General features: G+C 37.8%; 3 protein-coding genes across 4 annotated transcripts; all 3 read right to left on the minus strand.

The window, feature by feature from the left end:
* Positions 1-51,260: 51,260 nt before the first annotated feature.
* On the minus strand, positions 51,261-53,658 carry LOC131034031 (L-type lectin-domain containing receptor kinase SIT2). The gene has a single exon (XM_057965375.2). The coding sequence runs from the start codon at positions 53,456-53,458 to the stop codon at positions 51,503-51,505; it is 1,956 nt and encodes a 651-aa protein (XP_057821358.2). The 5' UTR covers positions 53,459-53,658; the 3' UTR covers positions 51,261-51,502.
* Positions 53,659-114,592: 60,934 nt separating this feature from the next.
* LOC131034015 (thylakoid lumenal 29 kDa protein, chloroplastic) lies at positions 114,593-242,218 on the minus strand. 2 transcript variants are annotated; one of them, XM_057965354.2, is made up of 11 exons: positions 241,960-242,218; positions 237,084-237,182; positions 209,308-209,392; positions 209,119-209,153; positions 208,870-208,935; positions 208,639-208,679; positions 208,353-208,483; positions 163,342-163,448; positions 135,508-135,645; positions 114,903-115,037; positions 114,593-114,760 (listed from the first exon to the last, which is right to left on the minus strand). In XM_057965354.2, exons 1-11 carry the CDS (start codon positions 242,080-242,082, stop codon positions 114,650-114,652), a joined length of 1,071 nt encoding a protein of 356 aa, XP_057821337.1. In that variant the 5' UTR covers positions 242,083-242,218; the 3' UTR covers positions 114,593-114,649. The 2 variants fall into 2 exon arrangements, with proteins under 2 accessions (XP_057821337.1, XP_057821336.1); XM_057965353.2 differs by having other exon boundaries at positions 237,084-237,188; positions 241,960-242,213.
* On the minus strand, positions 146,322-147,520 carry LOC131034016 (uncharacterized). Its single transcript, XM_057965355.1, has 2 exons — positions 146,826-147,520; positions 146,322-146,699 (listed from the first exon to the last, which is right to left on the minus strand). Exons 1-2 carry the CDS (start codon positions 147,447-147,449, stop codon positions 146,358-146,360), a joined length of 966 nt encoding a protein of 321 aa, XP_057821338.1. The 5' UTR covers positions 147,450-147,520; the 3' UTR covers positions 146,322-146,357.
* Positions 242,219-278,652: the final 36,434 nt, after the last annotated feature.

Genomic DNA, 278,652 nt, shown 5'->3' on the forward strand with positions numbered 1-278,652 from the left:
TATAGGGTTTCAACAATGATGGTATATCGAGCGATTTGGTGAATGAAGGTTTTGTGTTGGTTATTCGATCAGTTAGGAGGAAGTGTGTGATCACGGAGATAGGTATAGAACTCACCGTACCATGGGGATTCAGAACCGACAAGGCGACATATCTTCTCGGATTCGGGGATATCATAAGCGGGAATCCAAAGCCGTTCTACCGAAAAGTCATAGCTGTTGAATTCTGTGGAAGATCTAAGAGAGATATAATTGTAGCCATGGCGTTAGCAACTTGCTTTTGATCTCTGGGTATCTTCTCAAAGGTGATAGTCGTAAATGATGCTTTTAAACTATCCACCATTTGCTTGTACGACATGAGTTTATCATCCTTTGATATTCAATTATGACTTGTCGAATGACCAGTTGGGAGGCACCATATATCTGTAGCTCTTTCAGTTTCCATTGTATGGCTAGTCCGAGTCCCGCGATCAAGGCCTCATATTCTGCTATGTTGTTGTACATAGAAAAGTTAGCATGTAAGACTTCGGGATGCTGTCACCTTGAGGTGTGATAAACATAATGCCTGCCCTCAAGCCATGTCTTGTATAGGAACAATCAAAGTATAGTTTCCATGGTTGTTCTGCTGTGATCATGAATATCTCTTCATCTGGAAAATTGGAAAGAAGAGGATGATCACCTATGAGGGGTGCATCGGCTAGCTGATCTGCAATAACTTGGCCCTCGATAGCCTTATGATCCACATGCTCGATGTCAAATTCACTCAAAATCATCACCCATTTGGCCAAGTGGTCTGTCAATGCTACTTTGCTGAGTAAGTACTTTAGTGGATCGATCTTTGGAATGAGTTGTACTTTATGTGTTAACAGGTAGTGCCTTAGTTTAGTAGTTGCCAAGATTACTGCTAGGCAAGCTCGCTCAATAGGTGTGTAATTGAGTTCATAGCCGACCAGTGTGTAAGAGATGTATTAAACAACACACTCTTTCCCTTTTGCATTCTGTTGTGCCAATAGTACTCCTAATGCCATATTTGTTGCTGAAAGATAGAGCAATAGAGGTCTACTTGGATCTGGTGGGATCAACAATGGTGTATTCATGAGATAGTCCTTAAGCATCTAGAATGCTTGCTGGCATCTGGCATCCCATTGAAAGCGGATGTTTTTGTGTAGCAGATGTGTAAAGGGATGACACTTATCTGCTATTTGTGCAATGAATCTTTAGATGGATTAAAGTTGCCCTTGTAATGTCCTTAGCTGACTGATGTTCCTTGGAGGTGGTATGTCCATGATTGCTTTGACCTTTGTAGGATCGACCTCAATGCCTTTGCTTGAGACAATGTATCCTAGAAGCTTCCCTAAGGTTACTCCAAAGATACATTTCTTTTGGTTGAGTCGAACATGATATTGTTCTAGTCTGTCAAAGATTTTATCTAATATTGCAAGATGACCTTCTCTTGTTAATGATTTTGCCAATAAGTCATCGACATAATCCTCCATTATGGTATGCATCATATCATGAAAGATGGTGGTCATTGCTCTTTGATAGGTCACCCCTGCATTCTTTAAACCAAAAGGCATTACATTCCAACAATATGTTCCCCATGGACATGTGAAGGTCGTCTTATGTTGATCCTCTGGCGCGATCTTTATCTGGTTGTACCTTGAAAAGCTATCCATGAGAGAAAGCATGGCATGTCATGCTGTTAGGTCCACGATCATGTCAATGTTTGGTAGGGGGAAGTCATCTTTAGGACATGCCTTGTTTAGATCTCTGAAGTTAGTACAGATACAGATGCCCCCATTTGGTTTGCCGACAGGTACAATGTTGGAGATCCAATCTGCATAATTAATTGGTCTAATAAAACCAACATCCAGGAGTTTCTTAAGTTCTGCTTTGACTAATACCGCAATTTGCGGGTGCATCTTGCAAAGCTTCTGTTTGACAGGCTTAGCTCCTTCTGCTATGGTGAGGTGATGCATGACTAAATTGGGATCAAGACCAGGCATGTCTGCATATGAACATGCAAAGTTGATTTGACACTTTTGGAAGAATTCTACAAACTTGCAATGTTCCTCTGGAGTTAAAAGAGATGCCAAATGTATGCGGTGAGGAGTCTCAGGGGTCCCCACGTTGAATTCTTTTGTTTCCTCAATAAAGATCGTTGACCATTCCTAATTTTTACTAGAGGGGAGGATGTCAAACCTTTCATCCTTAGCCGCCTCAGAGAGGTTTTCACCATTGGATACACTCTTTCTTTTTTACTTTTTTGGGATCAAACAGTGCCATAGTGTGGTTTTCACTAGAAGATCCATGTTTTATTGTAATATTTTTGCAGCTGAAAGGTTTGGCATCCGCCCCAAAGTATGCTGCACTATTAAGTTCGATGGTGAATCCAACTTTGTGATCCCTGCTTGGTATGTTATCCCGTAGTTCCAAAAATTCAATGATCGCCTCTTCGTTTTGGAATTGGTCCAGGCATGTGGGATTAGGTTGGTTCCATTCGATGAGTTCAAGATGGATAATGGGCATTACCTCATCAATCAGGTTAAGTTCATAAGATGTGTTAGTGAGGGTCAAGACGTTTTGGTGAAGGTCGTTGATGGTACTCTTCCTGTCAGAATCAGACGTAGGATGTGATGTAGGGTCTGTGGAAGGTGTTTCCAGTTCAGGAACCCAAGAGGTTTTAATCTATGCTTCTCCGTAAACATGGATTTCTTTGTGAGGTGGAGGTGGCGATGCATCTTCGTTAATCTGAAGTATTGAGCTATACGGAATCAAATTCCCACTCATGTGAGTCTGTTTCTAAGTCGCTTTCCAGCATCCGATTACTATACCAAACTGAGATATCCTTTGAGTTAAATACTGCAGGTGTGATCGGTTGATGTACCTTTGGAGATTGAATGGTTGGTGCTACAAGAAGGATTATTGGGATCACTGAATCCGATACTGGGAGTATCGACGTTGTTGAATTTACTGCTTCTGATGGAATTATCAATGTTGTCGATACTGTTGCGGGTTCTGATACTGATAATGGTGTTGTTGATGCGGTTGCTACTGTTGATGGGGTTGTTGGTTTGATTGGTGGGATGATTGGTGCTGTGGATAGTATTGCTGGGATTCTCAGCCTCATTGGGGCAGTTGGTACGATGCTTGGTGCTGCTGATATAATCAAGGGTGACCTCTTTAGAGTATTAAGTTGATATAGAGGTTTGCTAGGTTTTCCTTTGAATCTGAGCTTAGGAAGAGTCTCCTTTTGAAATTCTAATCCAGTGTTATCTTTAGGCTTTAATTCCAGCTGTAACGGTTTGTCTCGTCCTTGCTTGTGAGGTCCCAAAGCACTCTGACCTTCATAGCCCATTATTTGCATAATGGTAAGGCCTTTGCCATATTGATCTGTGGGAAGCTTAGCTTGTGGGATTTCTGTGGTGATAGGGTCTTTCAAGATCCATTTTGCTAAGTCCTCATCTCTGGTCTCCTCTTCTTGACTCTTTCCAAGGATAAAAGGTGCCAAAGTGCATGTTGGTTTGACCAGTGGTGCTTGGAGTAACCTTTGAGGTTTACCATGAGTTCTAGAGGAAGTGGGTAGTTGCCCAACACAAAAGAGTTGGCTTAGATTGTATTCCCCAGGACCTTCCTCTGCCATTTTCATTTTTATCTTCTCTTGCTTTGGCATAGTGGTGTTTGAACTGGAAAGAGAGTATGGAATTACATATGATGTGGATGGGATCGCTTCTCTATTGTTGGGAACAGTGATCTCTGGCTGATGGTTGATATTGTTACAATAGGAAAATGGGATTGCATCACCAAGGATTGTAATTTCTACACTGTTATGAGGAAATATGATACACTGGTGATAAGTGGATGGAACAACTTGCATGGCGTGCATCCAAGGTCTTCCTAACAACAAATTATATGGTAGAGGAAGGTCCAAAAATTGACATATGATGTGCTTCACCACTGGGCCCACTCGGATTGGTAACACAACTGCTCCTTTGGAAGAATGCTCTGCATAATCATAGGCTTTTATTGTTATCTTTTTGTGGGGATCCACTGATTCAACTGCATATCACAATGCTGTGACCAATTGTAATGTACAGATATTTAGGCCTGCTCCATTGTCGATCAAGACTCGCTTGATCCTGTGTTGGTTGATGAATCCTTCAATATGGAGTGAGGCGTTATGAGGTTGTTGGAAGGATGTATTGTCACTTTTAGAGAAAGTGAGACATGGTGATGACCTCAGATTACCCACCATAGCTTGAAATTGATTTGTATTTAGATTGGCAGGGACTGATGCCTCTTGGAGAGATTGATCCAAGATTGTTTTATGAGATGGGGATAGGCACAAAAACTCTAAGATGGATATAAGTGCAGGTGTGTTATCTAACTGTTCCACAAGGTTATACTGCTTTGGGATGGATGTTGTGCCTTGTGGAGCTGCTTTAATGGTGATCTTGCTACAACACGTAACAACATTGCAGGTAGGGCTTGGATCTTTGATGGTAATGGTTGCAATTTGTTCATCGAAATCATATAGGTGATTCACAGTGTAATTATAGGCGGATTGCGTATAATAATTAGTATTTGTGTTTCGTCCTGAAGTGGAAGGACCCCTTTGATCTTGTGATGGAAACAAATTCTTGAGCATGAGATGATCAATATTTGAGGTTTTTGGGTCGTGTCCTTCAATTTCAATCTCTCCTCGGTCAATAAGATCCTGAACAATATCTTTCAATCTATGACAATTACTTGTTTTATGCCCTTTCCCTTGATAGAATTCACAATGTTCATTATCCCTCCCCCATGGAGGTTTGACCCGAGGTTCATAATTAGATGTCTTTGGTAAGCTCACTAGATTTGAGGAAACCAATTGATGTAACACTACTTCAATAGGTTCCCCTAAGGGAGTGTATGTATGTTTTGGTTTATAATTTTGTTGTCGTTGTCTCGGTTCATCTTGTGGTACATTGAGTCCTTGATTTGGTAGGGGAGAAACCATGGTGTTCTTAGGAGGGGGGTTTTGCCCAGCAAATCAGACCATAACTTGTGCACTCTTGACAGTCCTTGCATCTACAACTCCATCATTGACTATGTTTTTGTTTTTACTCCAGAAGTTGGGTTTATCACTGTTAAAGCGTGGGCGAGGGCCATCTTTTGGTTCATTGTATATCTTGATAAGCCCCGTTTTGATGAGGGTCCGTTCACATTTTAATCCCTAGGTGATCATGTCATTAAAGGACTTTGTGCCTTTCATGTCTAGATGGAATTCCGTTTCTTCGTTCAAGTTGGAAATAAATATTTCCACTAACTCTCGTTCTGGTAGCTGAAGAGAACGTTTGCTAGACATTTGTCGCCATCGTTGCAGGAAAGCTGAAAATAGCTCCCTTGGTTTTTGTTTGGTATTACATAGATCTGCCATGGTAACATCGAGTTTTATGTTGTGTGAATAATGTACGATGAACTTTTGGATAAGTTCCTCGAATGTCCTAATGCCGCCTGTTAGTGAGGAAAACCAATGCGTGGTTGTCCCTCCCAAACTCTGAGGAAAGAGGCACATTAGATATGTGTCTTAATATGCCACTTCTAGGAAAGTTGAGTGAAATTCCTTGACATGATCTCGAGGGTCTCCTTTTCCCTGATACTTTTCAAACTTAGGTGTTTCAAACCCTCGTGGAAAAGGTGGCATATGTAGATTCCTATCAAAGGGATAGGGACAAATATCATTAAGTAAAAACTGGGTAGTTTTCACACCACTGTGGAGTTGTTGGGCTAGATTCTCGACTTGTTGCCTCAACATGTCAAAGTCTTTAGGAGGAGATGGAGCTGGGGTATTTCCTTGATGAAGGTCATATCTAAAGCTATCTCAACCTCTTCCACCCTCATTACGACTATAGTGTTCCGATGCTTGCCATAATTGTGCAGTTTCAAAATCAGAGGGTAGTTTGGCTCCCTCTTGAGCAAGTCTCAAAAGTGAGCATCAACGTTGTTCTTGAGGATTTCATTGAAAAGTCGATTGAAGAGGGGGTTGTGTTGTGCCCTCTCTATTTCTTCAGGAGTGGGAGTACTAGGATTTTCATCATTTGTGTTTCCTCCAAGGTCTTCTTGGAATTCAATGAGATTGTCCTCCTCTTCCTCCTCAATTTCGAGTTCTCTAGTCCTTGATCTAGTTTGAGCCTTTTTGTTTGAAAGTTGTTGTTGAAGTTTGGTGAAGATGATTATGAGTTGGTGATGGAATGAGAGATAAATGTTTGGTGAAGTGTTTTGCATATGGATCTCTAACACTAAAGGTTTGATGTTACCAAAGTCCTTCTAAGAATTGTTTGTTGTGTTTGTTGACAATGTTTGAGATGATAAGGTATAGCAAAGTCTAAGATGTGTTATAGACCAAGCTACCTAGTAATGAGAGGATACACTCATAGACTAGGTTTAACCTGTGTAGAAAATGCCTCTTAGGATGTGTTTATCCTAGATGTAGAGACACTCTAAAAAGTGATGTGTTGTTTTGATTCAAGCAATATCTAAAAAGAACTTAGGACAAGACCTCTTTATGTTTCGAGAGTTGAAATGGATTGATGATGTATGAATGTGAGAATGGATGGAATGTTAATTTCAATGCAAACTATGTGTTACATATGGGACAAATTATTCCTCTTCTTTCTCGGGGGTTGGTGTTTCTTCTTGAGCTATGTTATATGTTATGTAGATGTCTGGAAAGAAGGCAGGATTAATTTTGCCTCCCTTGTTTTTATGATAACTGAAAGCTCTATATTGAGTAAAAGCTCTGCTGTTCAAAGACTCTTGATCAAACTCATTGGATTTTCCTTGAAGATATAGACACATATGACGCAAGAAGGTTCTATGTGAGACAAAAATTTGTCTATTGAGGTATAAAAATTTCCTTTTGATGAAAGCCTTTGAGCTCAATGGTCTTTTCTTCAAATTGATATGTTGATGAAGATTCCTCTTTCTCAAAATTTGAAGGATGGTTATATAGTTTGATATCTTGTTTGCACTTTTTTTTGATTTTTGCCAAGTGTGGGTATAAATCAACCCAATCTTTGAACCTTTTGATCCCTTTTCAAATGTTTTTGTGTATGTTTTTCCAAAAACCTGAAGTCAGCTCAAATTATCACTGGTCTGACACAAAATGAAGACACTTCAAACATTCTTTATCCCTAAGTTCAAATGGCCAGTTGCGATAATTTCAGCCCACATCTTGATATTTCTTCAACTTTGGTACTACATAGCTTATGAATCCAGCCGTAGAAGGTAAGGATGTGATATACTAAGTCTTGCACGAGCATAACAGATAGATGATCCCTATGATAGGGGAGTCACCACTTTTATCAAGCTACAAGTAGCTTTTCAAAAAGCCCTGTTTCTACTCAAGGAAATATGTATGGTGAGTATCTTGGGAGCAAAACCATCTATGCTCTTGCACTGAATTTATCACAAAATTTCCTCAATCAATAGAACGGGTGGGTTTCTATAGAAAAAGGTGTCTAGTAATGTTCGATGTTTGTGGACATAAGTTCTTTCTGCACTGACTCACTTAAGAGCCTTGTAACTTGCGGTGGGGCCCATATGTCCTTTCAGCAAATTACACTATAGGAACAACTATACCCAAGGCTACAACTTTCGCTCACACCTGATTTCTATAGCGGCTCGAAGGATTTACCGCGCGAGGTCGTTCCCAAGAGTGATGTGTCTCTTGGCAGGCCTCTCTTAAAAGGATAAAATTTTGATTGTTACTAACACTTTTCTCTTGCACCTACGACCACGAAAGCCAAGGGAGAAGATAGTGTGTGTTAGAAGTAGGACCACTCGAACAACTTTGCACAAGCGTGCCAATCACTAAAAACACTTGTTTTTTTTAACTAATTTTCATTGCAATGTGATCTAACTATTTGGAGATGTTGCTCCAACAGATATGGTGTTCTTTTTAACCAAGATATTAAAATGTTTGACACTTGACAAAATTTTGGAAATCAAACCCGGTCAACAAAAATAAAGTCGTGTAGCCTTTGTAGCAAAAAAGGTAAATGTGAAGTTCTTTTTATAAACCAAAAGAAAAAGTTGAGTTTGTTTTAGTTGCACCAAATAGAAAATGTGAAGTTCATTTTTATCCCTTTGTGAAAAACAAGAAAGATGAAGTTCTTTGTTATGCACCTGTTGCCCCCATATTTGGCCTACATAAAATTTGAACTTCAAATTGATCTGAATGTCGAGTAAAGGTCCAATGAGTGTTTACGAGTAGGTAATAAGCGCGTTATCCAAGGTCCTTGCTAGTCAAAATGTGAAAAATGAAAGAATTTTGAAAATTATCACAAATTGAGGGAAATTGTTTGGCAGTCAGGATCTAAAAGTCATTTTATATCGTGTGGCCAATTTTCACCTGAACCCAGTTCATACTTTGTCATATTTTAAACTTTCCATTTTTGGTGTCTGTTGCTCCCAAATGATTAAAATATCTCATTTAAGGCTTCGTCATGAGGCGTAAATAATTGTGTGGATTTATTTCCCTACCGTTGACGTGTGTTTCAAATTTTAGGACCTAACTCCCTACCGTTTGAAAGTTACACCATTTTTCTCCAACCAAAGTAATAAATTTAAAATATTTAAATTATTTTTCAAATAATAATTTAATATTTTAATATTTCTGGTCATTTGCGATAAAAAAAGTTGTCCAAATGCATCGGTTGCACTCTTCCTTGTTTCCTCTCTGTGATCAATGGTTTCTAAGGTCTAAAGGATAGTTCAGGGAGCAAAAGGTTAGAAATGCTCACTTTTTGAGCATTCCTAACCTCATTTCTTAACCTTTTTGCCAAAAAGGTTAGAAATGCTCACTTTTTGAGCATTTCTAACCCGTATTTCTAACCTTTGCCAAGAAGGTTAGAAATGCTCACTTTTTGAGCATTTTTAACCCATATTTCTAACATATCCCCAAAAGGTTAAGAATGCTCAAAATTTGAGCATTTCTAACCCCATTTTTTAACCTTTTGGGCCCCACTTTGTCAAGAAGGTTAGAAATGCTCAATTTTTGAGCATTCTTAACCTCTTATTGATTTTATCAAAGAAAGGGAAAATATTAAAGAAAAACAATAAATAAAAGAAGGATTCAAAGAACAGGTTATGGACATTCATCAAAGAATACAATGAATAGATGAGGTTATTCAGATGTTGTGGTTGCCACTGCTCTGGAAGACATGATTGCAAATTGTGAGGCATGGCAAAGATTAGAACTACTCGGGTAGACATAAATGCAAACTGTGGAAGCACAGACAATGCACGTGAACTGTTTTGACATAACATACATGGTAAGTATTTGAAAGCATAAACAAAGCTCATGGCTTTTACATAATGCCTCGAATAGAATGTGGTCTCAGTTGATGCCATGACTGCTTATTCACAACATATGAATTGTTTGATGAAATGCCTCAAATGGATATCATCTCATGGGAAGCATTTACTTCAGGTTAGGTACGTGAAATGTTTTACAAAATGCCTCAGAAATGTCATCCCACTGAATGCCAAATGTACAAGCATCGGCAAGACAAGTGAACCGTTTGGCAAAATTCCTCAAAGAAATGTGGTCTCATGAAATGCGATGATGGCTGATATCCACAAAATGTAGACCGTGGGCATATGGAGAGCACAGACAGCGCACATGAACAATTTGACAAAATTCCTCGAAGAAACGTGGTCTCATCTATGCATGGAAACTGTTCATAGGCGTTAACTCCAGCAGGTGAACTGTTTAACAGAACTCTTCAAGGATATGTTGTTGATCGTGGAGCAATTTCCTAGAGATTTTGGGATGCTTCTGCTAAACTGATTATACACCAATTCTATTTGTATTAATTTGGATATCTTATAGCCTATAATATCTGGAATTGTACCTGATATTGGGTTTTAGTATTCAAAATCGTTAGTTATTGACAAACGATGCTGGTCCACGAATTGTCTGATGATGAATTTTGGCCGTAAGAGATAGTTATTGAAGATGAAATCTGAGTGCTCGACTGCAAGTGAGGACTGCACAAATACAACCCAATAAATTAATGATGGCCTTAATGGTTAATTCACAGAGTTCACCATTTATTGCCTATGGGAAAGTCCCTTGCTGCAAATGCAATAGATTTGAAATAATTTCATCACAAACACGATACTCACCTGGGCATCAATGTAGAAGGAAGAATTCATGAAGGCCTACAAGTTATTGAGGGATAGAAAACATTCGGGAAGAAGAGGAACATTTGGCTGGAGACGAATTGTTGCCAGAATAGAGTCGTCGAACCCAGATGATTATGACGTGGGGAGATTGCTAGGAAGCTATGGGTACATGAACATAACCAGGTAGCAAAGAATTTTAGCTACTCGTATATGTTAAATTGGCATTTAAAACTTGAACTCATAAAAATACCAACAAGCACCCTAATTGCTTGTACTCCTGAGGTCTAGTGTTATTCTTTTTAACTTGACACCATTGTATTGTTTATTCGGCCAATATTCATAGCTTTGGAGATTGGCAATATCTTGAATTGTACCTTCAAGCTTGTTGTTCCCTATCGTCAATGTCTCCAGTTCAGTAGTACAGTTCATAAGAAAATAAATTGGTCCTCCAAAGTGACATCTCATGGTGTGCAACGACTGCAAGGCAAGTGAAATGTTTGACAAAGTTCCTCAGATCGATGTCATCTCATGACATGCGATGATTGTGAGATTCGCACATTCAAAATTTAGAGTAAATGCAATTGACAGGTAAAAAGCCAAATTATTTCTCTGCCTGTGTCAAAATGGGAGCCTTGAAATAGAGCATGGACGTTGTGTTTGACAGAATGCCTTGAAAGAGGTGTAATCTCATGAAATGCAATGTTTGCGAGATTCGCAACAAAGACTTTAGAAGATATCTAGCTAATGCAGTTGGAATGCATGTCTTTGGAGGACGGATGAGTACTTTATTTCGATGATCAATGCACTAACATATGAGCATGTTGTGATTTTAAATGGTTAGATGGCGAGATGATGACAACTTCACATGAAGTGGATAAAGATGGAGAAGTGCCTCAACAGATCTTACGACTTGGTTCTTCATCGATATTACAAGTTTGAATTTGTATTTTTGTAAAAAGTGACTCATGTCGCTTATTGTAACCCAAGGTTAGAAAGTTGACTTCTCCTGCGCATAAAAGTGTAGGTTACTAACTCATTGAGGTTTACGCAGAAAAGAGATAGTTATTAACCCAGGATTGAAGTTGGTTATAAAGTAGTTATCCTATAAGCCTATAAATAGAAGGCTATTTGTATTGTTGAAAGGGGGGGGGGACTTTTTACAGAAGGGAAAACTCTGCTGGAATTCCAGGAGAAACTTGTAATGATATTTTGATTTGCACTATGTATAGAAAGGATTTTGGACTTGTATATTTCCAAAAGGATAATGAAGAATATGTTTTAGTTCATGTGTTCTAAATGTATTCGTGTATTATTATTGCCGATTTCTCGTATGTCAAATTGGTAGTCTTTTTATGCATATATGATTTATACAATTGATGTGATGATGCACAAGCAACCTTTGGTATCTCAGTTTGAATGTGTTGAAGTACCTTATCTCTGCGTATGTTGAGATTTGTCATTCTTCTTTATGGTCATCTCATGGCTAAGCATATTACGTTACAAACTCCCCTTGTAAATTGTTGCTAATGTTGGGAAATCTCAGTTGATGGTCGTATGTCTATTGTTGGGGTTTCTATCTTTATTCCTCTTTAGTTTTATGTTTTCCCCTTTATGTACTTTCAAGTTAAAAGTACACAAAATCCTAAATACCCCTATCATACGAGGGAGCTGCCCCTCTCAAACGCAGAGGAAGATCGTGTTTCACAGAATGATCTCTCCAACTATTGGAACGTTTGTCACTGCTCATTGGGCAAACAGGGTCAGTTTCAGGTAAACGATCGCAGTGACAAATCTGTTTACCAACAGCACCAAATGAAAACTTGAGTTTGTTTTAGTTGCACCAAATAGAAAATGTGAAGTTATTTTTATCCCTTTGTGAAAAACAAGAAAGATGAGTTTTAAACCAAAGAAATTAAAATGTTTTAAACTAACTCCTTCGAAAACCTGCACAAAAAAAATAAAATTAGAAAATCTGCAAGTAAAACATTCAAAAAAAGTTAGTGCACATGGTGGGCTCACAAGCCTAAAAAAATGTCCTTGAAGTTACAAAAGTGTTGGATTCATGTCGGGTTCACCAAATGATGTCATGGAAAAGGGGACAAGGAAACAAAGTTCAATGTTAATAAGTTAGTTTCAACCATAAAACCAAAAAAAAGAACTAAAAACCATTCCAAACATATCAAAAGAGATTTCAAAAAGCATGAAAGAAGTTTAACAAATCAAAAGAAAGGAGAAGAGCCTCCCTAAGATGCTTCCATGATGCGTTTTGATGCTTCTCCCTTGTTTCTCCCCTCTCCAAGTCCCAAATGAGTGTAACTCTCAACTTTTAGCACTAGCCATGGATGCCATATGGAGATTCAAGATGGTTGGATGTGATAAACAAATGCTATGCAAGTGTAGATAGTGATGCTATGAAAAAGCTCTATGCTAATACCAATATAGCAACAATACTCTAATGCTTCCTTTTTTGCTTGAGAGAAGGGTTCTATTTAAAGAAGAAATGGGGAAATGAAGGGTTAAGATTGAGAAATATTAACAAGGGTTAGGATTGAAAGATATTCAATCCATGTGAGACTTTCAACCCAATCCCATGTTAACAAGTGTCACCATGAGGAGACTTGAGAGGAAAGATAAGGAGCATTAAATGCTTAAGGGGACATGATGGTTACCCTAGGGGGTTGGGTTAGGGTTAGGTTAATGGATACTTCTTCTATCCAAGGGATAAATGAATGTGCAAGGGTTAAATGGTTACCTTAGTCAAAGAAATAAATGCTTTGAAGAGACCCATGAGTCAAAAGGATGGTTAAGTTAGAGGAAAGTCTCTAGCCAAAGGTAAAAGGTGAGTTAACCATAAATGGTTAAGTAAGAGCCTTTAATGGTTTGGAAGACTTTAGAGGTTAACCATTTGAAGACATAAAGCCTTTAATGGTTATTGAATACTTTGGAGGTTTTTGAGAAGTGACTTCCTTTTATTTAGGAATGTGACAATGATTAGGATATGATTGGGCTAATTAGAAGAGTTAGAAGAATCTAGAAGGGATTTAGGCATGCAAGTGGATTTTGTAGGAGAATGCAAGTGGGAGGGATTTTAGGATTTTCAATTAAAATAAAATTATTTATTTGAATTTTTAATTTGCATTTGGATAGATATTTAAATAAATATTAATTTATTTAAATGTGAATGTAAATTTTGGATTTTATTTAAACAAATCTTAATTTATTTACATGAGTAAAAGGAAGATAAAGCATTAAATGCTTGAAGACTTTAAGGGAAACCTTTAAAGGCTTAAGAAGACTCTAGAAAGAAGCATTTAAGTTTGAAGAATTTAAGGGAAACCATTAAAGGTTTAAGAAGACTCTAGAAGGAAGCCATTGAGTTTGAAGACTTTAAGGAAAACCATTAAAGGCTTGAGAAGACTCTAGAAGGAAGCCATTAAGTTTGAAGACTTTAAGGGAGCCATTAAAGGTTTCAAGTGGGTGAGGATAAATAGAATTTTAAATAAATAATTTATTTGTTTAAAATAGTTGTGCAACTTGCATTTGTAGGAAAATGCAAGTGAGTGGAGGATAAAGGCGATTTAAATAAATGTTAATTTATTTAAATGTGAGAGATGGGATTTTGGGGGATTTAAATAAATATTAATTTTATTTAAATGTGAGAGAAGATTTAATTAAACAAATATGATTTATTAATTTAATTAATGGTTTGAATTTGGTTAAGTGAATTAAATCAAATAAATTGAATAATTTATTTAATTAATAGGAAAAGAGGGTTAAGGTAAATTAATCTAATTAATTATTAATTGATGGTTAAATAATCAAATAAATACTAAATATTCATTTAATTAAGTGGACAGATTTATGTGTCTACACAACATATAATCAATTCCATCATATGGCCAACAATCTCCCCCTTTGGCATTGATGGCAACACTAGATGTAAAAAACATCCAAGTGCCAAGAAAATGCCAAACAAGTCTCCCCCAATGGAAGACCACCAACAATCTCCCATAAAATGATATAGCAATGAAGCTCTGAACCAAATCTGAAATAAAAGACCAAATACCGCCAAAATCTCCCTAAGGAGTGCAATGAGTCTGAAAAATAAACAACAATGGTTTTTTATCACATATATTCCTCCCCCTTTGACAACAATGCCAAAGAATCAAACATAATAAAAAACTCTAAATCTCAAAGCTGACTACTTCCCCTGAGTAGTAGCATTGTTTCATCAATCCAGAGCAAAATATAGCTCTGATAATGCATATTAGACTGATGCACATCTGCATCATTTAAGTCTCTACCGGAGGGGTAGAAACCCCCAATCTGTCTCTTAAATACTCAAATGATTCTCGAGACAAAGGTTTAGTGAAGATGTTTGCTATCTGCTCATTAGTGTTCACATAAACTAATCTAACTTCTTTTTCTTCCACCTTTTCCTTCAAAAAATTATACTTGATTGATATGTGCTTAGTCTTGGAGTGAAATACTAAATTCTTTGATATGTCAATAGCTACAGAGTTATAACAATGGATAACAACTGGATCATTACAACTCACTTGTATATCCTTCAACATCTGCATCATCCATAGAACTTGAGTACAATTGGTTGCGGCTGCAACATATTCAGCTTCAACTGTAGACAAATAAATGCATAACTGCTTCTTGTTGATCCATGAAACCAACTTCTTCCCAAGGAAGAATGCTCCACTAGATGTGCTCTTCTGGTCATCAACATCACCTGCCCAATTTGCATCTGTATATGCACATAAAGTAAAGTCATCATCTTTAGGGTACCATAAACCATATTCAGTTGTTCCTTGCAAATACCAGAATATCCTTTTTATTGCACTTTCATGATTTTCTCTTGGATTACTTTGAAATATTGATACAATACTGACTACATTCATTATATCCGGTCTAGTCTGAGTTAAATATAGCAAACCACTAATCATGGATTTATATCTTGTAGAATTTACTAAAGGGGATACATCCTTAATTGATAATTTTTCACTTGTAACCATAGGAGTACTAATCGGTTTAAAATTTCCATACCAAGTTTATTCAACAATTCCCTTAGATACTTAGTTTGATAGATAAAGATTCCTTTGTCAGACCGAGTAATCTGCAAACCTAGAAAAAATCTTATTTCTCTAGTCATAGACATTTCAAATTCACTTTGCATATTATCATAAAATTTCATGCACAATTTTTCTTCACCTCCAAAAATGATATCATCAACAAATACTTCAATAATAAGAATATCATCATTAGTGATCTTATAATATAGGTTAGTGTCAGCATTAGCTTTTATAAAATCAAGCTTCAAAAGATACTTATCCAACCTTGCATACCAAGCTCTAGGAGCCTGTTTTAATCCATATAGGGCTTTCCTTAATCTGCAAACCATATTTTTGTCATCTGTCAGTAAAAATCCATCAGGTTGCTCAATAAAGACTTCCTCTTCAAGTTTTCCATTCAGAAATGCTCACTTAACATCCATCTGATAGACCTTGTAGTTCTTATAGGCTGCATACGCAAGAAATAGTCTAACAAGTTCAATTCTAGATACCGGTGTAAACGTTTCACCATAATCAATTCCTTCCTTCTGAGAATATACTTTGCAGACCAATCTAGCCTTGTTTCTTACAACTTGTCCATCCTCATTCAGTTTGTTTCTAAAACCCCATTTAGTTCCAATAACATTCTTATTTTTAGGTCGGGGAACCAAAGTCCAAGTATTGTTCTTTTCTATATGATCTAATTCATCTTCCATAACTTTCCTCCAACATTCATCTTTACAAGCTTCAATTACTGATGCCGGTTCAATCTGAGAAATGAAATATACCTCTTGATTTTCCAATCTTCTCCTTGTCACAACTCCCATGTTTTTGTCTCCAATGATTTGATTTTCAAAATGATTTAGCCTTACATACCTTGGTGTTTTCTGATTTTCAGGTTCTCTGTGCTGCTCTTTAGTTACAATTGAGTTTTCTGATGATGTCGGGATAATTGGTTCAGTATTCTGTTCCGATACAGGCACTACCAAATTAGTTATGATCATTTCCACTGTTGGTTCACTGTCATAAGATTTAGCTTGGTCTTTGTACTGCTCATCCACTTTCACATTAGCACTCTCCACAATTCTCTGCAATCTTTTTTTATAACATCTATGTGCTTTGATTTTAGTTGAATAACCAATAAATATTCCTTCATCACATCTAGGGTCAAACTTTCCAATGGAATCATCTCTTTTGATATAACACTTACTTCCAAAGATTCTGAAATATTTAAGAGTAGGGGAATGACCAAACCATAATTCATAAGGTGTCTTACCGGTATCTCCTTTGATATGAACTCTGTTGAATGTATAAACTACTGTACTTACTGCTTCTCTCCAGTAGATATGAGGCAAATTAGCTTCCATCATCATGCTTCTGGCTGCATCCAAAATGGTTATGTTCTTTCTTTCCACAATGCCATTCTGCTGAGGTGTCCGAGGTGCAGATAACTGTCTCCTAATACCATTTTTCTCACAATAGCTGTTGAATTCACCAGATGTGAATTCACCACCTTGATCTGATCTCAGACACTTGATTTTCATTCCTGTCTCTGTCTTAACCATAGCTTTAAAGATCTTGAATTTTTCAAAGGCTTCAGATTTATCCCTTAGAAAAGCAACCCACATCATTTTAGAATAGTCATAAATGATTAACATGAAATGTCTATCTCCTTGAAAGCTTCTTGTATTAGCAGGACCACATAAATCAAGAACATCATTAGATTTATCTGGTATGCTCTTAAAAGAAGTTTTGATTTTCTTACCCATTTGATATTCCTTACATACCGGATTATGAGGCTTCACAATCTTAGGTAAATCTCTAATTGCCTTAGTTGAATTGATCTTTACAATGCAATAAATATTTACATGACACAACCTCTTATCCCATAACCACCTTTCATCAATATGTGCAATCAAACATGTCTTTTCACCGGAGTTCAAATGAAAGATGTTACCTTTTGTTTGTGTACCGATTGCAATCTCCAGTCCTTATTTGCTAATGATTTTGCACTTTCCATCCTTGAATTGTAATTGAAATCCTTTGTATACCAACTATCCTACACTCAAAAGATTATGTTTCAGACCTTCAACATAATAGACATTATCAGAGTTATGCTTACCATCCAATGAAATGGTTCCTCTTCCTTTGATCATGCATGCCTTGTTATTACCAAATCTGATTTGACCACCATCAGATTCTTGCAGGGTTAGAAAATTTCCTTTGTCACATGTCATATGATGAGAACATCCACTGTCTATTACCCATTCATCTGTGTCTTCAACTTTTGCTGCAAGGGCCTTTTCCTCATTTTTGATAATTGGTTCTGGATCATATTCCTTCATCTTCAAGCTTTCATATCTTACCTAGTAACATTCAAGTTTTGCAATTTTAACAATAGGATCACCTTCATTCAGAGTCTCCAACTTGTCCCATATAGCTTATAGCAATGATTTGTTGGATAGTCCCACGATTTTCTGATCTGATAAGGTGCTTAAGAGGGCTTCTCTAGTTCTACAGTCATTCTCAATGTTCTTATCCAAGTCCGCTGGTGCAGGATTGCCAGATGCCGGATCATGAGGAGTGTAACCATTTTGAGTTATTTCCCAAATTTCCTTTCCAATGCATCTTAAATGAGTCTCCATTCGAATTTTCCTTACTCCATAGTTTGTTCCATCAAGCCTAGGGCTGTCCTTCCAGAAAACATGAGTTGAACTATTAGTTGCCATAGGATCTTCCTCAAACGGTTAAGCTTTTGCAAAAAGAGGACCAAACTTTGATACCAATTGTTAGGATAATCAGAGAACAATTGAGAGGGGGGGGGGGGGGGTGAATTAGTTGCTAACAAATTATGTGAATTAAAGCACTTAAAACCTTATACAGATATAACTTGATTAAGCATTAAAGCATAAATGAAAACCAGAGAATCAATACCATGCAACAATAACACATAACACCATAATTTGTACGTGGAAAACCTCAATGAGGAAAAACCATGGTGGGAAACCCTACTCACAGTTAGATGATACTTCTATAGCAAGTATATGATTACAATAGGGGCATGCACATGTAGGAAGGTACACTGCCTAGAGCGCACTGCTCATCACAATGGAGCTCACTAACTATAGAGATGTCAACCACCTCAAGATATTTGGACAACAATCCAGAGAGAAGAACGACTGGTGATAACATCAAACATGCCAGATTATAGTTTCGGTTAAGCTCAATACCAGAGGTCTAAAACCTCTTACATAAACCCAACTTGATCACCTATGATCGACCAAATCCTCTGCACAAATGATTATTACATTATTCGCTCCTTACCATTCCCATTTGATCTACAATGAGATCTTACATATATTTATACCAACCCAGGACCTAACCAATTAGGTCAGCCACCCAAATGATAATACAATAGATCCATTACATAATCTTGAAATAAAATCATAACACATGTCATCCTAGGGCCAAACAAATATCATCCAATCAATAAAACATCCAAGAAGTGCATCAGAGGATCCACCAACACGTTTCATGCAAACCGGTCCACAACCTAGATAGCACCAGACCTAAATTAGGTCCACACATGCCAAAGTAATGACACCAATCAGTCGAGGCATGAACACAATCACCATCAACATCCCAAATCCCTTCTAGAAGCTGCACCAACACCACTTATGCATTACATCAAAGATCTTCAATAAAGCTCTGCCAATGAAACCCTTACCAGACCAATAACGCAAGCTTACTAGAAAATAAGATATCATCCGATCATCAAGTCAATACCAACTAACTGAAACATAATTCAGAAGCAGATGAACCATCCATACAAACTTATTCCATCAACCAAATCATACCAGTTACAATCAACTGATTATCCTCCCAATCCAATCCTTCTACCGCAGGCCGATAAACAACCATAAAAAGAAGTGTTGACATAAATGACAATACATCAATGCAACACATAATCAATTCCATTATATGGCCAACACCATGTACGTTGTGCCCATGACTCTAAAAGGGCAATGGAATTCAAAGCCCCATAAACTTGTAGATCAAAGCATGGTTTGTCAAATACGTAATATCCTCTCTCACAGAATCAGGTTGAATAACCAAAACTGATCGGATCTCGCTTCTCACAAGACATCTGCATACTTGAATTGCTCATTCTGAGTTGGAGTCATGCCCTCCCCAGAAGAATTCCCATCGAAAATGGGATTTTCATGCATGCAAGGTGAACCAACACCTCTGGTTAAAACATCTTTGAAATGAAGTCCCGCCTCTCTAGAATGTTCTCCATGCAAAACCATGCACGACAGATAAGAGAGACAACACAATCAGAAAACCCCCGATCACCCACAAGACACAGAAAAAACACCTACAAAGCATACCCCAACACAAACGAATCCGACAAGCACCTCATACTCTGCCCACAAAACAACATAAAGCTGGCCAAGACCCAACCAACCATCACACACCGAAAATGCAACAAGCAAAGGGAACTGACACCCACACACAACACCCTCGGTACACCACGCCCCTGCTAGAAAATGCCACCAAAGGGCACAGGAAAAGGGAACGCTGCACACCCGCACACCTGCAGCACTGAAACCACCCACTGCAACCACACGCCCCCACAACAACCCGTAGATCCTCAGGTGACTAGGGTTTCCTCCAGCCCGCGTCGCCTCTCAGCCCGTGTATCCATCTCGCCCCCTGCGACCTGATCTGTTTATTCCCAACAATTTAACAACATTTTTTATTTTTCAATTATTTATGAAATTCAACCAACATAATTATATTATAGTCGTTAATTTTCTCAAAGAACAAGGTTAGATTGCTAGACTCAAGGATTCTCCAAATAGAGTGATTAGTCCTCAATTTCCCAAAGAGATGGGCTCCACCCTATTTTGATTTCTTTTCAACATCTAGTTTTAGGTTTCCTTAATTTTTAGACTTAATGAATAAATAAAACACATATGACTAATTTAAGTTGAGAAACTTCCAAACATTGGAAGGATTGAGAAGGCAATTGTATACATACCCATTTATGATTATCCATACATCCTTAAAACCCATCATTGTGAAACATTAGTGACACTATGTCAACTTGTTTATGATTGTTTCAATATTTTTATAACTCATTATGATGAAACATTGGTGATGCTAAAGTCTTGGTTAGCTAGTAAACTAGTTTGAATAAGATGCCCTCCAATCCAATTTTTAGTCCCTAGTGATAACTCTTCATTTAGCCATTAGATTAGCAACACAATTGGTTTCTCTAAGTATATGTTCAACCTTCCCTTGATTTAAAGAACAAATAATATTAAGAGAGTGTTGGATCAAATTACCAATTGTTAAATCAAACTCAAGTTTTTTACTCAAACAATATATAAAATTGACAGAATCACTTTTTGTAGTCACATAAGTCTGTCCACTTAATTAAATGAATATTTAGTATTTATTTGATTATTTAACCATCAATCAATAATTAATTAAATTAATATTTAATTAATTTATCTTAACCCTCTTTTCCTATTAATTAAATAAATTATTCAATTTATTTGATTTAATTCACTTAACCAAATTCAGACCATTAATTAAATAAATAAATCATATTTGTTTAATTAAATCTTCTCTTACATTTAAATAAATTAATATTTATTTAAAACCCCCAAAATCGTATCTCTCACATTTAAATAAATTAACATTTATTTAAACCACCTTTATCCTCCACCCACTTGCATTTTCCTACAAATGCAAGTTGCACAACTATTTTAAATAAATTATTTATTTAAAATCCTATTTATCCTCACCCACTTGAAACCTTTAATGGTTTCCCTTAAAGTCTTCAAACTTAATGGCTTCCCTTAAAGTCTTCTTAAGACTTTAATGGTTTCCCTTAAAGTCTTCAAACTTAATGGCTTCCTTCTAGAGTCTTCTTAAGCCTTTAAAGGTTTCCCTTAAAGTCTTCAAGCATTTAATGCTTTATCTTCCTTTTTTTTATTTAAATAAATTAATATTTATTTGAAATGCAAATTACACTATTTAATTGAAATAAATGATTTAATTTCAATTGAAAATCCCAAAATTCCTCCCACTTGCATAGAATTTGTTTATCATATTCAAACATCTTGAATCTCCATATGGCATCCATGGCTAGTGCTAAAAGCTGAGAGCTACACTTATGTGGAACGTGGAGAGGAGAGGAACAAGGGAGGATCAACTATGAGCATCTTGATTAGCATTTGGAGGAGTATAGTTTATCTATTCTATGTTTGTATGCTTTCTATTTCATGCTTAATATCTCTCTTGATATGCCTGTTTAGGATAATCTTTTGTTGCTAACACTAACGTTTGTTCTTGTGCTCTTGTGTGTGTTGCCATCAAACAAATTTTCTAATCCTTTTTGCAGAGCATCATTTGGTGAACCTGACGTGAATCGAACACACAACCTTCTTTCTTTCTTTTTTTTAAATTAGCTTTCTTTCTTTTCTTTTCTTTTTTAAGCTTTTTTTTTTTTTTTTTTCTAAATAAACCTTTTTAGTTAGTTGCTTAGAATGTTTTTTTTTAAGAATAGACTTTTAAATTAGTTGTTTAAATTTTATTTTTTTTAATTAGTCTTTTAGAATATATATATATATTTAAGTTTCTTAAAATAGTTTTTATTTAAAATTAGATTTTCTTTTTTAAGTAGCCTTTAAATTAAGATTTTTCTAAATTAGTCTTTCATTTAGTTCTAATTTAGATTTTAAAATAGTTTTTAATTTAGTTTTCGATTAGATTTAAATTAGTTTTATTAATTTAGATCTAATTTGTTTGTTAGTGTGATTTGTGTTAATATGATTAATTTAATTTTGGGTTTACATCTTGCGCAGGACATAAGGAGCGTCTTTCTAACATATTGTTGCAGGTGTTTAAAGTGTCAAATTTGCAAATTTTTCCTTAACATGTTCTAATTGGAAAAATTGATCAATCCTAGGATAGTCATTCACATTGTCTTCATTTTGCTATCTTGGTCTAAAAATGAACATACACATTGCTATCTTGGATTAAAACGAACTATCATTTTTGCAATCTTGGCTAAAACAAACATTCCCATCTTGCAATATGGGCTAAAAATGAACAATCAACTTGTTATTTTCTTTGTTTTTTGAGTTTAAAAAGAACAATCACATTGCTATCTTGGATTAAAACGAACTATCATTTTTGTAATCTTGGCTAAAACAAACATTCACATCTTGCAATATGGGCTAAAAAGAACAATCAACTTGTTTTGTTTTGCATAGCGATTTACTTCAAGCAAACGTGCTTTTTATTAAGTTGACCAGGATTTCATTTTTCCTAGTTTACTCTACATATTTCCTTTGAAGTTAAAAAGAACATCATGGTTGTTGGAGCAACATCTCCAAATAGATAAAACATCATTGCAATGACAAGTTAAAAAAACAAGTGTATTTTGTGTTTGGCACACTTGTGCAAAAGAGTTTGTCGAGTGGTCCTACTTCTAACACACACTATCCTCTCCCTTGGCTTTTGTGGTCCTAGGTGCAAGAGAAAAGTGTTAGTAACACTCAAGTTTTATCTTTTTAAGAGAGGCCTACCAAGAGATTGATCACTCTTGGGAACGACCCTGTGCAGTAAATCCTTCGAGTCGCTATAGAAATCAGGTGAGAGTGAAAGTTGTAGCCTTGGGTATAGCTGTTCCTATAGTGTAACTTGCCGAAAGGACAAATGAACCCCACCACAAGTTACAAGGCTCTTAAGTGAGTCACTGCAGAATGAACTTATGTCCAAAGACATTGAAAATTACTAAACACCTTTAAGTAGTAGCCCACCTGTTCTATTGATTGAGGATATTTGTGATAAATTCAGTGCAAGAGCATAGATGGTTTTGCTCCCAAGATACTCACCATACATATTTCCTTGAGTAGAAACATAGCTTTTTGAAAAGTCACTTGTGGCTTGATGAAAGTGATGACTCCCCCATCATAGGGATCGTCTATTTGTTATGATCGTGCAAGACTTAGTATATCACATCCTTACCTGCCACAACGAGATTCATAAGGTATGTAGTACCAAAGTCGAAGAAATATCAAGATGTGGGCTGAAATTATCGCAACTGGCCACTTGACCTTAGGGATAAAGAGTGTTTGAAGTGTTTTCGTTTTAGTCAAAACCAAGTGCAAATTGAGCCGACTTCAGGCTTTGGAAAAAACACCTAAAAAAAAAAACAAAACATTTAAATGAAAGTGTCATAAAAAGTCCAAAGATTGGGTTGATCTAGACCCACACCTATTTGTGCCTTTTGAGGCAACATTATTGTGTTTGTGTGCTTGCTTTGTTTTCTTGTCAAAGAAACATCATAAAATCCAAAATTCAAAACAAGTATTCATCCAACAAAAACATTTTTCAAAAACCAAAAGATCAAAAAAAAAGAGCAAAAGAAAAGTATCAAATTATATGACCATTCTTCACATCTTGAGAAAGAAGAATCTTCATCAACACATCAACTTGAAGAGAAGGCCATTAAGCTCAAAGACTTTAATCAAAAGGGGGAAATTCTTCTATCTTAATAGACAAATCTTTGTCTTTCATAGAGCCTTCTTACATCACATGCGTCTTTATCTTCAAGGGAAATCAAACGAATTTGATCAAGAGTCATTAAACCGTAGAGCTTTTATGCAATATCGAGCTCTGAGTTATCACAAAAATAAAGGAGGCAAAATCAATCCTGATTTCTTTCCTGACATTTGTATCACATATAACGTAGCTCGGGAAGAACCACCAACCCCCGAGAGGGAAGAAGAAGAGTTTGTTCCTTATGTAACACGAAGCTTTTATTGAAGTTCGCTTTTCATCCATTATCATATTCAAATATCATCAATCCATTCCAACTCTCAAAACATTAAGAGGTTCTTGTCCTAAGTTATATTTCAATATTGCTTGAATCAAACACAAATACATCACTTTTTAGAGTGTCTCGACATCTAGGATAAACTCATCCTAAAGAGGCATTTCTACGCAGGTTAAAACTAGTCTTTGAGTAAATTCTCTCATTACTAGGTAGTTGAATCTGTAACACATCTCAGATCCCTCTGAACCTTATCACACCAAACTTTGTCAATCAAACACAACAAGCAATTCAAGGAAGAACTTTGGTAACATCTACCTTTAGTGCTAGGGATCCATATGCAAAGCATTTCACGAAACATCAATCTTTCATTCCATCAACAACTCATCATCATTTTCACGTAACTTCAACAAAAACTTATAAACAAAATGGCTCAAACCTGATCTAGAACTAGACAAATGGAAATTGAAGAGGAAGAGGAGGAAAATATTAATGAATTCCAAGAAGCCCTGAGAGGAAATGAAAATGACGAAAATCCAAGTACTCCTACTCCTGCGACAATAGAAAGGGCACAACACAACCCTCTCTTTAACAGACTGTTTGATGAAATACTCAGGAGCAATGCTGATGCTCACTTTTTAAGACTTGCTCAAGAAGGAGCCAAAATACCCTTTGACTTTGATATTGCACAACTAAGGCAAGCATCAGAATGACAAAAGCACAATGAGGAAGAAAGAGGTTGAGATCACATCAGATACAACCTTCATCAAGGTAATCCACCACCTCCTCCTCCTCCTCCAAATGAAATAGACATGTTGCGGCAACAAGTCGAAAATCTCGCCCAACAACTTCATAGTGGTGTGAAAACTAATCAGTTTTCACTTCATGACATTTGTCCCTATCCCTTTGATAGGAATCTTCATATGCCACCTTTTCCATGAGGGTTTGAAACACCCAAGTTTGAAAAATATCGAGGAAAAGGAGATCCTCATGATCATGTTAGAGAATTCCATTCAGCTTGCCTCAAAGTGGCATACGAGGATACGTACCTAATGCGCCTTTTTCCCCAAAGCTTGGGAGGAACAACCACATCACGGTTTTCCCGATTACCAGGTGGCATTAGGACATTCGAAGAGCTAGTCCAAAAGTTGTTGGCACATTACTCACACAATATTGAACGTGATATCACCATGGTTGATCTATGTAACACTAAACAAAAACCGGGTAAGCTATTTTCAGTCTTTCTGCAACGATGACGTCAAATGTCTAGTAGACGTTCTCTTCAGTTACCTGAACAAGAACTACTGGAAATATTTATTTCCAACTTAAATGAAGAAATAGAATTTCACCTAGACATAAAAGACAAAGATTCTTTCAATGACATGATCACCAAAGGTTTAAAATGTGAGCGGGCTCTCATCAAGAAAGGACTTATCAAAATCTACAATGAGCCAAAGGATGGCCCTCATCCTTGCTTCAATAGTGACAAGCCTAACTTCTGGAACAAAAACAAAAATATCGTCAACGACGGTGTTGTGGATGCAAGAACTATCAAAAGTGCACAACCTGTGGTTCGATTTGTAGGACATAATCCCCCACCTAAGAATAACACAGTTGCTCCTCTGAATCAAGGCCGCAACACATATCAAGAGGAACCCAGACAACGTCAACAAAATTTTAAACCAAAACAAACATACACTCCCTTAGAGGAACCCATCGAAATAGTGTTACGTCAGTTGGTTTCTCAAAATCTGGTGACCTTACCCAAAACATCAAATTATGAACCTCAAGTCAAACCTTCATGGTGGAGGGATACTGAACATTGCGATTTCCATCAAGGGAAAGGGCATAAGACAAGCAATTGTCACAGATTAAAAGATCTTATTCAGGATCTTATTGACCGAGGTGAAATCAAAATCGAAGGACATGACCCAAAAACAAAAAACAATGATCATCTTATGTTCAAAAATCCACTTCCATCCCAAGATCAAAGGGGTCCTTCCACTTCAGGGTGAAAGACAGATACCGCCAATTATACGCAAGCCGCATATAATTACACTGTGAATCACCTATATGATGCCAGTGAACAAATTGCAACTATTACCAAAAAAAATCCCAGCTTCACTTGCAATGTTGTTACACGTTGCGGCAAGATTACCATAAAAGTAGCTCCACAAGGCACCACATCTATCTCAAAGTAGTATAATCTTGTGGACCAATTAGATAAAATGCCCGCACTGATATCTATCTTAGAGCTATTGCGCCTATCTCCATCCCATAAAACAATCTTGGATAAAGCTCTCCAAGAGGCGCCAGTCCTTGCAAATTTGAACAAAGATTAGTTCCAAGCCATGGTCAGAAATCTAAGGTCATCACCTTGTCTCACTTTCTCTGAAAGTGACAACTCATCCTTCCAGCAACCTCATAACGCCTCACTACTTATTGAAGGATTTATCAATCAGCATAGGATCAAGCGAGTCTTGATCGACAATGGAGCAGGCTTGAATATTTGTACACTACAATTAGTCACAACTTTGGGATATGCAATTGAATCAGTGGATCCCCACAAGAAGATCACAATCAAAGCTTATGATGATGCAAAGCGTTCATCCAAAGGCGCTGTAGTGCTACCAATTCGAGTGGGCCCTGTGGTGAAACACATCATTTGTCAAGTTTTGGACCTTCCTCTGCCATACAATTTATTGTTAGGAAGACCTTGGATACACGCCATGCAAGCCGTTCCATCCACCTACCATCAGTGTATCAAGTTCCTGCATAATGGTGTAGAAATTACAATCCTGGGCGATGCAAACCCCTTTGCATATTGTCATAATATCAGTCATCAACCAGAGATTACCATTCCCAACAATAGAGAAGCCATCTCATCCACATCATACGTAAGTCCAACTTCTCTTTCCAGTTCAAACACCACTATACCAAAGCACGAGAAGCTCAAGATGAAAATAGTAGAGGACAGCCAACTCTTTTGTGTTGGACAAATGCCCACTTCTCCTAGAACACATGGCAAACCTCAACGGTTACTTCAAATGCCACTGGACAAGCTAACATGTACTTTGATGCCATTCATCCTTGGAAAGAGTTAAGAAGAAGAGAACGGAGATGAGGACTTAACAGAATGGATCTATAAAGATCCCATCACCACCGATATTCCACAAGCTAAGCTTTCCACAGATCAGTATGGCAAAGGCCTTCTCATTATGGAAAGAATGGGTTATGATGGTCAGAGTGCTTTGGGACCTTGCAAGCAAGGATGACATGAACCGCTGGAGCCGGAATTAAAGCCCAAAGATAACACAGGACTAGGCTTTCAAAAGGAGATCTTTCCTAAACTCAGATTCAAAGGGAAACCCAACAAACCACTATATCAACCTATTACAAAGAGGTCACCTTTGATTATAAAAGCAACACCCAAAACCATAGAAATTGCCCCATTAAGGCTAAAAATCCTAGCAAAACCATCTGCAACGCCAGTCATCCCATCAATCGAACCAACAACACTATCAACAACGGCAATAACATCAGTAGTCCCCTTAGCAGCAACAACTATATTAAAATTCCCAGCAGTATTGACAACACTGGTAGTTCCAGCAGAAGCAACAAATTCATCACTACCAATACTTCCTGTATCAGATTCATTGATCCCCATAATTCTTCTTGCAGCACCGATCATTTCATGTACAAAATTACATCAACCGATCACACCTGCAATATTTAACTCAAAAGATATCCCAGTATTGTACAATAATCGGCTCTTGGAAAGTGACTTAGAAACCAACTCACATGAGTGGGAATTTGATTCCATCCAACTTAATACTTCAGATGAGGAAGACACATCACTACCTCCACCCCACAAAGACATCCCTATTTACGGAGAAGCATAGATAAAGACCTCTTGGGTTCCTGAACTGGAAACTTCTTCCACAGACCCTACGTCCCTTCCTACGCCTGATTCTGTCAGGGAGAGTACCATCAATGACCTTGACCACAATGTCTTAACCCTCACTGACACATCTAACGAACTTAACCTAATCGATGAGTTAATGCCCATTATCCATCCTAAACTCATCGAATGGAACCAACCTAACCCCCCATGCCTTGACCACTTCCAAAACGATGAGGTGATCATTGACTTTTTGGAGCTATGGGATAACATACCATGAGCTTTGACGATTTATCTACTAAATGGCAAAGGCTAATTGAAGATGAAAGAAGCAGAGATCGTATATAAATTGTTGAAGCTCTTGATTGTAATAATTACTTCTTTAACAGTATTAGCTGCTATAAATTTTTTTAAATCTTTCGTATCTCAGCAAATCTTTCCCATAAATGCACGAGTGTGCGAAATTGGAAACAACTATGAACCAGTACCAAATTGGCAAGTATCACATTCGAAGTCGTGGGGACAGAGTGGATTGCCGTAAGTGAAAAGATATATATTAAATGAACAAAATTATCGATCGTGATTCGTGACATTTGATACGTGTCTATTGAATCCAATTCCATTCCGGGCACTTTCTGGTGAGCTATGTTCTCTTCAAAAAATTGGGCTGAAATAAAACTTCATCCATTGATATACGATCATCGAACGGTTTAAAATCATTGATATATTTTAGGTATGTGTCACCCTTTACGTGTCAAAGAGACCGCGCTTATTGATACATCGTGCAGAGTACGGACTCAGTGTATTATGTGATGTGATGTACTGATGTGATGTGATGTGCCTTGTCTATTAATGGCAATGAATTTATGAAATCGCCAATGAATTATATATTGTATCATAAATAACAAAATATTCGCCAAAACAAATTAAAAAATTTTCAAGCAATGGATAAAAATCGCCAATACATTTAAATAATTTTCAAGCGGTGGATAAAAATCGCCAATACATTTAAATAATTTTTCCTTCGGAGTAAAAATTTTCGCTCATACAATTATATATTTGTTCCTTTTAACAATAATTATTCGCCTCCCACAATAAATATTTTCCGCATAGAACAAGGTATTATTCGCTAGAAATTTATGGCATTTTCGCACCCTAGAAAAAAAATCGCCAATACAAAATAATTTTTTTGTCATTTAAAAAAAAAATTTCGCCATTGATATGAAAATTTCCCCCTGAAAATAATGTTTGATTCGCAAGGATTTTACACAGTTGCTCGGGGGGGGTTGGGGGGGGGGGGGGTTTCTTAAAGTTATCCTTGCCAAGCGGGGATCACAAAGCTGGATTCACCATTGAACTTAATAGCGCAACATACTTCGGGGCGGATGCCAAACCTTTGAGCTGCAAAAATATAACAATAAAACATGGATCTTCTAGTGAAAACCACACTGTGGCACTGTTTGATCCCATAAAAGTAAAAATAAAGAGTGTATCCAATGGTGAAAACCTCTCTGAGGTGCCTAAGGATGAAAGGCTTGACATCCTCCCCTCTAGTACATAGCAGGAATGATCAATGATTCTCATTGAGGAAACAAAAGAATACAACGTGGGGACTTCTAAAACTCCTCACCACATACATCTGGCATCTCTTTTAACTTCAAAGGAACAACCCAAGTTTGTTGAATTCTTCCAGAAACACCAGATCAACTTTGCATAGTCATATGCAGACATGCCTAGTCTTGATCCAGATTTAGTCATGCATCACCTCACCGTAGCAGAAGGAGCCAAGCCTGTTAAACAGAACTTCGCAAGATGCATCCCCAGATTGCAGTACTAGTCAAAGAAGAACTTAAGAAACTCCTAGACGTTGGTTTCAATAGACCAATTGATTATGCAGATTGGATATCCAATATTGTGCCTATCGGCAAACCAAATGGGGGCATCCGTATCTGTACTGACTTCAGAGATCTGAACAAGGCATGTCCTAAAGATGACTTCCCCCTACCAAACATCGACATAATAGTGGACCTAACAGCAGGACATGCCATGCTTTCACTCATGGATGGCTTTTCAGGGTACAATCAGATAAAGATCGCACTAGAGGATCAACATAAGATGACCTTCACATTTCCATGGGGAACATACTCCTGGAATGTAATGCCTTTTGGTCTAAAGAATGTAGGAGCGACCTATCAAAGAGCAATGACTACCATCTTCCATGACATGATGCATACCATAATGGAAGATTATGTTGATGACTTACTAGCAAAATCACTCACAAGAGAAGGTCATCTAGAAATATTAGAGAAGATCTTTGACAGACTGGAATAATATCATGTGTGAATCAACCCAAAGAAATGTGTCTTTGGAGTAACCTCAGGGAAACTTCTAGGATACATTGTCTCAAGCAAAGGCATTGAGGTCGACCCAACAAAGGTCAAAGCAATCATGGACATGCCACCACCAAAGAACATCAGCCAACTAAGGACACTACAAGGGCGGCTTCAATCTATCCGAAGATTCATTGCGCAACTGGCAGATAAGTGTCACCCCTTTACACACCTGTTACACAAGAACATCCGATTTCAATGGGATACTAGATGCCAACAAGCATTCCAAATGCTTAAAGACTATCTCATGAATACACCATTGCTGGTCCCACCAGATCCAAGTAGGCCTTTACTACTCTATATATCAGAAACAAATACAACATTGGGTGTATTATTGGCACAACACAATGCAGAAGGGAAAGAGTGTGTTGTCTACTACATCTCTCGGACACTGGTTGGCTATGAACTCAATTACACCCCTATTGAGCGAGCTTGCCTAACAGTAATCTTGGCAGCCACTAAACTGAGGCACTATCTGTTAACACATAAAGTACAACTCATTGCAAAGATCGATCCACTCAAGTACTTACTCAGCAAAGTAGCATTGACAGGCCGCTTGGCCAAATGGGTAATGATTCTCAGTGAATTTGAAATCGAGTATGTGGACCGTAAGGCTATCAAAGGACAAGTTATTGCAGATCAGTTGGCCGATGCACCACTCATAGGCGATGATCCCCTCATTTCCAATTTTCCAGATGAGGAGATATTCATGATCACAGAAGCACAACCATGGAAACTATGCTTTGATGGTTCATACACTAGGCATGGCTCGGGGGTAGGCATTCTGTTTATCACACCTCAAGGTGACAACATCCCCAAATCTTACAGACTCACATTTCCATGCACCAACAACATAGCAGAGTATGAGGCCTTGATCACAGGACTCAGGCTAGCCATATAATGGAAGTTACAATAACTACAAGTATATGGCGACTCTTAACTGGTCATTTGACAAGCAACTAATGAGTGTCGGACTAAAGATGACAAACTCATGCCGTACAAACAAATGGTGGACAAATTAAAGGCATCATTCACTACTATCACCTTTGAACAGATACCCAGAGATCAGAATCGAGCTGCTGACGCTATGGCTACCATTGCATCTCTCCTAGATCTTCCACATAATTCAACACGCTACAAATTCTTGGTAGAATAGCTTTGGATTCTCGCTTATGATATCCTCGAATCCGAGATGATATGTCGCCTTATCAGTTCCGAATCCCCATGGTACGGTGAGTTCTACACCTACCTCCGCAATCACACACTTCCTCCTAACCAATCGAACAACCAACGTAAAACTTTCATTCGCCAAACTGCTCGATATACCATTATTGCTGAAACCCTATACCGACGCAGTCTTGATGGTACTCTCCTTCAATGTTTGGAACAAGATGAGATAACAAAGGCCTTGGAAGAGGTACATGAAGGAATTTGCGGAACTCATGCAAGCGGTCCGTCACTAGCCAAGAAACTCATGCGCACTGGATACTATTGGCCATCCATGGAAAAAGACTCCTACTACTTTGTCAGAAAGTGCAAGAAATGCCAAGTTCATGGAGACCTGATACATGCACCAGCACAGGAATTGCAACCAATCACAACACCATGGCCTTTTTGTCAATGGGGTCTTGACCTTGTGGGTAAAATCCATCCATCTTCATCTAACGGCCACAAATTCATTATTACCGCCACCGAATACTTCACAAAGTGGATCGAAGCTGTTCCACTTACCCAAGTCACCGACAAGAAGATCGCCTCATTCATCCTTAATTACATCATCTGTCGGTATGGTGTACCCATGTCCATCATCACAGATAACGGTCTTCCTTTCAAAAATCAGGATGTCCGTGAACTCTGTGAGAAATTTCACATCCAACGCCACTTTTTCACTCCCTATTACCCACAAGGCAATGGTCAGGCCAAAGCATCAAAAGAGAACATATTAAGAATCCTCAAGAAAATAGTCATTGATGCCGGCCGTGATTGGCACGTTCAATTGAATCTAGCACTATGGGCGTATCGAACTAGCATTTGAACCCCTACAGGCGCAACTCCCTACTCATTGGTCTATGATGCATAAGCTATTTTACCTATTGAGGTTGAGATACCATCACTACAGGTTTCCTTGCACAATCTCATTGATGATGAAGCATACAGAGTATCCCGTCTCCAAGACTTAGAGCTACTTGATGAGAAATGACAAGTTGCATATAATCACCTCAAAGCCTATCATCAGCGCATGAGCAGAAGCTATAATCATCGAGTTCGAACTCGTACATTTGAGGTAGGTGATCTTGTTCTTCGAGAGAATCCTCGTAACCAACCAAATCGAGAACATCAGGGAAAGTTTGAATCAAACTGGCTGGGTCCATATGTTATCATTGTTGTATTTGGGTCCGGGGCATATCAGTTGGCTACTTCAGAAGGAGAACCGCTAGCAGATCCAATCAACAACATGCACCTCAAACGATTTTATACCTAAAAAAATGTACAGAGCATCAGGCTCCCATACATAGCAGAAAAACACCAAAAACATTCAGATAAATGACCTGAAGAAAATACAAAAACATCAAAATAGTAAAGAAAAATCATACATCCAAACGGTGAACAACCACTCCGGTGGCACCTTGGGTAAGTACGATGGTAAAAACCTGGCAAAAAGGCGCCACTCGTAAAGGTTATGGCTCCATTATCTTTCAGGCTTGTTGCGATCACATTCATTTCATACACACATCCATCAGTCCAAAACCATGGCTTCTTATTGATCTGCAATCCAAGATAGTACTTCATGCGTCTTGCAGCTCACTTTTTCATAGTTATGTCTAAACTGAGGACAATTCCCTTAACCTATTGATGTAAGTGGATTCTACATTACTTGTGATTCATTGGGTTCTTCATTCAAAACTGTCTCACAAAATACCAAAAACATTAAAAAACAATCACAAAATACCAAAAACATTCAAAATCACAAAAATCCAAAAACATCAGAAAACATCAAACAAAAACATGGCAACACCTTGTACATACTCATCAGAGCTGATACCAAACAAACATTATGAAATACTCAAAATGATGATCACTTATCAAATCGACCAAACAACCAACATCAACACACAAACTGTCTTAACAAGGATGCATCCTTCCTTACCAAAACAAAGACACGATGACATTTTCTTTGACAAGAAAAATTTGTTTAAGCTATCAAAATACTTGATTGATTTGTAGGTTATTCATTCATTATATTCCTACGCTATTCTGGGATATCCGCAAGTGATTAGAGTAGCCGAGATGGTTCCTGCAACATTGTTTGTATGTCTTTTGCAAATTATTCCGATGAAATTTTGGGGCATGTACTAATGGTGTCTATGTGGGAAGTTCACTAAGCTATGTGATCATAGGTAAAATCCAGTCATAGATCACTACGACTTGCTGACTACAACGTATACCTCGACCATATGAGCATGAACCATTATCGAGGATCCATATTCTTTATTCTTTATATATGTTGTTTGCTTACAGGTACAATGCTCCATCTTTGGTTCTTACCGCCTCATCCACGCTCGATAATGATTTATCTCTTACTACGGTATGAACTTGTCTCAGGATATGATCAGCAATATGCTTGATAGTGACAACTCTTCCTTCCAACAACCGCATAACGCCTCACTCCACATTGAAGGATTTATTAACCAGCATAGGATCAAGCGGGTCTTGATCGATAATGGAGCAGGCCTAAATATTTGTACACTGCAGTTGGTCACAGCATTGGGATATGCGGTAGAATCAGTGGATCCTCGTAAGAAGATCACAATCAAAGCCTATGACGATGCAGAGCGTTCATCCAAAGGAGCTGTGGTACTACCAATCTGAGTGGGCCCCGTGGTAAAGCACATCATTTGTTAGGTTCTGGACCTTCCTCTGCCATACAATCTATTATTAGGGAGACCTTGGATACATGCCATGCAAGCCGTTCCATCTACCTACCATCAATGTATCAAGTTCCCACATAACGATGTAGAGATCACAATCCTGGGTGATGCAAACCCCTTTGCATATTGCCATAATATCAACCATCAACCAAAGATTACCGTTCCTAATAATAGAGAAGCCATTTCTTCCAAATATTATATATCAGTCCCGCATCTCTTGCCCATTCAAACACCACTATACCCAAGCAAGAAAAGCTTAAGATGAAGATCGCAGAGGAAGGTCCTGGGGAATACAACTTGAGTCAACTCTTTTGTGTAGGGCAAATGCCCACTTCTCCTAGAACTCATGGTAAACCACAGTAGGTACTCCAGCAACCACTAAACATACCAGCGTGTGCTTTGACGCCTTTCATTCTTGGAAAGAGTCAAGAAGAAGAAACACAAGATGAGGACCTGGCGGAATGGATCTATAAGGATCCCATCACCACTGACATACCGCGAGTTACACTTCCTACGGAACAGTATGGCAAAGGTCTCCTCATTATGCAACGAATGGGGTATGATGGTCAGAGTGCCTTGGGGTATTGCAAACAAGGACGACATGAACTTCTACTACCAGAATTCAAGCCCAGAAGTAATATAGGCCTAGGCTTTGAAAAAGAGATCTTTCCTAAACTCAAGTTCAAAGGAAAACCCAACAAACCATTTTGTCCACCTACTGCAAAGCGGACGCCTTTCATTATCAAAGCGGCATCAAGCACCATCCCAACTGCCCCATCGAGGCTCAGAATCCCAACACAGCCATCACCAATGCCACTCATCCCACCAAACGAACCAGTAATCCCATCAGCAGCAGCAACTGTATCGGAACCTGCAGCAGTATCCATGGCACCAACAATTCCAACAGAAGCCACGGAGTCCATACTACCAATACTTCCCGTATCGGATTCTTTAATCTCCATCAACCGCCCTACAGCATCGATCATTACAAAGGTATGTCAACCAATCACACCTGCAGTATTTAACTCAAAAGACATCCCAGTATGGTATAGTAATCGGATGCTGGAAAGTGATTCAGAGACCAACTCACATGAGTGGGAATTTGATTTAGTACAGCTTAACACTTCAGATGAGGAAGACACATCACCACCTCCACCACGTAAAGACATCCCTGTTTATGGAGAAGCACAGATAAAGACCACTTGGGGTCCTGAACTGGAAACGTCTTCCACAGACCCTACGTCTCATCCTACGTCTGATTCTGACAGGGAAAGTACCATCAACGACCTTCACCATAACATCTTAACCCTCACTGATACCTCTAACGAACTTAACCTGGTCGATGAAGTAATGCCCATTGTCCACCCTGAACTCATCGAATGGAACCAACCAACTCCCCCATGTCTTGACTTCTTCCAAAACGATGAGGCTATCATTGAATTTTTGGAATTAAGGGATAACCTACCAAGCAGGGATCACAAAGCTGGATTCGCCATTGAACTTAATAGCCCAGCATACTTCGGGGCGGATGCCAAACCTTTTAGTTGCAAAAATATAACAATAAAACATGGATCTTCCAGTGAAAACCACACTATGGCACTGTTTGATCCGACAAAAGTAAAAAGAAAGAGCGTATCCAACGGTGAAAACCTCTCTGAGGCACCTAAGGATGAAGGGTTTGACATTCTCCCTGATAGTACACAACAGGAACGATCAACGATTCTCATCGAGGAAACCAAAGAATACAATGTGGGGACTCCTGAAAATCCTCATATCATACATCTGGCATCTCTTCTCACTCCAGAGGAACATCCTAAATTTATAGAGTTCTTCCAGAAGCGTCAGATCAACTTCGCATGGTCATATGCAGACATGCCTGGGCTTGATCTTGATTTAGTCATGCATCACCTCACCGTAGCAAAAGGAGCCAAACCTGTCAAGCAAAAGCTTCGTAAGATGCATCCTTAGATTGCAGTGCTAGTCAAAACAGAACTCAAGAAACTCCTAGATGTTGGTTTCATTAGACCAATTGATTATGTAGAGTGGATCTCCAATATTGTGCCTGTCGGCAAACCAAAAGGGGGCATCCGCATTTGTACTGACTTTAGAGATCTGAATAAGGCATGTCCTAAGGATGACTTCCCCCTTCCAAATATCGACATCATAGTGGATCTGACAGTAGGACATGCCATGCTTTCACTCATGGATGGCTTTTCAGGATACAATCAAATAAAGATCGCACCAGAAGATCAACATAAGACCGCCTTCACCTGTCCATGGGGCACATATTGCTGGAATGTGATGCCTTTTGGTCTCAAGAATGCAAGAGCAACCTATCAAAGGGCAATGACCACCATCTTCCATGACATGATGCATACTATGATGGAAGATTATGTGGATGACTTACTAGAAAAATCACTCACCAGAGAAGGACATCTCCACATCTTAGATAAAATCTTTGATAGACTGGAACAATATCATGTTTGACTCAACCCAAAGAAATGTGTCTTTGGAGTGACCTCCGGGAAACTTCTAGGATACATTGTCTCAAGCAAAGGCATTGAGGTCGATCCAGCAAAAGTTAAGGCAATCATGGACATGCCACCACCAAAGAATATCAGTCAGCTAAGGACATTACAAGGACGGCTTCAATCCATCCGAAGATTCATTGCACAATTGGCTGATAAGTGTCACCCATTCACACACCTGCTACACAAGAACATCCGCTTTCAGTGGGATGCCCGATGCCAGCAAGCATTTCAAACACTTAAAGACTATCTTATGAATCCACCATTGCTGATGCCACCAGATCCAAGTAGACCATTATTACTGTATATCTCGGCAACAAGTATAGCATTAGGTGTACTACTGGCACAACATAATGCAGAAGGAAAAGAGTGTGTTGTATACTACATCTCTCGCACACTGGTTGGCTATGAACTCAATTACACACCTATTGAGCGAGCTTGCTTAGCAGTGATCTTAGCAGCCACAAAATTGAGACACTATCTGTTAACACACAAAGTACAACTCATTGCAAAGATTGATCCACTCAAGTATTTACTCAGCAAAGCAGCATTGACAGGTCGCTTGGCCAAATGGGTGATGATTCTAAGTGAATTTGACATTGAGTACGTGGACCGTAAAGCTATCAAAGGGTAGGTTATTGCAGATCAGTTGGCTAATGCACCTCTCATAGGCGATCATCCTCTCATTTCCAATTTTCCAGATGAAGAGATATTCATGATCACAACAGCAGAACCATGGAAACTATATTTTGATGGTTCATACACTAGGCACAGCTCGGGGGCAGGCATTCTGTTTATCACACCTTAGGGTGATAGCATCCCGAAGTCTTACAGGCTCACATTTCCATGCACAAACAACATAGCAGAGTATGAGGCCTTGATCACAGGACTCAGGTTAGTCGTACAATGGAAATTACAAGAACTGCAAGTATATGGCGATTCCCAACTAGTCATTCGACAAGCAACAGATGAATATCAGACCAAAGATGATAAACTCATGCCATATAAGCAAATGGTGGACAATCTAAAGACATCATTTACTACTATCACTTTTGAGCAAATACCAAGAGATCAGAATCGAGCTGTTGACGCTATGGCTACCATCGCATCTCTCTTAGATCTTCCATAGAATTCAACACGTTACGAGTTCTTGGTAGAATAGCTTTGGATCCCCGCTTATGATATCCCTGAATCCGAGATGATATGCCACCTTGTCGGTTCTGAATCCCCATGGTACGGTGAGTTCTACACCTACCTCCACGATCACACCCTTCCTCCCAACCAATCGAATAACCAACGAAAAACCTTCATTCGCCAAACTGCTCGATATACCATTATCGTCGAAACCCTATACCGACGCGGTCTTGATGGTACTCTCCTTCGATGTCTGGAACAAGATGAGATAACAAAGGCTTTGGAAGAAGTCCATGAAGGAATTTGTGGGACTCACTCAAGTGGTCCATCACTAGCCAAGAAACTCCTGCGCAATGGATACTATTGGCCATCTATGGAAAAGGATTCCTACTACTTTGTCAGAAAATGCAAGAAATGTCAAGTTCATGGCGACCTGATACATGCACCAGCACAGGAACTGCAACCAATCACAACACCATGGCCTTTCTGTCAATGGGGTCTTGACCTTGTGGGTAAAATCCATCCATCTTCATCCAATGGCCATAAATTCATTATTACCGTCACCGAATATTTCACAAAGTGGATCGAAGCTGTTCCACTTACCCAAGTCACCGACAAGTAGATCGCCTCATTCATCCTCAACTACATCATCTGCCAGTATGGTGTGCCCATGTCCATCATCACATATAACGGTCTTCCTTTCAAAAATCAGGATGTCCGCGAACTTTGTGAGAAATTTCACATCCAACATCGCTTTTCCACTCCCTATTACCCACAAGGCAATGGTCAGGCCGAAGCATCAAATAAAAACATATTAAGAATCCTCAAGAAGACAGTCAATGATGCCGGCCGTGATTGGCATGTTCAATTGAATCCAGCACTATGGGCATATCGAACTAGCATTCGAACCCCTACAGGTGCAACTCCTTATTCATTGGTCTATGGTGCAGAAGCTATCTTGCCTATTGAGGTCGAGATACCATCATTACGGGTTTCCTTGCATAATCTGATAGATGATGAAGCATACAGAGTATCCCATCTTCAGGACTTGGAATTACTTGATGAGAAACGACAAGCTGCATACAGCCATCTCAAAGCCTATTAGCAGCGCATGAGCAGAAGCTACAATCACCGAGTTAGACCTCGTACATTTGAGGTAGGTGATCTTGTTCTACGAGAGAATCCTCGCAACCAACCAAACAGAGAACATCAGGGCAAGTTTGAATCAAACTGGCTGGGCCCATATGTTGTCACTACTGTGTTCGGGTCCGGGGCATATCAGTTGGCTACATCAGAAGGAGAACCGCTTGCAGATCCAATCAATAGCATGCACCTCAAACGGTTTTATACCTAAGCTGTACAGAGCATTAGGCTCCCCTGCATATCAGAAAATACCAAAAACATTCAGAAAAATGTCCTAACGAAATACAAAAACATTCAAAAAGTAAAGAAAAATCATGCTTCCAAACGGTGAACAACCACTCCGGTGGCACCTTGGGTAAGTACGGTGGTGAAAACCTGGCAAACAGGCGCCACTCGTAAAGGCTATGGCTTCATTGTCTTTCAGACTTGTTGCAATCACATCTACTTCATACAGACATCCATCCATCCGAAAACCATGGCTTGTTATTCCTCTGCAATTATGATAATACTCCATACATCTTGCATCCCACTTTTTCATAGTCATGTCTAAAACTGGGGGCAATGCCTTTAACCTATTGATGGAAGTGGGTTCTACATTGTCTTATGATTCATTAAGTTCTTCATTCAAACAATCATCCAAATACCAAAAACATTCAAAAATATCTCACAAAATCCAAAAACATCAGAAAACATCAAAAATCACACAAAAACATGGCAACACCTTGTACATACTCATCCATGCAGATACCAAAACAAACATTGACAAAATACTCACACAATGACCATTTACCAATCAAACCACACAATCAACATCAACACTCAACAACTGTCTTCAACAAGGATGCATCCTTCCTTACCAAAACAAAGACAAAAGTGACATTTTCTTTGACAAGAAACTTATGTTAAGCCATCAAATACTTGGTTGATTTGTGAGTACAATCATTCGTTTATCTGTATCGAGATCTTTCAGCATTGTTTTGTTTTGTTTGCGCATTATTTCCGATGAAGTTTTGGGGCATGTACTAATGGTGTCTACGTGGGAAGTTCACTAAGCTATGTGATCATAGGCAAAAATATAGTCATAGATCACTACGGCTTGCTGACTACAGCGTATACCTTGACCATATGGGCATGAACCATTACCAAGGATCTATATTCTTTATTCTTTGTGTATATACTATTTGTTTGTAGGTACAATGCTCTTCCTTTGGTTCCTCCTACCTCATCCAAACTGGATAAAGGTTTTTATCTCTTAGTACGGTATGCACTTGTCTTAGGATATGATCAGCCTAAGATCAAGGAGGACGATCCAAGTAATGCATAAAAGGAGATAATCCTTGTCTGTTCCGCAAGCAATACTCTGGTTGGCTTGACCCTTATATTAAGTCGTTTGTATTAACTTGCTATATAAAATCCATGAAAGGAATACTCAGGTCATCTTGAATCATTATGTCAAGATGCTTGTATTCTCTTCCAACATTTTAAAGCTCAATGATGAAAATAGAGCACTATGGATCGTCATTCCATCTCATCTGTTTATATATTGCATTCCGTTGCACATCACCCATCCGTTCGCTCATTCATATATAGGCTTTATATGCAAAATGTGAAAATTAGGCTGGTCTTGGATACAATAATAATCGAGTACTCTGATACATCATCAATGCATCATGCTAAGTCTTACAAACCTTGCATTCCTCATAATCATATCATCCTCGCATTTAGTTGCACCTTGCATTAAAACATTTAGTTGCATCTTGCATTAAACATTCATGTCATTTTTAAACTATGCATATAGTTCATTTTCTTGACATTTAGTTTTCATTAAAATCATTTGCATCATTGCATCAATCATAAATAATTAGATTCATTCATGGGATCAAAATTGTCTTTTGATTGCTTTTAAATCATTTACTAGACATTCATTTAGTATCAATTATCCATTATCATTTTATTATCCTTTATCATTTATTATTACACACATTCATTTATAGTTAAAAGGTGCATTCATTCATTCATTACTACGTATCCTATTATGCTCATTTTAGGATTCATTCACATTGCATTCATTATCCTATTTTTAATTGCATTAAGGTACAATTATTAAAAACATAAGTTATAATATCCTCACATTATCATTTTTACTTAACATCATATTTAAAACATTTAGAATCATAACACCATTTGTTTCCAAACATTGGTTCATACCATTATATATATCCATTATACATATGCATTCATTTAAAACATTACCATATAAACATTTGTACTTTACATTTTGTTTATCCATCTTACATTCATTTAACAAACATCTAGATGCATATTCATCCATAAACATCATTCATTCGACCATTGCATTAACACCATCACATAAATCATCTCATCATTATATCAAAATAGGAAACACCAAACTCCTGTTCATATATTATCATAAGCATACATCATCATCATGACATTACATACATAAAGCATTGCATCAACAAATCAACAAAAATCATACATAAACCTACATTCATATGTTAGTATCCAACATCATAAATCATCATAAACACATGCATATAGGAAACATCTCATCAATGCATACATATACACATATCCATCTAAAGCAATAAACTCATCATCCTGCATAAGCATCCATACATAATCAAATGCATATCATCAAAATATGGGATCTCCTCATATATATATCATCTCATAAATCAGAGTACAAGGAAGTCTACAAAATCGGCTACCAAGAGCCATCCAAGATACAGTCCCCAAAATAAAGATACAAATACATCCATGCATGAATGCTCTCTCAAATGCCGCTCTGGCCAGATGCTGTCCTCACACCTCCTCCTGCTCCACCACTGGTGCCTGCACCACCTGATCCATCTCTCCGTGGAGGCCTCATCGAACCCCCACTCCCTCCTGCATCTCTTGATCTCTCCCGCCTCAAAGGACCCATCACTCCCCCACTGCTCTGCACCCTCTGCGATCGCTCTGATCTCGCCTGCCGCATCTACGAATAGCTAAGAGCTCGCTGACTCACTGGTACCACCTGCTCATATAACCCCCGCCCGTACTCTATCTCAGCCTGAGCTCGCCGCATCTCCCTCATCACCTCCCCTGAAGGCCCCTGTGCTCCAATCCGAACTCTCTCCTGCAGCTCCGCCAATCTCTCCACTACAATATCTCTCTCCCACAGCACCACCGTCAGCTCTGACTCACGTGCAAATAGCTGTACATCCCTAGCTGCCACCTATGCCTCCAAATCCTCTATCCGCGTCTGCAAGCGCACTATAATATGCTCCTGCAGATCTCCAGTGGCTCCCTCCCTGGTGTCCATAGCTGCCTCCCCTACACCTCCCTCTCCAGAAGTCCCCACCCCTCTGTCCATCGGGATCTCCCTCTCCATCCCCCTCCCACTCAGCTGCACTCCTCTTGGAATCAATGGTCCCTGTGAGATCTGTAGAGGAAGTCCACCTCTCCCTCTCCACTGGCTCCGCATCCCTAATCCTCCTCCACCTCCTCCACCACCTCCACCACCTCCTCCACCTCCACCTCCTCCTCCTCCATCTCCCCTGCCCTCCCCCGTCTTCACCCCCTCTCATCCTCAAATGCTGGGATCGGCTCTGCTGGGTTCGATATCCGTAGGATCGGGTGCGCCGCCCGATATTGCGTGTACTCGTCTGTAACCCCTGCATCAACGACCCTCGGTCGTAGGTCCCATGGCCTCGCCTGCAGTGTCCGAAACTTTGCTAGTGCCTGATCATAAGGTAGCACTGGACCCCATGCGTACCTCTCCCGAATCACCCGTGCATACTCTCCTGATCCGCTAGGCAGTCCCTGCTGCCGTCCAAACTGCCTCATCACTCTCCCTAGCACCTGTCTCTCCACATGATATGCTGTCCTCCCAATGAGGAATCGAGTCATAAAAACATACAGCAGTGCCTCTGCGTCATCATCCCATGGCTCACACTCCAAGTATGGCCGCCATATCACTGCATCCAGATCATCTAGCGCCCGCCGCCACCACTCTAACTTCCCCAGGTGGAGCTGACTCATCATACCACTGTACATAAACATGTACGGCTGATCCACCGCACGGAATCTCAGGCTCACCGGTCAAGTCACTGGTAGGTGCTCCCAAGCCCAAATATGTAGCAGCGTCATGCCCACTGCTAAAGAACCCCTCCCTCGGTACACTACCTCGTGGAGCTCCTGATACATATGCGCCAGCACGCACGACCCCCATGCAAATCGGGTCCCCTCGGTCATCATCATCTCAATAACCTGTCCCCATCCCACCGCCAACCCATGTGACCTCCTGTCTGGACATAGAAGTCCTCCCACAATCCCTAACAAAACTGCTGGAAGTGGCTCATACAGTGCCGCTATATCTTCCCAAGCAATAGAGCCATCATCGATAAAAACATCCTCATCAAATATCCTCTGTACTGCCACAGTCCCCCAGGATCTATCATATGTGACCAGCTCTCCTCGAATCGGAATCCGTAGGATGCGCCACACATCCTCCAACGTCACGGTCATCTCCCCCTGTGCCAAATGAAAGGTGCACGTCTCACTGTGCCACCGCTCTGCCAGTGCTGTGATCAGCCCGTGATTCATCCGAATCACGGGCATCACCTCGTAGAGACCAGTCGCTGCAATACAATCAATCTCTGCCTGTGATAATCGGTCCCGCAACCCCTGTGTCGCAGGATGGCGCTCGCGTAACTGCAACACGCGCAGATCCTCCTACACATGGACATTCATCAATCACTATCAGTTGTTTTGTTTTCAAACTTTCTTAAGTTTAAACCTAGACTATCATCAGATACTTTGATCAAGTATCTTCGGGTCTCAACAGGTAAGCAATCATGGCCACCTAGACTTCAACAGACATTTATCCTAAACAAATGACCTAAGTCTCATCGGGCTGCTATGGTTCAAAACAACTCCCACTTCACTTCGCCATCCATCAATCATTGGCATCAGGAGATTTTCTGCATCCAAACTGGGGCATCTTTTTCTCTTAAGGCAAAAGCACTATTTTACCAACAAAAGTGCTGGTTTTCAACAATAGCGCTACAACTATATCAAAAGCGCTCAAACAGCTATACCATAGCGCTACAACTACCAAAGCGCTAAATCAGCTACCCATTAGCACTACTTAACAACAAAAACGCTCAATTAACTCAGCGATAGCGCTACTTAACCAATAGCGCTAAAACTTACATACAATAGCGCTAATGCATGACCAAAGCGCTCAAACAAAGGGACAATAGCGCCATTGTGGCACAATAGCGCTATTTTATGGAGCAAAAGCGCCAAAACAACAGTTCCAGCGCTCTTGCTCCAACTTGACTTGGACTCAGCTAAAAACCTAGCAAAAATGTACAAAAATTGAGTTTTCGAATTTGCGTACCGCTGGTCCATAGTCATCTGACCGCTGGAATCGTCGGACTCGCTCAAATCTGTGCTCGGTGATCGGAATCGGCATCGTAGCTGCTGCTTGCTCCTCCAAATGTCACTATCAGAGCTCTCGTTTTCAACTGGTCGCGGTCACAAATGATCCTGTTTTCACCCCTTTCACCCCATTTATACCCTTCGTGGTCACCGTAACTTCTCCCCTGCTCATCGCCGTGGTCCCCGTGAACTTCCCGAGCCCCCCATTTCTCCATGTTTCCCTCGTTTTCTTCTATTTTTCACCCGTATGACTAACTTCTTCTCTTCTACCACCCTGCCAATTTTCGTTCTTTTTCGAGAGATCGCCCGATTTTTCGAAATTTCTCGGCCCATCTCTCGAGGGGGCATACCACTCATAAAATTCACATTTTATGGGGCATTTTTTCACACCTATTTTTCTTTCTTTGAAACAACGCGATAAACCGCACCGTCTCAAAGAGGGGCAAATGTAGTCACATAAATCTGTCCAGCTTAATTAAATAAATATTCGCTATTTATTTGATTAAAAATCCACTAGCCATCAAATTAATTAAATTAATATTTAATTAATTCATCCCCAAACATTCTTCTATTAATTAAATAAATTATTCAATTTATTTTAATTAATTCATTAAATCAAATTCACAATCAATTAAATAAATAAAATCTATTTATTTAATTAAATCCCCTTTTTCCTCTTTTAAATAAATTAAATAAAACATTTATTTAAATCATTATCCACACCCCACTTGCATTTTCCTACAAATGCAACTTGCACACATTTATTGGAATAAATGAATTTTTATTTTAATAAAATCCTATTTTCCCTCACCCACCAAATCCACTTGCAAAATCTAATCCCCTTCTAGATTCTTCTAAAACCTTCCTAATTAGCCTAATCCATCTTCTAAACTTTGTCACATCCCTAAGCAAAGGAAAGTCACTTCTCAAAACCTCAAAGTCTTTGATAACCATTAAAGGCTTCAAGTCGACTAAATGGCTCAAAGTCTTTGATAACCTTTAAAGGCTTTCAACCTTCAACCACTTAATCCCCAAAGTCTCCAATAACCATTAATGGTTAATTCAAACCTTCCCACATGGTTAAAACATTTGTTTTGACTCAACCTCTATCCAACCCAAGGGTCTCATCAGGCCATTAATGCTTTGACCATGATTATCTCTTAATCATTTGCACAAAGGTTTATCCTTGGATTAACTCTTAATCCAGTGGGTAAGCTTAATTTAGACTTGACCCTTAGCCTTTAGATAACCATGAGGTCTTCTCAGGCCTTTAATGCCTCCAACTCCTTTTCTCAACCCAACCCTATGTTGACACTTGTCACCATTTCATTGGTGCCAATTGTGCACATGGATCCCCAGCTTTCAAACTCAACCCTTGATTGAATCTTTCAATCTCAACCATCCATTGCTCCATTTTCCCTATAAATAGAGCTCATTCCTTCATAATCCAAATCCTAAAAACTTGTATGCATCTAAGCTATAGACATTTTAGAGAGCATTTTTAGCATAATCATCTAATACCTTGTTATTTTGGTTAAAATACATCATTTTAGCATCAATAGCATAGCATTAGCTTATCATTTTCATATTCGAAGCACAATCTTTCAATCTCAATCCTCCATAAGCATCCATAGTGCAAAAAGCTGCTGAGAGCTACACTATTTTGGAACTTCAAGAGGAGAGGAACAAGGGAGAAAGGAACTAAAACCATGCTAAGAGGCATTTGGAGATGCCTCGTTATCTTTGCTTCTTTAGTTAGATATATTAGCATGTTTTTTAGCATCTCTCTTGGTATGCCTTTTTAGATTAGTTTTTGATTGACTAACACTGACAATCTAACGTTTTCGTGTCTTTTTGTGTTGTTGATCATTCACTAACCTTGTGCCATTTAGGAGGGCATCACATTCATAATAGCTGCATATCATTCATACATAGTAATGACAATAGATATTCTATTTTCCTCTTCTTCCATAGGAATGTGTCATAGGTCCTCCATTTCTTCTATCTAACATCGAACTCCCCCTCACCCTCCCCATTTTGATAATCAACATCACATACCCTACATCATCTCCCATCAACCCAATCAAGCCAATTACTCTGTCTACATAGGCACATCGACTCACACACACCTAGACTATCAACGGATACTTTGATCAAGTATCTTCGGGTCTCAACAGGTAATCGATTATGGCAAACCTAGACTACAACAGGCATTTATCATAATGACCTAGTCTCAACGGGGCTGCTATGATTCACCACAACCATCCATCACACGCACACACTATCAATTGATCAACCAATCAAACACAATCATAACGGACAATTACATCAATTGTCTAAGTCTCAACGAGTATTTTGCTTCCTATACCTTGACGTCATCGAGCAATTACATCAATTGTCTAAGTCACCAACAGGTCACTTTGATTCACTTACTTAGACTTTATCTTGTCCAAGCAAACAACTGACATCAACTGTCATGCTTTGACTCGACCGGGGCAATTAAACCGATTGCACCAGATTGTCCACCCAATTTTGATCAATTGTATAGTATCAATCAAAAGCACAAACACTACATTTTCACCATATCTCCTGCATAACCTACGGGTACTCACTGGCTTGCCATTTCTCCATATTCACTCTATTTTCTTCCATTCTTTCATCGTTATTGCTAATTTCTTCTATTCTACCTCCCCTCCACTTCTCGTTCTTTTTCGAGAGATCGCCCAATTTTTCAAAATTTTTTGGCCCATCTTTCGAGGGGGCATACCACCCACTAAATTAACATTTATGGGGCATATTTCTTCGGACCTATTTTTTTTCTTTGAAACGACACGATAAAATCGCACCGTCTCAAAGAGGGGCAAATATAGTCACATAAATCTGTTCACTTAATTAAATGGATATTTAGTATGTATTTGATTATTTAACCATCAATCAATAATTAATTAAATTAATATTTAATTAATTCATCTTAACCCTCTTCTCCTATTAATTAAATAAATTATTCAATTTATTTGATTTAATTCACTTAACCAAATTCAGACCATTAATTAAATAAATAAATCATATTTGTTTAATTAAATCTTCTCTCACATTTAAATAAATTAATATTTATTTAAAATCCCCAAAATCCCATCTCTCACACCTTTATCTTCCACCCACTTGCATTTGCTACAAATGCAAGTTGCACAACTATTTTAAATAAATTATTTATTTAAAATCCTATTTATCCTCACCCACTTGAAACCTTTAATGGTTTCCCTTAAAGTCTTCAAACGTAATGGCTTCCTTCTAGAGTCTTCTTAAGCCTTTAAAGGTTTCTCTTAAAGTCTTCAAGCATTTAATGCTTTATCTTCCTTTTTCTCATTTAAATAAATTAATATTTATTTGAAATGCAAATTACACTATTTAATTGAAATAAATGATTTTATTTCAATTGAAAATCCCAAAATTCCTCCCACTTGCATTCTCCTACAAAATCCACTTGCATGCCTAAATCTCTTCTAGATTCTTTTAACTCCTAATTAGCCTGATCCATCCTCTAAATATTGTCACATTCCTAAGCAACTTGGAATCACTTCTCAAAGCCCTCAAAGTCTTTGAAAGACATTTAAGACTTTATGTCTTCAAATGGTTAACCTCTAAAGTCTTCCAAACCATTAAAGGCTCTTACATAACCATTTATGGTTAACTCACCTTTTACCTTTGGTTAGAGACTTTCCTCTAACTTAACCATCCTTTTGACTCATGGGTCTCTTCAAAGCATTTATTTCTTTGACTAAGGTAACCATTTAACCCTTGCACATTCATTTATCCCTTGGATAAAAGGAATATCCATTAACCTAACCCTAACCCAACCCCCTAGGGTAACCATCATGTACCCTCAAGCATTTAATGCTCCTTATCTCTCCTCTCAAGCCTCCTCATGTTGACACTTGTCAACATGAGATTGGGTTGAAAGTCTCACATGGATTGAATATCTTTGAATCCTAACCCTTGTTAAGATTTCTCAATCTTAACCCTTCATTTCCCCATTTCTTCTATAAATAAAACCCTTCTCCTCAAGCAAAGAAGGAAGCATTAGAGTATTGTTGTTATACTGGTATTAGCATAGAGTTTTTTCATAGCATCACTATCTACATTGCATAGCGTTTGTTTATCATATTCAAACATCTTTAATCTCCATATGGCATCCATGGCTAGTGCTAAAAGCTGAGAGCTACACTCATGTGGAACTTGGAGAGGAGAGGAACAAGGGAGGAGCAACTATGAGCATCTTAATTAGCATTTGGAGGAGTATAGTTTATCTATTCTATGTTTGTATGCTTTCTATTTCATGCTTAATATCTCTCTTGATATGCTTGTTTAGGATAATCTTTTGTTGCTAACACTAATGTTTGTTTCTTGTGCTCTTGTGTGTGTTGCCATCAAACATATTTTCTAATCCTTTTTGCAGAGCATCACTTTTAGTAATACAATTTGATATATACAATTCCTCGACCAAATTTCAACCTCTTCAAAATCATTCTACCTCTAAAAAGTAATTGATTTACTTACCTTAATTTATTAAAAAATCACCTTTAATGTTACCTTTTGAGTCACTAACAACCCCTACATTGCTTTTTCCTCCCATTCCCTTCCATCATCCCTCTCTCCCACCAGAAGTAAACGTTCCCTGTGAAATATCCAATTTACTTTTCAATATTGAATTTGAAATCAAAGCATATATTAATATTGTACATATACCTATTTCTATTAATCAATTGTATGTAATTTTTTAATTGATAATAAAGATAAACTCTTTAATTACAATTATTACAAAAATTTATTAATATTCTTATTTTTTTAAAAAGAGTCCTCTTATTAATATATGTGAAATTTATTAATGGATTTTTAGTTATTTATTTTTTGGTTTTTTAAAAGATTGTAATTAGAAGGTTGGATGTGCAAAGAGTGAAAGATTATTGAAAAACAATCAAGAGGACAAGACTCCAATACCCCATAATTATAAACAAAACATATTTCGTAAAATTAATCATATCTATTAATGTCGACCTACATACCATACACATTAGGGGAAGAGCACCAGTAGTTGAGCATGTACCAATTGTTGTGAGGGTTGTTGATACCTTTCATTCCAAAAATTATTTCGTTCCAAAAATTGAACAAATAAAACCCATTGTTTGAAACATAAAATATCAATTTTTGGTAGGAAATGTACCAATAGTTGTTAGGAAATGTACTAATATTGTAAAAAGTAACCAATCAGGCGATGCCATATCAGCTGCACAACTATTGGGGCCTCTTTTGCACGCCTATTGGTCTCAATTTTTTTTTGGGCTGCTTTGGACACCTTGGCAAAAAGCATGTTGATGTGGCACCATACTTGATGATGTGGTGCTGAAAGCTTAGTTATAAGCAGGGGACTTGCCAAGTAAGCTACTGTAAAAAATTGGGAGTGATTTGAAATTTCCACGTAAGATTTTGAGAAGCGCGAAATTAGAATGCTCAAATATTGATGCTCTTCCCCTACTATCTTTTTTTTAATTTATGATTAATGATTTTCGGGAGGATGAAAATGATGGGCCAAATTGAAAATACTTGGCAACGTGAACGGCTGTTGAAAACCTTAAATTAAAAAAAAAACATAAAAATCACTGTTAATTTTTAAAGATTGATTTTGAGCCATGTCTAAGGATGCACGTGCTGGACGGCGCCTTGGCCCCATTCTACCTAGCACACGTTAAAGCATGTGGGTCATTAACAACTTCTATACAAAAAGTATGTTTGATTTATTTTAGTTTTGAACTTGTGACTTTTATTTATGGCTGCTTGTTTTTATATAATCCTTGAAAACTTGTAATTTTTATTATTGTTATTATATATATAGTTTTAGATATTTAGATTATAATCTTTTGTTAGAAGATTGATTTTCTAAATTTTTTCATATATATGTTCTTTTAATTTATTTATTCTAAAGAGCGAATTAAATACTCTTTCTTAGAAATTTCTTTTCACAAGGAAATTGGAGTCCTAAAAATAGAGTTTAGTAAAGAGCGAATTAAATACTCTTTCTTAGAAATTTTTTTGACAAGGAAATTGGAGTCCTAAAAATAGAGTTTAGTCAATTGGGGCCAAGTTTGTTGTCCTAATTCTAACGGTGTCTTTGGTACAGGGTGGTCAAAAATCAATTGCTAGACTCTAATTGCTAAGTTAATCTAGAGGTGGTGTAAACACGCAAAGCATTTAAGTGTGAGAGTCCTTTAATTCCAAGTAACTTGGAGTTGTTAATGAAGATATTCCTGAAATGGATTTGGTCAGGAAAGATTATATGGTTTGAAACACTATTAAGAAGAGAGCATTGTTAAGAAATGTTTGCTCTAGATTACAAATAAAGGTGATAGAGCTATTTTTAGAAGAATTATTCAAATCTTCATTCTCTAGTCTTTTCAACTTTTCCCATCTCCAACTTTTAAACAAATGTTTTCAAGCAATTAAGTAGTCTAGAGTTATAGATTCCGTAATCTTGATTTCTCTATTAACTATGTATATGTTCTCATGTGTTCAAGTATAGATCCATCTTGACTAATATTTGATTAATGTAGACTATTTATTTACAATATATTATAAATATATGATAATATTGAAAATATAAACACAAATGTGACCTAAATTTATAGCATTTTCAACACCAAAATCGTCATGCCAAAGGAATGTTTCAGGCTGCAACAAATACATTAATAAATCCTGAATTCTACAGAGGGCAATTTTTTCTGAACCTGCGTAATGCACTCGATGAATCCACTTCATGCCAAGACTAAAATGTTTATCAAACAATGGCGCAGACAAAAGAGAAGAAGATCTGCGATCGAGTATGCAACTATCCTTAAAATAAAAATTTATAAAGAGAACACCTTATCTATAAAATCCATGGCTACAGACCTAACGTCCCTCCAAGGAAGAGAAATAGTAGGTATCTGTACTGCACTTGTATGAGCTCTGTATTGATGAGCTCGGCTTCCCTTTCTCAACCGAAAGTGAAATGAAGGATGCTTCCCCTTCAAGAATTTGCACCACTTGCCTCATGGGAGGCCTGGCTTCTGGTCTAGGATTGCAACAAAGCAGTCCCAATCTAAGCATCCTCTCCATTTCAAGCTCAAGGTATTCACCATTAAGCTTTGGATCTGCTGCATCCATGACCTTGTTGTTGGTGTGCAGCTCTCGCAGCCAATCCAACAAACCAATTTGAGGGGCATCGGGAAAGGGAGTTACAGGACGCCTTCCACATGCAACCTCCAACATCAAAACCCCAAAACTGAACACATCCGATTCAGGAGTGGCCCTTCCCCTGTGTCCCACTTCTGGTGCAATGTATCCTGGTGTTCCCATCACACAAGTACTCAAATAGTTGTCATCATGCCTGTACAAACGAGCAAGTCCAAAATCCCCCAATTTCCCACGAAGCTGCGAATCCAACAAAACATTGCTAGACTTGATGTCCCTGTGCACTACTCTCTGTTCCCATCCCTGGTGAAGATACAGCAGTCCAGCAGCTACATCCCACAGAATTCTGTACCTCTGAGCCCATCGTAGAACCCCACCAGGATTACCAAACATCAATTTCTCCAGGCTTCCATTGGGCATGAAATCATAGACTATGAATAACTGTTTTCCTCGCCTGCAGTAGCCTCTGATCTGCACAAGATTCCGGTGCTGTAAACGCCCTAGACTTGAAATCTCTGCTATGAATTCCTTCACTCCTTCGCTGCTCTCTCGGAGGAGACATTTTACAGCAACTTCGAGGCCGTTGCTACAAAGGACTCCTTTGTAAACCTTGCCGAAGCCTCCACACCCTATGACTTGCTCTTCTCTGAAACCCTTGGTTGCAGTAGCTAAGTCTCTGTAGCTAAATCTATGTGGCCAATACTCCACCTCCCATTCTTCAACAGGGTCTCTACTTTTCTTTCTTTTAAACCACATTACTGCAACTGCTAGTAGTAGGAAAACAACCATACCTGTGGTAAATCCTGCTATTAGTGGCAATTTGGGGGATTTGGATTTGCTCTGTAAGAGGCATGGAAGCATGGATGTGTTCAAGGCAGGTGCCGTTCCATTTGTAGAGAAGCTCCATGTTAGGATGTAATTGCCTTCAATTGTTAATCCTGTTGCTGCTGAGAAACCCACATACATTTCTTCTTCAAGAATGTCAGACAGAGTTAGGTTTTTCATAGATATCAGGGGAATTTCTGGACGAAGGGATCCAGCAGGGGCTACCGTTACATTGAGCTCCTTTGAAACATGGTCGTATTCAATCCAGGCTTGTATGTTATGCCCACTCTTGAGATCGAGGCCTAAAGATTGGTTACCAATCCAGTAACCTGCAGACTGAGATTTTTGAGAGATAAGAGAGTTGAGATCCACACCCACATGATTGCTGTTAATATCATTGAATTCATCGTTCTGGACGATGTCGAACTCAACTGCAAAGAGATGATTGTAAGAGTGTCCCATGCTTGTAAAATTGTCGAAGAGACCGAGGTAGAGGCCATCTAAAGCTGTGTTTTGAGATGGGTGAGGGGCTATGATAAAGGCCAATCCATCTCCGGCCAATGAAATGTCTGATGGGGGAAGTATGCAGAATACGAAGGTAGTGCTGAATGAGAATGTTTCATCTTTGATACGCAGAGGTTGTGAATATACAGCTCTGCCCTTAACGTGTTCTGCTAGATCAGTTAGGCGGATACCCACATCGGGGATCACTGTTGCGTTTCCAGAGAGATGTATGGAAGAGAAATTCGTTTGGGCGATGAAATTCGTTTGAGCTTGGACAGTTGGGCACCAATGGAGGAGGAGGAAGAAGAAAAGAGAAAGGGTCAGAGACGTGCTTCCCCTTACCATTGTGATGGAGGAGAGGATGGTATTGTGGCCAAAGGTAGCTTATGCAGATTTACAGAAAGAAGTGAATGATAAAGATTTCTACAATCTATAGATAGAAAGTTGTTTCTGGGTTAAATTGTGTACAAGATTAGATTTTTGAATTAACGTTTTGGATCTATCATCAAGATAAAGAGAATAGATAGAAAGTTGTTTCTGGATTAAATAGTGTACAAGATTTTTGGATCAACGTTTTGGGTTTTGGATCACACGGTGATCCATCATCAAGATAAAGAGAATAGATAGAAAGTTGTTTCTGAATTAAATTGTGTATAAGATTTTTGGATCAATGTTTTGATTTTTGAATCAACATTTAGATCACACTCCGTGATCCATCGTCAAGATAAAGAGAGCTAAAATAAGTAGTTCGACCTTCAAACAATTTATGATAATTTACTAGAACCAAAGAAAAAAATGATAGGTAGTTTCATTAATTTGTACATTGACATTTTGGATTCAATATTAAAAGAGAAAATATAAGATCTTTAAGATCTTGAATATCAATATAAAACAAATCTTTTGTTGAAAACTAATGTCAACTTTGGTAGGTACTTTGTATTTTAATTGAATTAAAAAAATAAAAAATTGTTGAATTATTTAATATTAAAAATAATTATTCAGAAATTTCTATTTAATGATATCTTTTTATGAATTTTTTTTTTTATTGTGTCACAAAATAGAATTGTTAGACTATTTAATATTAAAATATTCTTGTCAAAATTTCTATTTATAATGTTATAATATTACTTTATCAATTTTTATATCATAAATATATCCTTCTATAAAGAAAAATGAGATGTTAATTTGGAGTTATTATATTTATTAAATATTTATTTTGTTTTATTTTATCTTAAACAATGTTAAGATTGACATTTCTAGCATGTTTTACATAGGTGTATTTAAGATATCTATGTTTAATTAAATTTTCTTTTATTTTGATTTAATTTAAAAAATTGATAATCAATATTTATATTTATATGTAATTTATCATTTATTTATAAAATATATTTAACATATTTAAAATTATATTTAATATCTATAAATTTGAATGAATAATATGTATTTTATTTTTAAAAACTTTACTAAATATTTATTGTATATTTAATTATAATTTATTTTAAAATTTTATTTACTATTTTATTCATAACATTTAAATGAAATTGGTCATGAAGTAATCTTATAGAGTTATTCAAATCTTTCTATTACCTAGTCAAATTCTTAATGTAGTCTTATGAAATAAGCATTTCCATGTTATTCTACATATTTATGATCATTAATATTCTCATAATTAAAAATAATTATACAAGAAAGATTTAGTTAATGTGTCTTTTGACATTTTGCAATGGTAGGGGAAGACATTAGAGAAATGGATGATTCAAATTCATTATCTTAGTTTGAATCATATGAAGATGATTCTGTTGGATTGCATAATACAAATTTCTATCAACCTCTAAGATTTTGAAGCCAAACCTAGTTTTGGAAAAGAAGAAGGGTCAAAAAAATAAACAAGTTAAAAAGGGAGGAACTAGCTTTGTCTAGTGGCCAAGCTTAAATGAACAGTCACTTGCTCACATCTAAGGGAGTTAATACCTCCTTCCAAAATGGTGAAGATGACCAATTAGAATGTTTTGATTAGATTAACTTGGGAGAGGCCCGAAATATCACATAGCCCCTATAGCAAAGAAACCTTGGGACTCACGAGGAGTGAGATCCCAAAACTTGAGTGCCAACTGCTAAGAAAGAACAAAACCCAACAAGCATACAAAACTAGACACCACAAAACCCAAAGACTAGACTAGACTAAACAAACAAAGAGAACAAAAAACCAACAGACACATCCCCATTGATTACACAAACTAATGGCCTACTTGGTTGGGGGCTTCTCAATCTTCCAATCCTGGCTCATTGCCTTCACTTTTTCAGAGAAGGAATGCTTCTTGTTCAAACCTTAGCTAGATGAAATAGCAGTGGACTCTGGGGTCACTTTCACCCTAGACACTGACACCTCTAAACTAGTGGTAGGAGAGGAATCCAAATGACACTTCTTTCTTGCCTGCCTCCTATGAATTTCATCTTGTATGGCCTATAGAGTTGTAGAATTATTCTTGTACATTTCATTGTTCTGAGCTATCAATTCCTCCATTTTCCTTTTAAGGGACACTTGGCTATCTTGCAATGCCTCAATTGCCTTCGTTGTCTCCTTCATATCCTCCTTCTGGTCTATCTTATCACATGGTTCCTTCAATTCCTCCTCCATACCTTCACACCTATCAAGATTTTTAGTTGAATCATTGGTCACGACCCAAACCCTCTAATCTTTGTCATCCATTACCTAGCTTGAAGCTCTAGAATCCACTTCGATGAGGGCCTACAATATGTTAATTTTCTTTTTCACCATATTAAGTTTCCCCAGAAGCCAATAAATTATAGCTTCTTATTTGTTGCAACCATCACAAAGTTCCTTAACATTATTCACAAAGGTAGGGAAGTCTCACTTCCTTGGCGAGTTCACAGGTTGGGGGGGGGGGGGGTGGCAAAGCCAAATGAGGGGCTAGAAGGGAAGCCAACATTGTTAATGGGGTTGTCCAAGGTCCACTCCAACCCAGTAGACCATGAGGGAGCAGAGTCCTCAAAATCATTCTCCTCTACCTTCGACTCTTCAACTATGCATTCAATAATGGGAGGGGTTGGGGGATTCTTGGATTTATTTGTTTTGCTAGAGTTAACCCGAGTAGGGGTCCCTTTGGGCTACGAGTGGAAATGGCATATTTTATTTCTAGGTTATCCAATAGCTCAACATATAGAGTGAGCCCAGAGGGATTACAAGTCATCCCACCCGTGGGAATTAAATTCAGGTGGAAATTGTATAGACATAGGGGAAGGACATTTTTGGTTTTGGCCACAACCACAAACGAGATATAGATGAAAAAAGCCAATAAGGGAAATTCATCTTCATGCCATACCTCAAATGGTTGAGCATGGGGAAAAGTTGAGAATGGAACCATATAAATATCTTGTCCAAAGTGATGAACTTCATGAGGAGTAGTATGACCTCTTTCCAAACCCCAAGCAAGTCATTTATGTTAAAATCACTTTGTAGGTAAGCAACTTTCTCCCCCAGATTCAGGAACCTCTTGAAATCCTCCTTGTAATTACCCTTGGGTTTCTTTGGGAAGGTCATTTCCTCCACCACAAGACCTATAGTAGTCATAATGGTTACCATAGAAACCGTGAATTTCAACTCACTCACTTGGACATTGCCCTTGTCCCAAGATTGGGCAAATTGCTTAGATAGATTAGGGTTGAAACACTTCATTTCTTCAACATAGGTCACCAGATTGCCCTCCACCACCTTTTTCCAAAGAAAATCATTGTTAAAATCTCCACCCATCGTTTCTACAGTAGAGCTGAGAACAGGGCCCAAAAAGGGGTTGCTAACACCAGCTATGGAAAAGACATAAAAAGACAGTTTTGCAAGAAGCATAACTTTTACTATATTTAACAAGGCAAGTACATATCAATAAATGATTAAAGTACAATGTGGCCAAGATAATAAAGGGAAATAAAATTTTAAAATCTTTAGTTCTCATTGGGATTAATGTCTTCAGATTGTGGCATGAATAGCTTTAGGTAATTTATTTTGCGTTGTCCAAATTTTAAGCCCCTCGAAAAAAGGATTTAAGTTTGCCAGCCTGACCGCAAACCTATTGCCTTCCCTAAAGGTGTGTTGGTCTTATGTGGCCAAAGGTTGCAATGAAACCTTGACACTTAGTGATTAGGTCCACCATACACTAGTCGGGTTTCACGTTTCCTTGTAGCATCATGATGATGTTTTCTGAATCACCCCCGGGATGATATTTTGGTAGCCCCTATCCTTGGTAATAGAAATGCCAAAAAAAATTATCATCATTTCTGCCATGTTAGAAGTTTGGATGCCCAGGTTATCCACATAGGCCACCACGACCCTACCATCTGGATCTTTGATGACCCCACCCACACTCGCTCGACCCATCCGGATTTTACCGAGGATTGCCCATCCTTAGAACAAGCCCACACTAGCTCGTCATCCATAGCCATTCTACAAAACCTTAAATTATTTAGAATCCTATGAAGTTCCTCAATGACTATTTTAAGCGGAGGTTCAAACTCCTCAGGGGAGAATTTCCATTGAGGGGGGAAAGAGCTAGGGAACCAGTAATCCATTAAGAGTGTCCCAAATCTATCCACCAGAAAATTCTCAATAGCCAAGCAGATCGATTGAAACTCCAAAGGAGTAGCTAAGGCCCAAGGATCCTTCCAGAACCTAATACTCCTCCTGCCCCCTAGTTGCAAAAGCAATCCATCTGAAGCAGAAGTTTGGATTTAATCAGATTGTTCCAAATATGCAAACCCCTAGGAAGCTCATCACTAGAAAGAAAGAGTTTTCTATTTCCTCTTTTAGGTATTTACTTTGCATCACTTTCGACCAATCCTCCTTCTCCATAGTAAGTCTCCAACCGATTTTAGTAATAAGAGATAAATTGAGCGAACGCGTGTCCTTATGCCAAGACCACCCGACTCCTTACTAGAGAACACCATCCCCCAGTCAACTAAGGAAATACTATTCCTTTGTTCGACTCCCGACCATAAAATTCTCTTTTGGATTTAAAATTCTCCTTTGGATTTTATCCAACTTCTTAGCCCAGGCTATTGGTGTATGGAATAAGGACAAAAGGTACACCATGATACCCTAAAGTGAAGCTCTCAAGAGTTGAAATTTACCTGCATTACTCAGGTTGTCTCCTTTCCAACCCACCAGTTTCCTTTGGATTCTTTCAAACAGCCCTAACTAAACATAATTATCCACTTTACCAAAAGTGAGAGTTAAGCCCAAATACGAAGCTGGAAGACTAGCAATCTGGCAATTCAAAACTCTAGCGATGCGATCCTAGAGGTTATGGGACACATTCATTAAGTAGAGCACACTCTTGTCCAAATTGATTTTCTGCCTAGACACAGTTGCATACTTAAATAAAATAGAGATCTGTTAATTAGCTTTTTCCATTGATGCTGAACCCAACATAAGAGTATCGTCAACAAATTGTTGATGCAATATAATCAGAGTAGCTCTAGAAGGTTGAATCCCTTTCAAAGAATCCTATTGGATACTTACCTTAGTATTCCTTCTCTATATTTTAGCCTAATTCTTCTATTAATTAAATAAATATTTATTTATTTAATTAATTCATTTATCCTCTTCTATCCCTCTTTTCTCATTTAAATAAATATATTTATTTATTTAAATTATCCTTTTTCTTAAATTAAATAAATACTTTTATTTATTTAACTATCCCACTTCCTCTATTAACTAAATAAATATTTATTTAATTCATTAGCCTTTTCTACCCATGACACATGCCATTCATCTCTTAATTCCTACACCACCTACCCTCTCATTATTTTCTTATTTCTTCTACCTACCCTCTAATCTTAGCCGACCATTTATCTTTTACACCTCTTAATCTTATCCCTCCATTTCTTATAGTGTCTTCTATATAAGGAGATACTTCCTTCACTATCAACCCTAATAAACTAATCTCCCAAGCATTCTAGCATTTGAACTTTCATATGCGATCACACCTACTTGCAACCACACTCCCGTTCTTTGTTGAGCTCTTGTGCACACATAAAATCTGAGAGCAAATATATCAAGCAAGATCAATGGAGATAGGAAGAATGGAGATCCAAACCCTATTGGACATGTGATGGTATAATCTTTGTGATTTTGTTGATTTTGCATTGTCTTAGGTAATCTTCATATATTATGGTGGGTCTTTGTTGTTGTTAGGCTAGGGTTTTGTGGTTGAATCTATTCAGTCTTTCAATATTGTTGTTTCCATTTTTATCATAAACATTTTGGCACGCCTAGTGGGACTCTTGTCCCTTTTGCAATTATGTTGCAGATTTTGTGTTTTTGAAGTTGCAGATCTGACATTTCCGACAACATTTCGACATTTCCGCGTCTGTGCATCTTGGAACCACGTTTTTGATTTTCCGTCGCATCTGTGACCTCTTTGATCGAGTCTAAGTTCGACATTATTTTTTTTTTTTGCAGATTTCAGGGTCGCGTCAGTGTTTCCGAATCGCGTTTGGGCATCTTTTAGTCGCATCTGTGTTCGGGAACTGTGTCTATGTTGTTTAAGAGCGTTTGTGAGGGTTTTAGGCGCATCTGTGATCTTTAACCGCGTCTGTGTTAGGTTTAATCGCGTCTGTGTTTTTGATTTCACATTTTTCAGTTTTTATTCTAGTTTGTAAGGCTTCATTTCATCATTTGGATTTTAGATCTGGTTATTTCGAGCTAATATCTTGTAATCTAGCTAACAAATTGGTGCAACTTGTCTTTGAAGCGAATCGCATTGTTGAAGGCCCCTTTCTCACAAAGTATTTTGGATCTAAAATTTACCTAACTTGTGTTCTTGTAGGAGGGGTATTATTGCAAAAGTACTAACAAATCTTTGTTGCAGAATTTTGGCAAGGGTTTTTGATCTTTATTGTGTGCCTTGTTTTCATAGATTATCAAACACTTCAATTGGTGCACTAAAATTGAACCATTGTCTTTTGTGTCTTGAGCAATAGGCTCTTTTTGTTTAATCTCTAGAGGGTCTGTCTCCCCGTGTGGTCATTAGGACTACTAGTGAGGAGAGAACGACCCAAGTGGTAGTGAGGAAAACCCACCTCTTCCAAACCACTATAAATAACTATATCCATGGTGAAAGCCATGGGTATCGTGTGTTGATTAGTTCATACCAACACTGTCTCCCCATAAACCCGTTTGATCAAATTTATTTGATCAGTTGTAGGGCGTAACCCCTACCGGCTGGGAGCCTTTTGTATTTACAGAGTTGAAAGTGCAACATGTATGGCCACATGAGCAGATGCCCTTACTAGCATCTTTTTGTTTTAGAAAGCCAAAATCCTTCTAGTTGTTGGGGCAGGAGGTTGGACCTGTGGAGCGGCACACACACATACGGTTCTTAGTAGACATACAAAGTTCACCACGAGGAGTTTTCATGGGGACTGATGCTTGGTTGCCCCAGAGAAGTGAGTTCCGAGGGTGGAGCCAGTGGGGTCAAGCATCTGCTCTGAATAGCGTAGCCTTAGGGGAAACCCCATGTGGGATCAACAACTATTGTCCTAGCCAGCCATAAGAATTGTGCTTGTCTTCTTTTGAACACTCAAACATTCAAGATCAAACATCAAAACATTGTGTCTTTTGTGTCTTCAAGTGTATGCAAAACATTTTTACATCAAACTACGCACTTTTCTTTGAGTCATTTTGAGTCTAAACACTTGCAAACATTGAGTCCTCATCAACATTGTGTCCTCTTGTCATGAAAAAATTCAGATTTGGTCACAACAACAACTTTACAAAATTGGAAAAATTGCACTCAATTTTTGGAAACGCGTTTGTGCAGTGTTTAAACACGTCTGTGTCATTTAACCGCGTCTATGAAAGATAGAAACACATTTGTGTTATCACAAGCAAGATTGCATTTATAAAATCTCAGAAACACGTCCGTGTTGGGAAACCGCGTCTGTGAAGTATACAGGCACGTCTGTGTTAAGAATTGGAAAACACTTACAGTCTAGCAAACACGAACAATCAGTTGCAGACTTATTGAGCTTCCTAGGTTATCTCTCTGGGTTTTCATCTAGCATTCAGCCTATATCTGGGTCTCACAAAGTTCATCACTGCTTTACACCTTGCATTATATTCACATTTGTCTAAACTTGAGTCAAAAGGTCACTTGCTTGTCCTCATCTTACTTTGTCAACACACTACATACAACAACATTTTGCTAAGTGGTCCCTCATCAAGGTCTATCACCTTTGGGTCTCATTTGGTCTTACTTAGAGTCAAGGTCAACTTACCTCATCAAGAGAAACTATCATCTCTTTGGAAGCCACAACTACTCTACTACATACATATTTGGTCTTACACTTTGGACATTGCAAGTACACCTCATATTCATCTACATTACATCCAACTCTTAGTCTTCCATACTCTTTCCATTTTCATCTAGTCTCACACATCTTGGTCAAGACCTAGTTCATGGTTGAAATCTGTTCCCAAAAATCTAGGAGAGAAGCTAAAGAGGCTCAAGAGTCCGCAAACATGAGTGCCTATGAGTATGACAATGATATCTTCTTCTATTCTTATCATACCACATTACCTAACATGGATACTTATAGAAACACTCAAAATGTTGAGAACATGAATAACACAAACAACAATGATACGCACAATGACAATACAAACAACTTTTCCATACATTCAGCAGAAGTGGAAGACTCCATCATGGATCCCCATTTCAATAGATTGGTTGAGGAAATCATGAGAAGAGATAGACAATATTTCTTACAAGTGATGGCACAAAGTGTAAACAAGATACCTCATGATTTTGACATGTCTCAAATAATGGAAAATCGACCTATGCAAGAAACTCAACTCAACATGGATCAAAGGAGACCTAACAGTGGAGGTACTAGAGGACCACGTTTCATGCCCGAGTATCCATCATCTTTGTTTCAAAAACCCGAGGTCCCAAATACACATGGTCAAGCTTATGATACTCATGAAAGAGCATCTCATGAACAACTCTGTCTACACAGATCATTATGGAAGTCTTATGTAGATAAGTACACACAATTGCATACCAATGCTAAGGACCAACCTCAAAAAAAATTGGATATCTAGAGGCATGCTCAAAATTTGGACACAAGGAAACCCCATGTCAAATTTGGGGGCAACACACTAGAACAAAATCATGACATGCCTATAGAATATGATATGCATGGACAAAGCAGATATTCCATTCCTCATTATGACTCTATACTAGGTGGTTCTTATACACAACATCATTATAGACCTCCTCCATACGAACATGTGTACGATCAATACCATCCATACATGCAATATGCTCCTCCTCCACCCGGTGGCTCAGGCATGGGATATGGTCCAAGAAGTCGGTCTCCACCTAAGAACAATTTGGAACAACAAATTAAGGATTTACAAAAGAAAATGGAGGACATATATCCACCGAAGCCACCTTACACAATGAGAGACATATGTCCCTATCCATTTGACAAAAGCATTCCAATGCCTCCTTTTCCTACACATTTTGTGACACCAAAGTTTGATAAGTACAGAGGCAAAGGAGACCCTAAGGCACATATAAGACAGTTTTTCATAGCTTGCATTGAGGTAGAATCAGAAAAGACATACTTGATTAGACCGTTCCCACAAAGCTTAGGTGATCAAGCTATGGAATGGTTCTCCCAACTTCCACCTGGAATTAAGTCTCGGGGTGACTTAGCAGAGGCTTTTATCCAACATTTCTCATACAACATAGAGACAAATATATTAGTCACCACTCTATGCAACACCAAGAAAAAGGATGGGGAGTCATTTTCATCATTCTTACAAAGATGGAGGAATTTAGCTAGCAGATGCTCTTGTGAAATTCCACAAAAACAAATGGTAGAGATGTTCACACAAAATGTCCACAGAGAAATTGGTTATGATCTAAGGAAATCTTGATTGTCCACTTTCAAGGACATCATCGAAAAAGGCTTAGCAACAGAGAAGATCCTAATTGAACAAGGAGTAATTAAGATATTCAAAGAAAACAAAGAGGACTTTAAAGGAAAAGACAAGCCACAATTTTGGAACAAAAACAAGAACACAGTAAATGATGGTGTTGTTGATGCTAACACGGTGAGACCCAAAATCATTCTTTATGGATCAAGTTCTACAAACAACCAAGTGAATACTCAAAAAACTTCCAAACCACGAAGGAAATATACCCCATTGGGAGAACCACTTGAATCATATTTCAAGAAGCTAGTGGCAAACAAGATAATAACAATTCCTAATAATCCTCCATATGAACCAAAGGTCAAACCAAATTGGTGGAATGATGATGAATACTATGAATATCACAAGAGCAAGGGACATAAAACAGGAAATTGTCATCGGCTGAAGAACATCATACAAGATCTTATTGATAGAGGTGACATTGAGATCGAAGGACATTCATCCAATCAAGAACATGAGATGTTTAAGGAACCATTCCCAAAACATGACAAGGGGAAATCCAAAGCCACAGATGAGCAGACCAACTATACCAGAGCATCTTATAACTATGATTCAACTATTAATCACATTTCAATGGACAATTATGTGTCTACCATTATCATAAAGGACAAAATGCCTGAAAATTCTGCCCAAAGACCCAAAGTTGTCCTAAAAGGCATTGGACCTTCTTCTAAGTCTACCTCTGAATGTAATGTCACAACCCATTGAGGTAAGGTCACTTTGCAAGGTGCTCCAGCTAAAACCACCGCTTCCTCATCAAACAAACCTGAGTACGATCTAGTAGAACAGTTAGGGAGGACGCCCACACTTATCTCCATCCTAGAACTTTTACGCATATCCCCCACACATAAAGCCATTCTTGATAAAAAATTGAGAGAAACTTATGTCCTCATTGATATGAATGTGGACCAGTTTCAAGCCATGGTGGGATACCTTTCTGTTCCACACTCCCTTACATTCATTGAAGCTGGCGATGCATCCGTAAGCCAACCACATAATGCACCTTTACACATTGAAGCCTTCCTACACAAACATCGAATAAAACAAGTCCTGATAGACGAAGGAGCTGGTCTCGATATATGTACTTTGAACACAATAATACAATTGGGATATTTAGATAAATCTGTGAATGCTACAAACAAAATTACCATCAAGGCATATGATGATGAAGAGCGTTCATCCAAAGGCATAGTCACCTTGCCTCTCAGGGTTGGGCCCATTACAAAAGATGTGGTTTGTCAAGTCCTAGACCTGAATCTCACATACAACATATTGCTAGGACCTCCATGGATTCATGACATGAGAGCAGTCCCATCTACATACCATCAATGCATTAAGTTTTCTCACAATGGAGTTGAAGTAACAATTAATGGTGATCCTAATCCATTTATATATTGCAATAACTTGAGGCCAAAAGCCGAGACAATTATTTCAATTAATAGAGAAGCTATCCCATCTTATGCATATATTGACCTCGAATCATTAAAACCTTCAACATCAAAGCAAGGTGAGCTTAAAGGGAAATATCAAGACAAAGGCATGGGTGAATACACTCTAAATCAAACCATGTTCTTACAAAAAGTTAAGAGTTCACCAAAAGAATATGGATGACCACATCCTTCTAAACGGGTATCTATCATTACACTAAAATGGGATCCTACTATATTCCAAAAGTGGGGTGAAATGGAAGAAGAAGACTTATACAAAATACTTTGCAAAGACCCTGAAGATGATACACAAGATCACATCAAAATACCATGTGAAAAATATGGCAAAGGATTCAAGATCCTACAAAAGTTTGGGTATGATGGTAAAAATCCTCTTGGCTTAAGAAAAGAAGGTATCACTCAACCTTTGCAATCAGAATTGACATTTAAAAATTAGCGCTCAAAAGGGCTTGGTTTTATCTCTTCTAGGGTAAACACTCACAAATTAGAAGAAGCATTACAAATCATGATTTCCAATTATCAACAAGAGAACCACTATTCCACTGACTCTAATGAATGGGAATGGGGTTCAGACAAATCCTCCACTGACTATGAACTCACCAAGACATTCAAAGAACCAGGTGAACCCACAAAAGAAGAGGAATTTCATAGTAAATTCAGAGTTGGTCAAGAAACAACCCCCGAGGATCCCACACAGTCTTTGTATTTAAGTTCTAGGTCGAAATCACGATGGATGAGGACACCAGTTCCGGAATGTGCTTTTAGTAATGACAATTTGGACTCGTTCACGATCGAGACAGATGAGAAGAGTGCCAATGATGACCTCGATAACTACCTTGACATACCTGAATATAACTGTATCTGCACCCTAACACCCGTTGACTTCGAAAACATTGAGGGCCCTCACCTTGTTCACCACCAACTTATTGATTGGGACCATGAAGGACCTGTACAATTTGACACATTCCAAAATGATGAAGCCTTTATCGACTATCTAGGCATACAAGATGATCTTCCACTTGGGGACCATAAGGCAAGATACACTATAGAAATCAACAACGTGACATACTTTGGTGAGGGTGTTAGGCCTTCCAGTCGCAAAAATGTAAAAATAAAAACAAATCAAGGGTTTAATGCTGAAAACCACATTGTGGCACTGTCTGACCCCAAAAAAGTAAAAAGAAAGGACATATCTGAGGGTGAAAACCTCTCTAAGGCGCTCGAAGATGGAAGGCTCTACATTCTCCCGACATCATATGAAGAAAAATCATCTATGTTAGTAAAGGAGACTATCAAAACAAACATTGGTATAGAAGAGATTCCACATAACATATTCCTGACACGATCTCTAATAGAGAAAGAAAGATCAAAGTTCATAAGTTTTTTCACAGAGCGACAAATCAATTTTGGATGGTCATACATCGATGTGCCTGGACTGGATCCGGATTTAGTAATGCATCATTTGATAGTTAAACCGGGGGAAAATCCAGTGAAACAAAAATTAAGAAAGATGCACCCACAAGTGGCATTATTAGTCAAGGCAGAGCTTGAAAAATTATTGGACGTCAGATTCATATGCCCAATTGATTATCCTGAATAGATCTCCAACTTGGTACCAGTCAGTAAGCCAGATCACAACATCAGAATATGCACAGATTTCAGTGACATCAACAAAGCTTGTCTTAAGGATGATTTTCCATTGCCAAACATTGACCAGATCGTAGATCTCACAGCAAGTCATGTGATGTTATCTTTGATGGATGGATTCTTTGGCTACAATCAAATAAAAATCACATTCAAGGATCAACACAAAACAACATTTACTTGTCCCTGGGGAACTTTATGCTGGAATGTCATGCCCTTTGGGCTAAAGAATGCAGGTGCTACATACCAACAAGCCATGCCTACTATTTTTCATGATCTCATGCACGTAACTATAGAAGATTATGTTGATGACCTCTTGGGAAAATCAATAGACAAAAATACACATTTGGACATCCTTTCAGTTGTTTTTGATCGGTTGGAAAAATACAAAGTAAGACTAAACCCCAAGAAATGTGTCTTTGGAGTAACCTCTGGGAAGCTCCTGAGATTCATTGTTTCAAAAAGAGAATTGAAGCCGATCAAGCAAAAGTTAAAGCGATCTTAGAAATTCCACCACTAAGAAATATCAGTCAACTTCAATCTTTACAAGGAAGACCCCAGTCCATACGAAGATTCATAGCACAACTTGCAGATAAATGTCATCCTTTTCAACACTTGCTACACAAAAACATCAAATTCAAATGGGATGATAGCTGTCAACAGGCTTTTTAGATACTCAAAGATTATCTTCTGAATCCACCAGTCTTGATGCCACCAGTCCCAGAACAACCTTTGTTACTCTACATATCAGCTACATCAACAACACTGGGGGCACTCTTAGCACAACAAGATGCTGAGGGCAAATAAAAGGCAGTATATTACATCAGTTGTAATTTGGTTGGTTATGAGATAAACTACACACCAATTGAGTGCATGTGCCTCGCTATGGTTTTTGCTTTGCAAAAATTACGACATTACATGCTAACTCATAAAACTAAGCTGGTCGCAAGGATCGATCCATTGAAATATCTTCTCAATAAGGCGACACTTACTGGTCGACTAGCCAAATGGGTGATGCTCTTGAGTGAATTCGACATTGAATATGTGGACAAAACATAAATAAAGGGACAAGCTATCGCAAATCAGTTAGCAGATGCACCCATGATAGATGATGCTCCTCTAATTTCAGAATTTCCAGATAAATCCATCTTGATGGTATCACACACAAAGCCTTGACAACTGTACTTTGACGACTCATACACACAACATGGCGCCGGAGCTGGCATCCTCTTTATCACACCTCAAGGGGATTCCATTCCAAAATCATATTGATTGTCATTTCCTTGCACTAATAACATAGCAGAATACGAGGCATTAACAACTAGACTACAAATTACAGTTCAGTGGAAGATCTAGGAACTTCATGTTTTTGGGGACTCTCAATTGGTAATTCGTCAAGCAACCAATGACTAACAAAAAAAGGATGAAAAATTAACGCCTTACAAGAAAATGGTAGATGACTTCAAGCAACATTTCATGACGTTAACCTTTGAGTAGATACCAAGAGAGCATAATTGAGCCACAGATGCCATGGCTACTATTGCTTCACTAATTGATCTACCACATAATGAAACTCGCTATGATTTCTTGGTGGATAACCTTTTGGTTCCCTTGTATGAGATCACTCCTACTGAGATGATATGTGTTGTTGGTCCTGATTCCCAGTTATACGGTTCCATTTTCACATACCTTCATAACAACACCCTTCCTCCTGATTTATCCAACAATCAACGTCGCACTTTCATTCGCCAATCTTCCTGATACGTCATTTTAGCCAATATCCTATACCGTCGAGGTCTAGATGGAACTCTCCTTAGATGTTTAGAAAGGGAGGAAGCTCAGATTGCGTTACACGAAGTTCATGAAGGAATATGTGGTCCACATTCTAGTGATCCTACCTTAGCCAAGAAACTCATCAGGACTGGATATTACTGGCCCAATATGGAAAAATATTCATATCAGTTTGTCAAGAAATGTAAGCAATGTCAAATTCATGGAGACCTTATTCATGCACCTGCACAAGATCTTCAACCGATTTCAACTCCTTGGCCCTTTTGTCAATGGGGACTCGATCTCATAGGGAAGATTCACCCTCCTTCCAATGGCCACAAATTCATTATCACTGCCATAGAGTATTTCACAAAATGGATCGAAGTAGTGCCTCTTACACAAGTCACTGGAAAATAGATTACTACATTCATCCTTAACTATATCATTTGCCGGTACGGTATTCCTCTTTCCATCATCACCAACAACGGATGTCCCTTCAAAAACCAAGATGTTCTTGAACTTTGTGACCACTTCTATATTACTCATCGTTTCTCCACTCCCTATTACCCCCAAGGTAATGGTCAAGACGAGGCGTCTAATAAAACTATTCTTAAAATCTTCAAAAAGATAGTCAATGACGCTGGCCGAAATCGGCATATCCAACTTAATCTCGCACTTTGGGCTTACCGCACAAGTGTTTGCACACCTACAGGAGCCACACCTTATTCACTTGTCTATGGCACTGAAGCTATCTTGCCTATTGAGTTTGAGTTACCATATTTATGAGTCTCTTTGCAAAACATTATTAGTGATGAAGACTACAGAGTCTCTCGCTTACAAGAACTAGAACTATTGGATGAACGAAGACAAACTGCTTTTAATCATCTCAAGGCTTATCAACAACGAATGAGTCGTAGTTACAATCACAAGGTAAAGCCTCATACATTTGAGGTAGGTGACTTAGTTCTCAGATAAAATCCTAAAAATCAGCTGGACAGAGAGAAGAAGGGCAGGTTCGAACCAAATTGGTTTGGTCCTTACATTATCACAACGGCCTATGGATCCGGTGCATATCAGCTCTCAACCCCAAATGGTGAACCTTTGGAGGATCCTATCAACAACATTCACCTTCATAGGTCTTACACATAGCTCTTTAGAGTATTCTAATTCAAAAATACAAAAAAAAAATAAAATTCAAAAACACAAAAAAATTATTAAAAAAAGTAAAAAATAAAATAAAAATTAAAAACTTGAAAAAAGTAAAAAGAAATAAATTGGTCCAACGGTGAAAACCACTTTGGTGGTGCCCTGGGCAAGTACCATGGTGAAAACCAGGTTACTGGCACCATGTGTAGAGACATTGCTCCTCCCTCCTTCAGGATTCAATCTCATCCTTTCACTTTGCATACACTCACAGCCTATCCATCCATAATAAACTTAACCACTCCCATCATGGCTTGTTATTGATCTACCTAAGATTGGTTAGCCATTCATTTCAATCCTTCCTTTTCACCCCTTTTCATCCATAATAAATTAGCTCCTATCTATGGCTAAGGCAAATCCTAAGTCTAGTGATGGGTTTGGAACTAAGAGCATCACACGTTTCGAGGAGTACAGTTTCTTCCAGTTTGCTTCAGTCTATCCGTGCACAATCCACAAATAAAGAAACACTTGCATCACCAATCTGCAATAAATTTTGTCCTCTCCACAATAAAGTATCAGTTTCATGGATTCAGTCAGTTTCAGATGAGACACAAGCAACAACGGGCTTCAACAAATCAAATCTTTCAACAGACTCAGATAACATTATGGTTCAGTGCTATCTATCCTTTTGTGAAAGTAAACATTGTGACCACAATCAAATAGACTTATACATGTGACAAGAGACACTAAACTTGAGGACTACAGTGGATGTTGGTGTCGAGTCTTGGTTTTCTTTTGATTTTATCTTTTGGTGACATGTCTTTTAGCTTTCCGAGATGTCTCTGACTAGAGATTTTATCTCCAGGATGTCTTTGACTAGAAAGGCAAGGATGGGGTATCGACACCTATTTTTTTCTTTGTTGTCTATGGATGGTCTCTTAGTAATGCTATGACTTGTCCAAGGATATGAGGACACTGTGAGTCTAGTGTGAACTGGGGTATTCCTTGTTTGTGACTGTATGATCTCCATGCAAACAGGTACAATGACTTTTTAGGTCGAACATATACGTCGATTGTCATAACCTATTTTCCATAATAAAGCTCAATGATGATAATAACACAATAAGCTCTTTCACTTCCATATCTTCTATCTTCCACCCCCCTTTCTTGATTGACCTCCATCGTCCTTCTTGAGTCCGTGTGATGAATACTAAGGAGCGGGGGGGGGGGGGGGGGTGAATTAGTATGCCAAAAATCAATGCACTAAAACACTTACACAGTCTAAAGATAAACCGGTAAAGCAGTCTAACAGTCAGACCGGTTACCACACATGCAAACCAAAATGTGAATAAAGCATTCACCCACAAAAGCAATACAACCATAACACAAGATATTTGATGTGGAAACCCAGCTGGGAAAAACCACGGTGAGATGGAACTCACAAGTCACTATCTGCAGAATAGAAACCAGACCGGTTAAGGTCTTACAATGTTCTTCACCAGAACAGATCCTGTTAGGAATCTCAATCTTTGTTAGGAGATAAGTCCGATTAAAGAGTACCTTGTTAGAGGATTTTAGATTCACAGGTGTGAACCACCTTGTTAGAGGATTTTACAAAGGCTTTGAGGCCTACCCGATTAAGGGCTACATACTTGTCAAAGATGTGAGTAATCAACAAGTGTTTGATCTATCTAATAGCACAAATTGCTTGATTAGATCCAGTATTGCTCATAGCTAATGCATTCCAGCATTACTTCATTCTTCTCTCTCTCTCTCTCTCTCTCTCTCTCTCTCTCACAGTTACAACTTGATCTTCTCAGATAAGATCGCTCTTACAACAACTCAACTTCCACCTTAAACCCTAGCACAACATTAACCCTTTCAGCAACAACTTAAAACCCTAGACATGATGTCCTTTTAAAGGATTTTGATTTCATGTCGGTCCAATAGGATTACATTACAATTTCCTAGGTTCAATGAATCTAGACATACTTAGTAACACGACACAAAAAGCACCGTCAATGTGTCGGCATCGTCAAACAATCGGTGGATTGGTAACTCATCACAAAATGCCGGTTGGTAACTCATCACAGAGTATTACCGATTCATACAGAATACCGGTTGCCGATTTGACAAAAATGAAGACTAGTAAGAATGAGTTGTGCCGCTTTGCTCCCTTGTACTACTTGGGATCTATGAACCGCTTGAGGTCAACATGCCGCTTCAGACCGGGAAACACATTCTGCAAAATCACCACTAGTCTAAAGACTAGTATACAACATACCGGTTGGAACAAATACCGGTTGAGCTTGAGCTCATACATATAAAGGGGGTCTCAATACAAGTGTGTGTCCATCAATGACAATCACAACATAAATAAACAAAAATGCCAACACCGTGTATCCCGCTATCACATGACTGAGTATAATGACACACCAAAAAATATTCGCATTTCATCTAGTCTGCACTTGCATTACCATATATTATCATTTCATACATACATATAGATATCACAATTGCATCATATCCTGCACACAACAGATGTTAGCACATTTTACATTCTCATCATGTAAATAGTTATTTGCATTATCATATTCATCTGCATTTCATACATTCACATTTGCATAACATATAAAACATAAAAGAACAAAAAAAAAAATGCATTTCATCATGTACATATTTACATCCATATCATAAGCATCACATAAGAATACATGCATATAACTGCTGCAAGGATGAATCATCTCATATATATATCTCAAAAATCACAAGTGTCATGATACAATGATGTCAAATACATATGGTTACACAATCACTCGAAGGTGTCATCATACAAAATGGTACAAAACTGATACATAGGGAGCCCTCTAAGGCTATAATGAACTCCCTCCCTCGGAGCCGGCTGGCCTCGATGGAGTCTAAGCCCTGGAAGGACCCACCTCAGGATCATCTCTCTTGCCCCCTCTATCTGGTGGTGGTGGAGGACCCATGACCCCACCGCTAGACGCCTATCTCCTGTCTCTGCCTCTAGTGGTCGTTGCAGTCCGCGATGGTCTTTGGAAGCTCCTAGTCCGTTGATCTGGTGGCACCGCTCCATAGTATAGGTCTCGCCAATAGGTTATCTCCTCCCCTACCCGCAGAACATAGGTGTATCCGGCCCCTGTGTCCTCTGCTGCCTGTCTGCCTGCCCTCAGTGCTATCTCAGCTTTTGTATAGCGCTAAATAGCTTGATCCCTCTCCCGTTTAGTGTCCCTCAGCTATCTCCTGAGCCTAGCTGTATCCCTCTCTAGATCTTGGATCTCATCTTCTTGTCCCTGGAAGATCTCCCTTAAGTATAGTAGCTCATCCTCCTCCTCTCTCCCCTCACCCTGCCCTTGTGGCTTCTCCTGTGGCTGCTCCTATCCCTGTCCTTGTACCTGTCTGGGAACTTGTGCTGCTGGCACCTGTAACGACAATCCACCTCTACCCCAAACTACATGCACCTGTCTCTCCTCTCTGCCCTCTCTCCTCTGAGCCACTCTCCTCTCTACCACTGCGCTCTGCCTCCGCCATTGGCCTCTACCTCCACCATCTCCACTATCATCTCCATCACCTCCACCGTCTCCCTCTATCGGCTCCCCTGGATCCATCAGCCATGGAAATGAATTCTCTGCCCAATATGCAGTATACTCTGCATCCATCCTTGCATCTTCCACATCTGCCCATATTTCCCAAGGCATGGGAATCATCTCCTACAGTTAGGTCACTGCCCGATCATAAGACAATAATGGCCCTAAATGCACCTGATCCCTCACTGTCTGTGCATACATCCCGGACCCCCGTAGCATCCATTGTATCCTGCTGAACTACCTGCATACCTTGTTTATCAACTGCCTCTCAATGACATATTGTGTCCTCCCTATCAGATACCTTCTCCTAAACACATATGGCAACTCCACTACATCATCCTCTCACTCCTCACAGTCCCGATACGACCTCCATACCACATTGTCTATCTCATCCATAACCTTGTGCCAATACTCTAGCCTCCCAATCCATGGCTGGGAAGTAATCAAATCATACAGATGCACATAGCTGCGCCCATGTCCCTTGCCTCTAAAGTGTATCGAACGTGTAACCGACAGATGCTCGTATGCCCAAACTTGTAGCAAGGTCACTCCACACCCCAATCCTGCTGATCCATGATACACAAACTGATGCAACTCATGATACAAGTGTGCCAGCAGACATGACCCCCATGCAAACCTGGTGTGCTCAGTCACCAATGTCTCCAGAGTCCTCCCCCATCCCATCGCCAAGCCTCATGTTGCCCTGTCCGGACACAGGAACCCACTGATAACTCCTGCCAATACTGTCGATAGTGCCAATTCAGTCGCTGTCATGGTGTCCCAAGCCACATGTCCTACCCTCATCTCCAATCCTGGATCCTGAAACACTCATCTCAGTGCATCCCTATCTCCCTCTTGATCATAAGGAACTATCTCCCCAATGATCGGTATCCTCAGTATCCTATACACATCCTACAAGGTGAGTGTCATCTCACCCATTGGCAAATGAAATGTGCATTTCTCTGAGTGTCGTCTCTCAACTAATGCAGTCAACAATCCCATGTTTACCCGAAACTCAAGCACATACATAATATATCACAGTCCCATAGCCTCTACTACTGCTCTATCTTCGAATGTCAGCTCTGCTCGTAAACTCTGAGTCGAAGGGAATCTCTCTCGTGACTCCAACATAGGTAGGTACTCCTATAGTCAAGCAAATCAACTGTGTCAATCCTAGTGGTACTCCCTGTTCATCACAAAATGCTGCTTTTTATCCTAGTGCTTATATCGATCATGGCACTCTATCCTAGTAGCATTCCCTGTTCATCACAAAGTGTTGTTTTTATCCTATCTTTTAGGGCACCTACTTGAGTGTATCCTCTTGAGTAACTTATCCAATTGACAATGTATGTTCTATCACATAATTGTCAATTTCAGCCTAATCCAATTGGCAACGTATGTTCTATCACAAAATTGTCAATTTCTTTGGTACTCCCTATTCATCACAAAGTGCCTAGATCTGTCCTATCCTAGGGTCTCTGCTTGAGTGTATCCTCTTGAGTAGTTTCCTGATTGGCAACGTATGTTCTATCACAGAATTGTCAATCCTAGCCCTATCTGCTATCCTAGTCTTCCCTAGAGGACCTGCTTGAGTGTATCCTCTCAGCAACTTATCCAATCGACAACGTATGTTTATCACAAAACTGCCAATTTGACCTTGAAGACATAAACGTGCTTGAAATAAACAAATGCTCTCACATTTGACACATACGCTATTGGAATCGTAGATGCGCCTAACACAAACGTAGACATGCCTAGCCTACCCAGATGCACCTGACATCAACACAGACGCGCCTTGGTGTTTTCCCCCAACTTGACATTTTTTGCAATCTACCTAATGCGCATTTATTGCTCTACCTAGCATGCATTTATGACAACAATTAATGCAACAAGGTACAAGGAGGTTTTGTGGTACTCACCGGCTCTCCTGCATCTGCTAGCCTTTGATATCGGTGAACGTGATCGAATCTATGCACCAATGCCATCGCTACTGACTGTTGACTTCTCTCTGCTCTCTCTGCACTCTAATCTCTTAGATGTGTGGATGACAATGGGGATGTTTTCCCTCGTAGTCTATCTTATAAACTACCTTAGCCCTAATCTCCCGAGTCAGTCTTCTTTATCCCGTGGCTCTGTCACTCTATCCTATCCGGTCAGTCCATTCTAGCCTCCATTCTAGCCTTTCTTTTTTTCTTATTGAGAGATTGTCTATGATCTTTTCAGACATTTTCATCCAATCTCTCGAGGGGGCATATCATTCCCATCTTGGGGCAACTTTGTATCAGTTCATCTTATCTTCTTTGAAACAATGCGACAAGCTGCATTGTCTCAAAGAGGGGCAAAATGTAGACACCTAAAATTGTCCTATCTAATTAAATAAATATTTTTATTTATTTAATTATTTTAGCCTAATTCTTCTAATAATTAAATAAATCTTTATTTATTTAATTAATTCATTTATCCTCTTCTAGCCCTCTTTTCTCATTTAAATAAATACATTTATTTATTTAAATTATCCTTTTTCTTAGATTAAATAAATAATTTTATTTATTTAATTATCCCACTTCCTCTATTAAATAAATAAATCTTTATTTATTTAATTAATTCATTAGCCTTTTCTACCCATGACACATGTCATTCTTCTCTTAATTCCTACACTACCTACCCTCTCATTATTTTCTTATTTCTTCTACCTACTCTCTAATCTTAGCCGACCATTTATCTTTTACACCTCTTAATCTTATCCCTCCATTTCTTATAGTATCTTCTATATAAGGAGATAATTCCTTCATTATCAACCCTAATCAGCTAATTTCCCAAGCATTCTAGCATTCTAACTTTCATATGCGATCAGACCTACTTGCAACCACACTTCCATTCTTTGTTGAGCTCTTGTGCACACATAAAATCTGAGAGCAAATATATCAATCAAGATCAATGGAGATAGGAAGAATGGAGATCCAAACCCTATTGGACATGTGATGGTAGAATCTTTGTGTAAAGCGGAAAAATCGAACCCTAGTCGTTCTCTCCTCCCCAACTCCAAGGAGAGAGAAGGGAGAGTCACTAGGGTTGATGGTTTTCACTTAGGAGAGACTTTACATTGAAAAAAGGGGTTGAAACCCACAAGATCCAATCCCACGCAATGCAAGATTGGATTCTATATGAGTTTCAAGGGTTAAGACATCAAGGATACCCTCTTTTGTAAAGAAATGTAGATAGAAAGATTGAACTAGGAATGCATGTAAAGTAGGAAAGATTCACTTATAAACAGAGATAGGAATATGATATGAAGCTGCGGACCTGGAATTAGCAGTAAAATGTCGAGACGGTGCTGTTCTGCAAATTTGAGCGAAAGTTGACGGGACGATGGCGCCCGACGTGCACACGGTCCTTCGAAAAATCCGCGAAACAAAGCTGGATCTGTTCGTCTCTGCACAAGGATTCCAGATCTTCAATTACAGCCGCGTACCTGCAACCTTGTTGTAAGAATGTTTGTATTCTTACATGCAAACGTGTAATGTATGTAGCATGTAATGTGTTGTATGTGATCTCCTCTTCAATGGTTGAATCCTTGTCTTGAATGCAACACTTAGCCTTGAATGGAGACTTAGAATGATCAATTGCTTGAAGGAATGCTTGAATGCTTGAATGTTCGAATGTTTGAATATTGCTTTCGCGCCTTTTTTCCATCTTCCAAAATGGGAGAGGAAATTTAGTTTATATACTTGCCAATTAGGGTTAAAAGACTAATTTTCCCGACCTTAGGCCGACCAGGAAATGTTATTTTCCAATTTGCAAACTTAAAGACCCGAAGCCCCATAAGAGACCGGGCCCAAAATAGGGCCAGGGACCAGGGTGCTGGGCACCATGGTCCTGGGGGACCAGGGCGTTGGGCGCCCTAGTCCTGAAGGACCAGGGCGCTGGGCGCCATGGTCCCACCTCCAGGGACAGCAGGGTGCAAGGAGGATCAGGCCAGGGTGCTGAAAAATGCAGTTTTTGGTGTCATGAACAAGTTTCGGGGTCTCCATTCAGGTTCCGTGTTGCATTGCCATCGTGAAGGCCCAAATGCAGTTGAAATTGCAAGTGTCACAATTTTAGGACGCTACATTTAGCCCCCACTTTAGCAGGAGTATAAGCGTACGCTCATACTTCCGGTAAAGTACAAGGAAACAACAATGAAAAACTTTCACCACGTCAAGGAGGCAAGATACACCAAGCCCCCAGTGGACTAAGGATCTTACGACTTCGATTGACAAAGTAAAAGGGAAGATCACGAGGGAGAACCATGACTGTCAGTAGTAAGGTTCCCTCACTATGAGTCATGCAAGAAAGATATCAAAATTTTCAAGGCAAAGCTAAATTTGTCAAGAAATTTTCAAGTATCTTGAAAAGATATGAACGGGATGTATGCCCCCCTACGTTAAAGCGATCACACATGCCTCATCGGGGGTGATTGCTTTAAGGTAGTGATACATATAAGAAAATGAGAAAGGAGCACGTTATCACAAGGATTTAGCCCCCAAGTGTGAGATAAGCCCAAGGATAATAGACACAAAACACAAAGCACAAGGTGACTTCACTTTCCTCGGGGTCAGTATGCTGTATGATAATTCATGTATATCATATGTATGTATGCATAATTGTTCTTCATTCCCCAATCAAGGAAGGTCACCTAGAAGAAGGGAACACATGTGTCTTTTGAGTCAACATGAGAGAGACCAAGAGATCTCAATGCTTTGCATCGTCCTCAAGTAGACAACACTAAGGAAAACAAATAGAAGAATGAGAATAACACATAGAAGAAGTAACAAAAGAGAGGAGGAAAGAGTCTGCTATGCTAATGAAACTAGTCTAGCACGTCATCTACCCCCCGATCTTGCTGATCAGTATTTCGGGAAGGTAGGAAACACGCTAGAGGAGGAACATTCAACACAGCAGATGGAGCTATCACAAGATCCAAACAAGGGCTATGTTCATGTTCCGAGCCACGTTGTTCTTGTCTAGGAGCTAGGATAAGTGCTTTAGAAAATGCGTTAGATAAATGGTTATCAACATCAACATATTCATATTCACTATCAGAATGAACAGGAGTAACATTTTCATCATGAATAACATTTTCATATATATCATCATCAAGATTTATAAAAATAGGATCTTTGATTCGCACAGGATCAAGACCATCATGCATCTTATGTTTAGGAGATTTTGGCTCAATCGTCGGTTGAGGAGAAAATGGAATAATACTGGCTGAAGGTGTTTTTGGGGATTGCAAAGTTTGAGAAGCAGCTACCTGAGCTCTAAGATGACGCTTTCGTCGGCGTTCACGTGCAGAACGATTTCGTCTAGTCTTAGTAGGAAGTTGAGGAGAGTGAGGAGGAGGAATGTTCTCATCCTTATCACTTGGGTGTTTAGGTTGTGGTCTCTTAAGTTGAACAATAGCAGAAGAGGAAGCTCTCTTCTCTCCATAAGAGGAAGGAGGAGGAACTGCTCCATATAAGGGAGGAATATTTGGTTTAGGAAGGAGACCAAGCCCATCATGACGAGGAGGTATAGGTCTACTTTTAGGAATTTTATTAGATATAGGCATAGTCACATTCATAGGGATGGGTTGGGAATCTTCTTGAGGAAAGACATTAGTTTTGTCTTTCAAAGGAAGAACTTCCTTCTCAAGAATGATAGGAATATCAAGTTTGGGTGTTCTAGGTTCACTTAGAGAAAGGATCATATCTTTTTTCCACTTTTGATAAGATTTGAAAAGATGATCACTTCGCGGAGGAAGAGATTGGAATTGTTTAGGCCAAAAGTAATCAATAGGAACGCTAGAGGTTCTTTTAGCTGGTTTAAAGAGACTATGATTGACAGTAACAACTTCACCATTATGGGGAAATTTCAAGCACTTGTGGATAGGAGAAGCAATAGCTTTCATGGAAGATAGCCAAGGATAGCCTAGCTTCACATGAAATTGTTCAGACGATGGAATAACAACAAAGTCCACATCAAGGGATTTGTTATGGAGCTCAATAGGTAATGTAATAGAACCAATTGCAGGAGAAGAAAATGCATCAAATAGTTTCACAACCACATTTGTTTCGTCATAGATCACTTGATTCAATTGCAAAGTAAAAATAAATTCTTCAGTAATGATATTAACCATACAAGAAGGATCAATAAGCACTCCACAGCAAGGTGTATTCTTGACTTTTGCAACTATATATAAAGGACCATTAGGTGCCCTGATAGTTTCACTGGAATCAATGGTGATGGAAGGTTCTTTAGGGATTTTCTGTTGCTCCACACAGTTAATCACATTAGGAGTCATAGACACAAGATCATCAGGTGAGACAGAGGAATCAGTAGTATCAATCGCATTAGAGGTATGAGAAGGCAATGGATCAGTAAAAATCTTAAGATTTTGGTTAGGAGGAGCTATAGATGTGTTGCCTTTATCATTCACACCAGAAACAGAGATAGTATTATTATCAATCAAATCTTGAATTTTACCCTTTAAAGCAAAACATTTTTCAGTATCATGCCTAGGATGGCGATGAAATTGACAAAAAGATTTGTTATCAAAATAGGGTGAGTTAATCTTTGCAGGATCTATTTGCCTTATAGGAGGAAGAGTAAGCACATTTTGTTCCAATAACTTATTCATAATACTATGCAATGATTCATTCAAAGGAGTAAACTTTCTTTCTTTCTTGAAAAATTTAGAAATAGGAGGCACACCTGATGCTGCATTCACATTGTTGTTGATGATGTTTTCATTGAATTTAATGGACTCTCTGTTCGGTTTAAACTTCCCAAATGGTTGTTGACTACTATCACCCTTATCACTCGGAGTCATAGGATTTTCTTGTTCCATTTGACTCACAGTTAGTTGATAATTGTGAAGAGTTGCACACAACTGTTGGAAAGAAGTAAACTCAGAAAACATGAGTTTTTCTCTAATATCTTTTTGTAAATTAGAAATAAAGATTCTTTGAATATCATTGTTAGGCACTGGAAAGGAAATTTGAGCATACAAATGCTTATATCTACCAATGAAATCAGTCACTTTTTCTTTAACACCTTGTTTACAATGCATTAAATCAATCAAAGTAACTTTAGGACTTATATTGTTTTGAAATTGTTGAATGAAAGCATTTGCAAGTTGTTCGAAAGAAGTAATAGAACAGGAAGGCAACGAGCAATACCATTGTAGGGCTTTATCTCTTAATGTTCTAGTGAACAGTTTTGCAAGCAACCTTTGGTCATAAGCAAAATCGGTACATATTGTTTGAAAGGTCTTAACATGTGTTAGAGGATCACCCTTACCATTATAAAGGTCCAAATGTGGAATTTCAACATGTTTAGGGGGGATAGCTCGAACAATGTCAAGAGAAAGTGGGCTCGCAACATCAAATGTGGGCACACTAAACTTAGATTGATTCATAGAGGCAATTTGTTGCTGTAAAGAAGAGACAGTTTGTGCAAGATTGTTAATGGTCGCTTCAGTCGAAGAGTTCATATTAGACGTGTTAGATTGTGATGGAGGTGTTATGTTATTGAAAGAAGGTAGAGAGTAAGGTGGTGGGACACTATGATAGTTAGTCATAGGAGATGATTGGAAAGGAGGAACACTACAAGGAGGAATGGAATGATTAAACGAATTGCCCCCTTGCGTCATGTTCATTTGTGGTGATATAATAGGAACACTTATTGAAGGAATGAATGAAGAATTTGGATTGAATGAAGGAAGAGGGTTGATTGAAGAAGAGGGATTTCCCCCATGACTGGTGATCATAGGGGGAATATCTTGTGTTGAAGTAGTCATTATGTTTGATGTAAAAGTAGGTATACTAGCAATAGGAGTCGTCAAAGGAATAGAATGATTGACTTGAGTAGGAGGTTGTGTATAACGTAAGGTTTCGGCACAACTTTTCATCGGCATCACATTCGAATCCACAATGTGTGCAATACCACACAAAATATCAATTCCATTCTTATCACTTTGAACCATACGTTTTAGACCCTCAATTAATGAAAGAGCTTCACTGTCGGGGTATTCTCGAGACATCCATTGTTGAAAATAATCAAATTGGTTATCCAATTTCGAAAGTTGTTCTACAGAAACCTCATGGAGAGCTTCTTCATCATTAAGAGGATTAGAGGAATTACCCATGTCCTCGTTAAAAAGGCCATTCAAATTAGGTTCCATCTCCTCAGTAATTAAACCTTGGAAAGACTTAATTCTAAGGCTTCGTCTAACGGGAATAGTGTAAGTAGGGCTTATTGTTGTAAAACTCATGCACTAAAGAGAGAGAGAAGATTTTGAATTTTAGAGGTAGCAAATTTCAATAAAATCAGCCAATCTCCTAGATTTAAGCTATAAAATGCAATCAGGACAATCTCCCGAAATTTCGGAAAAAATGTCCGAGACCGTGGTGCTCGGAGTGCACACGGTCCTCGCAACTTTTTCTGAAATTTTCAGGGATGAAAGTTATGATGATTTTAAAGCTAATCTGAAAAAATTGAGTGATTTTACGATCTGTAGATAGGCCAAATTAAAGTTGCAATCTCAAAATTGAACCCTACCAAGATTGTTGAAAAATGTAAAATTTGAATTTTGAAAAAGAGAGGGAAACTGAAATTTTGAATTTTATGATTTTAGAGGGAATGCTAAAAGCAATGCAAGTTTTGAAATTTAAAAGTTGACTCGATTTCATGCAAAATTCGAATTTGGAAAGTGGAAATCAAGGTTGTTGCAATTAAACACTTAGTTTCAAAAGTCACAAACTGCAAAAATTTGAATAAAACACTAAAATTTTGAATGAATGCCAACACACTTTTCAGATTTAGGACTGTAAGAAACACAATTTTGATACAAATTTCGATTTCAACAATTTTTGAATGATTAGAAGCCTCAATCCAAGCAATTGCTAGACCAACTTTGACTTTAATTTTGAAGATGTTAAATTTGATAAAATCAGCCAAAATTCTGGATTTTAGCAGACAAATACAGTAAGATCTAGCTCCCAAAATTTCGGAAAAAATGTCGGGGACGATGGCGCTCGGGGTGCACACGGTCCTCGCAACTTTTTTCCAAATTTTCAGGGATGAAAGATATTGTGATTTTATTGCAGAATCCAAAGTTACAGCCGATTTGGAGGTGTTTTGATTAGTGAAATTATCAGTCAAAGGTTGAATCAAGAGGGTTTTAAAAATTAGGGTTTTGACACTTAACCACTTAATTTTCAGAATTAAAGCACAAATATGAATTGACAATTTGCAATAGAAGGGTAGATCTGAAACAAGCATTAACAATTAAACATTTCACAAGCTCAATTACTTAAAAGAAAATTTTAGGGTTTTTTATGCAATCAACCTCTAAAATTTGCAAAAGATCAAACATGGAAATTTAGGAAGGCAAAATTTTCAGATCTAACCATGAATAATCAGAATGAGGATGTTCACGTCAGGTTCACCAAAATGTAAAGCGGAAAAATCGAACCCTAGTCGTTCTCTCCTCCCCAACTCCAAGGAGAGAGAAGGGAGAGTCACTAGGGTTGATGGTTTTCACTTAGGAGAGACTTTACATTGAAAAGAGGGGTTGAAACCCACAAGATCCAATCCCACGCAATGCAAGATTGGATTCTATATGAGTTTCAAGGGTTAAGACATCAAGGATACCCTCTTTTGTAAAGAAATGTAGATAGAAAGATTGAACTAGGAATGCATATAAAGTAGGAAAGATTCACTTATAAACAAAGATAGGAATATGATATGAAGCTGCGGACCTGAAATTAGCAGTAAAATGTCGAGACGGTGCTGTTCTGCAAATTTGAGCGAAAGTTGATGGGACGATGGCGCCCGACGTGCACACGGTCCTCCGAAAAATCCGCGAAACGAAGGTGGATCTGTTTGTCTCTGCACAAGGATTCCAGATCTTCAATTACAGCCGCGTACCTGCAACCTTGTTGTAAGAATGTTTGTATTCTTACATGCGAAGGTGTAATGTATGTAGCATGTAATGTGTTGTATGTGATCTCCTCTTCAGTGGTTGAATCCTTGTCTTCAATGCAACACTTAGCCTTGAATGGAGACTTAGAATGATCAATTGCTTGAAGGAATGCTTGAATGCTTGAATGTTCGAATGTTTGAATATTGCTTTCGCGCCTTTTTTCCATCTTCCAAAATGGGAGAGGAAATGTAGTTTATATACTTGCCAATTAGGGTTAAAAGACTGATTTTCCCGACCTTAGGCCGACCAGGAAATGTTATTTTCCAATTTGCAAACTTAAAGACCCGAAGCCCCATAAGAGACCGGGCCCAAAATAGGGCCAGAGACCAGGGCGCTGGGCGCCATGGTCCTGGGGGACCAGGGCGCTGGGCGCCCTAGTCCTGAAGGACCAGGGCGCTGGGCGCCATGGTCCCACCTCCAGGGACAGCAGGGTGCAAGGAGGATCAGGCCAGGGTGCTGAAAAATGTAGTTTTTGGTGTCATGAACAAGTTTCGGGGTCTCCATTCAGGTTCCGTGTTGCATCGCCATCGTGAAGGCCCAAATGCAGTCGAAATTGCAAGTGTCGCAATTTTAGGATGCTACACTTTGTGATTTTGTTAGTTTTGCATTGTCTTAGGTAATCTTTATATGTTATGGTGGATCTTTGTTGTTGTTAGGCTAGGGTTTTGTGGTTGAATCTATTCAGTCTTTCAATATTGTTGTTTCCATTTTTACCATAAACAATAAGAATGAAAAGATAGGGAGATAAGGGGTCTCCTTGTCTAAGGCCTCTAGAAGACAAAAAAGTAACCTTGAGGGGAGCCATTAACTAAGATAGAGAACATGGGCGAATGGAAGCACACCTCCACCATACACTTGTTTATATGAATTGGGAGGATTGTAACATATTGTGGTAGATTATGCAACATTTGAGTTGCATGTATGGATCATTGTGATTGTTCTTGGTACTTCATGTTTTGATTTACTTATCACACCTTGATATGAGCATTAATTAGTAGACTTGATATGCTTTGAGCTTCATTTTTAGATTTGGTATTACCCATGCAGTGGGAGTTCCTGGACATATATGTTTTTCATTGACAATTTTTTATACATGGAGATTCATTAACAATTCATGGGTTGATATGATGCTGGCATGAGTTTATTGATGTTGATTATACCTAGAGGTATGGATGAATGAATTTATTGGCATGTATTGTGGATATCATTTCTGATCATGTGGGTTTTTTTCCTTCTATATGACAATAGCTTGGAGCCTTTTTATCACACTGGATTTGATGCTTGTGTTCTTGGACTGGTGCATCTTCACCTTGTCTTGTTCCTTTTCTTCCATAGGTGGCATGTTGGAGGTTGGGAGGATTTCTTGCTTGAGATGCTGGTTACTTGGTTTTATTGCAAGTAGCTTGTTGGATCGCAAGAGCATGTTGGAGATTCATGTGGTTTCATGTATGGCTAAGATGATGTATTTTATTTACTGACCCTTATGCAATGCATACAACAAGTGGGATAATGTTGGGAAACATGTGTTGTAAATCTTACATAATATTTGTAATGTATTATTACTTTATTATGTGTGTGTTGCACCTAGGGAAACCTAGATGGACCCACATCACTAAGAGTAACATTCTTGGAGCTACTTTATGTTTTGTATTATAACATTGGGAATTATGTTTAATGTGAGTGTCATGTTGAGATATTATATTGTATTTATTTAATATTAAAAAAAATATTAACAAAGTGAAAAATTAGTACCCAATATTAAATGAGGGGTCAATGGTATTGTTTTCACATGGTTTTACTTTACCACTTGGTTGCATTTGTGTGAGCTTGATTCTATAAAATCAAGCACACATTTAATGGTTAAGGTTGGCTAGTTGTTTTGGGATGTCATTATATTGAATCCTTTAGATGATTGTATATGTGAAGCATGGAATGAGATGTGTGGATTCATGCTTGGACACATGGAGAATGCATTGGAGGGATTCATAATTCAAGAGTATTCATTGTAACTCTGTAAGTACATTGTACTCCTTTAAATTGCTAAATAATACATGGAGTATGGATGCTTTTGGAGGTTGGGTTTTTTCGTCATGAGGGTTTTCCCAAGGTATACCTTGTGGCTTTTTAATTTGATCTTTACATAATGGTGATTTCGTAAGCTTGTATGCATGTTTTTCTCTCATGGGTTATGTAGGAAATAGATTAAATGTAATTGGGTATGAAGCATTATTTCCTAACATAAACACCCTTTGAAAAATAATGAAACAGTAAGCATATGAAGATGACTATAAGTACCCACCAATATTCCCTCCAAATGTTTGAAATATACCTTAAAATAATGGAGGGATCCTAGGATTTTAGTTTTAACTTAGAGAAACACTTTAAAAACCCTAATTGTTTGATTAAATTTTTAAAAGAATATGAAAAGGCTGAAAACCCTAGATCTTGTCAGTAAATGTACATCATAACATTAAAATCCTAGGTGGTTGGGAAACAATATGTACTTGGAAAACAACCAAACCAATCATAAATCTAAAACAACACTTCTAGCCCTAGTGACACAATAATCAAAAGTGGAGAAAACAAGGAATGATATTATGCTCAAATAGAGGTACTTTGCAAACAAATCTAAAATAACAAGTCTAGATCTAGCAACACAATAGTCAATAGAGGAGAAAACAATGAATGCCATTATCCTATAATGAAGGTACTTTGCAAAGTAAAAACCTTATTGTCTAATGATCCATTGAATGTAGAATGAAAAGCACAAGCACCTTTTTATTGGATGATATATATATATATATATATATATATATATATATATATATATATATATATGACCATAAATCTTGATTTATTGGTGTTTGTTAATCACTATTCATTTTTTATATATACATGGAATTAAGGATATAGTTGAGGTGTATAAACTACCATCATACATGCTTGAAGTGCCCTTGTTACAACCAATTGAAATTATTTTCTTAGCTATTTTTGGAGGCTATCAACTTTGTTGGTTAAAGAAAATGATCTAATTATTGTATGCCCTAACATCAAACTATATATTTAAATGCTTTAATTTTTCTATATTATTTTTTAATTACTAACTATATCATGCAAACATTGGAGGGTATTTTTCACCCAATGCATAACATCAATGATTTTTGAGTGCTCTTTTCATACCCCAACCAACAACATGATTTGACCAAAGGAATACTTCTAAACAATGGAATTTGATAATTAACAAAATATCAAGTAAACTTGGGTGTGTTGAAATAGTCAGACCACTAAGAGGGGGGGGGGGGGGGTGATAGGGTCTACCTAGCTTGCTCACACTTCACCTAGTTGGTGTTGCTCAATTCCACCAACCTCTCCACGTCTAACTATGCTCCAAGACCTCCAAGTACTTCTCAATCTCTTATAGGGCTTTCTCTTTTCCAATCCCAAGGTGTTTGCAACTAGTGTTTGACTAGGAACCCTATCATCACAAAGTGTCTTCAATATGCTCAATTGTGCCAACTTGACAACAACTTGTCAATTTCACCCCCATACTGTTGTGAGCCATTGTAGAGGTGTGGAGGTAGAATTTACCATGGAATGAATTCCACTTGGGTCCATTTTTGGTTTGCATTCACTATCTTTCTTACCGATTTCACCATTTTGCCTAGGAATAGGGCTACAAGGAATGAGCCCCTATTAGGCCTCCAAATCCGATTTTCAAGGGCTTTGAGGGAATCAGTCAAAAGACCCTACAAAAAGGTTTAATTTTATTCAAACACTCACCCAACCCTAAGAGATTTTGTTGGTTTTGGTCCTCTAACTCGCCGTACAATTCCCTAACCCAAAAATGGGGGTTTGGTAGGGTTTCTAGGCCTTTAACTGGTAGTGACTGGTCAAGTTTGAGAATTGGGAATCTAGATGACTTGTAAAGGTTTCTCCTTGCTATTACAAATCTGTATGGACCTCATGAATCATACCAAATGGATTGACCAAGGTTTGGTAATCACCCATGCACTATGCACTCAATTTTCACCTTGTCTTCTCTAGCCAGGTTGCTCCTGGACTCGCCTAGAACAAGGTGGTAACCATGTTAATATACACTTCCTAAACTCCTCCCTACATATATACACTTTACAATGGGTTTCCTTCCATGTACCAATAGGCTGTGATGGCAGCATGAAGGGATTTTATGGGGCAACCATTTTACATGAAATTGCTATTTACAAGCCAAACTGGCTCTTCAGAAAGAAAACAATGAAAGTTCAAAATCACACTAACTACAAATCATGAAATGAAATAAATGACACTGGAGTACCCCAAATAACTACAATCCAAAACTGGATCAATGGATTCAATCCATTTGTATTCACATTTTAAGCAAAATAAGCCAAAAACAATGATAACAGTCTGAAAATGAGTAGTTTCAGATTCTCAATCATACAAAATAAAACTTCCAACCTTGGTAACCATGCAAGAGGAGGTTTAAATAGTCTTCCCACGTGTGGAGGCATTCTAAGGTATTTTTCTATCCCTAACTCCACCACTAAGCTCCTTTAGGACAAAAGCTGTCATGACAACTTTTACAACTTTCCACTTTTTGCTTTGCCAACCTAAACTACCTATTACAAGTCATTACACAAGACTTTTTAAGCTTTCCTAAGACCATTATAAACCTCTCTAATTATCACACCAAGTTATTCTACTTTTGACCATCAATAAGGTCATTTCCACTACTCAAACTATCACCTACTCACAAAGTGCAAACCTAGGAAGAAAACCAACTCAACTAGGCCTACACTTGACTCAAAACAAACATCAAACACACACCTTGGACCCTCCTGGAGTCCTTATTAGGAACCTAAATTGGATAAGGTCAGTACAAGCCAAAATTGTGGAAGGACTATAAGCCCAAGTCCTAGGTGCTCCTGCACCATTCTCCCAAACAAAAGAAAACTAAGTCACCTCTTTGGGGATCAGTTTCTGATCAATGCCTAACTTCTTAAACTCTGTCTCAAGCACCCATTTAGCCTCAAAATCATCCATACCTTTCCACTTGATTAGATTCTCCCAATAAATTTGATGTTGTTGGCATTTTGATGATGTTGTGATTGTCATTGATGGACGCACAACCCTGTCTATTTTGCGATGATAAGCTCACACAAAAAGATAAAATCCAATCAGATTTGCAGGCATACATAAGAAACTTCAAGATGCCATATGATTCCTTCACTACATATGGGCAAATAGTTCGTCGTTATCAACTTCAGTCTGCCAGGATAGAATTGGAGATCAGCAACCGCTCAAGAGATTTCCAGGAGCTTCAACTAGTCTTATTACCCAGATTGCAAATTCTTCAGAAGTGTTGTCTCAATCTGGAAGCCTTAACGGTAATTCAAGAGATGAGTACCATTGATGCCATGGAAGAATAGGTATCTTAGATGCAGACTGAAAGTGAGGTTGCTACCTCATTACTTGAGTCATGGTCATTAGCCATGAAAACTTTTATGTAGGATTTTAAATCTATTTTTGATAAGTTTCATTCCTTGTAGTCATAAACATTTACTCACTTTTTAATGATAATGAGAAACAGGGGTTATTCTATATTACTTTGTCATTGTTGGCAAAGGGGGAGTAGTAGTATTTAAAATTTTGGTGAATGTTATGTATACATTGATGTTACATCTTTAAGGGAGTAGTATACATTGTAATTTTTGCAAAAAGGGATAGTGTATATTCTTAGGGGGAGTAATTTTTCTTATGGCATATTTTTGTTGTAAAAACACGTAGATGTCAAAATTTTCCAAAGTATTGCCATCAATGCCAAAGGGGGAGATTGTTGGTATTTTGATGATGTGATTTTCATTGATGGACACACATTTGCTTTGTGTACACTTTCTTGATGTATGAGTTATTCTCAATCGATAATTGTTCCAACGGGTATTATGTATTATAGTCTTTAGACTATCGGTGTTTTGCAGAAGATGTTACCGGTCACAAATTGACTGAAGACCCAAAGCGGTTCGAGGATCTCAAGCGGTATGAAGGAACAAAGCGTTAGTTAACATTTTTCCAGTCTTCATTTTGACAACTGGTAATCGGTAAATTGTATGAACCGATATTACTCTGTGATGAGTTACCAACCGGTATTTTTGTGATGAGTTATCATCCACCAATACTTTGGCGGTATTTTGTGTCATGTTACCAAATGTGTCTAGATGCACTGAACGTAAGAACTTGTAATCTAATCCTATTGGACCGACATGAAATTAGACTCCTTTATAAGGACATCATGTCTAGGGTTTGTATGTATGAGAGATATATGTGTATGTGAGATAAATAAGGTTATGTACGATCTTTGCAAGAGAAGATTAGGTTTGTGTAGAGTGTTGAGATATTGAAGACTAAAGTAATGCTAAAGTGCATTAACAATGAGCTATCAAGGATCTAACCAAGCATACTGTGCTAGTAGCTAGATCACTCACTTGTTGATTACTCACATCTTCGACAAGTCTGAAACCCTTAACCGGGTGGGCCGAGCAAAGCCTCTAACAAGGTGGTTCACAACTGTGAATCTGAAATCCTCTCACAAGGTAGTCTTTAACAGGACTTATCTCCTAACAGAGATCTAGATTCCTAACAGGATCTATTCTGGTGAAGAACATTGTATGACCTTAACTGGTCTGGTTTCTATTATGCAGATAGTTACTTGTGAGTTTTTGCTCACCGTGGTTTTTCCCATTTGGGTTTCCACGTCAAAACATCTTGTGTTATGGTGATTGTGCTCTTGTGGGTGAATGCTTTGTTTTCTATTTGGTTTTCATTTATCTTAACCGGTTTATTAGTAAATCTGTTGTACCGGTTATCTGCTAAATTGTTTAAGAGTTTGTGTTCAACATTTTTTGGTATACTAATTCACCCCCCCTCTTAGTATTCATCAGATGCCTTGTCTTCTTAACAATCCTTGAACTCAATACCTTTTCAGCCTTTGGATTTGGTCTTGCTCGTATTTGAATGTTATTTACATCATCTGATACCTCTGAGTGACTGCAATCTGAACCTTGAATTGTTCCTTTGTAAGAAACTAAGTCTTCTATGTTGAAAACCAGTGACAATCCTATGTCACTAGGTAGGTCCACCTTGTATGCATTTTCTCCATACTTTTCTAGAATGGAACATGGACCTAACCTTCTCATTTGCAACTTATTATGTACTCCTTGCTGTAGCCTTGCTTTGTGTAGATGCACCATGACAAGATCTCTTACTTGGAATTGTAGGTTCTTCTTTCTTTCATCAACTTCTTGATTAATCTTACTTGTGTTCTCCATCAATGCTTGCTTGACTGATTCATGTACTTCTTTCATTGACTGAGAAAAATCTTTAGCATATGCACTTATTGTTGCTGCATTACCTAAGTCCCTTAGCTCCAATATACCCCTTGGGTGAAGACCATAGACCATCTTAAAAGGACTCTTGCCGGTGGTTCTATTTATTGTGACATTGTAAGATATTCAGCTTGTGATAGCACTTGATCCCATGTCTGACCATACTCTTTGATAAGGCACCTCAATAAGTTTCCCAAGCTCCTATTTACCACTTCGGTCTGCCCATCTGTTTGTGGATGGTAAGCTGATCCAAAAGAGAGATTGGTGCCAAGATTTTGCCAAAAAGTCTTCCAAAAATGACTCATGAACTTTGGGTCCCTATTTGAAACAATGCTCATGGGTAAACCATGTATCCTTATCACTTCCTTGAAGAAAAAATGAGCTATATGACATGCATCATGAGTAGTCATGCAAGGTACAAAGTGGGCCATCTTACTAAATCTATCCACAATGACATAAATGTTGTCAAATCCCTGCTTTGTCCTTGGTAAACCTACTACAAAGTCCATATTAATGCACTCCCAAGGTCTATTTGGTATGGGAAGAGGTTGGTATAAACCGACATTTGAAGAAGTGCCCTTGGCCTTTTGACAAACAATACAAGTCTCCACATAATTTTTCACATCTTGATTCATCCTAGGCCAATAGTAATACCTCCAAACCAATTCTTGAGTCTTGTTGACTCCAAAATGACCACTAAGGCTGCCATTGTGCTTCTCTTGTATGATATTTTCTCTCATTGACCCTCTAGGCACACAAAGTTGTCCTCCTCTAAATAATAACCCATCTTGCAAGGTAAAATCTGAATGCTCACTATGAAAATGATTTTGATACTCTTTACACACCTTGTAGGCATTTGAGAAGTCTTCATCATCCGGGTATAGGTCTCTAAAACTATCAACACCTATGCTTCTTAACTGGATTTTTTGGACTGTCAAAATTCTTCTACTCAATGCATCAACAACCCAGTTTAATTGACCTTTTTTGTGCTTGATTATGAATGTGTAGGCTTTCATATACTCCACCCACTTCATGTGTTTGTGACTGAGTTTGTCTTGTGAGTTTAGAAAGCTCAAAGCTTGGTTGTCCGTATAGACTACAAATTCCTTAGGAAGGAGATAGTGTCTCCACTTCTTCAAAGCCTGCACTAAAGCATATAATTCCAAGTCATATGAGGAGTATCTCCTCTTTGCATCACTTATTTTCTCACTATGGAAAGCTATTGGTCTTTCTTCTTGGCTTAGGACAACACCTACTGCAACATTGCTTGCATCACATTCCACTTTGAAGAGCTTCTCAAAACTAGGAAACACTAATACCAGTTCAGTAGCTATCTTCTCTTTCAAGGTTTCAAATCCTCTATTTGCTTGTTCATTCCACTTAAACTTTTCATTCCACCTCTAATGGTGCCCAACATTGGTGCACATATAGCACTGAATTGCCTAATGAACTTCCTGTAATACCGAACTAGTCCATGGAAGCTTCTCACCTTTGTTGCTAACTTAGGAGTAGGCCAAATTACTATGGATTCAACCTTGCTGGGATCCATCTTGAGGTTTCCTTGAGACAACACAAACCCAAGGTAAACCAACTCCTGCTTAAAAAATTCACACTTGTCCAAGTTCATGGTTAGCTTCTCTTCATACAATCTTTGTAGTACATTTTGCAAATGATTAATATGATCTACCCTATCCTTACTGAAAATGAAAACATCATCTAAATATACCACCACAAATTTACCTATGAAGTCTTTCATCACCTCATTCATGAGTCTCATGAAGGTGCTTGGAGCATTGGATGAACCAAATGGCATTACAAGCCATTCATAAAGACCCTTTGTTGTCTTGAATGTTGTTTTACATCCATCACCCTCCTTAATCCTAATTTGCTGCTATCCACTTTTAAGGTCAATCTTGGTAAAGTATCTGGCTTCCCCTAAACAATCCATTAGGTCTTCTATTCTAGGAATTGGAAACCTATATCTAATAGTGATCATATTTATATCCCTAGAGTTAGTGCACAATCTCAAAGTACCACCTTTCTTTGGGGATAAAACGGTAGGTACATCACAAGGGCTAATGCTTTTCCTAATTAGGCCTTGGTCTAAAAGATCTTGGATTTGTTTGGCAATCTCAACATTTTGTTGGGTAGTCATTTTGTAATTTGCCTTGTTAGGTAAGGATGCTCCGGGAATAAAGTCTATTTGATGGCTTATGGCTCTTTTAGGAGGTAAGGTGGTTGGTTGTCCCATCACTCACTATTCCTTTGAACTTCTTCAATAGGTCTTGAACCTCTATTGGCAAATCTGGCTACTCTTTCTTGTCTTCCTCTTTAGGCTTCATTACTAATGCAAACCCTATACTTTCACCTTCCTCAAGTGTCTTCAAGAACTATTTTTCACTCACCAAAAGGACACTAGGACTTGCTGCCCTCTTTTCACCTTTTTCAAGGATAGATTGGATCTTGAATGTGATTCCATCTTTCCTCAATGAGTATGCATTCTTGGCTCCATCACGAATAGCTTGTCTATCAAATTTCCATGGTCTTCCTAGGAGAATACGACATGCATCCATGGGTAGGACATCACATAACACTTTGTCCTTATACCTCCCAATGGTGAAATCCACCCATGCTTGCTCATTGACTAGGACATATTGGCCTTTGTTCAACCAAGTGACTCTATATGGGTTGTTGTGAGGTATCCTTTGCAATTTAATCTTACTCACTACCTCTTCTGACACAATGTTGTCTGTTGACCTTGAATCGATAATCACTTTACAAACTTTGTCCATAATCTTGCATTTGATCCTAAATAATGACCTCCTTTGGCTTGGCTCTTCTCTGACAGGTTCTTTTATCAAAGTTCTTCTTACCATCAAGTTGTCACCTACCTCTGATTCTAAGGAAACCTCTAAAGTCTTGCTGCTTGAAGTCTCTTCTTGAAGGTAGTTCACTCTCCTTTCACTATTCTATGATGATGATCCCTTCTCTGGACACCTATATGCTGGATGACCAAATTGATTGCAATGGTAACACTTCATTGAGGCAAAATATGAGGAACCTCTACCTTGTCCACTAGACCTTCCTCTGAAACCACCGTTTGACCCCCTACCTCTATTGAATCCTCCTTTACCAATGCCACTTTCTTGATGCTCATTGAGTTTATACTCACCTTGTGTTCTTTGCTCTGAGTTTCTTCCTCCAAAGCCTCCCCTATGGCCTCTATTTTATTTTCCTCTACCCCTACCCCTATTACTACTTGAGTCATGTTTTATTTTCAGTTTTTCTTCCACTTTAAGGGCAAGTTGATAGCTTTGATGAACTATCTTTGGGCTCATTAGACTGATTTCCTCTTGGATGTTCCACCGTAGTTCATTTAGGTACCTAGAAACTTTGAGACTTTTTTCTTCCACCGCATGAGATCTAAGGCTAAGTTTGTGAAACTCCTTCGTATATCCACTTACATCAAGGTATTTATGTCTTAGGTTTTGTCTCTTCCTATGAATCTGCACTTCATAGTCATCAGGGAGATAAACTTCTTTGATTTTGACTAACATCCCTTTCCAAGAAGAGATGGGTGTCTTACCCATTTTCTTTCTCTCATCCTACACAAATTTCCACCATGTGAGAGCAACTCCTCTCATCCTAGACTTGGCCACTTTAACTCTTTGGGCTTCAATTATGCCTTCACACTCAAAATGGTCCTCCATGCCCTCTATCCATTCTAGAACCACTTCTGCCTCCATCTTACCAGTAAACAATGGCAATCCTTCTAGTGATTTACCACTTAAGGCTTTCAATGCCTTTAGGAAAGGTTCTTGTTCTAAGACAAGATCGGGTTCAGGTACTTTTTCTATCTCTGACACCTCTCTACCCTTCCCTTCTTCTCCTTCAACCTTTACCAACACTTCATCTACCTTGGTTTCAATCGCACCAAGCTTGCTTTCCAATTCAATCAAATTTTCCTTTAGGAGTCTATTCTCTTCCTCTTGATCATCCACTTTCTTTGCCAACTTTTCATTGGTCACCATGGTGTTGTCTACTAAAGATTCCACTGAGGACATCTACTCACCTAGCCCAAATCTTATAGGCTCTGATACCAATTTGATAGGGTCTACCTAGCTTGCTCACACTTCACCTAGTTGGTGTTGCTCAATTCCAACAACCTCTCCAGGTCTAACTATGCTCCAAGACCTCCAAGTCCTTCTCAATCTCTTCTAGGTCTTTCTCTTTTCCAATCCCAAGGTGTTTACAACTAGTGTTTGACTAGGAACCCTATCATCACAAAGTGTCTTCAATATGCTTGATTGTGCCAACTTGACAACAACTTGTCAATTTCACCCCCATACTGTTGTGAGTCATTGCAGAGGTGTGGAGGTAGCATTTACCAAGGAATTAATTCCATTTGGGTCCATTTGTGGTTTGCATTCACTATCTTTCTTACCAATTTCACCATTTTGCCTAGGAATATGGCTACAAGGAATGAGCCCCTATTAGGCCTCCAAAATCTGGTTTTCAAGGGCTTTGAGGGAATCAGTCCAAAAGACCCCACAACAAGGTTAATTTTTTTTCAAACAGTCACCCAACCCTAAGATATTTTGTTGGTTTTGGTCCTCCAACTCGTTGTACAATGCCTTAACCCAAAAATGGGTGTTTGGTCAGGTTTCTGGGCCTTTAACCAGCAGTGACTGGTCAAGTTTGAGAATTGGGCATCTAGATGACTTGTCAAGGTTTCTCCTTGCTACTGCAACTCTGTATGGACCTCATGAATCATCCCAAATGGATTGGCCAAGGTTTGGTAATCACCCCTGCACTATGCACTTAATTTTCACCCTATCTTCTCTAGTCGGGTTGCTCCTGGACTCGCCTAGAACAGGTGGTAACCATGTTAATATCCACTTCCATAACTCCTCCCTGCATAGATACACTATAAAATGGGTATAATTTCATGTCCCAATAGGCCATGATGGTATCACGAAGGCATTTTATGGGGCAACCATTTTACATGAAATTGCTATTTACAAGCCAAACTGGTTGTTTGGAAACAAAACAATGAAAGTACAAACTCACATTAACTACAAAGAATGAAATGAAACAAATGACACTGGAGTACACTAAAGAAATACAATCCAAAACTAGATCAATTGATTCAATCCATTTGTATTCACATTTTAAGCAAAATAAGCCAAAAACAGTGATAAGAGTCCAAAAATGAGTAGTTTCAGATTGTCAATCATACAAAATCAAACTTCCAACCTTGGTAACCATGAAAGAGGAGGTTTAAATAGTCTTCCCCATGTGTGGAGGAATTATAGGGCATTGTGCTATCCCTAACTCCACCGCTAATCTCCTTTAGGACAAAAGTTGTCATGACAACTTTTACAACTTTCCACTTTTTGCTTTGCCAACCTAAACTACCTATTACAAGTCATTACACAAGAATTTTTAAGAATTCCTAAGACCATTATAAACCTCTCTAATGCTCACACCAAGTTATGCCACTTTTGACCATCAATAAGGTCATTTCCACTACTCAAACTATCACCTACTCACAAAGCACAAACCTAAGAAGAAAACCAACTCAACTAGGCCTGCACTTGACTCAAAAAAAACATCACACACACACCTTGGACCCTCCTCGAGTTCTTATTAGGAACCTGACTTGGCTAAGGTCAGTACAAGCCAAAATTGTGGAAGGACTATAAGCCTAAGTCCTAGGTGCTCCTACACCAGGGGGGTGAATTAGTGTTCGATGAAAACACTTCCTTTTAGATGGATGCAATAAAACAATAATAAAAAATAAATAAAACAGATAATAGCAGTCTTAGTATGCCTCACTGGAAAAAGATCTCACTGATCACATGTACAAGGTTTCACTAACCAAACCCTCACTGGGTATTTTTCAAGGCACCAACCCTTGCACATTATATTCAAGGAAGAATAATCAAGATACAAAGGGTTACTCTATTTCATTACATAACTCATTGCCTTTTGACTGTAACAGTGTAAATCTCTTATAACCTTCTTATGTGTATTCAAGAATTACAAAGGACCAATCACTATAGTTCAACACTCCTGCACATCAAGATTCACTCCAATAAAATCTCTCAATGAGAATCACTGAAGCCCTTACAAACTTCTTATTTTCTATAACAACAAGTTCATAATATCAAATCCGTAGAAATAAACTCATAAATATTTTAAAATATTTTCCTTCTCTACAAAAAGACTCATTCAAAAATTCAATCCACTCTCTAAATAACTTTTAATAAAGTCTTCATCCATCATCAATTAATTGGAACAAATTGGTATACATGGAATTGAATCGACAATTGTTTGTTCAACTTCTGTCTTAGCAGTTAACCATTAAAATTTGAAATTTCAAAAATTATACATCATACCCATATATAATAGTACATTTCAAACATTAGACACAATCATGAGGAGCATTATAACCTCTAAGGGTATTAACTTTTAAAACCACATTGTTTATAATGAACATCAAAGCTTCTGTCGCAAACTATTTTGATCATGTCACAACCTTGATAGAATGTAAAAACCTATATTTCAATCCCTTGTTTACAAACTCCAATTGAATTATCTACATTAGTACCTCAAGGGGACATAACACTAGCGTATGCAATGTATCTTGATAACCATTAACCCTTATGCAAAGAACATATAGCATCAACCTTGTTGTTCCTAAATCATCAATCCAAATTACCTCAAATGTAGAACCTTAGAACTATGATTGTATTAATTGCAATCTAGATCAAGTTGTTATTTCAATAGATGTAAAGACATATCTATCAGAAGCAATTACTACAAAAACCTTTGAACTACTAAACATCAAAGTTCCAATAAACACATTAACCATTTGACATCAATGACAAACATATGCCAATAAAATCTCCCTTTGGCATTGTTGTCAACCCCTTTAGTAATTGCGCTCTTACTCCCCTTGTCTAAAGGCATGATATCAAGACCAAGATCTTCAAGATTGCAAATTTTATCATACTTTAAAATGTCACAACAACTACATAAGTGTATTGTCCCAATGTCTACATATCTACCTTATGATGCACTTGTAACAACAAACTTATACAAACACGTACTTGAATATCAAATTGAAATAACAACTTGCATAACACCTGTTGTCCTCTGCAAAACATTATCATAGACTTAATCTGCAACAAAATCCTGCACTGCAACTTCTGCAACTACCTGTCATTGCTTTAAAAACAAACCGAACCATCAATTTACTACACTTCTTAGCATTTTGTCATACTGTCTTTCACTCAAATACTATAATCATCTCCCTCTTTGACATCAATGACAATGGGGGGGACCATGAGATTTCAAGGAAACAAAAGAGAGACACTCTCCCTGAAACCATACCACTAGAAAAAGAATTAGTGAGTAGAGGATAAGGGCAAAACCCCTAACCTCTTTCTTAAGCTTTCAAAAACCTCCTTTGCTAAAGGTTTAGTAAAGATATCAACTACTTGATCTGAAGTAGCGACATAATCCAAAGCAACTGTATTTGCCAACACTTGTTCCCTCAAGAAGTAATACCGTATGTCAATGTGCTTTGTTCTCGAGTGTGTAACTAGATTTTTAGAGATTTTGATTGCATTGGTGTTATCACACAAAATAGAGACCGATTTAGTGACTTGTACCTTCATATTTGAAAGTGTTTGCACCATTCAAAAGATTTGTGTATAACTTGAAGTAGCATCTATATACTTTGCCTTTGCGGTTGACAGAGATACCGATTCTTGTTTCTTGCTATGCCAACAAAATAGTCTATCACCCAAGAAGAATGTTGCACCACTAATGCTCTTCCTGTCGTTAAGGCTTCCTACTCAATTAGTATCAATATAGTCTGTCAAGGTAAAATAATGATGTCTAGGATACCAAAAACCATAGTCCAAAGTCCCTTTGATATATCTAAAGATTCTCTTAACAACATTTACATGAGACTCTTTAGGAGAGGATTGAAATCTTGCAACTAAACAAGCTGCTTGCATGATATTAGGCCTAGATGATGTGAGATATAGTAAACTCCCTATCATATATCTATAATTAGTTTGATTAGAATCAAGCAAGTCATCTACTTTTCTCAGCTGACAACGAGTTACTATGGGTGTTCCCACTGGTTTACATTCATCCATGTGAAATCTCTTAAGCATTTCTCTTGCATACTTAGTTTGTGAAAGAAATATACCCTTTTCAAGTTGGGAGATCTGCAACCCTATAAAGAAGGACAACTCTCCAAGCATAGACATTTCAAATTTAGATTGCATGAGATTAGATTTTTTTTTGCACATATCATCATCATTGCACCCAAATATAATGTTATCTACATAAACCTCTATAACAAGTACATTCTCACCTTGTATTCTAACATACATATTGTTGTCCACACATCCTCTTGTAAATCCTTGTGCCAAAAGGTGTTTATCCAATCTGGAGTACCAAGCTCTAGGAGCTTGTTTCAAGCCATACAAAGCCTTCTTCAACCTATAAACATGATTAGGATTCTTTACACATATGAAGCCTTCAAGATGCTCCATATAAACCTCTTCATCAAGATATCCATTAAGAAAGGTTGTCTTAATATCCATTTGGTAGATTTTGAAGTTCTTATAAATTGAAAATGCTAAGAATATCCTTATAGCTTCAAGTCTAACCACAGGTGCAAACGTCTCACAAAAATCTATACCCTAAACTTGAAAGTATCCCTTACAAACAAGTCTAGCCTTGTTCCTAACAACTTTACCAACCTCATTTAACTTATTTATAAACAATCATTTTGCCCCAATAACATTTCTACCTTTAGGTCTTGGAACTAATTCCCAAGTCTCATTCTTTTCAATTTGACTTGATTCCTCCTCCATGGCTTTAATACAACATTCATCTTTGTTGGCCTTAATGTAACCTTTTAGGCTCTATTTTTTATAGTAGGCAAAAAGTTGCTTGTTATCCTGGTTTGTAGCCCTTCTTCTTGTTTGAACTCTTGCCTCTTTGTCTCCAATTATTTGTTCTTGAGGATGATTCTTTAGAAGAGCCTTGAAAGGAGTTTTAGATCTTGTCATTTAAGTGACATGAATAGGTATTTCCATCGGTTTGCTTGCTAGCCCTTCTACTTTATAAATTTCCACAAGTTCACTTGTTGTCCCTTCTTCTTTTGAAACTTCTATTTGTGTTTCAGATTCTTATTCAAATTCTTCCTTAATAATTTTCATTTTATTCTCATTTAACTACAACAACTCATCAACCTTTACATTAACACTCTCAACTATTCTTTTTAGCCTTTTATTGAAACACATATATGCCTTACTATGTGTAGAATACCCAAGGAAAATCCCCGCATCACATTTTGACTCAAAGATGCCTAAGTTTACATCATCTCTCTTAATGAAATACTTACTTCCAAAAATATTAAAATACTTAATAGAGGTTGACTTACCATACCATAATTCATAAGGTGTGTGCTTAGATTTGACTCTTAATTAAGCTATGTTTAGGGTGTATATAGTTGTATGAATATTTTCATTCCAATACATGTCAGATAACTTTCCTTCATCTAGCATGGTTCTATCCATCTCTTTCAATATTCTGTTCTTTCTCTCTACCACCCCATTTTGTTGGGGTGTTCTAGTAGCAACATATTGCCTTTTAATTCCATGTTGCTCACAATAATCTTCAAACTCATTTGAGATATAATCACCATTTTTGTCTAATCTTAAACATTTAATTTTTTAGATCTGGTTCTTTTTCAACCATTTTTCTAAACACTTTGAACCTGTCAAATGCTTCTGACTTGTGTCTTAGGAAAGTTACCCAAGCCATCCTTGTATAATCATGTACCAAAAGCATAAAATACCTCTCTCCACCAATAGCCCTTGTCCTATTTGGCTCACACACAAATCAGTATGTATAAGTTGTAATGGTCTAGTGGATGAATGTTCTTTGGATGCAAAACTGTTTCTCATTTTCTTTCCATGTTGACAGTCCTTGTAGGTGTTGTTTGTTGGCTTGTGTATAAGTGGCATATATCTAACATTTTGATTTTTTCTTATCTTGACCAGATTCTCAAAGTTTAGATGTCCAAGTCTTTTGTGCCATAACCAACTCTTTTCTACCTGTCCCATAAGATAGATATATTTATGTTTTTCACTACTTGTAACATCCTTCAAACTATAGACATTACCACTAGTCCTCATACCAGCTGCAACTGTCTTTCCTGAAGTCTTTTTTATCTCACATCCTTGAGCACTGAATAGAACATTATAAGCATTGTCAAATATCTGACTAACACTTAAGAGGTTTTGTTTTAATCACTCTACATAGTACACATCATGAATAGGCATATCACCTTCCAAAAACAAGGTTCCTAAACCTATGATATGTCTAGAAGTATTATCTCCAAATTTGACAACTCCACCATCATAACTATCAAGCTTGAGAAACTTCTCTTTGTCACCTATCATGTGGTTTTAACAACCATTGTCTATCACCCATAAATATTTCTTTTTTGTATGCAATACTGCTTGAACACACATTGACTCTTCAACATGCTTTACTTGCTTTGGTTTCTAGACTAACTTAACTTTATTCATCTTTGTCACATCATTATTACACTTCTCTTCATGTCGATCAACACTCAATCTAAGATATTTGGCTATATGACCATGGTTATGACAATTAAAGCATCTCAAATTATTTATCAAATCAAAGGAATATCTTTCATGACACTTGATTTCCTTCTCATAACTAGTCTACATTCACTAGCCTTATGACTGTATTGATTACAATGAAAACAATAGCCAAAGAAAGGAGTGTTAAACCTTAATGGTAATTTTCTATTTGCAACAGATGACCTTTTGATTGTTTTATTGTTGTCCTTTGCAAGATTATCAATACTTACGTTTCAGATTGTATCTTTGTGATTAGACTTAGAGTGTTTTTGTGCTTGACTCCTACTACAACTTCCTGTCATTATTGAACTTTGTCCAAAATCATATCTTTGAGTTTTCTTTTATCTTCATATTTTGCTAACCTTTTACTCATCATGATAATTTATTCTTTTAATTTTGACATTCATCTATTTTGAATCTTAATTGATCCTTGATTACTTCCTCAACACTTCTTTTTTATTCAAGTTGAATTTTCAAGGCGTCAATCAACTGATCTAACTCCTTAATATTGTTGTTTAGGTTATCATTATCTTTCTTTACTTGATTCTCTTGTGTGTTGATTATCTTCTTCAATATTTTGATCTCCTTAAGTGCACATAGAAGTTCACCTTCAAGATCAACATCCACAAATTCAGATTCACTGTCCATCTGATCTGCACTAGGACTTTCTATAGCCATAAATAGAGCTTGTCCTTCTTCACCATCTAAATCTTCAGAGTTACTATCAAGCACATCAACATACAAACTCTTCTTTTTCTTGGATACAAACTTTCCTCTGGCATTGAATGTCTTCTTCTTACCTTGTTTTTCACTACCCTCTTCATCACCATAGGTTTCATTAAAAGGACACTTGGCTGCAAAATGTCCTATTCTTCCACAGTTGAAACATTTAAGTTTTCCTTTATACTTCCTTGGCCCCTTTTTAAATTTTCTAACAAAGTAAGATTCTAACTCATCTATGTCTTTAGGATCTAAAAAAGTTTCTTCGTGCTTTTTCTCGGCCTTAAGAGTTGCCTCTCTATTGGAAGAATCCTCCTTACATATTGTAGTCACACAAATCTGTCCAGCTTAATTAAATAAATATTCGCTATTTATTTGATTAAAAATCTACTAGCCATCAATTAATTAAATTAATATTTAATTAATTCATCCCCAAACACTCTTCTATTAATTAAATAAATTGTTCAATTTATTTTAATTAATTCATTAAATCAAATTCAAATCAATTAAATAAATAAAATCTATTTATTTAATTAAATCCCCTTTTCCTCTTTTAAATAAATTAAATAAAACATTTATTTAAATCATTATCCCCACCCCACTTGCATTTTCCTACAAATGCAACTTGCACACATTTATTGAAATAAATGAATTTTTATTTTTAATAAAATCCTATTTTCCCTCACCCACCAAATCCACTTGCAAAATCTAATCCCCTTCTAGATTCTTCTAACCCCTTCCTAATTAGCCTAATCCATCCCCTAATTATTGTCACATTCCTAAGCAAAATAGAGTCACTTCTCAAAAACTCAGTCTTTGAAAAGCATTTAATGCTTTGTGTGTTCAACAAATTAACCCCCAAAGTTTTCCAAGACCACTAATGGCTCTTACATGACCATTTATGGCTCTTACATAACCATTTATGGTTATTTCAAACTTGTCCCCCCAAACATTTATTGTCTTGACCATATTCATCCATTTCACATTTGCACAAGAGTTTATCCATTGGATAAAAGCTTTATTCTTTGAATAAAGAGTTTATTCATTCAACCAACCTTGACTCTAAAATCCCAAGGTCATATCAGGCATTTAATGCTTATTCCCTCCCCTCTCAACCTATCTCACATTGACACTTGTCATCCTGGGATTGGGTTGAAAGCCCTCACATGGATTTGAAATCATTCAATCCTGACCCTTGTTGAGATTACTCAATCTCAACCATCCATTGCTCCATTTTCCCTATAAATAGAGCCCATTTCTTCATAATCCAGATCCTGAAAACTTGTATGCATTTAGGCTATAGGCATTTTAAGAGAGCACTTTTGCATAGGCAATCTAATATCTTGTTATTTTGGTTAAAATATATCATTTTAGCATCAATAGCATAGCATTAGCTTTCCATTTCATATTTGAAGCACAATACTACAATCTCAATCCTCCATAAGCATCCATAGTGCAAAAAGCTGCTGAGAGCTACACTATTTTGGAACTTGGAGAGGAGAGGAACAAGGGAGAAAGAAACTAAGAGCATGTTAGGAGGTATTTGGAGATGCCTCATCATGTTTGCTTTGATAGTTAAATATGCTTGCATGTTTTTAGTGTCTCTCTTGGTATGCCTTTTTAGATTAGTTTTTGATTGACTAACACTAACGGTTTCGTGTCTTTTGTGTTATTTATCATTTGCTAACCTTGTGCCATTTAGGAGGGCATCACATATTATCATCTCATAAGCTATGAGAGCTCCATCGAAATCTTCCATTGAAAAATTGTTTATATCTTTTACTTCTTCAATTGCAAATATTTTTGAATCATACTTAGATGGTAGTGATCTTAGAGCCTTTTTTACTACATCTTTATCATTTACCTCTTCTCCTAGACCACGAATAACATTGATAGTTTCATCAACCTTAAGAAGGTAATATGCTATCTTCTCTTCCTCATTCATTTTTAGTTCTTCAAACTGTGCTCTAAGATTTTGAATTTTGGCCTTCTTCACTCTATCATTTTCGTAATAGATATTATTCAATTTGTCCTAGACTTATTTTGAAGATTTGTAGTGCAAATTAATTTTACAAAAGCATCCTTAGACAAACAACACAATATAGCATGTTTTTCATTGGCATAAATTTCATATTCCCTTTTTCCATCAGGATCAGTTGGTATAGTAGTAGGAACAATATAGCCATTAACAACTTGATGGTTGAGAATTTTGTACACTTGGGAAAATCTACAAAATTGTGGTTTCAACCAGAGTGTGTGAGTAAAACTCTCCTAATTAAGGGAAGGCTCCCCCTATCTATATCTAATCTAAAACTAGACGGGATGAGACAACAATCTTTCTTCTTTCTTCAAGAAAGCCAATATCCTTTTCTCTTCATGGAAAAGTGATAGCAAGTTAATTTAAAACATCAATGACAACCTTTTGAAATAAGATGAGAGAAAGGAAATGAAGTTTCCTGAAAGCTCAAAGACTTGTGTCACTTCCTTCAGGACGAGACATTAATATCAAGCTCAAAGACTTGAATATATGAAGTCTTATCTACCCTTTTCTATGCTAATGGTATCAAGAACAAATTATAGCAGCACAAAGCCTGAAATATTTTATTCCCTTCTACACAAAATAGTAAGAACTAGTATGAGCTCAAAGACTCACAACTATTTCTTATCATAAAATCTATTTTTAATCTCTCTCTCAAGAATAAGTGTGAGCACAAAGACTTACAACTCTTTCCAAGAGAATATTTATTCTAATTTATATTAACCTCCAATACTTGCAGCACAAAGACTGCAAATCAAATTCAATTAATCTCTCTAAGAAACACTTGCAAGAAAGATAATATGGAACATAAACTCAAGAATGTAGCACAAAGACTCAACACTTGAGTAATCTTCTTCTATTTCTTTCAATTCTTCAATTTACACATAAAAGCTCAAAGACTTTCTTGCTGCAAACTTGGCAGAGTTTTTGTTTGCTTTCTCAAAAGATAAGGAAGATACAATAGACCCCCTCAAATATTTATAGGAGAGGAGTCTTGAGAAAAAGGTGGGAGGATCCTAACTAACTTGATAAATTCTCTCAACCACCAAGACTTATTCTATAACTAACTATGACTTATTCAAAGTTACAAGTCATATTCTAAATTGACTTGTAAATTGTCTATTTGTAATTGCAAAAGTGCAAGTAATGACTTAACTTGCTACTTACAAAAATGTTTTTACAAGCAAACATGTCAAGAGAGAAATTACAATTTTGAAAATGCAACTAAGTGTTGAAAAACACTTATGTTGTAGCATGTGTAGATATGAATCCTTCAAACTTCTGGATGATCATTTGCAGCTCATCAGGATTCGGTTCATGGGTATTCTTTGCCATGATCATGGTCTTCACAATAACATCATTGCAACGAAGGATTGTGGCATTATTCTTCTCAAATGAAGACTGAATTTGCTGTAACAAGACTTGGTATGTAACCAGAGATTGAATAGATACAGCTGAAAATGGTTCACTCTTCCACTCATGGTGAATCTTTAACTACAGATCTGAGAGAACCCTTTCTTCTGATAATAATTCTCCATTCTGATTCATGATATTACAAGAAGCTTTCTCACAATGAGAAATAATATCCTGAAATACTTCCACTCGCAATCTCATGGCATCATCAATGTCTTCAACAAGTGACTTGAGAACAAGGGCTTTGTTCTCCAAGAGCTCTTGGTATTCTAGATACACAACCCTCCAAGTAATAACCTGATGTTCTAGAAGAACACTTAACTTTTGTTGAGGAATCTTGAGCCAAGTTGTCAAGATATCTTCCACCTTTCCCAAGTTCTGTTTGAAAGTGTCAGAAACCTGGTTCAATTGTTCCTCAATGGTCTTCCATTTGACCATCATTTGAAAAACCTCCTTCAAGACCTATGCACACAGATCATGAAGCTGATCTACCCAAGATTACAATTCTTGTACCTTTTAAGTAGCTCTCTCAACTCCTTGAATTGATTCTTGTGGGCTGGAAGAACTTGAAGGATTGCTCCCTTCACTACCAGATTTAGTGATCTTTTGAACAGCTGCAACAAGTTGCCTATTCTCCTCTTCTAGCTTGTCCTTCTTTGCTAGAATCTCATCATAACGTTGTACTAGTGAAGTTACAGACTATTGTGCATCATGCTTGACTACTTCATGTGTTTGCTTACCCAATTCTACCCTTGTGACCCTGTAATCAACAACTTGCAATTCCATTGGAAATCTCCATATACACAGGTGCTGATGGTATTCTATAAACTTTCTCAATGGTATCCGCATCAAGATAGATTATCGTCTTCCCATCATCATTTCTGACTGTTCTTGTCTCTTTCTCAAAGTGGTGAGCACAAGCAAGAACAAACTTAGGTTCTAGGGAAGCCACCGGAAAAGAAGAAGCATGGTGAATGTGGTTGTCCAACAATCACTGCATATTGCTATCCTTTGGATCCTCCACTGTTTTGATGAAATCTGACATGTCAACATGTCCTATTTCCGTATCCTTGATATGATCCATAGGAGAGGAAACTTGTGAAGGGGATACCTCATTCTGGTACTTATCAAATTTGTATTTCATCTTCTTTGGAATAGAAGATGATGGTAAATCTGACATTGAAGAACAACCTGGTATGCTGCGATGAAGACTTAAAAGTGTCAAAGCAACATCAATGAAAGCTGCAACTATCATCTTTCTTCTTCAAATGAGAAAAATTCTAACTCTTGCACTTCACAAATTTGTGAGAGGAAGATGGGAAATAAATAGGGATGCTTGGAACTTGGCTTTTGACCAATTTCGGATCTTAGGGAAAATTTTACAAGTATACAAGTAGGGAAGAACAAATGTGCAATCGGGCTTTTGAAACCCTAATGCAAGTATACTTGTAAAAAGGAAAATGGAGTAGTGGGTGAAAAATGAGATTTTGACATGTAGGATATGGCGGGAATGGTATACACAGATGATAACAATGAATATGAGTGAAAATGAAAATATTTTGAGAAGATCATCTTGATGAAAATGGGAAGAACTTTCAACTTGTAATCAAGTTTTAAAAACCCAATTTTGAAAGGATGATTATTTTTCCAACTTTGAAACTTGGAATTTCAACAAAAGATAGTTAAGATTTTTCAACCAAAGGGGTAGATCAACTATTTTCATCTCACTTGCAATCGGGTTTTTAAATCCCGAATGCAAGTAAAGTGGGAAAATGGGGAAAGACAATGCAATTCACAAATTGATTTGCAAACTTGGAACAAAGGGGAAAATCTCTCACAAAAACCGATTTTAGGCAAGAGCAAAACAAAACTAAGATATATACAACTTGATCAAAGCAACTCAAACAAACTAAAACAAGAAAATAAAGAAAGAACAAGAGAAGAAGGCATACCTTGATCAACAAAAATGACCTCCCAAGAACAAGAAGCAATCCTTGAAAGAAGAGATTGAATCTCTTAAATAGAAAAAAGAAGAAGATTCAAACCCTAGTCATATGTAGCAAAACGCCTAACAAATGCATGAAGAATCAGTCAAATGAAGCTTCCAATCTCCACACCTAGGTAAGAGAAGCCAAAACAACTTAGGAGAAGGAGGATTTGTGGCTTTTCATGAGGTAAATCATGGCATTTTAAAAAACACGTGTTTGCTTTTTGAATGCCTTTAAATCAACAAAACGACTTCCAAATAGCACAAAAAGAGTTTCAAAATTCATGAGAATAGGTTAGGAATGAAAATGCCTTCCTCCTAAAATTTCTCCACAAAAATCGTTTGAATCCTTCAACAAATTTGACTTCTATAGCTGGTTGGGTTCTTGGGGAAGGGCAACGAGTTTAAAATTTGCAAAGAACATGAAATTGAGTTTTTAAATCCCATTTGCAAGTTTTAATATGTTCACTTTTCATGCATTAAGGCAAAATCGGGTTTGTGAGAGAAAACTACAAGTTTAAAATGCATGTAAAAGGGAAATAAAACTCCCTTTACAAGTTTTAAACAACTCAACAAAAGACTAGTAAAGGGAAAATAAAATTCCTTTAACAAGTCAAAAATAACTTAAAAATAAAATTTGTAATAGAGAAACAAAATCCCTCTTACAACTTAAAGTGACTTTATAAAACTTGTAATGGAGGATAAAACCCCCTACCATAACTTAAAATCACTTAAGTGAAATTTTTAAAATAAATTACAAGTTTTATTTTAACTTTATAATTTAAAGTTCACTTGTAATATGTTCAAAAAGTTCCTACAATGACAAAAAAGACAAAAAGAAACGAGGGGGAAATAAAAAGTAAGTTACAAGTCTAAAAATTACATAAAGTGCACTTGTAATTGACTTAAAATTTCCCTACAACACTAAAACGAGAAGAAATTAAAATTTGCAACTTAAGGAAAATTTTCCACTTGCAGTCAGGGAAAAAAACCCAAAATTGAAAGAAAAACAAAGCAAACGAACTCAAAACGTGATGAAATTCAAAACATGGTTTGAGGATGGATTGAGGATTAGTCCAGTCTAGGGGTAGAGAAAAATTCTACCTCGATAAGCATTCCTTAGAGTAAAATTTTCATTTTTTGACAAAAATTTGAATGTAATAGTCCGTATTTTTGAAAACAAAAATGAGGACAACACAACTAAACTCCATACTTCAACTTCTAGAGACACCAAGTAGGTTTGGATCCTAATCTTTGAAAAAACATAATCATTTCCATCAAAAAGAGGTGCTTTTGCAACTAAAGAACCTTCTTATGCCATACTTGCCAAGACCAACATAAGGATGTTAAACCTCTTACAAGGAACCTTTCTCTAATACCAATTGTTGGAATAGTTGGACCACTGAGAGACCAGGGGGGTTGGGGGGGGGGGGGGGGGGGGGTGGGGTGAATCATTGGTCAATGAAAACACTTCCTTTTAGATGGATGCAATAAAACAATAATAAAAAACAAATACAATAGATAATAGCAGTCTTAGTGATATTAAAACAATAGTATCAAGAATCCATCACAAAGACACACGAATCATATATAGATAAGCCACACAACACAAGTTTTGAGTGGAAAACTCTTAAAGGGTGAATGACCACTATGGAAGATATCTTTATTAGGCCTCACTGACCAAAACCTCACTGGTTACTAGCATGCCTCATTGGCAAAAGATCTCACTGATCACATGTACAAGGTCTCACTGACCAAACCCTCACTAGGTTTTGTTTCAAGGCACCAACCCATGCACATTATATTCAAGGAAGAATAATCAAGATACAAAGGGTTATTCTGTTTCATTACATAACATTAAAGTCACTACCTTTTGATTGTAACAATCTGAATCTCTTATAACCTTCTTATGTGTATTCAAGAATTACAAAGGATCAGTCATTGTAATTCAACACTCCTCCACATCAAGCTCCACTCCAATAAAATCTCTATATGAAAACCACTGAAACCCTTACAAACTTCTTATTTTATTTAACAACTTCATAATATCAAGTCTGCAAAAATAAACTCATAAACATATTAAAACATTTTCCTTCTTTGCAAAAAGACCTATTCAAAAATTCAATTCACTCTCTAACTAACTTTTAATAAAGTATTCATCCTTTTATCATCCATCATCCATCGGTTGGAACAAATTGTTATACATGGAACTGAATCGACAACTATCCATTCAACTTTTGTCTTAGTAGTTAACCATCAGAATTTGAAAATTCAAAACCTATACAACATACCCACGTAAAAGAGTACATTTCAAACATTAGATACAATCATGAGGAGCATTATAATTTCTAAGGGTATTAATATTTAAAAACACACTGTTTATAATGAACATCAAAGCTTCTGTCACAAACTATTATGTTCCTGTCGCAACCTTGACAGAATGTAGAAACTTATATTTCAACCCTTGTTTACAAACTCCAACTGACTTATCTACATTAGTACCTCAAGGGAGCATAACACTAGTGTATGCAATGTATCTTGATAACCATTAACCCTTCTACAAATAACATGTAACATATAACATCAACCTTGTTGTTCGTAAATAATCAACCCAAATTACCTCAAATGTAGAACCTTAAAACTATGATTGAATTAATGTCGATCTAGATCAAGTTGGTATTTCAATAGATGTAAAGGCATATCTACTACAAACAATTACTACAAAAACCTTTGATCTACTAAACAACAAAGTTCTGACAAACACATTCACCATTTGACATCAATGACAAACATATGCCAACAGGTTGTGCTTCAATAAGGTATTTGCCACTTAAAAAGAATTAGTAGCAATTGTATTTTCACCTAGATGATCTAGGAATGATTCTCTTTGGTTTCAACCACCTAAAACTTTGATAAAATAGGTCACGACATGCTCCGATATGTTCTTGCAAACTTAATACTTGTCTAAACTTGTGATAGGCATGTCTTATGGTATTTTTTTCCACTTAAACCTAGTTGTCCACTTGTGTGTGTTTATAATACTCTTTTAGCCACTCAATCCTTGGCATCCTATAAATAGGTGCACTCCTTCAAGGTATTTTCCACTTTCAACATCATTATCTTTATTTTGGAGTGTTTCACCCTTGTTGATTTCAACATTTAATACAAATTGCTTCTATAAATTCATCATTTCTCTTTAGACATGACTACACAAATGGGCAAAAGAAACCTCAAGGAAGACAAACCTTGGTTTGGATGAGACATGAAACCAAGATACAACATGAATAAAAACATGGTACTTAGATTTTGTGTCCTACATTTTAATAGATGGATTTAGAAACACACAAGAGAAAGCCCTTCAAAAGATGAGTTTTGTAGGGGTGTTGGAGTAAATAGGAAATTATCTAATAATTTATTTAATTAGGTCCTTTAATTGGATTATTCTCTTAAGCTAAACTTAGGTGCTTTTGGCTCTTATTTAATTAGGCTAATAATAGCTTAATTTGTCTCATTCATTATGATTGTGACAGTTTGCATTAGCTAATTTAATATTTCTTTAGGGTATAGCCTAGGGTTTCATTCATCCTTTTCATAAGAATTCATTCATTCATTTGTAACAAACCTTTGAGTGCATCAATACAAAATTCTTAGGTTGTTGAACATATTATTCTTGCTTTATCTCCATATTGTGACAAGTGGTGTGTGCACAAAGAATTTTTGGCTTGTGAGTTTGGATCATCAACTTCTACATGGAATTGGAGCGGATATGCTAAGTTCCTGTCCATATTCTTGAGGGATCCAACCTTGAGAGAATTTTTGTGCACATTGGGCTCAAATTGATTTTGTTATCTCGTTTGCAACATCCCAAAACCTATAGATTGATTGTCATTTCATCAAAATACAAGTAGTTGAAGTTTTGGGTATTTTTTGTTGAGGTCACAAAAATTGAGGCAAAATTTGAAGACCAACAAAAAATCCAGGGACTTTGGAGCAAAGAGGACCTCACCATTGCATTTGTAAGATCCAAAAACCTTTAGATCCACTCTCATTTTCTTAAAACCAAAGCAACTCATTTTTTGGGTCATTTTTTCTTTAGGGCACACTTTTTGAGGCAAGATTTAGAAGTCAACAAAAATTATAGGCACTTTTGAGTGAAATGGACCTCACCATCACGTCCACAACAACCAAAAACCTTAAGATCGCCTATTGTTTCATTGAAATTGGACATTTCAAATCTTTGGCAATTTTTTCTAGGCATGCTTCCCCAAAAATTCATATAGATCCATACTGTTGATATTAGTCTAACAATGCACTGACACTGGCATTGACATCATTATCCAGTCATCAATGACATCAACATCCACATCAACAATTACATCATCTACCATATCAATAGCATTTCAGTTGATTTTTTAAGATCCGAGTGATTTTTTTGGCATTGAGAAACTCGATATTGTTGTATGTGTCCATTTTTTAGTTTTTAATTCATTTATCATGGATTTAAACCATATTACTCCCCTTACTCCATTCAACTACTATGGTTGGAAAAAATAGATGGAGCTTAATTTGAAAAAAATAAGGATTATATAGAGTGACCATGGGTACAAAACTTGAGCCTACAAATGTTGTTGAGAAGAGAAAGTGGTTCAATAGGTGTGATGAGGCTTTTGGGACATTATGCATGTTTGTTTCCAAATCTCTTTCATGTTGAGTCTTGCACCACACCCCATTAGATCTAGACTACGTTATAGTCCTTATTTGGGAAGCAAGATTCATTGAAGGGATTACAATTGGAGAATGATCTTATTGGCTTGAATCTTTTATATTTTGATACCATCCAAGACTTCTTGACCAAACTCAAGTCTCTCAAATTACAGTTATAACAGTGTGGTATTCAAAAGGAGGACTCTTAGTTGATTCTCTCTATCCTTGAAAAATCTGGTCCTGATCATTCTGTTTTTATTTCTACCTTTTATGCCACCAAAGATGCATTCAATTCTAGGTACACCATGCCTTCACTTGATGAGTTTTCTTCATAACTCAATCGAGACCAATCAAAGTTGTTTCAGATGGGTCAATTGGAGTCTACCAAATCACAAGCTCTTCTTGCATCCCAGGGCACTATAGATTAGAAGGAATCACATGGCAAAGGCAAGAAACAAAACACAAGGATTCCAAGCCACATGAGCATTCCAAGGACACACAATCACATGATTCTTCAAATTATTCTTCCTCTTTTAAGAGCTCTTCATCTAAGAAGGATAAATTGAAGTGTGCATATTACACTAAGATAAGACATGATGATCAATGTTATCCAAAACAAATTAATGAGCTTCAAAACCTTCTCTTAAAGCATAATATTGAGCCACCTTCATCTAGTTCATCCTCTTCTACCACTTCATGCCCTGCACATTTCAGGTCCGCTTTTGTGGTATATGACAAAGAGAAGATGAAGAGTAATGTTCTCTTTGCATCCACACATCTTCTGTCCACTTAATGGATTCTTGATTTAGGAGCCTCTCATCGTATGCCTTCATCTATGGGTATGCTCTCTTCATACGAGCCTTGCACTTTACCACACATCTAGATGGGTGATAACACTTATATGACTATTATTGGGAAGAGTTATATTAAGGTTGTTGGTGGCACATTTAATGTGTACTATGTGTTCTTTCTTTATCATCCAATCTCCTTTCCATATATTAGATTACTCACATAGCGTAGGGTAAGATAGTAGAGTTCACACTTGATTCAATGCTTATCAAAGACCTACATAGTAGAGAGCTTATTACACTTGGCAATGTTGATCATGCATCGTAGTTATATGATCTAGGGCAAGGTAAGATAGTAGAGTTCACACCCGATTCAATGCTTATCAAAGACCTACATAGTAGAGAGCTTCTTACACTTGGCAATGTTGATCATTCATCAGAGCTATATGATATCTCACTTTGCTCCCACCAAGCATGCAATTCCATTGATTGGTCGTCACTCTCATGCATGTAGAGTGGAACAAGTATTTGAGGAAATATTTGGTCACTTGAGCCTATGTATGCTTCAATCCACCATGGTTCCTAACACTTTTGTTGTGCCTCCACCTCCTACTTCTTCAAAGATCAATTTAATTCACCAGGTTGATTGTTCCCTTCTAGTTTCTATTTTGTAGGATGAGTACTTGCCAAATATTGCAGGATTACTTAATACATCACACACTCTAGACATTTGGTGCATGATTGAGGATATTCATTCCTATCATCTCATCTTTAGTAGTGTCTTCATAGGTTGTTCATCAAGTAACGTCACAATTTTTTGATCTTTCTTCACTTGATTTGGCATTTGTTGATTCAAACATGTAGACAATTGAGAAGTCTTCCTTGGCATACATCATGAGACTATTCCTTCCATCTCCTTTCATGGAGTTGCTTCTACCATTGAAAATATAATTGTTTTTTCTGTAGCGGAGGAACATGGTTTGCCACTCTTGGATCTTCATCAACATTCATCCTCAAGCCTTCATCTTTAGCATTGGGGATTCTCTCTAATGGTGGGGAGGGGGAGTATACACTGTCTCTTCTTTTCTCTCATTGGAGGGGATATTGATTGTACTTTTGTGATCGATTCAATACTTGGGAGGACATTTGGAGTCCTTAATGCTTAGTCACATGTACTCTTTCATTGATTTTTCTCTCTTTTGCCAATCAAATTTTCTCTTTTTCTCTATTTGTGAGATTGCATTGGTTTGTACGTGGATACCTAATTAGGCCTTTGTTGTCAAGACCCATTCATGCTTGCATCTTCTCATTCATATTAGCTCTTTAGCTTATCCCTTAGTTAATCTTAAGGGGGGTGTTAGAGTAAATAGAACATTATCTAATTAATTATTTATTTGGGCTATTTAATTACTTTATTCACTAAAGCTAAACTTAGGTGTTTTTTGTTTTTATTTAATTAGGTTTAAAATAGCTTAATTTATCTCATTTGTTATGATTGTGACACTTGACATTAGCTAATTTAATCTTGTTTTAGGGTTTAGCCTAGGGTTTAATTCATCCATTGATTTGTAATATAATCTTTGAGAGCATCAATACAAAATTCTCAAGTTGTTGAGCATATTATTCTTGTTTGATCTCCATATTGTGAGAGGCAGTGTGCTTAGAGAAGATTCTTGGCTTGTGAGGTTGGATCATCAACTTCTACAATATAATTTTTTTAAATTGGTTACTTTAGACACTCAAACTTATCAAGTCCTTGTATCAAAGTCATTTTAATCTAATAAAGTGTATTTGAGAAACATTAATTTGAAATTAGATCAATAATTTGAGTGAGAAGCCAATAACAAGTTTTAATTTATAATAGTAATAGGAAATTTTTAGATACCTTCGTATAATTCTCTAGCTTTCTTAAAAAAAAAATTCACTTAGTTCTTTCAAAATGAAGCTTCAACAATTACACATCTAGATAAGAAGAAATTTTTCATGGTATAATTATAGTAGCTTACTAGTCACTGCAAACTAACAATTCAAGCTATATTTCACATCTTGACATCCATAGCAACTACACACAACGCATATTGTAGTGCTCAAGATTATAGAAAGTGGAAGATAGAAATAAAGTAATCAAATAAATTGCAATGAAATGGTAGTGTTACAAAGCTCAAATTTACAATTTCAATTTTTTAATATCTATTTTTTCTCGAGGATATGTATATGCCTCATAATAGATGTTCTGACCCAAGCAACTTAACTTTGTGAATGTAGTAATAAGGTCTACCTACAATAACACAACAAAAGAGATAAAATAAGTTGTAATAGACCTACAAAATGATATAAATGATTTACATTATTTAAAAAAAATAGAATTTATAAATAGGGAAAATATCCTTACTCAAAAGTTGTAAACATAAGATTCTTACCTCATAATCAGTTTGAGAAACTGTCTCTCGGCTACGTTGATATTTGTTAACCCAAGGGGCCACTTCCGGGTCCAAGGCTAATTTGGCCTCTGTTGCGACTTGATCGGGACCAAGAAATGCAGACATAACAGCTAACTACAAGGTGAAAAAATATATTTATTCTCAAGAAATTATTTAGACTACACATGATTTTGCACTTTCACTTAGCTTAAATGTTATCTTGAAAATTAGTATGCCCAAACGAACTCTTCAATTGTGTCTTCTTGTTTTAAACTATTGTGATGATAACTTACTCCCTTCTATATAACAATTAATCCTTTCTATATAATAATTAATTACTCAATGACTCCTCTATAAATTTAACATCAACATCAGCCAAAAACAAGTTGATAACAAGTAAAAAAATATTAATTAATTACACATACACATTTAATATATGTTTATTATAAAACCAAAACATATAAAAAACAATGATTTATGTTTTAAAAATTAATTACTTGTATTTGTAGTTGTTAAGGATGACTCAAATCACCACATAAGGGTTTTATGGAGGGAAAATAAAATAGCAAGGAATTAATGCTAAACCATTAGACTATATAGTTTCTTATATTATCCTACTTTGATCTATACAACACTCATTTGAGTCATCAATGATCAAAACCATGATTTCCATCACCTTATATAGTTATAAGACCTATAGTAGTAAACAATTATTCTTGGGATTAAATTGACAAACCAAAAAAGAAAAGTTTTTTTTTTTTTAATGTGATTTAATTGAAAAAAAATTAGATCAGATTACGATTAGAATTTTAAAAAAAAATCATCACAAAGTCAAAAAATCACCATAATCACTATTTTATCCCCCCAAAAATAGTTTTTTGTGACTATAATAATTAAATTGAGGCTCAACAAATTCATTCGAGATTTGAGATTAAAACTTGCACTAGGAGCCCAATCTTGATTTCTCATTATTTATTTCAATTTATGCAATTATAGCTAGAACATCCCTATTGTACACTAGAAGGATCTTCAGACAAAATTGGAAGTATATGAGTCAACATTCCATTTCAAATTTCAAACTCAACCAATCACAACACAATTATTGGTTGCCATCAAGTGGTGGTTTTATAACCAACTCCTTTAATATAATGGTAGTTTTATCTTGTGGAAAAACCATAGTATCAAAACTCGCTGCGAGTCAGGCGAGTTGCCCGAGTTGGCGAGTCGAGTGAAGCTCGGTGGCGAGTTTTTTGCATAACTCGTATGACTCGCGAGTCAGGCGAGTTATGGACAAACTCGCCGAGTCTGAGTTCCAAGACTCACATTGCGGCAGGTCACATTTTGACTTGCAAAAAAAAAAAAAAGTGTTTTTTGACCAAGCAGACAGAGAGGCTGAGGCTGTGGCTATGGCGGAGGAGGATAGAGCATGATCTGGCACAAGCACATTTGATGTTGATCATTGTGGCACCTCACAGGCAAAGACTATGGCTACTCAGTCATCTAGGAGCTACCTTAGACGCCTTTGTAGGAGGCAGACATACTACTTTGAGGCTAAGGCTGAGGATGAGCTAGAGCCTGAGCCATAGATTTGTTTTTGTTTACAGTTACATATATGTTTGGGAACATTTGATGTCATGGATTTTATATACATTTGACAACATTTATAACTCTATATATCTATGTTTTCTATTTCCTTCAGCTACAATTTACATTTCTACGCATGTGATGGATGTATGTGATCAAATTAGCTTCTATTTGGTAATGTTATAGTGTCTTTAAGCTTTATTCAATAATGGGTGCATGAAACAAGTTTTAAATCATTAAAAATCTCTAAATTTCAAGGGTTTTTTTTATTTTGCCGAGTCATAGCTGAGTCACGAGTCGAGTCGGCCTTGTCGAGTCTGAGTCTGGGAACTTTGGGAAAAACCCATAACTTTTTTGCTATTGGTAACTAATTCAAAACTTCATATTGATCATCTTTAATATTTCATAAATCCTTATAAATACATCTCCCTTTTTAAACCCTTAATGAGAAAATAAGTGGGGAGAGCTCTCCCTCTTTGGAAAACCACTTTGCTTGATTCACCTTTTGGTCTTTGAGTCCTACTTTCCAAAAGGCTTGAACTCTATTCCCAGTCTCCCTATAATGCTACATCCTCTAAATGTTTTACTTGATAGTCAACATTCTAGTTCTCGAGTGTAGGTAGCACTTATTCATCTTCTTCCCATCCAACATGTAAATCTCGTTAAGGTAAAAACATTAACAAATCCCTACTAAATGCATCTTCATAAAAGGGGTTTGATCAAGTTTGAAAGCATTTTCACCAATAGCCATCAAGACGATAAATGGCCTACATCTTAGATGTTTGATCATCTTGACTTCTTCGTTGAATCTTTCCTTCCCTAAGGATAACCATACCTTATATGGAGTGTCTTGAGTTTGTGTACCCTCCTATGGTGGTAACATGTTTCCTTGATGCCTACATCTTTTCTTATTATTTTTTCACTTTTAGAAATATTTGTCCAATCCTCTCAATGATTTTGATGCCTTTGACACCTCCAAATCTTGTCCTTCTTTCTAGTTTTGTTGTTCCAATGTTAAATCAAATGGACTTGAGAGTAATCTTAATATGTCTCAAAATGTGATTTATTACAAAATAACCGAGACTCAACAAGTGAAGGAGTAAAGGTAGAATAAGCGATTTGTTGAGGAATGTAATACCCTATTAAAAGAGTTAAATTTTAGAAAAGAGATTCATCCCAAGTCTTCAAACACTTGCTAGCAAACACTCCATGAGTGGTACCAATGTTATGTTGGCCACTTTTGTTTTCATACACTTGTGGGTGCAAAGTTGCACTCTTCTAGAGCTTTGTATATTTTTTTTCTTTTTAGATTGGATCAAAATTTGCCAACAAACCTTGTGTCTCAACCTAAAACAATAGACTTAGGAAGCCCAAAGTGCTCCTATACATTAGCAAATAATATCTCCACAGCTACTTTCCCTATAATAGTATTCTTGCATGTAGTTAGTATGAACATCTTGAATTTATCCACTTTGACAAATAAACAATCAATTACAAGCTTGCACTCCAGTAGACCTCCTACAAAGCTTGCACGTATGATTTCTTGTGATCTTATGGGTAGAGGAAAAGCCAAGTATATTCCTTTTCTTGTCTTAAATTTGCTAGTACAACACAATATGTATCCTCAAAAAAACCTTGCTTATCGTTATTACATTTTGGGCTAAAACACACTACTTTGCAAATGAACCTCATTAAGACCAACCACTTTGGAGGCATGTAACTCCCTTATTAGTAGAAGTCTTTGTGCACTTGGAAATCGGAACTTGTAGAGCAGTGTTGGAAATGTTGTCATTGATGTCAAAGTGTGTTTTGTTCAAAAAGGCAGATTGTTGGAAATATGGTCATTGATGTCAAAGTGAGACTATTGGAAATATTGCCATTGATGATAAAGGTTGTTGATCCCAAAGTTTAGGAGATTGTTTGTTATATTAGCTTCAATTGTTTGGCCGACTCGTGGAATTTTATTATTTTGAAAGGGGTGTAAGTGGAGGCCAACTAATGAAATTTTATTATTTTCAATGAACGGTAATTGGAGGCCGGCTCATGATATTTTATTATTATGATTTGATTTTATAAGGCAAACCTAAGTGTTTTATGTAATTAACTTTGGTGCCCATGGGGGTATAAAATGGTGAAGCATGTTTTCAAGTATGATGTGTGAGAAAATGTTTTATCATTCCAATACATAGTATAGCAGATTTAATGCAGAGCCTATTTAATACAAAGTAGATTTTGTGAAATGTGAAAGACAAATAAATATGTTCATCATCCATTGAAGAAGCAACATTCAGAAGGTGAAATTTTGCAAAAGAGATTGGTGCAGGTCCTAAAAGAAGAGATTTGTGTCTCTTGTTGAGTTGGTGCTCGGTTGTTGGGATTCATGCCTCTAGTAGGTTGGTGCCTGCAAATTTTGTAAGTGGGGATTGGTGTCTCTAGTAGGTTGGTACCTACAAATATTGTAAACTCAATTTATTTTTGTTATGGCTAGTTTGGACAGTGCATCTAAGTAGTCCTCTGTGGGTTTTCATCAAAAAGAGTTTCCACACAAATCTTGTGTTCTTAATTGTGTGGATCTTGTGTGTTTTCTATTATTGTGGTTGTTAAATTTTAAATAAGTAAAAGTGTATCTTATATTGATTCACCCTCATCTCAATATAAGTGTGTGCTCATTAATTGGTATCAAGTGACTTCCTTCAGAAATAGTTTCGCTGCTAGAAGGTAGATCTTAGGAACATACATGGCTAGTCAAGAAGGATTCTCCTCAAAAATAGCTCCATTGTTTGACAAATCAAACTATGCATTCTGGAGTATAAGGATGTGAACTTATCTAATGGCTCTAGAATTTGATATTTGGCAATTATTGTGAATGGCTATCAAGCTCCAACACCCCCACAAACGGAGTTGAAAATAAGGCTAGTGAACACAATGCAAAAGCCAAAAATGTTATCTTGTGTGGTTTGGAGAATCAGAGTTTTTCAAAGTGATGCGTTGAGGACCATCAAAAGAGATCTAGGAGTAACTTCGAAATATCTATAAAGGTGATGACAAGGTAAAGGCTAAGCTCAAAACTCATAGAAGACAATTCAAGAGCCTAAAAATGAAAGATGAAGAAATTGTTGCAAACTGCCTCTTTTGTGTGAATGAAATTGTCAACGCTATCAGAAGGCATGGTGAAAATGTTCAAGAATCAATGATTATGTAGAAAGTGCTAAGGTCTCTTCCTTTAAGATTTGATGCAAGATTTTCTGCCATTAAAGAGATAAAGGATCTAGATTTATTAATAATGGATAAATTGCATGGCATCCTCATTGTGTATGAAATGAGGACTGAAAATGAGAAGCGATCAAAGCATGAAGTAGCCTTCAAATCTTCAAATAGGGTTAAAAATGAAGACCCTAAATCAAGTTGTAAGAAATGCAGAAGAAGCTCATTTTGTGAGAAAGATGAAGAAATAATCTAGCGAATACAATGTTAAGCTATTGTTTAGATGTTTAACTATGGTAAAATAGGACATTTTCTTGCTAAGTGTCTATAGGTAGAAAAGGATAATAGTGATGATGAAGATCATAACAAGAAAAAAAGGAAGGATGCATCATCAATACAAAAAATACCTTCCATAAACACAAGAAAAGTCTCTATTCCAAAAGGGATAGTAGCTCATCGAAGAAGAGTAATGAAAGTTTCTTAGACAATGATAGAGAAGAAACTTTGTTCATGGCAACAAAAACAAGGGTGTTAGGGTTTTAACGTAGACTGGAGCAATAAACAATAATAAATACAATGCAGGATAAGAGAGGCAAAACTAACAAATCACAATAACATGGAGATTTAATGTGGTTCACCCAATATGGGCTACATCCACGAGAGAAATAGTTGTCCACTTCTTTCCTATTATCTAGCAAAGAGAAAGTTACAATATGATATCCAATCGTAATATAATGGTCTCATAAAACAGGGTTGCCTTCTAGGGCAAATAAAAGTGCACAAAATATCCATCGTTAGATGTATGACCCAATGATAAACGGTCAAGATTCACAATAATAATTATAAATAAAATTTTGTTTTAGGGGTGTTGCTCCCCAAAAGCCCCACTGGGGTGCGTTGCCCCTTGGACCCCCAACTGGTCAAGGGACTAGAGCGCACAAGGGGGGTACCCTCCCCCTTGCAACCCCCTACACTGACATATAAACATTAACTGACATAGGGGAAAATGCGGCTGAAAAAGTCACCAAAATTAAGCGTAGCAACATGATCGGTCGCCACATACCAACAATCTCCCACTTAGAGACTGATTAGGCTCCATAACAATCTCTGACTTGGAGATCGATCCTAGACGAATACTGTTGCACCTGTAGCTCCCACTGGATTGATGCACCTAGACTTGGCTTATTTATTGTTTCCACTATTATCAAGCTTGAAGACCAACAAAAAATTGAACAAGAAATCAGTTTCTCTTGAGTGATTGCCTTGGGCAACATATTTGCAGGATTCTTGCTAGTGTGTAGCCTCTCCAACTTCAACTGTCCATCTTCTAAAATTGAGCGTATGAAATTGTACCAGAGCTATATGTGTTTCATCTTAGAGTGAAGGGTTGAGATCTTTACAAGATGAATGACAGTCTGACTATCACTATACAACCCACTATTCTCTCGTTGCTTGCCCAATTCCTCCATAAATATTTGTAACCAAGTCATCTCCTTACTAGCCTCAATAGTTGCAACATACTCTACTTCCGTGGTGGAGAGTGCAACAACCTTTTGCAACCATGAAATCCAACTAACTATTGTTCCAACTACAATAAACACATACCCTGTTGTGCTCCTCTTGCTATCAATATCTCCTTCTAGGTCTAAGTCAACATAACCCTAGAGAGTCGAATTAGAACCTCCAAAACATAATGACTAAGTAGTAGTACCTCTCAAATACCTGACAATCCACTTTACTACATTCCAATTCTCTTTTCTGGGATCGTTCACAAACCTGCTCACAACTCCCAGTGTGTGTGCAATATTTGACCTTGTACACACCATGACATACATCAAGCTACCAACTGTTAAAGAGTATGGAACCTTGGACACGTAGTCCATATCCACCTGTGTTTTGGGACACATCTCTTTAGTCTATCTAACTAGTTTCATATCCTGCATCTGAAATCTTTTCAACACCTTTTCTATGTAATCACTTTGAGACAATGTTAATTTGTGATTCTTCCTATCTCTAGTTATTCTCATAACAAAGATTTGTTTTGTTGCACCCAAATCCTTCATAGCAAACGGTTTCGCTAATTTCTGCTTAAGCTCATTTATATGTTGCATATTATATTTGACAACAAGCATGTCATCAACATATAATAAAAAGATGATATAGCTACCCTTATCCATTCTCTTAAAATAAAAAATAATGATAAGAATAAAATCTTGGTAACCTTTCTCAGCTATAAAACTATCAAATTTCAAATACTATTGTCGAGGTGCTTCCTTTAGGCCATACAAGTTCTTTAACCTACACACCGAGTCCTCCTTACCTTTGACCTCATATCCTTGTGGTTGCTGCATATAAATCTCTTCCTCCAAATCTACATGGATAAAAATTGTTTTTGCATCTAATTGTTCAAGATGCAAGTCTTTTGTAGCCACAAGACTTAGAATAGTTCAAATTGAAGTCATCTTAACAACAAGTGAAAATATTTCATCAAAATCAATACCTTTTTTATATGCAAAACCTTTTACCACAAGTCTAGCCTTATATCGTTTCTTGCCTCCATGTTGTTCGTTTAGCTTGTAAACCCATTTGTTTGGCAATACTCTTTTACCTTCTGGCAATTCAACCAACTCCCAAGTTTGGTTTTGTATCAAAGAGTCCATCTTCTCTTTCATTCATTGCTCCCACTTCTTTCTAGTTTCAACCTACATTGCTTCTACATAACCTTCTAGTTCACCAAAATCAGTCAATAATACATAATATAATGAGGGAGAGTACTGTGTAGGGGATCTACTTATCCTGGTATAGATCTTCTTGCAGGAATTTGATGGTTACTCATATTTTATGGCACTGATGGTAATATATTTTTTGGGATCTCATCATGCATCGTTATTATGTATTTTCATTTGCCTGTTTCTTTCCTTGCAACTAATCGCTATACATGATCTTCTCATTGAACATGACATCTCTACTCCTAATGAATTTGTGATTTTCATAGTTTCATAAACAATAACCAAAATCATTAACTCCATATCTAATAAAAGTACACTTCTTCGATTTTTCCTCAAGCTTTGTTCTATTTTCTATGTCAATATGGACAAATGCTTCAAAACCAAAAGTTTTTAGAAATGGGTAGTTTATCTTTTTACCTATCCATGCCTCCTTTGGAATACCACCATCTCAAGAACTTGAAGGCACTCTGTTTATTAAGTAAATAGCGGCATCCACAACATCTACCCTAAACTGTAATGGCAATCCTACATTCAATCTCATACTTCTTGCATGCTCCATGATTGTTCTATTCATCCTTTCAAACACACCATTTTCTTGTGGTGTTCCTGGAATCATTTTTTGTCGACGAATCCCATGGTATGAACAATAACTATCAAACTCTTTGCTATAGTACTCACCTCCATTATCTGATCTAAGACACTTCAACTTAATTCCTATCTTATTCTCAACCAAAACTTTCCATTTCTTGAAAGTATCAAATACATCAAATTTTTTTGGAATGAAATAAACCCAAGTTTTTCTAGTTGCATCATCAATAAAAGTCACATAATAATAAGAGACACCAAGAGATGATACCTGAGTTGGTCCCCATACATCTGAATGCACAAGTTCTATTTTTTCTCTTATTTTCTTTCCCAACCCTGAGAAATTTGTCTCTCTTTTGTTTTTAATAGACACAATTTTCACAAAAACCTAAATTAACTTGTTTCAAACCTGGCAATAAATTTCTAGAATGGAGAATCTTCATCCCCTTCTCAGTCATGTGCCCAAGCCTATTCTGCCATAAAGTTGCACCTATTCCAGTGGAAGCCAGGGAAATAGAATAATCAGAATTACTAGTACATAAATACAATGTACCTACCTTTTCCCCTTTTGCTACTATCAATGAGCTTTTAGTGACCTTCCACAAATTGTTTGTAAATGTAACTGTGCAACCTTCACTTCTTAGTTGTCCTGATGATATTACATTTCTTCTCAAGTTAGGAACATGTCTCACCTCTTTCAACAACCATTGATTTCCACTTGGTAATTTTATCTATATGCTGCCTTTTCCAACAATTTTGCATGGTTCGTCATCACCCAAATAAACCTATCCAAAATCACCTTGAATATAATCTAGAAAATATTTCTTATGGGGTGTGGGACGAAAAGAAGTCCCTAATTCTAGCTCCCAAGAATCAATAATATTATCTAAAGAAAGAATAGAAGCATCTTGTAACACATCACTTGCTACATTTGCTTCCTAGTCATTTTCTTGTTGTCCATCCCCTTGTTTTCCCTTTCGAGACCAACAATCTTTCTTTAGATGTCCTTTCTTCCCACAATGCCAACTCTCCAGCCTTGCCCTAAAATTAGATCTGCCCTTCCTAGATTTCCCACAATTTGTTGGTCTTTTTCGTCTTTCCCCCTGTCTTCCCCTGTTCTCAACTATCAAAGCAATACTTGATGTCTCACCTATGTTTATCCGTCACATTTCCTCATTAAGGATGACACCAACAACATTATCAAACTTTAAAGTGTTTGAATTGGAAACAAAATTACTTACAACCATGACCAAGCTATTCCAACTTTCCGGTAATAAGCACAAAATCAAGAAAGCCCTAACCTCATCATCAAAAGTTACTTTAACAGAACTTAGCTCACTAGTGACTGTGTTAAACTCATTCAAACGATTAGCAACAAACCCACCTTCTAGCATCTTCATATTAAATAAAAGTTTCATAAGAAATACCTTATTGGAGGCTATGGGTTTCTCATACAATTTGTCTACTCCCGACATAAAACCCATCGTTGTTTCTATTGCTATATTGAAAGCCACCAACAATGTTGGGCACAAACATATGTTCCTAGTACGTTCCTATCAAGAACCTCCCATTGTGAATCTGTCATAGTATCTAGCTTACTTACTATTCCACCCAACGATAAATAAAGATCCTTCTAATATAGATAATTTTCCATTTGCATCTTTCATAGTTGACAGTTTTCTCCGTTAAACTTCTCGACCTTAAGCTTGCCTTCTTCCATTGCTCCCACTCAAATCTAAAAAATCCTGCCAATAGACTATAAAAATACATGGCTCTGAAACCGGTTGTTAGGGTTTTAAGGTAGACTAGAGAAATAAACAATATTAAATATAATGCAAAATAAGAAAGGCAAACATAACAAATCACAATAACACAAAGAATTAATGTGGTTCACCCACGTGGGCTACATCCACCAAAGAAACCAATATGATATCCAATCGTAATACAATACCCCCATAAAATAGGGTTGTCTTCTAGGGCAAACAAAATCAACACTAACTAATATAGGAGAAAAACGCCTAAAAATGTCACCAAAATTAAGCCTAGCAAAATAATCAGTCGCCACATACCAACAAAGGGTTGATGTCATGAAAGGTGAAGACAATTGTGTGAAAGAAAAAATAGATTAAGAAGAGGAGGAAGATGCTAAAATTGAAGGAAAAGTGGATCTTGAAAAAGAACTCATTTGTTCCCTAAGCAAGACCAAGAAGCTTAAAAAGAAGAATCTGAAACAAAAACTACAGCAACAAAAATATGAAGAGGACTATGATTCCAAAATAGAAATATCACAAAGCCTTGAGGAATCAAAAAAATTACCATCAACCTAATAAGTCAATTAGAAGAGGCAAAGAGGATAGAAGAGGTGGTTAAAACTCAGCTGAAGATTAAGGAAGAAGACTATGAGGAGCTAGAGTTTTAAATTGTTTCCTTGAGGAAGGAACTGGAGAAAACTACTCCTTAAATAAACCAAACCTTAAACTTTGAGAAGAGTACTAAAATTCTTGATGACATTATCAATTGCCAAAGGTTGCCATTCATTAAGATTGGTCTTGGCTATGAAGAAGATCAAGGGAATACTAAAGAAGATCAGAACCCAAAGGCTACTAAAGCACCAAAGAGGATAAATGTAGAAAAGTCTAAAAGCCATATGGATGCACTCAAGGGGTCCATCAACAATGAATGTAGCAAGAAAAAATAAAATGATAATATGGTTTTCAAAGATCATTTCCTCCAAGACAACTTCATATGACCATGTTCCAAAATTATTTATTTGGTTATTGTTTTTTCTGTAATCATTTTGTTCATAAAGCAATAGAATGTAGGGAACAAAAACAAGGTTCTTAGATATAAACTAAAATTCATTTGCTCCTTTGTTGGATTACAACATCATATGTTACAAGTGCAACAACTATGGTCATATGGCACATTTTTTGTAAAAGTGGCTTTGTAAAACCTCCTAGATGGAACAAGTAAGTGGATACTCTTGCTAAACATAAGGAAGAACCTAGAAAAGTGTGGAAAAGGAAGCATGAGCAAGAAAAAAATAAGGATAAATTTATTCTTGTGCAAACTACTTTACATGCCCAAAATGAAAGAAATCAATGGTACATTGATAGTGGATGCTCAAGCCACATGACAAGGGACAAGAGCAAGTTTCTCACATTGAAGAAAGTAGATGGTGAAACTGTGAAATTTGGAAATAGTGTTATGGCAAGGATAAGTAGTATAGGTACTCTTAGCCTTGATAATGGTAAGACAAAAACAGAAAATGCCCAACATATTGAAGGTTTGAAGCATAATCTTCTTATTGTTACTCAAGTGTGTGATCAAGGATACAACATCACATTACATGCTCAAGGTTGTGAGATTAGGAACACAATAAGACAAAAACAAAAAATGTCCCACATATTGAAGGTATGAAGCATAATCTTCTTAGTGTTAGTCAAGTGTGTGATCAAGGATACAACCTTACGTTACATGCTCAAGGTTGTGAGATTAGGAAGACAAGTACAAGAAAATTAGTTACCGAGGAAAATAGAACAACAAATAACCTATACATCCTCAATGAGATCAAAGCAGAAAGATGTTATATAGGACAAATAAATGAAAGCTAGATATGGCATAGAAGAATGGGCCATATGAACTTTTGATAATTAGACACTATATACATCAATGTTTGGCAATCTATTATATGTGAAAACATCAAGGCTAAACATTATGCAAGAGAGACTCGTGTGCAAGAAGTCAAAAGAATATTCAAATAACAAAAGAACATTTTGGACTTTGGTTTGTGGAATCTTAGAGGTGAATATTTCACTTTAGCAGCATATTGTAATGTCCCTTTTTATAAATTCCCCTAGTTTACCCTAGATTATAATTCTTAGTTATTAAAGAAGGGTTACAAGAGGGAGTACCTTTAACTCTTAATAGTAAAACCCCGCAACAAGTTAGGAAATAGTCTACCAATTATAGCATATAAGTGATTAATTTACAAACATACTAAGTAAAGAATGAACTGATCATGATAAAATGAAGGCTGGCTAACTATGTATTATAACAAGACTAACTGTGATTCATAAATCAAAGAGATCGTTAACTATGATTAATAAGGTAAAGGAAATCTAGATAAATATAAATGTAAAGAAACATGGATCATAAGTAGAAGTATCCCAAACAAAGTGAGCTAGGAGGGATGACTCAGTAGGTTGTCCTCAACAACCATTCTCCCTTAACCATACTTGATAGGGTGTCCTAATCGTCGTTCTCCCTCAATCAAGTCAAACTTGGTAGGGTCTCCTTAATGTCGTTCTCCCTCAATCAAGTCACCTTCTCCTACTCATATGAATCATCATCACCATCATCATCATAGAGAGGATGGAGATTGCCTCAATAGGGTGTCCTAAGTCTAACCCTCCTAAGCCCAAAGGTAGAGCACCTTCGCCCCCCTTTGGCCTAATGTGGACTCTGCCATACATATGAGGTGGCATGCTTAGAGGTGACCTGTTGACCTATTTTTTATGACTACATCGAACACAGAATAAAGTTACCAACGGTCATCTTACTCTCTCTTGATCAAAGTGCGATTGCATGCTAAGATTGCTGGAAGTTCAAACAATCTACTCCAAGGTTCCTTTATGGTACGAACGTGACTCAGTTGGTTGATGTGATTGCTAGTAAACCAAGGGACCTTACATTTGGATTGTTCTTTCACTTCTTTGCTATGGCTGGAACTCCATCACCGGATATGGCAATTATGTGATGCTTATGCTTCGAACGAACTAAAATGAACCGAAAATAAAGGGGAAAGGGTTTAGAAAGATCTAATCTATACCTAAGGGCAGTGATATCAACAGTTAATGCTTTGGTGGACAAATTCCAAATAAACCAAGCTCTGCGTCGCCAAGATCAACTACAACTCTGCAAGAACCGGTGCAATCTTCTGGGGATGCTAGAGGATTTTCAAATCGAGAAAGTACATTTGAATACCCAAAAACGACGCAATCCAAATGTCTATCCACAATCGAACTTAGCACAAATTTGGGGGTTCAGGCTAACTTTACACTGCAACTTACAATGAGCAAGATGCAAAAAGTATGAACCATGGAAATTCATCAAACACCATTACATTCTCCATTGAAATCAAAACACTTTATCTAAAACCTGAGAAAATAAAATTCTACTCTAAGTGAGGGAGGTGAAACCATGCAATTTTTGAAAAAATAACTTAAGTGGACACCATCAGAGAACAATGTTTCACCGTTATTATCTCAAAAACTTATCGCAACAATTTTATACAAATCTCCCTCCTTTACAAATGAGGGGGGTCACCCCTTTATATAGGCCTTGGGCCATGAAAACATGCAAACCCCAATTAGGGTTTCACCCTAGAAGATTCCCCACACATGATGCAACAAGGTGGGAATCAACAATTAATAACCCATCATGCCCTTATACAATTAATTCAAAAGTACCCAAAATAGCATCCATTGCGCATTAAATGCACCACCTCTTTCAAATTAGCCCAACATGTGTTGAATATTCATCCATGCAAAAATCACCCTATTATGTCATAAATGCTCCATCATTTCCACATGCGGCGGTTGCATGCAAAAGGAATCTGCCATAAATTCAACATGCAATGACCGGGTTGCCATTTGGTCAAATATTCCGGTAATGAATGTGCCACCATACTGTCATGCAAGTGGACCCTGTTGTCGTATATTCGCTCCTGCACATCTGGGATTATTGGAGAGAGAAAATTTGGTTCAGGAAGAATTTTCTTGAAGTCTCTTCAACTTTCCTTGCTTGAAGAAGGTTTTGCATCAATTTTCACATCTTCTATTTTTTAGGGATTTTCCACAAATTAGGATTTCAGGTCCAGGAGGGAGAGAATTCTCCTACGAATCAAAATCTGTAATTTTTTTGAAATTTGGATGAGATTTGGTGTCTAAAAATAGATTTTTCTAAAAAAAAATTTGAGGGGAAATTTCCTTTCGGGTTCAGCCTTGACGTAGGCGTGGATTCCACTAAGTGAAGGAATTCTCATTTTCCTTGATAACTTCATTTTGGCAGAAATCACTCTCCTTGGGGGCTGAATCACCCTGAGGGAAGAATTTTCAATTTCCACATCTTTCCTTGGCACCCTGAATATAGTGACAATCTCATGTCTTGGGTGCTAATCCTCCTTGAGCAAGGAATTTGGCATTTTGTAAGTTTTCCTTGCTTCATTCATTTTGCCGCCCCTTCTTAGACTAGGGCACCATTTTGCCTCTGTGAAGGAATTTTGCAACTTTGAGGTTTTCTCTGATCATCTCGATTCAACGCCCATACCTAGAGGAATTTCTTCTTTTACCAACTTTCCCTGCCAATCTCATGTCTTGAGCATTGAATCCACATCATGGAGGAATTTGTCTTGGTTAGCTTTTTCCATGCTCCCTTGTGTTTGGCGCTCCTTTCTTGACTTGGGCGCAAAATGCCTAGAGTGGAGGAATTCATTTTTGCCAACTTTCCTTGGCATCCCCAATTTGGCGCCTTGCTTAGACCCTGGGCGCTAATTGCTCACAATGAAGGAATTTTGAATTTTGGTGTTTTTCCTTGACCCTCCCTCTTGGGCACTCTACACTCCTCTTGGGTGCCAAAAACACATCAAGGAGGAATTTCGGTGGATGGAGGAAATTCCTCCATCACCCCCATTTAGCGCCCCAATGTACACTTGGGCGCTAATTCACTATGATGATGGAATTTTCAGTGTTGCCCATTTTCCATGACACTGCTTTTGGCGCTCGGTTACTAATTGTGGTGCCACTTTGAATCAGTCAAGGAATTTTACTTCTTTCTCTCCAGACTTAGTCAATTTTGAAAATTTCAGGATTAAGATGTTGTATTTGGAATTAAGGTGATTTCCGTGTGCCAGACTTAGAAGATTTTCACGTTGCTTTTCACTTCTGGAATAGATGCCTATACTTAGCCATTTTTTATCCATGTAGCTTGCTTTTCCAACTTTCCATATTTAGATGTTCAGTCTTTAATGTTAGTACCCCTACCTGCGAAGAGCCTGCCATAATAGATTTTCCCAAAATAGTAAGTGTTTCAAACTGAATCAGTGAGAGCAAAATAGGATACAGAGACACTATAAATAGAAACTTACTAAAAATAATAAGTTTGATTTTTGGCAAAATGAAGACATTCCGGGATGCAGTAAAATTCCTAAAAAATAGGAACTTTCTAAAAATAGAAAGTTGCTCCATTTTTGCTCAAATTTTACTAGGAGGTTCCTCGAAGGGTCCTGATTCTAGTTCTAACCAAAAATTTTCAAAAACCCTAAAAGAAACCTTTAAAATCTAGAACTGAAAGAAAAAACCCTAAAATTGACAAAACGAGCCCTAGACTTCACCAAACTCGCTCAAACAAAAAGCAGACTTGATCAAATAACCCCCAAATACTTGCAAAGCAGAGAGACCAGAGAGACTGCAACGAAAAGACCAAAAAACAAAGCCAAAAGATCGGGAGGGCCTAAAAAGTAGGGGGTCCCCATTTGCAATGGGGCGATGTGTGAAAACGTCACAACATGACCCTTAACATCGTTCCCCCTATTGCAATCATTCTTCTTCTACCATGTCTGATATTTCATCACTTTTTTTCCAGAATATCTAACCATAAATGACTCTAAAGTATGCTATGTAAATGTACATAACAATGGATTGTTATCAGACATTAGTATGTAAATAATGCTATAGAAATATGGTGCACATGATCACGTACCAAAATGTCTTAATGTCTTAAACATGGATATGACAAAGTTCCTTACTTGCTGTGAGTTCAATCTGCTTTCTTCGATGTTCTTCTTCCTTCTCTTACCATGATTGGGCATATTCAGAACATATGAAGGAAATCATTCTACATATAATTAATTAGCAAACTGTGATAATTAGACGAACTACTGAATATTTAATATCTTATAAAATCCAATCCGAATCCTTTGATTCTTATTTCTTCAAGTCTTTTTATGCCTGTAACTTAATAACAGTTCTGATCTGATCTGATCGATGGTGATATCCCTAGATGCTTTTGATTCCTTTCCTTTATATCTTTCAATGTGAAGGAGAGGTCACACCTCTTCATCATGTATGCCCTTTGGCAAGAGACACACCCTTTCACCATTAATACCCTTTGAAAGAGTGAAACTCTTCATTATTTCTATCCTTTGAAAGGGACACAACCTTTCACAATTAGATCTGCAATTATTTAAATTTGACCTGCACTTTCATTTTCAAATCCTCCCCCCCCCCTTTGAATGAGTTCTCTTCTCCCTTTTATACCTCATATTTGGGAGAGTTACAACTTATCATTTCATGCCTTTTGACCATTCAATTTAATTAAACTTTAATTATATTTAGTTATATTCTTTTATATTTTAATTTTATTCTTTTGTATTTTAATTTTATTATTACTATTTATTATTAAATTCTATTATCAGAGTTGGGATCTTACACATACACAAATGCAAATTGGCTAAACAATGTTTGATGATATGATGCAAGAGCATCCCAATGAATCTTGTTGCATTCTATCGTAACACTTGTTCTCACCCTAGGGACGAAACATGGATAGTTTGGTGATGTCAATGCGATATATCAAAGTGGCAGCAACTGTGGGCTTGTTTTTTGGAAGATCTCTTCACCAAAAGTTCACCCAATTAGACAGCCTAAACTTGAACCTATGAGAGGAAACGTGCAAAACTCTTTTGTACCTTGCAAATCCTTCATATCATCCCATGGCAACCATGGGTCAAAACAACCCTCAAATGAATCTACACCCCTTCGTATCAATCCTTGGCACTTCATCATCTACATTGGGCTAACACTCATTTCATTGGACATTGGGCTTAGGGCCTAGTTGAGGTTGACATGGATCATTCCTAACGCTTGGAGCTACTATATAATCATTCTTTGAGTCAGTAGAGGGTAGCTAACTGGTGATGGAGTTAGGGGCTAGCAAATTAGATTCTGGAACCAATTTTGCATGTAGTAAGCAATAATCCTGTGGCAGCCTATGAGCTTGGATGTGTGGTCAATGGGGCCTGTTGCAATCTACATATGAGAAGGCATGTGGGCATGTATAATAGAATTGCATATGTCATTCAAATGTTTGTGTTGTAATGAATTTTTCTACAATGTTGGATAGTCCCTTCTGAACCCTCCATCCTTGACTACATCAAGTCGTATTAGAGAAAAATTCAATCACATGCTCAAATGTAATGCATAGAAAAATGGGCCATATTTTAAATTCACAAATGATATGATAATTGAAAATTAAAATCATATAGTGTTGATTTATTGAAATTGAAAGAATAGAGAATCTAGAACTATGGGGATATTATGAAATCAAATGAGACCATAGATATGAGGATCTAGAAAGCAAAACTTAAGTATTGTGATCAATTAGGCCATGTAACTATGTTCTTACATGAAACCTCAGAATTGAAATAGATAGAAACATGAAAACCTTACACCTTGAACTAAGAAATTGAAGGTATGGTTAGTGATAATGTGAAACATATTTACATGGTAGTGTGATTGTGTAGGATAATGTCGTACCCAAATTGTACCTTATTGTACTTTCAAATTATCAAATTGCAAGGCATTGATAAAACACAACATAATTGGTTTCATTATGTTTGTTAATTTGAATTTCATTGATCCAGCCCAACTAGATGAGGTGCAACACCAAATAAATTTACACTTGCAAGTAGATTAGCAATCTAATTTTGGCCATATTCTTATAGTTTGTTTTTGCATGGCATATTCTTATTGTAATTATTTTATTAAAATCTGAAAAAAAAAATTCTAACTGTTATGATCATTTGCTCATATCAATCTCCAAAGGTGAAAAAAATAATTACTCAAAATTTTGATATCTTTTTGAATATTTTCACTCATAACTCAGGAATTTTTAGGTGGAACATGAACCCACTTCAAATCCACATAAATGTTGTGCTTTTCTCCTTCCATCCTATGCATTAGAACTACAAAAATCCTCACATATGACTAAAGGAATCTTGAGTACCACTTCAATGGTGAGTAGACATGCTTGATATCAATTGGATCTAACAAAGCTTTAACATAAATCTTCTATCTCATGATAAACATATGAGTTTCAAATCCAGGAAGCATGTCACTCCTAGCAGCAATCTATGAAAGCATGACCTCTTAACCCTTACACCTCATTCTTAAAAGGGACTCACACGCACCAAAGGTAATTCAATGGGGATAGTATTATTGAAATGAATATAAAGGCCAGAAATTTTTTGACACTTATAGATCTCTAGGGTCAACATTGTGTCATTAATGGTGCTAATATCTAATAGTAGAGTTAATTTTCCACACGTTAGCACTCTTCTTCTCCATATATCCTCCTAAATTGACTATTCTTCTTTAATAAACTAATGAAGGAATTAAAACAAAAAACGCTTTGTAGAGCTCAATATGGAGAATAACTTGGGATGTGAATAAACTAATGTAGGAATTGAAAAAACACTTTGTAGAGATCAATAAGGAGAATAACTTGGGATATGAAGAATGAGGAGAGGGAGAAGGTTGATGCTATATGAAATTACAAAGAACCAAATTAGCGGAAAATGCTTAATCTCAGAGCAAGCCAAGATTTAATACACAATTGGTGAAATGGCAATACACATCTATGGACTAACAATAGAGAATTTAACAGGATCATTTCGGCAATTATAAGGCCTTGGGATGCAAAAATTTAAAGTATGCAATCATGGAGATTCAACATATCAATGGATCATACATCCTGCAAATTCATAGCATAAAGCAATATCATCCAAACACTATAAAGAAGAAAATAGCACAAAATTTGGACACTTGTCATAAATTTGTTGATCCCGTGCTCAAATGTAAAGCAGACTTTGCATTCACAACTTCAAAACCCTTACAAGTGTGAATGCATACGGAATTGCAACACTTGTCACAATCCCACAAACTTGAGAAAACAATGGTACAATTACATTGAAAACCCTTATAAGTAGGCATGCATATGGGATTGCAACACTTGTCACAATTCCAAACAACTTTGAGTAAAAACGTTTTAAAATTTTGAGAATGATGCATGGTGGCAATGGAACCAATTCTTTCCATCCTATAGCCCCTCACTTTTAATCTACAAAAGAGCTTGTGTAAACTATATGCTCAAGCGATCACAAATTGGAGTTAATATGTCCATCTCATGAGCTTGCAGAATCTCTTGGGCTTGCATTTTTTTTCAAAGCCAGATAATTGTCACAGTGGAGAGAAGACAAAATTTTATTACATAACCTGATCCTAGTTACTTCAAAGAAAACTAAGTCAGATCTGTTTTAGTTGGTCCGCAGAGATAAGTCAATTTACTAGAAATTTAATACTCAAATCTTAAAATATCAAGGAAAGAAAGTACTGTGAGCATAAAACACATGGAAACAAAGATAAAGCACAGATGAAAAAAAATACATGGAAAACCTCAATAAAGGCACATAAATTTTAGAGAATGAATAGCAACATACTGGTTTAGAAAATGAAGCAATAAAAAATTACAAATAAAGAAATATATTTTCCGAAAAATATTTTTCCCAAATTTGGGATTTGGGTGTTGGTGTCAACAGAGTAAAAGCATAAAATGGATTGAAAAATGAATGACATTGTGATTAATATATAAGATTGATTGAAAAAGATTCTGCGAACCACTCAAAAGATGGATAGATCATGGTAGCAGTTTGAGAACAAGAATTGAAAAACAAAATTTTTAGTAATTTTATGCATTCTTGTATTTTGTGATTTTAGGGACCCTTTGGACAGAATTTGGGAATAACTTTAAAAACTAAAATGAATGGCTTGAGAAACCATTTTGGTCGAACACGAGGTAATATTTTGGATGCATTTAAAAGTTTCAAATTATGAGTAATGGCAAAGAATCTACACCCCCAACAATGTGACTTACTAGTTTTCACATTAGTTTTCAGTTTTGTGCCATTTAGATGAGCTATCATATAAATAGATCCTATTAACTTCTTGATGGTGTATTTATCATATGACCTTTCAGATTCTCAAGGAGAATCTTCACATTTTACACATTCAGTCTTCCTTTCCTGTTATGTATGACCATAGAAGGACTAACAGCTCAAATTAGAAGTCACATCACTTTTGAGAGATTGCTAATCTTTGTAATAATCTCTTATTTGCAATAAAGCTTTCAGTTACACCACATTTAGGTAAAGCTTATTTTAATCACAAACAAATAGTTTACTGGCCCAGATATGAATTAAGCTAAAAAATTGCCCCAAAGGGTTTTCTTTTTCTTTTCCAAACAAAGTACATCAGTGCAAAGCCTAGGTGACTTAATTGCCTACAAATTTTTTAACACCCATTGATTATATGTTTCTTAAGAGATTTTGTGATTTTTCATTTACTTATATAGGGAACTTAAAAAGCTATTAAGCACTTGCATATTACCTGTCGTGGACCAAGCCCTATATCTACAAATTTACGCTTCATTTCAGCAACTGGCGATTCTGCCCACTTCAATACCTTACCTTCTGGATCAGGTTCTTCAGTGTCTGTTCGGCCAAATTGTTTTTCAAACAGTCCCCACTGAACATAGAGAAAAGCTTTTTTAAAGGAAGGATCACAGTCAAACATATATCTTTCATTGCAATGACAGATACATAACTCAATAGTTCAATGAAATTACATCATTTCTTTAATATTTATAATTATATCTATTACCAAACAATGAGATGTCAATCCAAACAAATGAAATTAGAAAAACTAATTTGAAATTAACTAATTTGACAAATATTTCTTGAGCATACAAGTACATAAATATCTCCTAGTAAAAAAGTGGTTTCAGCAAATGGATACAAGTTTATTTATTTATAAAACAAAACAGTTCAAATGTATTATTTCTGTGTCAGATAGTTTAACCTCCAAATGGAGAAATGCACACATTAACTAAAAACTAAGTTTGCAATGCTAGTCTTTCCCATTTTATGTTTGGCATATCTCCATTAAGTCATCTTGCAAACTTGTATGTTTGGTTACCAATATTAGCATATTTTGAATCCTTCCCTATTTGACATTTGACAAAGTTTTCAACTGAAACGCATGCCTTCATTTAGATTTTGCTATGATGGAAAATGAATGCAATTCAAATCATTTGCAATGCTAGTAGATCCAAGATTCAAAGCAAAAAGATAAGAAACTTCGAGCAATACCCAAAGAAAGTACTTGAGTGAGCCAAACATCATATTTTATTAGAATTATATTTGCCTTAATAGGCCAAGATGACCTTAGAATTTGGATTTTGAATTATATTTAGGTCCTTCAAATCCTTTTTTGTTTAGTTTTTGAGAGTATTTTTTGTTTAGGTTTTGAGAGTACATGAAAGAAAGCTTTAGAATTTTAAAAGAGTTCACCTCACGTGGGCAATTCATCACAATCGGTTGTAACATCACACTACATACTTGTGTGTTCTGCACACACACCCCGTCTGTTGACAGGGGACCCCCTGTCCTTTTTGCCCTCGTATGAGAGAAATGAATGATTTTTTTGTAGTTCGAAGCCATCCCGACCCTGCAATCTCGAAGCAAAATTCGTGAATGTCATGCGAAGCCCGAGTTTTCAAAGGCAAACTTAGCCCTGTCGTAGGTTTTGAGAAAAAAGGAACAAAAATTGTGATTCTTGAATTGCCTTGCAAACCCGGAATAAACCCTTCATAATGCGAGAAAGCCAAAATCTCGCAGTTGCCCTAGAATGACCGACGGAATACCAAGATCTTGCATTTTGATTCAAAATGCCGAAGTTCCAAAGCTCACAAATCGGCTCATAGGGCCGAAATATAAGAAGGAGAAAATCGTGCAAAAAGCCCCATCAACCCCGAGTTTCACAGACACTAAAATCGTGAATTTCTTCCTTAGAGGCCAAATTGGTAATTCAAACCTAAATCGCGCGAAACCCCCATAGGCCGAAAATGTCAAAATAAGCATTCTCGCAAATTCGTCTGAAAGCCCGAAGTCATAGGGCGAATTCATTTTTTGCTATCGCGTTTGTCATCAAGCCTTCAAAGGCCGCAAGAATCAAGTTTGCACAAACACTTCATTTAGGCCAAAAACCAAAGCAAGTTCACAAAACCGGCTAATGAGCCGAAAATGAAAGAAGAGTCATTCAAGACTTCCAAATTGTGAAAGGGTCTTTCTAGACAAAAACTTCAAATAGCCCAAAATCACGCAACTTCTCTGCATAAGCCGGCAAGATAGAAGGGTTCAAATCATGCAAAGTCACCCTAAAGGCTGAAGATGTAAAAGGGAAATCTAAAGCACACAAAGAGAGCTTTGAGCCGAGGATAACAGAAAAAGACATCAAGTTCGTGCTATTTGACCGGGTAAGCCGAAATAAACAGCAAGTCGACATCGCAGAAGGGGAAATTTCGAGCATTTTCCCTAAAATGCAAACGTTGTCTTCTTGTCGGGCTTTCAAAAGCCAATGAAATGCCAAATTGGCAAATACCAAAAGAGCCAAATAAAATCGTCCAAATCAATTCAAGGGGCCGAGTTAAACTTAAATCGCACATTCTCCCCTTATAGGCCGAATTTCTCCCTTAAAGTAAAAAGATGAAATGAAAATACGAGGGGGGGCGTTAATTAATTATTATCACTTTGCCTAGGAGACCTGACTTTGACATTCACATAGGCATTTAAAATTCTTGCATTTTGGCGTAATAAGCCGAATTTTTGAAAGGTGTTTTCACCTTAAGGGCCGAGTTTTCTCCAACAGTGGTAAAGTGCAAAGACTTAGTCAAAATGAAAGTTCGCATTTTTCCCTAAGTGGCTGAATTTCACTATCGGAGAGGGGGCGTTTAAACAACGGAGCGCGACGTTGCCTGAAATAAATTTAATATGATCGTTAAATTAATTTATTTAATTTTTCAAATTGATTATTAAAAGTGGAATTCATTGTTTGTAGGAGGACATCAGGAAGAACGAGAGCGTCAACCTGAAACACAAATTGGAGATGCGATCGTGAGCGATGCCAGGAAGCAAGAATGCAAGAACGCACTACAAGGCGCAAGGTCAAAACGACAAAGCATGGGGAAGCGCATCATCACCTGAACTGCAAAGTTGAGATCTCCCCTCAAGATCAAAGACGAAGAACATTCAGAATGCAATGAGTGTGTGCATTCTCAGAACGATACACAGCTGGGTTTAATTCTAGAAATTCAGTTTAAAAAATTGAAATTGTTTATTGTAAAAAGAGAACTACTTGTGGGTCTCCTCTAATGAATTCAAAATGAGGGGACACAAGTTAGTTATTCCCAGCTACTAGGTGGACCGAATTGATGCCAAACAATTGTAGGTAGTTGAAAATGTGGTTGGGGGATAACTAAGAATTGAGTAGGCATGGGTAAACGCTGTCAGGCTTCTAGAAGGAAGATCAAGGCCTTTGGATGCAGTCCATCCAGGTCCCCGGTTCGAATTGTAAAATCTATAAAAGGCAGAGGCCTTTCTTTTGTAAAGGGTTAGATTCTTGTTAGAGTTTTTTTGTAGACAGTTAGAATAGGTTAGAGTTTTGTAGAAGGTTAAATTTTAGTAGTAGCATAGAAATGCAGCAAAAATTGTTGTAATAAGCAGCTAGAATCAATATAATGGACATTGATTTGGTGTTTATCATCTTGGTTTTAGTCTGTTTGCATGGTTTCCTTCAGCAGTTTAGATAGATCCTTTTGGTGTGCAGGTATTTGATGGATTCAGGCTCATACCATTGAGGATATGTTGATTGTGTATCCTTGTGTATGGTTAGTTTGGGCCATTAAAATTGTGTTTAGTTCAATTGCAAGTGTTCATCTGAGCTGCGCCAGAATTGGGTGCTTAGCCATCCACCTGCAGTCTGAAAATCTTCCAAGTCCCCTTGAAGATTGCACCGTTCCTGCAAGGTTGTGAGCTATTTTGGCCAAGCAGGGATTGGTTATGTTGAATCCGTCTACCCGCATACCAGTCTTGTTAATTTTAGGTCCCCTATCCCTTCTCTTTTGCTTTTATTTCATAGTTTGAGAATCAGATGCAAACCAACTTGTTGCAAAACGTAAGTCCCCTTGTGCTCCCAGCAAAACACATCGATTGTTGAGTTATCCCACAGTCAAGAACTGACATTTGGAACCTTGAGGTTGTCCCCTTTGATCGATTAAAAAAAGCATTAGGGCTTCCTTATACAAGAGAGGATAGGATACTCGGCGAGTAAATTCTATTCTGCATTGGCCGGATAGAGTCGTAGCAATGCGATTTTAGACACGTCAACAATACTTACATGACGTAAGAGTGAGAACCCACAACCATCCATCAATTAATCTAGACCAGTGCAATCATCAAAACCAAAATTTTCCTACTCAAACAACAAATGACTTATTGCAACTTTGTGTTTACACCTTGTGAGGAGGTCATGGCCTCTAAGAAAAACATGCCACATAATCTGTGTACCCCTTAGAACTTTTGAAAAAGAAATCTCTCAAGAAACTCCCCAAATATGCAAACAAGATGTATAGAGCTTCATCAACCATATGACGAAAAATATTTCACCTCATCTATTTCCACCATCCAAAAAGAAGGTGGGCCCTTACTCAAGAAGAGCACCCTTTCTCCCCCTCTCCATCCCCGAAAAATATCTTTTAAAATGGATGAGATGGAATAAAGACTCTGGTTACTCGAAGAAAGAGCAATGGTATGCAAATTCATGGGACCCTTCCCAAAACTAAAGACTATAGCCACTTGGTTTCAAGAGAACTAGACTCAAAAAATGTGAAACTATTGATAATGCCCAAAGAATACTTGTGTCATAACCCCTCTTTGGACATAGGATTAAATAAAGATGATAATTAAAACATTTGTTGATTAACATTTAATAATAATGGAAAATCGTCTCATTTATGAGACTTCATGATTTTCCTTTAATATATAATTATTAATATTTATTATTTTTATGATTATTATTTATTATTATTGTTTTATTTTAATGTAATGTTCATATTTCAATTATTAATATTATATTAACTATTAAAGAAGTTTTACCATTAAAACATAAAAATTAAATTACATTAAATATCAATACACTTATTTAATACTGATTAACCATTCATTTATTTCTATCAGCAATCTATTATTGAATAATGAATAACCATTTATCTCTATAATAATAAATTATTAAATACCATTTACCTCCATAGTAATAAATTATTAAATAAAATATTGATTTCCAGTCAATATTAAATACTATTAAATAACTATTAAATAAACACCTAGTGGCAGACCAAATCTGACACATGTCAGATTTGTCTGCCTTTGCAAACATGTATAAAAGAAACAAGGAAAGCTACGTAGCAAAGATAGGGTGATATTCAACAAGAGTGGTGTCATAAGGCTACGATTTGTCTCCAAAAGAATGCTTTAACCGGGACCAAGTATAATGATTAAGCGATGTCGGTGTCCACCAAATCTTCTTTTCAACGCATGTGAAACTAAGGCTTCGATTAGACCTGAATAAAAATAACAAATAATAATAATTACCGAAGGGTGCGGGTTGAGTAATAAACCGATTTGTTTAAGTTGAAGAGAGGTATCTCTTAAATGATGTAACTATTCAACAAGATATAAGATGGCAATTAAGATCTCTTCCATCAGGGCATCGGGGATAGTTACAGATCGGGTAAAGAATTCTAACAGCGACTTCGTATTAAATGTAGCAAATACCCCAGAAGATTCATGGTAATGTGACTACAACAGGAATAGTTTGTATATCATTGATAAGCAGTAATTAAAGACCACTGCACATTAAATAGGCAATCAGCATATGCAGCGAATCTTATAATGATTAAAAAATAATCACTGAGAAGGTGGTAATATCGTTAACAACAATTCATATTAAGGAGCAAGCCTGAAACAATAAAGAAGAGCATGACTTGATCAACCAAGTAATTCCATGAGCAGCGATTAAGATAATTAAGATTACCTTTGGCATCGGTTTATAAAAAAGGTGCAAATGCTAAGGAGAGGCAAGTCAGTAATTAAAGGATAATAAACAGTAACAAAGATGTGTATGAGTTAACAATTGTGTTTATTAATAAACAAAGAGATATGACTCCTCAAATGAAGTGAGGTGACCCTTATGGAAATTAAAGATATAAAATAGAATGAGAGACATGTGGAAAGGGGAAGGATGTATCTTTCTTATCCAAGTCTGAGTGCCCAAGTAGAGCAGGAGAAATACCAAGCTTGGATGCATGAGGAAAAATATATTAAAAAAAGGAATATATTTGGGAGAGTGGGTTGTAAGTGTATTAAAAGAAGATAGTTGGAGTACATTCATTACATAAAAGATTAATTGAAAAGTGTATATGATAAGCAGATTACAAGGAGGACATTGTGATCTCTATAAATCAGACTTGTGACCAGATCTATAGTAGTCTCAAAGGTGATATAAAGAACATCTTTGTGAAGAGAATTGTGTGGGAGACTTATAGTCATTTCAAAACATTGGAAGATCAAGTTGAAAGGGAGAACTATAGCATAAGTTGTTGAGAATCTATTTTATTATGACTCCAATCTGAGGGCTCAGTTGGGCAGCAGCAATGTCATATATCTCAAGATTACAAATCAGAGAAAATTGTCAAGATAAGTTCCATCCTCCAAACTAATCTTAGAATTTTAAGTTAATTATTATAATGAAATGTATTCAGTTTAGTTAGAATTATTTTATTAATATATTTTAACACTCACTTTAAGTTAGAATTGTTGTCTTGGGACTAAATTAGGGTAAATCCCAAAAGGGGACATTACAACTTGCACCTTTTCTTACCAAAAATAAAAGAGACCAACTTTACCAAAGAACCCCACTGTTCATGAAAAAGTCCAGTCTCTTCATAAAACATTGAGCACCAACCATCAATCCAACAAAGTACCTACTAAGGACCAAGTACGGTTTCACTCTCACTACAACTACCATTACTTAGCAGTGAATACTGGAAAGAATAATGTCCCAGAAAGATCAAGAGTGCTATAAAGGAATACATTGTGGCATACCAATTCACAAGGAAACCAAGACTCTTAGACTATACTGATATAGACAAAAAATCCTTGTCTTACCAGAAGGAAGATTAATGCAGCTCTCTTAAATTAACTTCTATTGCAAATTAATTTGTTATCAAACACAACTTAAAACTTCAAAATCCCAATGCTTATTTAATTCAACCAGGAAACAAGATGTTCAATTCCCAATCTACAAAATAAAAAAATTAATTGTTTTCACATGCCAAAGCTTATATTTTCATTTGTTTACTATATACACCCCTTTCACTTAAACTTTCATCTGTTTATCCCAACATAGTAGCTCACTGGAATATGTAATTTCTTGTCCTCCACATATTAACTCTCTCAATTGACCTTGGCCTGGTTGAGTTTATTTGAATGACTCTATTTTGTTTGATTGCAATTACATTCATTCTTTCCCCTTTACGCAGCAAAGTCATATTCACAGTTTTTACTTCCCCATGCTATGTATGCTCAGTTCTTTACCAGGCAACATTCTTTACTCCCTGCCTCACCAAGCAACTCTTCTAACTTTCCTATGCAACTGGAAATTCACTATCATCAATGTCTATTTTCTTATTCTTATCTTAGCAATGTTCTTTTGTCCTCTTGGAACTCTGATCTTTATGAATTTTTATCTGCAATTTCATTTCCCAATTCTTTTCTCGGGATGCATCTGTTTCTCTTCTTCTTGCGCAGCTCCATTGATTTTCCCTCTTATCTCCTAAGCCTCTTCTTACTCTCCACTTCAACATTGCTACATGCCCCTTGAAATCTTCCCTTCTTCTGTTCGCAGACCATTCAACTTTCTCTTTACTTCTTTTAAGACGCTCTGTTTTCTATCTATTTTAGTGGTGTTTTATATCTTTGCATTTTTTTTATTTAAGTTGAAAGCAAATTTTTCAACTCCCTGCACATGTAAGCCCAAACGAACCTCCATATTGTCCCGACACTTTGCATTCTTCTTGTCTTTTCAACTGCCTCCAACTCCATATTCAGTGTTGTCTTTGTAGAAAATTAAAATTAAATTTGTTTTCCCTTTGAAGTGTGCAACCTATTTTAAAAATGAAAAATTGATGCAAGATCTACAGCCTTCCCCGGATGCTCTTGCATCATATGCACCCGGTAGGAAGTTTGTGAGCATAGCTCACAAAAATGGGGTGGAATGGTTGAACCATTCTTTTAGATTGACAACAATCTGCAGCGAACCCCTGTCACTAAAACAATCACCATGAATTCAATTTTTCTTCTTCTTCTTCCAGCACCTAGCCAGAACAATCATCACTCTTCTCCAATAATTTAAAAACGTGGAATTGGCTCCACCATGTACTGACCTCCTGAACCAAATACTCTCTCCACTTCTCTCCTCTTTCATGGGTTTTGACCCACCACAAACCGACCAACTCCACCAAGTTTCACCTACAACATCCTCTATTGCTTCGAAATACAAACACACAGTATCTCCATACCAATCTGCAATTGAACAATCCTTTGTATCCACTATCTTCTGGCTTTTCTCAACAATATGCAAATCAATTTTTTTATTACACAATATAGAAAAATCAACATTTCCCTCTACTGCTGCAACGTCTTCTTCATCTCCTACAACTTCTTTGGGTAGCCCTACAGTCTACTACATCTTCTTTCTCATTTTCTTCACTCGAAATGAACAACTCTTCTATTTTAACGATCTCTTCTGCAAGCAATGAGTTTTCTTTTTCAAGTCCTTGATCAAACACGGGATCACTCTCTTCCTTGAGTTCTTCATCAAACATCCGATCTCCATTGATCACTGTATACTCACTCTTCACTTCATCTGCAACAAATTCCTCTTCCTTACTCTTTTCTTCAATGCCTTTCTCTTGGCATGCTGCTGCTGCACTTCTCTTCATATTCATTATTCAACAAGTTTAATCTTTGTCTTCCTCAAACTCATCATCAGACTTGGGACCATTATTATCCATGAATTTGGTCTGCAAACATTCTTCACCTGCTTCACATAACCCACTCCATTCACATGTTATCACTGCAACCTATGCCTCATTATCTTCCCCACTTGTGTGGGCTGCCCCCACATGCTCATCACTCCATTTAACCCCTATCACAGGGCTGCAACATATCTTCTCTTGGCTTTTCTTTTCGCTGTCCTCTTTCAAGAGAACATTCCTCACCTCAATTCTCTCTTCGTCACAAGACAGATTCACTTCTCCACACTCATTCACCTCCTTCCTCAGGATAACACTTTATCCTCTCCACGTGCCATTCATCTTCACACTTCCCATCTGCTGTCCAACCACCTGCACATGCTTCCCTCACATACATTTTCTCCTCAATTTTAACTTCTCCATTTTGCCCACGCTCAAGGGCGTCCATTCTTGCTCCAAATTTCTTGAATTCTTCACAAAGTCACTCCAATCCTTCATGAAGCCTTCTATTTTCCACTTCTTCCCAATACTCTTCCCAAATAAGATTTTTACAAATCTTCTAATGACCCATCTTGTCCTATTCTTTGAAGACATCTCACTCACTGTTGCAGTCTTCACAAACACTTCTCACATACCCTACAATCTACAAGAACTATTTCCTCTGTGACTTCCTCGCACTCGCTTAACCTCTACCCAACAAAGACTCTAGAAGATGAACCTCTTCAAGACCTCTTCTACCCACTTCCTCTCGGTGGAAGAAGTTTGTACACCTTCTACCTATCTTTATCTTTGTTGGAGGATAACAACAAACACATACTACACCCATAGATCTTGGTGCTAGATTGCCTCATGTTCGGCGCTATTTTTGCATGCTCAGGAACTCCTGCTCTGATACCAAATGATGCAGACGAAAAAATCCTTGTCTTATTGAGATGGAAGATTAATGCAGCTCTCTCAAATTAACTTCTATTGCAAATTAATTTGTTAACAAACACTACTAAAAACTTCAAAATCCCAATGCTTATTTAATTCAACCAGGAAATGAAATGTTCAATTCTCAGTCTACAAAATCAAAACTTTAATTATTTTCAAATGCAAAAGCTTATATTTTCATTTGTTTACCATATACGCCCCTTTCACTTAATCTTTCATCTGTGCCATCCCCAGCTGCAGTTTCGTTTCAATAAGTAGATCGGACTAATCATCGGCGAAGCACCCTACGGGCAAGGTGTAAAACAAAGAAAGGTTCGAATCTTCAAGATCAAAGGCCCTTTTCAAGCTCATTTTATTCCCCTGCTCCTTCATCTTCCTCCCCTCCGGAAAGGCCGGGGAGAAGTGAGTCAGCGAATCGAGAGTCCCCGGTTAGCAGATCGTTGGAATATGTAATTTCTTGTCCTCCACATATTAAATCTCTCAGTTGACCTTGGCCTAGCCGAGTTTATTTGAATGACTCTATTTTGTTTGATTGCAACTAAATTCATTCTTTCCCTTTTATGCAGCAATGTCATATTCACATTTTTTATTTCCCCACGCTCTGTATGCTTTGTTCTTTACCAGGCAACATTCTTTAGTCCCTTCCTTACCAAGCAACTCTTCTAACTTTCCTACGCAACAGGAAATTCACTATCATCAATGTCTATTTTCTTATTCTTACCTTAGCGCTGTCTTCTTTTGTCCTCTTCAGCCTCTGGTCTTTTATTGACTTTTATCTGCAATTTCATCTCCCAATTCTTTTCTTGGGATGCATTTGTTTATCTTCTTCTTGCGCAGCTCCATCGCTTTTCCCTCTTATCTCCTACGCCTGTTCTTACTCCCTACTTCAACACTATTGTGTACCCCTTGAAATCTTCCCTTCTCAACACAGACCCTTCAACTTTCTCTTTTCTTATTTTGAGGCGCTTTGTTTTCTATCTATTTTAGCGATGTTTATATCTTTGCATTTTTTCTATTTAAGTTGAAAGCTAGGTTATCGGTTCGGGTTCGAAGAACCAGTACACCAGTATGGCAAAATTTTGAAAAGGGGTCTGGGTTCATTAGTACAAAAACATGTAAATTATATATATATATATATATATATATATATATATATATATATTTTTTTTTTTGAGCAGCCAATAAGCATGAATTAAGATTAGCATGTCACATAGCATCATATAAACGACAAAACAAACATAAACTTGTAATCATAGCATCATGATCATACCATAATAGCATCATATACATCAAATTTAATATCAAAATGACAAAATATTCAAGTATCATTGTTTCAACTTTCAACAATTTCAAGTTTAATCATCAAATGGATTCTCTAAATTTCTAATTCATCCTCCTCCTCATCCTCCTCATCATTGAAATTAGATGAGCCAATGCCACATGCACTTGCACTATAGGTTTGCTCGATATTCGAGTCATCAAGTGTTAATGCAAGAAGTTGAGAAGCGAGAGCATCCAAATCATTATGCTTTGGCTCTATATCCCACATCTTTGTTTCCCCTTGGGCATAGTCACGTTGTTTGTGTGAAAGAAGACGTGGGTTGGAATGCACATATACTAAATTCTCCGCTCTTTTTGATAGCAACCTATTGCGCTTTACTGAGTGGATGAAAGAGTATGTGCTCCAATTTCTTTCTGAAGCAGATGAACTAGCAACCTATGAAGACAAAGTAAACAATTAAAGTTATACATTTATAAAATTAAATTAAAAATTACTAGCAACCTATGAAGACAAAGTAAACTATAAATAAACTTGTGATAAATTTTAATTAATTAAACTTACTTGTGATAAAACTTTGACAGCGAGGGGTTGTAGGTGTTGGAAGCATGCGCCATGGAAGTACCACCAACTATGAGCATCCTTCTTGGATCTATGGCGAAGAGCATCAACACTTAAACCATTCCCATTTGCAAATTCTATGAACTCATTTGTAACAGTATCTCGCAAATCATCATCGGGATATAGTCGAAGAAATGCTGCCTTGCACCCATCAGATACTTCTAGATCTCTCCATGGTGGAATCCTTCTTGGTTTATCAAGAAATTGATTGCTATAATACTTTGGTGTCAAGGCATAAGCAAGAAGATGCAAAGGAGCGGTCATCTTATTCCACCTTTCAACAACAATTGCTTCCACTTCTTTGAAGAATTTCTCATTGGGGTCTTTCTCTCTTGCATTTATAGTGCACTTCATTTTTTCAAGCATTGAGTCAATGCCATCATAAATCTCACCAATGCAAGGCCTATCCATATCGGTATAGCGAATCATGCTCATAATGGGCTCAATGATACTAAGAAGATATGTCACAAGATCCTGCCATTTCTCATTCAATATCTGGTCCCTAATTTTTGCTGCCCTCTCACTGCTACTCTGCTTCCATACAGTCCAATTGGTGTTGATCACCATATTGCATAGTGCCACTGTAACTTTCACAAGTTGTCTTAAGACGATTGTGTTTGATGCAAAACGGGTCTCAGCAACCTATAACACAAATTAATGCCAAAATGATTAAAAAATAAAGCCAAACTTTAAAGAAGAATACACAATATAGCTTACACAATGATGTTATGAACATTGAAAATTAAAAAAATCTGAAAATGTAAAATTAAATTACTATTTCACTTACCTTCAATAGGTCCAAATTCAAAAAGGATCTAAAAATCCCTTGAGACATGTGGTGGTTTGTGATGAACATCTGGATGTCCTCAGCCTCTACATACACATCTCTGATCCATTTTATTTTAGTCCCAATCCTTTGTAGCATAAGATTGAGTGAATGTACCACACAAGGTGTCCAAAAGATGTGATCATAGCATTCCTCAACCAACAAACCAACAGCTCTACAATTTTTTGCATTGTCCATTATGACTTGGACAACATTGCGGGGTCCCACTGACTCAATGGCAGAGATGAGAATACTTGCAATAAATTGGCCATCTTTTACTTGGCCCTCACAATCCACAGCTTTCAAAAACATTGCCCCTTTAGGGGACACCGCTATGACATTGATCAAGGGACGATTTTTAGAATCTTTCCACCCATCTGAAACAATTGATACGCCTGTCTCAGCCCATGAATCCCTTATGGGTTTCAATGCATCTTCAACCCCCTTCACCTCTTTCTCCAATAATGTTCCACGTACCTTCTCATAACCTGGGCCCTTATACCCTCTTGGAGTTTTATTAACACTTTTCAACATTTGCTTCCAATATGGGGAGCAAACAACATTGAAAGCCAACCCGTTTGCATATATGCACCTTGCTACATCTTGGTCAGCAATGTCTCGACTCTCACTTTGAAATGTTGTTTCTAAAGGCCCCTTTGTTCTTTTGCGTGTCAAGGGTGATTCACTTTGAGGTTCAGTTGTGGAAAAGAAGGGGTCATTTTCTACTACAACATCGAGATTAGATGGGGCTTGCATTCCCCTTGTTTTCTTTGGTGCGGTTTGATTCAATTTGCAGGCTTCTCTCTCTTTTGCCTCCTCATGCTCCCTAATATATTTCATCACTGTCTCATCTGGTATAGGTTTACCATCTTTTCCAGGACATCTTTTTGATGCCTCTTCCTTTTATTCCACACAAATGGCCTACCACCCGATAGTATGAACTATTACGTTCCATACCACATCCTTGACATCTCCAACGAAATCCCCCACCTCCTGGAAGTGGTCTTATAATGTCAACATACTTCCGTAGGGGAGAATTTGGATCATTTCATTGTTTTAATTGTTCATTGCCAATGGAGGAAGAGGTAGATGCCATTCTAGTTACTATGGCAAGAAATAATATGAACATATTCAAAATAAAAAACAAAAACAAAAAAATGAAAAACAATTAATGTTTCATGTTTGACAATTTATGAAACAAACATAGTTGAAAAAAAATGTTCAAAAACCTACCTCTTGCAGCCAATGGGAGCTTGCAAATGTGTGGAAATGATGCTACATGTTGGTTGAAAATTTTGTACACGGGGAAATATACAAAATTGTGGCTTCAACCACAATGTGTGAGTATAAACTCTCCTAATTAAGGGGAGGCTCCCCCTATCTATCTAATACTAAAACTAAAATAGGATGGAACAACAGTCTTTCTTCTTTTTTCAAGAAAGCCAATATCCGTTTCTCTCCACAGAAAAGTGATAGCAATTTAACGTAAAACAACAATAACAACTTTTGAAATAAAATGAGAGAAAGGAAATGAAGTTTCCTAAAAGCTCAAAGACTTCCGTCACTTCCTTCGGGATGGGACAACAATATCAAGCTCAAAGTCTTGAATATGTGAAGTCCTATCTACCCTTTTCTATACTAATAATAACAAGAACAAAATATAACAGCACAAAGTCTGAAATAACTTATTCCTTTCTACACAAAATAGCAAGAACTAGTGTGAGCTCAAAGTCTCGCAGCTATTTCCTATAACAAAATCTACTTCTAATCTCTCTCAAGAACAAGTGTAAGCACAAAGTCTTGTAGCTTCTCTCAATAGAACTTCTATTCTTACTAAAATTAATCTCCAATACTTGCAGCATAAAGTCTGCAAATAGAATTTGATTAAGCTCTTTAAGAGACACTTGCAAGAAAGACACTATTGAGCACAAACTCAAGAATGTAGAACAAAGTCTCAACAATTGAGCAATCTTCTTCTATTCTTTCAATTCTTCAATTTACACATAAAAGCTCAAAGACTTCTTTGCTGCAAATTTGGCAGAGTTTTTGCTTGCTTTCAAAAAGATAAAAAATTACAATAGACGCCCTCAAGTATTTATAGGAGAGGAGTCTTGAGAAAAAGGTGGGAGGATCCCAATTAACTTGAGAAATTCTCTCAACCACCATGACTTATTCAACAACTAACTAAGATTTATTCAAGGTTACAAGTCCTGTTCTAAATTGACTTGTAATCAGTTTACTTGTAATTACAAAAGTGCAAGTGATGACTTGCTTTTCACAAAAATGCTTTTACAAGTAAACATGTCAAAAAGGAAATTACAGCTATGAAATTACAATTCTGAAAATACAACCAAGTGTTGAAAAACACTTAAGTTGCGGCATGTTTGGATATGAATCCTTCGAACTTCTGGATAACCGTAACTCAGCACAATTTGACTCGTGGGTGTTCTTGGCAACAATCATGGTCTTTACAATGGTATCATGGCACTGAAGAAGCATAGAGTTGTTCTTCTCCAAAGTGGACGGGATTTCCTGCAAGAAGATTTGATGTTTCATCAAAACTTGAATTGAGGCAGCTAAAAATTGCTCACTCCACTCATTATGAATCTTCATCTGTAGATTTGCGAGAACTTCTTCTTCTGGTAGCAACTCCCCATTCTGACCCATGATATTGCAAGAGGCCTTCTCACAGCGAGAAACAACACCTTGGAATACTTCAACTCGAAATCTCATTGCGTCATCAATATCTTCAATGAGGGATTTGAGAACGAGGGCTTTGTTCTCTAGGAGCTCTTCAAATTCTAGATACATGACCCTAGAAGGAATAATGTCATGCTCCTGAAGAAAACTCAACTATTGTTGAGGCATCTTGCGCCAAACCGTCAAGCTACCTTCAACCCTTTCCAAGTTCAATTTGAAAGTCTCAGAATTATGATTCAAGTTTTCTTCAATGGTCTCCAACTTAACCATCATTTGGAATATGTCTTTCAGCACTTGCGCACACAAATCATGAAGTTGATCCACCCAAGAGTCCAACGCTTGTACATTCTAAGCAACTCTTTCAACTCCTCGGACTGGTTCCTGTGCACTTGTGAAAGTTGAAGGATTGTACCCTTCACTTGAAGACTTGGTAATCTTTTGGATTTCTGCCATAAGTTGCACATTTTCCTCTTCTAGCTTATCTTTCTTTGCTAGAAGTTCATCACACCGCTGCACCAATGAGGCTACTAACTGTTGAGCATCATGTTTGACCACCTCATGCGTTTGTTTGCCCACCTCCACCCTTGTGATCTTGTAATCAGCAGCTTGCATCTCTTCACGTGGCTTGTCTACAATTGGCTCAACAATTTCAGCCACTTTCATCCCGTTACTATCAACTGTTACCCTTGAGATCATCTTAGCCCTTTTGGAAACCTTGGGTTTTGATTGCTTGAGATGCTGGAAATCAAAAATGTCAGGAGAGATTTCTTGCTTCTTTCTTTAAGGTGTAAAAGAACTAAGCCATGGAGGTAAAGTCATCAACTCTCCTTGAGCAACGGCTAAAAGTGAGGGAGAAGCAGTTTCTGTTTGAACAACAATCCTCATCCTGAGAGAAGTTACTGTTTGGATGGCAACTATAGACTGCTTAGTAATCAAAGGGCGTGACGATTGCATTATGAACTCTTCAAAACCGGAAATGGAAGTATCAATCTCAAACAAAGGGGCATATGCAGGATTATCCCCAGAGATATTCATCAAATTCTCTTGACAATGATCAAGAGACGACTCAGTTGTTGAAATTGGAATGACCCTCTGAGGAGATTCACCCGCTGAAACAGGAACAATATGAACAGTGGAAAAAGCATCCATATTTGCATCAAGAGAAGACATAGGTAATTCTAGAGGAGTCTTAGGGTGAACTTCATGCGGTGACTCCAAAATGGGTGACTCGGGAGCATTGTCTAATTGTAGTTCCTCCTCTGGATCTTCAGCATCTATCACATGAACATGGAGCTGGGATTTTTCCTTTCCTCGAACTGTCACTTCCTGAGGAGGAAGTACCATCGCCCGTCTAAACCGCAGCTTGATTCTTGTGCCCGAAGATGATGCACCTTCCTTGTTATCTATCTGGATTTCAGACTTTCGTTCGAGAGGTCCTGTAGAATCATCTTCTTTTCCAACCTTGATCTTAATGAGTCTACCGTTATTTTTGAGCCAAGCGTTAGTGTTAGCTAAGATAGGCCGAAATCTGTCAAGAATGGAAGCACCCTCCTTATGTGACCAATGAATTGATGGAAGTGGTGCTTCATCGACTCTCTTTTCAACATACTCTGAATCGAGTACATTTCCATCATCAATCATTCCTTGCGGAATGTCCACCAGGTTCAAATCAACAATTTGGTCAAGGGTGAGCCTGCAATAATCCATCTTACAGACTTATTTCTCTGTACGGAGATCCACCCAAATATCCTCTATGCGATGCACATGTATGAAGGACTTTTTGATCCTCTCCTTCATACCTCGGTAGTCGAAATCTACTCTTGACTTGAACCTTTTGAGTTTTATCTCCTGCATTTCGGTCTCCATGGCTTTGGCTTTGGTGGATGTAATGAGGGAGTACCAGCCAATCTTCAATGGGTTAGTTGTAGAAATCCCCATCCCAACCTTATGCCTGACATATTGATGTGCATGAACAACCATGATCTGTCTTCCCAACTTGTTGATGTGTCTTTTGTACATGACCAAACACAAAATAAAATACCTAAAGGTACCTTATCCTCTCTGGAATAAAGCTTCTCCGAATGCTGAAGATCTCGCAGAAGGATCAATCGGAGTAGCTCCAAGGTTCTAATTGTAGGTTCTCTACGTGTGGATAGGCTCTTGTGGTATGATGTGATTTTGCTGGAATCACAAGGGGACTTACATTCGAAGACCTGAGCGTCTGATTTTCTTTGGATATCATTGAAACGTGGGTCTTTACTGATCCTTGATTTTAAAAAAGGGAAAAGGATAAGGGTTGGAGAAAGATCTAATTCTAACACTAAGACTGTAGAAGCAATGGATGACATTTGATGAAACTTTAACTAAGTCTTGCTTTGACATGCTAGGATCATCTCCACAAGGTTAGTGCGATCTTCTAAGGAAAGCGTTATGATGTTCAGATAACCGCTACAAGCATGGACACCGTCAGGTTGATGCATATCAATGACAAAGCAATAATTGAAGTTAAGCTTAAGCTGAATGATTCCAATTGACTATGCAAGGCAAGTTTGCAATCAACAAACCGCTAGTAGTATGGATATACAAATTTCACCATTGATCATACAAATTTCTTCCATTCATCTAATAACATGAAATTAAATTTGAGAAGTATAGAGACCATGCAAATTGTAGAATCGACACATAGAATTCACCATTCCTTCAATGAAGTTTACATGTCTTTTGCAACAATGTCTTGGCAACAAATCTTTGCCTAAAAATGAGGAGCCAGAGCTTTATATAGAGAACCCTTTACAAACAAATGGCTCTGATTGACTTAGAATCGATGGCTAGGATTACAAGATAGAAACCCTAATTAGGGTTTGTTATAACAAACTTCCTTAGCCAATGAGAAAATTACATTCTAGGAGTGAGGACCAATAGGAGGCAGGGGTAGGTACACCGAAGTTTGTGCCATCCCCGATGAGTCAGGTACATTGAATCTGGGCATGCTGAGGTGGACCAATCTGACTGGAGGAGCAGTGACTGGGATGCCACCTTGTCTGACGTCTGTGTCTTGGTTGATCTCTTTTTTGTCTCAATTTGATGAATGATGTACCTCTTTTACTTCCAAGTGCTTGATGAGGCTTTCTTATCATCAAGTCTTCCTTCTCCGGTAGCATACCTTGCCTTGAAGTGCTGGCGAAGCCTTTCTTTGTCATCTTGTGGTTCCTTAGTGTGGCGAAGTGAAGGTTTTGGAGGTAGATGGCAACTCCTAGAACACATGTAGTCCACCTTTATGCCTTTGGAATGTCCTTGATGATGATGGACTAGAACACATGTAGTCCACCTTTATGCCTTTGGAATGTCCTTGTCTTGGTCTGATCCTCCTCCATGAGGCATAACAAACCAAAAGATGATTAAGGACACATGATATATTTATCCTGATCATAGCATTTCTTACCTTAAATCACCAATAAAAAGGCATTAGAATGAAATTCGCTCAAGATCCTCCCTAGGGATAGGCCCTATAAGAATTTCGCTCTGGACCCTTTGGAAGGGTCAGGAGCGAAATTTGCATTTTAGGACAAAATTTTCACATTTTGTGACCACAACTTGCTCAAATGCATGTCTAAGGATGCCTTTAATCTCAATCGACACTAGGCTTGATGCGAAATTGGAGCAAAATAAAGGTTTTAAGAATTTCGCTCTAGACCCTTTGGAAGGGTTAGGAGCGAAATTCACATTCTAGGACAAATTCTATCATTTCTCTACTCCAAAATGTCTTCCAAGGCAAGCATACACTAGTCTTCTCTCCACCAAGGCCTGGGAATCCATCTCTTGACCTTCATCATGAGCAAATTAGGTGAAATTGAGAATTTTGCTCTGGACCCTTTGGAAGGGTCAGGAGCGAAATTCTCCTTCTAGGCCAAAATCCTTCACATTTGGTGATCACTAGCAACTCAAAGCCATGCTTAAGGACATCTCCAATCCTAATTCACCCTAACCCACACTTGGCTTGGCACAAAATTGAGAAAAAAGGGAGGTTTTGGGGAATTTCGCTCTGGACCCTCTAGAAGGGTCAAGAGTGAAATCCACATTCTAGGCTTAACTCTTCATCTTTTCAACTCCAGTCTTCCTTCAAACTTGATCAAATTCAAGCCCCTTTCTCCACATTTAAGTGAATCCACCATCAAACTAGCTCAAGACAAGGTTAAGTATAAGTGACATTTCCTTATATCTTTCTTCTTTCTTATACTTTAAGTTATATTCCATATATACTGTACAGATGTTTGAGAGTGGTTTCGGACCTCCAAGAGTTATAATGCAAAATCTAGTTTTTGGAGGATTCTTCAATTTTCCAGACTTAGTCAAATTTCAGGATCAGGATGACATTCCAGACAGCCAAATTTCAGGACATTTGAAGATCAGGATGACATTCCAACCTTCAGCACTCACCAACTTGACCTAACCCAGACCTTCAAAGAGGATATTCACTCACCAAGCTTCATTGACCTCCTCAAACTCAAACAAGACAAAATTAGCAACAAGAGCAAAACTTTGTCCTAAGGAAGACTTTCAAAGATGACCCTAACCCGGAGCATCCACTGACTCACCTTTAGTTAAAACAGAGCCTGCTATCTTAGTGATCCCTCTGGCAACACTCAACATGCAAAGGCTAATAGACAAAACCCTAAAAGACCTAGAAACAAACCCCAGAAAGCAAAAAACGTAGGGGTCCCCATTTGCAATGGGGTGATGTGTGAATATGTCACAACACAACTCCATAAGAATAATCTTATCAGTTGGGTATCTAGGAAGCATGTACGGCTGCCCGTTGTAACATCCAACTTTCATGTAAGTGAAAGTCTGGAATAGAAGGAATAAGCAGCCATATTCATTCACTCTTTCCCATGCCTCATCTGACACTTCTATTCTTTAGCGTCTTGTCAAACTGACACATAAAATAACCAAAGAATGCATCCTGAACCCTCCTGTAATGTAATATGTTGAGTCTCAAAGGCAGCTGATCATAGTAATCCCATACGGATATAAGCGAATGATCACCCTTGGTAGAAAGACCAGTGAAGTGTCTAAGTGATGTTGCTAGATACACTAGGTATGAGTTCATGTAGAACGTCATGGTGGTAGGGACTGCTGCAAGTTGTTCACACAAAGCATCACTGATGATTTCACCCCACGAGATGTGATGGGATTGCCTTATAAACATGATAAATTGATACATCCAGGGTTCAAAAATATTAGAAGGAGAGTAATGATTTCTCCAATTTCCCATTTGAAGTCGCAACGGTATAACTTAGCCCACCTTGTGAAAGCGGCTCATGGCTCATGGATTCACTTGTTAATGTGGCGTTTGCAATCCTTTTCCCTGTAAACATAATATCCAGTTGCACTATCTTTGGAAATATCCATATACACAGGTGCTGGTGGTAATCTGAAAACTTTCTCAATAGTGTCTACATCAAGATGGATTATCGCCTCCCCATCATCATTTTTGATAGTTCGTCTCTTTATCAAAATGGTGCACACAAGCAAGAACAAACTCAGGTTCTAGGGCAGCCACCAAAAAGGAAGAAGCATGGTGAATGTGACTATCCAACAGGCGCTACATGTTACTCTCCTTTGGATCCTCCACCCTTTTAACAAACTCTGACATGTCAACATGCCCTATTTCCGTATCCTTGATATGCTCCATGGAAGAGGAAACTTGAGAAGGGGAGATCTCATTTTGGTACTTGTCATATTTGTATTTCATCTTCTTTGGAATAGAAGATGACGGTAAATCAGACATTGAACAAGAGCTTGGTACGCTACGATGAAGATCTAGAAGTGTCAAAGCAACATCAAGATCAGCCTAATGAAACATATTTCTTCTTTTCAATGGGAAAAACTTTGTCCCTCTTTGAGAGGAAAATGGTGAATAAATAGGAACACTTGGAAATTGGCTTTTGGTCAATTTCGGATCTTGGGAGATATGTTACAAGTATGTAAGTGGGGTAGGACATATTCGCAATTGGGTTTGTAAAACCCAAATGCAAGCATACTTGTAATAAGAAAAATGGAAGAATGTGTGAAAAATGGAATTTTGATATGGAAAAGATAATGGGAATGGAATGTGTGTACAAGAGTGATGAATGCAGATGAAAAAGGAAAGAATTTTGGAAGATCATCTTCAAGAGAATGGGAAAAACCTTTACTTGTAATCAGGTTTTTAAAACCCGAAATTGGAAGGACAAGCTTTTTAACAACTTTGAAACTTGGACTTTTGGCAAAAGATGATTAAGTCTTTTCAACCAAAAGGGAAAAACTCACTTTTTCATCTTACTTGCAATCGAATTTTAAAAAATCCAAAATGCAAGTAAAGAGGGAAAAAAAAAGGGGGGGAAAGACAATGCAATTCTTAAATTACATTCAAGACTTGGATAGAAAGGAGAAGATCTCTCTCAAACCCGAACTAAAACAAAACAAAACATACATCTAGAATGATCAAACAAGGAAAGAAAACAAAAAAGAAAGGAAATGAAAGCAAAACTAAAAATAAACCTTGCCTTGCTTAATCAAGATGCCTCTTCAAGAGATGAAACAATCCTTGAAAGGAAGAACCGATTCCTTAAATAGAGAATGAAACCACAAAACCGAAACCCTTGCCACGTCCAAGCCAAACTCGGATTTCAACCGAATGCACTAAAAACGGCATTCAAAAAGGAGAAAGAATAGGTCAAATCTTCATGGAAAACCCACGTCGGAGGAATAGGAACCAAAACGCCTAAGTTCCAACTACAAAACGTGGCATTCCAACTCCAAATCGTGGCATTCAAAAACAGCTCATGGAGGAAAAAACGCAGTCAAAGATCAATGAAATGGCAACCAAAAAAGCTGCAACGTGTTTCCAAAAGCATGAAATCCGCCTTGAATCCAAAATGCCTCCTCATCCCATGGATTCCTCCACCAAAATCAGTTAGAAATTGTGGCAAAATCGAACTCTAAGGAGAGGAAAGGAAGTCGGGTTCTTGGTAGGAAGCAACAAGTTTAGAATGCCTTGCAAAGACATGTAATCGGATTTTAGAAACCCTTTTACAAGTTTTAATTTGTTTCATTTTTAATTGTCTAGGCAAATCGGATTTGTGAGAGAAAAGAACATGTCAAAATAACTTGTAAGAGGGAAATAAAATCCCCTTTACAAGTTTTAATGACTTAACTCAAAAAAGAACTTGTCATAGGGAAATAAAATTCCCTTTACAAGTGACTAGAAAAACAATAAAACATGTAATAGGGAAATAAAATCCCTATAACATGTTAAAATCACTTAAGTAGGAACTTTTAAAAGGAATTACAAGTTCTTTTTAACTTATAATTTTAAATTAACTTGTAATATGTACAAAAAGTTCCTACAATGACTTAAAAGACATAAAGCAACAAGGAGGAAATAAAAAGTAAGTTACAAGTTTAAAAATTACATAAAGTGCACTTGTAATTGACTTAAAATTTCCCTACAACACTAAAACAAGAGAAGAATAAAACTTGCAATCCAAGGAAAATTTCCCACCTGCAATTAGGAGGGAAAAAGCCGAAATTGAAGGAAAAACATAGCAAACGAACTCAGAATGCAATGAAATTTGAAAGATGGATTGAGGATGGGCAGAGGATTAAGCCAGTCCAAGGGCGAAGCAAAATTTTACCTCGGGAAGCATGCCTTTGAGTAAAATTTTCATTTTTTAAACAAAATTTTTAAAGGGGTTGTCTATTTTTGTGAATACAAAAATACGGACAACACTACAACACTTGTTGAAGCTTCAAAAATTAGTCTTCAACTCCTATTTGATCTTGGAAGCCAAATTTTGTTCACCCTTTCTTCAACCTGCTAGCAAAAAACTTTTGTTTGCAACACAAATGAGGAGAAATGAGCCAAGTTTATGTTTTAGAAGTCACTTTTAGGGTTTATTTTTCACTTTTTTACTGGCAGATTTCAAAAAAAAATTAAATTTTGCACATAAAATGTATTTTTGGGTTGGTCGGCAGCCCGAGTTCGACCTAGGTCCGCTCGGGTTCGACTTGGCTTAAAGCTTGCCTATGGAAAACGGACCTTGTTCGAACCACAGCCAGACCGGACCCAAACCCAGGACCCAGACCAAACCGGACCAGGACCAGGGGTCTGAGGGGACGAACCCAGTAAGCTAGGTTGAAAGTAAATCCTTCAACTCCCTATACATGTAAGCCCAAACGCACCTCCATACTATCCCTTCATTTTCATGTTTCGCCCCTGCATTCTTCTTGTCTTTTCAACTTCCTTCAACTCCATATTCAGTGTTGTCTTTGTGGAAAGTTAAAGTTAAAGTTGTTTTTACTTTGAAGTGTGCAACCTATTTTAAAAATGAAAAATTGAAGTAAGATCTGCATCCTTCCGCAGATTCTCCTGCATCATATACCCAAACGTGTGTCAATATCAATTTGAATCAACCATTGCCAAACAATATATTCCCAAAAATGGTGGTCCTAGATTGGGAGAATCCACTCAATTACAAAAGCATCCCATTATGGCATAGTATATGTCATGAATAGGGACATGTAGGTAGGTTCTACCACTCTTAAGAGACACAAGAAAAGATAGTCTTCCAATTGCCCCAACTTTGAAAAAGTCCAAACATGAGGCCCTAGGGAAAGAGGCAATGCCAAGTTTCAGAAAGCATAAACCAAATCAATGGCATCGAATTTCTATAGAAAATGACACTGCATTACCTACCAACAATGTATGTTGAATGTCAAACCAACAACATGACCAAACCATTGATTTTAAAAATATTCATGGAGAAACACAAATTTCCAAATATTTTAATTGAAGCTAATTTAATAATTTAAACAATACACATGGAGACAATCAAATAACATTGAATCTATATGTTTGAACTTTGATTTGATCTTCTAGGGTTACAATACCATATTGCAATCCTTTGCTGGAAATGAGAAACCCTATTGGTTTGTAGTAGGTTGTCTCTTGTTCTAGCTTTACAACCTATTTTTCCATTCGTCTTTTACAAATTAAAATATGCAAATATATATCATCTAAGTTACCGGGTTCGCCTGTTTTGTTCCACGTACTCGAACCGAGTTTGGCATCACACTAGGTACACCTTGGGTACGTACCTAGGCATTTGGGTTTGCCAGGTACGAACCCAAGTGTATCCAAAGGCACTGAGCACCAAAACATAACAAAAACAGACATTTTTGACCTTTTGCAATTAAAATCCCTAAAAGCACCCCTTCTATTGTTGTGTTTTTGTCACACATTGATCAATGATGAAGTAGCATACAATTAAATGTATTTAGTTTTATAATTCTGAATATTTCTTTAAATTTTTACATATAATATGTATATATATACATGTATGTATGTATGTATGTATGTATGAATGTATGTATATGTATGTATGTATATATATATATATATACATACATATGTGTGTGTGTGTACAGACGAACCTGACCCATGAACCCAAAGGACAAAAAAAAAATTACCCAACCCGCGAACCGGGTTCGCGTACTTGAGCCCGAGCCCGAGCCCGAACCCGAATCCGAACCAGTATGGACATCATGCTTTAATGAGTTATGTGGGTCCCCGGGGGCAAGTAGGAGGCATCTTTTTGTAGAATCACAACATTCCTCGATCATTAATGGTACTTTGTGATGTACAAGAGAGTAGATATCCTTCATATTAGCTCACTTGTAGGATCTCAACATAGAAATGGACATCACCATCTTTGAGTGCATTGTAAAAGAAATCTTGCAAAATCCATGAGATGAACAATCAAGTGTGGCATTAAGATCCCCAAGGGGCGAAGTCACCAATTTCAATAATGGCAACATCGCCACCTTCATCCTCCATTGCTATTTTTTGTATTTGAATCCATGCTCCAAAGATTAAACAATATATCTTGGGTTAGCAAAGGCCATCTAGTAGTTGCATGCTCAAATCTGGCTATCAATGACACTTCTCAAAGGTTTAGGGGAGTTTATGATGCAATATGGATGAAAAACGTAGGTTTGGTGTGAAACAAGATGTGAAAATGGAGGATGCGAGATTTTAGGTCAAGACCAAACATGGGAAGTGGACAGAGTGAAGGAGGTCTGGAAGTCAAGTCGACCTCCGCATAGGACGAAACAAGTGGAAAAGTCAAGAGAAAACTTTGCAAGAAAAGGGCAGAAGTAGATACAAGATTTGGACATTGGAACAAAGGTCTAGATGTCCAAATGCTTAGGGGAAGTTCACAAGGAAGATGTGGGGGATGAATTGTTAGAAACAAGAAGGGAACTAGATGTCATGGGTGTCGGGAGGTGGGTAGGAATTTTGAAAAGTTTGAAAGGATGGAGAGAAATGAGACTTGAGGATTTGCAAGGATTGGGAGTTGAACAAAACCAATGTCGTGATGGGGAATGGAGGAGAGAGATATGCTAGCAAGCCACTAAAGTCTAGAAAAGAAAGAAATGTGATTTTTGGAGAGATAATGTAGAAATGGAGGGGAGGACCTGAGGTGGAGGAAAAGTCCAAATCTGCTTCAAATTCCCACAACCAAGTGAAGTGAAGGGAAGCAAAAGAAAGAATTCCTCAAGAAACCCTATGGGCCTTTCATGCAAAACCAAACATTGGATACAAATATTTGGTTGAGCATGAAAATATTTAGTTCCATAACAAAAGTCTGCAACACTGTGAAAGCAATAGATTATGACCAAAACACTCCCAAACCTAAGATTGTCTCGAATTCTTGCAACTTCTAACATACTATATGAATTTAAAGGATGGGGAGGAGCAATAATTGGGTGCCTTTTGACCAAGCTAGACCAACTGAAAGTTTCCCAGATTGAGTATAACTAATGGGCATACTATGCAAGAAGCACAAAAGGGAGTTGGACTTAGGCAAATTTGGACAGAGCAAAATGTGGTGCCAACACATTCTTTGAAAAATATACCTTTAGATGAGTGTCAACTACACCCAAAGTATTCTAAATAAGATTGAGATACCAAGCTTTCCCCTTCCCACCCCTTCCTTGAAGGGACAATTTCCTTCAACCTAGGATTTGACAATTGAAGGTGACTCTGGAAATGATTACTGAACTTCATAAAGTTTCTCCTTCCCTCTTGAGAGATGGGACCTTGGCTAACCACATCCCTGTACGATCTTCCAAGCACCTTGTTCCCTTGACCTCTAAAGCTATGATGACATAGTACCACCTACCAAGAACTCTCTCACTTCCTTTTGTTAATGCACTAGTAGCTTCTGCAAGATAAGACTCTCCTAACCCTCTACTCTGTTATTAGTTTACTCATTCATGCTTTATGTTTATCAGACTATAACATTGATCATAATTATTGATATTGGATAATGATGGATTAAGATTGACGATCTACTTAACTATGTTAAGCGTCAATCTAAATGCTATCGGGCTACTAACCCGATAGCATATTAATGTCGATTCATATATGAATTGGCATTAATATGCTATCGGGGTATTAACCCGATAGCATATAATGCTAACCGTAATTGTTATTGTTTACTTTATATTGATCCATTATTATATGCTTTGATACCGATTCATTATCGGGTATGTTTTATATCTAAAACAATTAACAAATACCGATTCATGATCGGATGTGTTTATAAGTGCTGTTATCATTAACAGTGATACCGATTCACTATTGGATATGTTCATAAGCATTGTTACCATTAACAAAGATACCGATTCATTATCGGGTATGTCAACAAGCACTGTTATCATTATCAATGATACCGATACATTAACAGGGATGTTTGTAGCACCGATTAGTTATGGATTGGTTAATGTTAGTAAGGGTCACGACCAAGTGACATCTTGGTCGGACATGTCTAAAAGACATGTCCGTTCAAGGTGCCACTTGATCGTGGCCATCCTACTACTTATACATCATTCAAACCAAAGGAGATGACATTGAAATCGATACATGTTCATTTTCCTAACCTGCAGTAAAAGAAAGATAGCAATATTAGTGTCATAGTCATAATATCAAAATTAAAATACACCATCCTGCATATAACCTGTTCATTAAATTGGAAATTACAATACTTTTACACCTTTCTCCAAGGTATCAACTACTTGATTATTATATTATATTATTACTAGCTTTGAGATTATTCCATAATGTTTAAGTTACAGGGTGATATTTCATGACATTAATATTTTAATTAGTGTGGCATAGTTGAGTTATAGAGTGCATGTATGGAATATGTAAGTGAACAAATAGAGGTTATATTTACTCATCTGAAACAAGATTTGCACGGGATTGCAAGAATAAAAGATCAAGATGATAGGGTAGAATGAGATTCTCACGTTTGTACCAACTCATTGTCAATCATGTACAAATCTTTCCCATTTAATTTCTTTTCACACTGAACATGCTGAGAAGCTTCATTATTTTTATATGTAATATCTAGTAATCCTAGATACTTCCATTATGTAAAAGGTTAGAGAAATAACTGGAAATATATATAAACGATAAAAAAAAAACTGGAAATATATATAAACGTAAGCTGTGAATATAGCCAAGCAATTTATGTTCCCTTTCTGTTGCCCTCTTCTCTTCTTGATATTAAAATTCTCAGACACTTATGATCTTGACTAGATTTTTCTATGATGATTATGCATGTTGTCTTTCCCCTATTCTCTTTGAATTGGTTAACGTTCTTAACAGCTTCTTTCAAGAAACAAAAAATTAATAACCTTCACCTGTTTATCCAAAGGTGAAGAATGCTGAGAATTGCTTTCTTATCCTCAGAAAACTAAGGCATGAGATTCATTTCCTTACATATTTTGTTCCTTAATTAAGATAGAATAAACAGTTTAACAAATACATTTTAAACAGAAATGAATGTCTCAGGAGGAACAATGAGAGATATAGGGATAGACCTGGCCACTTGATCCGTAGGCCGTGTATAATGTTTGACCCTTCTGTTCATTACCACCACATTTTCTAATCGCAGCACTAAGGAAGGTGCTTTTTGTTGCTGATTGTCCTGCCAGCATAAAACACACTGTTTGGAACAAAATATATCCTTCCACATAAATAAACGAGTAATTTTCCAGCTTGCATATATGGTAAAGACTTGACTGAGTAAGAAATCAACAAATGTCTTCACAATTTAACGAAAAATATGTATGAAGAAGCTATGAGCAGCATTTTTTTTTTTGCCACTTTTGTAAGTTGTGGATAGGAAATGATTGGGCCTGCAGCATTCAAAATAAAACAAAGGAATCTGCTCTACCAAATATCAAGTTGCTTACAGTTAAACCTCAACAACAACCTGCAGTTCCAATCCTGTAGATGAAGTTTTCTCATATAGTTGATGATAAAGTTTCTTCTTAGTTGGAGTCTCCTACAGGGAAACTTCTCTTTCTTTTTCTAATCTGCTCAGTAATGTCATGTGCCCTTCTCAAGTGTAAGTTTGTTGTTGACCCTTACCCTACTTTCTGTATTTCTTCACATAGGCTAATGGGATGACTAAAAGAGAAAAATAATTAAATATTAAAGTTGACAAAAAAATAAAGGTAAATTAAAAAACGACATATTTAATTATTTGAAAAGGTGTTATAAGTGATTAATTTAAGTGTTGCTAGGCTCATGGTACAAAAAAGTGACGAAAATGACACTTGAATTATAATTTATAACTTTGAGGAAACTTAACCCAAAATGAAACAAAATAATTTTTATTTCCTCAAAATAAAGTTCTAAATAAGAGTGTTTTCAAAAAGGAGTCTCAATACTTTTTGAAGAAATCACATTTTTCAAGAAACCAATGAAATTTTAAAGCTTCGAGGACAAAAACCCTCCTGGTTTTCAGTGCTCTTCCACACAGGGATGGTTGTTGTGCTCCAATTGAGAAGATTTTTAAATTTTCAGTTTTCAGTTTTGGGTATGAGGTTATAGTAATTTCTGAATTCTCAATTATTGCTTCATGTTATGGTATCAGTTTTGAGTTTGTAGAAATTTGCCAGTTTGGCTATATTTTCAGTTTGAAATTGAATACTAATGGGTGTGTAACTCAGTGGAATAGTTGTAGATATTTCCAACTTGATAGATTATTCAATGATTTTGGTATTCATATGGTTTCAGATTTGAGGTGATTTAAAAAAAAAAATTGAATTTGATCGATTTGTTATTGTGTGATTCTATTTATTTAAATTTTTTAATGCTAGCCATCAATGGAAGAGTTTCAGGGTTCACATAAATCTGATTAAAAATTTATGAATTACCTGTTGATTATTGGTGAATTAAGCAACTATTTCTTACAGGAAAATTATTACTCCTCACAACTATCAATATCTATTATCAATATTGCATTACTGCATTGAATCTGACTTCTATCATACTTATTTCCTCACAACCACCCAATTTGGAAGGCGTAATGATTGTTTAATGGCCTAGCGGCCAACATTTATTGTTTATTGCTTACTTCTGATTTGTTGAGTTTTTCAAAATCACAGATAATTCTTTGAGCAGTTGTAAGTTTCATTGACACCTTGTGAATAATGAATTATTTGATTATAGTTCATTGTTGCCCACCAGGGTAGAGAAGACTTGAAAGTGTGTTGAGTTGAATTTTATGGCCTAACAGCCTGCTGTCAAATTCCTTTGCAATAAGATACCATTCTCAATTGTGAGCGGTCTCTGTTCTATCTGCAGTTATCACATTCTTTGGTCATCGCTAAAATTTTTCTATGTTGGAGTATAATAACGATTTATTCTACGTGGAAGGGGCATATCATTGTGTAAGTCACCAATAGGGAATTATTTTTGGGTGCAGCCTTATATTGACTGAGCATTATATAGTTTTCTGAGTATATAGTTTGCTATAGCAAGTCCCACAGCCACATTTGTGTTCATAAACTTTTAAACCAGCATTGTATATTAGGCATCAAATCTTTCTGAAAAATTATGACCATGTAAATTTATTTCTTGCATTTCCCTTCATCTATTTGAGAAAATGCTCCAATTTCTGAATACTAGTTAATTTGTTTGACGAAATGCCTTATTGCAATTGATAGAGATCGATAATCATTTTCATTTCACTACTGGATTGTTTACTGACAATAATTTATTTTATATTGTTGAAGATCCTGGAGGCTTGTACTATCGGATCCCATTTTAATTATAAGGTCTTGGTTGGTTCACCGCTAAACCCATTGCATTTTATTATTTCCCAATTTGGCATTGATTTGATAGCCCAGTTAGCATTGATCCATCCACGTGCAATTGGCTGATTTGGCTTGATTGGATTTCACTTGCAATCTTCCAGTAGCTCTTGCATCTATCCAATGATTGTAAATTGGTTGACTAACTGCCAATATCTTTCATGTATTTTTCTGTCCTCATTGTAACTTATGTATGCACTAACCTTGCCCACTTCAAGATCTTGGTGATTAAAAGAGTTAGAATTTGAGTGATCACAAAAGAAAATGTGGGTTTTAGCTAATTATACATTAATAGGAAGAAAAGGCAGATTTTCGAAACTGTTCACATAGCTCAAGCTGTCCATTTCTATCCATCTCAACTATTCAGACTCTGGATTATATAGCACACTCTACTGTCTCACTGTGAGCCTATTTAGGGCTAATGATGGTGACAAAGAGAGGATGATAAACACTTAAAAATATAAAGTCTAAAGTTGAACAACCCCCTTACAAAAGAAAACTCCTCTAATTATAAAGTTTGCTTACTCCAAAGATCCAATGATGGACCAGGTTATTGCTTCAGGTTTAAGAAGGAACCTTTCAAGTTGTTTTAGTAGAGAGATGCTACTAGTGAAATCATTAAATAAAAAATGAACATCTAAAAGGGTCAAACTATCACAAGCATATAGATTAGAAACTCTGCCCACATACAAAAAGTCAAAAACATCAAGAGGAATAATTTTGTACGAAACATATAGGAAACATCAATGAAATATACCTTAGGATCACAATCAATTGTTATGAAAGAATAATTGAATTTACCTTGGGATCACAATCAACTGTTATGAAAGAAGAAGAAAAACTATACCAATGTCCATAAATGAGTAATGACCAAAGCAAGCCAATGGGGCTTGGACATATGACAAATTTAATACATAAAAATTAGGGCAAGAAGATCATCATGAAATGATTTTGAACAAAGTTGGAGTAAATAAAGGTTTTCACCATTACACAAAAAGCTTCAGAATCTATGAAAGTAACTATGAGAAAAAGATACAAAATCTTTTTATTCCATTACCTCATAAAATCTATCAAAGTATAAACCCTAGGAGGACACATAAGTCGTTTCCCCATGACAGTAAAAACATGGAATGTAACAGCCTTTGGTTCAGCTCAAGGAAACAAGCTCTAAAAAGAAAATCAAGTAGCATATGTCAAATTCGTCCATGAAACCAAATTGAACTAGTATTGTTGCTTGACAGCATGAAAGCAAATCCAAAGTGATTGAAGTTTTTTCAGGGGGTTTGGCTATTGGGTGGGAAATCCAATTCTGTTAGAGCAAGAATTGATGTTTTAATCAACCATTTAGTCATTAGAAGATATTTTCTTCCAGCCTGATGTACTACAACGTCTATGGACATGTCAAAGATACTTGGAAGATTGAACAAACACTTTGATTCCCATCAAGGTTAGCAAGCAAAGGTAAAGAATGGGAAGGAAGATCAGCAGGTAGAAGTTATAAAGCAGAATTGAAGATGAGCAACCAAATGATAAACTGAATGTTGCACAATGTATATATCAATTATGCCCTTTATTGGATCAGTTGTGCCAAAGGTCAGCTCACATGCGTTGCAAAATAATCAGATGCACCAATCTGCCTAGAACTTCTCAAAAACTCAATTTCTTGTAAAAATGCTATTAAAATCAAAGATGTGGATCCCACCAAGCGTGCCAAAATGTGAAGGATGAAAATGTGAATCAAAATAAATGGAAAAATACAATGCAAGATACCAATTCAAACTGACACTCATACAATAAAGCCTAAGATCTATGCAAAAATTAGATGATAAACAATAATTTCATAGCAAAGACCTTAAATTGCTCCATTATTTTCTTGGTATTTGCTTGAATGCTTGGGATGTGGGTTGCTCTTCAAAGTAGCATAACCATGACAGCACAATGATGGTAGGATAGTTTGATACTTATACTTTGCAAATGATAGGATACTTGACAATGATTGTGCTCTAGGGGAAAATGAATGTGTGACAGGGTTTATTTATATGCTTCACTTAACATTTGATCAATGGTGGAGATTAATTAGAAAGATCAATGGATGAGAAAAATTAAGATAGGGTAGGACCTAAAATTAGCACATGGATTGATGAGGTGGAAAAATTAGTTCATGGTTGGAGAAATAAATAAAATATTTTTATTTATTTTGGTGTGACAAAAAATAAAATAAATTATTTCAAATTTATTTAATTTTGGAAGAAGTGGTAGCTACTTAAATAATTTTAAAAAGTCATTTAATTATAGTGGACCAAAAATGAATTAAATTATTTAATTAAGTGTGGAAAGAAAATGATAAATCAATTAAATAATTAAAAAAATTTAATTAATATATATGATAATAAGAATAATTAAATAATTAAAAATTATTTAATTATTATAGATGAAGAGGGGAAATATTAGCTTAATTAAATAATTATAAATTATTTAATTTATATGAATAGAAAAATTGATGATATCATCATGAACTGACAAGATGAAAATGCATTAGCCATTTTTAGATGTTTACACCCATCACTCTAGAGGAGGTTGATCCAAAATCAAATTGGATCACGTAGATTGGGGATCTTGTTGGAAAATGTTGTCATCGATATCAAAGGCCGGCTATGGAGGAGAATTTATTTATTGCATAAAATTTGAAGTTTATCATATCTTTGCCCCCTATTGTACAAAAGATTAAAAAATAAAATAAAATATTTGTTTGGACCGACCCTCCTCATGTTGGCACCCCCATTGGGGAATTAAAAATAATAAAAAGTTCTTTTTAATTTCAATGTGGACGACCCTATCTTGGCACCCTTTTTGAGGTGAAGAGGTGCATTTAAATAAGGAGTTGCATATGTTGGTAAGTGTTGTGATATATTCACACATCGCCCCATTGCAAATGGGGACCCCTACTTTTTGTTTTCTAGGGTTAGTTTTCTTTGCTTGGTTGTCTGGTCTTGGCTTTTAGCCTTTGCATTGGAGAGTTGTCAGAGAGATCATTAGGATAGCAGGCTTTGCTTAAGTTGAAGTGGGTCAATAGGTGGATCTCCTCAAGAGGTCAGGTCAATTGAGTGATTAGGGGTTATTTAGATCATTCCTAGGGTGTTTTTTGTGTACTATCCGGTCGCACTTCAAGTTGCTAAATCAGACCTTGGTTGAATGCATAATGTCCTCCTAGGTCCCATCCCTTACATCAAGGACAGAGCGAATTCTCCTTAAGGAGTCTGGAATGTTATCCTGATCCTCAAATGTGCTGAAATTTGGCTGTCTGGAATGCCATCCTAATCCTGAAATTTGACTAAGTCTAGAAAACTGAAGAATCCTCCAAAAACTAGATTTTGCGTTATAACTCTTGGAGGTCCGAAACCACTCTCAAACATCTTGACAATATATATGGAATATAACTGACCCTTCCAAAGGGTCCAGAGCGAATTTCCTTATATCACCCTTCTTGGTCCTAATTTGCCTCATAAACCTTATCCCTATGGAGTGGTTGAGAGAGTATTGAGGTGTGTAACAAAGTGAAGTGATGAAAAGTGAAGGATTTGAGCATAATTGCAAATTTCGCTCCTGACCCTTCCAAAGGGTCCAAAGCAAAAAATTTCTAAGCTCCTGACCCTTCCAAAGGGTCCAGAGCGAAATCCTCCTAATAGCTCATTTCTTCACTAGGGACATTGAATGGTGGTCATGCATGGTAGAGAAAAGGATAAAGGATCAAGTCTAAAGCAAAGATGAGTGAAAAAGGATGAGAATTGAGCCTAATTGAGCAAATTCTCTCCTGACCCTTCCAAAGGGTCCAGAGTGAATTTCTTCATAAAACATTATATCTTGCTCAAACCTACAAACTAACTCATTCCCAAGTAATTTTGAAGGTAAAAGACTTGTTTCTAATGATTAAAGGATGAGAAATGGAGTTTTGTGAAGGAAAATCAAGCAAAATGTAAATTTCGCTCGTGACCCTTCCAAAGGGTCCAGAGCGAAATTCCTAGCAAGACTCTCTATTTTGCCTAATGCACTAGAAGGACCTTGTTTTAAGCTAAATAGATGGCCAATTGACTTGATTATGGTAAGAGGAGACTTGATAAGTCAAGTTTGAGGTGAGTTGAGAGGGTAAAAAGTGTGAATTGAGCATAAAGACAAATTTCGCTCTTGACCCTTCTAAAGGGTCCAGAGCGAAATTCTTAGGAAACCTTTTTTCCTCACCAAAACCTTGAAATGGACACCACTTTGAGAGCAAGTTGACTTGATGGTGATAGAAGGAGGTTTGACAAGTTAAATTCAAGGCAAAGAAAGGAGAAAAGAAGTGTGAAATGAGCCTAAGGAAGAATTTCGCTCCTGACCCTTCCAAAGGGTCCAGAGCGAAATTTCTTAAAACACTATTTTCCTCCTTGTTCAAGCCAAGATCTTTGTTCCTAGGACATGGTGGAGAGAAGATGGATATATACTTGCCTTAGGAACTGAATGGAAGTAAAAGCAATGATGGATTTGAAGGTAAAAGACAAATTTCGCTCTGAACCCTTCCAAAGGGTCTAGAGCGAAATTTTATAGAATCCTCCCTTTGCTTCAAATTTGAACTAAATTTTGTGCCTTGAAGCCTTAGTTAGGATGTCATCATGCCTTGGAAGCAATTGAGGGGTAAAAAGGTGGAAGAATTAGGCCTAAAATGCAAAGTTCGCTCCTGACCCTTCCAAAGGGTCCAGAGCGAAATTTTTTCAAGCTCTTGACCCTTCCAAAGGGTCCAGAGCGAAATTCCTAAAACCTCGTTTTGCTCCCAATTTTGTATCAAGCCTAGTGTTGATTGAGGTGGATTGAACTTAGAGGCATCCTTAGGCATGCATTTGAGTAAGTTGTGGTCACAAAATGTGAAGAATTTGTCCTAAAATGCAAATTTCGCTCCTGACCCTTCCAAAGGGTCCAGAGCGAAATTTCCTAAAACCTCTATTTGCTCCTTGTTGAGACCAAGATCTTGATTTCTAAGGCATGGTTGGGAAAGATTGATGTATTCTTGCCTTGAAAGGAGATTTGAGGCAAAGAAATGATGAAAATTGAGCTAAAATGCAAATTTCGCTCCTGACCCTTCCAAAGGGTCCAGAGCGAAATTCCTAGGAGATCTAAAGTTTTGACTAGGTCCTTGAGCAAAACCCATTCCTAAACCTCTTTGGAGGCAAATGATTTGATCTTGGTAAGGTAAGGTTGAAAAAGATTGAGCAACTTTGTCCAATTTCACTCCTGACCCTTCCAAAGGGTCTAGAGTGAATTTCACTATAGGGCCTGTCCCAAGAGAGGATCCTGAGCGAATTTCATTCTAATGCCTTCTTGTTGATGATTTAAGGTGAGAAATATCATGTTAGAACAAATATATCATGTATACTTAATCATCCTTTGTTTGTTTTGCAGATTAATAAAATCAAGATGGAGGAGGATCAGGCCAGGACAAGGAAGACCTACTCAAGTTCCATCATCATCAAGGACACTTCAAATATGTGAGAGAGGACTCAAGGTGCTTCAAAGTTGGAGGACTTCAATTGTTCAAGGAGTTGCACGTAATAGACCAAGTTATCCTCAAGGACCTCGTTTTGCCATATGGAGAAACCGCATGATATCAAAAGAAAGATCCTGTAAGCATTTCAAGGCAAAGTGGGCTACTAAGGAGTGATCTGACCATAAAGAGGCTTCATCAAACATATGAGAGTCAAGGGGTTACATCATTCACTAAGTACATCAAGGATGAAGGAAGATCAATCAAGGTCAATGCAAGGGCAAACGAAAGACAAGGTGGCATCCCAGTCACTGTTCCTCCAGTCAGATAGCTCCACCTCAGCATGTCCAAATTCAATGTACCTGACTCACCAGTAATGGCACAAAGTTCGAGGCACCTACCCCTGACATCTATTGGTCCACATTCATGGAATGTAATTTTCTCATTGGCTAAGGAGAGTTTCTTGGAACAAACCCTAATTAGGGTTTTCATTGTAAAATCTTGGCCATTAATCTTAAATTGATCTAATCCATTGAATTGTATTGAGAGCATTATAAAAGGCTCAAACTCTTCATTTGTAAAGGTTAATAGTTGGTTAATAGAGGTTAATAGCTAGGAGTTAGTAGCTAGAATAGTGAATAGAATAGCAATTAGAGTAGATTAGGAGAAGGCAAGAAATTGTTGCCTAAATTGTAAATGAACTCTATTTTCATTGAAGTTATGGTGAAATGTGTCGTTTCTTTGCAATATGCATGGTCTCTTGTTGAATCTTCATTTTAGATGTAAATAATTAGATTGAATGAAAGAAATTATTGAATGCACTCGCGTGGAATCCGCCTAGTCCAAACCACTAGCCTCTTTTTGATTGTAAGTGCACCTTGCGTGGTCAACTGGCATAGAATGAGCTTAATCTCAAGTCGTTACACATCTATTGTTCATGCATTAACTTGAATGGTGATCAGTGTCTGAAGGTGTACGATTTGAACATATTCGAAGCATCCCTTAGAAGATCACACTGAGCTGGTGTGGAATTGTTTAGTTTGATGGTGAAAGCTAGCCCAGTAGGACTCCACCTAGTCGTTCATCTATAGCCTTGCATTCTAGGTCCTAGAATAGATTCTTTAAACCCTATGCTTTTGCCATTTCTTTATCTTCCAGCTAGTAGATAGGATTCAAGTTCTAATAGATTAAATGCTCAGGCAGTCGAATGTAAGTCCCCTTGTGATTCCAGCATAATCACATCATACCACAAGAGCTTATCCACACGTAGAGACCCTACATATAAGAACCTTGGAGTCTTCTCGAATGATCCTTAGGCGAAATCTTCAGCATTCGGGGAAACTTTGTTCAAGAGAGGATAAGATACCTTGGTATTTTATTATGTGTTCGCATGTGCATTAAAAACACAGCAACAGTAAGGGATATGATGTTTCATGAAATCGCCCCCTTTGGTGAAGATATTTAAAGACTTTGTTAAGTGCATTTGAAGGCAAGAAGTCATTGAATATCATTCTAATTCAGAGCATATTTTTGATGCATTGAAGAACAGAATTCTTAAGCACAAAAGAGAAGATTTTTAAGGACATCGGTGCTGTTATTATTGCAGATCAATAGCAGACCTTGTGCCTGACTTGAAGCAGATTGAATCAAAATTTGCATCACTTTGGAGCAGACTTTATTGCAGATCTGGAGCAATGGTATAAGGCATTTTTTGGAGCTAAGTTTTTAGAGGTGTTTTGAGCAGATCTAAAGGAGCAGTTTTGTGCAGATTAGTGGGCCATTTTAAGAGGTTTTTGAGGAGATCAAGAGACTCACAAAGGAAAATTAATAGCAGTCTTAAGGCAGATTTGTGAAGCATATTAAAAGACAAACGCAATTCAAAGGTTGGTGTCTCCTAACTAAGGAGATTGGGAGGTTGGGCCTCTCAATAAAGGAGATTGGTGTCTCTTGCTGAGTTGGTGCTTAGTGGTGGAGATTGGTGTCTCTAGTGGGTTGGTGCCTATGAATCATCAAGAGGGGATTGGTGTCTCCTATGGTTTGGACTCTGGAGCCTACGAAATTTGTAAAAAGGTTTAAACAAGCAATATTTTTCCATGGTTTTCTCACATTAGAGTTCCACGTAAAATTTTGTGTCTCTTATGTGTGTGGATTTTACCATTGCATAATTGTTACATCCTATATTATTAATATTGTGCAATTGATATGCTTATGGTTTTAAGTATGAAAAAGTAAAAATAGACTTATACTAATTCACCCTCTCAATATAAGTGTGCATGTTTCTTAAGATCTCATCTTCAACAATGAGGACCTTGCATAGGTTGATCAAGTGGATCAAGAGGCAGAGATAATAACGGATGGTGGTGTTACTAAGACACAAGAAAATATCATGGCTGCATCATCATCTAGGACCTATCTTAGACACCAACACAAGACTTGCCATGATGTTGGGACAAGTGATGCAAACTCCTCTAAACCATAAACTTATCATTTTAGTTTTGATATTTGTCTTGGTGAGATGAATTTTGTATACATTTGACAATATTTATAATTATGTATCTAACTATGTTGTTTCCTTCAGCCAAAATACGCTTTCATACTCATGTGAACAACATATACTTGTGTATGTAATCAAAGTAGCTTCTATTTGACTAGTATATTGTGTCTTTAAACTTTACTTATTTATGGGCACATGAAACAAGTTTTAAATCCTTAAAAATATTTATATTTCATGGTTTTTTTCAATTTTTCAAGTCTACCGAGTCTAGGCATCCAGTTTGAGTTTTGGTCAAAAATCGGCTTGCCGAGTCCATGGTGAGTCTAATTCTTGTAACACTAGTAGAAATACTAGACCAAGAGACAACACCTTTACCACTTGCCCAAAAATGACTACTAGAGATCTTGACTCAACACAACAACAAATCAACAATGAAAATAGGTAGAAATTAGTACCAATATTTAAAACAGTGCGAGACATGCAATGGATTTCAAAGAATTGATTGAATTAACAGAATGAGCAAGACGCTCATAAATAATACAAGAATAGCAAGTTTCTAATAAGAAACTGCTGAGAAGATCGAAGACGATCTAACCAAAATAGAATATACACTATTGAGCATTAATACTAAAATTAACATTATTTTAATATTCTATTACCCTCCCTTAATGCTCAATCTATTAACTACACCTATAGACTCCCTGAATTTTACAAATTTATCAGGACCAAGGGGCTTGGTGAAGATGTCTGCTGGCTGCTCCGAGGTAGGAACATACAGCAACTGAATGGATCCGTCTTCAACCAGCTGTCGAATATAGTGACAATGAGTTTCCACATGCTCGGTTCTTTCATGGAAGACTCAATTCTTGGCGAGTTTGAGCACTCCCTGATTATCACAGAACAAGGGAGTAGGACCTGCCTGGGAGACATGCATATCCGCAAGCATTCGTCGAAGCCAAACCGCCTCACAAGATGCCTTAACTGCTCCCCGATACTTTGCTTCTGTCGAGGAGAGAGCCACTGCCTGCTGCTTCTTACTAGTCCATGTGACAGCACCAGATCCCAAACTAAACACATACCCTGTTGTAGACTTACGGTCATCAACCGAACCTGCCCAGTCAGAATCTGTGTAACCACTGAGTATAGGATCAGAACTCCGAGTGTACAGAAGTCCAAAATCAGGAGTGCCACTCACATAACGCAGCACACGCTTCGCTGCTATCCAATGATCAGCCTTGGGAGCTATCATGAAGCGTGAAATGTAGCTCACTGAAAAACTGATGTTAGGTCTAGTGGCAGTAAGATAGATGAGGCTGCCCACTAGTTGCCTGAACAGAGATTCATCCACAACTGGTGAAGATGACTGAGCTGAAAGTTTGAGCCCGGGTTCCATAGGAGTAGAGGCAGGTTTGCAATCCTGCATTCTGAACCTGTCCACAAGACTTTTGGCATACTTGGACTGAGAGAGAAAGATACTGTTCTCAGTTTGCCAGACTTCAACTCCTAAGCAGTAATGTAGAAGTCCCAAATCTGACATATCAAAGGTGCGGCACAAATCCTGTTTGATCCCAGTGATCAAATGTGCTGAACTGCCAGTAATGATTAAGTCATCCACATAGACAACCACAAACAGAATATCATTACTAGAATGCTTGATATACAAGTTTGCATCAGATGGACTCCGCTGAAAACCATGATCTGTTAGGTACTTATCAATTTTCATGTACCAAGCCCGAGGAGCTTGTTTCAGACCATAGAGTGCTTTGACTAGTCTACAGACCTTCTGTTCTTGACCAGCAACCTCGAATCCTGGGGGTTGCGTCATGTAGACTTCTTCCTGTAAGTCACCATTCAAAAAAGCACTCTTGACGTCCATCTGATGGACTTTCCAACTGAACTGGGCTGCCAAGGCAAGAACGAGCCGTATGGTACTCATTTTGGCTGTAGGAGCAAAAGTCTCCTCGTAGTCAATGCCTTCTTTCTGTGAGAACCCACGAGCAACAAGACGAGCCTTATACTTGTCTAGGGTTCCATCAGCTTTGTATTTTACTTTGTACACCCATTTGCAGCTAATGGGCTTCTTCCCTGAAGGAAGATCAGAAAGGGCCCAAGTGTGATTCTTCAGAAGACTCTGGAACTCAGCTTCCATAGCCTGTTCCCACTCAGGTATACCTTTAGCCTCTGAGTATGTCTGAGGCTCAAAAACACTGTGTATGTTAGCCATGAGAGCAAAATTGACTGTATGCTGCTGTTTGCTCTTATTACGGGAGGTTCTACCCTCAATGAGCTCATTATCCCTGAGATCACCAATGGTCTTGGCCCACCATTTAGGCCGGAGAGTAGAAGTGCGAACATCTGGAGGAGCTGGAAGAGGCTTAGGATCAGGAGCAGGAGGAGGATTGTTCTCCGGAGGGAACTTAGGTAGTGCATCATCGAAAATAGATTCTGCATCATCCCTCCCATCAGGCGAACCTAATGGAATAAGAACACTGTGAGGCTGATCCTCAAAACTCTGCTCAGAAGAAGGGGACTGAAAAAATCCTCTGTCTTCATCAAATACAACATCACGACTGAAGATAAGACGTTCAGTGTCTATATCTATCAGTCTGTAGGCCTTATGGTGATCACTGTATCCTGTCATCATGAGTTTCTAACTTTTGGAATCCAACTTGGAGCGCTTCGCATCTGGAATCCAAACATAGGCAACAGAGCCAAAAACCTTCAGGTGGTTGATCTTCGGCTTCCGACTAGACCAGACCTCTTCTGGAGTCTTCCCCTTAACAGCCTGAGTAGGAGAACGGTTAAGTAGGTAGACAGCAGTAAACACTGCTTCAGCCCAATACTTATTCGGAACACTCCTGTGTTGTAACATAGAGCGAGCCATCTCAACAACCGTACGATTGCGACGCTCGACAACACTGTTTTGCTGAGGAGTGTAGGGTGTAGTCAATTGGCGTTTGATGCCATGGGTATCACAGAAGTTGGAGAATGCAGAAGAACAAAATTCCCCCCCGTTATCTGTCCTAAGAGTAATGATACTATGTCCAGACTCTTTTTCAACAAAGGACTTAAACTTCTAAAAGATACTAAATACATCTGATTTATGTTTAAGAAAGTACACCCACATCTTTCTACTAAAATCATCTACAATAAGCAAAAAGTATTTGCAACCAGTAACAGAAGATGTATTCATAGGACCACAAATATCAGCATGAAGTAATTGAAGTACCTTAGATGCGCGCCAAGACTTTCCATGTGTGAATGAAGTCCGATGCTGTTTGCCAGCTTGACAGGCGCCACATACTCCAAGATGCTGAGTCTGAATATCAGGTAACCCTGAAACAAGTCCCTCCCTAGATAGCTGAGAGAGATACTGAATGTTGAGATGTCCATATCTCTGATGCCACAAAGTGCTGAGAGGAGAAACACGAGCTGCCAGAGCCACTTCAGGAGAATCACCAGTGTCAAGAAGCCTATATAGGCCATGATCCTCTAGACCAACAGCAACAGTAAGACGAGTCTCCCGATCAATGATGGAGCACTTGTGAGCACTGAACACCACATCTAGTTGAGGAGAATTCCTCATAATCTGGCTGACAGAGAGCAGATTAAGTTCCATTCCAGGAACATAGTACACATTCAGAAAAAGGAGAGTCCTACCACCAGACTGTATCTGAACAGTGCCTCTGCCAACAACTGTATACTCCTCACCTCCGCCAAATACAACGGAATCACTGAAAGGAGAGAAGTCTGTAAACCAGTCACGCCGATGAGAAAAGTGACGTGATGCACCAGAGTCGATGTACCAAGCAGAAGACCTGGCATGATCTGAAGACCTCTTAGCCATAAAGGCATAAAAGGCAGACTTCTTCTGCTCGGAATGTTCAGCAACATGCGCCTTCTGGTGTGACCCTCCCTGCTTCTTTTGTTCAGAAGCGAGCCTCTGACGGCAATCTTTCTTCATATGGCCGTACTTGTGACAGTAATTGCACTGCACATTCTTCTTCTTAGCTCCATCCTGTGTCTGAGAAGAGCCTTTCTGTTGAGAAGACTGAGAGGACTGAAATTTGCCTTTATCCTTCTGAAAGGATTGAGCTGTAGAAGTTTGGTGCACAATTCTGAAAACTTCAGATCAACATTAGTGGAAGTAATATTGAGGGTCTCAATGAAGTGTTCATACGATTTCGGAAGACTTTTCAGAGTGATTACTACCATGTCTTCTTCCTCCATAGTCCGACCAATAGCTTCGAGCTGATCTCGAATGTCCTTAATCCTCATGAGGTGTTCCTGTAAGGACATACGTTCGTCCATCATAATGGAGAACAGCTGATTCTTTAGAAAGAATGCTCGGCTCTTGTCGGATGTCTCATGCAATTCCTTCAGATGCTTCCAGATGTCAGAAGCTGTCTTGCCGGAAGGAATCTGCGGTAACTGATCATTAGTCACTGAGAGTTTGAGAAGCATACCTGCCTCCCGATTGCGTTCATCAAACTTATCTTGATCTGCACCAGGTGTACCAGGACTGAGCTCTTTTCCCAAAACAAGCTGGTCAAGACGCCTATATTCAAAAATGGTCAACATACGCTGTTTCCAGATGTTGTAATTGTGGCCATTAAAGCGTTGACTGCCTTCTAACATCAGGTTGGTGAGAGAAGCCATTTGCACGTTTCCCAAAAAAAAATTCCTGGCTGACCCAGAAAAATCTGAAGACAACCCAGAAATCCTTGTGAAAAACCCAAAAAGAATCTGCTGTCGGAATTTGGATCCGCTGGCTCGAAAATCGAGGCACCCAAAAAATTCTGACAACGACCCAGTTGAGATCTCGAAAAACCCACCACGAATCTGTACTCAGAAAAAAATTTCGACTGAATCTGGAGGGTCAAAACCCTAGCCGAAAGTCAAAAAATGCGGGTTTGACCAAGTTGCAGGGTGCAGAAAAAATGGCGAGTCTGTACCGCGCCGAAAAATGCCGAAAACCCTCGCTAGACAGACTCGAACAGGAAGAATCCCATTACACGGCATAAACACAGTCCAAAACGGACTTTTGAACACAATTTTTTCGAAAATCTGCAGCGAAACTAAGAGGCCCGAAAAATCTCGGAAAAGAATTCACAAATTCTTTATTCAGGCTCTGATACCATAAAACAGTGCGAGACACGCAATGGATTTCAAAGAATTGATTGAATTAACAGAATGAGCAAGACGCTCATAAATAATACAAGAATATTTACAAGAATAGCAAGTTTCTAATAAGAAACTGCTGAGAAGATCGAAGACGATCTAACCAAAATAGAATATACACTATTGAGCATTAATACTAAAATTAACATTATTTTAATATTCTATTAATATTGAGTTTCTAATGGGATGAAAAAATCGTTTAAATCGCGATTTCTTTCGATTCAAAACCCTAACCGATTAAATCGTTGAAAAAATCTTGGCCAATTTTTTGAAAAAAATCGGCACAATTTGACTAAAAAAATCATTAAGAATCGCAATTAAAACGGCATTAAAAAATAGGAAAATGTTTAACTGAGAACAAAAAAAACCCTAAATTTTGTTTCTCCTTACATACTTTCGACCCGCGAAAAAGACCCAGACATTTTCGTGCGGGAGAGAGAGTGAGCGAATGTGACTGAAGCATTTTCATCTCCATGTTTTTCAACTTCACGTTTTTTTGACGGGATTTGTAACTTGTAAGTTCATTTTGCAAAGCTCTGTGTGTTTATTATCAATCTCAAAAATATTCATAGTCAAAAATTAAAATCGTGCCAAGTTAAATATATTCATTATTCAGTATTCACAGTCAAAATCGACTTCACAATCTAAATTTCTTTAATATATTCACAGTCAAGACTCTAAATCGTGCCCAATTAAATATATTCACAATCCAATACTGCCATTTATGATAATATATTCACAGTCTAATAAAATAATATATTCCCTTTTTGAGGCAAACTAAATCGCATGAAACCTCTCTAATTGCAGACTCAAAATCGTGCCCAGTTAAATATATTAAAAGTCTAATATTCACAGTTAAATATATTCTCAGTTTAATATTATCATAAATTCGTAATATATTCAGTATTCACAGTCTAATTATAATATATGATTTTGAAGGAACAATCTATTAAAATTTAAAACCTTCGTATTCATAATCAAGAGAGCATTTCTGGATTCGATTGTGTGAAAGATTTTTGCATCAACGTTTCGGATCACACTTTGTGATCCATCATCAAGATGAAGAGAGTCAAATAAGATGAAAAGTTGCAGACTTGGAATAAATAGGAAGGATTGGAGAAGGGTGCACGAAGAACGAGAGACCAAGATGGTCAAACCTCAACAGAAGGACAAAAGATGACATAAAATAAAAACAAAAGAGAGAAAAAAAGAAAAGAAAAAGAAAATAAAAACCCAATAATACCAGCAAATATATATATATATATATATATATATATATATATATATATATATATATATATGCGAATAAGAGTGCCTATGTATATGTATGAATATACATATACATATACAAATGCATATAAATACCTACACATAAATTATATATATATATATAAGGGGTGTATACAAATATATATTGAAAATATATATGTATACTAAAAATAAAATAAATGAGCAAACAAAAATGTTAACTCAATATATAAAAAGAAAACTCCCACACACACAGACAAAGGAAAGACAAGAACTCGATAAATAAACAATAGGAAAAATAAACACCAAAACTCTAGAAGACCACCAAGCAAATGCAAAAAATTTTGAGGGTGCGTGTGTGTACGAATGAATATTTAAAAATAAACAAATACACCAACATATATATATATATATATATATATATATATATATATATATATAAGTATGCCTATATAAATGCCCCCACACAAACAAAGAAAAGACAAGACCTCAACAATAAAACAAACACACAAAAAAAAAAAAAAGGAAAAAACTAAACAATGAAATGAGAAAACAAAAAGCAATAAATAAAAGATAAAAATAAATAAATAAATAACACAAAAAAGCAAGGACAACAACACAACGAGGGAAGAAAAGGAAAACGAGAAGGGGCCTAAAGGATAAAAAGAAGAAAAAACCAAAGAGAAAGAAGACAAAAAAAGGAGGGGGGGGGAAAAACTAGAAGAAGGACGAGAAGAGAACGGGAGGAGGAAACAAAGAGAGGGGAGAAATTCAAAAGGCTAACGGGCTAGGAGAGGAAGAAGGGAAAGGATGAGGACTATCTGAGCTTGGACAACAATGGGTGCCACGAACCGCTAAGATTCCAACCATCATCCCGATTGAGGTTGGTGGGATGATTGTAGATTTGAATAGCTTCCATGAGTTTTCTTTTGAAAAAGTTGTCTTCTTTGAACAAGATTTGGGTGCTCTCTAAACCAATATGGTGCTTCGTTGAGAGAGAGTGATCTGCAAGGGCTGACTTAAGAGTACACTCATGCTTGATGTCAGCACTGTGCTCTTTAATTCTAGTGCTAAATGAACGACCAGTTTCCCCAATATAAGGCGAGCCGCAAGAGCACATAATCTTGTAGACGCCAGAGTCAAGGTAAGAATCTCTATGGTCTTTGAGAGGCGGGATGCGCTTCTTCACCATAGAGAAAGGTTTGAAAGAACATCAGATGCCTTTTGTAAGAAGGATCTTGGCAATTTTGTGGGAAATGCCTTCAATGTAAGGGATGGAGGCAAAGCAATGGGTTAGGGTTTGGGAGGGCTTGGTCAAGGAGTGAGAGTGAAAATGGGCTTGGTTGAAGGCCCTAGTGATTTGCTTGGAAGAGTAACCATTCAAATAGAAAACTCGACGAAGATGGTCCAACTCTTGGTTTAGGTTATCCTCATCACAAATACGATAGGCTCTCAAGGCAAGGGTTTTGAGAATGCCAATTTTTTGGCTAGGGTGGTGATGAGAAGAGGAATGAAGGTAGCGATCTGTGTGGGTCGCTTTGCGATAAACTCGTCGACCTAGAGACCCATCAAGTTTTTTTATGAGAAGGATGTCAAGGAAGGAAAGTTGGTTGCTAGATTCGACCTCCTTGGTGAAGGAGATACAAGGAGCTATGTTGTTAAGGTGGGTGTGGAACTCTTCTAACTTCTCAAGACCATGTGGCCAACAAACATTGGTGTCATCCACATATCGTTTCCACCACTTTGGTTTGAGAGGGAAGGAGAAAAGAGCCACTTCTTCAAAGTGCTCCATGAAAAGATTAGCAATGACAAGAGAAAGAGGGGAACCCATAGCCACACCATCTACTTGCTCATAGATGACCTCTTGGAAGGAGAAAAAAGTGGATCTGAGGCAAAGCTCAACAAGAGAAGCAATTTCATCATTGGATTTTTTCCTGACAATCTCAATTGAGTTAGGAATGGGGACTTTGGTGAAAAGAGAGACCACGTCAAAGCTAACTAAAAGATCCCCACTCTCTAACCTCTTGTCCTTGATGAAATCAATGAAATGGGAAGAATCTTTAATGAAGGACTCAAGTTTCCCAACTAGAGGAGAAATCAATTTGGCGAGGAATGAAGCCAACTTGTAGGTAGGGGAGCCTATGGTGTCCACTATGGGTCTAAGCGGGATGCCATCCTTATGGATTTTGGGAACACCATAGATGCGAGGAGTAATTTCCTTGGAAGGGCACAAGCGCTTCTTGGTCTCGATATCAAAAGAGGAGGAAGCCATTGCCGATTTGACCTTTCTTAAAAATTTTGAGCACAGGTGGTGAGAAAGCGTCTTGTAGCTACTCGTGTCAGAGAGGAGGGCCAACATTTTGGAAATGTAGTCCGCTCTATCCATAATGACTGTGGCGTTCCCCTTGTCTGCTTTGGTGATGACGAGGTCATTGTTGCTCAAGAGATTGTTAAAGGCCTTGAGCTCGGATTTGAGGATGTTGCTTTTAGGTGGCTTAGTGTGTCTGAGCACAACCGCACAGTCTTGCCTAACTTCTTCCGCAATGTCAAGAGGAAGAGATTGCACCATATTTTCAATCTCTAAAAAGGGCATCCAATGTTCTTTCAAACCTTTCTCTATGGTGAAGAAGCGCATCCCACCTCTCAAAGACCATAGAGATTCTTACCTTGACTCTGGCGTCTACAAGATTATGTGCTCTTGCGGCTCGCCTTATATTGGGGAAACTGGTCGTTCATTTAGCACTAGAATTAAAGAGCACAGTACTGACATCAAGCATGAGTGTACTCTTAAGTCAGCCCTTGCAGATTACTCTCTCTCAACGAAGCACCCTATTGGTTTAGAGAACACCCAAATCTTATTCAAAGAAGACAACTTTTTCAAAAGAAAACTCATGGAAGCTATTCAAATCTACAATCATCCCACCAACCTCAATCGGGATGATGGTTGGAATCTTAGCGGTTCGTGGCACCCATTGTTGTTCAAGCTCAGATAGTCCTCATCCTTCCCCTTCTTTCTCTCCTAGCCCCTTAGCCTTTTGAATTTCTCCCCTCTCTTTGTTTCCTCCTCCCGTTCTCTTCTCGTCCTTCTTCTAGTTTCTTCCCCCCCCCCCCTCCTTTTTTTGTCTTCTTTCTCTTTGGTTTTTTCTTCTTTTTATCCTTTAGGCCCCTTCTTGTTTTCCTTTTCTTCCCTCGTTGTGTTGTTGTCCTTGCTTTTTTGTGTTATTTATTTATTTATTTTTATCTTTTATTTATTGCTTTTTGTTTTCTCGTTTCATTGTTTAGTTATTTCCTTCTTTTTTTTTTTTGTGTTTGTTTTATTGTTGAGGTCTTGTCTTTTCTTTGTTTGTGTGTGGGGGCATTTATATAGGCATACTTATATATAGACATATATATATATATATAGACTTATATGCATATATATAGACGTATATATGCATACATATATACATATATACTCATATATATATATATATATATATATATACTTATATATACCTATATATATACATATATATACATAAATATATATATATACATATATATACATTTATATACATATACATATATATATATATATATTTGTTGGTGTATTTGTTTATTTTTAAATATTCATTCGTACACACACGCACACTCAAAAATTTTGCATTTGCTTGGTGATCTTCTAGAGTTCTAGTGTTTATTTCTCCTATTGTTTATTTATCGAGTTCTTGTCTTTCCTTTGTCTGTGTGTGTGGGAGTTTTCTTTTTATATATTGAGTTAACATTTTTGTTTGCTCATTTTTATTTTTTTTTGTATACATATATATTTTCAATATGTATTTGTATACACCCCTTATATATATATAGAATTTATGTGTAGGTATTTATATGTATTTGTATATGTATATGTATATTCATACATATACATAGGCACTCTTATTCGCATATATATATATATATTTGCTGGTATTATTGGGTTTTTATTTTCTTTTTTTCTCTCTTTTGTTTTTATTTTATTTCATCTTTTGTCCTTCTGTTGAGGTTTGACCATCTTGGTCTCTCGTTCTTCGTGCACCCTTCTCCAATCCTTCCTATTTATTCCAAGTCTGCAACTTTTCATCTTATTTGACTCTCTTCATCCTGATGATGGATCACGGAGTGTGATTTGAAACGTTGATGCAAAAATCTTTCACACAATCGAATCCAGAAATGCTCTCTTGATTATATGATGGATTGTGGAAATCTCTTAGAACTGCTTCGTATTCATATTCACAGTCTAATATACATTTTTGGCACAAAAAAAATTCAATTAAAAAAATGAACGGTCTATTAAAATTTAAAACCTTCAAGTTTCAAATTGACAGTTTGTAATGTCCCCTTCTAGGGTTTTAACCATAATTAATTATTTCAAATTACTTATGGCTAAAGCTAACTGGATTAAGAGTCGAGACTACCTTAACATAAATCAAATCTGGAATGTTCTATCTTTCTATAGTCAATCAAGTACTTGTTATCTTACCATACTAAATAGTTAATCTTGTTCTAATTCATTTGTAGATCATTACGTATTTATTAATTACTATTTATGTGAATTATTACTAATTTCTAAAGGTATCATATTAGCATTTATTATTATCAACATCTATATGTTATATTATTTCTTACTCTGATTTGAGTATATGTATTCATCAATAAATAAGTAAATTAAGTAATATATATTACCAATTATTTGTGTATTAGCTAATATCCTATTTTATAAATTGCTAATACTACTAACTAAACATTACTTGTTAGTAATATGTTTGGTGGCTGGTCATGGCAGACAGATCTGACGCATGTCAGATCTGATCTGCCACTATCATTATACTTAGTATCCCTTTTAAATACATAATGCACTCTATATTAATATTTTTATTAATATTAAATTCTGCATAACAAATATTATCAGGCTATATATATATTAAGCATATTCCCGTACTTACCACCAAGTCCCAAGATATTACTGTCTGGAACTTAATAACAGTCTGATCTTCATCCTTAAGCTTATGCAATTACCTTCCAAATATCACTTAGAACGATATGACGGTCTGCTGTTCCTTATAGGTCTTATTAATATGCAGAGGTATATGATGATATCACTTACTGTGATATGTTGTTGTCCGTAATCTGAAATTATATGCTTGCAACAATAATTAATGGTGCTATTCCTGATATAAACTTTGATGTATGCAACCGATATGCCAAAGCAAAATGCTCAAGAGAGGCGATCCAAATAGGTACAAATAGAGAAGACCAAATCCAATTTGTAGGATTTTGCCAAGATCAAGGGCACAATGAAAAGCATAAAAGAGAGACAATCGAATGACAAGAACAAACTGTATTCTCATCAATATGCAAATGAACAACTGGATTAACCAATACAATGAATATAGGCCTGCTTATATAGGCAAGGCCATATGGATGTACGAGCACACAATTATGACATGTGGCTCAATGAGAAACAAGGGTAGGTAAGAAATACTAGGGGTAGGTAGGAGAAATAATATAATATTCCACAAGAGGTGGATGACTCACCGAATGTGGAGTGTAACAGCAAAATAAGACCACAAAAGGTGGAATTTCTCCTACAAGCTCTATCCCTATGTGCACACTTCCCTAAGTGTCTCAAATCCAAACTATGAAGAGATGCATTATCCTAAGTTAACCTAAGTAAAGTGTAATAATATCCAAAATGAATATTTATTTACACCAACACCCCCCCTTAAGTGCAACTTAGGGGAATGAAGACTCAAGTCAACAATGCAAGATGGGTCCCGACTACTAGGCCATGATAGGTACCCATGTACAATATGCAAATGCAAGCAAAACAATGCAATGCAATCTCTCACAAACGGAGAAAGGGAGAAAACCCAGTGGGAAAAAACTCACCCCCAAAAAAGAGATGAATGTACAAAAGACTCTCAAAGAAGAAGGACAAAACCTCAAAGAGGAAAAAGTCCCCCCCATAAGAGAGGAAGGAGAAGTCAGCTGACCCCCCCTAATGACACATCCCGCACCTCCAAGAGAGCTCGCAACTGCTGGAACTTACTCTCAGTGAAAGGTTTGGTGAATATGTCAGCAACCTGCTCTGCTGTAGGACAATACTGCAAATCAATGACCTACTCCTGGATGAGCTCTCGGATATAGTGCATATGAATCTCGATGTGTTTGGTCCGCTAGTGCTGGACCGGGTTCTTCGAGATTGCAATAGCACTCTGATTGTCGCAATGTAGAACTGTCAGCCGTGGAGTGGTGAACCCAAACTCTGTGAGGATTTGCTGGAGCCAAATGGTCTCAGTCGCTGCGTTAACAGCGCCTCGATACTCAACCTTAGTCGAAGAGAGAGCAATAGCATGTTGCTTCTTGCTCTGCCAACAAATGGGGCCCGAACCAAGGTGAAAACTATAACCAGAAGTAGACTTACGATCATCAAGATCGCCAGCCCAATCGGAGTCTGTGTAACCAACCAAGCGAAGTCCTGTGCCTGTTGCATAGTGAATCCCATAGTGATGTGTACCCTGGATGTAATGAAGGATGCGTTTGGCGGCTTTCCAATGAAGCTCATGTGGTTCCTGCATGAAGCAAGAAACCATGCCAACTACAAATGAAATATCAGGGCGTGTATGAGTCAAGTAGATGAGACTACCCACAAGCTAACGATACAAAGTGGCATCAACTGGTGGAGAAGAACACTGAGCCTCAAGCTTGACTCCTGAAAGAAAGGGAGTCGGAGCAGGCTTACAATCAGCCATATGAAAGCGTGCAAGTAGATCAAGAGCATACTTGGGCTACGATAGTGTAATCCCGGAAGGTGACTGTGAAATCTCTATCCCGAGAAAGTAGTGCAAAAGACCCAAGTCAGTCATAGCAAATCTGTCATGCAAAGCAGATTTGACCCTACTGATGATGGATGCAGTACTCCCTGTAATGATCAAGTCATCAACATAGAGCACAAGTATCAAGTGAGAGTCATCCTGTCGCAAAATGTAGACATTCGGATCGGAATGACACCTGGTGAACCCTGCGGAGAGAAGAAAGGAATTCATCTTGGCGTACCAAGCCCTAGGGGCCTGTTTAAGGCCATAGAGAGATTTCCTTAGTCTGCAAACCAAGGAAGTATCCTGGATGAAACCCTGTGGCTGCTCCATATAAATCTCCTCATCAAGATCACCATGAAGAAAAGCACTCTTCACATCCATCTGATGTACAGCCCAACCATGAGCTGCAACAATAGCAAGTGTCAAACGAATGGAGTTCATCTTGGCTACGGATGCAAAGGTCTCAGTATAGTCAACACCTGCAACCTGAGAGAAACCTTTCGCAACAAGCTGAGCCTTATACTTATCCACACTACCATCCGCTGCAAACTTGGTCCGATAGATCCACTTACATCGAACCATCTTTCTCCCCTTAGGGAGATGGACTAAATCCCATGTGTTGTTCCTCATCAAGGAACTATACTCTTCCTCCATAGCTTGGTCCCACTCAGGAACCCCTGATGCTTCCCTAAATGTCTGTGGATCGGAAGCGGTAGCAATGAATGCATGTGGTAGATCCTGATGCTGTGATCGAGTTCTCCGTGTATCTGAAGGATCCCCAACAAGAGAACCCGCGGACTCAAGTGTCTATCAAGCCCAACGAGGTCTGGGTGGAGGTGGAGAACAAGGCTCCTCAACTGCAAGTGGACCCTGCGGAGGTGTAACCCGCGAGTCGGAGTTGAGGGAGTCTCATCATCTGAATCACTAACATCACTATCCACAATGGAGGAAGGTGGAGGAGGTAGAGAGGCTAAGCTAGGAGAGCTTTCCTCAAAGTGAACACTCCTCTCAATGAACACCTCATGTGTCTCAGGATCCATCAATCTATATGCCTTAACACCCTCAGGATATCCAACAAATATGCAAGGCCGACTCTGAGGTTCCAATGCCTTGCGTTTTTGCGGAGGTATGCGAGCCCATGCTGGACACCCAAAGGCTCTGAAATGTCTCACAATCGGTTTCCTACCAGCCCAAGCTTCAAAAGGAGTAATACCTTGCAAAGCTTTGTGAGGAACCCGATTCTGGATGTGTGTGGCACAACTGATAGCCTCTGCCCAAAAGGCAGGATCAAGGGAGCGTGCATGTATCATACAGCTAGCCATTTCTTTGAGAGTTCTATTCTTGCGTTCTGCAACCCCGTTCTGCTGTGGAGTGTATGCGACAGAATGCTGAAGATCAATCCCCTCAAATGTACAAAAATCCTCAAGTCTTTTGTTCACATATTCCCTTCCATTATCTGTGCGAAGAATCTTGACCACTTTCCCTGATTGCTTCTCCACACGAGTCTTGAAGTCCTGAAATCTGTCAAATACTTCACTCTTATGAATGAGAAAGTAGACCCAAGTGAAGCGGGAGTAGTCATCAATGAAGGTGAGGACATAGCGGGCCTTGCTAAATGAAGGTGTTGGAAATGGACCTGCTACATCACTGTGAACAAGTTGAAGAACTTCCAAAGCTCTCCAAGCTTTCCCCTTATCAAACTTCTCTTCGGGATGCTTGCCCATGGAACAACCTGAACATACACCCTCTGAAAAACTGATTCGAGGTAGACCTGTGACCATGTCTTTAGTGCTGAGCTGCTGAAGATAGCGGTAGTTGAGGTGACCAAACCGCTCATGCCATAGCTTACTTTCTGAATTTGAATGAGTAAGCAAGGCCCTAGAAGATGAACTTGACACAAAGTGGGAGAATGAATAAAGCCTTGAGTTGTCATTGACTTGTCCCACTGCTACCAAGGCATCATCATCAAGTTCCTTTACCACAACTGAATCTGGTGTAAACTCAACCTTTTTCCCATTCCCATAGTGAGTGATTTGGTAGATGGAGAGAAGGTTAGTAGACAAGTTAGGAACATAGAGAACATTCTCAAATGTTCCATCATCCATGTCAACTGAACCTTTCCCTTCAACCTCTACTTGAGTATCATCACCTATGTAAATGTGAGGTACCTTAGATGGCTCCAATGAAGAAAACTGCTCCTTTGTAGAACCCATGTGATATGAGGCACCCGAGTCAAGTATCCATTGCTGTGAAGAACCTGTTGTAGCCACAAATGCTTGCCCTTTTCCCTTAGAATGTGAGGAAGAGGAAGGAGATGAATCCTTCTTTGTGTAGGCAAATGGCAAGTTGATGTTGTTTTTCTTAAGGAGATTAGTTAACTCATCAACTTGCTTTGTGTGGCATCAATGCTCATCATGACCATACTTCTTGCAATATGCACAAGTTGGTTTATCCTTCTTAGGTGGTGTCCCCTTCTTGGAAGAGGATGAAAAATCGCCTTGTGATGGAGAGGATGATTGTCCTTTTTCCTGTTGTGGCTTAGACTTAGAATGCTTCTTCTTCTTGTTGGAATCTTTGCCTTGACTTCCTTGATTCCCTTGATTTGCCACCAAAGCCTTGGACTTTGAAGACTTGAGGAGTCCCATGTTCAACAACTTAGATTGTTCCAATATCAACATTTCGATGAAAGCATCAAATGAAGGCATAACATAGGAACTCCCCACTGTCAAACGATGAGTTTGGAAGCTAGACACAAATGCTGCATATTCTGGTGCAAGCTTGTCCAACAAGTTGAATATCAACTGAACATCCTTTTTGTCAATCCCACAATCCTTAAGCTTTGCTCTTAGCTCATTTGCTTTGGTGACATAATCTTGGATTGTATCAAAACTCTTGGGATCCAAGTTGGTGAGCTCATTGTCAATCTTATAACCTCTGATTTCATCAACTTGACCATATAATTTCTGAAACATATCCCAAGCCTCTTTGATTGTTGTACACTTCTCAATGTGAAAGATGAGATCATCTGATACATACTTGCGCAAAGTTCCAAGAGCCATGCAATTCTTAGTGAGCCATTCTAATTGAGCATTAGGATCAGCCTTAGGATCAGGTGGTGTTGTTATTGTTCCATCTATGTAATGCGTGAGACCCTTTTCCATTAATTTACTCCATACTTTAATTTTCCATGATGCATAATTATGTGGAGTTAAAGGTGGAAATTTATGAGGACTCATTGCAACAAAAAATGGAAAGAGCACAAAGAGAGGCACAATCACACAAGACACCCCCCCAAATTCACTCAATCAAAGAACCCCCCCAAAAGTGATGATTTGGCACTTTATACTTAGTGCGTATACAATGGGGCACTTGCAAAAAATGGCAAAGTGGACTTCTGATTACAATTTTACAACTGCCTCAATAAGGCCAAAAGAGACTCAAACTGATAATGCAAGAGATCTAAACTAAGATCCAAGAACTTTACAAGTACCTAATAGGCCAAATAAGACCAATATCTGAAAGCACAATTTCCACTCAAAATCTCTGAAATCTGATCATAGATTATAAAAGTAGACGAAAAAACATGCACTTTCAAAAAAAATGGCACCTGAAAAGGAGGTCGTATGAGCTCAAACGAGGCCTTTGAATTTGCAGAATTGAGGATTGGACGTACAGCTGATAGAATCCGAAAATTCCGAAAAACCTGTGCACCAAAATCAGAAAATAACCACACCACTGCGAAGATCACGAAATTTTAGCCCATTTCAAAAAAAATAGCACCAAAAAAGGAGCAAAAATGAGCAAGATATGGCCTTTCAAAGTTGGACTGCAAAACTGAAAAGCTCAATGGAGAGGGGGTCAAAAAATTTCAAAAGTCTGTTGATGTGGCGCTGACGTTAGCAATTTACGAGCTTAAATTTGACGGCCATATGACCGTCGCGAAAACTTCACCTCCCTGCTGACTGGGCGTCCGTACCGTACGGACTGCTGACTGGGCGCGGTGACGGCGGTGGCTCCGACAACGCAGGTACGGCTTGCAACACCTGCAACACGCGCAGGGTACTGCGGAGTACGGGGGGGGTCTACGGACCCCCAAAACAACAAAAATATTTTATTTTTTTAAATTTTTTTTATTGCCTTTTTTTTCCCGAAAATTTTTTTCTTTTTTTTTTTGAAAATAATTTTAAAAAATTTGGAAATCCGTACGATAATAGCCAAAATGGGGAAAAAAAATTTCTCACCAAAATAGGTCGACTTTATAGTCGAAATTCATGGAAACGGCCTCTTGGATTCAACGGTGATGTCCAAATCACTATATGACGCCCCCCAAAAATGAAGATCCCCAAATCCGAAAATTGAAGCCATCCACGATGTCTCCAAAAACCAATCAATGAAGCCCCAGTGGCTCTGATACCATGTAGGATTTTGCCAAGATCAAGGGCACAATGAAAAGCATAAAAGAGAGACAATAGAATGACAAGAACAAACTGCATTCTCATCAATATGCAAATGAACAACTGGATTAACCAATACAATGAATATAGGCTTGTTTATATAGGCAAGGCCATATGGATGTACGAGCACACAATTATGACATGTGGCTCAATGAGAAACAAGGGTAGGTAAGAAATACTAGGGGTAGGTAGGAGAAATAATATAATATTCCACAAGAGGTGGATGACCCACCGAATGTGGAGTGTAACAGCAAAATAAGACCACAAAAGGTGGAATTTCTCCTACAAGCTCTATCCCTATGTGCACACTTCCCTAAGTGTCTCAAATCCAAACTACGAAGAGATGCATTATCCTAAGTTAACTTAAGTAAATTGTAATAATATCCAAAATGAATATTTATTTACACCAACACAATTCCCACCAGCAAATGAGTTTGAAACCTCCATTAAATATAGTGTAATGCTGATCGGGTGCATCTCTTAATTTGGAACAGTCATATCCTTTCATTAATCGGGCCTCTTTATTATTTGTCTAATCGTGGCTCTTCATTAACCGATGATTAATGGTTAAGAGTTTAACCAGTAATAATTATGGACTACAGATTTCTTAATCCTCAATCGGTTCCTCTTTAAACTATGATAAGGAGAGTAGGTAAATCGCAAGTCATATTCTTTGCTGATCGGTCTTACTAAAGTGACACATTTATCTCATCATCCGAATATGTTCGGCTCCTCAATTACTTAATATCGATTCCTCAATGTCTATTCCCAATAGTTATATTGGCATCAAATAATACTATAGGCTTACTAGAATCTGTAACGGAACATACTTGTCTTCGGAAATATGGCTTTCCTCTATAGCCAATTGACTTGCTAAATATTGATATCTTATTGAACATCAAACTGGGTCTCTTCGATAATACGGATTTCCTCTAAACTTCGCACTACATAATTAACTCCTATGAATACTCCACCCACTTTTAGGTGTCCTTCACATTCGTTCTGTTCAAGTCGTCATTCTTTAATATCGATAATAGTACATATGTTCTGCCTTCGTATATAATCGATATGATTGTTATATAATTAAGGAATGCCACTATATGTTGAATGGTCTTTATATCGGCAGATATCTTCACGTCTACAATTATTCATTTCTGCTTAATGAATTGTAAGTTATCTTTAAAGATAATATAAGGAGCTTATTTTTAGTTGTTCAGTGCTATAGACTTATCATTTGGATGGGGACATCACAGAGTTGATGAGTTTTTGCCAAAGCACTAGGCAGTCTTAGTCCTAAATATAGTGACACAAACTGTGACAGTCAATCACAATGAATTCCAAAAATGAAAACAAAACTAAAAAGCAAATCCCAACAAATTAGGCTCACAATGCACAAAGACTTTTGCTTATATTTCAATTGCTTTGCCTTAACTTGGTCACTCAGAACTACAGTTCTTACTTTGCCTTAACATTAGTAGGTAGAGGATCATTGATATTCACAGTCACACCATATATACATAATGCACAGTCACATATATGATAGTTTATTGTAACTTAGCGAGGAAAATAAATAAGGATTCGAATCATTATAGGGCTGGGCCCTTCTTCTTGATGTAACGTGGAGACTCAGCTGGGTCCTATTCCCATGTAGTGTGTGACCCTTAAATAGGGCAGAACAATTAAGGCAAAGTGTGAAGGTTAAATATAAAATATGGGCGCCAAAATATGGGGCCAACCCCAAAGGAAAACTTGCACGTTAGAACTCATCTATAACAAAGTCATTTGCCATTTAATACACACACAAAACAGCGAAAAAGGATATCTGCTTTAAAGGTGCGAAAGTTGTTACTGAACTTGGCGAATCTGTTCAACGAGATTATAGCGAATTTGTTCAAGATCATAGCGAATATTGTTGGTGTTGATAGCAAGTCCTTCAAGGTGCAGATCTGATACTTTGTTGCTGTTGATAGCAAGTTCTTCAAGGTGCAGATCTGATACAGACCCGAAGCAAATATATTCACTTGAAAGGGTAGACTTATTCCCTGTGGAAGTAAGAACCTAGTGCAAACCTGTTCATGATAAAGAAGCAGATCAGATTTATGCAAGTGTGCAGAATACAGATCTCAGATCTGAGTTGCAGCTAAGTACACATTGTTACCTTTTGGAATTGAATGCATAATCAGACCTGTGGGTCTTTATTGCTGGGTTTTTCCTCTTAGGAGGTTTTCCCAGGGTATTTGCGTGTCGTGTTTCATTATTGTTCATCTTTATGTTTATGCCTAATTCTGAAAGTTACTAAACTAAACAGCAAATCAATTAAGATTCAGTTTCTGAGTTTTTCATTAAATCTGAATGTCTAATTTCAACATGGTATCAGAGCCCTAGGTCTGTATAGAGGCTGTAATCAGACTTGTGCTTCCTTCTAACCTGTTGTTCAAAATTTTAGTCCTCATGGCTTCTTATATCAGGTTTGAAGATAGGTTGGAAAGTCACACAAATTTCTCTTCTTGGAAGGTTAGGATAATGATGGCATTGAATGATCTTGTTGAATATGTTAGCAAGAATGCTAAGGAACCTGAGGGTGTGTTGATGTGTTTTTTATGCACATGCGAACACAGAATAAAATACCTAAAGGTACCTTATCCTCTCTTGAATAAAGTCTCTGAATGTTGAAGATGTCGCAAAAAGGATCAATCGGGATGACTTCAAGGTTCTTTTCTGTAGGATCTCTACGTGTGGATAAGCTCTTTGTGGTATGATGTGATTTTGCTAGAATCACAAGGGGACTTACACTTGATGACTAAACGTCTGATTTGCTGGAATCATGAATCCTATTTACTAACTGGAAGACAAACAAAAGGCAAAAGATACAAGGTTCGGGAAGTCTACTCTACTACCTAGAATGCGAGAAGATGGATGAATGACTAGGTGGAGTCCTACTGGGCTGGGTCTCACCATCAAGCTTGAACAATTCGACACTAGCTCAATGCGATCTTCTAAGGGGTGCTTCCAATATGTTCAAATCGTACACCATCATACATTGATCACCATTCAAGATAATGCATGAACAATAGACGTGTAACGACTTAAGATTAAGCTCATTTTGTTCCAGTTGACCACGCAAGGCGCACTTACCATCAGCAAAAGGCTAGTGGTTTGGATTAGACGGATTCCACACAGGTGCATTCAACAATTTTCTTCATTCAATCTAATCATCTATCATTTAGAATTGAAGATTCAACAAGAAACCATGCATATTGCAAGAAACGACACACTTCACCATTACTTCAATGAAAATGGAGTTTATTTACAATCAATGGCAACAATTTCTTGCCTTGTCCTCCTATTCTACTCTAACTGCTATTCTATTTGCTATTCTAACCTCTATGAACTAACTATTCCTTATTCACTCACTCTTCTATTCCTTCTTCTATTAGCCTTTACAAATGAAGAGCCAGGGCTTATATAGTGCCCTTAATACAATTCAATGGCTAAGATCAATTTGAGATCAATGGCCAAGATTCTACAATGAAAACCCTAATTAGGGTTTGTTACAACAAACTCCATTCTGACCAATGAAATAATTGTATTAATTGGACACATGTCTTCTCTGGAATATTCAACCAATGGATAGCTGGGGTAGGTACATCGAAGTTTGTGCCACCTTTAATGAGTCGGGTACATTGAATCTGGACATGCTGAGGTGGACCAACCCGACTGGAGGAGTGATGACTAGGATGCCACCTTGTCTGATACTTGCAACTTGGTAGATATCCAATTCGATGCTGAAACTGTTTGCTTCTTCAACGAACCCTTGCTCTAACTTCTTTTGTCTTTCATGTGTAGGATGCTGATGTACCTCACCTTGGAATGCTAGATTGGAAGATAGATGGAGAAGGTCGTCGTTAATGAAACTGGATTGGAGGAGGTCGCCCTTGCCGATGCCTTCATCTTCCTTGATGAGAGTCCACAAAGTGGTTGATCTTCCAACTCCGGGGTCTCCATTTGATGCCTACAAAAGATTAAAGTTAGTCTTTGAGCATCAAACCCTAAAGCATGAAATTAAGACTCTCCAAAGGGAAGATTCAAGATATTAATTTGAAAATGTCATGATGAATCCAGAATTCTTCATTTTTCTAAATTAATGGCAATGAAATCAAAATAAATCTTAAATAAGAACTTCAAAATGATTCTTCATACCTCCTCCTTTGAAAGCCTAACTATAAAACCTTAAAAAATGATGAAAGAAGACCGGATTTTGATGGACAAGGCTTAGATTATAGTCCTCCCTTGGATGAATTACGCCTCCATTAGCCTTCAAAATGAATTTCACCTTCTTTAGTCTCCACACTTGGCAAAAAATCGCCTTCCAACACTTTCCAAAATCTGGAAATTATCCTTCAGCTTGCCCAATTTCGTACCTCCAAATATGCTCTTTAAATTCACATGAGAGATAATGCAAGAATGATTTGAATTTGCTAAAGAACCTCTCCCATTATATAGAGCGCTCACCTTGATTCTTGTTGAGGCCGAATTGACAAAAGGAAATAAAAATGAAATAAAACCCCCCTTTTTGAAGGATGGCCGACTTGGCAAATTAGCTTTAAAATAAGATAAAATCCCCCTTAAAAGGAGGCCGACTTGCTTGTAAAAGCAAATAAATGTATTTGAGCGCTCACCTTCATTTAAAATTTGAAAATTCATTTCAAGGCTTCAAATGTGGTTTTTTTCATTTGTTTTAAGGCTTAGAATTTAATTAATCAAATTATGAATGCCTTAATTTATGCGAACTTGCTTTAGTTTTCCAAATGTCTTGAAATAGGCAAATTTAAGGAAAGGTTATAGGCTAGCTTAGGAATGTTAAAGCTTGATCAAGACTCCTTAAGCATCAAGATATCCACAGTGATGGTTTGAACCCCTTGTCTAGACTTGCTCACTAGATAAAATTGAAATTTTCTCAACCAATATTTGCAAATTTCCATGCCTTTGTATTCTCAATCTTTTAATTTGCCTTAGACACAATCAAACAAGGTTGAATAATAGATTTTTTTGATATTTTCGCCCTGGACCCTCTGGAAGGGTCAGGAGCGAATTTTGAGTTTTAGGCATATTTCTTCATGCTTTTAATTTGACATCACTTCTAAGGCAAAGAACATCATGCCTCCCTCCCATCCAAATCATGAATAGCAAGATCTTGTCTTAATTTTGCAAAAAAAAGGGGAGAACTTGGGAATTTCGCCCTAGACCCTCAGGAAGGGTCAGGAGCGATTTTCTTCCTTATCCTTAAAACCTTCATTCTTAACAATACGTTTTCACTTAAAATCAATTCAAACATCGTTTCAAGCTTATCCCTAGGCCTAACTTCACTCAATTCTGGAGGAAAAGTCCAATTTCAGGTTTTTCGCCCTGGGCCCTCAGCAAGGGTCAGGGGCGATTTTCCTTATTTAGCTTGATTGCTCCTTTGTTGGCCATCCAAATTGTCTTCACAGTATAAAACATACCTTTTCACCTTCACTCCAACCATAAAAATCATTTTGTCTTTGCAAAAAAGAGGTGTTTTTGAGAATTTCGCTCTGGGCCTCCTGAGAGGGCCAAGAGCGAATTTGCCTTTCCTAGGCAAAATTCCTTCATCTTTTGATCTTCAAACAAGTTAGGGTGTTCTATTATGTTCACTTCACCATTCATCACGCCTTTGACATCTCAATTTGACCAAACAAGGCCAGAGATGACTCTAATAGAGATTTTCGCCCTGGACCCTCAGCAAGGGTCAGGAGCGAATTTCTCAATTCATGCTTGTTCCATCATCACTTCAAGTTGATTTCTCCTCTCCAAGGAAGAAAACACTATTCCTCTCTCATCCATACCCAAGCTTGACTTGATTTTGCCAGGAAAACAGGTGATTGAAGGAATTTTGCCCTGGACCCTCAGCAAGGGTCAGGAGCGAAATTTAGGTTTTCAACAAAGTCCTTTATCTTTTCAAGTTGAAACTTTCTCAGGTGGCTAAAGGGAGATGCCTTTATTTCACTCATGTTCAAAACTTGATCTTTTTTCACTGCAAAATAAGGAAAATTCAAAATTTCGCCTTGGGCCCTCAGCAAGGGTCAGGAGCGAATTTGCCTTTGTTGCCCAAAATTCATCAATTTTCATACTTTCAAACCCTCAATTGCATCAAGTGACATCCAATCTTCCTTCCGGGAGACCCTGCACAAAACAAGTTAGCCAAAATTAGTGACAAATAAACTTAAACAAAATTTTCGCCCTGGACTCTCTGGAAGGGTCAGGAGCGAAATCTTCATCCCAGGCTAAACTGCTCAATGTTCAAGTTTCAAACCACTTCACAAGGCAAAATTAGATGGTTTACCAAGTTATGAACAAGTTTTCAAGCTCAAACAAGGTGGCAAATGAATTTTATAATGAATTTCGCTCTGGACCCTCTGGAAGGGTCAAGAGCGAAATCCCTCTTCCAGGCTAGAATCCATCATTTTTCAAGGTTTTCAAACAATTCAAAAGTCCAAACATGTCCACTTTTCCCTTCAAAATGCCTTGCAAATCAAAATTTGGTCAAATAAGGCAAGAAATGAATCCTAGGTTGATTTTCGCTCTGGACTCTCTGGAAGGGTCAGGAGCGAAAATCACTTTTTAAGCAAAATCTTGATCTTTGAAATCATCCAACTCCCTCTCAAGGCAAGAACATTCAAAAACACCTCCACACGTGCCTTGGAAACTAGGAACTTGGTCTTGATAAGTGATAAATTGAGGTGTATAAGGATTTTCGCTCTGGATCCTTTGGAAGGGTCAGGAGCGAAATTCCTAATCTTGGCCAAAATCCTGACTTCATTTTCACATTTTTCCATCCAAACAAGTGTTTTGCCCTCAAAGATGCCTGGGAACGAGTTGGTTCTAAGTTTGGGTCAAACTAGAATGTCTTATGGAGATTTTCGCTTTGGACCCTTTGGAAGGGTCAAGAGCGAAATTCGCTTTGAACCCTCTGGAAGGGTCAAGAGCGAAATTTGACATTTTTAGACTCTCCGTCAGGATAATTTTATGGAATATAACATTTAAGTATAAGTTACTTTAAGTTATATTCCATATATACTTTCAAGGTGTTTGAGAGTGGTTTCAGACCTCCAAGAGTTATATTGCAAAATCTAGTTTTTGGAGGATTTTTCAATTTTCCAGACTTAGTCAAATTTCAGGATCAGGACACTCCAGACTTAGCCAAATTTCATGATCAGGACATTCCAGACTTAGCCAAATTTCAGGATCAGGACATTCCAAACTTAGCCAAATTTCAGGATCAGGACATTCCAGACTTCATCACTCACCATCTTGACCTAACTCAAGCAAAACCTGCTATCCAGGTGATTCCCCTGGCGACACTCAAAAGCCAAAGGCTAACAGACACAACCCTAAAAGACCTAGAAAACAAACCCTAGAAAGCAAAAAGCAGGGGTCCCCATTTGCAATGGGGCGATGTGTGAATACGTCACAACAGGGTGCAAGTGAGAAAGAAGATTGGAAGAAGAAGGACTTCCAAGCTCAAAGGATAATAATAGACTCCGTCAAAAATCATTTGGTGCCATCCATCTCCATGAAGAAGTCCGCCAGGGAGATGTTCTCTACATTGGAAAAGATGTATGCAGTCAACAATACCAGCTACATCCTTGCCTTAAGGAATCAACTCTCCTACATCAAATTAGAGACAGAAGAACCTGTTGTTGCTTACTTCATGAGAATCTCTGAGTTGAGAGATCAGCTTGCCACCGTTGGGAAGAGCATTGAAGACAGTGACTTATCTATGACTGCCCTAAATGGTCTTCCTCCCTCTTGGGAACCATTTGTTCAAGGAATCTATGCCAGAGTTGAGCTTCCTAAGTTTGATCGATTAATGGGAGATTGCATTCAAGAAGAGTCTCGGCTGGCTGGAAAGGAAAAATTAAGAACCCTTATGATGAGCAACATGTCCTCTTGGCTAAGAAGGAAGGCAGCCATTGGAAGAAGAATGATTTCAAGAGAAATAGAGATTTCAGCTCTCCTACCCCTCCTTCAAAGAAAGGACCAAGAGACTTATCCCACATCCAATGCTTCCGATGCAACAAACGTGGCCACTTTGCAAGGGACTGTCAAATTCGAGATGAGCAAGAAATGCAAACATAAATGAAGTATCAAATCCTCACAATCGTGAAGATTTCCTCCTTTGATCTATTGGTTTGTTGATCCATCCTTAAGTTAAATTCTGTTTTAGATTTAAGTTTGGTTCCAGCTTTAAGTCAGAAATTTGTTGTGGATTTATCTTCTAGATAGGGTTTTAGAGGGAGTCCCGTGACATCTTTAAAAATACTCTTTATCTCAGTAAAATCTTATTACTGGTTTCTAATCATTGTGATCTATTGCTCTAATGATGGAATTGATAAATGTGTTACTTGATTATTGCAAATGTTTTCCTTTATTATATTCTATGTTGAAACTAACAAGTGTTCTGATTATATTCTATGATATACTAGGTGTATCATCCACCCTCTGCGGAGTGCAAGGTGGCAGTGCTCGCTCACCCTCTGCGGAATGCAAGGTGAGTCCACCCTCTGCGGAGTGCAAGGTGGCAGTTCTTTCCACCCTCTGCGGAGTGCAAGGTGAGTTCCCCCTCTGCGGTGTGCAAGGTGACTAGTTGTTCTTCTCAGTGAAGAAGCTTATGTATCCTCTTCGGTTGTGCATGATTTATGTTGTATGGTTATATATATCTTTGAGTATTAATTATTGCAGGTGTGCATATGGAAAGGTCTTTGTCATCCTCTGCGGATGTGCATGATGAAAAATCATGGTGTTACATGCAAGTCCCCAGGAAAGTGTAAAGTTATGAAGCGTTGGCTTCATCCTCTGCAGGCATTGCAAGAGAAGATCATGTAAAGGTTCATTGTAATGTAATTGCGTGATCAAATCACGAATTGTATATTGATTGTACTATTAGGGCTGGGCCCTAATCTTAAACATTGTAATTATTTATGCCATGGGATTGTCCATGTGAATTTGGTTATGTATTTATTTTCCTCCCTAGTTAAGAGGGAGTGTTAGTTTATTGTAACTTAGTGAGGAAAATAAATAAGGATTCAAATCCTTATAGGGCTGGGCCCTTCTTCTTGATGTAACGTGGAGACTCAGTTGGGTCATATTCCCATGTAGCATGTGACCCTTAAATAGGGCAGAACAATTAAGGTAACGTGTTGTTGGTTGAAAATTTTGTACACTTGGGGAAATATACAAAATTGTGGTTTCAACCACAGCACACGAGTAAAAACTCTCCTAATTAAGGGAAGACTCCTCCTATCTAACTAAAATTGAAATAAAAACAGGACGGTACAGCAATCTTCCTTCTTTCTTCAAGAAAGACAATATCCTTTTCTCTTCACAGAAAAGGATAGCGATTGAAAACGAACAACAGTAACTACTTTCAAGTGAAATGAGAGAAAGGAAATGAAGTTTCCTGAAAGCGCAAAGACTTCCGTCACTTCCTTCGGGACGGGACAGCAATATCAAGCTCAAAGACTTGACTATTGGAAATCCTATCTACCCTTTGCTATACTAAATTTTACAATGAATAAAAGACAACAGCTCAAAGACTGGAATAATCTATTCTTTCAACATAAAGACAAGAACTAATGCAAGCTCAAAGACGGGACAGCAATATCAAGCTCAAAGACTTGACTATTGGAAATCCTATCTACCCTTTGCTATACTAAATTTTACAATGAATAAAAGACAACAGCTCAAAGACTGGAATAATCTATTCTTTCAACACAAAGACAAGAACTAATGCAAGCTCAAAGACTTGCTGCTATTTCTCATCAAACAATAATTTTTCCTCAAAAATAGACGCAAGCTCAAAGACTTGCTGCTCCTTCAAGAGATTTTCCTATTTTAATTAATCTTCTCTACTTACAGCTCAAAGACTTCAAATCAGATTGGACTAAGCTCCTTTAGAAACACTTTGCATAGAAGAAATAAAAAGATTCAAACTCAAACATGTAGCTCAAAGACTCAAAACTTGAGTAATCCTTCTTTATTATTCTTCAAAAACCTTCAATTCACTTACATAAGCTCAAAGACTTCTTGCTGTAAATTTGGCAGAGTTTTTGCTTGCTTTCCCAAAAGATATCGATTACAATAGACCCCTCAAGTATTTATAGAAGAGGAGCCTTGAGAAAAAGGTAGGAGGATCCTAACTAACTTGAGAGATTCTCTCAAACACCAAGACTTATTCAATAACTAACTAAGACTTATTTCAACTTTAGTCCTAGTCGAACACAACTTGTAGTTGCCTTACATGTAATTACAAAAGTGCAAGTAATGTGTAACTTGCATTTTACAAAAAATACTTTTACATGTAACTTGTCAAAACAAAATTACAAATGCATAACTAAAACTATTCCATGTGTCTAAAGACACGACTCTAACTGCATCATCCTTTGTCTGTGATGATCTTCATGTCGCTTCAGGATGCTAGAACTTGAAGTATTCTGGATTGGTAAAGACATCTTGAACCGGAACGGGAACTTGCATCCTTGTCTTCTTGCTTGGGGTAGTACTAGCTTTTCAAGAGGGAACGAGCTGCCTTCCTCTTTTCATGTCATGACCATCTTTGTCTTGAAAGCATTTTATGCTCTCAACCATGAATTGTTGTTGTATTTCTTCTTTGTATCATCCTTCATTCTTGAAATTTGCTTGCAAAATAAGGCCCATGCCTTAATCCATTGATTTGGTAGATCGTGTGTGCAAACCGGACTGACAAGGGAAGAGAGAAATTGATGCAAAAATGGGCTCACAAGTGAATTTCGGGTTTTGGAAGTTGCATTACATGTGTGGGGAAAACAAGAGCATTAACTTGCAATTGCGGGGAACAAACATGCAACTTCATATGTGTAATGGGTAACTACAAGTTTGCACCTGTAATTGGACCTTTAGAACTCATTTTCAAGTGTTTTTTGAGTGCATTTTGGACCAATTTCGGGTTCTGGATGGCTGACCGCAGGTAGACTTTAAATGGGGAAAATGAATGAATCTGTGAAATGAATGGATGAAATGGTATGTACGGATGATGGAAATGAATATGAAAAGATTTTGGGAAGATCATCTTCAAGAAAATGGGAAGAACTTTCAACATGTAATCCGGTTCTAAAAACCCAATTTTGAAAGAATGGGTATTTCTCATCTTTGCAACTTGGAATTTCAACAAAAGATGGTTAAATCTTTTATCCGTAAGAGAAGAACAATGATTTTCATCCAACTTGTAATCAGGATTTAAAATCCCGAATACAAGTAAAGAGGGAAAACGAAGAAGAACAATGTAATTCTAAAATTGCTTTACAAAGGGGAAAATCTCTCTCACAAAACCGATTTTTTGGGGAAGAACCAACATATTTGAAAACAAGAAAAATGAAACAAGAAAACAAGAAAATGAAACAAAGAAAGAAAAGAAATCAAACCTTGCTTCAAACTGAAAATGCCTCTTCAACAAGATGATTAATCTTTGAAATAAAGAAGAAAATCTCTTAAAAAGAAATTAACCGTATTCCAAAACCCTAGCCACGTTTTTGAAAAAATGCCCAAAACTGAAAAACATGGCAGCAAATGCATGAGAAATGGCATGGAAAATGGCCAAGACTCTTTCTAACCTCAACGCCTTAGCATACCAAGCCAAAACGATTCATAACATTGCTGATTCGTGGCATTCCAAATGGCAAAAAAAACGTGGTTTTTTGAAAAAACGTGGCTGTTGTTATAAAGCTAGAAACCAGCAATCTTAACCTCCATGTGGCGTGAAAGGTGTTTGAAAATGCATAAAAATAGGGAGGAATCCAAAACGCCTTCTATCTCCCAAAAAATCTCCACAAAAATTTGCTAAAAATCCTAAAAAAAAAACGTTTTTCTTTGCAATTCGGGTTTTTTGGAACAAATAGCAAGTTTAAAATGCATGAAACAATGAAAATCGGGTTTTTTAGAAGATATAACAAGTTTAAAATTTCACTTTTTCAACATGTTGGGCAAAATCGGCATTTTTTGGCCAAATAGCAAGTTTGAAATGTCAAAATGCACTTAATAAGCAAAATCGGGGTTTTTAGACCAAAGTGCAAGTTTTAAATTGTCACTAATGCACTTGCAAGGCAAAATTGGGTTTTTTGGAGAGAAATGCAAGTTTTAAATACTTGTAAAAGGGAAATAAAACCCCTACAACAAGTTAGAAATACTTGCACATATGTAATGGGGATTTAAAATCCCTATTACATGTGAAAACCATTAAAGTAGGGGTTTTTAGACCAAACTGCAAGTTTACTTGTAATTGAGCCAAAAAATCCCTATTTTAACTAAACAAGACTAAAAACAATAAAAAAGATAAAAACAACAAAGGGGAAATTTAAAACAAATTACAAGTAACATCTTTTAAATAAAAGTGCACATGTAATAAGTCAAAAATTCCCCTACAAAAACCAAAACAATGAATATCATTAAAACTTGCAGTTTGAAGAAAATTCTCCACCTGTAGTCGGGATTTTAAAACCCGAAATTGAAGGAAAGACATAGCAAACGAACCCAGAATTTGACGAAATTCAAAACGTAGTTCGAAGATGGATTGAGGATTAAGCCAGTCCAAGGATTAGTCGAAATTCTGCCTCAGGAAGCATGCCATAGAGTAAATTTTTCATTTTTTCACAAAAATTTCATGTAATGGTCCTTCATTTTTGAAAACAAAAATGAGGACAACACGTGTGAAGGTTAAATATAAAATATGGGCGCCAAAATATGGGGCTGACCCCAAAGGAAAACTTGCACGTTAGAACTTATATATAACAAAGTCATTTGCCATTCAATACACACACAAAACAACAAAAAAGGATATCTGCTTTAAAGGTGCGAAAGTTGTTACTGAACTTGGCGAATTTGTTCAAGGAGATTATAGCGAATATTGTTGTTGTTGATAGCAAGTCCTTCAAGGTGCAGATCTGATACTTTGTTGCTGTTGATAGCAAGTTCTTCAAGGTGCAGATCTGATATAGACCCGAAGCAAATATATTCACTTGAAAGAGAAGACTTTATTCCCTGTGGAAGTAAGAACCTAGTGCAAACCTATTCATGATAAAGAAGCAGATCAGATTTATGCAAGTGTACAGAATACAGATCTTAGATCTGAGTTGCAGCTAAGTACACATTGTTACCTTTTGGAATTGAATGCATAATCAGACCTGTGGGTCTTTATTGCTAGGTTTTTTCCTCTTAGGAGGTTTTCTTAGGGTATTTGCGTGTCGTGTTTCATTATTGTTCATCTTTATGTTTATGCCTAATTCTGAAAGTCACTAAACTAAACAGCAAATCAATTAAGATTCAGTTTCTGAGTTTTCCATTAAATCTGAAAGTCTAATTTCAACAATATATACCAATGTTACCTGGGACGAGTTTCCTAGGAAAAATCAAGCGTCCCAAAAATGGAAACGTCCCGGGGACAAGGGGACGCCTCCTCATATATTAACTATTACATTACATCATGTATATGAATTTATGAATTTCAACTCTCATTTGAACTCTCAATTCAACTCAACTGCTATGTATAGTGTATATGATGAATGATTTATCAATGTGATCATATGAATATTTGAAATTTCCCTATATATTTTAAATTTTCCCTATTTTTTATATAGCCGTCCCCCTGTCCCCCAAAAAATGGCAAAAAAAAAATCCATCCTAGAAACTCGGGGTAACATAGATATATACACATAATGCACAGTCTAAAACAAATGTACAAGGTATGTGTCAAATAGTTAATTTTTTATGTTGACTCTCTCTTTTGCTAGGTTTCTTTCAATTTTTTATAAAAGACAATGGCTTCTGCAACTAGAGGTGGTGGAAGTAAAGTTGGTGGTAGAAAGAGGGATCCTTTATGGAAACATGGCACACCAAGTGCATTGGCGGGAGAGGTTATTTGTAACCATTGCACGAAATCTATGACCAGTGGCAAACACTGACTCAAATATCACCTTACATGGATCACTGGTCAGAATATTATCCCATGTGAAAATTGTCCTGATGAGGTTGAGAGGAAAGCAAAAGAAAGGCTTTCAGAATATGAGCAAAAGAAGGCAGAAAAAAAGAGGAAAGTAGAAGCACTGGCAGCCCCAATGACAAATCTCAGTTCTACAGGATCGGGAAGTATGGGGGTGGGCAACAATATGTCTAGTTTTTTCATTCCCCGTAACACTCCTGGTGTGCAACGTGGATTGCACAGTACTTCATGGAATAAGGGAGTGCATCAGCAGGCAAAGCTGGCATGTGCTAGATTTTGGTATTACAATAGTCTTTCATTTAGTATTGCTTCTAGTCCATATTGGGAGCAATTGGTCATTGCATCGACCGTGTCAAGTAAGGGGTTCAAAGCTCCAAGTCGATATGAGTTGACTAGGCCATTATTGCAGAATGAGGTCCAAAACACACTACAACTAGTGGAACAACAAAAGAGGATTTGGAAAAAGAATGGCTGCACCATTTTATCTGATGGTGGATGGATGGCGAGAATAGGACACTCATCAACTTTCTAGTTGCTTCAAGGGGATAGTTGGTATTTTAAAAATTGGTTGATGCCTCCAATGAAGTGAAAAATGCAGAAACCTTATGCAACATGTTGGATGTGGTGGTGACAGAAGTGGGAGAGCAAAATGTTGTTCAAATTGTGACCAATAATGCAGTTGCATATGTGGTAGCCAACAAACTTCTACATGCTAGGAATCTGACATTATTTTTGAGCCCTTATGCTGCTCATTGCCTTGACTTGCTCCTTGAGGACATAGGGAAACTAAGTTGGGTGAAGAATGTGGTTGAAGATGAACGGGAAATCACAAAATACATATACAACCACACATGGGTACATCTACAACAACACACAGATGGTAAAGATCTTGTGCGTTCAGAAGTCACACGTTTTGCCACTAATTTCCTCAACTTACAGGGCATATTAGGTGCATTGCCCAACCTGAAGCAAATGTTTGTGAGTGAAAGATGGTTGGAGAGTCCTTATTCTAGGAAGCTTGAAGCAGAGAAGGTCGTGAAGACCATTTTTGATGATAGATTTTCCAAAGTCATGGAAGAAATCATCAATGTAAGTTTTCAAACTTTGATTGATGATTTATTTTTTAATTTTCTAATATTACACTTTGCTGATTTTTGTTAAATTTTTCATATCTAGTTGTCAGAACCGTTGGTGAGGGTTCTACGGATGGTGGATGGGGCTAAAAACCCCATAGGGTATCTATATGAGGCCATGGATAAGGCCAAAGAGGCAATTCAACACTTGTATGGGTCAAACAAGACCAAATATGAACCCATATGGTGCATAATTGATTGGAGGTGGAATCGACAACTCCACCAACATATTCATGTTGCTGCCTACTATTTGAACCCCAAGTTTTTTTTCTCCCCTACTTTCAAAGCAAATGCAGAGGTTCAAGTTGGCTTCAACACATATATTCAGAGGTTAGTTATTGATGAAAGAATTCAAGACCTCATACTAGAGTTACAAAGTAATAAAAAGGAAGAAGGGCCATTGTTTTCTTCACCTATTTGTGTAAGAGAGACACCCTGCTGCCAGGTAAAAAAAAATGCGATCTTAAATTTATTTTACCATTTATTTCAATGTTTAAGTTTATAAAAATCTTTACCAAGTTATAAATGCCAATTTGCATCCTTGCAAATCTGTGGTGGGAAGATTATGGTGCCACAACGCCTAATCTTCACAGGCTTGCAATCCGCATATTATCTCATCCTTGTAGTGCTTCTCATTGTGAGTGTAATTGGAGTGTCTTTGAGGCCATTCACAATAGCGCAATAGGTTGACTCAAAATGGCTTGAATGACCTTGTATGTGTCGTACAACCTTCGATTGAAATGAAGGTATAAGGGCACAATTCACATGAAGCACTTGACCTAGATGAGATTGATCCATATTCAATGGATCAAATAGTTGAACCTGATGGTGCTACTACTGATGTTGATGTGGAACCATTTTTCACTGATGATCACTTAGCTGAGTTGGAGAGGGAGGCACTTGAATGGGCGGCAGAAGTGGCAGAACATGAGGCAGGAGATGAGTTTGCTGATCCAATAGACGCAGTTTCCTCACTTGTTGAGGATATTGCAGCAGAAGCACTATCTACTTCAGCACCCACTCAGCGGCAACAGAGTTTTTTGAGCTTTAGTCGTAGACGAAATCTATGAGTTCTAATTTTCATTGATGCGAAAGCTTGAACTTAATATGTATTCAGACTTCTGAGATTGTATTTGCTTTGTGGTCTAGACTATACGATATGTATTTGACTCAAACTTATTTAGAAGTTGCACTTGTTTTTGGTATATGATATGTATTTGACTCAAACTATGATTTATATATGATGGAAACCGGTAATATGTTATTATGTTCTATAAATTTAGTGTATATGTGTTTTTTTTTAAGAATATTTTAAGAAATTATATATTTTCAAATGTTCGATAAATTTGCCAATTTATTACCGATTTTTTCCCGATTTTTTGCAGTGTCTGGATTTTTTGTCACATCCCGATTTTTTGCAATGTCTAGATTTTTTGTCATGTCCCGATTTTAAAAAAAATTGGGCCCAAAGATTTATTGCCGAGTAAGAGTTTTTCATCTTTGAGTAAAAACATAGGCAAAGATTCAATCTTAGCCCTTAGGTGATTCCATGCATTGATGAATACCTATAGTAACAAAGATTAAGACTAATCATCCCTTGGAATAGGTCAAAGATGTTACGAAGCTTCTTGTGGCTGGGTCCATGCATATGTGAGAAAGCAAGCTTATATATCTAACCACAAGGAGTCAAGCCACAAGGCAACAGTAATCAGAAAACTGTTTAGCTAAAATGTTACAACACCTTCAATTCAAAGAACAAATATCATGTAGCCATGAATTCTATATTTTGCAGGAAAACAGAAGCTAATTTGTCAGAATTTAACCTGCCAACTGAATCAGGTCTGCATATGAAATTGGTCCACCTTTCGATGACGCATCAATTTCCTTCTTTACATCCTCCAATAACTTCATTGCAGATAATAATCCTTCATTTTCTGGCCTCGTTATCTCTGACCTGCAATCAAAAGCCATAAATATTATTTGAGAAAATATAACAAATTGAAATCGAAAGCATGAGTCGGGAATGTGGAAACATGGATGAAAATCAAGAATCCAAATGAAATAACATCTCCCCGTCCAAGAGCTACTCTGCTACTACATTTATCTTACATAAATCTGATTGATCCATTTGCACCACCCGTCTTACTAACCTGATAAACATTTACATAGTCTCAATTTAAGTAACTCAAGATGACTCTTGGATACAATTTATTACAAAGGAAAAAGTTAATCAAAGTAGAAAGGAAAAGCAACAGAAGCAGTCGAATTCATATTTCATAAGTAGGGTTGCTGATATTTATCCTTATATTAAAGTAATGAATTAAATCCCCACAGAAAAACCTTGTCATATGACACTGCATCATTTAATGCCAACTGCATTATTGATGGGATAAGTTCTGGATGAGCCTACAGGACGAAAAGATGAAATTCCATAATTAATTATTGGAATCACAAAGTTATCAAATGTTATATAAGAAGAGGGAACATATCGTTCACAAAGTCACACCATTGTGTCTGGAAGGTAAGGAATAAAAAGCATTGGAAAGTATCATACGCTTGAATTCCTAATATCAATCCAGAAAAAGTTACCTGTATGGCAGTTATGAGTAAATCCTTGATAATTTCTGTGCAATCAGATTCAAAAGTTAAACACGTTGCAGTTATGCAACATTCCAGCAAACAATCAGCATCCTATTTCACTGAAATACGTAGCTAATGGAATAATTCCAAAACGATAGAGTAGAAAATTCAGATGACAAGAAAGCATGATCAACATACTCAAAAATTCACCCCGTTGTCTTCGTTGAATCAAATCTGCAGCATTGACACTTTCAAGAGCTGGTGAAAGGCTCCATATCAAAGCCTGAAGCAAAAAGATAGTGATTTTTTCAATTTCCTGCCAAACAATTGCCAGGATAGGTCTAAAAAAACATTTAAGAAACTGCAGGAATGGAGTAATAAAGTAATCTCTGTAGTAAGTTTGACAGAGATACATGCCAAAAGCACAAACAATCATTTAGCTGGCTATTTAAGAATAGTAAGAAGTGAGTTATATAATGCATATTGGGCACTGAAAAGCTTCCATAGATAAGGAGTTTCCTTCAAGAATGAAATTCAGTGGCCAAGCCTTGGTCTCAAATATCAAAAACTCATAAGATGCAGCTCATGTTTATAACAGAATTTCCAATGACACGCAGATGCAGAATATGTTAGATCTTTATCAGGTGGCTTTCATCCTTAGAAGCTGGAGAACCAAATTCATTACCCAAATCTGTTTGGGAAGAGTTTCGTCCAACCATGAGAAAGAAATTGTTGGAATTATCTCTGTGCTAGAATCTATGGTGTGAGATTAATTATACAGATCCATAATTGAACCAAAAATAAATTTTACAAGTAGCACATAAATGTGATGATGCCAATAGACACCCAAGAAATATAATAAATAAGATTCTAAATAGAATAGAATATAAGTGAATGAATTACAACTGAGGCAGTAGGTGGTAAGCATAGCCTCTTATTTATTCACCCATCTTAAAGATACGCAAGAGCAGGCCAACCCACAAAAACCCACATATCTATACTTGTTGCCCAAAACTATACCATAAGATAGGTCAGCCAATGAACCCAACAAGACAAATATTTGAACTCTAACATCATTCCTGGAAAGAGAACTTTAAAGGCCAAGGGAAAGTGGCAGTAATAGGTGTTGGAAAAGGTGTCTCAACCTTGTTCCTGATGTTGATATTACATGTTGATATTACATAAGTGTGGTTTTTGATTCGTAAAAACTCAATTTCTAGGCTATGGAGTTTTTTTTGGCCAGAATAATTATTCAGTCACTTGGAACTACTTACTGGGGTACCTGCTGCATAAATCTCTTGAACTACTTCAAATTCTTTAAAAAAAGGGCCCAATTGGCCCACCAAATCAAAAATTATGACCTCCAAAAGTTTGCATAGGAAATATAAAAAGTTGTTGGATGCATAAAAGATCATAAAGGGAAATTACACCTATTATTTAATATCATAAGACAAATAAGGCATCATTGTCCGGGTGATAATTTAGGCACCACTTTTGGTTGGTTTTAGCTCATGGGTTTCTAATCACTATTTAATGGTTTTGGGTTTTAGTAACTCCTATGTGTTAGGTGCTTGAGATAGAGGTTGTATGTAGAATTTTGCAAACACTGTTAAGCTGTAAGAATTCTTCCAGATCTCTAGTTGGTTATACTCCTATGAAGGCCTGCTTTTCAAGTGTATTGTAACTAGGGTTTACTGAATACTACATTGAACTACCTTAGAGTGTGGTGTTTTTCTCCCAAAAGGATTTTCCTGTGTACACCTGTGTTATGATATATTTTTTATATTTTATGTTTAAACATATTTCTATGTATTTGTTATAAGATTGAAATTTGCACAATGCTCTCCTCAAAATATTAGTGTAGAGAGCATTTCTACATACCCTATTTCCCTTAAATAGACTCAATCTTAGAATTGCACATCCATATTGAACTTCTTCAACAAATCAAGGGCATACTTAGGTTGTGAAATGAAGATCCCATCCTCCAACTACAAAATTCAAAAACAAGGAAATAGCAGTGTATATCAAGATCTATAATTTCAAAAAAAAGATTCAATTTGGCCTTTGTATCAAACGATTGCAATCAACAACAATAATCAAGCCATCAACATAGAGAAACATAATGAAATATAAGAGTCTCCATTCTTCACATACGCATTGCCGCCTCCTTGCGTCTATTGAAACCACATGATAGAAAGCATTTGTCTATCTTCTCATACCATGCTCGAGGAGTTTTCTTCAACTATATCGTGAATTTCAAATCTTCCACAATAGCATGGAATAGACATGCCAAGAAAAAATTTGTGGAAGTTACATATAGATCTCCCCTTATAGATGGATCAACACAATTGAGAAATACACATTTCACATCCATCCAATGAACCTCCCAAACACATTTGGCAGAACAAGAAAGAACACTATGCATAAGATGTATCTTGGGAACTAGAGAATAAGTTTTCATTCATTCCTTCTAAGAATACCCCTTTGCCCCTAGAGTTCCATCTACCTCTCTATAGACTTGTTGGTGTACGTTTTATCATTCACCAAACATTAGAATAAAATGCCGAGGACACTCTACCATCTCTTGATTAAAATCACTATGTGTGCCAAGATTGCAAAAAAATACCACACGGCAACTCCAAGGTTTATATGTGCGAACGGGCGACTTTGTGTTGGATAGCTTCCTTGGTTATGTATGCTGAAATACAAGAGGGACTTGTGCTTAGCTTGTTCAATTCACAATGAAGGTCTAGACAATGAATCTCTATCGTTTGGGTCTTGGATCATGGACTTCAAGAAAATTGAAAAGGAGATAAGGGTTTAGAAGTTTTAATCTATTCCTGAGAATTCAAGAGACAGTATTGACTAGGTGGAACCAATAACCACACTTTACTTTGCCACGCTAGGACAACTACACAAAGTGGGTGCAATCTTCAAGGGATGTGCTTATGATTTTCACATCATGAATAACTACCATCAAATTGAACAATATTTATCCAGACAGAAGTTAAGCATCCACAAAGTAAGCTCGGACTAACTTTACACAATGAACAAAAATCATCTATTCATAAAAAGTATGAGCGGAAGATTCACCATAAATCAATACTTATCAGATCTTGAATTCATCTAACATACATGAAATAAAATCTAAACTATGATGAGGGATAAGAATCATGCAAACTCCAAAATAAGATAAGTAATCACCATCAATTCGAACAATGCATTACTTATTACTTTGGTAATCGTAAACAACAATTTGCTTATCTCAACATGTTTTGCAACATGCTCCCATGTTTTACAAATGAGGGGCGAGCTCAATTTATAGGCTCTTCAATTACAATTCAATGGCAAGGATTGATTTCAAATCAATGGCCGAGATTACAAAATAAAACCATAATTAGGGTTTGTTACATCTAACTACCTCTCAACCAATGAGAAAATTACATTTGGGGACACTTGTCCTTCTTGCAAAATATAAATAAATAATAAAATAGAAGGTTGTTGCATTGTGGAGTGTGCCTTCTAGAAGCTTCCGTGGATAAGTTAGGTTCATTGAACCTGGACATGTTGACTTTAAACAATCTAATTGGTTGGAAGATGACAAGGCGCTAACCTCAACATGTTGTATGTCTTCTTGCTTGAACTGGATATGATGTTATTCCTTTGAATTTCCTCTCTGAATTCTCCAATTTGTGTCAAGAAATTGTGTAAGTATGAAGATTTGTTTGGAATACTCTTTTTTGTCACCATTTGATTGTGATTGGGAGCTTGTCTTTAATTCTTCAAGAGATGAAATCCTTCAAGAACTTACCTTGATTGCTTCAATAGGTCTGGGATTGTAGATGAAATCCCCCAAGAAGTCCGGATTTTTTTCTATATTTTCACCAAGTTCGAGGACTTTTCTTTCTTGATGCCTTGAAATTCCTCCTGGCAAAAACTTCATTTGTGTTTTCCTTGACGATCCAGCCTCTGTTGTCATCCAAAACCTGCAAAAATTAAAGAAAATAAGTTAGAATCCTCATTTTGAACGTGAATTTCATAGTTTTGATGACTAATTGTGCTCTGATTTTTCCAATTTCTCAACACTTTTAGCTTTCAACAAGCTGCAAACACTTAGAAATCTGGAAAAATTAGAGAAACCCTGAGAAACTCAATCTGATTCGAAGATTTTGGGACTGAATTTGGTCTGAGAATGAATATTTAGTCCCAAAATTCGTGAAATGGATGTCAAAATCAGATTTGGATATTTGGAAAATGACTGAAAAATAAACTAAGTTGTGAAAACCAAATCCATTTTCCATAAGAACTTCATCAAGACTTGAAAATCAAATTGCAAATTTGGATAAGAAATGAATTGAGAGAATGCTGCTTGGTCTGGAAATCTTCACTCTGTCTCAAAAAAATTTGAATCTGCTCTTGAAATGCCTTAGAAAATCTTTGAAATAATCTTTTCTTCAAATATTTTGCTCTCCAAACTTGAACTGTTGAAATGAATGGAATGAATGAATGATTCATTATAAGTACAAACTCATAAAGAGTTCGATTTCTGCATTTAGAAACACAATTCATCCTTCCCAAATCGAACTTTATCTTGTTTCCATTTTCATTTCATTCGTCGAACTTAGACATTTAGTAAATGATCTTGTTTCCTTGTCAATTTCAGTTCATTGAGAAAGTTTCCATTTTTTATTTTCAGTTGAGTTTAGTCATTTGAGAAAGTTCCGATTTCAATTCTAGTTTAAATTTAGTTCCTTGAGAAAGTTTCCAATTTCAAACTCAGTTAACTTCTGAATCGAATTTCAACTTTGAGCTCCAACTTTCCTTTTCCAAATTTGAAAACTTTCTTTCCAAAATCAATTTCAACTTTGAAACTTTCCATTCTAACTCAAAATAGGACTTTGCAAGATCTTTTCCTTATCAAAGCGAACTTCATTAAAACCATTCCTTTCTAAGGCGGAGTTTGTAATTTTCTTTCCTCATGACTAAGGCGGACTTCAACGCTTTCCTTCCTAGCTGCCAGTGAAGTTTGTAGTTTCTTTTCCTTGATGAAGCAGACTTGGGCAAACCTTTTCCTCATTACAAGCGATTTTGAATTGTTTCTCTTTCAACTGCTGGGCGGACTTTAGGAAATTCTTTCCTCATTGCTGGTGGAGTTGGACAAAAACATTCCTAACTCATAGCGGACTTTGGCAAAAACCTTCCTTGCTGAAGGCAGACTTGATGGTTTTCATTCCTTATGCAAAATGTAGCTTCCTTACTCAAATCGGAGTTCACAAAAAGCATTCCTCATTCTAGGCGGACTTGGAGAATTGTATTCCTCACTTGGAGAAAACTTTTCCTAGTTTGGGCGGACCTCAGCGAAAGTGTTCCTAGCTGCCAGTGGACTTTGAAGAAACCTTTCCCTATGCTGGGCGGAGTTTAACATTTTCTTTCCTCAGCAAAGTTCAACAAAAACATTCCTTCCTTGCTGCAAACCAAAGTATTTCCCAGCCAAGGCAGACTTTGGCAAAACTTTTCCTTGCTGAAGGCGGACCTCATAAAATCTTTTCCTTATTTGAGGCGGACTTAGAAGATGATTTTCCTCATGCCAAAATCAGAATTCAAGAGAACCCTTCTTCACCATTATCAAACTTCTTTAAATTTTGCCTTCATGATTTTGATTTTGAAAATTTCTCTCATCGTTCTTTTGAATCCTTTTGAATCTCCACAAATGTAGGAAGTTGATGCCCTTTCGAATCAAACTCGAATTTTGAACAAGATTTTCAATCATTTTCACCAAGATTTTGAGCCAACTGAGCAAACCCTAGACCCCCTTTCCAAAAATAGAAAAAGCCAAATTCCCTAAGAATAGGAAAAACTTTCTAAAAATAGCCATTCCGAGGATCATGCTCAAAGTGTCAAAAACAAAACTTCCTAAAAAATAGGAAAAAGCAGAAAAAACAAACTTTCTGAAAATAGAAAGTTGTCCTATTTGACTCAAAGTAATTGCGTTTTTCGTCCTTCTGGCTACTTAGGCACATTGATCGCGTCAAGACACCGTTTTGACCATGATTTCCTCTACTTACTCTAACTCCTCATTGCAAAAAGACTGGTGATTCGCAGTTGCGACGCCAAGGCAAAAACCCTAGAAAGCAAAACAGTGGGGTCCCCATTTGCAATGGGGCGATGTGTGAAAAGGTCACAACAAGAGTCAAGACCCATATGAAGTGAACTTGTGTATATATATATATATATATATATTGAAAAAAAAATTCCAATTTGCTGGATGTATAATTAAAATATAACACAGTACAAAATAGAAATTGCAGAGATACAATTTACAGCAATAAATAAAGAGAATAATACCAGCATTAAACAAACCCAAGACTGAAAATGCTTATAAGATTTATTACAAAATGTAGACAGCAATATATAACTGATATTAACAATACCTAAATGACTAGATGGCATTAAAAAAACAATACAAGTATTCCCAGATGGTCTGGAAGTTTACAGGCCTGAATTTGCACTATGAACAGAAAACTTGAGGCCTCCAACTTGGATTCTACTCCTCCAGACAGCATACAAACTACCCAGCCTTTAATCTCTATGGTCAGCATAAAATGCCTATTATTATGTTTGATAATATTTGTCATCAACCAATGTATTAAGTGGATTGTCACTCTCGGGTAGTTAATGTGTTAGTTGGTTGACGGTTGTGTTCCTCTTGGCAACCGTTGGGTCCTTTAAATATATTGTCTACCGCCAAGGAAGGTAGTATGGTATAGTCAGATTAATTGTAATCCTTGGCCGACCATCTCTGGTCTTCTTCTCTGTAATAATTTCATGTGTGAATAAAGATATATTTTATTGTTGTGTCTAGTAAGTGTTGTCGTGTATATTATTATTTTCTGTATTTGATTTCGCGCTCATTGGTTTTGATAACTGCCTAGCGATGCATCTTGTGGTTTCGATGAAGTGGACCCTTTGTGTGAAGAGTACTTGTGTACTTCTCATCTTCAAATTGTATGGTCACTCCTTTATTGAATGGCCCATCAACTGGCGAATCTCACAAAACATCTTTTTAGGACAATTACCTTTTGTGTGCCCCTCAATTTTGCACTCAATACACCATACTTCGTTACTTTCTTTATTGGGTCCTTTCTCGGCCTTCAATTCTTTCATTATTCTCAACATATCTCGTCGAAGAACTTGAATCGTTTTGGATTCTTCATCATTGCTACCTTTGGTGCTCTCGTCATCATCGGTCTTCCTCTTCCCTCGAGAGCGTGTTTTGTTTTCACTCTAGATGTCCATCACCCAATTGTAAGCATCGACGTACAAGGATAGAGGCACTACTTTCATCTTCTTGCGCAACGAGGGGATCAATCCCTTAATGAACCACCTCTTCTTCAACCCGTCGGCTAATATCTGATAAATCAAAAATATAGGAAATAATAATATACAATACAATGCTTACCAAACACAATAGTAAAATATATCTTTATTCACACATGAAATTATTATAGAGAAGAAGACCAGAGATGGTCAACCAAGGATTATAATTAATCTGACTATACCATACTACCTTCCTTGGTGGTACACAACATATTTAAAGGACCCAATGTAACACCCCCAATAATTTTTTTTTTCTGATTTTGCAATAAGATTTACAAAGCAAACACAGTAACCCGTTAAGGTTAGAGAAATAATCCAGAGTAACTGAAAGAAACCCTTCCACCTTTTGTTCACCGAGAGCCCAATTTGGGAGGGTGAGAGCATACGATGTTTCGAGGATCGTTAGCACCATAAACCAATTGAAAGATGAATACAATAATGGGCAGCAAGCCAGCCCCTTCCGCTTATCCAGCAGGTAAACAAGAAACTTGGCGGTAAACCAGCCAAGAGAACAACACACCAAGACACAAATCACTCAACTGCAATGTTTCAGCGGGAGGATTGAATCACATCAAAAGCTCAACTCGATCGCTTATTCAGTGGGAGGACCATTACAAACATAAAATCACTCAACCACTTACTCAGTGGGAGGACAGAACTTCACAACTGAATTACAGAGCAAGAAGGCGGCTAAGCCAGCCTCTTCCACTTATGCAGTGGGCAAGCAACACTCCAGAAATGGTTAGTAGTACTACTACTTAACCTTACAAGATAGAAGGAGAAGATTAGTTAGAGATGATATCCAATACAGATTACAGCAAATAACAACTATCAAAATAACTCAAATAAGCCACTACTGCTGAACTGAAAATCTAAAGTCAATACACACATAACTATTCTCAACCGGCAACACCAAAATGATCATAACTCACTCAAACGAAGACTGAAACACACCAAATCAACAGCAAATGGAAGATATAACCTAGACGATGATTCTAGAACACCAGAACTGCAATCTAGACGCCTCCCAAACAGAAGCACGCATCCCAATGCACCTCTGGAATGGTACAGCCAACTAGGTGGTACGATTTGCTCTTAAAATTTCATCTCTCCAAACCAGCAGCTATAAATTTGTTGACAATATCGCCTTTGTACCATGATTTGATAGATCCAATACCCAGAATGATTGGTTCACTCGGCCAGGAGGTGTGAATGAAATTTAGTTTCAGCAACTCCGCGACCAGCAGCAAGAAAACACTCCAAAAGCTGACAAAATCACTCCACAATCTGCAAAACACTCTCTAACAGCTTTGGAAATACAAGAAACACAGCTAGGTACTATCTCCCAAGTACAAAAATGAGACTTAGCTAGGAAGCCACACTTCGAAGCTCAGATTTCAATAGCCAAACCGACAGCATAACAATGCAATTTCATAAGATCCAAATGAGAGCCCAAGGCTCTTATTTATAACACTTCCCTCTCCAAATTCAAATTCAAGTTCACCGAAATTCCCCCCAAAAACAAATTACATTTCATTCCAACTCGCCTCATGTGTTTGGCGTCCCCTTCTTAGGCAAGAAATTCGATATTTTTCCTTGGTGAAGACTTGCAACATAAAAATGAAGTTAGCACATGAAATATGTTTCCTTTTTGATGCCAATGACTTAGGAAAAAATAACACTATAGATGACAGATAAATATTTCCCCTTAAGTCGCCCACCATACCAATAATCAGTAATAAAAATAATAAATATTAAACCTTAGGAAGGAAATAATATTTAATTAAATAACTTATAACTCCAATACTGATCAACACCAAAATTAAGGATGAAGTTGTGCGATGAAGACCACTGAACTGTGTTGAATCAGGACCCTGTCCGAGATTGCTAAAAATAGAAATGCTCAACACAGCCACTTACTAAAAATAGTAAGTCAAGAAATACTGCTTCGAAAAACATGATCTTCGCACCCAGAGAAAGAGCTTGGAAAGCTCAGTAGAACTGCATCATCCAAACAGCCAAACCCTAACTTACTAAAAATAGTAAGTTCTCACCTCACCAAAGGATCAAATGCATGTTATGCCACCCTGGAGTTCATGGAAACCCCAGAAGGAAACCATAAGAAGAACTGGAGAATTCCCTCCTGACAGACCCTAAGAAGCTCGAGCAGAACTCCATAGAAGTTGGAAACCTAATTCTCCTTTCCAAATACCCTACGGGTCTTCGGAATAGGCCAATGGACCACTGAATGCACATCACTAAGAAGGGGACATTACACCCAACGGTTGTCGAGAGGAACACAATTGTCAACCAACCGACACATTAACTACTCAAGAGTGACAACCCACTTAATACAAACAACTAATACATTGGCAGATGACAAATATTATCAAACATAACAATAGGCATTTTATGTCGACTACAATCTCTTATTCCTCAAGCCCAGGCAACCCTCAACCAGCAATAAGTCCTGCAAAACCCTAGGCCCTCAAAAAACTCCCACGCCTCTCACCCCGCTTGTATGACTAGCAAGGGAATAGGTACAACTAGTAAATAGGATGAAAGATATGCCAAATAATCACCCAAATCTGCCCTCCTTATCTCAATCAATCTACCCTTTTCACTAATTTCCTCAAATCCAAACTGAAGATGCAAGCTGAAATCTCTATCAAAGAAGCTCAGATGTGATCTCTGATTGAAACCACCAATCATTTTTCCAAGTTGGATCTTTCACCAACGAAGAAGATGTTCTCTGTGAAAGTTTTGTCCTAACAAAGACCAAGGATGAACAAGTTCAATCCAGCAGAGTTTCGTTATCAAATATCAAATCATGCACAATGAAAATAAGCTCAAGAATGCCAATATATAATCCTCCAAAACCCACACCCTTTTCAAGGTTTTACAACTTCTAATTTTATTTTATTTTCTCCTTATGTCTCCAAAGTTGGCCCCCATTTTAAGTATCCACTTTATTTAATATTTTAAAATAACACCTTATAACTCCCTAGGTGCCCATATAAAGTCACTTTATTAAATAACGTTGTTAAATATTTAATTTAACTTCAATAATTTTTAACATTATTTAAAATAGTACCTTTGGACCACATTAACCACCAAAATAATATCATCAAATGCATTTACCAACTTACCCAAAATAGTAACACTACCAACTGACCAAGTTGGTGTCCAAACAATGACTTACTAAAGATAGTCAGAACAAACAAATTGTCTAAAACCCCTCCAAAAATAGTCATTATTCAATTCTTAACCAACTGATCTCAATGCAACATCTGTTATCGCTGGATCAGCTTTACCGAACGGTTACCAAACCCCAATGAGTTCCCTAACCCTAACTCATTAGCCTACAAAAACCCATTGAATAGGCTAATGGTCAACATACTGGCAATGCTTAGGAAGGGGATATTACAATCCTAAAATTGCTTGTACCCAAGCAATTGCAACTCCGAATGCTGCAAAAATGTTCACTTTCCCACGTTGCATCCTCCATTGACAATTTCTTCCACTTGACCAAGTATTCTTTGCTAATCCTTTTCCACAAAGTACACTCCCTGTAGTCAATAATAGCCTCAGGAATCAAAATCAACTTCCCCTCGTCATCTAATGGTGGCAACTCTAATGAAGGAACCACATATTCCCAAGTGCCTTTTTATCCTAGACACATGTAACACACTATGAACTCTGCTACTAGCTGATAGCTCTAGCTCATAAGCTACTTCTCTAATCCTTTTAAACTCTAAAAGAACCATAGAATTGGGGCTTGATTTTTTTTGATCCACTCTTCTTGAGAGTGGACTTTCTGTATGGCTGAAGCCTCAAATAAACCATGTCACCCACCTCAAAGCTGCACTCTGTATAATGCTGATCAGCATACAACTTCTATTGATTATGAGCCTGTTGCAAGTTTTCCTTTGATAATTTCATGATGTCATGACTTTCCTATAGCAAATCCCTTGCCTTAGGCACTCTGTTGTCGGGTAATTAAGCATTAAGGTAAATTGTGTTAGCGTCAGCAGTTAACCCATCAGTTGTCGGCAGTTGGTACCAGGTAACTGACCAAACTCCTTTATATTGTATCTGTTTCTAGTCTTTGGACAAGCTATTGTAGTCGAACATATTGCTATCATTGTATGTACTGGCTTACCATGAATCAATATAACACTTGTGAGTTCCATATATTCTGTGTACTTCTGTCATTTATGCAATGTCTTAACCTGACACCCTACGGGGAAAACATTTGGCGCTGTTGCCTAAGTAAAAACTTGGGAGCAACGGGAAAAGGACGTACTACATGGCACATGGATAATGGGACAACCATTACCAGAAGGAACGTGTGACCCTGACAGAGAACCCGACAAATTGTTCGAGGGGGAAAAGACACTCACGAAGGATTTCTCCAGCATCCTACAAGCGGCAATCGAAACACACGTACGGAGGGAAGCCACCGCCGAAGATGTCCCAGAAGATGTTGTGTGGAGTTCGCTCGGAGTAAGCCCCGCTGTGAATCGGTTGATGAGCCAACTGCCTAACCTTTTGGCACAAGGATTTTTGGCTCTCCAGAACCGAAGGGAAGACATCTACCGAGAGAACCGACGGCAGTAAATTCTACGAGAATTTAGGGAGCGCCAAGAAGAGGAGCGCAATACATGAACTCTGACGGTCAGCGAGAATAAATAAGAACACCCCTATTGTAATGAGTATGTCAGTGACATACATTATGTACGAGGGATGAAGTAATAAAAGATTTTTTTTGTTTGGTTGTGTACATGGTATGTGCTTGCTGTGTACGGAAGTGATTTATGCCCAATATACTAAATAAAGACAAAAATAAAAAGATACAAAGTGACGAATGGGAAGTGGCACACAAAGCATTGAATCTCAGACAACAGATAGAATGAAGGCGTAGGCTAAGGCAGCTTGCCGATGGACGACCGACCGAGGGGTTGCTCGAAGGGAACCCAGAAAGTGTCACGGAGGTTGCGGAGGCAGAGATAGACGGAGAGAATTACACTCTCTACACTGTTGTAGGGTTGTTCGAAGGGAACCTAGAAAAAGTCACAGAGGGTGCCGAAGGAGAACTCTACAGTTCGCCAGAATACCACCATAGGATAAGAAATCGCGAAGAGTTGGTGGAACAAACAAGGCGAAATCTAAACCTGATTGACGCTACCAGAGACCTACTAAAGAACTTGTCCATTTCGGAGGACAACCAGAGGGAGACAACCAACCGGAGGGAGACAACCAAAGGTGACGGTACGACCGAAGGTGCCGAGGGAACACAAGGGTATCATACGGGAGGCAATTTGTTCGGTTCGGGGTCACCAACCTTCTCCGGAGGACCCACGAGTGGAGGGTTCGGTGCAAGAGGTGGAGGCAGAGGATCACCAGGTACAAGCACACAAGGCATCAGAGGAGCAAGACCCAGCGGTGGGATGGCAAGTAAACAGAAATTGCCAAAGTTCACAGGGGACGGCAAGGAAGACCCCATACAGCACAGCCGTACATGTGAAACTATTTGGTCCGCCAACGGAGTGACGGACTAGGATGAGTGGGTACAGCAGTTCCCAGCCACATTACGCAAAGTTGCCATAGATTGGTACTCCGATGTTTACAAGCAAAAAGTGGCCACATGGGCCAATCTACAGAAGGAATTCAAGGAGTTTCGGTTGCTCCATGATGACAATGAAATCGTAGCCGAGATATACAGTACCAAACAAGGTCCCAAGGAGACAGTACGGGCATATAGCCGGAGGCTGAAAGAACTACAGATGGAAAGCCAACCCGCAGATGGGTTGAAGAAACGATGGTTCGTTGAAGGGTTGAAATCCTCCCTACGGAAGAAGATGATAATTGTACCCCCGACGTCATATGACAACGCCTATAATAGGGCGATGGACCTCGAGAGCGAACACAAAACGTCAAAGAAGAAGAAAAGTAATAAATACTCATCTGACGATGATGAAGACTCTGACGGGGAAAGCAGCAGTAGTGGCGAATCGAGCAAAAAGGTGCACGCGCTCCAAAAGGACATGGAAGAATGCTGAAAGAATTCAAAGCCATGAAGGGGAGTACAAGTAAAACTGAAGAAAACGACGTGTGGTATACAGACTGTAGGAGTGACGGACACACCAAGGGGTCCTGCCCCAAGAAGTCTTTCTGCGACATTTGTCAGATTGCCGAACATTTGACAAAGGAATGTCCCTACAATATGAAAACTAGGAGCCAACAAGTTCTCTTCACGCAAGAGCAGCCGGCCGCCGGAACTTTGCAAACCGCCAACAATAATGCATCATCTGGCGGATACCGGAACAACCGGCGAGGGGGGAAGACCAATAATAACAATAATAATAGGGGCCGGATCCAATATGATGCGAAGGGACGACCAATGATCCAGTGCCAAGCCTGCAATCAATGGGGCCACTTTGCCAGAGAATGCACCTCAGAAGAAACCCCACAAAAACTATGCAGATGGTGTGGGCCTGGAGACCACGATGATGGAACTTGCCCAAAGTCAGGAGTGAACCTGCTCAACATTGACAAGACGGAGGAACAGGTATTGGCAATCACACGGTCACAAGCAAAGAAGGCCACATACCCGGACCCCCGCACAGAGAAGCAGTGGGCGCTGGAGGCAAAGGAAATGTTGACACAAGGGAACACTCAGGAAGCGGCAAGTACTTCCCGCTTTGAGGCTGAGGAAAATATCCTAAATCAAATGTTGCAGATTGAAGTACCTGTGAAGATGAAGGACCTCCTGGAAACGATGCCGCAATTACATATGGCACTCCTACGCACGGTGCAAGTAACCCCACAGAGTCGAGTGACCCGGAATACGGATGTTCCTGGCGGAACACCAACAAACCCATTGGTGCTGACACTATACAGTGGTCGGCACCCGGCGGTGGTAGAAATGGGAATACTTGGCACCATTTTGACTGACACCATTGTCGATGTTGGGTCGGGAGTGAATGTGCTTCCGGAAGAAACTTGGAAGAAGCTTGGCAAGCCGACACTATGGCCGTCAACCTTCAACTTACTGGGAGTGGATCAACATGGTATCAAACCTCTTGGAACGCTCAAGGCACAACAAGTGACCATCGGGACACAACCATTTGTCCTCGACTTCGTGGTGATTCCGCTCGCCAAGAAAGGATACGACACCATTCTTGGCAGAGGGTGGTTGGTGGCGGCTAGAGCGAATCACAACTGGAAGCATAACACGCTGTCCATGGAGAAAGTCGGGCGAAAATTTATTATCGACCGGAAAACACAACTCGTGAGTGAAGAACTTGCGTCAGAATCGGAATCGGACAGCGAGGGCGGAGTTGACGAAGGAAAGTACGGAAGGGAACCGGATGAGGAAGGCATCCTGGGAGTCCAAGGATGTTCGGAAGATGAGACCGATTCCCTTAATGGGCTCTTCCATTGGCAAATGGAAGACTATGAGCTGCTGTATGGGTGCAACATGTTGGAGGTTGACGAGGAGCCAGACAAAAATGAATTTCCGCCAGCGTATGGGGAATACACGGAAGGGGATGCTCCTATCAACGAGACACCAGCACATAGGTTTGACATGACAAAACCAATCCGGTACGAAGAGTCCGTAAAACCTACAAACCTCGGCACGGAAGCAGAGCCAAGGAACATCCTAGTTGGCGACGACTGGAATCTAGTCCTGAAAGCCATAGCGTTTAAAATATTCATGGAATACAAGGATGTATTCGCCTGGACATACAAGGACCTCAAAGGGGTACCGCCAAAACTGTGCGTACACCAAATTTCACTCGTACCTGGGGCCGTACCTATACGAAAGAGGCCGTACAGAATGAATAAAAACTATGCTGCGAGAGTGAATGATGAAATCGAGTGTATGCTCGAAGCCGGGATTATTTTCGAAGTGCAGACCAGCGAGTGGGTATCGCCCATAGTGATATCCCTTAAAAAGGAGGCAAACCAGATCCGAATCTACGTGGATTTTAGATGCCTTAACGCGGTCACCATAAAGGACCCATTTCCAATACCATTTACGGATAGCATCTTGGAGGAAGTGGGCGATCATGAAATTTATTCATTTATGGATGGATTTTCTGGGTATAACCAGATATCCATTGCCGAAGAGGACAAATTAAAAACGCCCTTCATAGTGGAAGATGGCGTGTACACATATAACCGAATGTCGTTCGGGTTATGCAACGCGCCAGCAACATTTCAATAGATAATGCTTCACATATTTGACAAGATGTCAGTAGGGAACTTCAGGGCGTTCCTTGACGACTGGTCCATCTATAGTAACCAGGATGCACATCTGGCCGCACTTGGCGAATGCATGGAGAGATGTAGGCGAGCCTGCCTAGCACTCAATCCCAAAAAATGCAGATTCATGGTGCCTCAAGGGAAGCTGTTAGGACACATAGTGTGTAAGGCTGGACTCAAGACTGACCTAGACAAGATTCGGGTGATAGTGGAAATGGAGGGACCGGGAGATGTCACGGGAGTCAAATCCTTCCTAGGACACATAGGGTATTACAGGCGGTTTATCAAAAAATTTGCTCAAGTATCCTGCCCTCTGGACAAGTTGACGAGGAGAGGTGAATGGTACGCATGGGGGACGGCTTAAGAAGAGGCCTTCCAAGAACTGAAGTCACGGTTGGTGGGTGCGCCAATCCTGACATATCCTGACTGGGACAAAGAGTTCCACGTACACGTTGACGCATCCAATTTCGCCATAGGGGCCACACTGGCACAGGTTGGTGATCATGGGCAAGATCACCCGGTCTACTTTGCAAGCAGACTCTTGTCAAAGGCAGAGAAAAATTATAGCACCACAGAGAGGGAAGCCCTTGGGATGGTGTACTCCGTCCAGAAATTTCGACATTACTTACTAGCCACCCCGTTCACATTTTATGTGGACCACCAGGCGTTGATGTACCTAGTAAACAAGCCAATTATCCAAGGACGAATCAGCCAATGGCTGCTACTGCTTCAGGAGTTTACATTCAACATTATTGTAAGACCCGGGAAGAGCCATGTGATAGCTAACTAGCTATCGAGAATCCAATCAGGAGAACCAGCCGAAGGAGTGAATGAAGATTTTCCAGACGCTCACTTATTTTGCATCGCCGTTCTCCCCGCCTAGTACACAAGCGTGGGGGAATACTTGTCGACATCACGGTTTCCGAGGGAGATGCCACCAGGAGAAAGAAGGAAACTGGTATTGAGGAGCAGAACATTCCAACTCATTAATGGCCTCTTGTACAAAATGGGACCCGACCAGGTCCTACGGCGATGCGTCCTGGAAGAGGAAATTCAGGGTGTCCTAAGGGAAGCACATGAAGGGCCGGCAGGTGGACACATGGGGCCCGACACCACGGCCAGGAAAGTTTTGTTGGCAGGACTGTGGTGGCCGACACTACATAATGATGCCAGAGAGTGGGTGACGAGCTGTGATACATGCCAACAGGTCGGACGGCCATTGAAGAGGGATTTTATGCCCCTCGACCCATCGAATGCCCAGGAACTGTTTGAGAGATGGGGATTGGGTTTCATCAGACCATTAAAACCAAGTAGAGCCCGACGGTGCAGATACATTGTAATGGCGACAGAATACTTGACCAAGTGGGTCGAGGCACGGGCTTTGCCGGACAACTCAGCAGTCAATACAGCAAAATTTATCTATGAACAAATCATTACGCGGTATGGGATTCCAATCCAACTGACGAGTGACAGAGGAGGACATTTTGTAAATCATATAATCCGGTTGCTAACAACGGAGTTCAAAATCTTCCACTCCTTATCAAGCCCCTACTATCCGCAGGCGAACGGGCAGGCCGAGGCGACCAATAAATTAATCGTGTCGGTGATTTATAAGTCTTGCGGAGTGGAGAAGGATGATTGGGAGGAGCGCCTACCGTCGGTACTTTGGGCATACCAAACGACTTATAAGGTAACTACAGGACAGACTCCCTTCCAGCTAATGTATGGACAAGAAGCCGTGGTGCCAATTGAATTCATGGTGCCAAGTCTCCAAATCGCCATCGATAATTGACTTGGCGACATGGAAAGCCTGAGAGAGAGACTGTACACTTTGAACAAATTGGACAAGCGACGGATGATGGCTCAGTGGGCGACAGAGACGGCACAGCAAAGGCGGAAGAGTTGGCACGACAAGCATTTGCAAAGAATGCAGTTTACCCCAAGGCAACTTGTATTAAAGTTTAATGGGCGCAACGAGATCAAGCCCGGAAAATCCAAGGTAAAGTGGCTGGGCCCTTTCAAAGTTCGCGAGATCGGCGCGAACGGGGCGATCAAGCTATGGACACTAGACGGACAGGAGCTGCAGGACACAGTGAATGGCTCTAAATTGAAGGTGTACCATGAGCGAGAAGGACCCAGCCAGCAGCACAAGTAAGAAACAATAAATTTTAAAAAAAAAAAAAGGAAATTTTACAAGTTGGAAAAATTTAAAAGAATGTTTTTTAAGGGTTTTTTTTAAGTGCCGAAGAATTAAGGGGGACTCGTTCATAGTAAGTCCGTACGAAACTGAAAGACAGAGATCCATATGGATTCCACAAGTAAAAGAAATACCGTACGGTCAATAAATAACACTCCACGGATCTCAGAAGAAAAATTCGTACGGAAATTACAGTACGAGAAGGAGTGCCAACAAAGGAAAGAATCCATACGTTTTATAGGCAGAGGCCCATACATATCAAGGAAAAGCGAATTCCGTACGGAATCTGGTACAACGGGGAGACAAACCTTCCGTACAAAAATCAAAAACAATGAAGGGAAAAGTCCGCACGAAATTAAAGTGGCAAGGAGAGGAACAAGACCATACAGAATTTTTTGGCGACAGTGCCAAAGATTTCTGTACGGAAAGTGGAGAACCGAAATTCCATACGGAATTCAGATGCAAAGTTTGTACGACCTTCGCCAGTAACCAGATTTGGCGTGACAAATTCCGTACAAACCAAGGGGCTGCCAGAGTCAAGAAAAAGTCCGTACGGATTCAGGGGTACCAAAGGAAAACAAATTTTCCGAGAAGTAAAATACTGGTGATACTGACCACAGAAGCAGACTAAAAGTTGAAGCATACAAGGCACACAGGGCCAAGTTGTACGGACGCAAGGGGATTGCAGCAAGTACCATTGAGACAAGGGGAATAAGAGATCGCAATCGGAAGAAAGAACATGTGAAGGTGCCTAGGAGAGGAAAGTTATAAGTTTGGTAGAAAAAAAAAAAAATCATTTGATGGCGTCTAGCACCAGGCAGTTGAAAAAACTGGATTGGAGGAGACTACAGGATTCAGAGAAGACAACCAGGAAACCGTCTACAGACTGTCCTATGGATAAAGGGAAGGTTGTTGTACCAGATACAGGCAAGAAAGAAAGGCATCCGAAAGTCACAGCGGACACAATCACTTTCGAGGGGTTGAATGGCAATGTGTGCAGGCAATGGTGGTTGGAGGCGCAGACTCCAGATGACATTTTGGTGAAAACACAGTTAGGAAGGGCACGGGTGCATTGGTTCATTCAGATGCCGATATTCGCCATTCAGGATTTTGAGCCTTGCCTGCGCATGCTGATAAAATCGTACAATGATGAGTTGCGCACCTCCTCGTTCAAGTACCAGCACACAGATGTCACCGTGTCTTTTGCTCCGGATGACTTTGCCAGGGTTTTTGGCATTCCTGACGAAGGGAAGAAGGTGGACAAGCATGCGATGAAGATGTCTGCCAAGAGGAAAAATCAGCTGCTACAGAAAATATGTCGGGATAACCTGACCAGAGCAGAGTGGGACAGGATTACGGCACCCAATGGGCGAGGACTGAAAAAATCTTACATAGTACCTGGGGCATGGCAGTGCTTGCTCGACTTGATGAAGAGTCGTCTCACAGGAGCGAGTAGGGCCTCCGACACAGCCGTGCCGATGATTGCATTGATGAACGGGCTCCGAAATGGGATGGTGTACAACTGGGCTACTGTGTTATCAGACTGCATTCATGAGTTCCTCACACTAAAGCACAAGGCATTCTATATGCCCCACCACGCCATTGGGTTATTCCTGAACGCAGTTCGTATACAGGTGCCGGAAGAAAGGCGAGGGTGGCAGTTGCGGGACAGCATTGACCCTACCGCGCCCTCCATTTTTTACTAGACTCATTTGGATACACACATAGGGGATGCACCATCCAGCAGGAAGCGGAAGCCCCAGATTCAAGTAGTCTCTGCTAGCGAGTCGGATTCGGCCACCGAGAGTAGTTCAGGGGCGGAGTCGAAGGAGACATCTTCTCGATGTTCGGGTGGTGATACCGGATTTCGCCTCTCACACATGGAGGTACCGTATCCAAAGTTGGGTACGAAAGAAGGCGTAGGTGGTACAATTGCCCTCGGCCAGATACCGAAGGGGACACGGGGACTGCCAAGAGGAAGAGTGGTCTGACCTATAGGTGTTCAGACAGGGAGGCTAGTATATGCACCCGCTGTGTTGACTACAGATGGGACCGTGACACCATTACTGGCAGCAAGAATGACAGTGGGAGCCATATCAGCAATCCCTGTGTCGGGGTTTGGCCAGCTGCATCCTCGTCCCTCCCTCGAGCAGATTTCATAGGTCCCTAGCAGCAGTGTAGTTCAGCCGAGGGACACAGCCCTTATTCGAACAGAGCCAGTGGTACAGCCGATGGAGGGTGGAGGTGGAGAGATCAGGTTAGACAGGGGTGACGTTGAGGGAGAAGATATAGACTCATGGTTGGAGTAGTACTCAGCGCCATCGAGAGCCCCAGTAGGACCCCTGCCTGCCAAACCTCACCATCAGGAGGTGGTTGATTTAGAGGGAAGTGACTCTCCTCATGAGATGCGTGCACAGGGGGAACCTGCGGACCTACTCCAGCACTTGGGTGGTGTGGAGGATACGGTGCCACAGGTAGACATTTCGATGCCTGGTTCTACAGAGAACCGGCCCACTGCCTTGACTTAGTTTTTGGCAGTAGTAGAGAGTGAGGCACGCAAACTTTTGGCCTTGACGGAGGAAGGGACCCTAGGGCAGCCAGCGTTGGAGGGTCTCCTAGCATTTGCTAATGGAGGAGTTGCTGAGGCGTTTCAGCGGTGCTTTGTTGACAGAGGATGGCCTCGCGTGGATCTTCCTATGATGTTGGAGGAGTGGCAGCACCCTAGACAGACTGGAGAGAGTTAGGTGCAGAGCCTACTCAGGAGGATCAAGCAGGCCATACGGGATAGTCATTTGGCACATCATCATGCTCAGCAGGAGGTAGATATCACTAGGGAGACACTGGAGTTGGAGTTGGCTCAGCAAAAAGCCCGGATAGGGAGTATGGAGGAGGAGTTGGCTCGTGTCCGCGCCGAGTTAGCAGTAACCTCAGCCGCACGGGTGGCAGATAGGGCTTTGTTGGAGTCCAGTCTAAGTAGTACGAGGGCAGAGCTGGATAAGAAGCATACCGAGCTGATGGAGGCCGTATTCAGAGTGCAACGGTCTCGGGAGCGCCAGCTGCTGGCTGAGAGGGATCTTCGCCACCGCACAGAGCAGGTGTTGCAGCTCCGGGAGCAGTTGGCCTCTTCCTCATCCACGGGACCATCAAGGACAGTATCTCTACCCCAATCCCAGTGATTTGTTGTTTTGGGGTTTCAATTTTGCTTGTACATCATTCCCATTTTGGTTGTCTGTCGCCCGGAGACGACTTTTCTTTTTGGGGGGGATGATGTTGTCGGGTAATTAAGCATTAAGGTAAATTGTGTTAGCGTCGGCAATTAACCCGTCGATTGTCGGCAGTTGGTACCGGGTAACTGACCAAACTCCTTTATATTGTATCTGTTTCTAGTCTTTGGACAGGCTATTGTAGTCGAACATATTGCTATCATTGTATGTACTGGCTTACCATGAATCAATAGAACACTTGTGAGTTCCATATATTCTGTGTACTTCTGTCATTTATGCAATGTCTTAACCTGACACCCTACGGGGAAAACACACTCTACTATCCCCAAAGAGAAAATCAATGTAATTAGGAGCTTCGTATTCGTACAATGCAATGAATGGTAACATCATAATAAACATGTGATACATAGAATTATAACAATACTCACCAAGGTGCAAGCATTTCACCCATGCTCTCTGCTGCCCTGAGATGTAATTTTTGAGATACCCTTCCACCCATTTATTCACTATCTCTATCTGCCCATCTATGGATGGTAGCTAGTGCTGGGAATGAGCTCAGTCCTACTCAACCTGAAAAGTTCCTGCCAAAAGAGGCTTAGGAATTTGTTGTCCCTATCATTGACCATACTCTTGGGCATCCCATGAAGTCTACAAATCTCCCTGAAGAACAAATCAGCTACCTTACCATTGTGTATGTTGTAGAAATGGCAAAGAAATGAAATTAATCTGTCCACAACAACATATATGCAGTCCTTACCTTGTACCCTAGGTAGCCCAGTGATGAAGTCCATGGAGATGCATTTCCACTTCTCATTCGAAATGGGTAGGGGTTATACCAAACCATCTAGATAAGTATGTTCATTATTGTTCTAATAGAACATTAGACCAAAGAAACGGGACTTGGGACTCGGACCCAACTCGGCGATGCCTACTCATCTCGGGACTCGGAGTCGAAACTCGGCGCAGACTCGATTGGACTCAGCAAAGTGAAAAACTCAAGAAATTTAGAGATTTTTAAAGATTTTGGACCCCAGTCTATGTCTAGTCGAGTCTGGCTGAGTCTAGCGAGTTTGGCCAAGTCCAGGCTAGTTTGGACCCCAGACTCGGCCGAGTCCAAGTCCGAGTCCACTGGACTCAGCCAACATGACTCAACTCGGAAATCACCCAAACTCGGCGATTTTAGGCGATTCTCATTTCTCTGCATGAGACACTCTCGAACATACTTAAGGACCTCATTTTTAAGTCCTTTCCATGTGAACCTTTCCTTCATTTGTAAGTCAATTTTAAGGATCTCAAAATTATGTTTCCTTCATTGATGATGTCTCAAGATATAATTGGATTTATTTTATGCATTCAAAACCTGAAGTTTTCACTAAGTTTAAGGACTTTAAGGCCTTAGTTGAAAAGCAATCAAATTAGAAGATGAAAGTATTGAGATCTGACAAAGAGGGTGAATATTGCTCAAAGGAATTTATTGTTAGGCAAAAGACTACACCTTACACTCCCCAACAAAATGGGATAACAAAAAGAACGAACTGTCCATTAATCGAAAGAGCTAGGAGCATGTTAAGTAGTGTTAAGTTAGATAAATGCTTTTGGGCAAAATCTATTGGTGTTGCTTGTTATTTAATTAATAGGTCTCCTTGTTCAGCTCTTATTGATAAAACTCCTTATGAAGTATTGAGGGGTAAAAAGCGTTCAGTTTCACATTTAAGGGGTTGTGAGGCTTATATTCATGTGCCTCAAGAGAAGGAATATAAATTAGATCCAAAATATCATAAATGCATCTTTGTGGGTTATGGTGAGAATGTAAAAGGTTATAAGCTTTGGAATCCTCTAACACATAAAATGATATTTTCTACGGATATGATTTTCAGGGAATTTAGAGATTACTCGGGTGAAAAACAACCAAAGGAAAAGGCAAAGATAGTACACTTCAAAACTAAGATTGAGAAGCAAGAAGATGCACATGTGGAAAAGCAATTAGATGGATCAAAAGATTAAGAAGAAGAAAAAAGTTCAGAGAGTTCGGATGATGTGCAAGATGAACGCACAAAGGAAGAAGAACAAGTAGAGCCTGTTACTCCTATCTTGAGGATGTCCACAGGGCCACAGAATCCAATTGACAGGCATAGTCCATTAGATTTTTGTTGTAAATTTTCTTTATTGAGAACTGATGATGAACCTAGATCTTTTAGGAAGGCTCTCTTTTCCGAGGAAAGTGAGTCTTGGATGCAAGCCATGCAAGAGGAGAGATGAACTTGGATAGGTGTGACACTTGGGATCTTGTTAGTTTGCCCAAAGGAAGCCCATTGGATGCAAGTGGGTATTTAAGAAGTTTGGTGTAGACGGTTTGTTAGAACGTACAATGCCAAAATGGTGGCCAAGGGCTACTCCCAAAGAAAGGGAGTTGATTTTGGTAAAATTTTCTATCTTGTTGCTAACTTAACCTCTATTAGACTCTTATTATCTATTGTTGTTGCTTTGTGATTTTGAGATAGAGAAAATGGATGTTTAAACTATTTTCTTGCATGGGGATTTTGAAGAAGATATTTAATGTGATAGTCTAACGGATTTGTTGTGAAAGGAAAAGAACAATTGGTTTGCTAGTTAAAATGGTCATTGCATGGTCTGAAAGTCACGCAAGTTGTTGTACCAGAAGTTTGATGCCTTTGCATTAAATTTGGGTTATGTTAGAAGCGAAGAGGATCACTGTGTCTATATTAAGGTTATTTATGATCAAATACTGATTATTGTCTTGTATGTTGATGACATGTTGTTTATTGGTAACAACAAGGCGATGATTAAGGAGCTCCAAACTCATCTTTCTAGCAAATTTGATATGAAGGACTTGGGTGCTGCTAAATATATTCTTGGGATGGAGACCAGAAAGGATTGGGTTCGCAAAAAGTTTTGGTTAGGTCAAAGTAAGTATGTTGATACCATTTTACGAAGGTTTAAAATGCAGGACTGTAAACCAATAAATATTTCATTTCCAATTGTTACTAAGTTGAGTTTAGACATGTGTCCTAATTCTAATGATGATATTGAGGAGATGTCTAATGTTCCTTATACTAGTGTCATTGGTAGTTTAATGTATGCAAAGGTTTATATTAGCCCAATATAGCCCAAGGAGCGGGAGTTCTAAGCAGGTTTAAGTACTTGCGAGGTACTTCTAGTTACCATTCAATTTATCATAGTACTGATGATGTGGATAAGTCATTAGACATAGAAGGTTTTGTTGATGCAGATTGGGCAAGTGACTTGGATAGTCAAAGGTCCATTAGTAGCTATGTGTTTACTTTGTTTGGAGGAGCAATGAGTTGGATGAGTAAGAGACAACCTACAATTGCATTGTCGACAATTGAAGCAAAGTATATTGCTGCTACACATGCCTTTAAGGAGGTGGCTTGGTTACAAAGACTTGGTAATGGTATTGGTTTTGTTTGCAAGATAGTGAGGATTGGATGTGATAGTCAAAGTGCCATATGTTTTGCCATAAATCCTATGTATCATGCTCACACTAAGCATGTTGATGTTCAATATCACTTTGTTCAAGAAATGGTTGAGAATGGATGGTTCTTGATTGAAAAAGTTGATACTTGAGATAATGTTGTAGATTCTCTTATGAAGCCAATAACCATGAATAAGATCTTTTGGTGCAAGATGGCCATATGCCTTGATCACTATACTTAATTTTATGTTTATGTATCTCTATGGGTGAATTTACAATGTATGATATCAAGTGTGAGAATGTAAGGGTTTAGCTGCCATCAACCTTGTAAATCCTTTAATTATTTGTTCCCCTAATGTCATTTTTAATTTACCCATAAGAGGTGAAACCATTTAATCAATAATGGTAAAACTGTAAAAGAGCTCATGTAAAGACACGAAGTTACAGTTACCATTTCGACTTTAGGAAAAGGACAAAATAGCTAGGCATTCCCTTTGGAATTTTCCATTTTAGGTTGTTAGAGGCGTGTAAGGAGTTGTAAGTGCATGTATGATAGTTATGACAGATGTCATAGGTTATAATGAATCACTATGATTGCATTTATGATACAAGACTACTATATCTTATGACAACTGTAAGAGCATCTATAAGTGGCTATTTTGGGTACATGCATGATTCCAAGAAGGTAGGTGGGGATTTTTTAGATGGTTTTACTGCCTTTGTAATGTGATACCATAGTGGTATTCACTCCCAAAATTTTCTATAAATTAGGGCCTTGAACTAGTGGTTTGTATCAAGTTTTGTTCAGTTGTGCGAGTAATGGGGTGCTGCCAGATTCTACAAAGTTCTTCAGAGAAGTGTATTGTTGTTGTAATCTCTCTTTGGATTAGTAATATACTTGCCTCTCTTTCTGCGGTGGAGATTTTTCCCTTAGAGGTTCTCCACATATCTCTGGTGTTAACTGTGTTATGGTTCTCTCTTTCTTTCTTTGATTTTGCAATCACATTATTTAAGGCTTAATCATTCAGATTCAGATTGGCACGTACTTAGTTTAAGTTCATATTGCAAGATTTCTTCACCTTGTTAATCAACACATGTTTGGCGCCTGGAAGAGTTGGTTTGGGTTTGGAGCTGATTAATGCATAGGTCTGAGCATTCCCTTGAAGCCTTGGTTTGTGTTGAAAAGGATGTTGTCTTTATCGTTGCCATTGGGGAACCTTTTCAATCAAAGAAGGGCCTTATTTGCTGTTGTTGACTCTCCCAAATCCTGAGTCTTGCTACATGTCTGCAACCTTCCAATATCAGTGTGTATTTGAGGTAGTTGATGTTCTTTAAATTGTTGGTTGAATGTAGAATCATTTTATGTTGATGTTTTCAACTTTGGCAAATGTCGATATTCCAAATTCATTGTCAATACCATTATGAATGAATGTAAAAACATTGATCAGACCTTATCAGCAAATAAAATCAGTCTGTGTTATCAAAAAATATTCTCTGTTTGGGCAAACATATTTCAAGAAAAATTCAGGGGGTATACACTACACGTTGGATATATTACAACTTATACTGGGCCCTTATACCCTTATACATATTTCTAATTCAAATTTCAGATCAAGTTAGTATTTAAAGCCACTAAGTAATTCCACAAATTGAAAATAATCCTCTAAAAATTTTGTACAGATTTGGTTTTCCTTCACTCTTACTTCCTTTTATTAATACATTCTTGGAAAACTCAATACATTATCGACGAAGCAAAAAGTTAACCTTTTCTCGAAACTTTCTTCAATTTCACAAAGAGAACCAATCTTTGTAGTGATATATTTACTATTGTAACCAGTAAGGGAGCTCTACGTAGTAGATGGAGATTACCTAGCTGCCGAAAGCATGGTTATGGTGGCTATCATGGACACACTGTGCAATATATAAGGGAAAGAAGAGATAACTGACCAGATCTTCTGGATTCAGCATTAGAGATGATTGGAGTCAGTTACAAGCTGAATTCATTTTCATTTTACTGTCGATCTCTCTTAACACGGACCTCTTCTAGGGGATTCTTGGATGGTCAAGGACAGCAGCAAGTATCTATGGCAAATAATTCTGTGGGCAGCAATCAGTCTTTTTTTGGAGAACAAGATGCAAAGCAACTTTTCAAGAAGATATTGCCCCTCAATTTGGGGAAGCTAAGAGTGATTAGAAAAGATTTGACTTTTACTATGCAAGCTGAGTTTGAGTGGTTTGCAAAGTAAACTATTTTCCCCATTGGCATACAGGCCTGGGTACTTTCTTTTCTTGCCTATATAGGGAGATTTTTTCCTTGTATCTAATGATTGGCTGATGCGTCATTTTACTCTTTGGAATAATATAAGATGCAATTTTTTTAAAAGCAAAAAACTGTACTACGTAGAGGCCCTATGTATCTCTTACTTAAAGTTCATAATAGAAACTACTGACTATTGACAACCACATATAAGAATAGGACTAGCCAAATAAATAAGAAAGTAGAAGAGGGGACAACAATAAAGTCTAAAAGACCTTTATGTTCGGGTTCTCTTTATTCAGGTACTTGATCACCCAAGCTTGATTGGATTACATACTAAAACTGGAAAAACAAGATGCAATGCAACAACCAAACAATAAAATATGTCAAGAGCCCCAGGTACTAGCTGAAAGCAAATTCCCTCTCTGCTCAGAGAAGTTACAATGTTTATATAATTATGTCTCTTCTTTCCTGTCTTTATTGAAGTATGTCCAGTTGTAGCATTTTCATAAAAGACACACACTACCACGTGTATGTGTGCATGAATGGCTTAAGTCAAATCAAATAGCACTGCTTCATGCTACCATATCTAAACTATCTTTGAGTGGTAGCCACACTGGACTCAAGTAATAGAGGCTTACAGAATGATTGCATGCATCGATACAAAAATATGAAGTTTTATAGTATAAACAAATTAAGGGGATATAAAAAGACATGAAATATGCTAAATTTGATGTCTGAAACAGAGCTAACTTTCATTTCAATAATTTCAATCTGCTTTTACATATAAGGTACCAACAAGAGGTAATTGTACAAATATACGTTTATGGATTTTCACTGTGCAGTCAAATGACGTTTTGGATGATAGTATGTCAACAAATGTAAGGACTGAACTGCACAGAAGGTAATAAGCTTCACTGTGATGCTAGGCATATATTTGTATTAACATAATGTAATATTTCTCAAGCAACATTAGTGACCGGGAAAGTAATAATTATTAGTCCAATTGCTCATGGTATGAGCGACCTGAGGTTTTAAAGATATAGATAAAGACTCTAAATTGAGAACTAAACATTTCCTAGAAGCAACTATTAATGGCAAACAAAGAAACATAACAAGCAACAAATTAAAAGTTCTTAGCATCATGTGCCACAAGTTAATTTTTAAGTGTAGTTTGATTTAGAATTTACTTACTGATCCTACTGCAGTACCAGATCCCAACACAATGTCCCTTCGACTGTAATCTGCTTGTTCTGAGAATGACACCTTGACATTTTGGCGACAAGCTTGATCCTGATACTGAAGCCACTAGATTATCAATAACGCATCACAAATTGAAAAATCAATTCAATAAATTTAAACGTCATAAAAAAAAAAATTTAATTAAATATGAAAAATTCATATGAATATAGAAATAAGGTGCAAAGCAGCTGAGAAGAGGCAGCTTATTAAAGAAATATTGTAATAGTTAGCTTATAATGGTCATTTAAGTCATTTAGTTAGCTTTTAGTAACTTTCTGTTTTGTAAGTCAATTAGTATTTAGAATCTTTCTATTATGTCTTTAGTTCTGGATCATTTCCGTTATGGAATGATCTTCTCTAATTCCTTATATAAAGAGTATTCATCTCCTTTGTTAATAGAACTGTAGAAACAATGGTGCCATTGAGATTAGATCATGAGTTCTGTGAATGTGTCCATTCAATACAAAACTACCACAATCATATCAGAAATCTTTAAAATTAGAAATAAAGAGAATCTCAGTCATCTACATTAGCCAACAAGCATGTAACTAATACTGTTTCAGATAAATTACCAGACAGAGAACAACAAACCAAAGATAGAAAGTCATTCCTGATAGGGCACTGCCCTTAGATTGTCTTTAGAATTGTTGGGAAAGAAATTAATATTTGAATTCTTTACCTCTGGAAAGCAGCTTCTGAGGAATTGCCAAAAAAGCTTATTTGATTTTATCTGTTTTTATATGGCCACTCTTACTTCTGAGAAGCAACTCCTGAGGAATTGCCAGAAAATCTTATTTGAAATTATCAGTATTTGCATGGCCACATGGCCATCCTTACTCTTTAAAACAGAAATTTCAAGCTGTTGGACCATAATGTCTTCCTTCGTACCTTTACATGGCCCAAGAAATAGAGTTTCAGGTCTATTCAATATTTTGTCATTACTTTGACTCCTGGATCTTCCCAAATGTTGCTCACAGGTCAAAAGCAGGCCTCAAACCATGGTTCTAACTTCTTACGCCATCTCTGTTATATGGTAAATATCAATTTTGTCCAAACCACCTATATCTAGCATACGTTTTATTCAGCATAGTCTTATCACTACCTAACACAAAATCCCTGGTACCAAAAATTTTCTTGTCCATGAGTGTGAAGAGGTCGTTTCAAGCAATAGGATTACAAAAGTTAAAGGAAACTTCTAGACTCCCAAAGACATCTCATCATAGGAGGATTTGTTCTAATTCTCTAGACTTCAATAATCCATCTGATGAGCAACACATGATTTGGAACAGAAAAAGAAGTTTATTTCTTGTCCTTAGGTACCATTTGGTGCATGCATGTTAAACCATTTCAATTTGGTGTGAATCATTACCAGCTTTCTGTTTCAATTTCCATGTCATAAGGATTTATGTCCATGTACTAGAAATTTAATGGTGAAGTACTTCCTAGTTCCTTCCATCTTTCCACCCATTTAAGAGTATGTTGCATCCAAACTTGTGCGACTACTTCTTATATTCTTTAAAAGTTAATTTTGTATCTGTGATAGCATTCTAGAGCAACTATCCACTTAAATTATGTGAAGAGGGCACCTTGTACCCTTTCCCTACAACTATCAATGTCATAACCAAATATTTTCAATATGATCACTTCACCACATTGAAAGGAAGGTCGTTGTAGTACTATAGATTAACACTTGTAAGCCTTAATTGCTTCCTCATGCATTTCCTTATTTCACGCTATACCTTGAAGTGAAGGTTGTTCTCCAAGTGTATTTCGAGGTACTAACAAAGTCTTTGACTAAGCTCTACTCAAGCCGGATGACGTGGATATGTCATGAATGCATAAACCACAACTAGAGCCCACAATCTAAATCATATCCAAAAAAAAAAATTTGTGGCAAGTTGAGACTAATGGCTGTTGCTATAGTTGTGTTTGCACTCGTCCTCTTTAATTTCTTTTGATGCCACAATACAAGGGTTGCTTGATCTCCCATTGTGTCTCATCTATGGCATTAGGACTCGACCTAATGCTGCAACAAGAATATGTGGGAGATGGTGTTTGAGGCAATCACTACCTCTAGAAACCTTCTTCCAACAAAAGTTGCCAATGATAGTCCTAGTGCGCCATGCTTCTAAGAATGTACTTATGAACTTTAATAACAACTAGGCTTCCACCTGCTAAGGTTGATTACACTAACCTAACATTCATATTAAAAAAAATGCAACATATTTAAGTAGAAAAAAATAGCATTTAAAATTTTAAAAAGAAAAATCTGTATCCAAAACATAAAATAAAATTAATATAAAATGCATTTCTAACATAATTGAAAAGTTGTAATGTCCCCATCCTAGTCAGGGACAGTGGTTTGAGGAGTTAGCCTATTTTTGGACCCTTGTAGGCTAACAGGGTATGGATAAGGGGGTCAATGATGCAATATCTTGAAGGGTAGTCAATCTATTTGTTCTAGTTCAGTGTTGAGTTCAGTTCTGGTCTTCATTTCATCAATTTCTGACATCTTATGAGGATTATTTTTTAGGAAAAAAATGGTAAAAATACACATGGTCCTATTTTCACTGGCATGGTGAACTGTGGCCCCAACTTCTGACGGATTCAGTTTCTGAGCAATAATAAGGGAGATATGAATTTTTAAGTGGTTCTCGCAGGCAATTAATGTTTTAATGAAATATTAAAATAAAATCATAAAGTGCATCACTTAAATTTATTTAAGTGAGAATTTAATATATCCTAAGTTGGGCATCCCTTTTAGGGTTAAGTTGGGAACCCTAAAAGCAAGTTATAATTTTTAAAAACCTAATTGCCAAAAATCGTACCTTTTGGGTATTTAGGCAGCCAAGATGAAATTAGACCTCATTCATTGATATTGAGCATTTGACATTTCTTCTGAGCACTTGGCTATGGCAGCTAGGGTTTGGACCTGTTTTGGAAAACGTGCATTCTTCAGAATTCAGTAGCTTTGAGATTGTGAAAGATCAATCGAATTGTTGCAGCTTGGTTGGCTTCATTCAAAAGTCAAATTGGGGCAAATTTAGCTTCTTACAAGACAGATTTGTTGTAGGTTTTCTTTTGTTGTTATTGCTGATAATTTTATGTGGTTTGGAAGTCTCTTTTCCCAAACACACAGCTTCCTCATTTATTGGCGCCATCCTCTTACTGTTTGGGCATCTTATTATTAAATAATAGCAGATCTGATATGTTTTCAGAATAAAAATCAGAACTTTGTAAGTTGTTGGTTTGAATCTTTTAATTTCAATAAATTGGCTAAGGACCTAGGGGTATGCTTCTAAATTCTCCAATTCTTTGTTTCAGCTGATTAATTTCATGTATTCTTTCAATATATATTGAAAAATTAAGAAACTCCTTCTGCAACTTCTATCTATTTCTGAAAGGCCATCTCTAATAATAAAAAAAACAGAAAAAAATATTAAATTACAGCAGTTTGAAAAATTGAACCAGCAAGGGTTCATCTCAAAAGCGATAATATTAAATAATTGAAAAGAAATTAAATTCAAATCTTTCACAATGCTTGGAAAAGAAAACAGAAGGGAATAAAATAATAACATTAACCTTGTAAGCCCAAAATTGCAAAAGCATGCTCCTCAAAATTGTTTGAATTCACTCAAACAAACTTGCAATGGTTGTGTGAGGAAATGGCATGGGTGAAATTGCTTAAAAGGCCCATTTTTCTATTTTTCTCCATTGTCAGTTTCTTTTTAAGAAGCTAGCAAGTTCGCCTCACAGGACTCACCAAGTACTTGCAAGTAGTCATGGCAAGTTTGCACCAGAAATTCACAAAATCTTGTTTGTGGCGAGTGGTAAGTTTGTCTGCCAGTTACTCAGTTTCTAGAAACAGCTGCAAGTATTTGTAGATTCTGCACGCACTTGATGAGTTTTAAAACTACGATTGGGGAACTACCCCTTGCACTGTAGCCAAGGCTTCACCCTTCTTGCCTCCCCATTCCAAATCGTCTTATCTAGGCCAGTGGTTTGGCCACTTTGCTCTATTTGACATCGCTCGTAGAGTGGCACGAGGTAGTCTTCCTTAACGCCAGTTAGACAGCCTTCTGGTTGGTCACCGCCAAGTGGGCAACACACAGGTTGTTCACCACCTACTCAACAGCATGAATTGGCCCCTCCTAGAGGACTGAACAAATCCTGTCTCTGGCTCTTGCCATTTCACAGAAAACAGATATTTCTCAGACTCAAACTCAGCCTGAATCCCAAATTTGCAGACTTAAGAAGATGAAGACAATGCTCTCACTATTTGGGAGCCCTTTGATGATGGAAAAAACTTGCCTGACAATGGATGGAATGATTTGGAAGATGAGGACCCTCCTAGCTGAGGCTATATGGTACTAGCTGCTTAGTTTTGTTTATCATCTTTTACTGTTTTGTGATTTTGTAATTTTGTGAACAGTTGTTTCCCTTTTAGGACCATGTTTGGTGGTGACCGGATGTTTTCTTTCTGAACCCATGTAATACTTTATCTACTTCCTACATTTTATAGATGGTTTGATTTCATTTAAAAATATAATTAAAAGAAAATAACGAACATGTAATATGGAGTATTCGAGTAAGGGAAACACTGCATTCTCTGAAAGACTAGAATTGTGTAATCTAGATAATGAAATACATCTCACCCTCTATAATTTTGAAAAAAGAAAAACTAACAAATATATAATGTGGACTCTTAGGAGGGAAGGAAATAGTAACACGCAGTGTGGCTTGTTCCTATGCAAGCAAACACTAGATTTTTTTTTCAAAATGGAAATGGGCATTTAAATTATGACAAGAAAATTCTCAAATAACTTACTTGATTGGTAATGGCATTAAACCTTAGTGGGGAGTAATTCGGTGTTGAAATAAAGACTTTGGAGGAGAGCGGTGAGGGCTGCATTTGCAGAGAAAGGGGAGCTCCCATTGCCAGTGCCATCATTCCACCCTGTGATAGCAGTCGGAGTAGATTGTGTATAATGAAATTGAACGTTATCCATTCATGCCAACTAGACAGCCAGCTCGACCGAATGGTTTTCAGCCAAGGAACGTTGTTTTAACACTATAGGATCATGTTAGATATAGCTTTTACAATTAGGATAATCATTTTGAAGGAAACAGTTGCCGTTGTCCAGTTCATACAGGCAATGGAGGTTTCCCGATAGAATCGTTTCATTCATAAAATCCTAGTTTAAACAAATTAACAGTAATAATTAGAGAAGTATTTTAGGATTCAAAGTTAGTGTTAATAATTGCTTAAAGTATTAAAATAGATATGGAAAGTAGATAAATAAAATAATGATATTTAACTAGAAATTTGAGGCTGCGTCTATTTTGGCTCCAAAACGGACTTTTCGTATAGTGTGTTAGGGACAGGTTAGTCAATCGCAGCCGTTAATTGCAAAATCGATGGTGCAAAACGTGCAACTAACACACGTGTTAGTCAATCCATACTGTCGTTTTGGAGCCAGAATAGACACGTCCGAAATTTGATGTGTGTATATATATATAGAATCGTTTCATTTAAGAAAATTTTCAAAAATAAATAAATAAAATCCTAGTTTAAACAAATTAAACAGTAATAATTAGATAAGTATTTTAGGGAAGGAGGAACTGGATTCCCTAGTAACTCAAAAGATATAACAAGGGATGAAAGGAAAGCTAGTCCTTCCAAGGAGATTCCTCATAAGGAAATCAGGAAGGATGAAGAGAATGTATTTGAAGTTAAAACAGGCAATGGCTTTGAAGCTTTACAGATTCAAGAAGAAGAAAATGTAATTATAGAAGAAATTCTTGAAGACGGTGAGATTGGAGACACAAATGAATCACAATATGAAATTCCAAAAGAAACAGAACAGGAATGTAATAAAGTGTGTTCAAAGGACTCTGAAGCTCCAAATGTAATCTTTGAAGAAAAGACCCAGTTTAGATCGCCCCAGGTTAACCTTAACTCTCTATTCCAAAACTTTGGGACTGATTCGCCCACCTCATCTCAGCGAAAAGGAGAACCTTGGAATAGTAAAATGTCTGCATATAAAAATAAAGAAGATGAAGAGTTAATAGAAGTGGGAAAAAAGAAAAACAAGATAACAGGGTGTACTAATGGGGTTAAAACTAGAACCAAATCTAAGGTAGATATTGGACTTTCCAAATCTCCACAGGGGTGCAAAACTATGAAGTGGCACAGGGATCAGGAAAGCAAACAAAATATAGCTGATGGAAGGTAGCGAACCATTCAGGAATCCTACTCCCAGGCTTCCAAATGAAGGTAATCTCTTGGAACATTAGAGGCCTAAATGGTCTCCATACGCAGGATGTGCTCAAGAATTTTATTAGAGATCATAAGTCAGGCATTATCCTGGTTCAAGAAACTAAAATGAGTAAGGAAAAAGTAGAAAAATTAAAATTCTTTAAACTTGGAGGTGTGTGTGGCAGTAGTTCTAATGGAGCATCTGGTGGGGTTGCCATATTTTGGAATAAGAAAACTATTGATGGAGACCTGATTGATGAAGATGGTAATATCATTTCTATGAGAGTCAAATGCATTGTTGAAGGACAAGGCTGGGTGGTTACCAACATTTATGCCCCCAAGTCTAAAGTTGCTCGGAGCAAGTTTTGGGACAAAATCCAGCAAAAAAGAGGGACTTTTACCCAAGATAGTTGGCTTTTGATGGGAGATTTCAACACTCCTCTGCAGAAATTGAAAAATTTGGTGGAACCCAAGCTCAACTGGATAGCAGGGTTGATCTTATGGACTTTATCAATGCCAATGCCTTCATTGACGTTGACCTTGCGGGAGCTTCCTACACTTGGTCTAATCGAAGGGATGGAGGAGAACTTATTCAGGTAAGGCTTGATAGATCTCTTATTACTCATGACTGGGTCCTTAAGTATAGATGCTCTTTATCTGTTATTAACAGAATTGGATCGGACTATTATCTTATTTCTTTTGTTGTTGATTCTATTAAGGGCAAACGATGTTTTCCCTTCCAGTTTGAAAAAATGTGGATCTCACACCCTTCCTTGGAAGCTTCCATTTCCAAATGGTGGAATATAATTGTGGATGGTTCTGTCATGTTCAAAGTTGCAAAAAAGTTAAGAAACATCAAAGATAACATCAAGGTTTGGAATAAAAAGGTTTTTGGGGATATTTTTGAATCTAAGAGGAAGCTCGAGGAGGAATTAGAATAGATTCAAAAATCTAATCAAAAACATGGTTATAAGAATGTCCCCAAGGCTAAAGAAGATGAGGTTCTAGCCAAATTACATAGCACTATTTCAAGAGAAGAAATTTACTGGAGACAGAGATCCAGGGCAATTTGGTTAGAGGTTGTTGACAGAAATACTAAATTCTTTCATATGACATGAATGAAGCATAAAGCGGCAAGTAGAATTTCCAGATTGATTGTTAATGATAAAACTCTTGTCAAAGATGATGATATAGCTGATGAAGCTATAAGGTTCTTCTCTAACCTTCTGACTGGTAGCAAGGAACTTGACCTTGTTAAGCAACAAGATCTGGTTGAAAATATTCTGAAGATTATTGGACCTAATCAGAATAGGATTTTATCTGCCATCCCTTCAATTGATGAAATTAAAAGAGTTGTTTTCTCCTTCCAAGGGGATAAGGCACCCGACCCGAATGGCTTCCCCATGTTTTTCTTTCAGGAATATTGGCACATTGTTGGGGTTGATGTGGTCAATGATGTCAAAGAATTATTTGGTTCCAGAAGAATTCTTAAAAAAATCAACTCTACCTTCATTGCTCTAATTCCTAAGGTGGTTGGAGCTGATTCTATGGGTAAGTTTAGGCCAATAAGTTTATGCAATTATTTTTACAAGATAATCTCAAAAGTCCTGACTTCTAGATTGTTGGATGTTCTTCCTCTTGTTATCTCTGAAGAGCAAAAAGGATTTGTTCCGGGTAGGCAGATTTTGGACTCTATAATTCTTGTGCATGAGAATATCCATTCTCTTAATGCTGCAAACAAAGAGGGATTCCTCATAAAGCTGGATTTGGCAAAAGCCTATGACAGGGTTGAATGGCAAGGTCTTTTTAGGATCATGGAAGCCTTTGAATTTGATGAGAAGGTTATCAAAATCACTAGAGAGTTGATATCTACACCGAATTTTTCTATTCTTGTTAATGGATCTCCTTCCAGATTTTTTAAGTCTTTAAGGGGTCTCAAGCAAGGAGATCCTATCTCGCCCGTTCTTTTCACTATTTTGGTGGAATGTTTGAGTAAATTGATTCAAAAGTTGAAGGAGAAAAGGATCATCAAAGGATTTCAACCCTCTTCAGCTAATTTCTTTTGCACTCATCAACAGTTTGTTGATGATACTATATTATTGGGATACTCTTTTGTGAGTGAAGTTTTTGCCTTAAAAAATGCTCTCACCTCTTATTCCCTTGCTACTGGCCAGCAGGTTAACTGGGAGAAATCTGTTATTTACTTCATCAACACTCCCTTGTTGAGGCAGCAGAGGATTGCTAACATAATTGGTTGTAAGGTTGAGCTGCTCCCCTCTACTTATTTGGGCCTCCCTCTTGGTTTGGCTCCTCCAAACTCTTTCTGGAATTTTTTGATTGATAAGTTCAATAAAAAACTGGCTGGATGGAAAGGCTATATGTTGTCACAGGCTAGTAAGCTCCAGCTTCTTCAAGCTACCCTTCTGAATCTACCTGTTTATGCTCTTATTTTGTCTAGTATACCGGTCAAATTTGCAGAAGCGTTAGAAAGAATTCAGAAAAGATTTATTTGGTCTAGTGTGGAAGATAAGAAAAAGGATTGCTTTGGTTGCTTGGGATAAAGTCTGTGGTCCTAAAAGTAGTGGGGGGTTAGGTATCAAATCCCTTAAACCTTTCAATAAAGCTTTGTTAGTCAAACAGATTTGGAGGGCCTATGGTATTAAGAGAGATTGGACTAGGGTGTGGTTTGACAAATATATCCATAATCAACCCATTCATTCCCTTCTCTATTTTGAAGATATCCCTGTTGGATCTTTTATTTGGAATAGTATGATAAAATCTATTAAAGTTGCTAAAGCTGGAGCTGGTTGGGTCCTCGGCAAAGGTAACAAAAATAGATTTTGGGAGGATGTCTGGATCAAAGATGAGCCTCTTTTTAACCAGGATTGCAGCCATATCATTGAAGATTGTAAAAGGAGGTTTGGTTCTATGGTTTGTAATTATTGGGAGGAGAATAAATGGGTTAGACTTGATGTTGTTTATGTTGGATTCTTTTCGCTCCAACATGATTTGCTGTCCTTTTCTGTCAGCAAAGACTCAGATGATGTCTTCTTATGGAAGAGTAATCCTAGGGGTACTTTACTGTTGCTTCTGCTTACAAAAAGATATCAACTCAGGCTTGTAACCCTATATGGACTAAAGTTTGGAATAGATTCCTCATTCCTAAAGTTAATATGTTTTTCCGGCTCGCCACTCATAACAAGATTCTCACTATTGATAACCTGGTCAGAAGAGGATTTATGATCCCTAATAGGTGTGAGTTATGTCAAAAAGAGGCTAAGTCTATGGATCATTTGTTCATTCACTGTTCTTTTACCTGAGAAATCTAGGGTAAAGTGTGGAAGCAATGGAAAGTTGATTGGGTTATGCAGAATAGTTTTAAGGAAGTCCTTTGGCATTGGATTTTCCCTACCAAGCTTCCCATCATCAAGACCCTTTGGTCCTTTCTTCTTCCTATGACCTGTTGGCATATTTGGAAGGAGAGAAACAAGAGAATTTTTAGGGAGACTAAGTGTTCTTCTCAGGTAGTCTTTGAAAAGATTTGTAGGGCTATTAAAGAAAACATCAACGCCATTCACAAGAGCAACAAGCAGTGTAGTTATATTGATATGAATAATAATGATAAAAGGATTCTTACAGAATGGAAATTATTGAATAAGGTTTGGAAGTCTGATCTAAAGAGTAGAAGAGATAATGTGGTTTGGAGGTTCCCTCATCATGATTAGGTGAAGGTGAACTTTGATGGTGCAGCTAAAGGAAATCCGGGTAATGTTGGTGGGGGAGGTGTTATTAGAAATTCTCATGGCTTTTATGTTGCTATGATTGCTTCTCCCTTTGGAATTCAAAACAACCATGTTGCAGAAGCTCTGGCAATGTTAAAATGTCTTCAACTTGCTCAGGGTTTCAAATTAAAAAAAAATGGCTAGAGGGGGATTCCCTTAATATAATTCATGTTATTAAAGGTATTAGTTCCCCTTCTTGGAATATCCAAAATATCATTGATAAGACAAAAAAATGTTAGATTCTTGTGATAGTGTGGTTATTACCCATACCTTTAGGGAAAGTAATAGGGTAGTCAATTTGTTAGCTAACGAGGGGGTCATTTTCGCGGAAGATGTTAATTATATCGGAGAGTCATCATGTAAGAACAAAGTTTGAGAGCAATTACTTTATGACAAGATCAATGGTACATATTAATGCTGGAGCTCAAAATTGATAATGTGGTTAAGGATATTAATGATAAAGGAAAAGAGGAAAATTTTGAAGATAATAGTGAAGCAGAGGATGAAAAATAAATTCCTGACTGGTCGGAGGGTGAGATCATAAAGAGAGATGTGAAGCACCTGGAGGATGTGGTGAGGACTCTCAAAGAAAAGAGTGAGTTCGATTATGAACTGATAAACAACAGGGTTCAAAAAACCGAGAGTGCTCTGAGGAAAATCATGGAGCATAGCTTGGTTGTGATAAAGGTGACTTCCCAAAATATGAATGTTTTGGTTGCCTACCTAGAGAAGGATAAGCAGAACAAAGATATTGTGATTGTTGATGATGAGCCAAGTTCTAGCTTTGTCTAGCATTCTTCCAGATGCAGAACTAGGAAAAATGCTAAAGAGTTGGAGTTGAAGACTAAAGGTAATCAACAGGTGCAGGAAAGCAAAGACCTTAAAGAGGTAGCAAATGCAATGATGATGCTTGTCAAGGATGTTGAGGAGACCATAAAGATTTTCACCTAGATGTTCTAGTTTTGGTTTAGGTGTGTCAGTATCTCAATGGTCTTTTGTTGTTCTTTTCTTTGGATGTTGTCTTTTGTGTTGATCTTTTGCTGCCTTTCTTTTTTCATTTTGTCCTTTCTTGCTTCTCTAATGCTTTTCTTTATGATATGTAAGTGGGTTTCGGTCCCTTAAAACCTGTTTTTCCTTAATAAAAAACAATTAGTGTTAATAATTGCTTAAAATAAAATATTAAATAGATGTGGAAAGTAGATAAATAAAATAATGATATTTAACTAGAAATTTGATGTATATATATATGCACAAGGAGGCATTCAGGGGTAATTTTGGACCGTCTCGTATTGGTTTTATAGTTAGAAATGAGATAGGAAATTTAATATGGGGAGGTTTAACCTCCCAGATGGCACTAAAAATGATGCAAAGTAAGCGGCTCTTCTTAGAGGCCTTAAGCTATGCAGGGAGAAAAATCTACAACAGATTGACATTGAAGGTGAATCCCTTAATGTGATTCGAGCAGTCATCACTGGAAATGCCCCGTTGGAAATAAAAATGTGGCTTAACGCAATCCAGAATACTTTGGAAGATATAGACTACACAATTAAACATATTTTTTGTGAAGTATATACAGAAGTAGATTTTTTATCTAACCATGACATAGTCAACATTGTGATTCCATCATTTCGAATGTCATATCCGCTTAGAACGGGTTCATTCTTTCATATAGGGTGTCACCCACGGACGCCTCCACTGTGTTATTAAGTGCAAAATTTGCAAAGAGGAACAATGACTTGGTAGTGAGTCAGTATACAGGGAGATTTGCATTGATTCTTTCGGGATTTGATATGATCCAAAATGACGATCAAAGGGAATTTTTTTGTTATAAAAAGCACAAAGCACAGAAGAGGAAGGCAAAGAAAAGTGAGCGATGGTGGGTTATTTGGGATTGAGAAATGGGGAGGTGGAATTCATCCACATCCCCTAATGCAAGTGTGACTGCTCACAGTCAACAATGGAGCAACTACAGCATCATTGGTAGCAAGGTTTTGGACTTGGATCGCACGTCCACAGTGCTGAACTTTTGGAGTGGTTCATATATAACATAGTGCGCACATCCGGTGACTATGAAATGACATAAAAGGTTGCTCCAAAACGGCATGCCCCTACATGATTTCGAAGGCATACCATTCAAGTACGAAATGTCATGAGATTGACGTTCCTGGGATCCACAAATGACATGGAGGTATTTGCGACCATGATGACGTGGATGATGTTGCTTTTTGCGTTTGATGGAAAAGCTTGCTCTCGGTTAACATTTTGTTGGTCGATGTCATAGTGATGGGATGGTTACATCGGGCGGGGCGGTTAACATGAAAGCTTACACGCGGTTAACATTTTAGCGTCCACTCAATTAACATTTTTGGTAACATTTTTGGCGTCCACGAGGCGACTAACATCGCCAGTCATGTGTTATGTGCACAGTTTTCAATTATTATTTTTTAAATTTTGAATGAAAACTCGATTTCCCAAAATTTTTGGATATATTTCGTACGGGAGCTGCATGTCGAACTCTTATTGCAGAGGAGGGGAAAAAAATCAAAGAAGTCCATTGATATCGTTGTGGTTGAATGTCCCTGGTTGAATCACTGAGTGAGGGAGCTGCGCTTCCATTGGAGTTATAGGTATGCATTGTCAAAATATTTGTGGCTCTGAAGGGGAGGACAAAGTCGATCGCATGCATAACGCAAGTTGTATGGGTATATTGTTATCACCTATTAACATGTGGGTTTTTTCATGTGTAGGGAGGAGGTATCATAGCGCACAGGTGGGTGGGACGTTTGAAGATTGTTGTGTAGGGGTATGGCGTCATCGGTAAATTCAAACCTTAACAGATAACATGATAGTTTTATGATTCCTTCCTCAACCCCGTGTTTTCCATTGCAAAAATTTTTATCATTTTTGTATCCCAGAGGTGGTTGTGAGGGTGTTATTGGGAGGTGTCAAGAGGACAACGATTTGGGTGGAGGCTTAGGCAGTTGCGGTAATTTGAAACCTTAAGACATTCAATAAAAAAATAAAAAGCCTATGTCATTTTGTGTTCTGTCTATAAAAATTATTAATCATTTTGCAGCATGGTCATGTCAGGATACCAAGGTTCATTGTTTGTGGGTTGGTTTGGTGAAGAAGATCTAGAAGATTTTAAAGGTATGTATATTTCCATAATTATATGTGTCAGTTTTCCATAGTGAGCAGAGCTGTTAAAGATGAAATGCTCATTCTTTTTCTTGTCTATAGAAAAAATTAGAATGGTTGGGAAGTGTCCACTATTTTGTTGGTCTGACCAAACACATTTTTGTTGTTTGATTTGTCAAAATTTTCTGTGTTAGAGGCAAACGTGTTAAGAGCTAGAAAATGCAGTGGGTTGCTTGCTTTTTTAACTTTGCAATTGTTTGAATGCGTCACATTTCTAGTGTTATAAAAAAGGAAAACGCAGCTTGTTCTACCAAGCACGAGCAACATCTGTAATTTTTTACTAACGCACATATGTATGCACAGAAATGTACAGACATATCTATATCTATACTAGCACACCCCTGTGTGTGTGTGTGTGTGTGTGTGTGTGTGTGTGTGTGTGTGTGTGTGTGTGTGTGTGTGTGTGTGTGTGTGTGTGTGTGTGTGTGTGTGTGTGTGTGTGTGTTCACACACACACACATAGAAAAGGTGATCCAGGTGATCCTCTGACCCTGCAATTCAACAAATATGTCCTCTGCAATATAGAGGAAAAAGACAAAATAAAACAAAGACAAAAGAAACTATGGAAATATTATGCTTTGTTTCCATTATTCTCAACTGCTCATTAGATCAAAAAAAGAAAACCTCTACTCTCCTCGTTAACAACATTCCTCTTTATTCCACAAAAACCCCTAATCAACTCCTACAATTTACTACCATGTAACAACAGTCTAAAATTGTTATCAGTTCTTACAAAGACTTCAAAGTAACAACAGTCCATAACAGGTCAATCACATCAAATTTAACACCAACAAAGATTACAAACATGTTCCCCGTTGTTCAACAAATCGATTTGAATGAGAACTGTAATAACATCCAATCACTTATACGTTTGTTTGTTGAATGGAATGGTAGTGTGTAGAAAATGGGCCCCTCATGTAGCTATTATGCATGTCCTACACATTTATTGTAGAAAACAACAGATCAACTCCTAATTGTCAGCAAACAATAGATCAACTCCTAAATAAGAGCAGGTCACGCACAATCAAGGAATGATTGCATCAACCAGTCAACAACCTGATTTTCAGGAGTCTGTTTGCATCAAAAGGCAAACCATGATGATTTTAAACACAAAATGCAAACCTTAACATGTAAACAAGGTCAAGACCACCTAAAAGAAGCTCAATTTGAAACAAAACATTTTACATGACTTTCTCTTTCATGTAGTTGTTAGGTGCCTATCACATGTATTTGCATATATATTTATTCTTAGACATGTATGTTGATGCATGTCGTTGGTACGATAGGTCCGTTTTGGAGCCAGAATAGAAGCATCCCATGTATGTCGATGCATGTCGTTGGTACAATCACATTTTGAAGCCAAAATAGATATGTTCGACACAAGTTGGACGCACCTAATCTCACTCGAAAACTGCAGAATAAACATATATGCAAATATATATGGGAGGCACCTAATAGCTACGTGTATTCTGGCTCAACAACGGACCTATCATACCAACGACATGCATCAACATACATTTCTGAGACATGCATACCATGCCAACTTGTCGTGGCGCTCGGACCCACGATATGTGATGTGGAGTTGTCATCGAGTTGTCGGTTTCACTCCTCGGGGCCCACACAAAATTATGTGGACATGCCGAAGGACGGTCGCAGCATGCTTCGTGGTTACCATCGGTTTATTGTGCATAACACGCACATTAAAAGCTTGTGAATGAAGGAACCACTTTCAGACGGCATCCCGATAGGAAAAACAGGTCGTAGGCTCCAAAACTTGGTACGTTTGTCAGAGAAAAGACTAACACGAAACTCAAGTTAGTCTCGTAGCGGGATGTCTCTATTGTGGCTACAAAAAACAGTATGGGGCAACTAACACCCCATGTTTGTGGCAGGTTTTGCATTCGATGGTTGCTTTTGTCTAACAAAGCGTTGTCAGTTTGTACAATTTGTCTATTTTGGAGCCAGAATAGACACAACCTCTTCAAGCATTGATCATGTACGGTTTGTGATTTGATGTAGCTAACAACGGTAAAACCAAAGGCTCACACGCAATGCAATTTACAACAACAAGGCTTGTTGGGCAGGTAAAGCCACTTGGTGTTGGAGTTGGAGTTAGTCAATAACAAGGCTCCAGAATAGACAAATCCTACTGCGTGTTAGTGACATGTTATTCAATCGCAGCCGTTGAATGTAAATATATGGTGTAAAACGTGTGACTAATCTATCCTTGAGCGCATAACAACAGTACCAAAATAGGTGGCTGATATACACAACTCTGGCACTATGGCAAATTGACACATATAATTTAGGTGATATATATTACTTAGTGGTAGTTTATATTGAATGTTAAATTGCATTTTCATATTTGAACATGTAGGTTCCTTTAATATCTTTTGAAATGCATTTACTTCCCAATGTAGACTACTACTAACATTAGTTATCCATGCAGGTTGTTGAATTTCAAGGACTATTGAGCAATCCCCCTGCAAATGTCCAAACATTCCCAGGTTGTTTCTCTCTCTCCCTTCTTTAATACTACTTGCATTGTAATGTCCCCTTATTAATAATCTTGGGCTTGTGCAACTTTTTGAAAGGGGCTTGTTATATATATATATATATATATATATATATATATATATATATATATATATATATATATATATATATATATATATATATATATATATATATATATATATATATATATATATATATATATATATATATAGTTTGTTCTTGATCATGTAATATTAATGTCCTTACTTTTACTTAATTTGATAATGATGAAAATGAACAATGCAATTGGTTGATTCCTTATACTATATGCTATAGATGCACCATATTAGACAATAAGATATTATTTTCCAACCTGAATGCAGTCCATGAAACCAATGTTGAATATATGAACCTAAAATCCTAATTCTTGCGAACTATGTGTTATAAATTTGTATATATTCTGTTAATTTGCATGAGAGTGTTTATGTTCATCCCAGTGTATTTGTATATCTAGATTATCGATGTTCGTGATGTTTGAGAACTACATGTGTTTGATGATCCAACTCCAATTTGAAATGTTATTTGGGGTTCTATTTTAGATGTCTCCGATTGGCATGACGAACTCCTCACATGTCTATCCTTCATAGTGTTTTTTTCTTTTTCTTTTGGGAACTTAAGACTAGGTTATTAATAATATTCTCATATCAACAAAGAGATGGAACCTTTAGAATAGATACTCGTTTCAAAAGACATGTGTCTTCCAAATAATGAATTGGAGGTCTTTGTACACATTAATTATTATCAAAGAATTTCTTAATGGTAACGAATCCTTGTGTATTGTGTGACATAGAGTGACCATCTTAATTGTTGCACACTCGTTTTACACCGTCGATTTTGCAATTAACGGCTGCGATTGACTAACCTGTCACTAACATGTTGTACGAAAGGTCTGTTTTGGAGCCAGAATAGACGCAGTCGATGTGTTAAGCATGTTTTGCATCCTTCTTTATCAATCCTTAACAAAGTCTAGTTTTTGTGTTGTATTTTGGATGGGGACAACACATGAAGCCTTTTTGACAGCATTGGCAATGGATCATAATCATTATTTCATTGCAATTGCAACAAAATATGTTATACAGTGGAATGTCATGAATAGTTTATGGCTAACCATTAGCCGGGTTGTACATAACATAGCGACCTGCTGACTTTATATTGCAATGTGTGAATAACTGGTCGTGTGTTGACTGTGTCATTTGTGGTGAATGTGTGGTGTTGTTGATAGTGTGAAGAATATAAATTGCATCTTATTTGTTTTTTCAGTTCAATCATGTCAATTGCGTTGAGAAAAAGGTTGAAGGAAACTATTGATCTTGATTATGGTTTACTGGAGCTAAAGGTAGATGATCTCCTGGGAGTTGGCCACATTCGCTTCCCAGTGACATGTGACATTGGCCTGCCTATAAGCTAAGTAGTTTTAATGGATTATGCAACACGTAGTATTCCTTGGTTTTGTCATTGTTTAATGCTTGTGATTGGAGATCCAATTTGTATACCCAGGAGAGAGTTGGGCTTTTATATGCGGGACCAGTTGGGGATTCAAATCTGAAAGATTCAGGAGTTGGGCTTTCACATCCAAGACTAGTTGAGGATTCAAATCTGAAAGAGTCAGGAGTTGGGCTTTTAGATGTGGGACCAATTGGGGATTCAAATCTGAAAGATTCAGGAGTTGGGCTTTCACATCCAGGACTAGTTGAGGATTCAAATCTGAAAGAGTCAGGAGTTGGGCTTTTAGATGTGGGACTAGCTGGGGATCCAAATCTGAAAGAGTCGGGAGATGGGCTTTCAGGTCAGGGACTAGTTGGGGATTCAAATCTGAATGAGTCACGAGTCGGGTCTCCAATTTTGAACCCATTGTCCAGTTGACTTCTGAGTGTCTACACAACCACACTAGTAATTATTTATCATTGTATTATAATTTTTTTCCATCATTGCATGGCATAGTTGCTGGAAGTTGGGACTTATAAGTGGAAATGTAGATATATATGGGCATAAAAAGCATCGATGATGTGTGCTATTTTATTTAATAATATTATAATAGTGGCTCTACTGGTGAGGAAGATGAGGCCATTGGCAATGTAGACAAGCATGATTACACTGATGCTCCAGGTGGTGAGAGTGAAAAAGGGGATGTTTGTAGCGAGCACGAGGTGAGCATAGAGCAGGAGATTGAAGGGCAAGGTGATTCTGTCAGCGCTCAGGAACGGGAACAAGGAGGAGGGGCGAGTAATGAGGAAGTCCACTATTAGTCATTATATTTTGGATTATCTTTATAATGTTCTATTAGTGCAAAATTGAATGTGATGCTTTGTCTTTGTTGCCTATGCGCAGCAACAGGCCGATCACAAAAAAGAACATATTAATGGCAGGTTTCACTACTTTTGTCTCTTCAGTCATTGTTCCTACAATGGAGGTCGTAAGTTTTGGGATCTAGGGAGGCTTAATTTGCATAGAGCTAGAGAACATCAGCTTCCATTATTGGAGGTTGCACAACGCAGATGTGAACCATGTGGTAGTGGAGAATGCAACACGGATCATACGAAGAAATTGCAAATGTACTTGAAAAAGAGGGAGTCTAATATCGAATACCAAATGGGTGTACGGTATAGTATGCAAAAAAAAAGTGTCACTCAACGAGTGTGCATAAAATATGGCAAGAAAACACATGATGAGCTTCCTACTGAAGGGAAGGAAGAGATAAAGGAAGCAATGTGAGTGTACGACAGCAGTCCAGTTAGGGAGGTGAGAAAGAAGAAGGTTTTATAGTTACTAGAAAGAAAGAATATTGCAATAGAGGTAATTTTTTAGTGATTGTATTGTTTTACAGTTTACTAAATTCCTTTAAACATATGAAGAATGTCTTATTGAGCTATCCTATCCTATTGCCCAGAGTTTGTTTGACAGTGTAGGCCATGGTGAGGAGGTTTTGGCATCAAAGGCTAATCGCGAAACAAATGTGCCAGTGAATGAGGTTGCATCTGTTTCATTAGGGAAGCAAAAAAAGAAGAATGTTGCAGAAAAAACAAGGCCGACTTCAAATCCTAAAACAAATGAGGGTGCATCTATTTTGTCGGGGAAGCAAAAAAAGAAGAATGTTGCGGTAAAAATAAGTTGGACTTCAGATCTTGAAACAAACGTGCCATTCAATGAGCTTGCATCTGATTCGTCAGTCCAAGTAAGAAAAGAAGAATGTCACAGAAAAAACAAGGTCGACTTCACATGAGGCCACACATTTGTCATCAAAGGTGACTATCTGTTGGCCTATCCATATGTGTGTTTTCATTACATGGTATGCTTTGCACTCCACTGTGTAGTATGTTGACTATTTCGTCCATGTCATTCTAGGCTGATTTTGATGGGGTTCGTGGAGGGAGCATGGAGTGTCTCGTGGTATTGGATGACACGGAACATAGTGTGCCCAAAAAACCAAGTCAAAAACCTCGGTCGTCTGTTCGGTATCTGTTTTTTTGGACGAAGAAGGTGAAGGAGACGATGAATGAAAAATTGGGTGCATGCAGTGGCTTGAAAATTGTGGAGCAATCTCCTGAATTGGAGTAGACGCTGGATGATAGGAGCAAAGAACAGTCAACGTAGTTGCCTGATGATACCATATGTAGTGTTCTCCAAAAACCACGTCCAAAATCTCCGACGTCTGTGAGGAGAAAGAAGGTGAAGGAGACGAGGATTGAAAAATCGAGTGCATGCAGTGGCGAGATGATTGCAGAGAAGTCTCCTGAACTAGGCCAAAGGTTGGAGGATAGGTGCAAAGATGAATAGGTAATGTGGTGTCATTGTGAATGACATGTAGTGTTATATCATCGCATGTTGTGTTATACTATAGAGTAACTCTTTTTTGTATGCAATTGGTCGTGGTATTGGACGAGAAACCTCAGAAGTCTATTTGGAGGGAGAAGATGAAGGAGACGTTGAATGAAAATTTGAGTGCATGCAGTGGCGAGAAGATTACAGAGGAGTCTACTGAATTGGGGCAGACATTGGATGATAAGAGTAGAGATGAACAGGTATTGGGCTCTTATTGTGCATAACAGGCGGTGAGAGGCAGTGTTATACTGTAGAGCATTTTTTATGTTGTTGTGGTTTGTATCTGTTATCTGTGTTCCCGTTACTATCTTACTCGTGTAAAATTCATCGGTCTTGGTCCAGTAGTGTTCGTAGGCATATGGGTTTAATATGTACTTACACTTATGTACAATGTGTCATGTTTTGCAGCATAATGCGATAAAAGAAAGCATTGAGAAAGAGTCTGGGGGAAATGATGATGGATGTACAAATGCAGACCGTGATTGTGATGGGGAAATGGGTTGAGATAGATAGCTATTTCGGTACTGTTATATTACATTGCCATGAATTGATTTTCCTATGTTTGATGGTCAGCTATAAATAATTCTATTTAAGTGATCACGTCCACTCGTTACTGATGCAGGCAACCGTGGAAGACAAATAAGAGTGTGCCAATGAAGATGCTCATGCTGTTGTTGTTGGAGTTGAAGTCCAACTACTAGTGGATGGGGAAGTGGTTGGGGAAGGAGTTGTTGATGGGATGGGGGAGGGTGTAATGTGTCATACTATTCCAGTCCCACGAGATTGTGCTAAAGTTTGCATCATGAAAGTCTTTGATGCAAATGCCCAGGTCCTTTCGTCGATGTCTTGTCAGATTCCCTAAACTCATGGGCAGTGTGGCCTATTGAAGACCTGGTCTATTCCCCACCTGCAATGAGTTTCGAAGATGACAATATCCCTTCCTCCGTCTTCTCATTCCATCATTTATTTTATTCCAATGGAATGAAATGGGTAGCACTCGTATGATGTCATTTGTATGTGGCAGGATAAATTTGGCGAAAGTGTCGAGCCACAAAAATAGGATGTTAAACGCAACCCTGTGATTAGATGGGCAAGTCAGAGGCTATGATCACTTGGCATCACCCCTCCCAAGTTGCATAAGAATGAGAAGAAGCGTAAATGATTTTACAGGGCTGTCAACTCCATTGCACAAACCAGACAATAGAGGTGATAATATTTTTTGCTCCGCGTTGTTGTTCATCTTTCCGCCCTTAAAACAAAAGCTTCAACTGAACTAATATTTACAGCGAGATACTGTGGTGGAAGATCAATCTTGATAGACTATTCAAATGGGATTTGGAGATCTTATATTGAGATGGATTTTACCTTACCATAGTTTAAAGCCTCTCAATTATTGTTTTCGTTTTAAATGAATTGTACTTTATTTTCAACCTTTCATGCTATTTTAAGAAACCTAACTGTAAAGGCTTGATTTGTTGGACTGTTTCATGGTGATCCTACACCATGAAATACCCTTTAATAACTTTAGAAACCTGTCTTTGGTGCGCAACATTTTTAATAATGATAGTGGATGGTAGAATAAAGTCAATGATAGCCATTTATTGTTCAAGTTTTGTTCAAGGTCTCTTACTTATTGCATATGCATAGGTTTTGTTATTGTGTATCAATAGGGTTCCTGCAACTCTTTTATGTATATAAATCAAGCCAAATGTTTGATTGAAATTGTGAACCATGCGCTCTTTCCACTGTAACCTGCGATAGTTCAATATACCATTGTTATTGTTTGTTTTTGAACACTGAATCTGAAATGAATTAACAACAACAAAAAATCCAATTAAAAAAAGTAGACTTGTGTTATAGTTTCATGGTAGATGTGTAATAAGTTGGATGCAGGATGATGTGTGGTGAGTGATGGAGTTATCTTCCCAAAACATGGATTCCCGATTGGCAGGTAACCTACCACCCAAGTGCCCTCCCACTTGTCAGTTTAGTGAACACGTTAACTTTTGTATTCTACATAATGTTATTCATGAAAAAATGCAATAGATACCTGTTCGTTTCCTGTTGGCATAAACTATTGTTTCCTGCATTTTTCACATTGTCTTGCCTGTTTGTGTACTAATACTTCTTTTTTGGCATTATTTGCAGGGATGGCAATGGGAAGAGCAGGGACATGAAAAATAAAGGGAATTGAAACATCTATTCAGGAGAATGAAATGTCTGCTATGTCTTCACAGGTGAATGGGACGCCCGATGTTCTCACCTCCGACGTCAGTTTAGGGAAGTCTGCAAGACAACCACCAACACCCTTTGCAGACTGGAATGATGAGATGGACAAAATGAAGTTTGATGTCATGCGTGTAGAACTGCTAACGCATAAGGTCGAAATGGCCCACGCTGAAAAATGAAAGGTTGAAGGGGATTGTTTCTGACCTTGAATGGAGATGCACTGAACTGAAAAGGAGATGCACCAAACTGAGTAAGAAATGCATGGAAATCAATAACAAGGTCATGGACTTCGATGATAAGAATAAGGACCTTTAGCTGGAAGTGCATAGACTGCAGATGGTGAATGAGAGACAGGAGGTAGTGCGTGAGGCGTACGCTAAAAGAAGCAAAATCATAAGTGACCAGATGCAGAGCATGCTAGATGTTTGTGTGCAACACGCTTAGTACTGGAAATAGAGGTTCGAGGAGGTGTTTACCTTGGTAATCGATGAAGATGATGGGAAGGATCTGCCTCCCCTTACTCTGACCACAGGGGGAAATAAAAGTGATTTAAATACTCAACCTCTACCTCCATAAGAGGCTTGTACTGTTACGAAAGTTTTCTAGATGTATATTGCTGACCTCTGTTGAATAAAACGTCAGCAATGGTGCAGACTATTTGCAATTAGACATATTGGAATTTTATCCAATTGTTTCATTTAAGAAAACACTTTGAATGCTTCATGAATGGTTATTTTCAATAAATGTGATTGACTTCACTTAAATAGCTTGAATGGTTAATGACTGGTTTCTTGTACAGTTTTTCATGCTTTCTGAATGGTTATATGTGGCTTTCTCAAATGTCTTTGCTTTCATATATATGTTGGGAATGTTTTCTAAACTTACTTCAATTGATTTCACTAGAATCGAGTATATTATGTGATGTCCCCTTCTTATTCTCCTGCTGTTACAAGGAGTGTACCTTAATATAATTGATAAAATATTCATCATTAGGTGACACTAACCCAGAGAGCAAAGGATGGTCAGGGTGAGCATTGTCAGATCTAAGTCATGTTGGCAGTGCTTCCATGTGCATTTTCAATGAGTAATTCGATTAAATGAACATAAAACTCAATTGGGATGTGTGTCAGATTGAATTAATGTTGTCTTGGATGTGAATTAACTGCCTTAAAACCCTTTGTGACGGGATTAGAGAAGAGTAGGGACAATACATATTAGACAGGATCACATATTTTTTCAATCAGGAAATACAAAGTATGTTAGTCAGGAAGACAAAGATGTGTGCTATAAAGTCATACCAAAGTAAATATTAAATATAGATCAATGAGTATTTAACTATTTAAGCTTTACCACATGAATAAGATGAAGTATAACACGCAGGTTAGTTATACTTGTATTCTTGAAACAAAGAAAAGGAAATTGAAACTAACACTTCAAATTAGCAGAGAAGTTTTCGGATTCTTCTATTGATTTCGCCACTGAAATGAGGTACAACATACTGTTACAATATTCTTAGAAGATCTACTTTGTTTTCTATTGGTCTTGGTTTCTCCCTTTTATACAAAATTGGGAGAAGCAACAAGCTTCAGACCGTTACAAGACACCTCTTCATAACTAATTGACATAATGGAGAAATGAGAGAACAAAATTGCGTAAACATAATTCAAAACATAAACAAATTTGAAGACAATTGCAACTCTCGGATTCAACTCCTGGAAATCTCTGTTATCGGTTTGCAGACACATTCAGATGAGTCACTTCCTATTGGTAAACTTCATAATCACTGGGCCACTGAAAGTTTAGAATGATGGGCATGTTCATCAAATGATCTTTTCACTTCTTGTCTGTTAAATTCCTGACCTCTGCAAGAAACCTAGTGTAACCAAAATCCACATTTATAATCTTGCCTTGCAACACATGAAAGCTCTCAACATTGATATCCCCTTCCTCCTTCAAATGTGCAGTGATCTTTGCTACAATTTGGGTGAAGTCGCTCTTCCAATCATTGAAGTCCCGGATATGCTTGTCATTGTTTGTGATACGAGGGATAGTCCAATGCTGAAATGTGCGGAAATAATCAATTTTCACTTTCACCTTTTGCTCCATACTTTTGACATCATTGAGTCCACTTTTGATTGTGTGCACCATTTGCCAAGTTTCTTTTATTTTCGGTTCAGCATCAGGGTTTCTTTGAGTCACCTTGCGTAGCGTGTCCAATGTCATATATGCAGGTTGCCACCTGTTTGATAGATTTTCCAATCTGGGCCTATTCTCTTTGAACACTTCTAACATCTTCAACAAAGTCTGATAAATCCCATATATCTCTTTCAATTTCTCAACTATAAAGTTGATCCTGTGTAGGAGAATTTGTTCAAAAAGTCGTACAGTTTCTTATGCCATTTTTTGTAGAATTTCCTCATTGGCCGCCCTCATATCCTGTATCTCTTTCTCACATTTCTTCTTTTCTTCAATCCACTCTTTGTTGTCACCTATTTTATCAATTTGCTTTGAAGGGGCATGTGTATGTAGAACGATTGCCTTATTTTGATTGTTAGGCTGACCTTCCAGCTTTCCTCTTAGCGTAGCATTCTCAATATATTACCTTTTTAATTCATCATTCATATCCTTTTGCCCAGCATCTAGTTCATGTAACTTTCCTTCCATATTCTTTGTTGCATCCCTCGTAAACATTGCAAAGTGCATGGTCATTGTAGCTGCCTCTAATGGAGATGTTTCTTTTATGGATTTGAAAAGTGTTAGCCCCTGAGTTTCCTTTACCAAATCAACCAACTTTAGCTTACGAGTACTTTTTGAGCTCGCCCATAAGGCTAATATCTCAATTTTGGGATTATACCCTATTCCACTCACCCCTTCATCTGAATTGAATTCAACAATTAGCATGGGATCATCTTGTTGCCTGACCTAATCCAACAAGAACATTTGTTTGATGGTCATTCTCAGAATTATGAGCATGCTACTATTTAAAACCATTTCTCTTGCTTCTGCAAGGGTCAAGTCTATTTCATCCAATCTCATTTCTTTCAAAGTTTGAGCAATCACCTCTTCATGTTTTGTTTCCTCTACTCCCGCGAGGTTCACTTGTTTCCTCTCTTCAAATTCCTTCATTTTTGTCTTTAACCAGAAATCTTTAAATTCCTGACTATGGATAAAAATGTCATCATCAAGGAACCTCATTGATATGGCCAGTCTTTCATCACTAGTATTGACAGGCTTTGCCTCTTTTGTTACTTGGGCCTCATAGCCATGTACCTCTTCCTGGTACCTGGGTGGAACCATATTTGATTGATCAGATGGCTTCTCTCTCCCTGGGGCCCTGAATGCAGCAACGGCTTCAAGTGTATCGTCCTGCTCTTCATGCATTTCTCTCATGGATTTATTATTTGTTACCTCTTGAATCACAACCCCTACGGGTTTCTTTGGTGGATCCTTGACCTTTTGTGGTGGGGCTTCCACACCTGATGATTTGCCATATATCTTTTCAAAATTTTGGAAACACAATTATATTCTCTCCAACCCATCAGTCACAACAACATAAAACCCAGGGAAGAATGGATCCGTTTGTTTCTTTTCCTCTTCAACTCTTGCTCTGATTTCCCACTTCTTCCTTATATCCATAATTTCTCTATTTGATGTGAGATTTCTAATTAGATCTTCTTCTATTAGTAACTCATGTGAAACTGACTTAATAACAGAGCCGATGTGGTTTTCAGGATCACACATTCTTTCCTTATCATGTTTCAGCTTGAAATTGATGTTTAAGTAATTTTGTAACTTTTCTAGCATGCTGGATCCAATTGAGAATCCACCAAATGTCACATGATGAGGCATAAATGTCCCTTTCCTCCTTGAATCAATCAACTCTCTTTCCAACCATAACATCTGCGATATAAATTCCAAAAATGCAAGCCTGTCCGGTACAAACATGGGTAGCAAATGGGGACTCTAGGGACATCCATAGACCCTAATAATAGTATATTATCCCATGTAAAACCAATCTGCAAAATTGTGAGTGTGAACCTTCTCAGGGTCATAGGCCACATGTCTCAATACTTTCCTTATTCTAGGAGATAATCTATCAACCACTCCATGGAAAATAACAACAATACTGCCAACAAAGGAGTTGTAGAAGACCTTGTAATCTGAATCCCTGCATCTCTTATCCCACAGGTAACACCAAAGCTGAACTGGGAGCCTGTATCCATTTTCGTCCACTATTCCTAATTTCAATCTTTCTGCAAATACCTGCCCTTTTTGAAACAAGATAAGATGACATAATAAGGAATAGTGGTGGAAATCACTTTTCTTCTTCTCCTTCCACACCACCAACTGCCCTCGTATTCTCCTCTCAGTTTTTGAAGCAAAATCAAACTCCAGATTGACATCCAAGTTTTGAATTCTCATAGCCATGTACATAAAACTCATTGGCATCCTAGGACTGGCATCCTCCCCCAGAATCTGACACAAGACAAAGTAGGTTTTCTGGAAATACCCAAGGAAATCATCGACGGGGAATGGCTCGCTCCCTGTAACCACCAACCGTTGTTTGTTGACACCTCTCCTCCTATGATATGAGAGCTCATCTTTCCTATATGTCCTCAAAAACATGTCATAGTCCCTTTTAAATTGTTCTAGGTGTAACTTAGTGAGGGCTTCTTTGTTCAATGTGAAACAATCAATAATCGCAGACCTAGTAATTACCACCAAAGGTTTCCCACTCAACATCCTCACAACATTAGTGAGAGGGTCATAATTGTCGAACAATACCTGAATCAACTCATGGTCTATAAACACATTTGGCACGGTTATTTTGGCTACATCGTATGTCCAAGCGTTTGATATTGGAATTTTTTCATTTTTCATTTTTATAGAAAAACCAAAACAGGTCTTTTTTCGGAAAGTGGCATTAAAGCATCTCTGCAACCCTCTAAAGTGTCTTTAAAAACACACTTAGTTGATTTATCTGCAGAACCAGGCAATGCATCTAACAATGATTTTTGCATAGGCCTCTTGGCCGGGTTTATCATCCTAAGTTTTTTATTTTTTCTGGGCTGACCTCCCATTTTGGACTTTGTCCGTCCCCGGTTTCCCCTTTTCGTTTAGGCATTTTTTCTACGTATTTATTACTTACAAACACACATCTATAGATATCAACTTGAGGGAGAGACTGTATACTTACTTGCAAGTTGCCACCAATTTTTGCCCCAAAATTTTGTCGCCGACCCTGAGTCGCGAATTATCCATCCTTGAATGAGAATTTGGAGCTGAAAATAGGGTTATAACTGGTCCTCAAACACGGCCACCAAACGTGTCGGCTATAACATTGCATTTTATGCGCCTTCGCTGATTCACAGACTACGTGGTCGACATTTTCTTTGGTCTCGTGAAATGGCGAAAGCGACTAACATGGTGTGTTATGCGCCTTCGTTGATTCACAGACTACCTGGCCATCATTTTCTTTGGCCTCGCGAAATGGCAAATGCGACTAACATAGCATGTTATGTGCCTTAGTTATTTCATGGACTGAGTGCCTGACATTTCCTTTAGCCTCGTGAAACGACGAATCTGACTAGCATAGTGTGTTATGCTCCTTCGTTGTTTCACGCAATGTGTGGTCGTCATTTTATTTGGGTCTCGCGAAATGGCGAATGCGACTAACATAGCGTGTTATGTGCTTTCGCTAATTCACGGACTGCGTGGCCAACATTTCCTTTAGTATCATGAAACGATGAATGCGAAAAATATAGCGTGTTATGCTCCTTCGTTGTTTCATGGACTGCGTGGTCGACATTTGTGTTAGCCTCGCGAAACGGCGAAAGTGACTAACATGGCATGTTATGCGCCTTCGCTAATTCGCGGACTGCTTGGCCGACATTTTATTTGGCCTCGCGAAAGGCAAATGCGACTAACATAGCGTGTTATGTGCTTTTGTTGTTTCACAGACTGCGTGACCGACATTTCCTTTAGCCTCGTGAAACGGCGAATGCGACTAACATAGCATGTTATGTGCCTTCATTGTTTCATGGACTGCATGGCCGCCATTTTATTTGGCCTCGCAAAACGACGAATGTGACTAACAAAGCATGTGATGCGCCTTCGTTGTTTCACGGACTGCGTGGCCAACATCTTCTTTAGCATGTTTGACAACTTTGTCTATAATTTCTGGTATATGTAATTTATGTTCAATTTTTAAGTTGCCTTGTCGATCACTTATAAAATTATTTAATAGTATCTGCTAGTGTTATACACAAAGTCTAGTTCTCTCTTCAATTATACTATCTGCTAGTGTTATACACAAAGTCTAGTAATAATAATGCATTTCTAAAAACTAACGTCCTTAATTAATCTTATTGATCTATCTTAAATGAATCATTGACATACTTGCATCATCATGAAGGAGAGAAAATTGTCTTCAATCCAAGTGTTCGTTGTTTCACGGAATGCGTGGCCGACATTTTATGTGGCCTCGCGAAATGACAAATGCGACTAACATAGCGTGTTATGCGCCTTCGTTGTTTTGCGGACTGCATTTTTGACATTTCCTTTAGCCTCGCAAAACGGAAAATGCGACTAACATAGCGTGTTATGCTCCTTTGTTGTTTCACACAATGCGTGGCCGCCATTTTATTTGGCCTCTTGAAACGGTGAATGCGACTAACATAACGTGTTATGTGCTTTCACTGTTTCACAGACTGTGTGGCCGACATTTCCTTTAGCATCGCGAAATGGAGAATGTGAAAAACATAGTGTGCTATGCTCCTTCGTTGTTTCACGGACTACATGGCCGACATTTGCATTAGCCTCGTGAAATGACGAAAGCGACTAACATGGCGTGTTATGCGCCTTTGCTGATTCACGGACTACCTACCTAACATTTTCTTTGGCCTTGTGAAACATCGAATGCGACTAACATATCATGTAATGTGTCTTTGCTGTTTGGCAAACTGCACGACCAACATTTCCTTTAGCCTCGCGAAATGACGAATGCGACTAACATATCGTGTTATGTGCCTTCGTTGTTTCACGGACTGTGTGCCCAACATAGTGTGTCATGCGCCTTCGCTGTTTCACGGACTGCATGCCCAACATTTCCTTTAACCTCATGAAACGACGAATGCGACTAACATAGCATGTTTTGCGCTTTCGTTGTTTCACGGACTGCGTGGCCAACATCTTCTTTAGCATGTTTGATAACTTTGTCGATAATTTCTAGTATATGTAATTTATGTTCAATTTTAAGTTTCCTTGTCGATTACTTATGAAATTATTTTATACTATCTGCTAGTGTTATACATAGAGTCTAGTGCTCTCTTCAATTATCTTGCCCCATTCCCTTTGATGACATGTAATGGATTATTTATATTGTAATAATAATGCATTTCTAAAACCTAACCTCCTTAATTAATCTTGTTGATCTATCTTAAATGAATCATTGACATACTTGCATCATCATGAAGGAGAGAAAATTGTCTTCAATCCAAGTCTTCACAATTTACACATCTACATTCCATATCTCACATCTTACTCAATTACATTGCATATCAAAATTGCATTATTACAGAAATCAATACTATTCCTTTTAGAGTAGACTTAATGATATGACATGTTTAGAGAAAGGATTATATTTATTAGATTTAAATTAACATATAAAGTGTATTGGTTTGTAGACATATAAAGTGTATGGAGACAAACATATAAATTGTAAACATAATCGAGACAAACGACATACGAAGATCGGCTATGTAACCATAGAAATGAACTGTTTTATAAAAGGAGCATAGTCATACATGAACAATTATACAATTTTAATGAGAGGACCTCCCCTGCATTGGGAATCTACTCTGTATCCTGACAAACCTCGGTGCTGGCCAAGGACTATCATAACTAGTGAAAAAGGGGGTGTAGTCCAAAATAACGAGGTTCCATGGAAAGAAGGTCGTGACATCGGCGATATTGTCATCGAGGCATGGCACGAGGGCCCGTCCATGTCTCCAATGGGGTCTCACATCACACATGATGTGAAACCGAGGGAGAGTCACTGGCCAGTACGTAAGGGCGAAATATAGTAGCCATAGTCGCCTATACAAACTGACCGTCCCCCGAATCGTGATTCGGGTTAACAAGTGCACCTCATCTATGTAAACGGTGTACATATAATCCTTAGTATAATATCTTCCCATGCGAACTTCCCACTCACTGACCGGTCAGGGAGTTATCCTTTCTATAATATCTGCAATAAGGATATCGGGGAGGCATTGAAATAATGCAGAGTCTTCGTGGTTCTCTGTGGCACGTTTGCAGCAATCTGCAGATACATACGATAAGAGTGTTAGTAATATAACTATAGAATTCAATAAATGTAAGATGTAAGAGTGTTAAGCACTAAAAAAATGTAAGACATAATCATACCATAAGAGTCTTAATTATTTAACTAGAGCATTCAATAAATTTAAGACATAAAAGCATAATACTACAAAAATTAAGTTGCATAAAACCTGTGCCTGTCGCCTGATCTGTATGTAAATGCCATTACCAGATGAACACAGCGACAAAATGGGACCTGCATACAAAGATACATTATAAAAGATGGTTAGGGACAACAATAGGAAACATTACAATGCAATTACAATAAACAAAGTTGTTCCATATTACACAACATGTTGAATGAAGAATGGCTAAACATGAAGTACATATACAACATACTTACAAACATAAAGCTTAATCTGAACAAATAATACCAAAATTTGTATCAGTGAGGATCATTCTATGATCCTTGTCCATGTAAAAGACCATCAAAAGCCAATCGCCGATGAGGACTCCTATGGCCAAGTGTTGAGGGGGTGTCGAACACTGTCACACATATGTGTGGATCACTTTCATCGACTACAAGACATGACGACTAAATAAACGCGTACAACATTCACATGTTTAGAAACCACTTAAAGGTGACACTAGAGTACCAACCTGTATTAGACACAACTGATGCAGTGGCAAGGACATGTGGTTCCAATGCTTTGTCTAATTGCCTCTTTCCCTTTCTCCTCCTAGAAGTCTCAAAGGGGAACTCAAAGGTGATAGGCTGCTGAACATCATGAGAGATCTCAGTCCTAGTAGTCTGCCTATGTTGCCGTCGATTGCGACGATGAACCCTACTTTCACTGAACCAAGGCTGCATACAAACAATGGTTGTATTGGCTGGATCGCTAGAGGGACTAAAATCAAATGCCATGGCACTGGCATTGTCAAGATCAATCATGAACCTATCTAGACAGCCTACAAATTCCATTAGTTTATCGCCTAAACGTGGCATTGTTTGCAACATCTTTAAATTTGTGCTTGCTTCATTCCACATTATAGTGTCTACATCCTCAAAATTTGTATCTGCATTTGAAATGCTATCAATGACAGGTTGAGGTATTGGGTTTTCATTAGCATTAGCAGATGTTGGAGTCGACATAAGAATAGGATCTGTATGAAATAAAATCTTATCTAGTGAAATACACATCTTTTAAGTTAGCAAAGATCAACATTCATGAACATCCACTTACCCAGAACACATGAATCGTCGAATGAATTGTTCATCATTGCAACAACCTTCAACACATGCTTGCACATGTTTCCTTGCAAAATCCATGGACATTCACAGATGTAGAAGTGATCCCCAAAATCCCTAACCACATACCGGTTGTATGAGGACTGAATTTTCACCCAGTACCAACCAGGAGTAGTGTCGTCTAGAACACAATTGGCATTAGGAATTGCCTTTGCTGTCTCCATACTATATTGCAAATGTGTCAACCTATAGTTTTTGATAAATCCAAAATGCTACAATTCTCGCTTATCCTTGTACAATGGTTCCACTCTATATACAAGTATAAAATACAGATTGTCCATCTTCCTCGAGCATGTATTTTTATCATCTCTTAGGTGCAGCAAATTCAATTTACCATGGTATGATTCGATGGTATTATTTGTGTCCTGGTTAGCATGAGCGAAATTCCTGAAGTTTTTCGCCCACATACCTAGCAAAAAAAAGAGTAGAAAAAAAGAAATTAAAAATAGTAGTAGGATGTCAACTACCAAACGACAACCAAAAGGGTTAAGAAGTCATAAAGCCAAATCCAAGGTAACGTCAAACTCACTGATACGGCCTTCTACTTGACACCATGTGTTGTAGAAGTACTCTAGAAAACGTGGTTGATCACTAAATTCAACAAAGAAAGTGTGTAGCTCCTGCATAATGCTCTCTTCACTTTCATGCATTGCCATCATATCTGCCCTAAACGGTGAAAAATGTCCATTGCTCTTTCCTTCATTGCATACTATTCCACATTCTTCAACCATGCTCAACGCACATGCCAAATACAAAGTATGGCATGACATTCAAAAGCACTCCTGTTATGAACAAAATGTTTAATTGAGCTTGCTCATTTCAAATAAAACGTAGACCAGCGTATCATAATGTTTGATTTCATGTAGACAAACATTTCGCTCTTGCACTTACTCTATCGCATGAATCTCTGCACTCGCATCATCTATGATAAATGCATTGATCCTCTAATCAAGCCTCTTTTCCTTTCCTCATCTCTACAACTCCATCAACCACACCTGAATGTCCTCGATCTTGTTCCTCGATGTCACAACCCATGCGATAGGCACCCCCGCTTGTTGCTCATCGAAAATGAGACACGAATACAATTGATATTGTTTTAAAAAACAAACATGAAGATCATGAGCATCCACAAATCAAAAGGGCTGCTTGAAAACAGGTTAAGTTTGAGGAGACGTACCCCGTATTTGTTTGTTGCAAATGTCGAATCCATTGAAATGACTGAGTCATGCGAGAATCGAACCATCATGTCAAGCATCCAAGACGTTTGTATTCCCATAATGAATGGTGTGTCAGGACCTTGTGGCTACTGGAAAAAAAAAATTAGCCTCATCTTGTTTTTTTCTATTCTAAGATGCTAGTGGCACCGTGCACATGCTTTCGTGACCGAATAGAATGGACCCTCATCGCCACGTTCATAATATCCTTGTGTGTTATGAATGAATCTCTCTTCTTCAACATGTCATGAAAAATGAGATCATCAAGATGTCCATAATAGCATCAACACGGACATCCATAAAAAACAACCTCTTTATATATGCTTTGGATTCACCATGACAAGATTCACCATTCTTGTCTACATGCAATGGTTGCTTGAATATCAATATTGCAACATCTGGCCTACCATATAACACCTTAACAATGAAGTGGCATGTACAACCTCTTTTTTTTTGATATGTTCGCTTGCATTTCTTATTCGGTGACTTATTCCTATTGTCTTGTGGTCCATATGAAAACCAATACCTTAAAAAACAATTGTCCTATTATCAACAAGAGTCGTAATGTTATTAAACACAGACAAAGAATAGGAAAGAATGTGTGTACTAATCGGCTGTACATCTTTGTTGTATGCGTGTTGTGCACAACACTATCGTGCTTAGTGTGTCACTTTCCCTTTAGGACAAATTTGGTTTCAACACCTTCATGCAATGATTACCCTCTGAAGAATGCATCCAATCTACCAAGTGGAATAACTGCACAAAGGTCTATCATTGAATCATTTTCGACACAAATTGGCATCCACTGAATATCCCTTGAAGAGAAATGACGCAAACCTTCACCAACATCTTGAACTTCCAATCCCATAATGTCCTACCATATTTGGTGTTTTCCCATCCTATTCCTCTACATATCGAACATAGATAGAGACATTATCAACAATAAACAGCCAAAGTCAGTCAACCACAACTTAGAATCATATTGAAACGAGTTATTCATGCACAAACAATAAAAAACAATTCATCTCAAAATCATATTATACTTTGATGTTGAAATCATTGTATTCATGAAAAAAACCAAACCATTTATGAACGAGTTGTTCATGCAAAGTGTTTGAGGTGTCCAAACATCACAGACATACATAAGTCCTGATAAAGTTTACCGTGGTTGGTTGTGGTTTGCATAACACGTAGATTAGTAGCACGTTATACACCATCGTTGCGAATTGTTCTGAATAAAACGCTCTACGAATTAAATAGTTGAGTATGTTAGTCATAAAAATTGATAACACCCAGAGTCATTCCTCCCACGGATTCAGAAGTAGAAAAAAGAAATCGGTGTAATGATGTAGCAATGAAGGCTATATTCTGTGGGCTCATAGATGATATCTCCTCACAGGTGGATAGATGCAAATCAACAAAGAGCTTATGGGACAGATTAAAGAATCTCTATGGAAATGAACCTTGCACTGTAGAACCAGTTTGTGAGAGCATGAAAATAAATGAATCACATAGGTCTACAGATGAAGATAGATCAGTGAGCAACAACATGGATGAAGAAGGAACCCACCTCTTCATGTCCCAAGAATCGAAAGGTAAGAGGCGCACATCTGTGAATGATCATATAGATCATTCCTACCGACAAGATGTGTTTGGAAGTGATAGTGAAGATGAAGAAGAGGAAGAAGAAGCAAAAGTTGATCCTGAGGGAGAACTTGTAAGTGTACTCAAAGAACTTAGTAGAGTGAGGAATGAATACAAGCTATTCAAGAATGCTACTATTGTGGAACAAAACCGGTTAATTAGATGCCTTGAAGAATTTGAGAAATGTATCTCAAAGTTGAAGACTCAACAAGAAGACACCAAGGAGTGCCGGTGTAATGATCTAGCATTTGAGCTAGACGCCAAGGATAAAGAATATCAACAACTAGAAGAAAATATGGAGATTCTTCGAAATGACCTTGAGAAATGTCAGGATGAGCTCAAGGTAAGAATCCAGTTTGATGGCAGTAGTGATGCCTTGGACAAAATGTTGAAGAAGCAAAATCATTCAAAGGACACTGGAGGATTAGGGAGTGGTGTCGGTGAATGCTCCACCAACAAGAATGTCCCCCACAATGATATTTTGTTTTTCTCCTCAAATGGAGATAACAAGGGACAAACCTTCACTGTCCAGAATACTCCCCAGAAGAAGGTTGACCTGACTACAACCGGTGAAGACATGAAGCTAAGAATGAAGACCAATGATACAAGAAGGAGCAACAATGCAGATCCCATAGGAAAAGGAAATATGGGAGAAGACAGTCTCATCGGAAGCAAGAACAGAAGAAGATAGCATAGAAGATCCCCTGTTGGTATAAGACAAGGAAATACTACCACCCACAAGACAAAGCAAGTGTGGGAAAAGAAGAGATCGGATGGAAGAGCTACAGTGTATGGACAATCCAAGATCCACCCTTAGAGAAGCAGATATGGAGATACTAAATTGGTAAGATCTACTCATGCTTGGCAAAACAAATTTGTAGGTCACATGCCTCCTTTCTTTGGTTATTGTTTTGCATGCAAAGAATATGGCCATAGGGAAGATGAATGTCAAATGAATCCAAGGAATAGATAGTTTTCTCTTCCTAAAGACAATATTGTTGTCTGTTGGAGGTGTAATGGTTTTGGCCATAAAAGTCATGATTGCAGAAGGATGAACATGCAGTCATATGGAGACCAGTATAGAAGCTATGCTCAACATGGAAATGGATGTAGAGCATATGAGAGACAAAATTTTGCATGGAACAAAAGGAGAAGAGTTTTTTCTCCTACAAGTTCAAGACCACCGGTTCTGGTAGCCAGTTACAATAGCATGATCATAAGAAGATAGTCAAACCGGTTGGACAAAAGGTCCCCCAATCATGCGATTGGCATGAACACAATTTGCTTCTACAGAAATGCTTCCGGTCATGATGTAGAATCTGGTAGAGCAAGGACTAATCAGAAAAAGAAGGTAAGACCTGCTCCCAAAACTAAAAATGGGAAGAAGAATGAGACCAAGCAGGTTTGGAGGAAGAAACAAGAAGATGCAAACATGGACCGACATTGTGCATTCAATGCACAAATGATCTCCTAAGGCTTAAAGGAGATGCAGGAACTTAGGGGGAGTAGTACATTGACCATATCATTCACCCCCATGGTTGATAAGGACAAAGGAGAAGACATGTTGTTGCCGGTAAGAAGAAAAAGGTAACATAAGTATGTGTAGTGGCTGCCTTGGCTACACATCTACAGATAAGAGATGGATCACTACTGCACATGTCAATGGATGGAAAATTTATATTTGGGATTAGAAGCAAATTGACACAAGAAGACAGAAGTTAGAGGCAGGTGCTCCGATAGAGATGATGGACCAGTGCAGGAAACCGGTATGTACAGTATGGTACCAGTATGAATACTAACCAGTAGTGTAGGTTATGTAAATCAATGAGGTTTGAGATCATTGCAGTAACTCTGGTTGCATGGATTAAAGTGATTATGTCTTAGGTGGTATTGGAAAAGACCCAAATGACGTATGATGGCTTAATAGTTGATCATGTATGCATGCATGTTTTTGGACTAACCGGTTTGATATGTGGCATGATAGTGATATTGTATGGCATTGTGTATACCTAGGATCATGTCATATGTTGTGGTGGAATTTGTGGAGCTGATAGATCATCAGATCGATCACACATGTACAACTCAATCGGTATATGGTGCAAATTGGAGCTCCGATTTTGAACCTGACAGGTAATGAAGACCTGAGATGTATGACTCAGGGGCAGTTGACAGCCATGTTTTTTTATTTGTATCAGACTTGTTGGACACAGAGGGTGTGCAAGTGTGTATGGTTATACCAGTATGTTTGTGTCTTTGGAAATGTTTGGGGTTATGAGATATTCCAATGTCTATGTAATTGAAATCACAACTAGACCACCAAGAGTGTTGTTTGCAAAGAAGGAAAGTTACTTGCACAAGAGAACATGTATTTGGTATCTGAAGAGATATAATTGGTATTAGTGTTAGCTTCAACACCCAGTATCAGCAATTTGGGGTCAAAATCGCTTCTGCATATCAAGGGTAGATGATGCAATATGTCTAACAGGTATGTTGTATTCATTGACACATGTATCCTCAATTGGTTTCATACTTGCATATGCATGTGTTTTCAGTTTGCATATACATTTGGTTGCTGAGAAATTGGTGTCAGTTGGTGGTTGAGCCCTCCATATCATGTGCTGAGATTTGAGGGATGTAAAGTATGAAGGTAAAATGAGGAGAAGCATCGGGTAAAGAAAAAGGGAGATAGAAAAATGTGTCAGTGCCTGGTAGACACAAGGAGGTGAGAAATCCAATCAGTGCCCTTTGCCATTGTTGTCAAAGGGGGAGAGTGATTTTGTAGTATGTTGGATACTACATGTGTTGACATCAATGCAAAAGGGGGAGATTGTTGGAATTGTGTTGTCATTGATATTTATTGGTAAATGATGACATCTGTAAGAGGGAAAGATGTTGGGATGTTGACTATGATGAAGAGGGGGAATGTTAAAAAAATTCACATCAACACTAGAGGTGAAGTATGTGCAGGCCACCGACATGTTGTTGGATGTCAATCTACAGGACTCCCACCAGATTAAGAGAAGTCTGACAGAAGTAGAATGAGATGACAAGGATCCTCTCCAACCGGTAAGTGGAGCTTATCTCTTATTATGCATGGAATGCATCATAGTCCTCCGAGATAAGACAAAAGAGTCAAAGGTGGGTGATTGAAGGCTCATATCGGATGAACTAGTGAAACTCTAAGTTGCCTTAGGTGCATGAGATTAGAGATATGCACCGAATTAGCCAGGTAGACATGATGAGTTTCTGGTACATAGAAGGAAGGATATGTTTGTCACTTTGATAAATATGTTAATAGCAAAACCGATCCAGTGGTGAAGAAAGGTGTTGCCACATATACAGATTGATGGAGTTTGTTGAAGGTTGATGACATAGTGTCATCAAGGTGGTTGTCGGTAAGTATGTCCCCCGGTAAAGCTGACAAAGTGTAGATGCAGAAGGCTCCCATCTATTGATGATGTGCTTGAAGAAGGTTGGCAAGAGTGCTGACCAATTTAGGTGTTCCACTGAAAGGGAAGAAAAGTGCAAGGTTGAAGGCAGGCCGGTTAGGGTATAACCGACAGGGTCTATGAACCGGTAGATGAACCCAGTTGTGTGGTTGTTCAGTGATCTTGTTTGGACCGACACAAAAGACTTAGCAAAGGTGGATGCAGACAAAGGGGCCACATGGAGGTGAAGTGGCATGCATGCATAGGTCAGTGTGATGTGTTGGTGAAGTTGTTGGCAATTGGTCCAATATTTATGGTGACTGCGAAGCTCAAGGAATGAAGGCAAATGATTATGGCTTGACATCAAGGAAACAACAGAGATCCAGTACAAACTGATCTTGCAAATCAAAGTGGGTGAAGGAAACCACATCACGCACATGATTGATCAGACAAAAGGCTGAAAATCATTCTATAGACGGCTAAAGAGAGAAGACGTGATTCACAAGGTAAACAGAATGGTGATGCTCATTGATGGAGTGTTGATCATCAATCAAGGATATGACATGTCACGATGATCAGAGATTGGATCAGATGCAAATTCAGTGCATGGCGAAAACCCCAATGTGTCGATGTTGAAACCAATGTTTATGCGGGAAAATCTGGATATAAGAGTGTGAGCCAAAGATGTAGTTGTGGCTATTGGATGAGAGAGTGAAGCTAGTGAAGGAGAGCCAATCAATCAAGTTCTCAATGACAATAAGAGAAGAGACTGAGTGTGTGAGAGAGAATCTATTTGAAGAGCATAACTGATAAGAGTGAGGCAATCGGTAGTCTATCATTAAGTCTGACAAAGGAGTACACCGGTGGTGACTGAACCAGCAAAGAAGAGCCACAAAATATTGAGGTGAAGAACTGGGTAAGCTGAGAACTGACATGAATCAAATAGTATATATCTGACTGGGTGAAGAAGACTGTTGGTGACTAGTAGCAATGTGTTAGAGAGGAAGGAGAACCGGGAAAGAAGAAGTAGAGGCTGAACCAATAAGGTTGCAGAAGAGAGTGAGTTGCAGCAGAAGATAAGGGTGTAGTAGAGAGAAGGTGAACAAAGAACTGACAGAGATTTGTGTAGAGGTGAACCAGTGGAGAGACATACATGAGAGTTACAAAGTTCTTTTATAACAGGAATATTATTTTTGTATTTATGATATGATCTTGTTATCACTGAGTTGGAGATCGATGCAGGGGTTGGTGCTCCTTGGGTTGGTGCCCAAAAATCAGGGGTTGGTGCTCCTTGGGTTGGTGCCCTAAAGCAGGAGTGGTACTCCTTGGGTTGGTGCCCTAAATGTTGTAACCAAGGTTTTCATTATGAGGTTGGATTGGAGCAGTAGTCTCCAACAACATTTCTCACTGAGGTTTTTCCCATCTTGGGTTTTCCTCGTACATCCGGTGTTATGAGATGTCCCCTTTTTGTGTGGTTGCAATTGTGTTATACTCCCATCTAAATGGTATGTCTTCTTTATGTTAGATCAGTTAATCAATATATACAAATAGGATAGAAAAGGGAAAATATTGGGAAACCACTGATTCACCCCCACCTCTTAGTGACTTCTAGTGTTCAACAATGGTTATGGTCCATGGTTGGGAGAGTGGGCTCTTGCATGTGTGGATCAGGGTCTTGAGCATTAGGTCTCTAGGAGGGGGTCTAGACTAGTTGGAACCACATGAAGAGTTTTCTTGTAATTGAAAGTGATAATATTAATAATTAATTAGTAGGTTTGGGTATCTAGGAATTCACTAAACAAGATAATAATTAGTTTTGGTGCCCCACCTAATAGCCCTTGAGCATTGCTCGGGATGATCTTGGGAAGACCATTGGAGTGGTAAACCTATCTCCCTTTAATGGCTCCAAGGTGGAAAAGGTTCCACATGTATATCAGGGTGAGGCTTGGCCCCTTCTATTGTGAGGATAGCATATGATGAAACTCTTCCCTACATGTGTCCATTATCCATACGCCTTCGTTGTCCTCTGGAAGTTTATTGATTTATGTTTCAGCCATGTGTTGTGATTTGATTTTTGATTCTTGATGTTGTCATGTGGATGTCATGTTGAGTCCCTTGGTTGTTAGGTGTCACCCTAGGTCTTGAGTGTGAGTTGGAACCCCATGTCATCTCCTAGCATGGGGGGTGGTTCCTATTTGGTTCCACATGGTCGGGTGGCTGAATGCCTTCTTCCATTGGGATGTTCTTCTTGGATGCAATGTGCATGGATTGGATTCTTGGATTCTCCATTATGTAGATATTCTCGGAGCTGATTTCTATGTATTTGGAATAGAAACATTGTATCATGATGATTTGTATATGTAGAAGAGATAATGTATATTCATGTAGCCATAGATGAAACTGAAATAAGATATGATGTAGTGACTTAGGAAAAGTATTCATTGATCATTCCTTGTTGTATTTGATATTTATTATATAATAAAAATTTATGAGTTCTATGTGGAAAATAAATAATTAGTGTTTATGTATTCATATTGTATTTGAATTCGTGAGATAGTATTGTGATACGTAATCTTATGGAATTTATATTGGAAATAATAGTATTGATGTTATAAATCTCATTTAAAGTAAATATCAATAATGTAGATGAAATGGATAAATAGATATATGATGCATTTATGATAAATAGGAATATGAGTATTAGGAACATTAGGTTAGTGTTTCAAAATGAACCTAATAAAATATAATGAGAAAGAGTTACACATATTTGTTATTGTTTATCCTAGTTGTATGAAAAGTAAATGATTAGTTGGATGATAGAATGTGATGTTCTACATGGATTGTGATGTGTTAGATTATATGTCAAGTAGTGACTTTGAGATACCCTAGGGAATGGATATGTTTGTAGAATTAGTTGGAGATATGTTAATGTTTAAATGATTTATTCCTCTTGCGTAATATGGATCTATCATTTTGATCATGTTGTTATATGTGAACTTGTAAAGAGTTAACATTGCATTAATGTATGATTAGTGATAGCATAAAAGTAATGGATGTTTAAATTTTTTTTTTATCTCCATTTGTTAGTAGGTTATGGATTATTTCTCTAGGGTATTTTGGTGGGCATTACAAGAGCCAATGTTTTCTTAGCTTTTCATCCACCATTTAGTGTGAATTCGTATTCTAGTGTTTTATGTCAACCTTGTATGTGTCTCAATTTTTTCATCATGTCTCCTTTTGTTTACCTATTTTCATTAAGGTTTCATTTGTTTCTAGGGTTTACCAATTTGCACATATTACTTGTGATGTCTTATTACACGTGTTTCAGTAGTATATCTTCATTTTGATCATGTATTGATTTACCCTAGTTATGTCCTTGTTATGAAGGCGGTTAATTTTTAGGTCTACTTGCATTGGCATGTCTTCTAATGATAGTATGTTTGTATTCATTTCCTTAAATTTATATATTCTATGTTCTTATTGCCTTCATGGAAAACTTTTGTGTTAGCTTTGAGCTATTTCTATAGTGGCCTTGATTTATGCCTTTACATTATGTGCTTTTACCTAGTGTTACCTTTACCTTTCATTTGTACCAATTATAACACCAAAAAAGAAATTTCCTACAATTTGTCTTTGCATTTTATGTTATAATTAATCATTGATTACCTAGTGCCCCTTACCACATAAATTAGAACACATGTAGAGTTATTTTATTTAATCTCCTACACCCAAGTTGGTCTTCATTGTTGCTTCTTTCTTGT

This window comes from Cryptomeria japonica, chromosome 2, assembly GCF_030272615.1.
Source record: "Cryptomeria japonica chromosome 2, Sugi_1.0, whole genome shotgun sequence".
NCBI classification, from domain to species: domain Eukaryota; kingdom Viridiplantae; phylum Streptophyta; class Pinopsida; order Cupressales; family Cupressaceae; genus Cryptomeria; species Cryptomeria japonica.

What these genes read in the sequence shown, in the direction of transcription:
- LOC131034031 (XM_057965375.2), bottom strand. Translation starts at nt 53,458, where the DNA reads ATGGTAAGGGGAAGCACGTCTCTGACCCTTTCTCTTTTCTTCTTCCTC.
- LOC131034016 (XM_057965355.1), bottom strand. Translation starts at nt 147,449, where the DNA reads ATGGTGATCAACACCAATTGGACTGTATGGAAGCAGAGTAGCAGTGAG. An exon ending in CTGTCAAAGTTTTATCACAA is followed by an intron (nt 146,700 to 146,825) that starts GTAAGTTTAATT and finishes TTGTCTTCATAG; the next exon opens with GTTGCTAGTTCATCTGCTTC.
- LOC131034015 (XM_057965353.2), bottom strand. Translation starts at nt 242,082, where the DNA reads ATGATGGCACTGGCAATGGGAGCTCCCCTTTCTCTGCAAATGCAGCCC. An exon ending in TTAATGCCATTACCAATCAA is followed by an intron (nt 237,189 to 241,959) that starts GTAAGTTATTTG and finishes TAGTGGCTTCAG; the next exon opens with TATCAGGATCAAGCTTGTCG. An exon ending in CCTACGGATCAAGTGGCCAG is followed by an intron (nt 135,646 to 163,341) that starts GTCTATCCCTAT and finishes CTCTATGTTCAG; the next exon opens with TGGGGACTGTTTGAAAAACA.